Source organism: Perognathus longimembris, chromosome 5 (genome assembly GCF_023159225.1).
Source record: "Perognathus longimembris pacificus isolate PPM17 chromosome 5, ASM2315922v1, whole genome shotgun sequence".
NCBI lineage: Eukaryota > Metazoa > Chordata > Mammalia > Rodentia > Heteromyidae > Perognathus > Perognathus longimembris.
In genome coordinates, this window is record NC_063165.1 from 35,162,920 (window position 1) to 35,406,712 (window position 243,793).

General features: G+C 35.5%; 1 protein-coding gene, 1 long non-coding RNA gene and 1 pseudogene across 3 annotated transcripts in view; 2 read left to right on the forward strand and 1 right to left on the reverse strand.

Moving 5' to 3' along the window:
• Positions 1-6,325, forward strand: part of LOC125351281 — a 14,217-nt gene extending 7,892 nt beyond the window's left edge. The window contains exons 2-3 of the long non-coding RNA XR_007210923.1: positions 100-103; positions 6,313-6,325. This is a non-coding gene — a long non-coding RNA (uncharacterized LOC125351281). The remainder of the gene's footprint in view (positions 1-99; positions 104-6,312) is intronic.
• Positions 6,326-32,949: 26,624 nt separating this feature from the next.
• LOC125351063 lies at positions 32,950-59,553 on the reverse strand (annotated as a pseudogene).
• A 12,642-nt stretch (positions 59,554-72,195) lies between these two features.
• Positions 72,196-241,812, forward strand: Alcam (activated leukocyte cell adhesion molecule). 2 transcript variants are annotated; one of them, XM_048346536.1, is made up of 15 exons: positions 72,196-72,855; positions 193,557-193,657; positions 196,717-196,936; positions 204,595-204,659; positions 205,805-205,892; positions 206,350-206,532; positions 212,621-212,748; positions 214,910-215,042; positions 219,351-219,463; positions 221,517-221,652; positions 221,756-221,889; positions 224,441-224,573; positions 226,487-226,525; positions 226,843-226,960; positions 241,700-241,812. In XM_048346536.1, exons 1-15 carry the CDS (start codon positions 72,783-72,785, stop codon positions 241,785-241,787), a joined length of 1,752 nt encoding a protein of 583 aa, XP_048202493.1. In that variant the 5' UTR covers positions 72,196-72,782; the 3' UTR covers positions 241,788-241,812. The 2 variants fall into 2 exon arrangements, with proteins under 2 accessions (XP_048202493.1, XP_048202494.1); XM_048346537.1 differs by lacking the exon at positions 226,487-226,525.
• Positions 241,813-243,793: the final 1,981 nt, after the last annotated feature.

A 243,793-nucleotide genomic window follows, 5' to 3' on the forward strand; every position in this document is an offset into this window, starting at 1 on the left:
AAGGAAGGAAGGAAGGAAGGAAGGAAGGAAGGAAGGAAGGAAGGAAGGAAGGAAGGAAGGAAGGAAGGAAGGAAGGGAGGGAGGGAGGGAAATTCAAAGCTTTGTGATCCAAATTCAAGAAAATATTTAAAAAATCACTCATTCTAATTAATTTTATAAATCTTCACCTATTGTTTTCACATGGGCTTTAGTTCATGCCATGTGGAAATCCTTTTACATAAGGAAACACTGTGGGCCTCACTGTCATCTCCTACCCTTTATTAAAGTAAAATATCTAGAAACCAACAACCACAGGCCCTAAAAATCAAACAAAACATACTGAAAGATTTTGTTTTCAACTATGAAATGAATAGCAGTTCTCCATAAGCTAGCCATAAAATGTTTTTTGGGGAACAAAACCATTTATGATACTCTTTAAATTTCTCTTTTAAACTTCTTAAAAATAATTTCATATGGCAAAATTGTCTGTTTTGGCATAACAGTTTTGTAAATTTTGAAAACATTTATCATAAGTATATAGCAATTACTATGATGGAAACCAATTGTTGTATAGCAATTATGACTTAAAAAACAACTCACCCGCTAGGCTTCTCAAAATATTCTTATGCTATCCTTTTGTGTTCAGACTACTCCTAAATGTCTAATTTCTGGTTAGAATTAATCTATTATACTTTCTTGTAGCCTGTCCAAACTCCTAATATCATACAAAGATATGAGGTTACTCTGCAGCTTTTATTGTCTGGCTTCTTTCATGGTGAGTGGCACAGTGAAGATTTGGAGATTGTTCCTTTTTATTGACATATGGTATTCCATTCTGTAAAGGCACCTATTTTCCCCTTCACTCACCATTTCTAGGCTTTGGCATAAATACTACATTGCTGCTACAAACATTCTTGTACTGGTTTTTGTATGGGTGCATACCGTTTCTCTGGTTAATTACCCAGAAATAAGACTATTAAGTCAGATGAAAGGGATTGGTTTCCTGTAATATGCAACTGTCAGTGTTTTCTAGAGTGCTTTTGCAATTATTCAAGTTCACAAGTGATGTAGGGAGTCCATGTTTCTCTATTTTCTCCTAAGAACTTTCAGGTCGGCTGTGCTAGGCAATAAGAGAGCTGGGTGTGTGTTCTCATTCTCATGTCTTTTTTTGTTCTTTTTTTTATTTTTTTCTTCCTGGCCCTGGGGCTTAAACTCCGTCCCTGAGTCTATTTGTACTCAATTCTATTGCTCTGCCAATTATGCCACAGCCATTCTGGCTTTTTTTCTTTGAGTGTTTTATTGGAGGTAACTGTCTCACGGACTTTTCTGTCCAAGTTGGCTTCAAACTGGGATCCTCAGATCTCAGCCTCCCGAGTTGATAGGATTACAGCCGGGAGTAACTGCTGCCCAGCTTTGTGAACCTCTGTTTCTCCTGAAGTGAAGTAGTTCTTCACTTTTTTTTTTTTTGTCAAGCTGATAATCATATTGAGTTTCTAGGTGTTTCATATATACATACATACATACACACATACATATACTTAATACAAATCCTCATATAACATGGGATTTGCAAATGAATCCTTCAAAGTTTCCATCTTCTCCATCTTTTTTTGTTGTTATTGTCAGTTGTGGAGCTTGAGCTCTGGGCCTTGGCACTGTCCCTGAGCTCCTTTGCTCAAAGCTAGAACTTCAAGCCACAGCGGCACTTCTGGTTTTCTGGTGGTTAGTTGGAGATAAGATTCCCACAAATTTTCCTACCCAGGCTGACTTATAACCATGATCTTCAGCCTCCTGAGTAGCTAGACTTACAGGTGTGAGCCACCAGAGCCTGGCTGCTTCTCTATCTTGAGTATATTCTTTGTCTAGATGCCCTTAGAGAGATTTGAGGATTGAGATAGGAGGACTTGAGACATATGAGTGACCTGACACACTCTTGCTGGCTTTAAAGGTAAAGAACCTTGAAACATAAGGGTTTCCCTCACCTGCCTATGTTTCATTCAACTGGAGCTCATTCTCTGAATGCAAATTTTGAGTGAATAATGTTAGCTGCCTAAAATCTATGTGAACAGATATAGGGAAGGTAAGCAGAAAAGAAAGAGACTTCCCACTCTTTGTCATTTTAGGGATTTTAATTTCCATCCTAATCTGACTGCTATTGTTAAATTCTCAGAGATGTTAGTTAATTTGCATATGATGTCCAAGAACTTTACCTGTTTCAGAGGGAGAAATTGGGCAGCGTGTGTTTTTCCTCCTCTGCTGAAATTAGAAATTACTATTTTTAAGGTGGTATTCATGTGGCATATTTTTTTCTCCTATTCCATTATTCTAATTTCACTCCTTTTTCATTATTCTTTCCCAGATTATCAGTTGTGGTTTTTGTAGATTCTGTCATTACCTTCTGAATCGTGTTTTTGCACATGAATCTATCAACACATCACAATGTTATTTCCTCATGTAATAATGAATACCTACTAAAATAGATATACCTTCTTTGTATTCTAAATTTGTTTGGAAGTAGCTAAATTATCAAAACTTAAACAGTCTAAGCAGGCATTGGTAATTCATAACTGCAATCCCAGCTAATCATGAGACTAATGTTTGAGGATTATAGTTCAAAGCTAGTCTAAGCAGACAAATCCACAAGACTCTGACACACACACACCCCGCCCCCCATCAATCAACAAAAAGCTAGAAGGGGAGGTGTGGCTCAAGTAGTAGAGTGCCAGCCTTAAGAGAAAAGGTTGAGTGAGAGTATGAAGCACTGAGCTCAAATCTCAGTACTGGGCCCTAAGACAAAAGCAATAACAAATATTAAACAACTTTTTTTAACTGTAAAATTTCTCAGGACCTTTAATATGCTCATCTTCATTCTAACTAGTCAATGGGACAAACTGTCTACTATATTTACCAAATATAATTTCTAAATCTATTTCACCATATAAAGCTGTAATTCCTTATGACACAATATATGAAATATTCTAACCATAAGTATGGACTTATCATATCTTGGTTACCACACTTCGCTCTTTCTGCTACTTACGACCTGCATTTCTGAGACCTCTGCAGGATATACCTTTTGTGGATTTAAATAGCTATTTTTGAACTTTCCTAAATAACTTGGCTTTTAATAACATAAAATTTTTTGTCATCTAACATTTTCAAGTATTCTAAAGACAATTTCTAAAAAGAATGCATAGTTCTTAATTTTAAACATAGCCTGTGAATGTGGTAGCTATATCACACAGAGATAGGTACATTTACAAATCTTAATACAAAAGAATATTAATTAAAATTAAAGGTGCAAAGAGTGGACTACAATGTCATTTTTTTTACCATTTTTAATGATGTAATAGAAAGATTATGTGATTGGTATAAAATTCGTAATACATGAGAAAAATCTTTAACCCCAATGATAATTGCAGATATATAGTAATAAATAATACAATAATGTGTAAAGAGCTCTAAAAATCAAATACTATTGTAAGAGTCATACTCTAAATGTGTGGTGATTTCCATAATATCTTTCCTCCTTTTCCTGAGAGCTTTTGATACAAGCTTTGGAATTTCTCTAATTCCAAAGATGAGATGAATATGTGAAGATTAGCTAGTGCCATATCTCTGGGCACTGTGATAACTCTTTTTTTTTTTTTTTTTTTTGCCAGTCCTGGTGCTTGGAATCAGGGCCTGAGCACTGTCCCTGGCTTCTTTTTGCTCAAGGCTAGCACTCTACCACTTGAGCCACAGCACCTCTTCTGGCCTTTTCTATATATGTGGTGCTGAGGAATTGAACCCAGGGCTTCATGTATATGAATGCGGCAAGCACTCTTGCCACTAGGCCATATTCCCAGCCCGAGTGATAACTCTTGTCCTTAAGATATCTCCATCATGTGGGGAATTCTATGTTGAGGGTTTCTCTGGGACATGAAGCAGACCCAGAGAACAAATGTAGACAATTTTCCTTTTTGAATGGACAAAAATTATAAAGGAAAGTAAAACTCAGGGGAAAAACACAGAGTTACATGAAAAATCTTGATCAAATTACGCCTAAATCTTATAAAATTCTCTTACTGTTTTTCTTCAGTGAATCAAATTATATTCATTACAGATGGAAAATAATCAGCTATCTTAAAATTTGTTGGCTTAAAGTAATAATAAGCGCTTATTTTCTCTTAGATTTCCTGTAAGCCAAAAATTCAGACAGACAGGATATGTTATCTTGGCTTCATAATGACAAAGCCTAGGAAGCACTTGAAGCCTTGGAAGCTATAGGGTAGGATCATTTGAAGTTCATTCACATAAGAATTTGGAGGTTGACTGATTGTTTGCTAGGGAATTAACCTGGGCTATCAGTTGAAACACTTATATACCTGATCGTCCCATGTAAGATTAAAATAGACTTTCCAGAATAAAGGCCAGGGTAAGAAAGACAGAGTCAGAGACAGACAAACAGACACATACTGGGAGAATATTACGCAAATTTAGCTACATTTTAGTGAGAGGGAGCAAAAATTCCACCTTCCTATAGATCTGTGTTAATGTACCATAATAGGAAGGGTGTTTAATGGAAAGTGTTCATTTATGGCATAATTTTGGAAAACTAAGATACACCACAGCATCCGTTGTTATATATTTATTATGTAAGGTAGTTTATTTGTTAATTACAACTAACGTAGACAATTTGCATCACACTGACACATACTATTTCCTTTAATGAAAAGAACATCTATAGGAAAGATGTGCTTTTAATATTACATAAGTCAGTGCTTCAGAGAAATAGCCTAATAAGATTAAAATGTATATGAATATAATAAAGGATGGATGGGTTGGCATGCAGAGATAGAGAGATGGATACAGGTATATAGAGAGAGAAATAGAGAGAGATACATAGACACATGGCTTTGAGCTTTAGCAAAGGAGATGAATTTCAGATAGGATTTCTGAATTGCTTCAGTATCAGAAGCAGACTGTGTTTTTCTCTGGGAATCATAGCTTTATCTATTTTTGTTACTCTTGTTATTTTTCTTAAGGCCTTCAACTTATTATATAAGATATAACCACAATGTCAAGAGCCAGCTACTTTATCCGAAGATGCTGATCACATCTACAAAATACTTTCGTGCATCATCTAAACTAGGAGTTTATCAGAGAACATAAACCAATTGACTCAACAGAATTTAACCCTGAGAGAGTACCTTTTGTAAGTGGGGTACCCAGACATGTGTAAATTGTGCTTACCCCCTACTCTCACCTCTTCCTTCATTCCTCAGACCCAAGAATCAGACTATCTGCCAATGCTTCATAGTCCTAAGGTGCTTTACTATACCTCTTTGTTTCTTTAATTTTTCCCAATATGTAAGTGATGGCTTCATTAAACTTACTTGGGCCATCAGTTTCTGACAGGAACTTTATTTTATTTTATTTTTTTTGTTTTTTAATTTTAATTTTTTATTTTTATTTTTAATGTACGTTTTTTAATTTTATTTTTTGTTTATTTAATTAAATTTTATTTTATTTGACGTACTGAGGGGTTACAGTTACATACCTAAGGTAATGAGTACATTTCTTCTCCAACATTGTTACCCACTCCCCTCCCTCATTTTTCTCCCACTTCCCCTCCATCCAAGACTCGTGCTCCTTCCCCCATACGTGGTAAAGTTCATTTCCAACATATTGTCTTGTAAGTATCACTGTTCCAGAATTTTATCTGCTCTGTTTTAAGGAGGCTTATCTTCATAATTAAACAAGCAGAACCGGGGCTGGGGATATAGCCTAGTGGCAAGAGTGCCTGCCTCGGTATACCCGAGGCCATAGGTTCGATTCCCCAGCACCACATATACAGAAAACGGCCAGAAGCGGCGCTGTGGCTCAAGTGGAAGAGTGCTAGCCTTGAGCGGGAAGAAGCCAGGGACAGTGCTTAGGCCCTGAGTCCAAGGCCCAGGACTGGCCAAAAAAAAACAAGCAGAACCCTCTTATCCTTAGACGTATCACTAAAGCTTTCATGCTTGTATGAACAAAATTAGTTTCAGCCACAATATGATAGAATCTGATTGTCATCTACAAAAGATGAAAAAAAAAATGGATACAGGTATCACTATTCCAAGGCTTAAGGGAGCTCTCTACTCCTCACAAATTAGACATGACTTTAAAGACCAGAAAGCAAACCAAAGTGCTACAATTAAAAATGAAAGAAGTTCAAGTGGAAGGGAAATTTAGGTTATCTTTTACTAACAAAAAATTAAAGTTAGGAAGACTTTGACTGTATTTAAAGATCACCACATCTGCAGGATGTGAAAATTTTTAGACTCTATGTTTTCTCCCATTACTAATAATTAGTATATATTTAAGATAGTCCTAGAAGATGATCACAGTAGCTCAATAGCTATGTACATATGATCACATAAGATGATGCTAAGCAAAATGAACTCTAAGGTATGGAAACAAGTGGTTTATCATTATTATTATTTTTAATGTACTGTGTGAAATTATTTCTGTTTTCTTTTGTTTATCTTCTCTATAGTTTAGCCCCTGATGTCACTGTACTTGATTTTGGTACCCTGGGTATTATGTATATGTTTGTCTGAATTAGAGAAGGGAAGGGGAACATCAAAATGGTGAGACAAAGAATAAAAGGTGAACCAGTGCAACTGCAATACTTACAAGACAGTATGTTGTAAACTAACTGTACAACTTGGGGTGAGAGAGTTGGGGAGGAGGGAAGGTGGCAGAAAAATGAGGGAGGAAGTAACAAATTTGGCAAGAAATGTACTTATTCAATTATGTATGTAACTGTAACCCCTCTGTACATCATCTTGACAATAAAAATGAAACACACACAATTTTAAAATAAGCAGCAAAATAAATGAATAGGATGTGTGTCTAGAGAGTGTTTTGCTAAGAATTTAAGACTAATTTTGGTAAGACTTCAGAGACTATTATTCCACAGAAACTGAATTCCATCCAGGACTGTAACCTAACATCCTAAGAACACTGGCGGTGGAGCATTCTCACTGGGATGCAGCTCGCCATGTGGGATCTCATATGCCATCGCCTCCTTGGCAACTATTCACATAGTCCTCTCAACACAGGGGCCCTGGAGATTCTAAACAAATGGTCTCTCTGAAAATATGCTAAATAACTTAAATAATGCATCTCCTTTTTGAACAAGGGAGTACCTTGATCTTAGTGAGTGCCCAACTTTGCCCTACCTCCCACCCAAAGCTAAAACAGCAGGGAAAACCTGTGGGCTCTCATTAACTGTATCTAATTATAGATAACCATGCATCCAAAGCTCCAGACAGGAACTATCCTGTCTGTGACCAAGTATTTCTGACATATCCAGGAAAGAAAAAAACAAAAAGCAGCTAGTATAAATACTCCTCCTTCAGATAATCAGAAGGGAGATAAAATTTGTTATTTATTTATCTTTTCCGTTAAATATTTAGAACTTTGCAGAAGCTACACACAACACATGGGATGTAGCAGACATGGATGTTGTTAACTTCTATCAATATGTGGCAAAATAGCCACCTATTAGTTCTTTACAGAGTTGGCAATGCTGAGAACTAGAACATATATGCATGATGGAATACATTTGATTTTTAAGTGATAATTTAAAAAACAACTGTCTGTCCTATGCACTGGATTTTATTTGGGAAAACAAAAACATCCAGGGTTAACACATTATATTTCTCCAGCTTATTTCATGTTGATTTAATGGATTATCAACATGAAAATGTGAAGATTTCACCTATGCTAACTTTTACTACTCAGATACAGTACCTGTAATGAGAAGTATAAAGCACAGAAAAAGGTCCAGTCTAAGCCTTTCTTCCTTTTGGTATTCTCTTACATTTCCTTCCCAGATGCACATAGTCTCATATTTATTTTAGATACTTCTGGTGTAAATTTGTTAAATGCAAAGAAACTTTATGAAATATAAATGTCATTATTGATAAACATTGGTTAATGTTATGGAATGGATTTTTTTTCCATTATTTTTCTAGCTTTTCCTTATATTCAATCATGTATTAATATGACAACTTAGACAAGTTTTGAATTGTAGTTCTTCTGTATATAGAAACTGACAATATGACTGAAGTTATAGAAATGGGAAAGATTCTCTAGTGAGAGTACATGATGTATGTAGCCTATGAGGAAAAAATTTAGTAGTATTTCTCCTTAACATTTCCAAATGACCAACACAAAAAAAAACTTGCAACAAGAAAAGAGGAACATGACTAATGGCATACTTCCTTCAGTAAAATATAAGTAATACATAAAAATATTGATACTAATTCACACCATAGGATTACAGACATACACCAACACTGGCTGAGCATTTCTGAAAACAATTGTTCACAGAATATGAATATTAGTATATATGCATGCATATTCATAAACTTCTATACATATACTTATATGTAGTGATCTTTTCTTAATCTTTTGGTATACAAGGACATAATAAAAATGAGAAGAATTGAAAAAATGTTTAGGTAATGCTCAATACCATATAAGCTCTAAAAATATTAGTTTCTGGAAAATACCCAAAGAATATTAAGCATAGAAATAGAAATAAAAGCTTCATGTAAATGACCTCCCTAATTTACACTACATTAAAAAATTAGTATGTTCCATTCCTTTGTTTATGGGACAGGAAGTCCTTGTTACATAAAACTTTCAGAGAAGAGTTAAGAAAATCTAGAGATCAGTAGATATCAATTAGATTTTATCTCTATTTTAGCTAGCTCACTAGATGAATTATAGTAATTTCCATGCAGAAAAGAACAATGAAAAGTGATATAACAGTCGTTTCCATGGAGTTCATTTCACTTAGCATCATCTTATGTGTTCATAAGGGCATAGCTATTGGGCTCTTGTGATCCTCTGCTGTGACTAGCCTAAACCTGTGCTAATTATTCCCTATGAGGGAGACCATAGAGTCCATGTTTCTTTGGGTCTGGCGCACTTGACTTAGTATAATTTTTTCCAAGTCCTTCCATTTCCTCCCTGTTGTAATTACTTTCAACATGCCATGTGAAACTGTAGTTTCTATTGTTGATGATCCTCTTGTATCCCCTTCCTGTGGTTGTACCCGCAATATCACTGTATCTTATCTGAGTACATTGGAAACTGTGTATACTGGTATTAGAACTAGGAAAGTGAAAGGGAATACCAAAATCGAGAGACACAGGATAAAAAGACAAATGATTACAAAAGCAATACTTGCAAAACTGTTTGGTGTAAACCAACTGAAAAACTCATGGGGGGAGAGGGAAAGGGGAAGGAGGAGGGGGAGGAAGGAATGAGGGAGGAGGTAATAAACAGTACAAGAAATGTATCCAATGCCAAACATATGAAACTGTAACCTCCCTGTACATCAGTTTGACAATAAAAAAAACAATAACTCAGGACAGTTTTTAAATATTCTGAATAGTTAGCAATATCTAGGTGTTTTGATCTGTTAACGGGTAATACCTAGAAGGTTCGAAGACAACCTATAAGGTTGTCTAATTGAGTATTAAGATTTTGATATCAAATTGTTTTCAGGGACTAGGACAGAAATTACATGAAATGCATCAAAGACCATTACCCACTTAAACTGTCAACTATAGACAATGCCAAATAGAGCTTGTATTTTTCATGCTGCCTAGTGGTTTCATTTTAAAAATAAAATAAAATACTTTCAAATAGTTTGACAAGACTTATCTTAAATAACTAGAGGAATGTACATAGGCAGATATCAAAAGATAAGACAAGTAAGATGTAACAGAAACATATCCTCATTTTCCCATAGAGGTTCATACTTGTACCAACAATAAGGTAACTTTTTAGGAGCATTAAATAAATATACTGCACAACAAACATTTTGTTTCTGGATTAATTAAGGATAGCACAGCTCATGTAATTCTAGAATTTTTTTCATAATTCCCCTAATGTAACGTGAGTGCCTACTATGTTCCAATCAATTTGCAAGTTGGTGGTCTATTGGAAAAAACTTGAAGCTATGGTAGTACCGCTATATATTTGACCCATTATGGACCATATTAAATGAATTTATCAGAATTCTGTGGCCAGAAAATGAAAAGAACAAATCATAACTGACAGTAAGACAACATGCCTGAGCTGTGATGGATTAGACTAGGCATTATACCTAGACAGGCTTTCCTTCAACATTCATCCTAAGAGCATTAATAAAAATCCTAACATAACACAGGAGTGGTCAGCACTCGACTGCTGATAAAATGTAAAGAAAACCTAGGTAATACTTCTGCAGGTTTTGCCAACTATCATTAGACATCGTTTCCTTGGAGGACAAGTATTACATTTATGTCTATCTTTCAATGTTTGGCAATGTTCTTTGCAGTTTGTTCATGTTCTTCAGAAAGGCTGGAACTACACTTACTTAACAGTTGTCATTATCTGTAAGCAATCATTCACTTATAAAATCTCAACTTGTCTCCAGATTCTTCAATTCTGATTTTTCCTCCTATAATAGTAAGGATCACCTATGACTATGTGTGTGGCTTACTTGGTACAGTACCTGCTTAGCAAGTGTAAGGTTCTGAATTTAAATCCTAGTACTAACAAAAAATAATAATAATTAACAACTCCTAGTCTGTCAGTAGTACTTTTTCAGATAAGGGCAATTTATTGCTTTCTTCCCCTGTCAGGGGTTGCTTAAGTAATTCAGAGTCAACTAAGTTAATTCTAACTGTGAGGCCGCAGTAAGTCTTCTATTCATTTTTCATTTCTCTAGAGAATATTTCCAAGGAATGCTTTAAAATGTAGAAATTTTATAAATAATGAGGAATATTCTTCTATTTATAAGAATGTTTGCCATCCAGCACATTGTGTCTATCTTGCAACTCTTCTAAGGATGATGGCATAAATTATCCTCAATATATGCTAATATATGACATATACTAGTCTCATTTTAATTTTATATATTCATACACAGATCAATTACTACACACACAAATATCAACATCTTTGGATTAAAAACCTATATGTGAAACATGAAACTAAAAATTCTTATCATCCTGACCTTGACCAATAACTTCTTGAAGTTCACTCCAAAAGCTCAGACAACAGAACCAGAAGTGGAGCAATGAGACTACGTCAAACTCTGAATTTTTTGTACCACAAAAAAAAGCAATCAAATGGAAAGGAAACATAAGTTAGGGAGAAAATATTTATACACCAATGGGTTAATAACCCAAATATATGCAAAACTTGCCTTTTAATAGCAAAAAACAGAAACAACCCAAAGAAAAATTGACAAGTTACCTGAATGGGTATCTCTCTAAAGGCACAAAAATAGTCAACAGCTCTATGGAAAGATCAGCTGAAGTAATTGTCAGGGAATGTGTACCACAGAACAGTGGGTTATCAGCCCACATTTGTCAGAGTAACTGCTGTCAAAAGGACAAGTGGTCCCAGGTGTTGGCAAGAATGTGGAGAAAAGACCAGCCTGGGATTACTGGTGGGAATGTAAATTTAAGGTATCCATATGGTAGTGCTTTAGGAAACAATAAATAAATAAATAAAACTACTGTATTATCCATCAATCCCACCTTGAGTCATCTAATCAGAATCTAAGGTGATATTCACAGGAGTCAAGATATGAAACAATTGAAATGTTCATCAGTAGGTAAATGAAAAAAATTGATGTAATACACATACATATGGATAGAGAGAGAGAGAAAAAAGAGAGAGAGAGAGAGAGACCATGATTCAACCTTATAAAGAATATGCTGACATTTGTGACCACATAGATGAAGCTGGAATTATTATGCTAAATAACATAATCAAACTACAGAAAAGAAAAGCTCTGAGTGTTCTCAGCTATATGCAGACTCTAAGCAATCAAATACCTGTAAGCAGAGATTAGAAGGGTGGTTGTCAGCAGTGAAAAGAGGGAGGAAATCAAGAGCTGTAGTTCAAAGTATCCAGGCATACTTTTGTGGGTTTTTTGTTGTTGTTGTTGTTTTGTTTTTTGCCAGTCCTGGGGTTTGGACTTCTTTCTGCTCAAGGCTAGTATTCTACCACTTGAGCCACAGCACCACTTCTGGCCTTTTCTATATATGTGGTGCTGAGGAATCAAACCCAAGGCTTCATGTACGTGAGACAAGCACTCTTGCCACTAGGCCATAGTCCCAGCCCAGACTTGAAGCTCTGTAGAATGAATATATCTGCAGAATCAATACACAGAATGAAGGCTGTCGGTCACCTAATTCCTTTTCTATTCTGAAAATCTGAGAAGGAATAAAGATGTAGTTATTGGCTTCATGTACGTGAGACAAGCACTCTTGCCACTAGGCCATAGTCCCAGCCCAGACTTGAAGCTCTGTAGAATGAATATATCTGCAGAATCAATACACAGAATGAAGGCTGTCGGTCACCTAATTCCTTTTCTATTCTGAAAATCTGAGAAGGAATAAAGATGTAGTTATTGAATAAAGTTTTGGTGAACTTAACACAAACACACATATACATACAGGGTAACTGCAGAAAGGAAGGCAAGAATGACTTGAATGACTGCTGTCATTTCTGTAGGTATATAGATATTAAAAATTACATTGTATTCTGCAAATACATACAGTCCAACTATTTGCATTCAGAATATGTAACACTTATATCAGATGGAAAAATGAATGGCTTAATATTGAAAAAGCATTTGAGCAAATACTTATCAAAGAACATATGTAAAAACATTAAGTAGGGGCTGGTAATATGGCCTAGTGGCAAGAGTGCTTGCCTCATATACATGAAGCCCTGGGTTCGATTCCTCAGCACCACATACATAGAAAAGGCCAGAAGTGGCGCTGTGGTTCAAGTGGCAGAGTACTAGCCTTGAGCAAAAAGAAGCCAGGGACAGTGCTCAGGCCCTGAGTCCAAGCTCCAGGACTGGCAAAAAACAAAACAAAACCAAATGGTAGAATGCTAGCCTTGAGAAAAAAAAAAAAAAAAAAAAAGGTCAGGGACAGTGCTCAGGCACTGAGTTCAAACGCTACAACCGACAAAAAAAAAAAAATTAAGTAATTACAACAGTGATATAACACTCGTTTCCATAACATGGAGTTCATTTCGCTTAGCATCATCTTATGTGTTCATAAAGGCTATGGAAAGGAGTGTTATATCACTATTATAATTACTTTCAACATGTCATGTGAAACTGTAGCTGCTTTTGTTGATGATCCTCTTGTATCCCCTTCCTATGGTGGTCCCCACTCTATCACTGTATCTCATCTGAGTACCCTGGATATTGTATATACTGGTATTAGAACTAGGGAAGGGAAAGGGAATATCAAAATTGAGAGACAAAGGATAAAGACAACTCCAAAAGCAATACTTACAAAACCATTTGGTGTAAAACAACTGAACAACTCATGAGAGGAGAGGGAAAGAGGGAGGGGGTGGGGAAAATAAGGGAGGAGGTAACAAATTGTACAAGAATTGTACCCACTCCCTTACATATGAAACTGTAACCCCTCTGTACATCACTTTGACAATATATAAGTAATTATTCAGAAAAAAGCAAATATATAATTTAATCTTTTAAAAAAATTGAAATTCCAGTGAAGTTGTGCTATTGAACTATTAAGAACATAATTCTTTATACTATATGCTAATACACACACAACACACACACACACACACACACACACACACACATTAAATAGAGGTTGTGTTTTCTCCCACAGTTCTAGAGCAGATCTGTGGAAGCCCACAGACAAAGGTCAACATGAAGATCTATACCCAAGTCCAAGATCAAGAAACAGCAGGGTTGGTTTCCTCTGAGGCTTCACTTCTTGTCTTGCAGATGGCTGCTCTCTTGATTTCTCTTCTAATTACTTTTTCTCTATGTAGAATCACACTTTCTGTCCAAACTTTGTAATCTTCAATGTGCTATGAGTCACAACATAGGGCCCACCCATATGCCCTTCTTTGACATTACCCCTTTAGAGGCTCTATCTCCTAAAATAGTCACGTCTTACTGCGTCTTACTGTGCATCAGGGTTCCAAAATAAATTTTGCAGGACTTAATTCACCAAGAAAAAATTTCAGTGTAGCAATTTCACTAAGTTGTTGGTAGTTGAACCAATTTGTAAGTTTGCCTACACTCAACAAATTGTTTTAACAGAGAATTTTATTGCCTAAAAATATAACATTAATAACTAAATTATCTCAATTTTTAAAACTAATCAATATAAATGCTGTAGTGTGGGATTGATACAATTTTTACTTGTGCATGGCTGTAAATTTTAATGTAAATCATAAAATGTGTGATTAATTATTTAAGATTATTCTGCAGATAGTAATTTTGACAGCACATTTGGAAAGTTTTGTCTTATCAATGGAATTTACTTAACGTCATAAATTTTGTAAAAAGAAGATACATAGTAAGTTATAAACTACTTCCATATATTTATTTTTATCTTTCAGATATGAAAAGATCCAGCTATTAAATATGTACCCACTGAAAAGCCACTGGAGTCACAGGCTATTCTATAACATACTCTAAGTTACCCTGTCATGAAGAAGCATATACTTAATCTGAAAGATGCTTATTTTATTAACTAATACCCAACTGGAGTAATATTTAATGATTGTATCATTTCAGAAATAATAGTATTGAAATCATTTTTTAGAAATCTTCTACTAAACATTCTAGGAAATATTTCAACAACCTCCATTATTCTTCCATTTTTATTTGGACACATTTTGGCAAAGAGTTGTTAAGAACATCTGGAAGGAACTAAAAGATGATAAGGGTTTCCAAAAATAAGCTAGACCAACCGGCTTGCCAAATCTCAACATATGGGTACTAGGAGGACTATTATTTTGATTTATGGATGTTAGGTACTGTGATATTAGCAGCAAATACCTCCATTGTCAAGCATCTCTGCACCAAATAAATAAAATATACAAAGAATACCAAAATACAACTAAGTTTACACACATGCTCAGGGTGCAAATTAATGATATGAAGATCCTAGGTGGAAATGTCTACCCAAAACTAAGATTTTTCAATAAAATAGAAAACAAACAAACAGTGGACAGAAAGATCCATCACAATGATTATGCCAGTGTATGTTACTTGAGAATGTACAAATAAAGTGGTATTGCTAGAAACTTCTACTGAATGGACTTTTGATCACAGCAATTTATAAAGATAAAAAAGAACATTTTTCCCAATTTGACAGGTTGTTGGTGGTGTTAGCAATAGACAAGTGCTTTCACTAAGTAAATATATATGTCAAAATTGAACATTACTGCTGACAGGAGAGATTTTCACCACATCTCAGTGCCTCACAGTGCACTTCTGGGGAAAATTTAATTCAGATCTACAAAAGTTACAGGAAAAAAAAAACCCTCTAAGATGTCCAGCTGTTTATTACTATGGTGCATAGCAGGACTTCAACCTGTATTCAACAAACCAATTTGTGAGCCAGTTCAGTATAGGCAAAGGCTCCATAATGATGTAACAAGCAAGCAACTGTTCATAAAAACTTTCTCTGTGTGTGTGTGAATGTGTGTGTATGTGTGTGTGTGTGAGAGAGAGAGAGAGAGAGAGAGAGAGAGAGAGAGAGAGAGAGATGACTAGAAGTAGTAAGGAACAGTTGTAGTAGATTCAAAGATGGATTCACCAAAAGGATTTTTTTTGGGGGGTGGGGGGGTTTCCAGTCCTGAGTCTTGGACTCAGGGCCTGAGCACTAACCCTGGCTTCTTTTTAATCAAGGCTAACAGTCTATCTCTTGAGCCACAGCGCCACTTCGGGCTTTGTCTGTGCATGTGGTATTGAGGAATCGAACTCAGGGCTTCATGCATGCTAGGCAAGGACTCTACCACTAAACCACATTCCCAGCCCCCACAAAATGTTTTTAAAAGATAAAATGAAGAGAGTAGGTGCAAAGGAAACATTCAACGATTGAAAATGCTCAGAAGAGATTATCATTCTTTTTGGCTACTCAAATAATAAATATTTTCGCCTTATCAAGCAAGTACTGACACAAAAAGAGAAATGTCATTCCTCATGCCCTGTCTGTTCCAACAAAAGAGAAGTCATATGTCAAGCAAAATATACTGTCACCCTGGTGACTGAAATACTGTTAAAAAAAAAAAAAGATTTCAAAAGCAAGTGTCCTTCATGTGGTCTGGAAAACTCTAGCACCATGCAAATTCTTTCAGAAAATTCTGAGCCTTGACTTTTTGTAGCTTATTTGAATCAACTAAAAGATAATACGTTTCTGGGCTGAAGCCTGTCCTGATGCTTCTCAAAAATTCCTGTGTCTATGAATCACCAGGACTTTTGGTTTTGGGTTGTCCTGGGATTTGAACACAGGATAGAGCACTTGCAAAGAAAGTGCTCCACTGCTTGAGATATGCCTCCAGCATTTTTTTGCTGTATTTATTTGTGAGACAAGGTTGTACTTTTAGTCCAGGCTAGCCTAAATTGAAATCCTCCTACTTGTGCTTCCCAATGTGAGTATGTCTGGTGTACAAACCACCATGCCCTGGTTTTCTGCTGAAATTAGGTCTGCCTGAAATTATAATTCTACCAGTCTGGGCCTTTTCTGTACCTAGGATGACAGATACATACATCTGCAACCATATATTGGCTGGGTGTTCTCATGAACTTTTTTGTCCAGGCTCCTCCAGATTGCTACAAACCCAAGTAGTTAAGATGAAAACTATGAGCCACCCAGGCTAAGCTAAGATTTTTTTTTTAATTCAGTGGGACTAGGGTGGAGACCAAGAGTGAATTCTAACATTCTCAGATGGTGCTGAACTACTGGCTGACTGATAAAAATTTGAATGGCAAGAATGTAGATCATTTTTCATGAACATCAGGAAACTGTAAGTTTTATGATCTGTTGAGCAGTAGCTTTCTATTTGTGCTGTTAAGGTTTTAAGAAAATTAATATTTTTATGTAGTACAAAGAAAACAATCACCACAGTGAAAAGACAACCTGTAGAAGACCACAAAATATACAAGCTACACAATACCCAACTGACAGAGAAATTCCAGAATCCGAAAGAAAGCCACACAAATCAGCTGTAATTAATAACTATAATAATAATCTGATCTAAATTTAATAGATCTAAACAGAAATTTCTCAAAGAAAAAAACAAATGTCTAGCAAGTATATGTGAAATTCTGGACATCTCTAATTATAAGAGAAATACAAATCAAAACCTCAGTGAGATATCAGGTCACCCCAGTGAAAATGCCTGTACCTGAATGATTAAAGATAAAATGTGTAGGTAAGAATGTGGGAAAAATAAAACAATTTAAAAAATTTTTAAGGAAATGTAAATTTTCATTATATAAAAATGTATGGAGGATCCTCCAAAAATTGAAAATACAACTACAATATGATCCAGCAACCCCACAATTGAGTATACATCCAAGGGGAGTTAAATATACCAAAGAGATATCTGCACTTTCAATAACTAATAATTGCAACAACTGAAGTGCCTACCAAGTGAAGAAAGAATAAATAAAATTTAATGCATATATACATACATGCACACACATGCTCACACACACATGTAATGGAGTACTAGTCAGTCATTTAAAAAGTATTGAAACCATGCTATTTACAATAAATTAGATAGAACTGAATAGCTTTACATTTTATCACTTAAGCCTGGCTTATTTAGATAGAACTGCATAGCTTTACATTGACAAAATGTAAAGCTATGCAGTTCTATCTAAATATATATATATATATATATATATTGATCTCATAAGAGTTGAGTACAATAGGGTTTACCAGAGGCTGAGACAAGGTAAAGAGAAAAAATGGATATGGAAAATTTTTCCAATGCACATTTTTAGCTAGATAGGAGCAAGACATTCTACTGTACTGTTGTTCCCTAGGGATCTGAAGATAATGAAAGTGAAGTGGATATTTCAAATATTAGAAAAAACAATGTTCTGCATTTCCATCACAAATAAATTAAAGCTGCTTCAGGACATTGACATGCTTAACCTGATGTAAATTAGCAGTCTTTATGGTCATCACTGATACATGTTTACAACAAAAATGTCAGTTTCACCTTACCATGTCTATAATGATTCTGAAAGACTATTAATTTTGTTTCCTCCCAGGCCTTAGTGCCTGGCTTTTATAAATAAGTCACCTTTGCCAAAACACACATGAGTGTTATCACAAGAAATGCCTTCATACAGCTATCGGAGTTGCAAGCTGAACTAATGTACATTGTCCATTTAAGCATTTAAGTTTACTTGAAAAAAAAGCATGGACATATAATGATAGTTATTTGGATATAAGTATTTGATAGACATATTCTCAAAATTGAATATAGTGAGCCTGCCACTTCAAGGAAACAAGTGACAGGATTTGTTGGCAAGGATAAAATTTGAGCTTTGAAGATAAAGCCAGAATTTGGGAAACTTGTATCTGCCACAGTTTGACAGCTCCATAATACAAACTTTTCTCATGAGATTATCAATGTTACTATTTAATACTGTATAATAAAAATGTTTCAACATTTGCAAGGACTGCATAATTCAGCGGACTAATATTTTCCAGTTTGGGTAGAGCGTACAAAAACAGCTTTATGATCTTCATTTAGTTTCACTGGGAATGAAGCATTTATTTTCTTTTTTTTTTAAATATCTGTAAGAAATGGCCATTTGTATAGTTTTGATATAGTGTGAAAAAATACTAAAAATTTCTTTAAAATTTGTTAAAATACTCCTTTTCAAACTCTAAATCTAAATGCCTCAAAATATGGCATTTCTTTGTTTACTTCAATCAGAACAACGTATCACAACTGATTAAGTGCAAAAAGAAAAAAAGGTATGTGAATTCACCTTCTTCATTAAACCAGACATTAAAGGAATATAAAAAATGGAAAACAGGGGCTGGGGATATGGCCTAGTGGCAAGAGTGCTTGTCTCGTATACATGAGGCCCTGGGTTCAATTCCCCAGCACCACATATACAGAAAATGGCCAGAAGTGGCTCTGTGGCTCAAGTGGCAGAGTGCTAGCCTTGAGCAAAAAGAAGCCAGGGACAGTGCTCAGGCCCTGAGTCCAAGGCCCAGGACTGGCCAAAAAAAAAAAAAAAAAATGGAAAACAATCCCACTACTCATTATCATTGCTTTGGAAAGCATAGATGTTCGTATTAAAATGATTATATGTTAACATGTAACAGAGATGCATATACAAATGCTTGTTCTTAGGTAAATTCATATTTTTTATTTTTATATTAATTTCTAATACTATAAATATCAAGGAATATATCTTTATTTTATTCAGTAATTTTTAAGTGTAGATATCATGAGATCAAAAATCTCAGAACCAGTGCTGAAGGTAACACATAGTGTCTTTTTCTGTGTGGAGACACTGAAGGAGTCCCCTCTGTGGTCATCTATCCTTATGATGCCCAGTGGACCAAGCAGAGACATCAAAGAGTGCTATTTATCTTTCTTCCTCAAACAGCAAAACAGAACTTGCTTCATCTTTTCCCTAAGATTAACTAAGACTTGTTTTTATTTTCGGGGGTGGGGGGTGTCATTGTTTTTGGTGGATCTACAAAGTGGCTGAAAGAAGAATACTTAGACTATCTGTCTTACTCCTAGATTTTAGAAAAACTTACTTTTTTTTTTTTTTTTTTTTTTTTTTTTGCCAGTCCTGGGCCTTGGACTCAGGGCCTGAGCACTGTAGTCCCTGGCTTCTCTTTGCTCAAGGCTAGCACTCTGCCACTTGAGTCACAGCGCCACTTCTGGCCATTTTCTGTATATGTGGTGCTGGGGAATCAAACGCAGGGCTTCAAGTATACAAGGCAAGCGCTCTTGCCACTAGGCCCATATCCCCAGCCCTAGAAAAACTTCTTAAAACATAATATAAAACCATTCCTGAGGAATCTTTCTCTTTCTTCCTTCTCTTCTTTCTTGTTTTCCTTCCTCCCTCCCTTCCTTCATCTCTTTCTTGCTTGTTTTCTTCCTCTCTTTCTTTCCTTCTTTTTTTCTTTCTGTCTTTCTTTCTTTCTGTCTTCCTGTCTTCTTGTCTTTCTTTTTCCTTTCTCCCTCCCTCCCTCTTTCCCTCCCTCCCTCCCTCTCCCCGCCTCCTCTCTTTCTTTCCTTCTTTCTTTCATGTTGGTCTGGGGTTTCAACTCAAGACCTGGGCTCTGTCCCTGAACTATTGTGCTCAAAGCTACCCTTTACTGCTTGAGCCACAGCTTTTATAGTAGTTAATTGGATAGAAGAGTATCACTAACTTTCCTTTCCAGGCTGACTTTGAATCACAATCTACAGATCTCATCCTCCTGAGTATCTAAGCCACCAGCACCTAGAATCTTGTTCTTCCGGAGACCCTTTTCACTTCCTCAAGAGTAAGGTAAAGATGCAGCCCTACCAAGTTAGTCAAGATAGTGTGAAGGAAGAGACAGTGGTCCTCCGGGAGGGTAAAACATTGCAAATATCATTATTGTTCACACAATCACCAATATCATCATCATCACCACCCACTCCATCCATATGTACAATGTACAAAACAATAAAAACTTAAATCTTATAGGCTAGCTATTGTGTGAAGTATTTTAATAGAAATGTTCTCACACATTCATCACAAGAATCCCAGAAAGAAAGAAACTTTTCGTTGTCCACTTACAGATAGGCAACTGAAACTGAGACACCAAGAAATTTTTTCCAAGGACCCAGATAATATTTAGGGTTGTCTGACATTAGGAGATAGAGACTTTCCACTCAGACATTCAACATAAAGCTCCACGGCCTCTATCCAGTCTGTAGAAAGGGAGGTTGATGGATATAATTCTGTGAGGTCTCTGTTGCCATTTTGGTTTAGCAAAGGTCCATGTCCCTGGAAGATGGAGCAGGTAAAAGATTCATATGCAAATCAATGTTTATGACTTTGAGAGAAGCCTTTCCTGTAGAAAAGTTCTTTCACATGATGTGACAAAAGAGCCTTTATTTTGAAGATTGTTATCTTGATTTGTGCTTGATTATTTGCATATTTAAATCATAAGTAATATCAAAGTCTCATAAACAAAATTTTACAAGTTTGTCTAGCAAAACACAATTTCCATACAAAACAAAATTTAAGGTCTATATCATTAAAACTTAGATGTGAGATTCTAGGATACATAATAAATTACTAAAGTGATGGAGAAATACTATTCAGGTAGATATTTATTGGCCCTCTATATAAATGTGGAGTATAGCATTAAATCACATATCCCTGAAAGTATTTCTGAAAGAAACTAAGCTAATTTCACTCAGTAATATGAATGTGATCCTAATCTGACTGACCTAACTTGATAAAAAGATTCAGCTTAGAGAACTTACAGAGGTGAATACTTAATATATTCTTATCCCCCATTAATGGTACATCAACAGAGCTGATGGTAACAACTGGCTTACAGTCAATTCTTGATTAGACTTCCTGACATTGCCTGATGAAGTGATATTGTGTTTTGTTTATCAGAAAGACAGCCTAATGCTTTATATGCCATACATTCAAGCAGCTGGCAAATCTGTTCTAAGAATTTAGAGTCTGTCATATCCTTGGCAATGAAACATCTAAACTGTATCTACGTGAGCCAGGCATGCCTGTTTTTTAGCCTCAGTTTTTCTGTTATAGGAACAGTCATGGGACCTATCATTAAGGCTGAGATTGAGTGAGATTGGTCCTGTTGTGGCAGACTGCAGAACTATGTCTGAGATGATAGTTTCTGTGGTGGAATAACACACAACATAGAAACCACTGGTGTCCAGTCAGTATCCCAGGAAATAGTGAAGACAAATAAAAAAGTTACCATGGCAAAAACAGTATTTTTTGACAGTAAAAGGGAGGTGACAGGGCCAAAAGTTTGTTTCTAAATGCCCTTAGGTTCATGTCATTTTAGGATTGTTTTTAACATATAACATATACGTCATATGCTAATATATTATATATCACATATGTTATATAATATAATTAACACATAATTCTATTATATGTTTAATGTTATATATAATTATATGAGATAAAACATAATTAAGAAATAATTGCTAATTATTTCAATCCTGCTGAGTCAAAAGCAATCAAAATTTATAAGAAAAGCTAAATTGAGATAATAAGCCCCATTACTACCATAATATTGTCAATTCTCTTCAAGTAGTTGTACAGGGGATTTCAATTTAACTTATTCATTTATATTTACAGTGACTATAGATCAGTCACCTCTTCTATTATTCTCTGCCTTTCCATTTATCCTATCATGCATGCATCTCTTTAAATTGCCTAGTTACATTTTCACACAAATATATGGAGTATTATTATTGTCACACTTTCCTTTTAGCTTCCATATAAGACATGCTTCAGATTCCTGATAATCATTTTGTTAAACTATCTGTTAATTGTTCAAACTATTACATCATATTAGTCCTGTATATGCTATACTTTGTGAGTTTGATTATATACACAGGTACATATATGTAAGGTCCTGTATGTGTCTACATTTTAGTGACATTCACATGTGAGGAAAACATGCAACTTATGTTTTACTGAACCTGGCTTACCTCACTCAATATGAATTTTCTCAGGTACATTAATTTCCTTGAAAATGACAAAATGTTTCTCTTACTGATAAATGAATGATATTCTAATGTAAATATATATATATATTCCACATTTTCTTGATGAATTCCTCAGTTGTATGACATCTGGGCTATTTCTATAGCTTAGCTGTGGTAAAAGTGAAGTAATTTATGTAAATATTTAGGTACTTTATTCTATCTTGACTTGCAAGCTTTTGGATAAGTATCCAAGAGTGGCATCACTAGATCATAGATTTTACTTAATTTTTTGAAAAAATCTCCAGACTGGCATACATAGTGGTTGCACTAATTTGCATTATTATTAACTGTGTATTAAGGTTTTCCCCCTAAATCCTCACAAACATTAGTTTTACAAATGAACAATAAATACATGAAAAATATTAATATCTACAAAAGAAATGCACATTGAAATAACATTGAGATTCCTTTCCACTCTAGTCAGAATGACCATCATCAAAAACATGACTCAACATGATTTTTTAATTTAATTTTTATTGTCAAGGTGATATACAGAGGGATTAGAGTTACATACATAAGGTAGTGAGTACATTTCTTATCAAATTGTTATGTTTCCTCATTTTTCTCCCACCTTCCCTCCTCCCCAATCCTTCCCCCCAAGTTGTACAGTTAGTTTACAACATATTTTCTTGTAAGTATTGTTGTTGCATTGGCTCATCTTTTACCCTTTATCTCACCATTTTTTTTACCAGCCCTGGGGCTTGAACTCAGGGCCTGAGCACTGTCCCTGACTTCTTTTTGCTCAAGGCTTGCCCTCTGCCAACTTGAGCCACAATGCCACTTCTGGCCTTTTCTATATGTGTGGTGCTGAGGAATCGAACCTAGGGCTTCATGTATATGAGACAAGCACTCTTGTAAGTTCCCCTTTCGTTGCCTAATTCACATAATCATATATATAATACCTAGGGTATCAAAACCAAATAAAGGGATAACAGGGGCTAAACCATGGGGAAGATAAACAAAAGAAAATAGTACATTAAAAATAATGACAGGGCTGAGGATATGGCCTAGTGGCAAGAGTGCTTGCCTCATATACATGAGGCCCTGGGTTCAATTCCCCAGTACCACATATACAGAAAATGGCCAGAAGTGGCACTGTGGCTCAAGTGGCAGAGTGCTAGCCTTGAGCAAAAAGAAGCCAGGGACAGTGCTCAGGCCCTGAGTCCAAGGCCCAGGACTGGCCAAAAACAAAGAAAAAAAAATAACAACAATGGTAAACCACTTGTTTCCTCTATCTTGGGAGTTCATTTTTCTTAGCACCATCTTATATGATCATATGTACATAGCTATTGAGCAACTGTGATCCTCGACTAGGACTATCCTAGACATATATTAGTTATTACTAATGAGGGAAACCATTGAGTTTATGTTTCCTTGGGTCTGAGTCACTTTATTTAGTATGATTTTTTTCCAAGAGTCACATGAAGAAGCACTCAACATTTCTGGCCATAAAAGGAATGCAAACCAAAACAACATTGAGATTCCGCCTCACCTCAGTAAGAATCGCCATTATCAAGAAAACTAATAACAACAGATGCTGGTGGGGATGTGGCCAAAAGTGAACCCTACTACACTGTTGGTAGAAGTATAACCTTGTGCAACCATTCTGGAAAACAGTATGAAGGTTCCTCCAAAGGCTAAGCATAGAGCTCCCCTATGACCCAGAAACCCTACTTTTGGGCATTTAACCAAAGATTCACAAACTAAAACTACCAGCACAACCATGTTCATTGCAGTATTATTTACCATAGCTAAAATATGGAACCAACCCAGATGCCCCAGTAGATTAATGGATCAAGAAACTGTGGTATATATACACAATGGAAATCTATGCTTCTGTCATAAATAATGACATTGCCCCTTTCATAAGGAAATGGAAAGACTTGGGGGAAAAAAATCCTAATTTTTTTTGCAAGAGAATTCCCTACCTCCCCAGGAAATTAAAAAAAAAAACCCTAGGAATAAAATCATATTCCAAATATTTTATGCCTAAATAAACAAAGTTCATTGGAAGGAGATTTGAAGACAAGTAAGAGCTATTCAAAATGAATTTGCCTCCTATTTGTCCTATTTGTATTTAAGCAAAACTATCAGAATGACCAGGGAGCACTTTACTTTCTGGAAAACAAACTGAGAAACTGAATTTCTAAAATATGTATATTAAGCATAGGCTTAACTTAAACAGAAATTTTGTCAAGATTGTAAATTTTCATTAATAAATAGTATCTAACAATGTATTAATTATTTATAGTTCTTTTTGACACCCACAGTCCTGAGGCTTGAACTTGGGGCCTGGGCCCTGTCCCTGAGCTTCTTTGGCTCAGTGCTAGTGCTCTACCATTTGTGCCACAGCACCACTTCTGGCATTTTCTGAGTAGTTTATTGGACATAAGAGTCTCATGTACTTTCCTGTCCCGGCTGGCTTCAACCACCATCCTCATAGCTCAGCCTCCTGAGTATCTAGGAATACAAAGTGAGCCACAAGCACCTGGATATTTATTATTCTTTTAAGATAATTTATGTCATTTTTATTATTAAAATTCCTATATTTGTTAATTCATAGTTCTCCAATAGTCAATAATGTGCTACATCTTTATAGTAATTGTGGAAAATAATGCATCGTGATTTAATCTTGTTTTTTGATGAAGAAATAAACATGAATAAAATAGCTTTTTTATTTACTGTACATAAAATATCTTAAGATTTCCTAGACCATCCTGAACAATATCTTTCAAAAATATATGTTTAATATATTTAAGTTGCTGTGCCATATAGTTGCCACTCAACAAAGCAGTTTGTCTTCCTCCTTCCATATCTCCTTTTCAGAATCATTTTTCATGTTATTTACTTTGTTGAACTGTATTTATCCTTTCTAAGTAATTATATCATATGAGCATTCCTCAGTATCTACCATATTTTGGTTAATAAATGTGTGTATACTTGCATGCCATCTTAATGTGTTTACTTACATATTTATAATTTAGTTCTACAAAGATAGTCCAACCTCTCTGTTGAAAATAAAATCATTTGAAAATGAAATTATTCATTTTCATGAATCTTAGGTTCTTACAGCTTTAAGTTTTTATGCCAATAAGATTACAAATCTAGGCAGAAGAAAATCCTGGAAGTTAGAAAATACAAATGAATATCATAAAAGCTTAAATATAGAGAAATAATATGATACTCACTGACACAATTTTCATCAATACCTCATATTACATATGAAATTCCATGGGAAGCAGAATGCTACCCTCAATCTTTATGATTGAATTGGACTTGATGGCTAGTCTCAGGCCTCTCTATAATTCAATTTTTGAAAGAATAAATTACCACAAGAGGATTTTATACTAAAGTAATTCATTTATATGTGGTTTCATCAGAATTCTATTTTAGGTGTTGTCTCCTTAGCTCTTCCAATTATTTTTAATTACATTTGTCTTTTTATTTATTATCTTTTTACAACTTCCTGGAAGTCTTGGTCAAAAGGTATGTTTGGGAAGCATGGTTTATAGCAGCAGCCAAAATTAATTAAAGCTTTCCTATCAGCAATTTCTTCTAAAACCCCAAGAACTTTGTCATAATTTCTTGCACTCAGAACTGATCTTTAAGAACTAATGCAATCTCTCTCTCTCTCTCTCTCTCTCTCTCTCTCTCTCTCTCTCTCTCTCTCTCTCCTGATCAGACTCAGAAACATCAATTCAAAAGACATGATTGAGAAAACAAGATTTGGATCATTTTCAACCTGAACCAAAATATGCATTTCTAAAACGAAGTCAAACAACAGCAGAAAAGCATAAGTATCGTTTAGAAATCATGTTAATCTTTTACTTAAAGTTGATAGTCTAGGTGATTCCACAGGTCTTGTGTCAAGGTGACACAGTTTTCAGTGCATTCCAACCTACAAGTGCAACTTCCCTCACTTCGCTTTCACCTGAGTTCCCATCTTCTTCCATGCAACCATACAATCAAGAAAGGACATTTTATCCTCAGCCCCAGTCTTCACTCTTTCCTTGCTCAGAAAAACAGAAATAACAACATGGACTCATTTATATTTATCTTATAGATTACAAATCCATGAAAATGAAATCAAAAAAAGAATGTGTGAATCAAGTAAATATAAAATAGTGTTCTAGCATTTCACTGTTGCTAACTTTTTTAGCCAATTCCCTACTTCGGTATATTAACATGACTGAATGAGTCACACTGATTCTATTATAACAGAATCAGAAGATATAAAGGGCTGATATATATATATATATATATATACATATATATGATCACATATATATTTAAATAAATATGTTCAAATAATTAACTTATACATTGTGTGTGTGTGTGTGTGTGTGTGTGTGTGTGTGTGTGTGTGTGTATTTAGCTTCCAGCTTAGCTTACAGAACTTTTCGATTCAGGTTTCTTCACAGAAGTTCCCCCAAACAGCTGATGAAGATATAGGACCCTCGTTCTTACCAGACAAATTTTAAGTCTCTAGTTACAGACAATGAAGATATCAGAGACTCAGTAGACAAAGTGTTTTACAACACACTAGATATAAATACTAAAAAAATTTACTGAAATGAAGAGCTGATGGTAAACACTTTATGGAGGAATTCCATAATGAGCCAAAACAGGACTTTCAGAAGAGAAACAAGAATATAGGTTAAGTGTTTACAGCTGTACTTTCAGCATAATAAAAGGAGACCTGTGATGTGAGAAGAGACAAAAATAGTAAGCAACAATGTGATCTTCCAGGTTCCTTCAACTTTCAAGCATTTCCATAGAATAAGTAGTTCATTCCAGAAGACAAAATTCAGAGATGTAAATATATGAGCAATGATATGACTAACACACAAATGAAAGAACAGAAATAATATCATGATTTCTTATATCTAAGGCCACAAATTCTAACAAAACAATGTTTTACTTCTAAGCAATTAAAAATACAGAAACTTTATGCAGGTTTGATTCTGTATAGATAATATGAGACACCGCATTAACAATATTAATTAAAGAAACAAAAAAAGATGATCAAATAATATGTAAAGTGTTCCAGGGCTGGACATAAACACCATTAGATTCAGGAGATGAGTACAAAGTTGTTTTATAAAGACTATCATGGTTTACTGAATTCAGTATGGTTACAGTATGACTTAGATAAATCAGTGATGTCAGCATATTGGGAACTTATTTCATGGATTCATATTGGCACTTATAAACAACTTTGCATAACTTGTTTACAAATATATATATACATATATATTTATCACTTGCTTCATATATCTATAATTACTGAATCCCGTTTTTGTTTTTTTGTTTTTTGTTTTTTGTTTTTTTTTGGCCAGTCCTGGGCCTTGGACTCAGGGCCTGAGCACTGTCCCTGGCTTCTTCCCGCTCAAGGCTAGCACTCTGCCTCTTGAGCCACAGCACCGCTTCTGGCCGTTTTCTGTATATGTGGTGCTGGGGAATCGAACCTAGGGCCTCGTGTATCCGAGGCAGGCACTCTTGCCACTAGGCTATATCCCCAGCCTGAATCCCGTTTTTAACTGATCACAATGCATCTGTTGACTAATACTTTTGATGCTATTATACAATCCTGAGATAAAGGACAACTTCAGTTCTGGCTAAGGTTGGGTAATAAATTAAATTTGACAAAACCAGAGATGCATTATACAAATTGGTCAAACAAATCCCTTGCAATTTATCTCTCCTCATTTATTTCAAGTAGAAACGCAAAATATTTACATAAACATGAGGTTTTCACGTTTTTGACATTCAATAAACCTTAATAAATTATGTCATCTCAGAGCTACAGAAAAGCCTTGAATAGGATTTGTGCTGAAATTAGTCAAAATACAAAGGAAAACATGTCATCTATTTCTGAATTTTTTCCTCATATAGATTTTCACTCTATAGTTTTGTTTAGTTTTGTTGGCATTGGTTATTTGAGAACTCAGGATATTCTTTATTATTTGAACTTGGGCAATGAATAAGGGTTAAGACTGAAACAAAGTAATAGTATGACAGAATATTGCAAATACAATTGTCACAGTTGTATGCACAGTTGTCAATCTACCCCATTTCCTAGTATCCTCCAAAAGATCTCCACTTTGCCTGCCAATGTTAAGTTTATTAGATCTGACTGAATGGAGCTCTTCCATTTGCATTAAACGGTTTTTGTTTGTTTCTTTTGGCTTCAGATTCTGTGATCATTGAAAAATGCTAATATCACACAACCTAGCCAAATGTCTTTGGTCATGAATATTCCATGTACTAGTATCCTACATGTTTTATACTTCTTTCAGGTTTTGTCATTTAGCTGAACAAAATATTATTTACTTTCATTATTACTGGAGATAGAAATGCAAGTGATAGATAATGCTTGTGATCTTGTTAAGACTAAATAGCACTGTTAAGCATAGCAAAAAAATGCAAAGTCACATCATGATGGAAGCAGGGGGTTTAAAAGGCCTTCAAAACAGAAAATTTACATATTGGCATTTCAATTGCAAAAATATTAGTAAATAATTTTGTTAAGGCTAGCAAAATTTATTATGTGCTCAATAGGTATTCCCTTAAGTGATGTGTGCATGTGTGTGGTTGTGCATGCACATGTGGTTGAAAAATTCCCATTTTGGTTCCATAGCAGGCTCCAACCCAATAATGGAGTAGTAAGTTGCATAAAAGAAGCAGTATGATGCTCCTAAGTCCTTACATAAGCCTCCACATATTCCAAGTGATTCACAATATTTTTATATCTGATGACATAAAGAAATTTCATGAGAAATCATGGCTCACGATTAAAAACCAAACAAAAATAAATTTAAAAAGCCAACTGTGGTTGTATTGTTTTCAACAGAAAAATAAGTAAAAAACTTATGACAGTAAAAGTTCACAGAATATGCAGATTACGTTTATGATTTAATTGAGTATGGTATAGATGAATAAACACCAAAATAGGCTCCAATCTTTTCTATTTTGTCTATATGTACTACTTTCAAAAAAATCCTCATTTTAATACTGTCACGCATATTTTTCAAGTGATTTCTGACTTACCCTGGACTCTCAAGCACAGAAGAACCATAAATAAATAAAAAGAAAATAAAAGAAATAAAAGAAAAAGAAAACAGTATACATGGTCACTCAAACAAATATATATGAAAGGTGAGCTCTTACAGTACTGGGGGAAAAACCACCAGAGACAAGGTGGTAGAACGGCAGTGGAGTCAGCCATCTTAAACTTCATTGAGAAGTACATGAGCAGAGATTTTACTAGACAACTTTTGACTCTCTGCTATTTTAAATCCCTGAATAGGTCAGGAGGGTAAGTTATTGTATACCTGAATATTTATCATGAAGTAAAGTAGACAGAAATAAGTTGAGCACAACTGCATATTGTCATCAGCTCTGGAACTGAGTCTATGCTCACTGGCACCTTATAAACTCTCTAACCATCTGTTATTTTCACCTGCAGTTGGAAATAAAAATAGTATATAAGAATTCGCTAAGGATTAACTAAGAACATAGGTGAATAGATAGTAAAATTTCAAGAACTGTAGCAATTTATAGTATTTGCAATCATAACACCAGTATATTTACACGCACATATATATGCACATATATATGCATATATGTGCATATATAATATAGACAACAAATATATGTGAATAAACTATGAGGAATAGCTTTCTTATGAGAGAAAGGAAATTTTGCCAAATAGTCCAAACAACAAAATCTTCAACGAGGTAGGGTGTGGGTTTTTGATGACATGACATGCTTTTCCAGGTCTGAAAATTCACATTCTTCTTGGAGATATTAGATCATACAGGATTCCAACATCTAGAATTTCAGTAAATTCTGTAATCTAGGTTTTCATCCCAAACTCAATTTAAGCAGAAGAAAGGGATTTTGTAACTCCAGTGCCTGTTTTATTTCCAGTTTTTCAAATTAGGGACTAGGAAGAAAGATTTTTCAAAATAATGCTGAAGACAATGTTTCTCATGTTGTTATGCCACATCTACCACAAAGCTGCTTCTGAGATTACTCCCCTAGGGAGGACCATTAATTTCTTTTTCTATAAATTGCTTAATGGTTTAGTGTTAATGCTTTCTAAAAAAATTGATCTTTAGAAAGGAATCTTTCAAAGCTGTGGTAAGACAACTGGGATTTAAATGGAAATAATTGTGAAGTTTTCTTCTGTTAAATGAGTTTTCTAGAATCCTTACTATTATTGCACTGATGCTGAGAAGCAAAGATGGCACTTCATGTATAAGCCATCACTCATCTTCTGGATGAGCCTTGGTACAGTGCACACAACAGGATACAAATTCATCAGTCAGTGGTAAAATATGAGAGCTTTATTTTACTGTAAATGACAATGTAGGGAAGTTAATAATAAATTATAACATTTAACATTGTGTAAAATGAAAATGATTAAAAGAATAATCAATATTTTCCCCTAAACATTTTAGTGTATTCAAAATTAGGAAAAACATGGGATATTCAGTCACAATAATATGTAGTCTTAATGTTTCTCCAAAGAATGTTTACAACAATTATGTTTTTAAAAACAATCATGTTTTTAAAAGAGCAAACAAGGGCAGGGAATATGCCCTAGTGGCAAGAGTGCTTACCTCATATACATGAAGACCTGGGTTCAATTTCTCGGCACCACATATATACAAATAGGCCAGAAGTGGCTCTGTGGCTCAAGTGGTGAATGCTAGCCTTGAGCAAAAATAAAGCCAGGGACAGTGCTCAGGCCCTGAGTCTAAGCCCCAGGACCAGCAAAAAAAAAAAAAAAAAAAAGAGCAAACTGAAGACCATTTATTGGGTTATTTTGTGCCCTAAGTTCTGTAAACATGAATAAGAAAACAAGGGTGATGCATTGAGCAGACCTAATTTCACTAACTTATTCTGATTATTCAGGGCTGATTATCAAGGTACAAATAATTTTAATCACAGTAAAAGTTTTATGAATAAAAGCCATACATTGGCTTCTTAAGATAAATATCAACTTATAACAACAAATAACTCATCTAAAGAAAATTAGAAATCATGAAACACACCCAAGAGATATAGGTTGTCAGTAACATCTCCTATAAATTTTTATTCTATGTTTGTTGCTGTCTCTGACAGAGCAAATTATTTTACTGCCTTCTTTTTGCCATGGTCTTAATCTATTTTCTGATTTTGTTTTTCTCATTCCAAAAATTTACACCCAATCTCTCATTTAATGCCTTAATAAATTTCTCTTCCATAACACCAAAATGGTAAGTATGAGATGAATTTTTTTACTACCATTCTTTCCATTACTTCAACTTTTCTTATATAGATAATACTTGTTCTCTGGATCCTAATAAGTAATCAATCACCACAATTTTACAAGCTTACCTGCTAGTCTGAAAAAAAGAGCTAGTGGCATTAATTAGTATAAGGGAAACAGAACCATTACTACAAGTATTTTTATGTATTTCATTATAATGTCTTCTTCATTCTTTCTTTGTTACACAAAGTCAATGATGTGTTCCAATCCATTAAAAATTTCCAATGATCTAGCTTATATTTCTGAATTTTGTAACATATGTTCTCAGTCACTCATTTAAATGTGCATCTGTTCATCATCTAATACACCATATCCTTAATGCCAACTCCAAAACAATTAAAGTTTAGTTTTAAATAATGGTTTTCACTCAACTGCTTCAAATCACTTTTTTCATCAAGTTAAAACTGTGTGCTCAGTGTACCTTGTACAGTGAAAGGGATACTTTCTATAATGTTTCACACAAGTTAGTTATGATATGTGAAAGACCATGGCTATTCTCTGGTCTACATGCAATTACATCACCATCTCTTTTGACATATAATAGACTATAAAATATTTTCATGTACATGTATTTCTTTTTTTTACAGTGAATCTTACTCCACTTTATTTATAATAGTAAGAAACTGGAAACAAATGCTCACAGGGAAGTGGATTTCAAAAGAATTGGGATATTTTGAACCATAAATGGAATTGTGAACCATCAATAAAAACACATGTAAAAAAGTACTTAATGACATGTAGAGTCCTATTTTTATATTACCCCAATATCTTCCTGTACGTTTTCCATCTCCAATCCCCATTCAACTCTTTACCCCTCTTTATGCAGTACATTTTCCACCTCCAATCCCCATTCAACTCTTTACCCCTCTTTATGCAGACTAACTTTGCTTCCTATTTTGAGACATCTCCATCAGAAGAGATTTCTGTGGTTTCTTACCACATTTCCCTTTAGCCAGCCTATCTGCCATTTATGCTTCTCTCCTGTCCCCATAACTAAGACATTCCAGTGAAGACCAAGTTCCTCATGTGTGCCCTCTGGCACACCATCACAACGAAATGAAGGTGCTTTGAATCTTGTAATCTAGTCAAAATCACCAGTCTTGAACAGTCTCGAACCCTCTTCATCTCTACGAAGCTTTCTTGTCTATTTATCTGACTTCTTTTCAGTATCCAAAACTTTAGCTAATAATTCTTGTGTTTCAGCAGTCAATGGAGCATGGGAAAATTTACAGTATTCTCCTTTATAACATTTTGCACCTGTATGGTAAAACTTGCATGGGTATTCATTATGCAAATACAGGATGTTTTCACCTCTGGTACAATATCCTTGTACATAAAACACATTTCCTTTTTCTTCTCTATCTCTGCATTATGATAAAATTTACACTGTACTCTCTTAATACATTTCCTTCCAAGGAAATATTTGCAAATCTGTTTTCCTTGACGTTCCACTGTGTGCTGGTTGATGAATTCCTGACTCATTCTTATAGGCTGCTACTTCTCTTGAGGTTCTCCATCCTCCTTGGGCGGGCCCCTGTTCTTCGGTAAGGCATCTGATCCTTTGTTTCCAGTGCTTGGCCATTTGTGCTTCATTTTCTTCTGTTTGTTGTTCTTATGAAGAGCTTTAAGACTTTTATGTTTGTTTTGTTTTTTGTTTAGCAGCCTGCTGCAGATCTTTTGCTCCCTCTTTCTTCATAGATTCTTCAGGAGATGGCACAGACAGACCAGCATTTGCCATTTCTTTAGCTTGTATACACTGCTGAAGTTCTTTGGCAAAGTTATCTTCCTGTTCCTCAATACATATGTCATTGTCACTACATGTATCATAGTCCTTACCTCTTGATTTTATATGTTGTAAAGTCTTTGGTGATGCTGTAGAGTTTCCAAAGTGCTTAAATGTTCTGGGAATTTTCTTAGACTTCAGTTTTACTTTCCATGTGACTTTCCCTCCTTGTGTATCTTTAATTTTGGTGTCATCTTTTCCATTGCTGGTTCTCTCGTCAGAGTCCATTCTTTTTCCGATGGCCGAGTTGGAGGGTTTTGAGAAAAGAGTTTCAAAAATCCATGCCCCAGAAACGCAGTAGGGTCTCACACGCTGGGGGAGGGGGAGGGAGAGGAGGAGGGGAAGGGAAGAGAGGGGAGGGGGAGGGGGAGGGGGAGGGGCAGGGGGAGGGGCAGGGGCAGGGGGAGGGGGAGGGGGAGGAGGAGGAACTAATAACTAAACTTCATTACTCTAAATATTTCTCCCCAAATCCGTGTTAAAACTTAATTGCCCCTATAGTAGTAATAGGTCAGAGCTTTGTAAAAGGATCATGAAGGTTCTCCCATCATGAATTAGATTGAAGGTCATATTAAGTGACAGTCTCCCTCTCTTCCCTTCATGCTGTCTTTATAATGTAGAGAACAGCTCCTTAGGCACTGAACCTGCAAGATCACAGATACTGAATTCCTGAGCCTCCATAATAGTGAACAATACAGGCAGATTGTTAATAAATTACCCAAAGGCATTTTATTACACTAGCAGGAACGCATAATTACAAACAGCAAAAATAATATAAAATTTAAATAAAGTTACATATCATTTGTAAAAGATTTAAAAGGGAATAGTTGTAAGTATAGTACCTATACTTAAATATCAAATTCCTATCAGCAAGAAAACTATCTATAATTAAAATATGAGAGAGTCTAGAAGTAAAGTAACAATGATTTTTCTAAAATTTTTTCTTATAAAAATAACATTTATATGGAAGTACATGGCATGTAATATATGGCATAACGCATAAGTTCTTTTTGTACATAATAATAATCACATAAGGAAAACAGATTCTTTTATGATCCTAACTAAATGGTGAACAAGCAGAAATGTGAGAATGTGGGCTGGAATAGGAAGACTGAGATGAAGGAAAGGTGAATGTGCAATTCAAAGATGGTAATAATTTAGTAAGTAATTTTAGAAGGATATCAAAGGAATATATATAATATTTATACATATATATACTTATGTGTGTATGTGTATGTGTGTATCAATTGTAGGGCTTGGATTCAGGGCCTGGGCAGTGTCCTTCTGGTGATTAATTTTTTTTAATAATTTCTTATTTATTGTCAAGTTGATGTACAGAGAGGTTACAGTTTCATACAAAAGGCAGTGGGTAAATTTCTTATACTATTTCTTACCTCCTCCCTCATTTCCCCTCCTACCCCCTGCCTCTTTCCCTCTCCCCCAATGAGTTGTTCAGTTGGTTTAAACCATATGGTTTTGCAAGTATTGCTTTTGGATTCGTTTGTCTTTTATCCTTTGTCTCTCAATTTTGATATTGCCTTTCCCTTCCCTAGTTCTAATACCAGTATATACAGTATCCAGGGTACTCAGATGAGATACAGTGATAGCATGGGAACAACCACAAGAAGGGTATACAAGAGGATCATCAACAATAGAAGCTATGGTTTCACATGGCATGTTGAAAGAAATCACAACAGTGATATAACAGTCGTTTCCATAACATGGAGTACATTTCACTTGGCATCATCTTGTGTTTTTAAAGGCATAGCTATTGGGCTCTTGTGATCTTCCACTGTGACTAGCCTAAATCTGTGCTAATTATTCCCTATGAGGGAGACCATAGAGTCCATGTTTCTTTGGGTCTGGCTCACTTCACTTAGTATAATTTTTTTCAAGTCCTTCCATTTCTTTATGAATAAGGAAATGTCATTCTTTCTGATAGAGGCAAAAAATTCCATTGTGTATATGTACGACATTTTCCTGATACATTCGTGAACTCAGGGGCATCTGGGTTGGTTCCATATTTTAGCTATGACAAATTGCGCTGAGATGAACACTGTTGTGCTGGTGGCTTTAGTGTGTTCTTGTTTGTAATCTTTTGGGTAGCTGCCCAAGAGTGGGGCTGCTGGGTCTTAGGGGAGGTATATGTTTAGCCTTCGGAGGAATCTCCATACCACTTTCCAGAGTGGCTGAACAAGTTTACATTCCCACCAACAACTAAGTAGGGTTCCCTTTTGGCCACATCCCCTCCAACATTTGTCATTGTTAGTTTTCCTTTTTACAGGGGTGAGGTGGAATCTCAATGTTGTTTTGATTTGCATTTCTTTTATGGCCAGTGATGTAGAGCATTTTTTCATATGTCTCTTAGCACCCCAAAGTCCATGCTTAACAAAAAAAATCAAACAATGAAATGAAGCTTTTGCTTGCAATTTGGGGATCAGATGAAATGGGTACCTGTGGATGACAGATAGAGGTAGCACCTAAATCAATTAATGCTTTCCATGGGGAAGAGACAGGGAGAGTAATTGAAGACCTTTCTTTCTCCACACATAACTCTTTTAGGGTGTACTATGGCCATCTGGTCTCTGAAAAACGCTCTATGTCTCTGATAAAGCAGGTTTGCAGTCTTCTGAAGCTGTAGTCCTGCTCAGAACAATAACTTGGTATTTTATTTTCCTTCTTCCACATTCTACTCTGAAATGATCTATCTCTATAAGTAGAGCACATAACAGATTCTACTTGTAGGAAAAACTAGGTTCATCTGCCAACAAGAAGCCAAACAGGTAGAGCCAGTTGATAAACAAAACAAAGTGGGTAACTGCCCTTTTTGTGGATGTAAAGGAAAGTAAATTAGGCACTAGGTGAGATCAATAAATTTAGAAGAATTAATAAAAGGTTACAAAGAAACAGGAGGTTAAGTGTATTCTGAGAGTACGAATAGTGAGTTTAAAAAAAAAAGTAGATGAGGATATTTGCATCTCTACCATGCCTGTGCTATGCCTCACACACTATATGTTGCTCATTAACTCTAAGACAGGGATTATAATAATGCCTACCTCTTAATACTAGCTAATAGATTACATGAGGAAACCCATGAAGAAACACTTAGGAAAATATCTAGCAAATATTACAAGGCTTTCCTCCTAACCTCCTTGTTACCTTAATCAACTTGAAAATCCTATTTCCAAAAGAACAAACTGAGATTGCCACTCTATCCAGTTTTCTCCATTTTTAGACCTATTGCATTGCATCTTAATAATTTGAATTATTTTAATATGCATTTCCATTTAAAACCATCCACTACACATCTGTGGAACCCCTAGAAAATGGATTTTCAAAAATGAACAAATGGCCTAATTTGGCAATGTGCAGAGAGTCATATAGCTATCACACATCAAACTTAACATAATTTCTTTCATATTTGTTTTTTTCCATATCTACTATTTCTTAAATGGACATTTATCCTTGCTTTATGAAATACTGGATAAATATTACCAATGCAACAGCTGTGTTGTCTGAGTTTTTCAACACACATTTGTCTGAAATTATTTTTACCATATGCCTTTTTCTGCAAACTTCATAAGAGAGAAACAAAGTGATATTACAACTTTTAATGCATTTTTTTCTTGTTGAAGGTATCCTTAATAAGTTAGTGTATATACCTCTTCTTTTCTACTACACTATAGTACATAACATCAATGTGTTGTGAAGAGGTTTTATCCTGTCTGGATGTTTCTGTATTTTTATTATTTCATTTAGCAAATATTAATTGTGAGATTCCACAGGAAACATTTCTTTAAAAATATATATTCACCCGGGGCTGGGGATATAGCCTAGTGGCAAGAGTGCCTGCCTCGGATACACGAGGCCCTAGGTTCGATTCCCCAGCACCACATATACAGAAAACGGCCAGAAGCGGCGCTGTGGCTCAAGTGGCAGAGTGCTAGCCTTGAGCGGGAAGAAGCCAGGGACAGTGCTCAGGCCCTGAGTCCAAGGCCCAGGACTGGCCAAAAAAAAAAAAAATATATATATATATATTCACCTGCATCAAAGCATCTTGATTGAAGGTTTGTAGCCATGTTTAGAGAACTTACATGATAAACATTTGTCCATAAACATGTGATACAAATAATCATGCTTTCAGAGGTTACACTGTGAAACAGCTATGGGCAGAAGTGAAGGACAATGAGAATGAAAATATGAGTATAAACACAGTTGAAAAAACACATTCTAATTTTAGATTTTTTAATCCATGCATACTTTTAAGTAATTATTGTAGTTAGGTAGTTAACAAATAGAAACTATTTTTCCTAATACAATTTTTCTCTAATTTTCTCAAATTATATTTTTATTATCTTTAAGTAGTTATACAAGAGTTACTACCATCAATAAATCAAGTTATGAATAAAATGTATCTTGATCATTGTCAGTCCTCTCCCCCATCCCTCCCAACAAAATCACTTCTCCCAAATTTCTTAATTTCATAGCCATATACATTGAATATTATAAAATTCATTCTCCTACCATTCTACTCTTCCTTTGTCTTTTCTCGTACTTTTGACTACCACTGACACCTTTCAGGTGCCAATTTCATGGTACTCATTTTGTTGGGCTGTTAGTTCATTTTTCAAAGGTATTTTTTCAATTCTCCCTTACAAATACCATTCTTTGTTAAAGTATTTGTGCACACTTGCATACAACCCCATGTGTTTACTTGAACATTTATAAATTAGTTGTAGCATCCATATAGGAAAGTAAACATGGATCATTTGTCTCTCACTCCCTGACTTAATTCACTTAGCATAATTTTTTTCAGATCCATCCATTTCTTTGCAAATTACATCATATCATCCTAATGGATGAGCAAAATTACATTGTGTATATATACCACATTTTCATGATCCATTCTGTCTATTGAGGGGCATCTGGACTGCTGTTATATATAGTAAATACATACATACATATAATATTTACTATATTAAATAGTGCTGCACAAAATATGATAGTGCAAGTGGAATTACTGTATCTTGACTTGGATTCTTTTGGATAAATGCCCAAGAGTAATATTGTTGGATTGTAGAGTCATTTAGGTCTTTGAGAAATCTCTAAACAGTTTTTCAGAGTGGCTAATTCCTAAAAAAAAAAAAAAACTAAATGTAATCTACTTTTATAAGTGCTTAGTATTGTGCAATTCTAAGGACATAAGGGTAAATAAACCAGTTATAATATTAAGCATATTCCTGTATATACTTATTTATATATTACTATAACATATGATATATTTATATCACTATATTTATGTGTTAAATTATTTGATGTATTTTTCCTTCATATGTTGTATTTTTTTCTAAACATAAAATCAACTCCTATAAGCACATTATTTGGGAATGAATTATTTTCTCGTTCTACTCATTTATGTGCTCATTCAGAACTAGAGGCGTATAAGAGAATGTAATTAATGGAATCTGATGTAAAATTCTGAATAAAACTGGTATCATATATCACTTATTTACACTTGGATCCAAAGTCCTTATCAGATGTCAACTTTTTCACCAACAAAATGATAAAAGTTCCATCTTCTTCATAAAGTTAATTTTCAGGGTCAAGGGATTAAACACACTATGCAGCACAGTGCCCAGTACAAAGTACAATCATTACACATTGCAAAAATTCTACCTTTTCCCAAATATTATATACGCCAAAGCTCCCTTTTACTACAGCAGACATTGAAACTTCAGTATACTGCAAACAATAGAGAGAATAGTTCTGTTTAAAAAAAAATTCAGAGAAACACAGCAAAGTACCACCCATTTAAAAATATTTCTTTGTTCATTAATAAGACTTCAGTACATTTGAAGTTCAGTGTTGTTGTTCTTTCAAATATTATCCAAGCCACAATTCCCCTTTTTTACAGTAGATGTTTGAAAGCTGAGTAATAGAAATTACATTAGAGAAAACAAATAGTCTATTATAATTGCTTTGAGAGATGAACATGAACACATTCATGAATGTGAACACATTAATTTTTGACATACAAAAGATTCCCAAATTACAATGGTTGAACTACAATTTTCTAACAAAAGTGATACACATTCAGTATAAGCCATACTTTCAATTTTGAATTTTGATCTTTCCCAGGCTAGCCAAACGCCATACAATGGCCTCTTGAATTGCTAGATAATAGTTATGAGCCAGAGTTCCCTGGCAGCCATACCAGCCTGGTGTATACAACTTGTTTTCTTCAGAGCATTGTTACTAAACTGTGGTATTCAGTATGGTATCTATAGCAAATGCTTTTTCTTTTTTTTCTTTTTTTTAACTTTATTGTCAAAGTGAAGCACAGAGGCTTTACAGTTTCATATGTAAGGCAGTGAGTACATTTCTTATCCAACTTGTTATCTCCTTCCTCATTCCCCCCACCTCTCCCCTCCCCTTTCCCTCCCCCTCCCACCCCCGTTAGTTGTATAGTTGCTTTACACCAAATGGTTTTGTAAGTATTATTTTGGGAATCATTTGTCTTTTTATCCTTTGTCTGTCAATTTTGGTATTCCCTGTCCCTTCCCTAGTCCTAATACACCTATATACCATCTCCAGGGTTCTAAGATCAGATACAGTGGTAGCAGTGATAAAACCATGGGAATGGGATATGAGAAAAAAGGGGGGGGGTACTGTTTCACATGGCATATAACAACAATTATATAACATTTGTTTCCATAACGAACGTGGAGTTCATTTCACTTAGCATCATGTGTTCATACGGGAATAGCAATTGGGTTATTGTCGTCGTCTGCTATGACTAACCTAAACATGTACTAATTATTCCTGATGAGCGAAACCATAGAGTCCATGTTTCTTTGGGGTCTGGCTCACTTCACTTCCATTTCCTTAGGAATGGGGCAGTGTCATTCTTTCTGATAGAAGTGTAGAATACCGTTGTGTATATGGATCGTATTTTCCTGATCCACTCATCTACTGATGGGCATATGGGTTGGTTCCATATTTTAGCAATGGCAAATTGTGCTGTGATGAACATAGTTGTGCTGGTGGTGGCTTTAGTGTGATCTTGCTTGTAATATTTTGGATAGATGCCCAAAAGTAGAGCTGCTGGGTCATAGGGGAGCTCTATATTAGCCTTTTGAGGAGCCTCCATATCACTTTTCAGATTGGTAGAACAAGTTTACATTCCCACCAACAATGTAGTAAGGTTCTCTTTTGGCCACATCCCCTCCAGCATCTGTTATTATTAGTTTTCTTGGTAATGGAAATTCTTACCGGGATGAGGTGGAATCTCAGTGTTATTTTGATTTGCATTTCTTTCATGGCCAGGATGTAGAGCACTTTTTTGTATGTCTCTTGGCCATTCTCATTTCCTCTGTTCAGAGAAGTCTCTTTTTAGGTCTTTAGCCCATTTGTTGAGGGGCAGTTGGTTCTTTGAGGATTTGTTTTGGAGAAATTTAATTTTTTTAGTTCTACATATATTTTAGATATAAGATCTTTGTCCAATATGTGGCTGGTAAAGATCTTCTCCCAATCTGTGGGCTTTCTGTTTATCTTGCAAGCTATGTCCTTGGAGGTGCAGAAGTTCTGCAGTTTGACGCAGTCCCATTTTTCTAACCTTTCTTTGATTTGTTGCATTTCTGGACCCTTATGAAGGAAGTTTTGTCCTGTGCCAAGGAGCCCAAGTGTTTCTCCTCTTCCTTCTTGTAGTGTTTTCAGGGTATCTGCTTTAATTTCAAGGTCTTTGATCCATTTGGAATTGATTTTGGTGCAGGGTGATATATAAGTATCAAGTTTTAGTTTGATACAGGTTTTGGTTTACCAGAGCACAACCTGATTGCAAAACAAAACATATTTATTAAGGCACAGTATTTACAAGGAACTTGTTAGCATTTCTGGTATCTTGTATCCAAATTGATCTTCAAATTATAATTTATTTCTATAAGGTACTCACACCCTTGTATGGTTACTAAGGCAATCTGTCTGGTAATAGAGTAGTGAAGAGATGAATGCTGGTGATTTCTGAAGCGAAATTAGAAGAGACATGCTGCCACCATTTCATATTCTTGAGACATCACTCTCTGAGGAAAGCTGATAGCCATATCATCAGGCCATTTGAGCAGTACAGAGGAGAGGCCCACATGGGGAAGAATGGAGGCTCCCTGCCAACAACCACTACCAACTTGCCAGCTACAGACATGTGTTGTACTTGAAGCTAACTCTCTGGGCCCAGTCAGGCCTTCATCTCATTGAGGCTCCAGATAACTTCATGATAGACCATAGGCAGGCATTACTCAACTGAAATACTCTTCAACTATGACCCCCCCCCCAAAAAAAAAAAACAGATAACAGATGTTTACTTTGGTTTTAAGACAAACTTAGTATAAGGATAATTTTTTAATTCAATTATAGATATCTAATCTCTTTTACCTTGACTTTATTTCCAAGTAATGAACTGTTAAAATAAGCCCTATGTTTCTTAAGAGAAAAGGTCATTGGGGTTACACAATGCTTCACTGTACATTGTTAGCCTACATAAAAAAATAGTCAATGACTTTTCAAGGATAATTTATTCAGAAATGAACCTTACAGTAGGAATGTATGAGCAAATGATAACATGAGCTTTAAAAATTTCAAAGAAGTTTTCCCAAAGTTGTTTGGACATCATTTTCAATTAAGGTCAGGAACAAGGGTGGTGGGTGTCCCTGGCTGGATAAGCAGTTCCTGCACAGATGTCCTTGCAGAAGTTGTTTGGCTGCTTTTGTTGTGGCTCTAAGTTTGATTGGTTGCTTTGGTTTGGTTTCATTTGTTTTTTATGATGTTCCCATGCACTTCTTCAAGAGTGTTGGGTGCAGCAGAATCTCCTGATCATTTTTAGCAAGTGCATGAAATGCCTTCTTGTTGAGTACATAACCTCCCATCTTAATTTTTTTCCTTAGGTTTTGACACAAGTGCATCCATTTTAATTTTGACAGGTTCCATAATTTCCACATGCTATTGTGATAAAAAACAACAACAACAACAACAACAACACAGTTACCTTGGCTCTATCACAGTGTGACAAAGAACTCAAGCCACATGCAGTGTTCACTTAGTGTCTTTTTGGTAGTAAATGCAAAGCAATTTTCTGTTTCTAGTTCCTTCTCATTGTATGACGAATAACGTAAAAGCACTGTGGGAAAGTGTATCAGTCTGGACTTTGTCATTTCTATTATAACTCTTGCTTTCAGAGTTTTAAAAGATGCTCTTTTTTCCCCCTTCAAAATGTAGAAGCTTTCAACAACAGAGTCCAAAAACACCCTTGTATATTGTTTACCAGGCAATTCTCCTAAGCCATAAAGTACATGGGGGAAGGGTTAGATTGCTTCACTAATCCAACTTGCACTCTTGACAGGGTTACATGGGGCCTGTAGCCAAGTGTCCCAACATATTAGCTGATGTGGCTGCCTCCATCTATGATTTCTCATCCTACAGAGATTTTCCCTTCCTAATCACTGATGGAATGGAATGCCTTGCATGGCCAGGAACTGTGTTAGGTTTTAAAGACCCTGATAGTCCTAAAGTTCTTTTGTTGTATTTATTTGTGTGTTTTCCCTCTTTCTTATAAAATACAAGCGATATACATTTAAATTCCTATTAGCAAATAACACAAGAACTATTCATCAACTTACCACATATATCATGTCTTTAGTTCATTGTAGAGCTTCTTGGGGAGGAGTTCAGGTGAACTACACCTGAATGAAAGGTCATATGATGTCGATAGCTGGAATAACATTGAATATCAAATAAAACTCTACTAGAAAATTGTCATTAAGTGAGGACTTGTATGCTAAAATGAAACAATCACCAGTGTGTGACCAATGGAAATATTGATGAAGTAAGTACATGGGAGAACTGAAAATCATGCAAACAAATAGATCTAAATGGTTTGTAAAGATTCTGTTCCTACTACATTTCTGGATTCAATTGCTCTGTACAATATGCTTTATAATCATCTAGGAATTTATTCATGTTTTTATTAACCTAAGAATCCCATGTAATCTTCGCTGGTAAAAATTATTATGCTTTAGCATCTATAAGGAGTAGGAAATAACTTTAGAAGTCAGGTTGTTTGATCTGTCTACCCTGAAAAATGTTAGGAAGCATTATAAATTCTTAAATATGTACTGATATAGTATCTGACTGAGCACAGATGTGTATGTGTTTGTGTGTGAGAGAGAGACAGAGAGAGAAGAGAGAGAGAGGAGAGAGAGAGAGAGAGGTATCAGGGAGGTACAGGGTTTGAACTCATGACCTAGTGCTTGCTACAGACCATAAGCAGAGATTTTTTAAGGTTATTCTGAAAAATAAGTTTATTCTAGAAAACTAATTGCAGTCATCTCAAAGAGATCCTGTTGTTGATACTATAGAAATTTCTCAATCTTAATATCCAAATAAGCACTGTCAGAACTTTAAAACGGATGGTCAGAAAGTATAAGTCAGTAATGATATGCAAAATAATCATCAAATGAAATGACATTGACACCAACAAATTAGAATTGCCACTGGCTATGGTACAAAAGCAAAGTTGTAAATATCTTGGTTTGACTTATCATAGTGGTATGAGACAAGCAGAAAATTGGACAATCCACATTTAGGGGAGCTCAGGAGAAGAGTGATTAGAAAAAAGTACAGAAATATTTAAATATCTTACTAAGGTAACTGTGCCACAAACACGGGTGACTCATGTCAAGACGGTTTGATGAGAGGGAAAACTATTTAAATCATTTCAAAGGCATTGTTTCATTCTGAGGTATTTTGCAAGCCATACTAAGAAAGAAAAAAGTCTCATTAATTTTGCCATGTCATTTTTTTTTAACCAAAAAATGGTATGAAATGACTTGTTCCTTTACATTTTTCACCATTATTGGCTCTTTTTTTTTGGAAATAGATTTCACCTAGTTCCAAGATACAGACACAACTTTCAAAGACAGACATATTAAGGATACATTTTACAGTGTTTCATACAGCATCTAAAGGAACTTCAAATTAAGAAAAGAAAACTACTAAGTTCATATCATAAGCCATTGTGCTACTGGAAATTTATTTATAGTTATTGCATTCAATTATACCTTGTTTTATTTCACTTTGACCACTAGTAGGTCTTAACTCCAGAAGAGCAAAACATGCAGGATAGAAATTAAAAGCACTGTAAAAGACTGACTTTTCGTGGTAAGGTATTCACCCTTCTAATTATAACCTGCCTCTAATTACTATACTCATGGATAATAGCATATTGAGAGAAACAGGGCAAAGTTTTCAAATACTTTTAAATAAAAGGAAGCTAAGATTTATTGTGTATTACATGCCAAAGCTACCACATGCTCAAACTAGCTTTTGCACATATGTGACGCATTTTAAATGACTCTATGTTTGTTCAGGCGACGTATTACATTTCTACAGAGCTTAGTATTAAGTAATTGCTAGCTCAACAAAAAACATGTTTCTATTATGGTATTTTTGAGCTAAACATTTTTTAAGAACCCACAGTTAAGTAGGTATATATAAAATAATTATGCATTATTGGTTTGATCCCCACAAAAAGCCTATAACATGTGTGCTATTAAAATAGAGGAAGAAATGGAGCCTTCCTCTGAGAGCTGTTAACAAGATTGTCTGTTACCAGAAAGAATGGAATTCTCACTATGGATCTATCATATGGGAAAATCCATAATTATGATGTCTTAACATACATTTTGCAAACTAGATGTCACATGTAATTAGTCATAGACTAAAAGTAGAATGTTTTAAATTGTTTTTAAATTTGCTTTTTGGAAAAGGTTTTCTTATGCAACATATACAAAAGAAATACAGAATCTCTCTCTCTTGGTCTCGCTCTCGCTCTCCCCCCACCCCTGCTCCTACATACAGTTTGAGAAAGGCAAAGGTAGATAATAGAAAGACCTCCCAAATACCAAAATCAAGAGACAAAAGATAAAAAGACAAACCAATGCAACAGCAATACTTACAAAACTATATGATGTAAACCAACTGTACAAATCATGGAGGGGAGAGGGAAATAGGAAGGAGGGAGGCAAGGGGATATGAGGGAGGAGGTAAAAAGTTCTTTTGGTTTTTTTTCCCCTTGTATTTCTTAAGTTTATCGCTCACACAAGCATTTGTATACACTATAGTTTAGATATTTCTTTTTAAATTGCATGCTAGTGGGAACACTTGGAGTATATTCTGCAACTTGCTTTATTTTTCTAATACCTCTGAAACTGAGCTATGTAAACTGTAGCATAAGTTTGTTTGTTTTTATGGCTATATAATATTCCATTCTCCACCCTACATTCTTTATTCAAGTAACTGTGGTTGAATAATTCAGTTATTTCCAGGTTCCATGCTATTGTTTTTCCTGTTACTAAAACAATATTTCTATGAGTACTCTCTTAACAATGTCAACTGGTCCCTATTTAGAAAACAGGTCAGTAGAGAAGATAACTAATTGCTGTTACAAGTTGTGATGGAGATTGCTCAATACTATCCAACTAACTTTTCTTCCATAACAAAGAAGGACTGCAAAAGCCATTTCCCAGGCTACTCACAGCCATTTCTGGCCCTTTGACTACAGTTCTTGCTCATGGAGTCTAAATATAAAGCAAAACACTTTCTGACCTAGGCCTTAAATGATTGGATCTGTATATTCCGCAAACTCTTTTCCTTTCCCACGTGCTGGGACATTGATGTGCCTGCAATTCAGCTGGTAAATAGTGTAGAGTTGGAAAATGGTCTAAAATGGGAGAATGGCCAAGATGTAAGGTAGAAAAATCATTGAGATACTCGGAAGACAGCAGAGGAGCAGCAGAGCCCTAGCTGAGCTCCGTCCAACATCGCAGTTTTCCCACCCCAGAGAAAATTTACCCCTAGATTGACAGCCCAAATAAGTTATAACAGTACAGGGATTCCGGCCAGGAAGGAAAAATCGACTTTGCTGGTCTGAAAACACAGATTTGAGCTCTGGGCGGCGTCCCGCCACCATGCCAATGCCAGCTCTGGCACAGCGCTGCACACCCCACACAGCTCAACAGAGACCATGGAGAAATCCTCCAGACGGCAGCATACAGACACAGATCGCCGGCTGAGCACGGACGGGCTGAAATCGCAGAGCCAGCGTGAGTACTCCCAGGAAAGACAGTCTCACTCATGCCCACAGAGCAGCTCCTTCCCCAACCGCCAGAGCAAAGCGCCATCTCTGAGACTGGCAAAGGGTCAGACCAGACTGGAGCTAAAGCCCGCCTGCGGAAAGCGAGGACAAAGCGGCCATCTTTGAGAAGGGCAAGAGGGACCAATAAGTGAGATCCAGCTCCACCCAGGAGAACGCCCCCTGCCCAGGCAGGAGGCATGTCCTGGGCCTCGGTTCTGCTAGAGGTGCCTGCCCTGCTCGCTGGAATTCCTAAATTAAAAGCGAAAGCGGCGAGCAGCTATCGGTGGCACGGAACAGCAACACGGGAGAACAAACTTCCCGAGACAGATAAACGGTCCCATTTATAAGCCCAATTCCCAGCCCGAAATGGAGCAGAATTCCATACCCAGCTCTGCCCAGAAGGCCGCCCCACCCAAAAGGGAGGAACCTCTCCCAGGCAAGCAACTCTGAGCCTAGTAAACCAGGCCAGAGGTGCCCTGCCCTGTTGAGTCCACAGCCTATTCAGAGCCAGGTGTTAAAGGCAGCGGCCCTACAGCAGACAGGAGGAGCCATGGTTCCCAAGACTGTTCATGTCCCCATCTACAGTGGATGCCCAAGGCCTACCTGCTAGCTGTGTGAACCACAGAACCCCAGGATTTCGCTAACAGGGGCGGAGGGTCAGAGCAGATCCACTCCATGCAAACTGAAAGTAAGTCAAACCAGCCAAGCAGCAGAATAGACTGCAAACCATCGCAAAGAAACCAGAGACTGTACAAACCCCACCCAAACAAGGAAGACTTTTTTGTTGTTTGATTTGTCTCAAAAGTTTTTTAAGCTTTCATTTTTATTTTTTCTTATATTTTCATTTCTGAAACGTCATTGGTTTGTTTTTGTTTTCCATTTTCACCTGTTGGTTCTGTCAAGATTTTGTTGTTGCTGCTGCTGCTGTTGTTGTTGTTGTTGTTGTTTTTCTTTTTTCTTTTTTCTTTTTCTGGTATTTTTTTTCCTTTTTATTGTTTAAATAATTTTTCTGTTATGTGCATCTGTCTTCCAGTATGCTTTCTTTATTTCTCTCTCTGTATTCTCTTTCTTTAAAAATTAGTTTCCTATGAATAACACCTCCACTCTTTTCTGCTAACTCTCCATTGTCTATCATTTTAACCTTGTTGTTTCTACCGATTCTACTCTCCTCCACATTGCCATGTCACTGAAACTAAACCAAAATCATCACCCCCCCCAATACATTTTACACTAGTTTCTTTACTACCTCTAACTTACCCTTCTGACTTACTTCTAGGTCCTCCAGATCCCGTTGACTCCTGGTTATTGGATAGAGGGTATCCCAGCTTAATCCAAGTGAAACGAAGGGGTTCATAGAGAAAACCAGTCCAAAAGGAACTTAATATAAGAACAAGAATTGCTCATACGGTTGTAACAGTAAATAAGTAACTACTGAATACAGGGCTCAGGATTGGTTGTTATACTGAAATTGTATTCTTTAGGAAAACCAAATCTAATTTAATACATAGGTATAAAAGGTATCTGTATATAATTGTGAAATTCTAAGATTTACACAACAGTGCTTGGTAAGGTCTGCTTTGGGTCTTAAACGGTGCTCACAGGTGCTTGTAGATTGGCATTCCCAATCCAAATGGGCAGAAGAAACACAAGAAAGATGGCAAACAATGAAGTCTTATCTCCCACTCAAAACAAGCAGGAAGCAGAGCAGTCAATCAAAGACATAGAAGATAACCCCCAAAATGCTCTACAAAGTCTACTGACAAACATGATAAATAAAAAGTTTAAATTTCTTCAGTCAATTATTCTAGAGCGTGAGGAGGCAAAGCAAAAATTAATGGAGAATTTCATGGCATCCACAAATAGAAAGATAAATGAACTTCAAGAGTCAAATGAAAAGATAGCTACCCAGCTAAATGATTTGAGAGACAACACTCAAAACCAAATTAATGAAGTTAATGAAGTAAAGAAGTCCATACAAGACCTAAGAAATGACATGGAAATTATCAGGAAAGACCAGTCAGAAGGAAAAGAGATTCGAAATCAAGTAGATAGCCTACAGTCCCGACTAAATGAAGCATAGGATCGAATCTCAGGAGCTGAAGATTCCCTAAAATCTATGGAGAAAGATAAGAAATTAATACAAAACCAATTCAATAAACAAAACAGATCGATCCAGGAGATTCAAGATACAATCAGAAAGCCCAATTTAAGGATAATATGTATTGAGGAAAACCTGGAAAGGAATGTAATAGGCAACCTATTTAACAGAAAACCTGGAAAGGAAGTTAATGTAATAGGCAACCTATTTAACAGAACAGCCAAGAACTTCCAAAATATCTAGAAGGAAAGGCCTATAAAGATACAAGAAGCATTTAGAACCCCAAACTGACCAGACCAGAATAGGACATCCCACCGACATATAGTGATCAAAACAGGATCAGTAGAGTCCAAGGAAAGAATCCTTAAAGCTGTTAGGGAGAAGAAAACAATCACATATAAAGGAAAAGCAATCAGAATTACCCCAGACTTCTCAGCAGAGACCATGAAAGCAAGGAAGCCTGGAATGACATATGCCAAACCCTAATAAAAATAACTACCAACCAAGAATAGTGTACCCAGCTAAACTCTCATTCATAGCCAAGGTCAAATAAAAGTCTTCCACAGTAAGGAAAAACTGAAACAATATATCTCCACCAAACCAGCTGTACAAAAAATACTCAAAGATGTACTAAACAGAGAAAATAATAAAGATCCCAATGCAGACAGAGAAATGAACCCTAAATAGTAAACTAGAATAACAGATCAACAAGTGGGAAGACTCAGCCTTTAACAAGATAGGGATAATGAAAGGAACAAATGATCAGCTCTCAATCCTAACTCTCAACATTAATGGACTAAATTCGCCAATCAAACAATATAGGCTCATAAGTTGGATCAAAAATCAATATCCATATTTCTGCTACCTCCAAGAGACTCATCTATCCAGCAAAAGTAAACATCTTCTAAAAGTGAAAGGCTGGAATGAAATCTATCAAGTAAATGGCCCCCATAAGCAGGCTGGAGTTGCAATCCTAGTATCAGACAAAATTGACTTCAAAATAAAAAAGGTAAGAAGAGACAAAGAAGGTTACTACATACTAATAAAGGGATCTCTCCTACAGGAAGATATAACCATCCTAAATATCTACACACCAAATACAGGAACACCCAACTTCATCAAACAAACACTACTGTCTCAAAAAACACTCATAGACCCAAACAAATTGATAGTTGGGGACTTTAACACTCCACTATCACCTCTGGACAGATCAACACGCCAAAAACTGAACAAAGAAACCACAGAGCTAAACAACTGCATAGACCAACTAGATGTACTCAAAATCTGCAGAATATTCCACCCTGCAACAAAAGAATACACATTCTTCTCTGTGGCACATGGAACATTCTCCAAAATAGATCACGTCTTAGGGCACAAAGAAAATCTGTACAAATTCAGAAGTATCAAAACCATTCCCTGCATTCTCTCAGACCACAATGGAATAAAATTAGATCTCAGCTCAAACAGCCACCACAGAAAATCCTACAGTTCATGGAGACTAAACAACACACTGCTGAACCATGAGTGGGTCATTGAAGCAATTAAAACGGAAATTCAAATGTTTATGGAACTCAACCAAGATGAGGACACAAAGTCCCAGCTCCTTTGGGACACAGCAAAGGCAGTACTCAGAGGAAAATTTATATCCCTGAATGCATACACCAACAAACTGGAGAAACAGCAACTCAAGAATTTAAGGATGCACCTTAATTTCCTTGAAAGAGAACAAGCCAAACCCCAAGTCAATAGACGAAAGCAAATAATTAAAATTAAATCAGAATTAAATCGATTAGAGGTGAAAAAAAACCATCGAAATAATCAACAAAAAAAAGAGTTGGTTCTTTGAAAAAATCAACAAGATAGACAGACCCCTAGCAAACCTGACCAAAAATTGAAGGCAGCACACTCAAATTTATAAGATAAGAGATGAAACAGGTAACATCACCATAGAAGCAACCAAAATTCAGACCATAATAAGGAACTATTTTGCAAACACTTATACCAACAAATTCGAGAACTTGGAAGAACTGGATGATTTTCTAAAAAAAATTCATATCCCCAAACTCAACCATGAAGACTTAAACCTTCTAAATGACCCATATCCAGTATTGAAATAGAAAAGGCAATAAGTGATCTCCCAGCCAAGAAAAGCCCAGGTCCAGACAGATTCACTGCAGAATTCTACAAGGCCTTCAAAACAAAATTCACACCAATGTTTCTCAAACTCTTCAATGAAATTGAAAGAGACGTTCACTACCAGACACATTCTACGAAGCCACTATAACCCTCGTCCCAAAACCAGGCAGGGACTCATCATGGAAAGAGGACTATAGACCAATTTCCCTGATGAATATAGACTCAAAAATTCTCAACAAAATTCTGGCCAATCGACTTCAACAGGTCATCAAAAAAAATCATACATCACGATCAAAGTGGATTCATCCCAGGGATGCAAAGTTGGTTCAATATACGCAAGTCAATTAATGTAATCCACCACATCAACCAGAGCAAGGTAAAGAACCACATGGTTTTATCACTCGATTCAGAGAAAGCGTTTGATAAAATCCAGCACCCATTTATGCTAAAAGTCCTGGAAAAACTGGGATTCCAGGGAACATTCCTGAATATAATCAAGGCAGTTTATGACAAACCAACAGCAAGCATATCTCTAAATGGTGAAAAACTAAAGCCGTTCCCTCTAAAATCAGGAGAAAGACAGGGATGTCCACTCTCTCCCCTTCTCTTCAACATAGCACTAGAATTCCTAGCCAGAGCAATTAGGCAAGAAGAAAATTCAGAGGGGATCCAAATAGGAAAAGATGAAGTTAAACTTTCTCTCTTTGCAGATGACATGATCCTATACCTGAAGAATCCCATAGACTCTACCCCCAAGCTACTAGAGCTGATCCAAAACTTGGGCAAAGTTGCAGGATATAAAATAAACCCTCAAAAATCAACGGCCTTTCTCTATGCTAATGACCCAAAGACCGAGTCTGAAATCAGGAAAGCAACTCCTTTTGCAATAGCCCCCCAAAACATAAAATACCTAGGAATAACCTTAACCAAAGAAGTGAAATACCTCTACAATGAGAACTTTATAAACATGAAAAATGAAATTAAGGCAGAAATAAGGAAATGGAAAAACCTCCCATGCTCCTGTATTGGGAAGATTAATATAATCAAAATGGCAATGTTGCCAAAGGTGATCAACAAATTCAATGCAATACCTATTAATATACCAACACCATTTTTTAATGAAATAGAGGAAGCAATCCTGAAATTCATATGGAACAATAAAAGACCTAGAATAGCAAAAACAATCCTAAGTAGAAAGAACAGTGCTGGAGGAATTACAATACCCAACTTCAAGCTGTATTATAAAGCTATAGTAATAAAAACAGCTTGGTATTGGCATCGGCACAGGCCTGAAGACCAATGGAACAGAATTGAAGACCCAGAAATGAACCCACAGAACAAAGCCTTCTTAATCTTTGATAAAGGAGCTAAAACAATAGTATGGAAGAAAGATACCCTCTTTAACAAATGGTGCTGGCAAAACTGGTTCAACACATGCAACAAACTAAAACTAGACCCTTATATATCACCCTGCACCAAAATCAGTTCCAAATGGATTAAAGATCTCGAAATCAAAACAGACATCCTGAAAACACTTCACGAAGGAGTACGAGAAACACTTGGGCTCCTTGGCACTGGCTGGAACTTCCTCAACAGAGACAAAGAAAGGCTACAAATCAAAGAAAGGTTGGACAAATGGGACTACATCAAACTACAGAGCTTCTGCAGGGCAAAAGACATGGCTCGCAAGATAAACAGAAAGCCCACAGACTGGGAGAAGATCTTTACTGGCCATTCATCAGACAAAGGCCTCATATCTAAAATATATGCAGAACTAAAAAAATTACCTTCATCCAAAACAAAACTGCAAAGATCCAATAGCCCCCTATCAAGTGGGCTAGAGACTTAAAAAGAGACTTCTCTGAGGAGGAAATGAGAATGGCCAAGAGGCATATGAAAAAGTGCTCTACATCATTGTCCATAAAAGAAATGCAAATCAAAACAACATTGAGATTCCATCTCACCCCAGTAAGAATGTGATATATCAAGAAAACTAACAATAACAACTGTTGGAGGGGATATGGCCAAAAGGGAACCCTACTTCATTGTTGGTGGGAATGTAAACTGGTTCAGCCACTCTGGAAAGCAGTATGGAGATTCCTCAGAAGGCTAAACACAGAACTCCCCTATGACCCAGCAACCCCACTTTTGGGTATCTATCCAAAAGACCACAAACACAAAAGCCACCAGCACAACAATGTTCATTGCAGCACAATTTGTCATAGCTAGAATCTGGAACCAACCCAGATGCCCCTCAGTAGATGAGTGGATCAGGAAAATGTGGTACACATACACAATGTAATTTTATGCCTCTATCAGAAAGAATGACATTGCCCCATTTGTAAGGAAATGGAAGGACTTGGAAAAAGTTATACTAAGTGAAGTGAGCCAGACCCAAAGAAACATGGACTCTATGGTCTCCCTTATAGGGAATAATTAGCACAGGATTTGGCAAGTCACAGCAGAGGATCACAGGAACCCAATAGCTATACCTTTATGAACACATAATATAATGCTATGTGAAATGAACTCCATGTTATGGAAACAATTGTTATATCACAGTTGTAAATACTTTCAACGTGCCAAATGTAACTGTACCCTCTATTATTGATGATATTCCTGTATTATCTTCCTGTGGTTGTACCAACACTATCACTGTATCTTATCTGAGTATCTTGGAAACCAGGTATACTGGTATTAGAACCAGGAAATTGGAAGGGAATACCAAAATCGAGAGATGCAGGGTAAAAAAAGACGAACAACTACAAAAGCAATACTTACAAAATGGTGAAAATGAACTGAACAATTGAACAACTCATGGTGGAGAGGAGAAGGGAAAGAGGGGGGAGAGGGGAATGAGGGACGAGGTAACAAATAGTACAAGAAATGTATCCAATGCCTAATGTATGAATCTGTAACCTCTCTGTAATTCAGTTTGATAATTATATATATATATATATATATATATATAATCACTTGCATAAACTGCAAAAAAAAAAAAAAAGAAAAATCATTGATCATCAAATGACTTTTGAAGGAAAACTCTCTCAAAATTGAACCAGTCACTTAAGTCTCTTATGTAGGGGCTGGGAATATGGCCTAGTGGCAAGAGTGCTTGCCTCCTACCCATGAAGCTCTAGGTTCGATTCCCCAGCACCACATATATGGAAAACGGCCAGAAGGGGCGCTGTGGCTCAGGTGGCAGAGTGCTAGCCTTGAGCAGGGAAGAAGCCAGGGATAGTGCTCAGGCCCTGAGTCCAAGGCCCAGGACTGGCCAAAAAAAAAAAAAAAAAGACTTATGTAAGAGGCAAAAATACCACTGGGGTTTCAGTTTACAGCTTCTTTGTTTATTTTCTGAGAGTGTGCATATGTATAAGTAGGTAGCATCTATATCAGACCACTATCAGAGCAGAAGAATTCTTTTTTATATTTGTTATTGTTAGTTATTTTTGTATGAACACCGCCAATGTGTATCAAATTCAGTCTCATTGAATTTGGTGATATGTTTCCCCGATTGTCTACTTTGTTTCATGTGATTTTTTTTCAAAAGTTTTACTATGAAGTACTCATAGTTTACTATGAAGCATGTCCATTATCCTTTACTCTAATAGAATTCAAGAGGTTATGCTAATCTTTTGTCTAATAGTGGTCACAAGTAATATAATTCTTTCATTTTCTCTAAGTTTTCTTTGTGATGTTTTCAATTTTAGTGAAAGTAAATGCCTCAGATTTCTTAATTATTTCATTATCAATAAATAGGTGTACAAGGGTGTTCCTTTAGTAATTGGTTGCATTTATATTTAACATTGTGTCAGAATTTTTTTTATCCCTCTGTATAAGGATACACATGAAGATACTGTGGTTATTTGTCTTCTACACTTTACATTTAGCCATTGGTTCTCTCATTCATCTTTTTATTTTTTCCTCACAGAAAAGTAGAGAGTAGAGTCGCACCTGTTAGGTAGGAACCAAAATAATCACGTACCCATAAGAATTTGTATTTTATGTGAAAACCATCATCAACCTGCCCTGAGATGGGTCAGGATGACCCACTGTCTCCACATGTTGCTTTAGTCTGACATAAAAGAGATGCATGTTAAGTCTTGCTGTTAACCACACTCTTGTTTACCTTATTTACTTTATAGAGAACAACCTGGACCTTGTTTAAAAGTACATCATGTAAATAAACAAGTAAACAAAAAGACATGAATATCAAACTTGTGCATGGCAAGTTAGACAAGACACCCATGGAGTCATAACGTTTCAACGAAGTATATTGAGGTCTCAGGTGCCATTGAGAATAGATTTCATATCATAAGATAATATATCCCCTGTGACTCATTCTTTTTTTTTTTTTTGCCAGTCCTGGCCTTGGACTCAGGGCCTGAGCACTGTCCCTGGCTTCTTTTTGCTCAAGGCTAGCACTCTGCCACTTGAGTCACAGCACTTCTGGCCATTTTCTGTATATGTGGTGCTGGGGAATCGAACCCAGGGCTTTATGTATATGAGGCAAGTGCTCTTGCCACTAGGCTATATCCTCAGCCCCATGTGACTCATTCTTATTAGACAATTTAGACCATTGCAACTTATTCTTATGCTGCCTCCAGAAGAGGAACATAGATAAAGTAGACCTTATCACAAACAGACCGATTAGGAGAGCAATAAGCCACACTGGATAAGCAATAATGAAAGGAAATAGAAACAAAGGTAAAAAATGAGCCAATGCATCAGCAGTACAAGACAATATGTAGTAAACAAACTGTACAACTCAGGGTGGGGGGAATTGGACGTGGGGGAAGGTGGAAGAAAAATGAGGGAAGAGATAACAAGTTGATATGTAACTGTAACCCTTCACCTTGACATTTAACATTTTAAAAAATAGTATTGGGTGGAATAGGAGAGATAAACACTAGAAAGAATAATTGTGGTTTAGTACTTAAATGGTTTCTTAGTGAAAAAAAAAAACACATATACAAATATATACTCTTTGTTGCTCAGAACAAATACAAGAGAATAATAGATAGAAGTTATGATAAATTAGTGGTAGGGTAATTACAAAGGCACATTCTAACCATGCTTTTTCCAAAAGGCCTGATTGACTGAAGAAGGTAGTAGTTTCCTTCTCTAATACTGATGACATTGAAAAGGAATCTGAAAGATCATTTATCAGCGGCATTACCAGTAATAGCTAATATCTATTGCTGCTTACTACTGACAAGGATTTTTTCAGTACACGTTGTCTACATTTTCCCACTTCATTTTCACAGTGGATGGTAACGATTTTTTCATCATTCTCTAATGAAGGTTCTGATGCACAGAGAGCTTAAGTAAGTTGCCCAAAGTCACCCAATTTGTAAAAGTCAGAAAGCACATCTGTTTTGTGTCTAGAGACTGGATTCTCATCCACTCTGCTGCTCACTTATCAGTGCTATGAAAAGATTTGCTGTACTAAAAAGGAAGCTATACTATGACGCTTTCCAATTCTAATCCAATACTTGAGTCTAACAAGTTAAAATATATTTCTTTGGAAATATAAAATAATATGGAAATCTGCTACTAAAGGGAATGAAGGAAAATGCAGTAAGTAAAATATAATCTAGGAGAAAGATGTTTGGAAAGATCTTAAGCCAAGGGCATTGTCCAAGCAAAGCTTGTTAGTCTGTTGAGTTTCAACTTTTCTGTTCTTTTGCTTTTCTTACAGGTGAAACTCAACAGACTAACAAGCTTTGTTTGGGAGGAAAGCCTGGAGAGGGAGACCTTCAGCTGGGCTGAAGGGGAGATGGCTCACTCCCCTCACCCCTTAAAAATAAGATCTCCTTAAATATTAGGCAGAAAGAGTGAAGTCATCAGAAACTTTTTGTTTCTGCTGTAACTCTAACAGATAGACAAGTGCGTATCAAGTGATCACCACACAATAAATATTTATCAATGTTGGGGAGCACATACCTTGTCTATTCAGGTCTCCTTGGATTACTGAGAACGCTTCAAAGCTCTTTCAATCACTCCCAAAAATGTTGGTTTTCCTTCCTCCAACCAAAAAAAATCACCAACACAGAAACTTGTCAACTGTGCTTATGGAAATAAATCTTCACACAGCCTTTCTCCTGGCATGCTAATACCTTCCTGAACATAATATAAAGGTGATTTTCCACCTGAATTCATCTTCTCCAAGCTGCCCTATGTTTCTATAAATCCAAGTTACAACAAGTTTGATTTCATTCCTTCTAGAGTATTTTATTTGCTTTAACCAAGCTAAAAATCCCAACTGAAATCTGACATTCTGTTCTAATAGCTTGAATGCTTATTATATTTTATTGGCTGACTGTATAATGTGGATATATTTTGAAAGTTGAATTGCTGTTTTTTCTTGAGTGACAGAGAATTAAATACTCTCAAATATTGCCCAAGAATTCCTTTTGATTTTGTTTTTCACAACATCTCAATAATTTTCTATCAATTATACCAAGATCAACCTTCTCATGCAAACATAAAACAATCCTCAGAAGCCCTAAGACCCAGTCTCTCTCTCACTTTGTGAATCCACTCTGCTGTCCTGTAAAACCTTTCTCAATTCTGTCTCTGGTTTTCCAGTGCAGTAATTTTACTAGTGGTGTCAAGGACTTACATGTACTTGTTGCTGAGGAATTCCTTACAACAAAAAAAGAGTAATGCTTATGTTAATTTAAATACAACTACTATGTCACGAAAACATCCAGGCTATAACTAACTCTACTTAGAATGAAGATTTTATTTAAGGAGGGGAGAAACTATGACTATCAGAACCTCTACAAACACAAATCGGGGAAAAGCCTGCGGTTTTCCCCACTGCTTGGAGATTGACCAGGCTTGCTTATTTTGATTACTATCCCTGTGATACTCACCTTTAGGTCCATATATCCATTTCTCCTAAAATGACAAGTCAAGGGCTTGTGATCAAAAAGCAGTTCCCTTTTACCCAAAGGAACAGAACCTCCAGAGATTTGTAGGAACCACATTATAACCAAGATACTACTCTATGAAGCTGGGCCTGTGGGCTGGTGCTCCCCAGCCATCTGGAAGCTTCCTGGAGACCTATCCCATTGCCCAGCTGGCTCCAGCCCAGCACCTATTTGAAGAGGAAGAGTGGGGTACCCTATGACACACTGCCAGCTCCCTAAAAGCAATCCTGGTACTCCCACCAAGACTCTTAGAGAGAAACTGATTATCAGGGAGACAAGACAGGGACTAGATGAGGCAAGGCCAGCCTGCTTAGTCTCGGGGTCTGAGTGCAACTTTGGCCTGGGGAATAGAAACTATTAGGAGTTGCTTGAGGCCCCCAAAGAACACAGAGTTTGAGCCAGGAAAGAACAAAAACATTAACAAAAAAAAAAGAAAAAAAGAAGCCTCGGCTGGCAGATTCTGCTAATAAAGGAAGAATTCAGTTTGAAGAAGTGAGGTAGAAAACAAGGTGGAAAACAATTTTCTTTTTCATTTTGCTTTTGTGTTTGGTTTTATTTTGATTTTTCCTCTAGTAAACTCAAAAGGATTCAACCATGACTCTAGCCTGAGGAGCATCCATTATTTAATTAAAAATAGTGATCATTATTTTCTTCTTTGAAATAAACTCAGAGGTACCTTCCCTCTACTTCCTCAAGGTTCCCACCTCATCCTATCTCAGTTTTTATGTTATAGGAATTAGGTTTTACATCTGCCTAAATGCCCTTGGACATGCTACTCGGCTTATTTAGACACACCTAAGGCTACAGTCCTTTCCAGTCTTTGCTTTTTCCAGCCTACCTTCCTCTACTTTTCCCTCCTTACCAAGAACACATTTTCATTCCCTGTCACTGGCATTCCTATCCCTGGCTGAGTTGTATTGCCTGCAGGCTGTCAGCAGAGTTCAAAGGAGTTTTGCTTTGATTCCCCTTAGACCTAAGCTGGTGCTTAAAGTGGGGAGGCTACTCTCAAGACTAGGTATCTTCTTATCCTCACTCATGTTTTAAAGACCCTGTTAATTTCTAGTAAGTAAAACAGAGTAAAAGCACAGCCAAAGCTGGAAAGAACGGTGATTTGCACCCCTAAGAGAATGTTTGTCATTTTCTCTTCCCTTCCTTTCTTTTCCTCATCTACTTTCTCCTTCCCATCAAGACCCTTCTGAAACTCTAAAATTCTTATATGATAATGTGACTCACATAGAGAAAAAACAAAAGCAACAAAAGCAACAACAACAACCACACAAAATGCTAATTTTGCCATACTGACTGTTGTAAAATCACATTTGGTATCTCCAACCATCCATTCCACAAGCAGGGAGGAACTCTTGGATGCCTGATCCTTTAAGGGGCCAAGGGCCTTTAATTACAAGTGAGGCTTTCTTGGCATCACCCTTTGTCCTCCCTTGACCTACTATCTTATCCATCTTACTTGACATTATCATCACCATCACCATCTTTAAAAATGTTCATTGAGCTCTTAATATATGCTGAGCATAGCGTAGGAGTTCTATATGTATTCTGTCATTTAATTATTCTTATGAGATCAGCAGTATTTTATAGGTGAGAACACAGAAGATTAAAGAAGTAGAGCAGCTTCCTCAACCTTTTCCTCTAATGTGTGTTGATGCAGGTGTTTGTAAACTAGACAGTCTGTCTCCCCACTGGTGGCACAGAACTTCTAAAGAGTTGCTGTTTTAGTGGAGGATTCAGACTTGTAAACAGATAAATATACCAAAGAGCTAAGTGCTGGAGCTGTGAAAATACAGAGGCAGTGGTGACTAACACTGCCTGGGGGGACCCAAGGCTTAAAAGACTTGTGAGGTAGGTCTTGAAATAAGAGTAAGAGCATCCCATGCAAACAGTGGGATGGGAGTGGGAGGGATTGTCTTAGTCTGATGGAACTGTATCTGTAATGGCAGAGTTGAGGAATGCTGCTGACGGAACTGTATATGTAATGGCAGAGTTGAGAAACACTGCTGACGTATATTTGGGAAACAGTGAGCTAAGCACAGAGTTTATGACAGAATGTGGTGATTTGAAACCAAAAGATCACAAGATAATATTAGATGGAAGAATGATAGGGACTTCACCAGACATACTTACTTGTAAGTATAGCTACATTAGGAAGGTAAATGAATCTGGTAGTCAGTTTTAAAGAATAAAAAGGCTTAGTCAAAAGAAGTGTGGGGGGGCGGGGGGTCTGCCTACCTGTCTGTCTGTTTTTATTAAGAGGAACAAAAATCTAAAGATTCAAGAGACCAGAGGGCAGGAAGCTGGTAATGAAATTTAGGTTCAGATGTGTATGAAGGATGGAGGTCTGGGTTTGAAGGAATGAGACTGAAAGGAGAGAATTTGTTCTTCAAAGAATATTGGCAGTAGGGAAATATCCATATCTAGAATCAAAGGCTAGAGGCACAAAGGATTTTATTTATAGTAAAGGCTTCTTAAGAAAGCACCAGCTTTGTTTTATAGGTAGAATTAAAGGCTGTGGATCTTAGGAAGATGAAAGTCATGTGATCAATTAGTCAAACCAGAGTACTCACCATTTATCCAGACACTACTCTCCCCACACTTAGATCCTTTAATACATTTACTGGCCCAACAGCTTGGCAGTGTAAATACAAAGCTAAACATAAAGTACATTCAACTTATGAGAAAGGCCAAATCAGTAACTTAGTAAAGTATACACAGATAATTAGTGCCAGAACTGCAATTCAAAAGTAGAGTTATCTGATCCCAGACTATATACAGTTTTTACATGCCCTGTGCTAAGGTGGAAATTTAGACAATGATATTTCCATCCAGTCATTTCTTCAGTATTCACTATTGCCCTTATGTTATATGATGTGCATTTCAAGAATTGCTGGGAAGACAGTCTTCTACTCTACTAAAATGCCCTAAAGTGGCATTTATTAAAGCTCTTGTAGCATTTACTTCCCATTTACCAAACACTCTAAGCAACACATTGCGATAATCACTTTTAAGAGCTTCGACTTCTGTGATAAAAGAAAACAGAACATGCAAACAATATCAACTAAAATCAGACAACCAAAACTTTGTATAATGAAATATGCATGGTCAAAGACAGAGAAATAGCTAATGGTATTCTACATTTACTTATACCAGTGGCTTCAAGTGGAGAAAACTAACTTGGAGAATTGAAATAACTTTTTCAATGTCACACAAATCCTAAATGAATGAGTCAGATCTTGAGGGCCAGTTTCTCTGAGCCCTAACACAAGGACTCTGTGTGGCAGGTTAGTACAAAATGGAGTTAGTTCCTTGGAGCCAGTTCACCAAAGGACAATAGAAGAGACTAAAAATGTATCTGCTATGTTTGTCCATTTCCAATTTCAGTAGGGAAATAATAATTATAGAGCAGTCGATTTCAACCTGCCAGTATGAAATCACTGGAGGCAGTTCTATGAAGAGATGTGGTAGTCATTCAGCTTGGAGCCTTCAACATGTAAATGTAGATGGAAAGACACATGAGCAAAAATTTTAGAGAGAAAACCAGAAAGAATCAGGGTAATTGTTTAAGAAGTAAGCATATTGAATGGAGGCTAGAGTTGGAATTAGTTTCCTTGTATTCAAAACAGACATAGACTGAGCCAGTTGTGGGTAGGTGAGAGGAAAGGTTGATTTGCAGTGGACTGGGCAGTTACTTCTTAAAAGTCATCTTTCTTAAGGGGTAGCATTTTTCTTAAAGAACATCTAAATAGTGACTCTCTCTCTCTCTCTCTCTCTTTCTCTCTGGAACTTTTTTTCAGTCATTTATTTTAATATCTACTAAAACTGAACATGAAGACTGGAAACAAATTTAGAGGAATCAAATAGATTGGCCAAATACTTAAGTTTCTGGCAATTTTTTTTTCTACTTTTCTCATTTCTCATGACAAGGACAACAACAGATGGATGAAGGTGCTAGGTCTTTGGAGAATGAGTCTTAGAAAAAATGTGACAAATAAGTACTCACCTTTAAATCCTGCCTGTTGTTCTCTCAGACTATCTGCATGTACTTTATATTAATCTGTATATATATAGATATATACACATATATATACATATGTATGTAAGTACCTAAAATATATATCTTGTCACTTTATTTTGCATCTAACTCCCTTGAAGTATAACTCCCTTCATTCCCTACATAATTAGGTAGTGCATAGGAGAACGAGGAGAAGAAATGTTAGATAAACTGGCAAATAGTGCTTGCTTGACTTGTGAGCCCAAACCTTATCTTTTAAAAGAGGAAAGTTTGGTTTACCAGTTGCAACCTATTCCTATGCCTTTTTTTCCCTCTGCTAATGGAAAAGCTCTATTGTGTAATCTATATGGGAAGGGATAGCCACATTAATAATTAATTTTAAAAATAAGGGAAATGAAATTGATGTGTGTTGTTTTTGTCTGCTTGCTAGGAAATGGCTTCCTGCCCCTGTGATTCTGAGGCACGATTAAAAATATTTCTCATGTGTTTGCCTAGCTGAAGGGTTAGATTTGGGGTGAACTGGCCAAGCATGAGGCTAGATACTCTTGGTCATGGTAAATTGTCTGATAAATGGGCAGAGATAATAAACCCTTTTCACGAGTGAAATATTCTGTATGTTTTTCAATTTTACTTCTGGTGGCTATAGACTCAAGGTGTCAGACAACTTTCCTTTCTATGTGAAAAGGTGAATAGCTGCAAAGGAGAATGTTAGAGATGAACAAAGACATGTAGAACTAACACAGGGAAGAAAGTCAAAAAGCTTCTTCAAGTTTGCTCAAATGCTGGAATCCTACTTGACCTCAATCTGTGTATACTTTTGCGATCCTCAATCTTTTTTATTTTTTCAAATTTTTATTATCAAGCTGATGTACAGAGAGGTTACAGTTTCATACATTAGGCATTGGATGCATTTCTTCTACTGTTTGTTACCTCGTCCCTCATTCCCCCCTCCCTCCTCCCCCTTTCCCTTTCCCCCGTGAGGTGGTCAGTTCATTTACACCAAACAGTTTTGCAAGTATTGCTTTTGTAGTTGTTTGTCTTTTTTTACCCTGTGTCTCTCAATTTTGGTATTCCCTTTCAATTTCCTAGTTCTAATACCAGTATAGACGGTTTCCAAAATACTCAGATAAGATTGCAGAGATAATGTAGATACAACCACAGGAAGGTGATACAAGAACATTATCAATAGTAGAAGCTACAGATACACATGGGACATTGAAAGTAGTTACAACTGTGATATAACAATCGTTTCCATAACATGGAGTTCATTTCACTTAGCATCATCTTATGTGATCATAAGGGTAGAGCTATTGGGCTCTTGTGATCCTTTGCTGTGACTTGAGATTCCATCTTACCCCAGTAAGAATGTCATATATCAAGAAAACTAACAATAACAAATGTTGGAGGGGATGTGGCCAAAAGGGAACCCTACTTCATTGTTGGTGGGAATGTAAACTGGTTCAGCCACTCTGGAAAGCAGTATGGAGATTCCTCAGAAGGCTAAATATAGAACTCCCCTATGACCCAGCAACCCCACTTTTGGGTATCTATCCAAAAAAACCACAAACAAAATCACAGTAAAGCCACCAGCACAACAATATTCATTGCAACACAATTTGTCATAGCTAGAATCTGGAACCAACCCAAATGCCCCTCAGTAGACAAATGGATCAGGAAAATGTGGTACATATACACAATGTAATTTTATGCCTCTATCAGGAAGAATGACATTGCCCATTTGTAACGAAATGGAAGGATTTGAAAAAAATTATACTAAGTGAAGTGAGCCAGACCCAAAGAAACATGGACTCTATGGTCTCCCTTATTGGGATCCTCAATCTTTTAAATCAAGAGTCACCCTCTCTTCTTTTTTCTTCCTGTTTAAGCTATTGGACATTTGTCTCTTAGCGACTACCAAAGCCATATTACAAATGAACTCATCTATGACAGACTTTCTGCTGCCTGGCTACGACTATACTTACATTATTCTCAATTCAAACAGAAATAAAAGGGGCAACAGAGAAGGAATGGAGAAATACTGAAAGTCAAACTTTTTTCTTAGCACATAAAATGATAATTTATTCCAGTTTATTTCTCTGATCTGTGACTTATCTCTTTTCCAACTCTTTCATCAGCACACAAATCACACTATACTTATTTCTCACACTTTCTTTCATAGAATATTGAGTTATTTTTTAAAATTTAACTCAACATGCTAAGTCCTCACAGAGGAAAAAAAAAAGACAAGGTATTAAGTTGACAGAGGAAGAAGTATAGATCTTTGTAATCTGGAATGACAAATCAGTAATAGAAAAGAGGATTTTATTGTTTGATTTTTATTAACCTTAGATTTTATAGTATAAATTAGGAAAGATGGGGAGATCCATTTTGAAAAGAGAGTGATGGAAATTTTTTAAGTCCTCTGGTAATATCCCAGAAGCTAGAAATAATTAGAGAGGCAGAAATGATGACAGAAGATGACTCAGTGTTGAGTGTGGGGAAAAGTTCTGAGTAATTGCAGTCCACCTTCGTAGTCCTGCTAAGTGAAATGATCCCAACTCTGTACATGCATCTCACTTCACTGCTTGTTTTATTTGTGTGTGTGTTATTACAAGCCTAATTTATTATTGATTTAATCCTGAGCTTAATATTTTGTGGAGTCCTGAAAAAGAAGCTAAAGAAATAACTCTCATACATGCATTAAAAAAAAAAAATAACTACCCTTCGGTCCAGAAAAACTAATCAAGACTTAAACTCTTCAGAGACTGCTTTGTATTTGGTTGTATTAACTACTCTTGGACAGAATGCTTCACTTTATAATTTGCATACCAATCCCTATGACAAGACGAATTATTTTCCTTAATAGGTATATCAATTAACTAGTTTAATTAAAATTTTTGAAAGAGGACTCCTTGGTAAAAATGGAATTAATCTATCTCCCTTCCAGACAGAACACACCATGGATTCTGCTAATGTCTATGAGTACATACATACATACATATATATACATACATACATGTCTATACATCTTTTACATGCTGGTTTATATAACTTTTAATATGGATTGCATCTTCTTGCAAGCTTCTCACCTTGAAATACAATTATTAAGTGAATTTCTTGCCCTTACAAAGAAAAGTAAACACATTAAACACCTCCAAGTAAATGTTAAACTACCGGACATTAGATTAAATTAAATATTTGTCCTATAGCACTGTTAACTGAATAGATTATGAATCATCTGTATTTGATGAGTATGTTGCTTTGAATGATAATTTTCCCATTTTGCCCTGTAAAGAACAAAGTATAAAGAACACTGAGGCTTAAAATTTTTAATACTGAGTGAACTAAGCCTGTAGACTTTGCAATATTGGTACTGCATTCCTAATCTTGCCTTAGTAAAATGTTATACAGAACATTATTCAAAATGTTTGCTCTGAAAAGAGTCTTGGTAAATGTGCTGTATTTGAAGTTGATTAATGCTGTCTGATATGCATCCAGATTTTTTATTATCCCTAGAATTTGGCTTAAAAGTTACAAGGTGTCTCATATATTTGTTCTGCCTTAAAATGGTCCATTTGCATTTAAACAAGAATGAAACCAAAAGCTATATTAATTTTTGTTGAGTCTTCTAGTCCTCCTACCTGTATTACCCCATCTGTCCTATGAGTAGGCAGACTGTCTCCATGATTTTTCTAACTATACTGACAAGTTTGAGAGTGTCTACAAAAGGAAGTAAAGCATCAGACTGCTTATAAAACTCCAGCCCAAACAGCTTCACCTTTATCAAGTTATTAATTGCCCTGTAAAACACCTTATTTATTCATTAATTCATGTGCTTGTGAATTCATGAACTCAATGATTAAATAGTATCACATGATTACTGTGTTTTGACTATTCTAGGCATATAGCAGAAAATAAAGCATACACAAATCTCAGTCCTCATTGACTTTCATTCTAACAGAGACAGACAATATAATATATGCCATAGATTATATGGAGATCTAACCTGTAAGTTCAAAACCCTGGGGTGAGTTAGCATATTGTGAGGTATAAGGACCAATAAAGATACCACTATGGTCAGAATGGATGGAATAAGCGGGAAAGGAAAATAAACTTCAGAGTAATCCTATATTAGAAAAAAAATAGGTACTACTTTCAAATAAAGATGAAAAAATGTTACTTGTAATGCCTGAAAAGTAATAGAATATTAATATTTTTACTTATATCACATACAGTATAATATATCATATATATCTTATATATTTCAGATATTTTAATTTACAATATAGTGTTATGTTTCATATTTCAATAGGAAATACATTACAATATATAATATATTAGAATGAATTATAATATATCATATGATATATTAAAATATGATATATTTTATCACTTTATAATGTTATTATATTGAATCACTACTCTAGATTTTTCTTTTATTGATAAGGCTTTTTGTAGAACCTTTGCTTTTCAGGAATTATGCACTTCCTCAAAAACTGATTCACAATACTCTTTTTCAACCCAACAATCCTGCTCATTTTATGTAAAAGCAGTATGAATTACCATTGCCTGCTACTTAATGTTAATGTCACGAAATCTGTTATATATTCATGGTCATTTCTTTGTTTAGAATATCAAATATATATATATATTTTTTTTTTCTTACCAGCAGTCATTATTTTTCTATCTTATATGTCTAAATGCATTTATCATTGAAAAATAGTTATGATAATGAAGAGAAATAGAAATCATTCAAGGGAACTTCTTGAAAATACTTAAATTGAATTTTTTAGGGCACCAAATATTTCCAAAGCCACAGTGAGTCATTATCTACTTTCTCAAATATAATAGAGTTGCTTATCTTAGCTCTAATGACCTTTCAAGAGAAAACTTTCAGATTGTGGGGATAATCCAGAATGTTCTATTTGATTAAATTTTCTCTCATCTTATGACAGCACTAATGACTTATGAGTTTTTAACAGACCAAGAATTTTGAGATCCATCGTCTATGGTGTAAGTTTCATTATGAAATAACTTAGGTAGATTCTTTCTCTGTGCCTCATGTCTCAGACAGGAAGCAAAATGACTAAGTGGATTTTTAGCTTAGCTCAAATAGCAATGCAGGTCCTTTTGTACTAGGACACTGAACATTCTACAGTCTGAATTAAGAATCTAATGTTTACCATAGGTTTTGAAAGATTTTGCACTCCTGAATTTGAGAGATATGTCTTTATTAGCTAGCATTACTGAGGATATAAGTATATGGATTATATTAAGTTGATATCTGGTATTACTATTAAAACTTTAAATTAAATAATAAAATTTAGTAGATAGATACCAATATGTCCTCTGTTCCATACCTAGAATGACTTTAGAAATAATTGTGTGTGTGTGTGTGTGTGTGTAAGTGTTTGTGACGATCCTGGGGCTTGAACTCAGGGCCTGGTTGTTGTCCCTGAGTTATTTTGCTCCAAGTTTGAGCCACAGCTCTACGTACAGCTTTTTAGTAGTTAATTGAAAGTAAGTGTCCACCAGACTTTCCTGCCTGGGCTGGCTTTGAACCATAATCTTCAGATTGCAGCCCACTGAGCAGCTAAGATTACAAGTATAAAACATCTGCACCTGACTGCATGTAGATTTTGTTTGTTTGTTTTTTCAGTCATGGAGCTTGAACTTTTGGCCTGGGTAATTACCTTGAACTCTTCAGCTCAAGGATAGCACTCTACCACTTGAGTCATAGAGCCACTTCTAATTTTTGAGTGGAGTTTCCTGCCCAGGCTGGCTTTGAACCTCTATCCTCATATCTCAGCCTCCTGAGTATCCAGGATTACAGGTGTGAGCCTGTAATTTGCATGCTGGTACCCAGCATGCAAATAGTTTTTAATTACTCTTTTTCTCCTGTAAATTGCTTGTTTTTCCTTTATAGATCATATATTGTTAGCCAAAATATTTGGAACCAGAAGTATTTCAGTGTTTGAAATTTTTATTCAAGTATGCACTAATTGCATATGCATAGTGAAGTATCTTACAGATGAAACTCAGGTCTAAATACAAAATTTATTTCTTTTAGCTATAATTTACACACATAACCTGAATACTGTTTTATGTAATACTTTTAGTGCATCATGTTTCAATTTTGGCCTGTCATCTTAGGTCAGAAGTGGAATTTTCTTTTCTTGTGGCTGCATGTCAACACTGAAAGTGTTCCCAATTTGAGGGTCTTCAGGATTTGAGGTTTTCAGATTAGTAACTCTCAATTTGTACGGTAAAGTTGGTATATAGTATGGGCATGATGAACATGCTTCCCTATTCTGAGTCTTAGTCTTCCCAGTCTTGTCATGGAATAATCAGTATAAATCCCTTTCAAGTCTTCGTACTACCATTAACTGTTCATTACCACCACTTGTGAGTATATGTCATAGCCTGCATCCTCTTGCCATTTGCCATTCATTCAGACATACTTGTGGTATATCCAATCTTTAGATATGTGATTTCATAATGGGGATTTGGGGTTCGCTGAAGGCACTTGAAATGCTTACAGTTTTGTTCACACAAAACACTATTGGTATACCTCTGTAAGAGACAATTTTCATCTGGAATGGGAAATATTTTTGGTTAATCAGGAAAGACAAGACTGACGAGTATGTAGTCACATGCTGATGGGTTGCATAATGATTAGTGACTAAAAACAGAGCAAAAAGTCATGGCTTGAGTATTGGGAGTAAAGTACTGAGTTCTGATCTCAACAAGCCCATGTAGGAAATTTGTGTGGGGGGGGGGGGCTGGGGAGGGGATTTAACCATGCTGTGTTTTCATGCTGTACTATTCTGAGTGATGATGAATTCTTCTGTACTTGCATGAAACACTTACATGAAACAGGTTTTTTGGTAGGATAAGCATTATTTAATTTACCACAGTAAGAAGTGCCTATCATAATTCTCTGATGCATGATTAAATTGTCAAATAAATACCTAAGGAATACTATGTATTCTCAATTGTTAACAACAACTATGGTGGTAAAGATTTTGCCAGAACCCCCCCCTCTTAAGAACTAAGTAAATTACCCCCAAATCTTGTTGTTTGTGACAGATGAATTTTCTTTCCCACTACATTGTTTTGTGGAGCTTAACTTACCACCTTTATTTCTGACTCTTGAGCTTTGACTTATGCCAAATGGTGTCAGTTTAGGAATGACCCTATTCCTATACATTGTACCCAGATGGTTCTCTACCTTGTTAAATTCTTAAAAGAAACTGTATTTGTGGGCAGTAAACTTAAATCAAGTTTTGAGAAGATAAAGGAGATTGAGTTTAAATTAAGTCTACCAGACATCAAAAGGCCTAAAGTTAGTGTCAGACAACTCTAGTGAGAAAACTCGATGAACACAATGAGTAAAAATTCAGTTCTAGAATTCTGCCTTTGCCATTGCTCTGAATCATTGAGAAACTAACTTCAAGCCTATGGCTTCTAGTTTTCTGTAGGAAAAATTAAAATAGTCATAGCTAATAACATTGTTTTTAAAGGGGCAATTATATCTACTCACCATGTATGTGGCACAGAATCAGCTAAAATATAGTAAGTGTTCAACCACCCATTGCTAATGAATAAAAATAAGTGTAAAGGCCTTTGTCCATTACCAAACTCATACTTGCATAGCTTGACTATTGTCATTTCCTTCCTTCTTAGCATCCTGCCTCATCCTCCTGCCACATTCCTAGTTTAATTTTGTAATCTTACTTAATATAGATAATTATTTTTGTGGCCTTAGGTATATATGACTTTTAGCCTTTAACAGTATTATTCCAAGTATCATCTTCAGACATTCTTCTCATTTAGGTCACCTTCATTTCTAAAAGGAATTCTAGAAATTACTGACTATACATACAAATATGCATTATACATAGACACATATATAATAGGTATGCGAGTATGCATTAAACATATATGTGTAGATTAGTCAACTCCTTCCAGATTTTTGTGTCTTCGATGTCCATAATTGATATAACATACTTTGAAAATGATATGCTAATGTGTCACCACTTTTCAATTATTGGACGGATTTTTGTTCAAGGTCACCCACTAAGTCAGTGCAAATCCGGAATCTTAAGGAGGCTCTATCTGCTACTCTAAGCCAAAAGTGCCTTTCACAATTTCTGGTCAGTTATTTGTGTGATATCCTATAATTCTCACAGAAACCCAGTGGTCCTGCAACTACTGTCACATTTTGCAAGTGAGGTGATTGAGGCTTAGAGAGATTGAGTTGACCATGATCACACAGTGTCAGAGTCTAAATCAGACAGTCTGTCTTTTGCCTTTTCTCAACTCTTCTAGACCAACTCCCCTTTCTAAACAAAAGAAGTCAGATAAATAGTCCAAGGATCCAGGCTAAATACATAGTCAGGATAATTTGTTTTAATGCAAGCGATTTGGAGAAACAGTTGTTTAAAGAAAAAAAAAACTTTAAAAAGCAATCCCCTAAAGGAAACCAATAGAATTCCATGTGCATGTTAGTTCAGCCAAGCTTAGCTCACAGAATAGCATTAAAAGGCATTTGCCTCCCCACATTAGCCTTCTTGTTGATTCAGAAGATGCAAATGACATGTTAATGTTAAAACCACGTGGGAGAAACTACTGACATTGAGAGGAGAAATAGAACAGCTCTACTCTAGAACAGTGTTCAATCAAGAAAAACTAGATGGGCAGGGTTTTTTTTCCCCCTTGGCGGGGCGGGGCTAATGCTAAAGCTTAATAGTTTCCAGCACTAAAAGATAAAGAATTCAAAGATCGTGTGCCTGCATGTGTGTGCACGCGCTTTCCTAGGGAAAGACACACACTTCCGAAGGTCTACCCTCCTCCTCGCCCACCCCAGTCTTGTTGGTGACTCCCAGCCTTTTCAGGAGAGAGAAGTAAGAAGACAACTAGTTAGCATTCTCTGCTGGGGACTGGCCTTACACGGTAGTGACCCTGCCTTGCACTAAAGGCTCTGTAAAGCCCCAGCGAAGTAGTTCAGGGACCAGGATTTTATTAAACTCGGAGGATAAGAGTTGTGATCCTGCATTCTTGATTTAGAGCGACTTAGGTTTCCAACAGCTCCACCTCAGTATTCTAGAGGAAACATATTCCTTCATGCCCCCTGCCAGATCCAAAAGGGACACAGCTACCCCAGGATACGCCTGGGGAGTTGGAGGGGGGAGGGGGAGAAGTGGATCAATCTTTAGAAATTGCTTGAGAAGCCTGCTCATCTGTGCGGACTCCTGGCTTTCCGGAAACAGACCAGGAAGAGAAAAAAAATCCTCTGAGTAACCTGAAGATGTTCTATTTTGCAGCTTAAAGTCGCCGCTTAATTCAAAATAAAATAAAACTGACACTTTTTTTTTTCTGCAGACAGTGGGAAAATCCGTTATGACGAAGTATAGTCTAGAGTTTCTGCATTTCATTTTCCCTGGCAGGGCTGGGTGGTAAGAAAAGCAAGGGGCTACTATTTGCCACTGGGCAGTGGACTCTAGTGGTCTCCCACGAAAAGGTGTCGGAATGGGAGAGGAGTAAGGAAGGAGGGTGCGGGAAAGAAATCACCTCCAAGATCAGTGGTCTCCTCTTTCCCTTTGCCCCTGCTCTTGAACCCAAGGTGAGATCTCACATGGACTGCTCCAGTCCCAGTACTCTTCGTTATTCTGAGGCTGCAGCATCATCTCCTTGTGGGTGTGAGAAGACAGCGATCTGGCTTTTTGAACCCGGGTAAGGCTGTGTGGGCAGCGGGAAGTGAGAAGCCAAATCCCCAGAGCGCTGCTGAAGCCCCGGGAAGTGTCAGCCAGGGGAACTGACACCCGGTTGTCTCCCATGCCAGCTTCCCATTGGCTGTGACCTCGAGGAGGAGTGCAGATGAAGCTCTGCCCACCGCGGTGCTGGAGGCGTGGCCAGGAAGTTCTCCCACCCACCCCCTTTCCTTCCACCCCTTGCCCCGCCTGGAATCCGGGAGCTGGGCTCAGCCTCGCACTCGGTCCTGCAGCGCCTCTAGGCTGCGGGTCTGTGCTCCAACCACCTGCTTGGCTCCGCGTCGTGCCAGGGAAGCGGGGAGGAGAGAGCGGGGGGCGAGAAGAGGCGGGAGGGAGGTGGAGGAAGAGGAGGAGAGAGGCAGCTTACACACGCCTTCCAGACGCTCCACTCAGAGCAGCCCCGAGATCGCTGCCACCGCCACGGCTCCTGCTACCACCGCGACCACCGCTGCCACCTGCGGAGACCCGCCGCCCCTCGCCCGCCCCCACCGCTGTCCCTGGCCAGTCCCCGCGGGCGGCCAGCTTTCCCAGCGCATTGCAACTACCGTCATGATGATTATTATTCCAAGAGAAGAAAACTAAAAGACGATACCAGCCAAAAAAGAAAAAGAAGTAAAAGGAAAGAAAAAAGAACAACGTATACCTTTTCCGTTTTGCTCGTGCCTCCTCGAAAGAGAATCTCTGGTCCTGGCTGGAGCAACAGAAGGGACCGAGGGCGAGTGTTGAGGGGGAGGGAGGAGTTGCGGTCATTGCGTGGAAAGTTGCGCGTGGCGGAGACACGAAGGCGCAGCGCCACAGCCCAGGGGACCGTGTGTCTGGGAGAAATCGCTGTCCTCTTGCGTCGAGACCCTAGGAGCGCGCGGTCACCCGGGGTCCAGGACGACGCCCCCTCCTGCGGCGTGGACTCTGGTCAGTGGCCCTCGAAAAGGAGGAGAAAAATGGCATCCGAGGCGACCCCTTCCTGCCGTCTGGTTCTTTGCCTCTTGATCTCCGCTGCGGTCCTCAGACCAGGTGAGCCAGGGCCTCAGGATCAGCCCCGGACTGACCCACGCTGGGGGCAGACAGGTTCCTGTGTACCCCGGGCCGGGCCGGGCCGGGTCAGGCGTCCGGGGGCTTGGAGGGGGGAGGGAAATGGATCTGTGTCCGGGCACAGACTTGGCCCCCGGCTCAGTCACCTGTGCCACACACTAGGGCCAGGCTTGGTTGGCTCAAGTTTGGGTTGCGATCAGGTACACGGAGTAAATCTCCAGGAACTTTGGGTGAGGCCGGGGTTGGGGCCGCTGGAGCCCTCGGGCCGGATCTATGGGACTCTCCTCCACTCCCTGATCCCTCTTAGCTCCCAACGAGGTGTCGGACTTTCGCCTGCTGGCAATCCTTCCACTCTTGGGGTGTCGGAGTGCAGGTCACTGAGCTTCGGGCACTTTTCCTTTCGCTTAGCTCTGCTCTGGGTGGAAATAACTAACTGCCCGCACTTTTTTTTTTACCCTTGATAAATCCCCTGGTAACTTCCCCTTGGTAAGGGGTGAGGAGGACGTGGGGGGAGGGGGGAGGGCGTGGAGAAAGACTTCGATCAATCCCTTAAAACGAAATTAAACAACTAAAGCTTAAATCCAAGTTCCATTGTCTGCTGGGCGGTGAATAGAGGGGTAATGGCAGGCGCATAAACGCACCCAGAACTGGAAGTAACAGCTAGGTGAGTGAGACATTTCCCCCCCCCCCCCAGCCCCCGCGCCTCGCTCCTCCAGTAAGGGGATGGATGGTGGATTTTCAGCCGCAAAGACCGAGCCTTGGCTCTAGTTTCTATATTAAACCTTAGAGGGCAAAAGAGATAACACCTAAAATGCCTTCTCGCGGGGGGAATCCCTTCCCTCACCCCTGGGGACGTCCCCCGGGTCCTGGTATCCTCAGACCCGTCAGGCAGCTGGCACGAGTTCGTCCCAACCTGGCATTCTGAGCGCTCACAAGTCACTTGACAGAGCAGCAGGTTCATTTATTTCCTGCGGGACTTGATGTGTGTGTGTGTGTGTGTGTGTGTGTGTGTGTGTGTGTGTGTGTGCTTTGAAGTTGGTTTTTTTTAAATTTCCATTTCTTCGTGCATAGTTGTCAGTTTACTTACTGTTATTTGGGATTGGTTGGTTCTTTATTATGTCTTTTTAATCAAAGGAGGGGGAAAAAAACCACCTCACTTCCTTTTCAAATCTTTTTATTTATTCCTGCCTGTCCTTTGGCAAGCTGAGGCCCCCAGAAGAGATTTCAAAGCCTGTGAATCTCTCCCAGGAAAGTAAAGGCTTGGGGACTACAGCCTGCATGTGAGATCACAAGTGCTTGTGAGCTGCTGGGGCTTGGCGCTCCCGCTCCCGTGTGTGTGTATGTGTGTGTGTGTGTGTGTGTGAGAGAGAGAGAGAGAGAGAGAGAGAGAGAGAGAGAGAGAGAGAGAGAGAGAGAGAAGAGAGGGGGGAGCGCGCTCAGGGGGTGGGGGAGGGGTTACCCTCTCAGATCTCTTTATTAAAGTTACATTTCTGGATGAGGTAATGAGCTCACCTGCTTTTTCTGAGGCTGAGAAAGGCGTTAGCTCAGGGGCGGACACCTGAAACCCGAGTTGAAACAGATTTACAGCAGGCGGGGCCCAGTTTTTTTGTGTTTTTTTTAAATCAAGAAAGACCTGGCTTGGTGAGAATTTTACTTTTTCCGTGATCCCCTGGGTGGATCGGGAAAAGAAGGACGCTGAGGAACCCAGAGAAAAATCTAGAAGAGGAGATGAGGCAGTGTGAGAAATGTAAAGATCCAACACGCCCACGGTTGCTGTTCCGTTTAACCCTCTCTCGATTTGGAGTATGAAATCTCTCCCACACCTCTCCCACCCTCCCCCACCCAACCACACACACACACACATTTGTTTTCCGTGCGGTCGCGCTGGAATGTATTTTCAGTTGGCCACGTCGGAGAACAGGTTTTTCCTTACATTTAACTGCCCCAAAGGGAAGAGACAGCTTCCTCTTTCAGACCTTTCCCTGAGCGATTCTCCCAGCGCTGCAGCCTCGCGTGTTGAGTCCAAGCCCGCACCGAGCTGCGCGCTCCAGGCGAGTGGGGTGCGCTCCGGCCCCGCAGCCAACCACTGCTAATCTAAGGGGCGGTTGTCACACTAACCCTCGCATTCACTCTCTCCTTGACATCCTCCGCAGCCATTGTGTGAATGTGCCGGTGGCAGTGTCAGCTTGTTTTCAATAGAAAGATCATGACACTCTGGGGCTTCTCTTCTCCACTCAGCTCCAGTCCTGGATGGCAAGTGCGCCTCGAGGGGCAGGTTGGGAGCCACGGTGTCAAGGGCAGGCTTCATTCCCTGGCGGCCTCCCTTCATTTCCGGAGCAATTTTAATAGTGTGTGTCCAGTATGGGGGCAAGAGGGGAGTTCTTCTCCAGTTCGTGAGACTGCTTCTGGTCTTTGCCCAATAGTCAGTCCTGTTAGAGCATCCGTGCGATTTTAGGCTTGCCTTGCTCCGAAGGGAAGACAGAGAATGAGTCTAAACCACAAAACCTGAATATAAAGATCTAGGCAATGAAGTGTGTGCCCCGAATGCTAGGGAGCAAAAATCTCATTATTCTTGTAGAAAGAGCGTCAGCCTGTGGTGACATTTTGTATTGCTTTAAAGAAAGCTTTCTTTGATTATTTACAAGGAGGATGGAGCTTAGTAGTTAACTATTTCTTCCCTGGGGTCATTGCTGTACAGTATTCTCTTGGATTTTTTTTCATCACTACTCACTGAAATTTTTAAAAATTTCCCCCAGACATAAGCACGCATAAAGCTGAAAACATTTAGTGTGATAGAGAGTGTGTTTGGAAACTATCACTTTATCTCAACAGACACTGGGGGAAACAATTCAAATAATATTCTCCCAGATATTTAGGTGCACTGTTATAATTTAGTTGTTTTTATTTTTTAATTTTTCTACAGTTACATTTTATTAATTCCCAAATTATAAACTGATTAGTAACCTGTATTTGTGCATATATGTGTGTGCATATATATGTGTTGTATAGATACATATATATATACTTTCCTTGATTTATTTAATCCAGTAGCAATTTGCCATGTAATGAAGTACTACTTGCAGTAAATTGCTTTGCAAGGTTTGGCTCAGGACCATCTACCTTCAGGCGCATGAGCAAGTCAGTTAACCTTTTGGGCCTGTGGCTTTCTCATGTGGAAAGTAAAAGGGCCAACCAAGCATCTGCTGTTTGAAATTTCCCTCAGCTCATTCCTTCCCTCTTATGTCAGGGCCATTTTCCAATAGTGTTTTTCTAGTACTGTTCTACACAAATTAATATAAACTTTATTAGTAGAAATGGACCAGTGTGTTCCAATGTGTTTGTGTGTGTGTATGTGTGTGTTAGTACTTTGAACACAAGGCCTCATACTGCTAGGCAGAGCTCTATTGCCTAACACATCCGTTTTGCTTATGTTGTTTGTAAGACCAGGTACTCACTCATTTCTTGCTTAGGTGGAGGTCTGGACAATAATCTAATTTTAAGCTTCTCATTGTTGCTTAGATAACAGCTGCCAGAAATTCCCACTGTTAAGCTGGAGTCTAGTCTTGGAGATTTTTCTGCCGGGGCTGGCCTATAACCTCAATCATCCCATTCTCAGTGTCTTAAATAGCTAGGATTAGAAGTTTGAGCCAAAAGTGCTTGACATATACATATATATATATTTTTTAAATATAAATTCATTGTAGTATTTTGTGCTTAGTCTTCCATGCCAGATCAGGCTAGCTCTTAAACAAATGAGCATGATACAGAAGAAGAACATTCTCTTGGAAAAAGGAACTTCAAATTAGGAAAGGTCTTGAGATCTCAGAAAACACTGTTTATGTAGCCTGCAAGGCTGCAATCTGTTTGGTCTGTTTTATCTTGTAATGTAGGATCCAGAATGACACAAATGCTGTTGGTGCTGAAGTGTCAATATGACAAAGCCTCAATTGAATATTTTAAAATTGTTCCTATGATGTAGAAGGAAATTGAAAATAGCACACACACACACACACACACGACTACTTTTTGTTTGAAGGCATATAGCAATCCAAACTATTTTTCAATATTAAATTGCAAACATTTTCTGACTTTTAGAAAGATCAAGCTATGTTACCTTTGAAAGCAGAAAAGATGAAATTGCATGGCTTCTATGGACTCATTGAGAAAGAAAAAAATCAATAAAAACTCACTTTAATAGTCTCAAATGTTATCAGCATACTTTTTATATTAAAGTTAGTATTCAGAGTGTTTATATTGCTATCTAAGAATGTTGTAATGTGGGAGAGTTATTTCCTCTTTATTTCTCATTTGTAAAATTTTCTTTCTCTGTAGTGAATGGTTCTGACTAGCATTGGTTGGTATACAATATCACTTTAAAATGCTCTGTAACTTATTATGTTTTATATTCACAGACACACCTCATTCAATTCTGTGCATTTATTTAGCATAAAACACCATCAAAGACTTTCTAAATCCCTGAAGCTATTAACACAAGTAGACACATGAAGTTTATATCCCAAATACACAAGAGAGCCATACAGGGGCAGGGTGGTAAAAGAGTTTCTAATCCTGTGCCTCTGTGTATTCACAGACATATAAGTTCAGTTTTCTTCTGAGTATTAGTTTTGTTCTTCATTGTTGGTTTTTACATAGGCCTCTCTCATCTCTGACACATGAATGCACATTATATAAGAAGAATATATAAAAACTATATATAGTTCTATATATATATAGAAACATAAAGCTAACTCATTGAGTGTATTTTGGGGGGATTTTAGATAATAGATTAATGATTACTATTTTAGTGGCTTACAAATAGCCCATTATTGTGGCATATGTTCCAAGAATGAAATTAGCTTTTAATGCTTCTTATTTATCCACTTAGTTCTCAATTACCCATTCCTTTGAAAGAAATATCAGGGTTGTATACAATCCAAAAAAGATTCTAATCAAAGAATTACCTAATTTGACGACCTGAGGTGCTTAATGAACATACGTGTAAGTGGTCTTCTTAAGAACTTATAGTATTTCAACATAATGAAGCTAAATTGTGGTGGAACAGATTAAACAGAGATTAGACAGCATTCTACTTCTTATTGTGATATCTTTCTTTTCCTCTCTCCCTTCCTCTCTTTCTCCCTTCTATTCCTCTCTCTCTCTTTCTCTCTCTCACTTTCTGTTTTATTATCCCATCAACTGATACATAAACCTGGCCAAGTAAGACAATAAAACTGAAAAACAAGGGATGAAATTATGATTTATAATATTTTTAATGAAAGAAAAACTAGAGACGCTTAATTTTCACATAGAAAACATAACAATTGATATAATATTCTGGCTTTGTCTAATTACATATTACAAAGTTCAATAGAATGTTCAGTTTGAAAATATCACATTTTCAAAATTTCTCTTTCTCCTACTTAATGACCATTTTCTCAGATTTATCCATTACTTTATAAAGGTTTCTTTGAACGACTAAAGAAACATCTCCCCTTTCTTGATATGAGTTGGCTGTGGAGATTAATTGCTTAGAGTGTATCATATATCTACTTTTAGCGTGAGGTAATACTTCCAGTGAATTATTAGGTTGCTACAAATTGCTAGAATCAGACATCAACTAAATTTGTGGATTAAAGTATCAACTATCTTCTATATTTTCTTGGGATAAATTCAAAGATACTTCCATCACAAAATTTGGTATAAATAGATAATTTTCTCAGTGCTAAGAATTAAATCCAGGACCTTAAAAATGCAAGTCCAGACCGTATCTGTGAGCTATACTCACAGACTAAAATAAATAGATTTAAATACCTCTCGTGTGTATACTTTTATAGATCTTATGTTACCTCATCAGAATAATAAATAAAATAATTTTCCTGGCTTGGAATGTGGCTTAGCAGTAGAGTGCTTGCTCAGCATGCATGAAGCCCTGGGTTCAATTCCTCAACACCACATAAACAGAAAAAGCTGGAAGTGGTGCTGTGGCTCAAGTAGTAGAGTGCCATCCTTGAGCAAAAGCAGAAGCCAGGGGCAGTGCTCAGGCCCTGAGTTCAAGCTCCATGACTGGCAAAAAAGAAACCCATAAAACAAAATATCCTTTTTCTGTCAATCAAATATATCCTTTTCCTCTCCATCTTAACTATCTTTAGTACAGCCTTTGCCACATTGTATTATAATAGTGGTTACATTCATTTTTCTCAATTGCCCATTCACTTCTGCAATGTCAAATATTTTCCTTAATTGGTATATCTTTCAGTCCTGAAATGATCTTGACACCTAGAGGTGTCATTTTCTTTCTTTGTTTCTCTCTCTACCCCTTCCTTCCCTCCTTTCCTTCCTTCCCTCCTCCCTTCCTCCTTCCCTCCCTCCCTCCCTCCCTCCCTCCCTTCTCCTTCCTTCCTTCCTCTCTTTCTTTCTTTCTTTCTTTCTTTCTTTCTTTCTTTCTTTCTCTCTCTCTTTCTTTCTTTCTTTCTTTTTTCATCATATAAAGTAATGCATATACAAAAAACAAAGCTCTTCTGGATGGCAGCAACTTTCATTCATGAGCTACCAAAAGTTTCCCCCAAAGAATGCAAACATTAAGGCCATAATATTATTCCCTATGAATTAAGATGGGAATTACAACCATCTTGAAAGAACAGGTGCAAGCAAAGTGTTTGAGTCAGAAGATAGATTTACTAGCTATCAAGACATGGTGACAATTGGATAGTCCACTAATGAAAATTTAGAAAAATAGAAGATGCACATTAGTGAGGCACTTGTCCTTAAGAGTGCAAAGGTTTGGAACAGAAAATGTGGAAAAAGAAGAGCTTTTGACCCACTGTAGTTACAGAAGACTCTTACACATCCAAATACTTTCTCCTGTGGTGAAAGTAACCCTTTGACCATCCAACATGGCTTGCTCAGACCCCTTATTGCAACAGCATTTTGTAAAAATGAAACCCATTAGATAAGTAATATAATGAATCTTCACATGCTGTGACTTCATAGTCATGAATAATCTTGTAATTATAATGTGGCTTTTTATGTAGCTAATTTACAGAGAGGGCTTAGGCTATTTGGAATTTTTTGAGCATTGTCTTGGCAAATAATTGCCCTACTATGAACCAATAAGTGCATTTATCAGTTTGGCTAGTAAGATTCACCTGTTAAAGATTTAAAACTTTCGATAAGAATCTAAATGATGTTTCTGAGCTTTAAAAGCTAAAAGCTATACATTGAACCACAGAAGCTATAACTTATGAACCTCTCAAAATTATCTAGCCATTATTCAGAGGATATCTCTTACATCATTTGTTTTGTTACCTATTGTAAAATTTATTTTTAATCTATGACCTTTGGTGCTATCAATAAGTATATTATTATTAGGATGACCAGGAATCCTGGTGTATTCAAGCCAAGATGGTACCAGTGAATGCCTGACATATGATCCTGAGTATTTAGGTCATTAATGACACCTTTATTTGGAGCCAAGCTCCAACTTCAGTTGTGAGCTGGGATCACAGCTGTTATCCTAGCTTCCCAGGAGGTTGAGATATGAGGATCAGAGTTTGAAGCCAGCCTGAGTATGACATTCTGCGAGACTCTTATTTCCAATAAAAACTACTCCGAAAAAGCTGGAAATGGCTCTATGCTCAAGTGGTTGAGTGCTAGCTTTAAGCATAAACAGGCTTTGGGACAGCACCCAGACCCTGAGTTCAAGCCCCAAGCCCAGCAAAAAAAAAGAAAGAAGAAAAGGGAAGTTTGGATGATAAATTATGTAGTCACCACACATATACTATAGTTGAATGTTGACGATCCCCCTGAGAGCTATGTTTTAAGAGGTAGGTTACCAGATTGGCACTGCTGGAGGGCATTGGGACCTTCCAGTGTTGAAGCCCAGTGGGATATCCTTAGTTCATTGAGAGTATGACTCTAAAGGCAGGTCAAACTCAAGCTGGGAATGTGGCCTAGTGGTAGAGTACTTGCCTAACATGCATGAAAACCCTGGGTTTTATTTCTCAGCACCACATATACAGAAAAGGCCAGAAGTGGTGCTGTGGCTCAAGTGATAGAGTACCAGCCTAGAGCAAAAAGAAGCCAGGGGCAGTGCTCAGGCCCAGAGTTCAAGCCCCACGACTGGCAAAAAATAAAAAATTAAATAAAAATAAAGGTCAAACTTCAGGCCTTTCCTCTTCCTTGTTGCTCCTGCCTCATGATTTAACAAGTTTGATCTATCATGTGCTTCTATCGTAATGTGTCTTTTTAGTTCAGCCCTAAAGGTATCAATTGATTATGGGCTGAAACTTTCTAAAGTGTGATCAAAAATGAATCTTTACTATTTGGAAGTTAATTATCTTAAGTATTTCATTATAGAGATAGAAAACTAACACATTGTATTTATTAGTAACCAGACTGTCTATATGTCTGCCTTACACTATGTAGAGGTGAATTCATTTCTCCATCTGACAAAGTCTATTTCTAACCTTTCCAAAGTTAAATGTAAACTACAGTTACATGCATGTTACCTGTGGAATATAAGAAAGACAGAGTTAGAGTTAGAGTCAGAACTTAGAATGTTTTAGTGGCTTTGCCTTTCACTTCTAAGAACTTGTCTTGTGTCTCCCCCCCCTTGTGTCGACCCCCGCCGCCTTGCCAAATGTAATGAACTACCACAGGGTAAATTGGTGTCCTGTAAAAACACAAACAAAACCCAAAAATGTTTCTTCCTATTGCTGTCTTAACCTCCCATGAATGAAATTATAGAAGGCTAATTGTGTGAGCGAGTGAGAAAGAAGCAGACATAAAGATTCTTATTTTTAAAGGGGTTATATATTTTGCCATGAAAGATGAATCGACCTGAGTTGCCAAGGGAATAGGAGTGTTTGAAATGCACTACACCTAGCTGAGAGGGTATGTACAGAAGGCTTATTTCATCCTGAGTCTGAAATCCTTTCATAGCAAATTTCACATCTCCCAATCTGTTCTTCTGGGATGCTTCTCAGTAGCACAACTATCGAGCTGAATTTTAATAAAAATGACCAGAGATATGTATAAAGTTGAGGAAACCCTCAACTTCTGTACATGTAAGGACACAATCCTAGCTAGTCCGAAATGATGACTTTTTTGATTAGTCAACAATACGATTAAGACAGCTGGTACTAAGACTAATGAACAGTTCTACCAGATGAGTTAGCCTCATATTACCAGCTCCAGCTACCTCAGAGTGTCTTAGATAAGATTTTATAAGTTTAACTTATATCCACGGAGTGAAGGTTTTGTAGCAGTAAAGAAAACATAAAAGAATGAAAACTAGAACTCATATGAATTAACCATTCAACATATTTGAACAGTATTCAACAAACATTAATTAAGTTCTCAGTTTGGGAAAAACAATATTCTTGGGGATAAGGAAATAAACCGGTTACTTCACAGTCAAGGTTGGTCATGCAAGAGACATTATGTTCACTAGGAGAAGCAGATATGACTTAACTAATTATGTGACTGCTTATTGGAAGTTTCAATAAGTACTACAAGAAGAAATGAAGAGCTCTTCACCAGAGGCCAGATTTGGTCTGTGGTTTAAGGAGAAACTTGGAGGTTTTCAGGAAGTGATAATCTGACATATGTGCTAAGGAATAGTCAAAAGTTATTGTCTGTGAATAACATGGAGAAAGAGAGCAAAGAAGAAAGGCAAGAATTTGACTTTTAATTCTCAGAGGTGAAATGGTGCCTGTTTTTTTGTTTTTATTTTCAGGGACTGTAAAGTTATGCAGGTTGTGACAAAAATTGGGGATGAATGAACTTATCCAAATACTTTCCTGCAATCCTACTTATTTACTTACCATTTGTGAGATTCAGGAGATCTCTAGTTCATTCAATTTTCACAGACTAGAGAACATTTACATGTACATTTTCTCCATTAGAAAAAAATATAAAGGAGAAGGACAGGCATGATGGCATGTGCCATAAATTGCAGACACTTCAAAGTGTTGGTGAGAAGGAGGCTCATGGTCTGAAGCCTTCATGGGACAAAAATCCATCATCACAATCTGAAAAATAACTGACAACAAAAAGAGCTGGGTAGGGTATCAAAAAATTAGATATAAAAATATTCCTCCTTTCCTTTCTTACTGAGTAACATATTTTAGAGATTATGAGATTGTCTCATATCAGCATGCAAGTACCACCTCGTGTTTTAAAATGGTGCTTTGGATTTTACTGTGCCACCATGATGAAACACTTGGGCAGTTCCTGCAGGTGAAGATTTTCCTTTTCTTTGGTTACTACCAACAGTAAAAGAATGAACACCCTACCAGGTGTTGTTGTCTTTATGAACAATAACATTGAAGGGACAATATCTTGGAAATTAAGTTACTGAGTCCAAGAATATATTCATTTTTATTTAGGAAGAAATTCTACAGTTGCAGTTCAAAAAGCACACATCTTTAAAAATTCTAAGTGGTAATGGCATTTCCTTATATTCCCTCCACAATTCTATGCTATTAATATAATAATTTTGGTTTTTATTTATTTGAAAATCATTGGAAAAATTGATTATAGGAGTAATAGGCACATAAACTCATGTATAAAGCAATAGCTACTGATTTATAGACACCTAACTTCATTATTCATGATATGGGGCCAAAATGGATAAAATAAATCTATATAGTATTGATTTCTATCATTTTAATGCAACTTTGCATATAATTTTTAGAACTGAAAACTTTTTGAATATAAACTAATTGTTATCAATTTTTTCTTCCACCTAAAAATTCATGCCCCATGGAATCAGATTGGCTAACCCGAGAAATGAATTAAAAGGCTACCACATGTAAGTCTCAAGAGTATTTGATACAAGAGATGTCCAAATATTTGTTCAATGAATATTAGATGCTGAATGTAATTAGGCCATTTGTAGGCCTGTATAATCAATTTTACTAAACAAACTTCAGATATTTTTAAGCAAACCATGTTCTGAGCAATTTGTTGGAAAGAGCTTTTTGATTCTCTTTAAAGCTGAAATGTACAATACATCACAAATATATGGAAACATATCCTCTAAGTATATTTCACTTTGTGATTTTTGAACCTGTAGAAAGTAGAAGTAAAGTCTATTTTATAGCCACCTTTATGCAGAAAAGAAGACATAACATTATTTATATGGAGGGATAACAGTAAATGTATGCTGAAGATAATTTTTAAATACAAGACAACAAATATTAATCATAGAATTATGAATATATCTTATGAATTATCTTAAAGTATATGACACTATCACCCTGATATTTGGTTTTCAGCCTTTAAATCTGTGGCATGTGTACTTTGTTCTGCAATCAGTTTTCTGTGATAGGAATGACATTTTTCCAAAAAAAGTATTAGTGGTGTTTAGAAGAGATAAGTGTTTGCATTTTTGCAGAGCAGAGATAGACATGACTCTACATATAAATAGTGCTTTTGAAATGATATTTGTATTTACTATGCCAGTTTCTTATTCTATGATAGTGGAAAATGCATAGCTGTTTAGTAAAACAAATCCCAAATCAGTTGTTTTCCTCTCTGCGGATAAGAAATACTATCTTTCTAAAGAAACAATAAAAGTAAAAGTAGATATTGTCATGGTTTTGTCTGGTGAGTGTCATTTTATAGAGCTGATCAAAAATGTTCAGTTGGAAAAGATTTCAACTGTATGAGCAGGGTGTTGTTGTTTTTTTGTAGACAGTATGACTTCATGCATATTATTTAAAAATGCATTCTGTGTGTAATGTTTACTTGTCACTATTGCTCACAGAGTCCAAACTAACTGCATTGAAGCTGAGCTCATGACTTGAGTCTTGAGCCCTACTTTTATCATGCTTTCCTCATTTGTAAATTGAGGAAAACAATTGTCAAATTTATTTGCCATGAATATTCAAGAAGGCAGTGAGTATATACTGCCTTTCTCTATGCCTGACTGGTAGAAGGCTTTGAATCAATAAGAATTTATTGTAAATCCCATTTTCAATGATCATGATATAAAATTAACACTAATCATTTAGTCACATTAGAAAACCTTGGATCATGATATGAAATTAATGCTAATCATTTAGTCACATTAGAAAACCCTGTAAGTCCTTCATTCGACTGTTTGGAAAGTCCATTTCAGCACTATCAGAATACATTGTATGTTTCCAAAACAATGTTGGAAAATATACTTTATTAGGAATTTTTGTAGTTCCAATGATTGTCAGGAAAGTTCTTAGTTTTATCCACTAGTCAACAAACAAACAAACCCCAGGAATTGAAAATTATAGCTTTACACAGTAATTTCTTCCCCATCCCCAAAAGGTTATTATGGGAAAAGGAACATATGCTATAAAATCACAAAGCAATGTGCTATTTGTCATAATTAGAAACTGATACTTTATGGATGCTGTGATATATACATTTGGATAATAAAATTTTTATTTCAAATGCAAGTCACATTTTCTCAAGTACAGTTCAATAGAGGGAGCTCCTTTGCTTTCCTTTTATGAACATTGTAAGATATTTCCATTTATCGAGGCTTTTTGATGACCCTTTACTTTAATAGAGAAAATTATTTTTAAAACCCGTAATTTTAACATTAAGACTACTTTTAAATTAAACTAAACATATCTTTCTCTTTTTTGTGGGATTCAAACATATGCTTTGATGGATAATATGTGTTTTGAAGCCTTCATTAAGAATGTATGTTCATTTTACCTTTTCAATAGTAAATCTTTAGAAGAAAGTATATTAGCTACAGACTTAAGAATCTTGCTTCATACCACGAGGCCTTGATAAAAAACAGTTCATTCGTCATGATAAAATAGTACAAGGTTTGCATTAATTGTGTGGTAGCTGTTACATTAAAACATACTTTTGTTTACTGGGGGGATATAGCTTTTTTTTTTGCTCATTTACTCTATGTTTTTAAGTAAATGGTTATAGATTTCTACATAGAAACACTATACACCCACACTGCCCATTTTTTTTCCACTTAGTCCATGCAGGCTCTGTCTTATTTTCCCAAATGTGCAACTCTTTTTTCACTTTAAGTAGATATCTGTCATGTTAGATAATAGATAATGCAATTTTACCTTTCAACTTGGTTGTGATGAAAGAGATTCCTGGAACTCGTTTTTTACAAACACTTCAGATTTTTTCATTAAAAAAAATCTCATAAAAATAGCTAATGCCTCATATCTCTAATTCTAGCTACCCAGTAGTGTGAAATCTTAGAATCAGGGTTCAAAACCATACCAAACAGACAAATATAGAAAACCCTTAACTTCAATTTACCAGCAAAAAGCCAGAAATGGAGCCATGGTTCAAGTGGTAAAGTACCAGCTATGAGAGACATAACCAAGTGAGAGTCATACAGAAGTGAAGCCCTGAGTTCAAACCCCAGCCCCAGCATTAATTTTTTAGTTCATTTTTAATTGAAATAACAAAGTGTTTACATTTATTCCAGTATATTACTATATAATGATGTCATTGTATATGAGGCTGACAATCCTTTATCCTCTTTTCAGATATACAATTATGTATTATACTATGTGATTTCTAAGCACCTCAAAGTTAGAAAATACAGTGTGATTTAGAGAAAATGTAGGTATAAATGAACAATAAGCAATGGTTTTGCATGAAATATAAGAGAATAACTTTCAAATGTTGATGTTCATTATAGAATTTAAAATGGATATGATTCTGAGTTTCATAGAAAATGGCATAATCCCACATACTGTATTTCCAAATTCATAATGAAAATGCAGCAAGTTAAAGAAATCTCCCAGTTCTCCTGCAAATTTAAGAATTTCCAGCACAGAAACAGCTTTTAAATATTTCATGTTGAATTAGGTTATTTGTCATCATAACAATAATGGGGATAGCCTTAGACACCAGTTGCTTATTCTTTGCAGTTTTAACAAATCAGTTTAAAGAATTCTTTTAAGTATGTGTTGGTTTGATTACACCTATTTTCCATCATAGATTAGAGCTTGAGAATTCAGCTTCTGTAGCCAAAGTATATAATAAAATCTGTCTCCATTATCTCCTTCCTCAAATACCATTGGGTCAATTTCTTAGCCCCACTTCTGTTCCAACCTACATCCTGATAGCAGTATCTATCTGCTGGAGTGCTAATAAAATTAGAATTGTTCAGAAAGTTCAATGCATATAAAGACAATTCATTGAACAGCATGGCTGTCAGATAATAAGCCTTTAGCAAAGTGGATATTATTCAAGTATTCAATCTCAGTTTATCTCCCTCCAAAATATGATTCTACAACATATTGATGTCATTTGGTAATTAGAGAAGGAATATCACAATTCTTCAGAATTATAAAATTGCCAGTGGTCTCTGTTTCTCACTCTAACTTTCTCCACTAAAATGGACTATAGATGAGAGTGATGTCATATTATGTACTAAGCCTAACCTTGAATATGCACACTGTATAAAACAAGCCAAACAAAGGTCTAAAACCTTATCTATTAATGATTAATATCATTTTCATTATGATGTGGGTTTTTCTCTAATAATAATCACCATTGTATTGTAATTCTGAGACTGAAATATAAACTTAAAATAAGTATAAAATTAAGATGTGAGACGTATGGTGTAGTTTTTGTGAACAATTGTTTTAGGTCATTATTGTAAGTAGGATAGAGGTTATTTACGAGTACAAAAGTGGGCATGCTTAAAAGAGACCTGAGTAGATTTTGTAAATTAAAATAGAGTCCTATGACCATAATAAAAACAGGAAGCGAAAAAATAAATATAGCATATCATGTTTCCATGTTAGAAGTTTCCCCACAGTTTAAAATCTCTCTTCTGCCATCAGAGTGATCCAAAATATGAATCAAAATCTTAAAACTTCTGCTTAAAGTACCCCAGCAGTTCCGGGATAGAATCATAGGAAAAGACAAACATTTTAGGATAACACTTAAAGCTCTTACATTTCTCTACAAAGCCTTTCTGTAAATTGCACGTGTCACTATTTCAGTTATACACTGGAATGTTCCATGCTCTTCTGGTTTGCATGCATTGGTTTTGTTCAACAACACTAACTACTTCTCCACCCCCTCCCCAACCTTCCTTTTGCCTGAAGAAGTTGTATTCCCATCATCAAATTATCAATTTAGGTTCCATTTACTCCAGAAACTTCACCTTAATTTCCTTAAGTGCTTGTCCTCTGTAGTTTAAGATTTCATTCATATTACTTATTGCTTCATGTCTACTTATTCTTAACTCCCATTTCTCCTTTGGGATTCTAGTGTGCCTGAAGTAGGGATTACATCTTCTGAAACTTTTCCACTTAGTAGAGTCTGATATGTAACCCTCCATAGTATGTATACTGAGCTTGAATGAAGGAATGAATGAATGTCTGAATCAAAGTCAGAGTTCTTTATACACTGTTGCTGTTTTCAGATACCTTGATTATTAATGAAGCACATTTTGAAGAGTGACATCTATTTATACATGAATAAGAAATACCTAAAACAGATTTTATTTTTTTAAATAAATTTGGACAATGAACAATGTCTTGAAAGATGGTCCTCAAGCAAAAGCCCAGGAATTGATATGGACTACTCTAGCTTTACAAATAAGGTATAAAAGCAAATGAAATAAAATTAAACTAATATTCTTCTATAATGAAAAAAAATCTCCTAGAACATCTATAGACATTGAACATTAGATGTGATGTCATGTAGAGAAAAAGAGGCATTTTCAAAAGTTAAATTTTAACACTTTCAGTTCCTGAAGATATTAAAACTACATTCCCCCCCCTTTGAGGATAATTATATGTTCAAAAGAGGGATAGAATTGTTTATTTTATTTCTCTTATTGTTAAGTCACAAATCAATTTAGAGATTGAGAAATTTCCAAAATATAGCAGAAATAGCATAAAAAAGATTTCATAAACAAATTAGTCCTACAGAGAGTGCCTGTACTTGTTACCACAGAAAATATTGGGTCACAACTTCAATGCTTATAAAATGCCATAAAACATTATAGGTAATTTGAAGACCATTTATGCATGTATGTAGTCTGGTATGCTAACACATGGCCATCATCCTTGCACTTGGGAGACAGGATGATCATGAGTTAAAGGATGGCCTAAGCAAAATACCTAGATCCTATCTTGGAAAAAATAAAACAGAAAAATAAAAGAAATGGGAAGATACTTTGTTTTTACTAAAAGTCTCTTAAGGAACAGAAGTTTAATGATGGAAAAGTGAAGAAATGGATCCATTGTAGCATCTTGTTTTTATTTATTGATAAAGGATTGCTGAAAATAATTTTAACCTTCTCTGGTACCTTTTGTCTAAACAAAATGATCTTAAATTCCCATTGTCATTAAATGAGAGGTTATTTTATATGCCTTGATTTTGTTTTTCTTTTTTTCTATCTTTCCTATTTGTTTGCATTTTAACTTCTATATTGTCATTTTTCCCTGTCATATCCCATAGACAGCATTGTTAATAAAATTTTGCACCTATGCTCCGAGAATCAACTATCATGTAAGTTTCTGCCCAGAAAATCGAAAATCTTCAAATACATTATTACTTATTTATCCAGACATGCCAATAGAAGTATAGCACATTTCCACTGAGATTAAATACTTGCAAAGTAGTATGTGCTTTGCAAACTAATGGCTAGAATATTTATACAGCAAATTTTAAGTTTAAACAACTATGCTTTTTTTCAATTTTTATAAAATCAAAAACAATCTTCCTCACTTTCAGCCTCTTCAAGACTTTAACTATAAAAAAGTATCTGAGCAATTAATGACACTAACAAATAAAGCTAAGTAAATAAGATTTCTTTTAATATAGAGATCCAGCTGAAGCATATTAGTGACTTAGACTAATCAACTGATCTACATGACAACTTTTAAAATCACTTCTACAACTTGAATAAAAAACTTACTTTATCCCATGATTGACACTGCCTGGATTTTTGCATTTTCAATGTCTGATACAGGATTTCCATTGACTTTGTTTTGACTGAACAATGTAATTTACCCACAATCATAATAGAGTTCTTAATTTTCCATGAACATAGAGTTAATTCCATGAACATAGAGATAATTTTCATCATTAAAAGCCTTATTTAAGCATAATAAACAGGATTAAATTTAAATTTTATGATTAAATAAACATGATCCAGGAATAATGAATACTATATTCTGTAAAAGTCATATTGGGTCAGGGGAAATGAAGGAAACAGCTTGTACGAATCAGGAAGAACACCTGTCATCTGAGAGAAAGATGGACAAGAAAGGAAGCCAGAATAAAAGAGAAATTTTTGCTTAAAAAGAAATTTCCCCAGATTGTTATGTGAACCATTGGCATCATGCCATGAAAGAATGTTCTTGTAAGGCTATGATGCCCAGATGATGATATATTTTACTCATTTTAAATGTTAATCTTTGCTTCCAATATTCTTTCTTTCAAGATAAATTGATTTCTTATCTTGCAGTGAATGAATGACTGAAAAGAAACCTTTTCACAGGAAAGTCTTCATGCAATGTTATCTTGAAATACAGAGGAGTATTGGCCAAATTTAGGAATGCTTGTCAAATCCTATAAAAACAGGAATGCATTCATGGTTCGTTGTTAAATATTAGGAATTCTGAGTAGTATTAGTTTGTAGAATCTGGTAGAGAAATTAAAGCTCAATCAAGAAATGCCAGATAATATCATTTAATAGTAAAAGCATGTACATCATACCTATTTTTAACAGAAAATATCTGGTACAATAAAGTCTTATCGACAGATTGATCATATACTTGAACTAAGGAATATTAGAAATACTGTTTTTCAACCTTCACCCCAGGATGGTGTAGATATGATTGAATGATCTAAGAGTGACTAAAAGAGAGTAACAATGAGTGTGTGCTGACTTGGGCATTGAGCTTCTGCTCTTTACAGACAATGAACTTACCACTAGAGTTTGCAGAGGAAGTTACAATTACAGAAGTGAAACCCAGTGGATGATGATTCAAATTTCAAACAAGAAAGTCTAAAGAGTGGACCAGTCTGAAGTAAAAACTTTATTACAAAAAGTATTTTATTTCAAAAGCAGTGTTAGGAAAACAGAAACGAATCAATGAAACATCTTTGGCTGGAACAGGTGCCTCTACCTCTGTCCTGAATCACCACACAACAGGTCATAATTCAGTTCAGTAGAAATACCCAAGGATAGAATAGTAGTCTGTAGTTTCACAGATCTGGGTCAAATTACAGATTCTTTTTCTTCACTGATTCACAAGTTGGACAGTATTAAATCCAGTTTTACTGACTAAGAATATTATTACTCATACCTAATTCCTGCCAGACTTTTTTCCTCGATGCCCTGCATTCCTACTCTTTTGGTGATTGTTACACCTAGACATTAACTAGACTTTTACTTCCTGACACCTAGATGTGGGCCTGTCACCTATGAGAATAAATATACGCCTTTGTTTTGTTCTAAGTTTTTTTGTAAGTAAGTTGTGGATTTTTGTTCTTTCAAAAATTAAAACTGGGCTGGGGATATAGCCTAGTGGCAAGAGTGCCTGCCTCAGATACACGAGGCCCTAGGTTCGATTCCCCAGCACCACATATACAGAAAACGGCCAGAAGCGGCGCTGTGGCTCAAGTGGCAGAGTGCTAGCCTTGAGCGGGAAGAAGCCAGGGACAGTGCTCAGGCCCTGAGTCCAAAGCCCAGGACTGGCCAAAAAAAAAAAAAAAAAAAAAAAAAATTTAAAATTGTACCAAAAGTTATGTTATATTCTTTTCTATAAAGCTAAGCAGCTCTATAAGACCTATACTTGTGTAATTTCATGTGCCAGCAGCTCATGCTTATAATCCTTGGTATAAATTAGGAGGCTGATACCTGAAGTTGAAGGTGTAATTAACCACACAAATCTAAATCTATCTGAAGGCTTGATTCAAGAGATAGATCACTAATGGGAATTCAAGGCCCAGAGTTCAAGTCCTAGGATTAATCTTTTACCAAGAAAACAACCAAGAAGAAAAAGGAGGAGGAAGAGGAAGAGGAGGGGGAGGAGGGGGAGAGAGAAGGGGCGGGGGAGGAGGAGGCAGAGGAAAAAATATATCTGTGTAAGTGAAGTACTCATTCAGAAACTGTTAATTAATTACGATGTTCTTTTTCAAGTGCAATCCCCAATGTTTGGAATGCTTTCCTTCTGAACCTCCTCCTTTAATGTGAAAGCAAACTTCAAAGGGAATGTGACCAAATTACCCAAGAAGCATTGTTCTTCCTAAATGTCAGGGTAACAAGTATGAAAAGAAATGTGCTCACTACCTTACATATGTAACTGTGACTCCTCTTACATCACATTGAAAACAAAATTAAACTTGAAAAATGATTAACTTTCAAGCTCACCAAATTTTAGCTTATATCTTAAAAAAATCCCAGTTCATTTTCTAAATAGAAATTAGTAATTTCTCCATGAGATATGTCTAGAGCAAGTGAGAAATAATTATATATAGTAGCAACTCAGGCTGTATGAACAAATGAGGGTGATAAAGGAATTTCATGCAGAAGCAAAACTAAAATGACTTCAGAGAGAGAGAGAGAGAGAGAGAGACTAACAAAGCACAGACACTTCAAACATAATAAACTTTTGCTGTATGTTTTTCTTGGTTGTTAACTTTACCTCTGGAAATATTGCTCAATCTATTAGCTTTTCTTCTTTACAAAATATAGAATGTACCACTGTCTTAAAAATAAATAATATTGATTCTCACAACAGAACCTGTGTGTACTTGTTAACTACATATCTACATTATTACAGTTGCTTCCCTAATTATAAAATAAAAAAAAGATATTTAGAAAACAGATCCTGTACAAACAGTGAGTGGACTTTGTTACTGAGAGATTAAGCTGGAAGACTTGTAATAATAGGTATTGGTTGATCATTGTTGAGTCTATAAAGGTTACCAGGATCATTGACAAATTAATGGCAGTGACCAGAGGAACTTTCCTTATTGGGAGAAGCCTGATGACAGATTGACTGATGCGAGAGAAGACTAGAGAGGGAACAAAAGGCACCGGTTTCAGTTCTTTTTGGATTTTGGTTAGTCACTTCATATTTCAGTTCTCTATTTCTTAGATTCTTCAATGGTAATGTTTAGACTGCAACTCAGAGGTCTCTTTCCTTGTGGTTGTAAATGTCTGATTTTTACTCCACTGCCAAGTTAAAATACAATCATTGTACTTGCACTCATTATTAGAATTCTCAGTATAAAATCCTCAGTATAAAATAAATTTTACAAGTTCCTGCTGTAAAGAAATTTCTTCACATTATTTAGTTTTTTTAACTTAAGACAGTTCGAGGCCCAGTATTTCGAAAACAAGGTTTACAAATGTAATATATGATTTCACTGGTAGTACCTTCTAGACGTTTATTTATATATTATATAAATAAATAAAAAATGAAAGAAATCTACTATCCATGCCGATGAAGAGACATGTGAAGATGTCTCTACTTGTTCTTCTACATGATTTGGAATTCATATCATACATACCTTAGTTGTAAATTTATTCAAATATATATATTCAAATATATATATTCAAATATATATTTAAATATATATTATATTATATATTATATATTATATATTATATTATATATAAATATATAAATATATATTCAAATATAGATATTCTTAAAGTTGAGGAAGCAATGAATAATGACTGTTATTATGAATATCTCTTGGTCTGGTATGTTGAATGCTCGGCCTTTGACAAATGGAATCTTGAGATCCAGAGGACTTTTTTCAGAATATTAGCTCACTACATGGACTAGAGAATAACTATTGCTAGGCTATTTTCCTCAATTGTAAAAAATGTCAAAATATGGATTCCTATAATGTAAAACAGCTTTATTACTTCAATGTGTGGACTTGCTTAGAGAAATGGAAGAACCTTAAACCTTCTTTCCAAGAAGTCTGTTGGAGCATTTTAGGTGGGTTAAATATTGAAAGAGAGAGAGAGCATTAACACTCCTAGAAATCTTTGCAACAACTAGATTAGCTTTATTTATTTATTTTTACTATTATAACTCCCAAGAGACAAAGAGATACCATTCTACCTCAATCTCTGTATATCTCTTATGTTGCTTTTCTGAAACATCACTTAGATGACAGCAATCTAGGTGATCATGTCTTACTATTCGATGGTATTTGGCTATTTAGAAATCCAAATTGTGCTGAATTCTTGGAGTGTTTTAGTTTCTTACACTTTGTTCACAGCTAGTAAAGAGCTCATTTTAAAAAGGTTAGACTTTATAATACATGTCAGCATGTTTATAAACAAAAAATACCAAAAATTAAACCTGAAAGGAAAGATATTAAAATTAAGGCAGGGAGTAACATGAACTTTTTAAATATAAAATGTGATGACTGCATGCCTAGAGAAAATTAACAACCCCCAACTCTTTTACCTAGCCTTTACTCTCTGAGTATTTGGAGAAAATCCAATTTAACTGAAAAGTGCTTCCAATTTGTAAGCTAGGATACATGAGGTACAAAAGGTATTGCAAGTCCCTTCAAACTGTAATAGTGTTCCAATGGCTATAGTAACAAACAAACAAACAAAAATACTGTGTGTTTCCACAAAACAGCTCTAGTCTGTTTTGTCAGGAGTGCCCTATCAGTTTCCAACTATTCTGCTGCTGTCATAAAATATGCTAAGAGATCATATATGAAACACCTAGAGACTAAAGAATTAAATATAGATAATAGATACTTGGAGCATAATTTTTGTGGACAATGTGCTTTTTTAGTTTCCATTGGACGTATCCATGTATTACCTACCACTTGCCTCATCACCTATGTGTATTGATTACTAATACCTAAAATGAATATGTGAAAGATGAGTCATCATAGGTATTTATCTGCTGTAGTACATACACAGTCGTGTGATATCCACTACTACTCTGGGTCCAAAATAAATACATAGTTTTTCTAGATTCTTAGTTCTGGCTTGAATAAATTTTTGTTGCCAATGACAATTCTGAGGCCTCAGCTAACAGACACAAAGATATTGTTTAACTTTTTCAGCTCTGACTGATTTATAAAATAGAAACCTGTCCCAGAATAACTTTGGGAAGTTGTCACTATTTTTAAAGAAAATACAAATACATATTCTAGAAAATATTCTTGAAAATTATTCTTGCACATGAAAACTCTAGTCACAAGGTGGTCAATGAATAGAGTGCTTAAAAACTAGGAAATAATTAGAATCTAAGGCAGGAACACTGAGAGTTTCTTCTCTGTCTTTTTTTCTGCCATTATTTTCTTTATTTATTTCCTACAACTCCTTCTACATAATTTAATACATATATGACATATATAATACATTATATATTTATATATAATACATACAATATATGTAATATCATAGATATCTATCTATCTATCTATCTATCTATCTATCACAGATAAATATCTATATAGATATGTCTCCTAAGGCCAGTGGCAGCTTTAGATCCTGTGCTCAGCTTTCTTTCATGCAATAAATTACCCAGCACAGTATCTACAGTTATGATTCCAGGTTCACAAAAAAAGGATTCATAGGGAAAAAATTGTGAGTGCTATAGCTCAGCCCCTCTTAGGACTAATCAACTAACTATAATTTGATGAGGAAAAGCTGGCAGCCTTCCATACAGCTTCAGGAAACTTGAGAAAAGACTGGACAGAAAAAAAATTTACTTTGTCAGATAGTCATTGCATATAAGGGTTCTGCTAGATAAAAGTGAATGCATTTTCTCAAATATCCAAAGTGTTTGAGAAAATCACCAACCAAGTAAATCATTGAAGTGCAATGCCAATAGAGAGGGAATAGAGTAGAGTGGTAATCATAAATGAAGAGTAGAAGGTTAAGGAGCTATGAGTTTTGATCCTTCTAGGAATGTTTGAAAGTGATGAGATCTGTGTGAGCATGTGGGTCAAAAAGAAAGGAGCCAGCTAAACAAGTGGAAGTGAAGTTGGAGTAAATAAAGATTGGAAGAGATGAGTTTTACATGGTAACAAAAAGGAGGAGGACAAGACTCCTTGGAAACATGTTGAGTTTATTCCTCAAAGATGGAATCAAAGGATGGATAAAGACATTCATACAAAGAGTTTTAAAGTAGAATTAACTTGTAGTATACATGATAAAGTTTTGACATATGGTGGACTGAATCTAATTGCGGGGACTTCTACTTATTTGGTTCTTTTCTTCTATTCACCACACACATGTTGCTGATATTTCTTTCTTTCTTCTTTTTTTTTTTTTTTTTTTTTTGGCCAGTCCTGGGCCTTGGACTCAGGCCCTGAGCACTGACCCTGGCTTCTTCTTGCTCAAGGCTAGCACTCTGCCACTTGAGCCACAGCGCCACTTCTGGCCGTTTTCTGTATATGTGGTGCTGGGGAATTGAACCCAGGGCCTCATGTATGCAAGGCAAGCACTCTTGCCACTAGGCCATATCCCCAGCCCCCTGATATTTCTTTATTATTGTTATTTTCCTTTTTTTTATTGTCAAATTGATGTACAGAGAGGTTACAGTTTCATACGTTAGGCATTGGATACATTTCTTGTACTGTTTGTTACTTCCTCCCTCATTCCCCCCTCCCCCCTCCGTCTTTCCCTCTCCCCCCTCCGTCTTTCCCTCTCCCCCCATGAGTTGTTCAGTTGGTTTACACCAAAAAGTTTTGCAAGTATTGCTTTTGTAGTCGTTTGTCTTTTTATCCTGTGTCTCTCGATTTTGGTATTCCCTTTCACTTTCTTGGTTCTAATACCAGTATACACAGTTTATTATAGTTATTTTCTGTGACAGAACTATGCCTTGAACTCAGGTCCTTGAACAGAATATGGCTTGGTTTCCAATTTAATCATCACTTTATTTTAACATAAAGCTTTTTCTTTCTGATACTTTCATAACCATACAGTTTTGTTTTATTCTGTTTTGTTTGTTGTCTTTTCAATGTGATGGCCATTGGTTCATTTATCACAATAATTGAAATGGATAGCAGCATGCCAGCTGGAGGAACTACACTTGTGTTTATTGTATAAATTATTTTCCTGGTATAAAAGCCTCTTTTATGGCCTTTGCTTTAGTCATATCTCTTCTGCCCTAATCCATTAACCACAGTGTGTTAGAGAGCTATTTATAAGAATGTTGGTAATACTTACCAATTTTAATCATCATTAATTTATATATACATTTTTCTTAGCACTAGAGATTCCCTTTCACTTTGCTCCTTCTGCCAGCAGCAATAAAATGAGCCTTCTTGATTCAAAGCCTTTTTTTTTTCTTAACTACTTTCACACTTATTTTTTCTATTTCTCAATCTGTAGTTTGTGAATCTTCAGTGACTTTGGGTTATTCATTCAAAACACATAAAAGTGAAATCTCAAATGTGAATTACTTATAACACAAACCCAAAATGCCTTTAAAACACAGATAGCAAAAGATCTTAACTTTAAGTTAGGTAGTCATTTCCATTTCAAGAGTAAATGTTCCTCAAATATCACAGAACTGGTCAGATAAAATTTGGGCAATGAGAATGTTTTTGTTTTTAATTCATCATTATATAAACAGATTTTAGTAAATTTTGGCTGACCAGATTATTTGGGTTCTTTACATTTTAGCTTCAATTTAAATTGAATACCTGCTAGCCTTCCTGAGGATAAGGGTGAGAATTGTTTCTGTCTTACAATTTCCATCTTTCTTTTGAAATTATACATGCCTGAAAATACAAATAACACCAAAACATTATCTCAGAATTTACTTTGTTATTGTTATCCATATGTCAAATAACAAGAATAATTAATAAAAAGTATTCAGTGGCAATATATATGTATATTTGCACAAACATACATATGTATATGTATTCATATTAGGCCTATTTACTCGAGGTATGCAAATCACATTTCTTACTGGGTTTTACTAGGAAAAATAAAAGTAAATGAAATAAGCAAATGGCAACACTGAGTTGCTGTCATTAGTATTAATAGCATCTTTCAATGACTTTAATGACTTTATCTTAATGGTATATTATTTTGGGCCAATTTTTGGCTCTCCTTTTCAGATTACTCCAGCACTAAAAACTTGCACTTTCTGGATAATCTAAATGAGCTGGTGATTTCACACAAAGACAACAAGAGTCACTCTGTTTGGAAAAGTTTGGCTCTTTTTCAGCGGTTGCCACCAGCTTGAGAAAACAGCATTTTCTTATGCACTAGCTGAAACTAACTTGGTTATCAGAGATCCTGCATCCTTTTGTGAAAAAAAAGATTGTCCTTACAAAATATCAGACATGTTCCTAAATCCCCTTATCCTTTTCACTATTGCTTTTACTAGTTTTGGTCATTGCCTTACTAAGATCTTGCTAATACCTTTGTATGTGTATATGAATGCCTCTATGTATTCATGTGTTCCCTTATTTTTGTAGTGTTGGGGAGAATCTAGAGCATGGACTATGCTAGGTGAGTGTTACACCACTGAGCTAAGCTCCAGCTTGCTTTGCCATCATCCTTACATACGGAGTTAATATATTGTTGCTGCTTATATTTTTGAATATTTTGAATTATTGAGGTTATAATTAGAATAACATGAGAATGTGACTATGTTTTTCTAGATAGGACAATGCAAAAAAATTAAAAGAATAAGGAAAACAAGTATCCCTATTGAGGATCATCAATGGTATTTTGAAGTATTGGAAGTGTTTTTCTGTTGGGAACAGCTGTGCCTTTAACAGGCCACATCTGGCTTTAGCCTTTAACAGGAAGAGAAGCCCCAGCCCCTGGGGTGAGCATGTGTGCCCTTGGGGGATTGTGATCCCCCGCCCACAGAGGAAGTTACATGACATCACCTGATGGGCAGCCCAGCTCCAACCTAGCATAATCCATCACAGTTTAGGAATCAGGCATTCCCCCGGGAGATAGGGGTGGAAAGGGGCCCTAGAGACCCCAACATTCAGGCATCTCCCCTGGAGAAGTGGGGAGAGGGGTCCCAGAGAGATCCCAACATTTTTCTTTTCTTTTTACTTCCAATTTCTTCATTTCAGTACTTTTCTCTTTTTTTCATTATTTTTAAATAACTATACAAAGGAATTGCTATTCCACAAAACAGTTTATTAATAAAATGCATCTTGATCAATGTCATGCTTTTCAACATTCTCATACATACTTTGCAAACTTCCTCTTCCCTCACTTTACTTAATTTTGCATGATATACATTTAGTTACATTTTTGCTGCATTCTCCTTCCTTCACTTTCTTCATTTGTCTATCTCTCTCCTCTTGACCCCACCATTTGCACATTAAGCACCCATTTCCTGATGTTTGGTGAACTTTGGTTTTTGTCTTTCTAAGGAATTAAATTAAGTTCTCCACCCTTTTTCTCTATAGGCCTCACTTATTTTACTTCACATAATTATTTTTCCAAGTCCTTCCTTTTTGTGTAAATGATGCAATATCATCCTTACTTATGGATGAGTAAAATTCCATTATGTATATATACCACATTTTCTTGAGCCATTTGTCCATTGAGGAGCACCTAGGATTATTCCATGCTGAGGCTATGGTGAACAGTGCTTCAGTGAACATGGTTGTGCTGGTGGCTTTACTGTAGTCTGGTTTGTAATCTTGTGGAAAAATGCCTAAAGGTGGAACTTCTGGATCATAAGGTAGATCTGCATTTAGGATTTTGAAGAACTTACTTACAGTTTACATTCCTACTAATCGTGTATTTATTTGGATTCTCTTTTGGCCACATCTGTGCTAGTATCAGTTATTGTTTATATTGGTGATAATGCCATTCTAACTAGGCTGAGAGGAAATTTCCTTGTTTCTTTCTTTTCTTTTCTTTTCTTTTGTTGGTTGTCTGAGAAACATCCTTGATCTCTTCTACATAAGGCCAGCACTATACCAGTTTGAGCCACAGTACCACTTCCAGTTTTCTGGTGGTTACTTGGAGATCAGAATCTCACAGGGCTATTCAGCCCAGGCTAGCTAGCTTTGAATTGTAATCCTCAGATCTCAGCCTCCTGAGTAATTATATGCTCATAGGTATTTGAAACTTTTAATCTTCCACTGGTGAAATAAATATTTTTATTAGGATTTGAAAACTTTTTCTAAATGTCTATATACTCTATACTTCATTCGTTTGTAATTCATAAGCAACAAAATAACATCACTTTTGTGTGTGCAAATTACTTTAAAAAGTTTAAAATAAAATATTTTATTCATCAATATTGTTAAATAAGTTTAGTTTATACTGATCTAGTATAATATATCATTTGCATTTGTGTGATAATTTTATTAGTGTCCCTTCTATAACATTATAAATGGGTAGCAGAAACACAGAAGTTTAATAAGTACCTTAAACTGTAGTTTCTCTATCACAGGTGAGTAAAAGGCCCTCTCTATATACATAAAGAACTCTTCTTGAAATTAAAAGAAAAAGTAAAGGAAAATGTTTCCTGAGGAGGTATTTATGCAGTAGTGGTGGAAGGAGGTGGAAGAAGGAAGAGAGAAACTCATCTATTGTTTAGAGATAGGGGTTAAGTAGGCCTCCTCCGCTACCAGAAAGCTTTTCAGAGATTTAATTCAGGTATTTGACCATTAGAGTCCCATCTGCAAAATGGAAAAATGAATGGCTCTTTTATAAAACCTTTGGAATAATAAATTTAAATGTGTTGTAGAAGCATTTGGTTCAGAAAATAGATACTCAAGAATGAAAGCTATTACTAAAGTCGTACCACAGTTCTTTTGTTCTGTTTTCTAATAGGATCTGGCATTCTTGCCTGGGTAAGCATAAGACCACAATCCTAATACCTTTGCTTCCCCATGCAATCTTCAAATATTTTCATCATGAAAATATTTTATTTTCAAACTCCCCCATTTTCAGACAGTGTGTAATGACTCACATGCTATATTCAAATACACTGTCATCTTCTCTAGCTTCTTGGGAGAGGGAGATTGGAAGGATCATCACTTGAGACAAGCTCTGGCAGTATTATTCTCTAAACCTCTTCTCAATCAATAAAAAGCTGAACATGAAGTGATGTGTTGTGACCCCCACTATATGGAGGCTTAAGTAGGCGCATCTTCCTATTTGTCAGTCTGCAAAAACAGACAAGACCTTTCAAAATTTATGAAATCAAAAACATCAAGAGGTGTGGCTCATGCTAAAGTCTCTGCCTGGAAAATGCAAAGCCATGAACTCAAACCCCAGTACTACTCCAAAAAGAAAAATAAATATTTCAAATAAACTCACAGCTCCTTTCACTGCAGTTGTTCCTCTGTTCTTTCACCCAAACATGGAACTATAGGTAGAAATAAATACAACAGTAACCAAAACAGGATATGCAATCACTGATATCATAGAAAGAAATGAATGCTATTGGTTCCTAATTTGGGGAGGGTATTGTTTATACTTGGAAGAAGAAACTGAGTAAAGTTGCCTTCCTGACACCATATTGCTTTTCTCATTGAGTGTGATCAGATGACCTAGATGATCTGAAACAGAATAAAAAGCCTCTAACCCATTGTTATTCAACCCCATGCTCCCTTGGCAAATCAATTATCTTGGTCATTTAAAAATACTCCTTTGTCTCTCAATTCTGTTATTCCCTTTTCCTTCCCTATTTCTAATACACATAATAATTCCAAAAGCAATACTTATAAAACTATTTGGTGTAAACCAACTGTACAACTCATGTGGGGGGAGGGAGATAGGGAGGGGAGGAGGTGGGGGAAAATGAGGGAGGAGGTAACAAGTTGAATAAGAAATGTACTCACTGCCTCACATATGAAACTGTAACCCCTCTGTACTTCACTTTGACAATAAAAGAAAAAAATAAATAAAAATACTCCTATAATTGCGATACACTACAAGACATGTAAGAATCCCTAGCTCTTGGACATCAGTATTGTTTAAAAGATTTGGAAGCTCTTACACATTTGTAGAGTATAGACCTGAAATTATAATGAAAATGATGATGATGATGGCAGGGATCAGTAGAAGGGGGAATGAGAAAAGGAAGCAATGTTCAATTGTGAAGAAGATCAAAGTATATTATATATATATCACTTATATATGATGTACATGTATTTATATATTCACATATGTAAATGAATGCAGCATAGTGAGACCAACCAAATATTGTTTGAAAGAAAAAAAGGGAAAGAAAAAAGGGAGGGGTAAGACCATGGTAGAATAAGTCAATTTGTTAAAGTGCACTATCTTCCTGTGTGAAAATGCCACAATAAAAACTTCATATAAAAGATATGGTAATTTTAAAAAAATCTCTGTCTGGATGCTGGCATTGTACATTTGTAATTGCTACTCAGGCTCAGGAGGCCAACATCTGAGGATATGAGTTCAAAGACACACTAGGCAGACAATTCCAAGAGACCAGAGCGGGGCGGGGGGGGGGGGGGGAGGGAGAATAAAAAGTTGAAAGTGGAGGTGTAGCAATTGATTGAGTATAAGCCTTGAATGGAATACCTAAGCAAGGGTGTAAGGCCTTGAGTTCAAGCGTCAGTACCAGCTATCTTTCTGTCTCTTTCTCTCTGTCTGTCTGCCAACCGGCCTCTCTCTCTCTTTCAGTTCTCTCTCTTTCAATTCTCTCTCTCTCTCTCTCTCTCTCTCTCTCTCTCTCTCTCTCTCATAGATTCTCAAGTCTCTGGAGTTAACTCTAATATGTAGGTATGATTACAAACCACTGCTTAAAAGAGAAAAATATAGCAACAGTGATATTACAAAACTCTAACAATGACAAGCAACAAGAGTAAATGAGATAAACAATATTTTGGAATCTTTGTCATTCCCATTAGTCATGCCCATTATATTTTACATAACTTACACAAAAGCAAACAAAGAATCTTGCTCCATAATCCACTGAATAGAAATTCTCTCTCAAGAAGCATGTAAAATTTAATAAAATTGTATCATAACAATAAATGAACTATTATGCCATAGATTACCAGTAAGAGACATATATAGTTGCAATGAACTTAGAACAGATTGATATGCATTTTTAATAGACTTTATTTCTTAGAAAAGCTTTAGATTCATAGAAAAACTAAATGGAAATAGAGTTCCACCTGCCCATCCATATGCATAGTTTGTCTCCATTATCTACATCTTCTACTAGAGTTGTACATTTGCTAGAATCAATGAACCTAGAATTACCATTATAACCCCAAATCCATAGTTTGCTTACATTAGTTTCCATTTCTTTGGAATGAAAAATGTGTAATGACATTGATCTATCTTCTTAAAATAGTAGTGCAGACATGAATTAGAATTGGTATTTGTAACTTTAAAATACTGATTGTTATTGTACCCTTATAATCACCTTTTGATGATAAAACAGAATCTCTCAAATAGCTGTAGCTGTGACAGGCTCCATTAGAAACCACAGAGGGGGTGTCTTAGGTTGGAAGAGATGAGCATTCTGCTGTAATACTTACCACTAAATCCATTAAGCTCGTAGAGTTGATGCCTATTTCATGTATATGGATTTAGTGTGTATGTATATGAATGTGTATATGTAGACACTCATGTATACAAGTTTGTATACCTCAGCATGTCTGTATTTTCTGAAATTAGATTGTACAAACTTGTTTCATCATCCACAGCTAATACATCTGTAAATGTAAATGACAACTCTTTTTAGTCTGTTTACATTTCGGAGCAGGCAGGAGGGTTCAAATGCCCTAACAGCAGGATAGCAACTCCATGAAATGCAATGACATTTTGACCTCTCCTTAAATTGCCTCATCTGTTCACTTTAGACTCCTTATCTGGGAGAAAGTACTTGATGAATACTCTCCTTCCTAGTGCGTATTTACATAAGAAATAAATGCTAAAAACATTATATGGAGAAGTCAGTTATTTTCCACGTCTCCTTCAATACAGGGAATAATGTAACATTGCTCATTATAGACCTGTGTGTGTGTGTGTGTGTGTGTGTGTGTGTGTGTGTGTGTGTGTGTGTGCCAGTACTGAACTTCAGGCCTGGGCGCTGTTCCTTAGCTCATTCACTCAAGACTGGCACTATATCATTTGAGCGACTCCTCCACTTCCAGCTTCTTGTTGGTTAATTACAGATTAGAATCTTAGGGACTTTTCTGAGTGGGCTGGCTTCCAACTGCGATCCTTACATCTCAGCTTCCTGAATAGCTAGAATTGCAGAGAGAGCCACTGATGCCTGACTTTTATAGAAGTTTGAATGGAATTTAATAGTTTAGCCCCACAATTGTCTATATGTGTGCACCATTCCCCTCACCCCTTAGTAGAGTTGGTAAACATCATATAATATTGAAAAGTACTTTACTATTAGATAAGTTTTAAATTATTCATGTCAATAGAAAAGCTTTAATGTGGAACTTACAGAATGGCAAGCTCTTGGATGACAGCGTGACTAAAAGGTCAGAAAGCCTAGAATACCTGATCTGTATAAATTACTGCAGGTCATTACCAAATAGATAATAATAGATAATACCAAATAGATAATAATAAAAGTTGTGTGACAAACCATACAGTTAAGAGGAACTAAGAAAATGGAGGAGGCATTTCCCAGAACCCCAAATGTATTCCAATTAATTATTGGATCTCCCTCTTGGTAGAAGCAAATGCATTTATCAGGAAATACAGCACAATGACAGCAGAAGAATGAGCAGTATTTACAGTCAGTCATAAAAGTAGTAGATGAGAAGTAGTGGTGAAAAGAATAGAAGTCATAGTTACATTAGTATCACCAGCAAAGTTAGTTCATGCAGCAGCATCAGTTAGTCTAGCAGAAACAGTGATATTGACAGCAGGAGCAATTGCTATTACATATAGAGTATTAACTATGTGCCAGGCACTATCCTAAGGTGTTCAGGTGTTTTTGTTCTTCTAATTCTCAAGGTAGCACAGAAAACACAGCAATTCCTGTTTTAGAGAATATATTGTTTGAGAATATTCTGAATCAAGCATCAGCAAAGAGCAAATGAGTTTGGAGATGCTGGCCAGTCCTCTGAACAGAGTGTGAGAGGCCTTCCTGAGGTTAGCTGCATTAAAAGGCAACAGAGATCCTCAGATTTCCTCTCAGTGCCCACTGCCATGGGCAGCCTCTGATGCCACAGAGAACCAAGAATGGCTGCAGTTCTTTCTGTCAGGAATCCCATAACCAGAGAGGGGAAGGACATAAGCTCTAAAACGGAAGAGTGTATGTTTCACCTAAAGATGAAAAATCTAGGAAATGATTTAATCATATGTAAAATTTATATTATAAGTTGAAACAAAGGGAAAACTCTCAGAATGGTAAGAGCACTTTATGAACTGAAACAAGTTGTTGAGGAGGAAATAGAATCTTTTTCCCTGGGGAAATTTAATGCCAGGGTTAATAGAATTGATGTCAAATGATACAAGTAGAGCCTGAAGAAAAAAAGGGCTAAACCTCCGGAGTCTATTTTGGAACTACGATTTCATAAAGTAGTTTTTAAAATGTTAATATATTTGAATAGTGTTCATAATTGGAGGAAAGGAACTACATATTCAGATAATTAGAACATCAGTTTCCTTCAAGATTCCATCTTAACAACCTTGAGAGAGGCTGAAGGTCAAAAAGAGTCATAAACCAACGTCATTTGTTTGCACTATGAATTGGTAGACTTAGGCATGGCTTGAATTATATAAGTGATATATATTTTTCTATATCTAAGACTATATATGATTTTGCCATATGCAAAATAGAGACAAAACAAGAGAATGACACTTAAAACCAGTAAAATTACAGATTCAAATAGATTTATTTTCAAGCAAGTACTAATTATTTACTGTACATTTGTGCTAGGGAAATACAGTTATCATTCCGAACTGGAACTTTGAAATTGCCACATTGTTGTTTTCACAGTTGAGATGATTCCATCTTTAAGTGGTGTGCTCTTCAGAAGGAAAATGACTTGCATACAGTATTGAAAGTCAACATGAGCAGAAAACAAATTTTTATGTTAAGTTTAGGGAAATTATTATCTAGACTTTTAATTTTGGAAAATACTAGGATTGTGTGAATACAAATTTGAAATATTTTAATGCTTATCCAACATGTTTACCACTTTATATTAGATCCATAATCAAGTCTAGTAGGTAATTAACAGAGGTATTAACTATAATTCCTTAAGGATATATTCTAAAGTAAATTGTCATAAAACTCTCACATATGTACTTCTCATGTAAAAAGCAATGATAAGGTATCTACCTCACTTTAATGTTTCCAGCATTTAAGTTTGTCTTCAATTTGGCAATTTTTTAAAATATATATATTTTTTATTATCAAACAGTATTACAGAAAGGTTACAGTTTCATACATTAGGCATTGGATATATTTCTTAGCAATTTTGTGTATAGAGTTAGGAAATGCACATTTTTACCCAAGAAGAACTTGATTCTAAATCAGGTTCTAAAGTAAATCTAAACTTCTAAATCTAAACTTCTACTATACATAGCCATACATGACCTTTTGAACTTTGATAAGTAGTGAGTGTCTCTGCTTTCCAATTTTTCATCAGTTAATATGTATTTGATAGCATTAATCTTAGTGTTCTGTAAAGGATTCAACTACTTTATGAATTAAGTTCTTCATAAAGTAAATAGTGTTTAATATATGTCAATAAAGATTATATATTATAATTATTATCTGATCTAAAACATATCTGAGGACAATACCTTAAAATTTGGTTAATTATTACTGGCTTGACAGTTATTTGGAGAATTTTTTTTAACTTTCTGTAAAAATTGTAAATAGAGTTATAAAATAGTGTCTCTATTTTCTCTGTACACATTTGCTAAGCAAAACCAATCTTTAAGAGGTAGAGAATTGTGTTGTAGCTTAGAACATTTGTAGATTTCACACTTAAATATATGCTTTTGCTTTTACTTCTTATTCTGGCAATTAATAGGTGAATGTTAGATCCCATCTCAGTATTTTACTTGTTCTATTTACTATAAGACAAGTGGTAGCTTTATCAGTAAGTGACTTGGAATTACATGCATAAGACAATGTCAAAAATTTCTATGGTTAACATTGAATGGATGGAATGTGGACTAAATGTATCCATGGTTTCTTCTTGTTGTGATTATAAAGCTTACGTCTAATGATAATCTCTTTTCATTGAAGAAATGCATATATAGCCATACTGTAGTATTTTTGCCTGAAATGTGTTCTCTTAAACAGGGAAAATGGAATCATAAAGAATTAGTTCGCTTAGGTTTAAAGTCCTCGTGTGCTTTGATGTTATTTATCAAATGTCATTTAATTCACTTTAGCAAATTTCATGCCTACTATATGCAAAATAAAACATCACATGTTGGTGAAGGGGTTGACAAATGTAAACATATTAGACACAGATACGGTCTTTAGTGACTTAAAATCCACTGATTAACAACAGAAACACAGAGTTTAAGATAAACAGTGAAAGTGTTTAGAGAAGCAAATATTAAATTCCTGGAAGACAAGAAAATAAGATTGATTGTTGCCTGGTGCCAGTGGTTCACATCTGTAATCCTAGTTACAAAAGAGGCTGGCATCTGAGGGTGGTGGTTGGAAGCTATTTTTGGCAGACAAATCTGTAAGTGTTTTATCTTCAGTAAACCAGTTAAAGTCAGAGTGGAGTTATTACACAAGTGGTAGAAGAGTTTTGTGTGGAAAATCTAAGGAAGAACAAAGTACCTGTTTTAAATCCCTAGCTCTCTCTCTCTCTCTCTCTCTCTCTCTCTCACACACACACACACACACGTGCAGGCACACATGCACATACGCACACACATGCACACATTGGTTATAATTAGCATGGCTTGGATAGCCTTCTTATGCAATGTGGGTGATGAGAATGTTACTACAAACTTTAAGGGAACTCTAGAAAATAGATTTCCCAACGAAATTCTCTGATTTGAGAGTACTCTGATTTTTTTCAATTGAAAAAAGTAAGTTGAATTCTAGGCCAAGACATTTGATTTTACTTTGTTTATGTTAAAAACACATCAAAGATTTCAGACCAAAGGAGTGAAATAACCCAATTTGTTCAAGAGAGATAACAGTGATGCTAGGGTTTGATGTGTTCATTGAAAGTAAGCATCAAGGAAGTTGTGCTGAAGCAGAGACAAGACAGATACACTCTGACCTAGACTCTCAACAGTGAGAGCAGCACCAACAAAACCTGTGTAAGCAGAGAAAGGCTGGCTTGCTCTGTAAATTACTACTTTCTATGACTTGTAAAAGTAGAGAGGATTAAAAATAGTACCAGCCCTCTTTTGAGAACATGCTAAGATAGACAACGGATGTGCACTTTCCCGTACTTATTGATGGACTCAGGAAAGGTAACTAAATTTACTTATTCACAGTCTACACACTTTTACTTGACTTCATCACTTTGGTCTCAGAGAGGTTTTAATGATTAATTAATTGAGATGGAGTTCTTCCAAACTCCCAGCTATGGTCCAAGCATATTTATGTCTCTCCATCAGTGCTTTGTAAGTTGTTGTTTTTTTGGTTTTTTGGGTTTTTTTTTTTTAAAAAAGGAAATTAAAAAGCAGAAAACACCAAACAGAAAAGTACTGAGGACTAGATTTTACATTATTGTTTATTTATTTTTTTTTTTTTGGCCAGTCCTGGGCCGTGAATTCAGGGCCTGAGCACTGTCCCTGGCTTCTTTTTTGCTCAAGGCTAGCACTCTGCCACTTGAGCCACAGCACCACTTCTGGCCATTTTCTGTATATGTGGTGCTGAGGAATCGAACCCAGGGCCTCATGTATACGAGGCAAGCACTCTTGCCACTAGGCCATATTCCCAGCCACTAGATTTTACATTATATATGAACATTTCTATGTACTGACATCTTACTTCTCTAAGGGGAAAAAAACAAACAAACATTGATGAACAGCCCCTTAAGCTGTATTTATGTGAGGCATGGAAATATTTCTTCTTTATCTTTGGAAACCATAACAATGAGCAATTTGAATTGAAGTGGTCATACACAAATTAGTCTTATTTGAATTTGTAACTTCTGTTTGTCACTGATAGAATTATATGCTGTATTTTGCCTACCACAATATTTTTCTTCTATGCCATTTACTTTTAAATCATCCCTGAAAATTTGTGCCAAATGATATATATTCTCATTATATTTTTACCAATGGTTGAGTTTTGATTCAGTGACAAATGCATATCAGATGTCTTTACTTAGAACATTTATCTTCTAGGACTTACTGTCATACTGTATGTTTTAGAGTTAAAATTCAGGATACCAAATATTTTGAAGCCTACAGTGAGTATTATTATATTTTGGGTTTACTATATCTGTTTATTTACTAATTTCTTTATACATTAAAAAAACTGATAACTGCTTACCTTATACACTACTTAGACCTGCCAATAAGCAAGGCAAATGTACTGCATTAATGCTTTCTTGGGCAGTCTTCCATGTCTTTTGCTTGCTCCCAAATTCAACCCATTCTGGTTGTTTCTTTTTTAATATTTTTATTCTCAGAGTAATGTACAGAGGGGTTACAGTTATGTGTATAAGGCAGGAAAGGATATCTCTTATCAAACTTTTTATCTGGCTCTCCATTCTTTGCTTCATCCATCACTTTGAATGTGACTTACTATTTTATTTCCCTTTTAAGGATGTAGGCTGCCCTAACAACAATTTGCACTGGAGAATAAATTCACTAATATATCGCTGTAGAACCTTAGACAACTAAGGAGACTTGGAAAACTCTGAGCTATATGTTTTCTTTTCCAAATAGACATTTATTTTCATTATCTTTTTATATCCTATCATACAAATTGTGTGACATTGATTAAGTTACTAAGCTTTTCAGTTCTTAACTTTCCCATTTATGAAAATGAAATATTAAAATAACAACTTCATAAGTAGTACTGTGAACTTATCAATCTGTATAATTATATCACTACATTCACAAAATGAAGCATTTAGCCCAGTTGCTGCCATATGATAAGAATTCAATAATCGGTAAATATTGTTACTGATAGTAATGTTATTAATATATTTATATTTTAATATAAACTGCCCTGTGGTTCTTTTCTTAGTGTTATCTCATTTGTTTTAAATAGACTACATTTTTTCTTTTTCTAATAATGTTGGTATGTAGCACCATCACTCAACCATTTTTAGTCCAATATCTTCACTTATGTCCCACTTATTTTTATCCATTGTTTCCCATCCAATACAATCATCCTGAAAGTTCTATTGTTCCTACCTTTCATCTCATTGCTATGAATTACCATTGCTCCAAGTTCAAGCCACTATCATTTCTCACTGGCAACTACAATAACTAACTGATTTCCCACATTTTTCTTCATATATTAATTTATTCTCATAATATCACTGTGGAAATATTTTAAGAAAATTCAAGTATAGTCATGTTACCTCTTGCATAATGTGTTTCAGTAGTATCTCATAATCTCTAAAGTAAAGTATAAAAATCCTTGAAATGAGCTATATTAAAAGTCCGGCACAATGTGTACTTTACCTAATTCCCAAGTACTGTCCATCTCCTTTTTACTACCTTTTCCTCAAGTGTAATCTTTACTGCATTCCCTTTATTTCTTCTAGATCCATTCCCTCCCAATACCTTGGCACACCATTCCTTTCCTGAGGCACCCACCCATCACCTCCTCTTTCCCCTGTCTCCCTCTTGCTGAGATCTAGAAACTTAGCACATGTATTTATTAAATCTCCTAAAATTTAACACTCCTCTATTATATCACAGTGTTGTAGTTTCTTATCCAGCTTGACCATGACTTACTTATTCTGTCTCATGAGCAAGTAGTTAATTTAGCCTCTGTTTTTTTTTAAATCAGGAAATTGTGAGGTATTATACTTTGCTTATTATTTGTTGTGAAAAACAATGTGATGTTATTGTTCAGTTATTGACTTGCTGAAGGCTGACTTTAAGGAGCACTGAGTTTAAGGAATAATGGAGTGTGTGTGTGTGTGTGTGTGTGTGTGTGTGTGTGTGTAAACTATGGTTTGTGAGTCATTTTCCAAGGACTGCATTTGAGAAATCATTGTGCTAAGTTAAGACTTGTCATATATAACTGATAAAAATGAAGACAAAGACCACAGAAGCATTAATGATGCTGGAGTAACAATAGGAAAAATAGGAAGGTTGTCAGGAGCAAATCATACTGGATACACCTTGACAGCTGGTAACGGTGATATTCTAAAAGGTATTACAGAGAATATAATGACTTTAAGGCTTATTTCAACAGCAAAGTCCAGAGGCAAAGAAGAAAATGAATACAAAGAACAAAAATTTTGTAAGCCTTAAAATAGCAATAAAATTTCCCTTAAGAAATAAAAAGAATAATCTTTGCAAAATATTTGTGTCTTTTCCCAATCAAAGTAGCTATTACTACTCTGAGATATAACAGAATGTTGTGATGAAAATAAGCAGGTGGTTATGAAAAATTAAATTCCTTGATGAATGAATGAAATGATAGTGACATGTAAGTAATAATGGTATCACATAATTACCTTCTGAACAAGGTCAAATAGTAAACACAGGATTCCTTTATTCCACAAATAGCACAGTGCCTAGAAAACAAATACACAGAGAGAAGATAGACATGACCCTAACTTGGAAAATGAGAAGTTTGCCTTTTGTTGTTTTGATCCTGAAGGACAACTTTCTCTTGTTTACTCACTGTCTGCAGAACACCTGCAATAAAATACCTTAAACAGCCAACTTACTTTTCTTAAAAGAGAGGGAGGGGTTAAAGTGCTCAGTAAATAATATCATTTTGAAACTCTCAAACTTCTGTCTCAAAAATATTGAGATCCTTGTAACTTAGGAAAATTCAAGGACAACTTTTGCATTTCATCATTTAAAACCTCATTTTTCCTATGAGATATATTGTATCAAAAACTTCATCCAGGGCTGGGGATATAGCCTAGCGGCAAGAGTGCCTGCCTCGGATACACGAGGCCCTAGGTTCGATTCCCCAGCACCACATATACAGAAAACGGCCAGAAGCGGCGCTGTGGCTCAAGTGGCAGAGTGCTAGCCTTGAGCAAAAAGAAGCCAGGGACAGTGCTCAGGCCCTGAGTCCAAGGCCCAGGACTGGCAAAAAAAAAAAAAAAAAAAAAAAAAAAAAAAAACACTTCAGCCAATAAAAGCCAACCAGATTGTAAATGAATGAAGAGATTTGCTGAAATAATAGCTTGGAATCATATATGTGAATTTCAGAAAATATGTGTTCTCACAATAGTTTTGTCATATTGTTCTGTTTAATTTTAATTTGTGTCTGTGTGCTGGTCCTGAGACTTGTACTCAGGGTCTGAGCATTGTCCTTGAACTTTGTCCCTCAAGCCTAATGCTCTAGCACTTGAGCCTCATCTTCACATCTGGCTTTTTTTATGCTTGATTGGAGATAAGAATCAACTGGCTCGTATCTCAGTCTACCCTGGCTGACTTCAGACCATGATCCTCAGACCTCAGTCCCCTGAGTAGCTAGGATCACAGGCAGGAGCCACCAGTGCCCAGTTTTTGTTTACTTCTTAACGATACTCCTCCTTTCCTGCAACTATTCAGACTTTTTATCATGTTCATGCTTCTAGAAGTCCAGAGACAACAAAGAATGTACCCTTCTCTGTGACCTACAAAGCCCATCCACAAAGACTATAGGCATAGTCATGACTAATTGTCATAGATAGAGCTGAGAACTGTAGTGGAGATTGCTACATAGAAACATGAGTAAGAGAGCTATGTGTTATAACAGACATGTGGAAGGTGTATTTATTCATTGCAAATGGGAAGAGAAAGAAGAGGATTTTGAAGGAATTTTAGATACCATGTGGTTGTATTTTTTTTTTTTTTTTTTTTTTTGGCCAGTCCTGGGCCTTGGACTCAGGGCCTGAGCACTGTCCCTGGCTTCTTCCCGCTCAAGGCTAGCACTCCGCCACTTGAGACACAGCGCCGCTTCTGGCCGTTTTCTGTATATGTGGTGCTGGGGAATCTCACCTAGGGCCTCGTGTATCCGAGGCAGGCACTCTTGCCACTAGGCTATATCCCCAGCCCACCATGTGGTTGTATTTTAAGCCAGATATCAGTAATGTGTTATTGGCAATTATTATAGAGCCATACATATACATACATACATATACATACATTTTATTAGAAAACTACAAGTAAATGATCTACAGTATACACTGATTTTCAATCCTCAGATGTACCTAAAATAATGTTTGTTAGGTATTGTCTTCTTTAAGAGCAACCCTGTGAGTTAAGAAATTGTTACCATTAGTCAAACATGAAGAAAAAACACGGGAAAAGTTGAGCAAATGGTTCAGTTTACAAAGCTGATAATCAGCACCAATGATCTAGCTGAGCAAATGAAAGTGAAGGAAGAAACACAGCGATGAGGAGACAGTGATGGTACTGATAGAGGAAAGGAATGACATTTGTGCTGTGTTGTTCTGAGGTCCAGGGTAAACTACTGTAGACATTTTGTGGAGGATCACAATGAAAATCTCAAATATTCATATCTACACATTCTATTAATGGTAAATTTTTATTATCACATATCAATAAAATATCAATGAAATAAATGCAGAAATAGTTTGCACTCTATTTTAGAGCTAAGAATACAAATAGATTAATTTTTAATAATCTGCATTCTTTCCTTCAACATCTCCTGTAATGATGAAGGATCTATGGTTAATGACAGAAAACTCTCAAACTGAAAAGAGGATTAAGACCCCTTAACCCCCAAATTACTAGATTTTACAACCTTGACCAAAGTATAGGAATGAAGGCAGATACTTCAAATGTTTTATTTAAAACAATGTCTGGAAGATCATTGCTAATTCTTGAGTCAACATTTTGAGAAAGGTAAAACATTCTACTCTATTTTAGGAGCCTCAGTTTATGAACAATTTTGGACTCCTTAGGATTAAAATTCTTGGAAGAATCTATTCATTCCCGCATTATTTCTAGTGATATCAGTAATGTGGTCAAGCAAGTCATTTGTTTGATTTTCCCCATTTGACTTAAATCAATGTCCATTTCAGTGAAAAATTAATAATTTTTCTGAAATTTTGCTGTGCATTAAGGTAATTTTTATTCTCAGGTTAAAAAAAGCTATGCTCTCTCAGGCCACAAGTAATAAATACTACAGTTTTACAACTGTGCAAACTGTAACAATAATTTAATATTTGTAGCCTGCTAGATATTGTCATTGTGGTACAGTGTTGATTTCTTTGATAGATTATGAAACAGAATATTAATGAATAATAAGATAGAACCTGTGTGCAAACTACTGATAATTACAAAATTAAGTCAGACCTAGTTGTTTTATTTTTTATTTTTTTTAGTTGTTTTATTTTTTAACCACTTTTTCCTAAAGAAAAAAATGATTGTGGAGAAACATTAATGGAGAGAAAGAGCAGGTGGTGTCAATACTCTAGGGAGTGACGTAGTTCAACAGCAGAATACACTTTTCAGAAATGATTAAACTCATAACTAACAGTTGTACTAGTTCTGCTTTGAAAATATAGTAGCTATTTCATTTTACAACATAGTATATTGTCAAGCCATATAATTTTACTAGAATCTCCTAATGTAAGTTCCTACTGTTAGCAGTGAAAGAAACAACTGGCCACTAGGGAATTTTTTGAAACAGCAAGATCAAACAGAGCTTTGTATAAAGTCGGTGTTCTTATATTATCTGCAATCTCATATTATATTATGGGATTCAAATACTCCTTAGAGTAGGAATTTTATTGCCATTTTTTTTTTTACAAAAGTATATTATAGTATCCTTAGTTCTTTACTTTTCTTCATTCTTTGTAAAGTCTTCCCCATTTCAGGATTAAACAAACTATCTGATACATGTTTTAAGGACTATGAAAAACTAGATATTTTGACAACATTTATTGTCTCATTTGTGCACAGATTCTTTCAGAACAATCACAGGAAATGATTTAATAAAGATATTAAACCTAATTAGTTATCCTGGGATTTCAGCTTGCATAGCTATCCAAAGTATTTGAAATATATTTTTTCAAGAAACAAAAAACAATACATTCCCTTTCACTTCCCTAGAGTATATACAGTTTCCAGTGTACTCAGATAAGATACATTGATAGTGTGGGTACAACCACAGGAAGGGTATACAAGAGGATCAAAATCGAGAGACAAAGGATAAAAAGACAAACAACTCCAAAAGCAATACTTGCAAAACCATTTGGTGTAAACCAACTGAACAATTCATGGGGGGAGAGGGAGATGGGGTTGGGGGAGGGAGGAATAAGGGAGGAGGTAACAACAGTACAAGAAATGTACCCAAGGCCTAATGTATGAAACTGTAACCTCTCTGTACATCACTTTGACAATAAATAAGAAAAAAAAACAGTATATTATTATTCCAATAAACATAGCATTATTATCCTTTTCATTTAACTAAGAGTTAGTATCCCTTAAATTACTTATTTCTTAGAACATTAGAGTGCAGACTACAATGGTCTGCATCCAAAAGTCATTTTCTTTGCTCTGAACTGATATCAAGACATTTCAAACAAAATAAGTATTGAGAGCAAAAGCCTAATGATACACTACTGAGAATGTTTTGTAGATGTATATTGGGAAATTAATCATGCTTGATTTTAGAGTTTGAGGTAAACAATACTAATTTAAGACTAGCAAAAAGTATTTTTGAATATAGATAGTATGATTTGGGATTTAGTTAAGCTTGGTCTTTGAAGATAGGAATGATATGTGTAAATATCTAAAGTTGATAAAAATAGACAAGTCTGTTTGGTAAGGCTCAGATTAGTGAAGGAAGTGAAGGTAATGTTCTGCTATCTAGGGAAGGATCCACAGGCCGAGTAGCCCAGCATCACCACTAAAGTATACCGAGGATATCATAGGTGAAAAAGAGGAAAGTATAATTTACATTTCTAACCAAGGAGAATGACTTCATTGACTCAGTAAACAAATCATCTTTTTCCATCTGCTGTTTGTCTGCTGTCGTGTTTTGCATGGTGGGTTAGAACTAGAAGTAGAACTCTGGATAGTTTTGAATGAAGAGACTTTCTTCTAATTTCACTAGACAGAGTCCAACTCGTGGAGGGGAGCACACTGAGCTCATTCCATTCTCATTTTAGAGATGGAGAGAATGCATCTCTGAGATACTCTAAATTGTCTTAACACTAAAGAGTGGAATCAGCACCAAGTTTACAACCTTTGAATATTCATGATTATTGGGTACTTCTGTAATTCTTTTAATGTAAAATGAAATGTTTCTGAAAAAAAATTGCTTTCATACATGTTTCCTGGCTGTGCCAAAAACCTGATGTCTTTGTGGGTTTTCTAGCTAGGCCAATGAAAATGCAGAGTCAGAATCCCCTTTTTCAGAGTGGATCCTGTCTATTTGCAGAAGTAGAACCATATTGAGCTCTAGCATTCCTGCTAAACATTTCTAATACTAGGGAACTGATTTTGGTTCTTCAGTAATTATTTGAAGAATAATTTATCACAAAATTAAATAGATTGCACTGTAAGAATCATATAATTACTCCTGGAAAACTACAGATGAAAGCAAGCATAGAAAATTACGGTGTAAAGTTTTTAATTAACTTCTGATTAGCTCTAAGCTTATGTTTTAAATGTACCATGCGGTACCATATAATAAGAAGGCATAAATTAAATAGCCACTACGATGTATGTGGTTAAAAATAAGAACAAAACTAATGCCCACAGCTACTTTTGCTGATAGAATTTTGAGAAGTTTTACTGAAAAAGAAGATGGTTTCTCTGGAGTTGGATATCAGTCTCACAGTTATTGGAATAGATAAGTGTTTTTCAGAGCTTGGACAAATGTCTATATGATTTTTTTATGAGATTGGTGAATTTTTCATGAACAAGGAAATGGGTGACATGGTTCAAATGGAAACATACTCATTACCTGACTTATGCAAATGCAACCCCTCTACCTCACTTCTACAACAATAATAAAATATATTTTTTAAAAAGAATAAAAAATGAGAAGCTTGATTTTCAAAACTGAGAATTTTATGTAATTTCACTTAAGCACTCTTAGCAAATGACTACATCACTTTTTTAAAAAAATTCTGTGATCTGCATTTTACTGTGGTCAACTGGAAACATAGTTTGAGTGAAAAGCTGACTAGTTTTGTGACATATTTAGTAACATTAACTTGAAGAATGACTGTTAGCAACTCCTTAAACTCTCCAGGTCTTATTTTGCTAATTGATAAAATGAAGGCGGTTAATAGTGCCCAAAAGAATCCACTTCACTTTTGAAAGTCCATGGTACCTAAGTCATTCCCATAAAAACTTGAAAAAATACAAAAATTAAAAGTTAAAACCCTCAACATTCTGACATGAAGAGAGAGATTGAATTTGCTTTTCCTTTATTCATATTAGACTGTCAACTTCTTATGCAACTCTGAGTCTTCTGAATTGGGCTTTGGATCTTACTGAGTGAAATGCCATATACTTATTAAGCCTGATCAAAATTTAGTAACATTCATATTCAATTCCTAGACATCTCGAATAGGCAATGATAGTTGACCATTTCTTTCATCCTCCTCAATCTCCCTCTCTTCCTTCTCCTCCTCCCCCTTTTTCTCTTCCACCTCCTCCCCCACTTTCTCCTCTTCCTTCTTCGTCTTCTTCTGGTTACTTGAGAATTAACAGAGAATGGAGAACATAAAATATGATACTTAGAAAACAAATGGTGGTATATCATTTTCCATTTTCCAAATGGACTTTCTGTGACATATAACTGACCAAGGTTATATTAAATAAGGTCAGCTGAATGTAGAGCTCCTACTCATTTCAAATGTAATATGTAATTAACTCATAAACATTCTCTCCCATAAATATCCTCATTGTTATGTTTCCTCTTCCTAAAAATTACTGAAATTAATTTTAAGCTCATTTTAATACATTGTATATTAACTAAATAAAAGCACAATTTAGCAACATACTGGCAATCTTAAGTAGTTCAGTGATTCTTTTTTCTTTTTGTGTTTTTTGTGACAGTCATGGGGCTTGAACTCAGGGCCTGGGTACTGTCCCTGAGCTTCTTTCTTTTTGCTCAAGGACAGCACTCTACCACTTGAGCCACAGCACCACTTACGGCTGGGTGTGTGTGTGTGTGTGTGTGTGAGAGAGAGAGAGAGAGAGAGAGAGAGAGAGAGAGAGAGAGAGAGAGAGAGACAGAGACAGAGACAGAGAGAGACAGAGAGAGATAGAGAGAGAGAGATGAATCAAAACCCAGGGCTTCATGCATGCTGGGCAAGCACGCTACACTAAGCCATATACCCATCCCTACTTCAGTGATTCTTTAGAGGAGACAAGCAATTCTGCTCTGTTCTTCAGAGCCAGATAGGATTATACTGCCTGCAAAAGTGAGGGATCATATCTTTATTTGTGACCACTGTGTGTCTTTAGATATAGCAGCCTGTTTTGTTCTTAGCACATCCCATCCTTGCACCAGGAGGGCATGGAAATCAAACAAACACAGGAGAAGGAGAGAGTATGGAGAGAAGGATGCCAGAATAATTGAGGTGCACCATGGAGGCAAAGGTAATACTCATCACCCATTTATCAATGTCCTCCAAGTCACTGTGCTCCTTCTCCTGACAAGTTCACCTGCTTCTAACGTGCTGTGGCTTACTTTCATCTGTAATAAAGGGGAGGAGAAGGAATCCTAGTGAAGATTACCTGCAGCAACTGAAGTGCTGGTTGAAAAATGTGGTCTATGAAGAAAATGTAGAATAAATATCCATATATGTTTGTATGTATGTATGTAGCATAAATATGCATGCATGTACTTATATGACATAAAATAATATAGAAATTTAAGAAGAGCAATAGCTCCATAAAGAGACAATATGAATTGAACTGGGTGACATTATATTAAGTGAAGTCAACCAACCACAAAAATACTGTCTCTTATGTGTACAATCATAAAATGTCAATCTCATTGAAACAGAGGAGTTTGGTGTGTAGCAATGTAGTAGATCTGGTCAGTACAGCTTATAATACTGTAAGGTATAGTAAAATTGTTAAAATTACAAATTAAAAAAGTATTCCCACCTCTAAAATGGCTAAGTTGAAGAAGTAATGACAGCTATTTGGGCTCATTAAATTGTTCTACAACATGTGTGTGTGTATATGTGTGTGTGTGTGTGTGTGTATGTGTGTGTATGGATGGATATAATAGAACTTCACATTTTACAATTTAAATATGCATAATTATTATTTGTTCATTCAAAATCAACATGCTAACAATATCTTCCATTATTGCTACTGCTTGCCTCTTTCCTACCACTTTATCACTGTCTACTGAGCATCACTACAAAGGAGCAGGAAATGAAGGGGAATCTAGGGGCAGGCACTGTTTTCCTCAGAATCAATTCTTCATTTATATCTTCTTCCTAGTCTGTCACAATCTATAGCAAGGGCTCTAAAATCCTAACCACCCACGCTTCTGATAGTCCTCAAATGAACTGAACATGGCTTTTTATATGAAATTGTAAGCAAAGCCTAAGTGTTTGGCAGGGGGATCTAAAGACCATCATACAACCATAGATACATCCTGGACTTCACTTTGAATCTACCTCTCCTAACTCAGTGTTGTTTTTAAATTATTTTTTTTGTACTTTCTTCTTCAGCTTTTCAAACCTTTTCCTTGTACATGAATTCTTCAGAATCACTTTGTGCATAAAGTCCAAATCCTTGGAAAATATACCAACAAAGGATCTACAAAGAAGTTTCCATACAAACTACTTCACGATCAGAGATAACTGTTCATTGAAATTAAATAGTGGGAAGTCAGGTACTGGATTAAGATATGCTTTTCCGACACAAAACATTATTAAAGAGCACAAACACTATTTTGATTTCTCCATTTGTAATCCTGAAGCATATGGATTACATATTTCAGTATCTACAAAGTATTGGTATGTGGTCATGGGGTCACCCTGCTAGTATCCTTTGTAAAGGTCTCGTGACTGAGGACATATTATTAGACAATCTTACAATTAGAAGATTAGGATTTTTTTGAGCATGAAGCTTTTCTATACCTAGAGAGAAATTTGTTTCTCATATTGTTTAACTAATCTGCAACATTAGTATATGAAAGAAAATCACACACATTAAATGTTCTAGTTCTTAATTCTTATTTTCACTTTTATATCCCTGAACCACTAATTCATAAAGAAAAAAAACACATTTTTGAACATTCATTTTACCAAGATACTGTGATATTTTTGTTTTCTGGTACTGGGAGAGGTGAATATTCTGGAAAAAGTTTTAAAATAAAATGCACAAATCATCTACAGTAGATAGATATTATGTTATTTAATTTTCTGCTAATCACATTAGTGAGAAACTAGGTATAGAATAAAGTACAAGGAAGAAATAGTATAGTTTTAGTTTTGGTAAATACCTTTTGTAAGTAACTACAAAACATTGCATAATATCTCACTACAAATCTCTTATTTGTCTCCAGTAGAGATACAAAAGGTAATGTGGGGAGCATTATTCAAAGGAAAGGTAGTTAATTACAGTAGTGTCTGAAATACATAATGTACTAAAGGAGGAAATACTTTTAAGTGCATGCCAGAATAAGGCAGTCCTTGACTGCACCAAAGCTGGGATCCAGAGTAGAACTAGTATATGTAAGTCCTTAAGGATGGAAGAAATAAATCCTTCCATTTTAGGACTTAATTATATTTCTCCATTTATTCTCAATATAAGCTTCACATGGATACAGAAGACACAGTCAGAGACTTCATGTTGTTATTCTTATTTGTAGAACATAAAATGATCAAATTTAACCTGTGGTTAAAATCTGGAACTATAGTATCTCAGAGTTTATTTATAAGTAAAAGTTTTACCTGCAAAAATTCTAATTTGCTTTTGTAGAACCTACTCTTGGGACTCAACTATACTTTCTGCCATTCTTCTTTTGGTTACCACATCAGTAGACTCAGACAATAAAAGAATCTCCCAAAAGCAAATATGTGGGAATTCATTGTCAAACAGAATCCCAAGAAACCAAACAGAAAATGAGTAAAAATGAGAGGCATGCTTTATTAAATGTCTTCTACACCTGCTTCCCTTGTCATTTAGATCTTATTACCAAATCTCTTTGGATATCCTATTTTTTTTTTACCATAATGAAAGCAGATAGCAGTTATTTTGGGACCAGCTCTAAACACATCTTCCATAATATTAAATTATATAGTAATAATTAATAAAGTAGTATGAAAAAATAATATTCTATGTGTATGAAATCTCCATGAATGACTTTTAGCCTAAAAAGATTACAGTTTCTAAGCAGATTGGTTATTTATTAAGCTAGCATTGTAAATAAAAAGAGTATTTAAACAGCTGGTATCTCTGTGATCCCACCATTAATCTACTCCAGAGAGTGTGACAGAAGTGATCTTGAACAATAATTTTAGAAATGTTAGCAAAAACCAACTAATGATGTAATTTACATTTCATTTTCAAAATCAAGTTAACATGGAGCACAATCTACTCATTTGAGTGCAATTTCAAATTAAAATTATTTCACTACAAATTAATTGTGTGTCTTAGGAAGAGAAATTATTTCATTATTTATTTATGTTAAAGAAACTGCTAAAATTCACTTCTGTATGGTAGTGCTTGGTAAGTCATAGACTTGTTTTTGTCTTTTAAAATTACAGTTTAAAATCAAAGAAAATAATTTTAACTATAAATGAAGCAAAAAAGTTAAAACAAATGAATCATCAGTACATAAAACAGATGTAAATATTTATTGCTTCAAAACTGTACCTGTACACAGAATTTAATATAACTCAAAGAAATGGATATCATACTTTCTGGACACCTACTTTCATAGAGGACCTTTTTTTTTTTTTTTTTTTTTTTTCCAGTCCTGGAGCTTGGACTCAGGTTCTGAGCACTGTCCCTGGCTTCTTTTTGCTCAAGGCTAGCACTTTGCCACTTGAGCCACAGCGCCACTTCTGGCCATTTTCTGGATATGTGGTGCTGGGAAATTGAACCCAGGGCCTCATGTATACGAGGCAAGCACTCTTGCCACTAGGCCATATTCCCAGCCACTAGATTTTACATTATATATGAACATTTCTATGTACTGACATCTTACTTCTCTAAGGGGAAAAAAACAAACAAACATTGATGAACAGCCCCTTAAGCTGTATTTATGTGAGGCATGGAAATATTTCTTCTTTATCTTTGGAAACCATAACAATGAGCAATTTGAATTGAAGTGGTCATACACAAATTAGTCTTATTTGAATTTGTAACTTCTGTTTGTCACTGATAGAATTATATGCTGTATTTTGCCTACCACAATATTTTTCTTCTATGCCATTTACTTTTAAATCATCCCTGAAAATTTGTGCCAAATGATATATATTCTCATTATATTTTTACCAATGGTTGAGTTTTGATTCAGTGACAAATGCATATCAGATGTCTTTACTTAGAACATTTATCCTATTTTTAAATGAAGATTTAATTTTAGAATACTTTTGGGCTTAAAGAAAAGTTATAAAGATCATATCGAATTTCTTTGTACACTATGCCACTTTTCCTTGTGAACACCTTATGTTTGTCTTAAGTTTGCTACAATTATCAAACCAATATTGATACCATCCAGTCAAAATCATCTTCTTCCATATTTTCTTAGGTTTTTATCTGAGTCCTTTTTCTGTGACATTTGGATACTGCTTTCGTCTTAATCATCCTTTTTTTCCCCCATCTCTCCTTGGTTGCAAGAGATGATCTAGCTCCCCCCTCCTACACCCCCCTCCCATTCACACCTTGGCAGGTTGAAGGTTACAGTATTTAAAAGAATATTCTGTTTGAAAAGTTGATGTCAACATTGAGATTGGACCTGTAGGATTTGAGGGGCAAAACTACAGGGACAAAATACTATTCTTACCACATAATATCCTGCTTACCTACATCATTATCCTATTACTGCTGATGTTAGCTTAGACCACCTGGCAATTTTGTGGTTGTTAGATTCCTCCTAAGTTACTCTTTCTCCTCACTTTCATTATGAACTCTTTGGAAAGAAGCCATCCTGAAGAGCACACACAGAGAGCTACACTATATGAATAGTGACTACACCTGCTTCCTTCAGGGTAGAGCTTTTTTTTTTTTTTAATTACTTGGGATTATTTTTTCATAGGAAATTTTCTATTCTTCCTCATTTTTCAAAGCTGTGTTTAATCATTTCTTAATGCCAGTATGAACTAATGGGTATTTATTTTATACTTGGGGTCTTAGTTTATCACTAATGTGTCTGCTTGCTCAAACTACCAAATATTATTACCTTAACTGCTTGCTTCTATTTGGAAGTTCCTAGCCCAGTGCCAAAAAGAGTGTCAAAGTTCAACATTTGTCATTTAAAATAAACATGAATGGAGAAATAGATTTATGGACCACTTCTAATTATGAAACACCAACCCTTAACATGGACTTAATTGCAGATCTGTCTGTATACATTCAGCAGTGAAAGATAAACTGTTATATTTTAAATATTGCTCCAGTTCAAGTGACATTATAAACAACTACCAAACTTGGCAGCAAACAGTAAAAGCTCTTTATTTAGCTTAGGAAGTTTTGGGGAACAGCTGATCCAGGCTAAGTCTGGCTGATTTTAACGGGACTTAGACGTGTGTCCATTGTGGTGATGGAATGGTGCAAGGAGGCTAAGGCTCCTTGTGTCTCTCGTGGCATAAGTCTGTCCCAGATGATCCCTTCCAGGAGGAAAGCCTGAGTATATTCTCATGGTGATGGACAAATGAAATGGCAAGCAATACTTACCTTAAACTATGAATTGTCTCATTACAGGCAAAGCATAGCAGATGAACTCTAATTCAAAAGGGTGGATATGGCCTAGCCACTATATGGAAAGGAACTACAGAGTTAAATGGCAAATGCAGTGCCTATGGAAAACAATATGCAATAGGTCACCAAAGCAACTAACTATCTGTAAGGGAAAAACATCTAAGGTCTAAAATCTCATGTGCTTATTATTGTTGAACTATCTTTCCACCTTGTTTTGTTATGAATTATGACAGCGAGAGGAAAAGGATCATTCTCATAAAGGATATGTTATTTCAAAAGTTGTTCTTCCACACTGGTGACCAAATCACTTAGAAGTGTATACTAGTATTATACTCTTCAATTCTGCACACATTTCCAAATGTAATGAAATCTTATTGAATGAACACGTTTTAATAGGCATGCATTTCCAGTATGAATGAGCTCATGCAGCAAAATATGAAGAATAATGATGAACAGGTTTATAAAATGAACGAATCAGCTAAGCCTATAAATCTCCTCTGTGTACATTTATGTTAGAAGTAGATAAATAATACGTTCCTAGTGAATAGTCAGGAAAGAATACACTTTCACTTAAAAGAACTCTGCAAGGAATTGCTTTATCCAGATTGAATTATTGACAGTTACCAAGCACATGATTAGAAAATTTGTTGTTTTCAGAGTTTGTTTGAAGTAAGCAATGAAAGATTCATGCATTCCAAATCCTAATTTAATGGAGAATAACTTGAGCTGAAATAAGCACCTTTTATCCCAAACTATTAGAAAATAATGCAGGAAGAGTTGAAGATAAACTTTAATGTTTATGTCATATATAACACTATATATTATCATTTATATCATATATATGATATATATCAGATATATATCAGATATATATCATGTTCTAAACAATCCAGACAAAAGCACTTAGTATTTCACTTCCCTTAGAAAGTGGCTGATGTTTGAATTAATACTTGGTAGGCACTTGAATTTCAGATCAAGGGAAACTTAGGAATTCTATTATTTCTGTTATAAATTTATGTAACAAATTTGCCATTTTTAAAAGAGTTGACAAGCCTATTTCCTTACTGGTAGGAGAAATAGTCTAGCTCATATGATTTGACTAAAACTTAAATGATGAATGTAATTCACTCACAACACTGTTTCCCATATAATAAACTCCTTGCTAATATTTGGATATCACTTACATCTAGTCTCTCTTACCTTTACTTATTTAATGTCTTTTGCACATTAGAAAGGAATTGGTCCTGCAACGAAAGAAGGTAAAACACTACAAACTAGTATGTTATTCCATGGACTGAAACACATATCTCCATCAGCTTGATAGAGCCAACTGTCTCAGTTCATATCAGCATTAAGTTATTTTCCATCTTACTAAATTGGAGTTCTTCAGATCATTTCAAAAATTGGCCACATAAGAAACCAAAATGGACTGGAAACCTTCTTCTGTTACCTGTAGCTTCCACTTTATGGTTTCATCTTGCAAGGATAGTGAAAATCCTTATAACTATGGTAACCAGGCTACAGTATAAGAAACAATTCTAAAACTGTTCTTCATTTAATTTTGCTGTCAATCCCAGATGTTTGGCACAAAACATCTTAAATGTTGTAAAGTCCTTGATAATCAACAATAGTAAGGGAGATACAGGCTCCATTAGTCAATAAATGTTCACTGTGCAGTATTTCAATCAGAACTTTCTCTTGTTTGCTCAAGCATCCTGGTAGACCTGCAAATGCCTTTCAGATTCCAGGAAACTCACAAACATGCCATGTACAAGCCACAAGATTCTTCCTTTATATCTTCTGGATGGCTTAAAAAAAATAGGGGTTGGCGTAGCTTTAATTGCCCTAAGAAATACATGCACAGGTAAACTGACATACTGAAAAATGGATTGCACAATGTGTTTCAATTTTTTTATGGGCATCTGACGACCTGGTCAGAAGAAATCTGCCAAATCAAACTTTATCCCACTGTATTGTATATATGACCTGCTGCATCTTCTGTCAGAGTAAAGATTTGAGTATTTAAGAGGGATTGAAATATATTGTGTGTATCTAATTTCCTTTTTCAAAAATATCCTTTCAGGGTTCCTCAAAGGGAATATATGACAAGGTCTTAATTATAACCCTACTGGTCTTAAAATGTAAGACTAGGGCTCTTTCATATTAAGAATTCTTTATGATTCACCTCAACTTTAAAATCTTGACTAGTTTCCCATGAAGTTACTCCTTTAAATTCTTTGTTATTTATGGAATTAATAATGTGTTGTATTCGCATAAAACTTTTCATCCTGGAAACTTCAAAGTACTTTTTATTTGTCATATGTTATGATTATGTAGTATGTCTACAAATTGTTTTTCTGATTGATCATGGAGCGAGGAAACTATTAAGAAAAACAAGCTACAATTTTCAGGAAAACTATCAAATATGTAAGATTTCATCTTGACTACTTGTCTTAGCTTTTCATAGTCTGGTAGACTAGGATGAAATGAATTGTGTTCCCACTTATGAGGTAGTTTTACTACATCTGCTTCTTTTAAATTGGATTTTAATTTAAAGTAACTTGTCCTTATTTTTAAAGATATATTGTGATGAATGTTTTGTCTCTGATTTTGAGTTTCATTCACTACAAATTTCATATATTAAAATATGCAAATGTATTCTACATTGGCCTTTATATCTCTTGGGTAATTACTAAGGTAATTCATAGATCTGTTCTTACTGGTAAGTAGGGATAAATTTAATTTGTCAGGACATTGAAGTAGCATTAGATAAATTATGTTAAATTGACTTAAAAGATAGCTAATTTTCTAGAAATGAAGCAGTTTATTTCTTAACTGCTATATAAGTTTATATTGTAATTTTGAGGGTGTTAATGAATTTGTTCTAATTTAGCACCCTATGAAATTCCTTGTTATTACTACCATAGATTATCACATATATGTAGAAACTGAATTGGTTTGCTGAATGTAAATGCACTATAAATGCCTAATCATTTAAAAATCTTTCTGTATGTCATTTAAACGTAAGTATGACAAAAATAGAGCATGAATGCAAGCAGAAATTATGGTCACATTTGCTATCTTTTAGCCTTCACCTTGCTAAGTGATCAGCAATATGACATTGGACAGGTCTGCTAATTTTCTGTTGGCATACGTTAATAGATTATACCTCTTTCTAAAACATATTGCATCTTTTTCAGTTTCTAAAACATGCCTATGTTTGTTAACTTTCAGCAAAATCAAAGAATGATTAATAATAATTTACTTCACTTCTCATCAGCAGTGCTGAAAGGATCAGTGGCAAGTGACCCAAGGATAAACATGCCATCAGTTGTTGACAGTGAAATAAATGAACCTTTTTCTCCTTCTAAATTTAATCAGAGAAAATGTAGAGAAGGCCACAAGCAGAGCAGGTTGTTTCTGAGAGCAAATCATGACTACCGCAGTCTCCTTTACCTTGGTCTGTACCATTCTACATCAGCTTGCGGCTCCTCATATCTGCTGTAAGTGGAGCCATAAGTAATTGACACAGTACTATTACTAGGCCTAGGGATGTTTCTTAAGACTCTTCAGGTAGCATGTAATAGGAATCTATCTCAAACCTGAATATAAAAAAGTAAAATCTATTGGGACAAGCTCTATGCCTGGGATTTGCAGTTATAAGACTCCATTGTACATTATACCACTCCTTGGCTTCTGTTACCTTTATTTGAACATTTTCTGCACAACTTCTTGCCGTGGTGATTTGTGACTGCATAATATATCCACAAGGTGACTTTATTGTAAACAGTTTCCCTTTCTTCACATGTTCAGTAAAACTTCTTAAGCTATCTTCTTCGTCCGATTTGGTCAAATGTCCATCTAGGTCAATACAGCTCAGTGCATTGGACTTTTCCACAAGCTTCAATAAAGCAAGTGCTCATTTGTGGAGCGTTCCAGGACTAGGGAGAGGAACACAATTAACCTGTCTGAACTGTAGAGATTATTATGGAGGAGTGATAATAATGAAAGGGTAACTTTTGAATGTTTTGCTCTGTTCTGTTGTGTTTTAGATAGGGTCTGGCTCCATAGCCCAGGCTTGACTATAAGTGATTACATAGACCTGCCAGGCTTTGGATCCACAATCTTCCTACTTCAGCCTGTACCACTTGCCTCAGCTGATGCTACAATAATTAAATACTATTCCCAATAAGAATTCATAACTGCTGGCATGTTGCTAGTAATGAACATAAAAATAAGGAAGAAAATGGAGTCAAAGGGAAAGACTAGGCCTTGGTAGTTGGGCTTCAAATACACACAAATGAAAAAAAAAAAAAAAAGAGGCAAAAATTTTTATCTTTGTTTAGCTGACTTTGGTAGGAAAAATAAAATATGTTAACTTCTGAAGACATATTAGTGCAGCATATTATATAAGATATGAATTATAAGAATTCAATTTTGGTCCAAAACTAGATTTACTGAATTATTTCCTTTCTTGTTGCCACTATAGTTTTGAGGAAGCACAAAACGCTGGTAGAACTGAAAATAAAGTTGCAAAAATTTTAAACCCACATAATACAGTCATCTTTGCTTTTTTATTAGAAAAGAAAATCTTTTTCATATACTTCCGGAGACTTCTAGCTGCTCTTCATTTGGCCTTTCCTACTTTCTGGATATTGTTTCTGTAATAATAGTAGGACTTCATCACACAGATAAATGTAGTCTTTATTACGTTACCCTCCTGTGCTCCTCCAAGAATACTTTACAAAGAATATGGAGCCAAGGGGAAAGAGGTAAACAAATGGAGAAGAGGGGGAGAATGCAGTCAACAATTCAATGCATATCCCTAAAAATGGAAAGAGACAGAAGGGGTGGGTTCGAAGAGAAATGGGTGAGAACAGTAAAAGGAGTGACATTGTTCAAGATACATTGTATTCACAAACTGCAAGTCTTCTGTACAATTGCTTAAAGATAGTAATAGTAAAAAAGAATATTCTTTACTGTACCCTGGAAGTATTTCCCCCTCTCTTTTCTGGCAGAATAGCACTAAAATATTTTTTTAAACAAAAATCTTAAGTACTTTATGAAGGAAGTTTTGCTTGCTTCTTAACATTAAGATGTTCCTTTCAAACTAGTTAATAAGGAAGGCCAGGTTAATACATAAAGATATTTCAACTAATTCAACAGTATTACATGAAGGCTTGGGTATGGAGCTGGTAGAAAACTCCAATTAACTATAACATTTAAGAACCACTGTTTCAACAGCAATTTCATACTTGTAGAATAACACATTCTTCTTGGATCTGATATTACAGTTTTTGCTTCTAAAGTAGGTAGAAAGATGTAAATTAGCAAAAAAATGATTTTCTGTAAAAATCTACACTCAAATTTGTTTTAAAGTTGTGAACTAATTTTCAAATTACAGATTAATTTAAATAATACCATACTTAAAATATTCTGTACAAACTAGAGGCTAAAGAACTAGAATTTCTCAGTCAAATCCAAACTAGGTGCCAAAGGAGTTTAATCATTAATATAGAGTAGAATTTGTAAGCAAATCTACAAGATTTTATTTAGCTTTTTAAGTTACAAACATATGCAAAATGCATGGATTTGTAATGATGACCCAGGCAGAGTTTAAATCCTAAACTAGTCATATAGGTTATTTGAGTGGGTTTTTGCAATTATTCAGTTTCATTATCAATATAACTACTGCATGTGAGTGGGTATATAACTATAGCTGTGTTCATAGTACTTTCTATAAAATTAAATATCCAGAGATAATTTCACAATATTTGGACATAAATGGTTTTCTAACAAAAGTAGTGTTTTTTTAACAAAAAAAAATCATCATAGTAGCACTTCTAATGGAATTTTAATGAATACTTCCAAGAAATCCATTTTAGAAATAATGGAGAGGCTGTCCATTAGTCTCATTTATAAATCATTTTGTAAACAAATTTTTAAAAATGAAAGAAATTAGAGGTTATATCTTTCCACTAGACCCTTTGTGAAGATAAACAATGATGCCTCAGAGACAATTTTCATCACGTCACTGAGCCACTTTCAGTAAAACTTTCTTTCTTAAACTTTCTTTCTTTCTTAAACTTTCCTTTCTTAAATTTCTGTTTAGATCACGTCATGTCATTTCTTGGTACTCCAAATATTATGAAGGTGATATAGTGTATAAGTTCTTTATTTCTAGATTGCTTAGACACACAGTAACTTTTCTTTCCTGTAAAAGAAAATTTCAATTATATATCATCCATTTAGCAATACAGAAACACCATCGATTATCTCCAAGAACTGTAGAAATCAATGAAGATAAATGTGATTAGACTAACCGTTTTGAAGGGATGAGAGGAAAACAAAATCAGAAGGATGGAAGAAAGCATCCCTGGAATAATCCTGCAGAGGTAACACACAGGAAATAGCTCCTGCCTAAAATGAGTGACAGGGATATTCAGAGAAAGGAAATGAGAAGCCAAATGTTAGTAGCATTTGAGACAGGAAAAATAAATACACCACTTAGTGAACAATTCTCCATTTGGTGAGCATAGTATTTATTGGTTATCTAATACTTGTTCTAGAGTAGTACTTAGGATCCTTTAAGATTTACTTTATTTTGCTTAAATTTTCAGATGATGATAAAATGGAAGTATGTATTGGGGTGAGGGTATTTAAATTGAGAGAAAATATCCTCAGCTTATAACTTCTAAGGATCAAGAATCAAGAATGCTCTTGGTTTGAGGAGAAAGGTGAATGAAAGTCCAGCAAATAGGAAACTTCCATTTGAAAACAGTACTGTTATGGCAAGGGTAGCTGATAAAGGTGTGGAGAGTTTCTGCTTCTTATCTCCTGCATGCCCAAAGGGAGATGAGAGTTTAGAGCACCATGCAAGTCACCCTAGCATCACTAAGTACAATCTATTACACTAATAATCCCCCTTTTAGAAGCAAGTCAAGCAGGAAATTTAAGTCAATTCACACTTGTACATAAATTAACTCTATCAGATAAGCAAACAAATTGCTTTTTTCTTTTTAAGCTGTCTCATACCTTCTGCCTTCACGCCCCCCCCCCCCCCCCCGTATTTTTATTTTCAGAGGCCTAGAGGAGAGGTGTGAGTTTCTTTGGGAGTTTTTGCCCTTTGAGTCTTAGTGAGTAGGTTTGAGGACAAATAGGTTATGGAAAACACAAAGAAAGTAAAAGTAGTGCTGAAAAAGAGACACAGAAAAGGGACATCCTCTGACATTCACTGTTAGCTAGGTATTTCTAGGATTTAAAGCACCAACTAACAACAAAAACAACATCAAAAGAAAGCTTCAAGCATATTTGCTCCAAGTTGATAACATATAAGTTAATGTAAAATAATGTCCTGAATTTTTGACTTGGTTCTCTGTGTCAACCAAAGTCATTTAGTTATTAACAGAGACTAAAATAAGATTTTCAAATGGAAATACGTAAGTTCTCAATATCCGACTGTGTTTGCAGGTGGAAAAATTTTAGCTTATCACCAGGCCATTGATTGTGTTACAGTGGAAAACAGTACTGTGGCTGAAGTCCTGGTTCACAATCTGTGGTACAGTTTTGAATAATTTTTTGTATAAGAGGAGGTTAACTAGATGAGAACATTGCCACTTTAGTTATTATGTATAGCTCATTAGTTTCCCTGTCAACTTTCTTTTGCTTTTAAATAATTGAAAGACAAGTGCTTCACCGAGTTTTCAAGGAGAACATATGGAGCTGTATTTCTTCATTAATGTATGAACTTAAAGGTGTTGCTGACCTTGACTTTGTACCCTTCCCAAGTTGCCTCTTGTCAATCCTGGGATGAATAAATGAAACAGTTTTCCATACTTCCAGCTCACCTTCATGTCTGCTTCTTCCAACTCTCATCTAGGTGAGTGTAAAACATTGTTCCCTAGTACCAGGTTCCAGGCTCTGTTATGTCTAGTAATCGATGATCTTAACATTTCTCTTCAGTAGTGAGATAGGACTACAAAGTGAGTTAACTCTTTCTATATAAATATATATTTTAAATATTGTTATTATAGAGGGGATATACAGAGGGCTTAGAGGTACATTAAGTCTCGTAAAGAGTACATTTCTTTTTGGACAATGTCACCCTTTCCTCACTCTCTGTTAGTGTTCTTTCCCATCTCCCTCACAGATTGTGTAGCTCATTTGCAACATAGTGTCTAGTGAGTACCAGATCCATATTTTAACAAAGCCAGCTCTCTTTAAATGTTTGTGTCAATGTCATATCCATCCAAGGGATCACTCAGAGTGGCAATGTATTTATTTCAAAGGTGCTTCCTTCCTCAAAGTCTGTTCCTCCCACTCCTTCCTGTAATGAAGCTTAAAATCCACTTCAGGAAGTTAAACTATCATCAACTTAAATGGCAAGGTATTTATCATGTACCATTACATTTATATATTTTGTTCATGTATGGTAAATATATTGTGAAGAGTAAATGTTGAAAATGGATCACTTCTGGAGTTAGACTATATATAAGCATTGATATGATTATTTGGCATTAGACTGTGACCAGAACAATCTATCCTGGTGTTTATACTCCCCTCCCATCCCTCAGGCATTAACGTGCTCTGCTTGCATCACAGACCCATTTCGTTTAGGGACAATGAACTCTAATAATTTTTTTAAAAAACACATTGGTATTGAAGGAGGTTGATCAGATAAATTTGTACAGTGATTTTTCTAACTCCAGTGAAAAACAAAAATAACCTTTTTACTTTGTTCCTTAGAGCATTTGAAAAAAAAATCAAGCAATTGAGAGACAAAGACAACGTTCCCTTGAATGAGAATTATGTTGGTAAAAATGCATAAATTCTCTTTACACATCAAAAGAGGCACTTAATATATCAAAATTTATAATTACATAGGGTAGAAATTACAATTTACTAAAAATAGTTCTTTCAGTTTTAAACATGATTTTCTTAATATTTGCATCTCATTCACTTGCTGATATCAAGTATATCCCTAAGGTGTTAAGTATACTAATGGAAAATGAAACCTTATTCACTTAGTCACTAATTCTCACAATAGGACAGTCACATAAGCCAAGGGAATAAAATGATTCTCAGATCATCATGTTTTGTTTTTTGTTTAAACTCCTTTCCTACCTCCCCAATGTCCTACATATTATTTCCCTCTTTCTCCCATGTCCAGTATGTTGAAAACCACTCTGACTAGCTGGGAAAAAAATGGAGAAGTAATAAATTAAAATACAGTTATTGGAGAAACATAAGAAGTATGAAATAGGTATCCATCATTTTCTCAATGCAAACATTACCTGGAGTTTTTCTAAAATAATAGATATTTTAAATCAGGAAAAATATACAGAACTTAAAATGATTTCTTTGGAAATGAGAGTAAAACCTGTAATAAACCATAAGCTTACATCTTCAATGTAGAAGTCTACAAGTGGAATAAAATTTCCTGGCTGCTTAAAAGGACACAGACAGGTTTCAAGTGGTTCTGCATATAAACTTTCTGACACACTTAATTTTAAATCAGGCAAGTTATAGCTTTCAAATTTTGAAGTAAATTTGAAATTCTCTCACTTTCATGGTATTAGTGAGATAAGTCAAATATCTTTGTAATGCTTACTTCCATTCAGTCCATACCCAGTTTTTGAGGCCTCTGCTGTCCCCACCAGCAACATTAACTGAATGTTAAGTAAAATTTCTGACATAACAAAGAGACTCTAGTGTCAGTGTCGGAACTCACATAATATCTAGCCCATAAACTCAAAGTATCTTTTCTTTCTTAGAGTGTCTTTTGAACAATTAACTGCTTGGACAGAATAATGTACATACTGTGAGTGAGAAATGCTATTTTTCATTAGGTATTCAAAATGGAGATGATTATGCTTTCATTTTACAAGGCATTCCATTTTTATTGCAATATCTGGCAGTTTGCATTCTGTACATGAGCAAAACTGTTGACCAAACACAGTATCAAATATATTCAAACACACATCCTAAAACTTGTCCCAAAAATGAAAGAAAAATAACTTAAAATGCCATGAATACTCAATTTTCTCCAGGCTTCAGGAGATTGATTATTGATACTCAATAATGTTATTTTAGTGTAAATATTCCATTACCAAATATTTGTGCTTTATATTTCCTCACTCTGGTAACTTTGTTAAGATAAGAAATCAGTTTAGCCCTTAATGATGAATATATGGATTTTTAATAGATATAAAATTTGATTTTTTATTTGAGAATGTGTGTATATGGGGGGGAGGGTGATTGATGGCAATGAGGGTTGAATACAGAAAGTCATACCTGCTAGGTAAGTGCTCTACCATTTAAGCTATGCTCCCAGCCTTTTTTGTTTTGGTTCTTTTTTTCAGAAGGTGTTTGAATTTTGTGACTAGGCTAGCCTGGACTGTGAACCACCTGTTAATACCTCCAGCATAGCTGAGATTACTTACAGGCATGTCCCACAATGGCCAGCCTTATTATTGAGATGGCATCTCATTGACATTTACCTTTAAGCTGCAATCTTCCAGGTCTCTGCCTCCTAAATAGCTGGGATTACAAGTTTAATCATGCCCAGCCCACATGAGAACAGTTTTTAAAGCATTCCTAGAAAGAAATCATATAGAAACACGATTACATATGCAATAATGGCACATAAATTCCATGAATATTCAGAAGACAACCAATGAGTTAATTTATGAGTGCGATATGAAATTGATGTTAAATAAACTTCACTTAGGTTACAGAATAGTATGCTAGGTCTTGTATTGTACTTTAATATTATTTGTAATGAGCTCAAGAAGGATTAACAACAAAAGAAATGAAAAATAATTCCAATTAACATCGGAACCATCAAAGGAGTCCAATCATCTTGATTAATGAAATATGAAGCATCATATTTACTTTTTGCTTATTTTAATGTCCTAAGTGTCAAATACATATGGAAGAGATGTTTGGGATTTCTGATTACAAATGTTTGTATAGAACTCTACATCACCTACAGCTAAACCAATTATTTCCATAAAGTCAAAGATTGGAAATTTTTAATTAGAAAGAAGTCATTTATGAACTAATACGGAATATATCACTGTTAGTGGTTAGCTAGTGACTGATTGGGAATGTCTAAAATGCTTTTAACTAAAAGAAAAAAATAGAATTCTCTTAAGCTAAAAGAAATATGCCCCTTTCATTTTTGTGCCCATTTTTAAAAAATCCACTAATTGTCTGATTTTTTTTTTCTTTTTTAGCAAAAGCTATTATCTTGCCTTTACCCATGGTACTGCCTTTTTGGTCAATTCTAGGTGAGAATGAAGAATAACTATGTCTCCATTTCATGTCCCACGTGACACCAGCGGCAGCAGAGACATTGACAGGCCCTTCTCCTGAGGTTGAGCTGAAGTTTCTGTAAGAAAACCACTGACACAGGACGCTCCATTAGCACTAGAAACTGCCAGAGATGGGATGTTGACAAGGCAATGTTTCTTATCTCTGGGATTTCATGCCCTTCTCCCATGAGGCTGTGCTTCTACAGGCTGGCAAGGAGCTCATCTCTGGACACGCGGGTGACAAACCCCTCTTTGATGAGCATCCACAGTCCCAGAGAGCAGACTCTTGCTATTCATTCAGTTTCACAGCTGTGGCAACCCTAGCTGTCCTGGTGTCAATCCTGAGAGGGAGGGCAACAGTTTAGGCCAAGGTAAACAGTTCGAGTGTACATGAACTGTGGTTAGCTCTTTGAACTTACTTTCTCAATGACTGGAGAACTTAAGATCCACTCTTTGTTTTAATGAAATTTCTTACTTGTAAATTCACATCTTTTCTGTAGTAAATATATGTGTGTGTGTATGTGTGTGTAGTATATATATATATATGTATATATATATATACAATAGCCATGTTTCCTCACTACAAATTATCAATTTACATGCATTACTATCAAGCTAGGCCTTTGGCATTCATGATTTTACCACTATGTGTATCTGTCTTATTAAATCCTGAGGTGAGCATAAAGCAGGTTTTTGTTTTGTTTTGGTGATTCAGTCATCTTTAGTGGCATTGTATGCTCTGTTTGCATCTTGTATGGAGTGACAGTTCACTGGTTTCATAGACTCTTAACTTCATGAGAACAGAACATTCCTATACATAATGAAAACTGTTTTCTTGAAAGAAGGCAGACATGGTCTCCAGATATTTCTCAAAAGACATAAAAGAGAATCTATGGCAGGTGGGTATTTCATGCTAAACATAACTTTGAAAGTACATAAAGAGTTAAGCCAACTGTACAAATGAATATGCTAATCAGTGCATAATTTATCGCTGAGGAAACATATTTATTGTGTCCACTATTTGATTAGATAGCTTCAACGTTCAATTAATCAGTTGCCTTTCAATATCATTCTGGAGAGCTGCTTAATTAATCTGTTTCTGCAGCTCCATTCATTCTACCAACAGTCCCTAGCCCCAATTCAAATGACAAAGCCCAGGAACTGTGCCACATAAAGACTTTATGTCAATGTCAGGTGAAGGTTGATAAGTGGCTGGCTTCTTTTTTTCTTTATCAGGTTAATCAAACCATTCAGTCTTATAGGATTTACATTTGTCAAAAAGTCTTAATGAGTTGAGACTAATTAGAAATAGAGGAGACAAAGCACTCAGAGATGATGGCAGTTTGTCTATCCTCAAAGCAGTACACTACTTCTATTAAACAGGTTGTTTTCTCCTTTCCCTAATGAGGAATTTAAAACATTCAGTAATTGCAGCCAGACTAGTTTATTATGCTGAGCCATCAAATCCCTCATTAACAAATAAAGTAAGAGAGAAACCTGAGTCTTTGAAGCAAAACTGTGATCTATGTATTTACCACCTTAAAAGAAGGGGGTATTCTTTTGCTAATGTTAATAGTTCTAGTTTAAAGGAGTTCTGTAGGTAAAATAAGGTGGTTGCCTCCAGACATGAATGACACTCCCAATTTAATTCGTAGGTTCTTGGGAACATTTTTTCTTATCTGTCTCCTATAATTTAACCTTTCTCTTCTACTTCTCCCAGCCTTCTGTCCCCTGCTATTGCTTGAGAGTCTGTTACTGCTCAGTGCCCATTGCTCTGCGGAAGCAGAGGTGATTTACAAGTTACAGCCCAGGACCCATCTCATCTTTGTCTCCTTCACAAAGTAGTTGGCCAGCTTTATGTCCCAGCACCATATCATGTACATACTCTGAGCATTCCATAAGGACTTTACAGAAAGCAGATGTTGTCCCAAATAATGACTGACAAAATCTCCACAAGAACAGAGGACAATGTTTCTTTGATTTTATGTGTCATCCTGACATTTTGTGATAATTGGCACTACTGATAATAATAATAAATATCTATAAGGTTGAGTATTCTTAATTTCCAAGTAAAAATTTATACATCCTAAATATTTACTATTTACTTTCACCTTTAAGACATTCATATGTTCTATTTTACCCACTACACATATGAGAAAAGTAAGCCATTAGATTATGTGACTTGCCCAAGAAGTTTTAATTTTAAAAGAAAATAAGATTATATCTAAAATTATATGTTATATAAAAATATATTACATTATATACTATCATATATATTTATATGTATATACATAGCTCAATATAGTTATATGTATATACATATATCTCCAAAAATTCAAGTAGGATTTTACAAGTTTTTCTTTTGTTATCTAATATTTATCAAATAATATTTTCCTTAAATCCTACATACTTAGAAAAACTGTGTGAATATCTGATTACCTATATGGTAAGTCCTATTTCAGGGCAACTAATTATATACAAACTACTTTCAGTAAGAATGAGAATGCACAGGCCTGGAGCCTAGGTAATGCAAGTTAGAGGTGGCCTGAGACATGAACAGACCAATCTTATCACATTGTTGTCTCTCTCCGTTTCCAAGCATGTTTTACTCTGTGTTTATTTCATTTGTAGACATGAAAGACCACATGTTGAAGTTGTTCAGAAAGTAGTCCCTGACCTGGTCTGTCTATAGTCCAGACAAGGCTTCACCTCTTGATAAACAATTCCAATAATACCCAGTGGTGAGCCAAAGTTCTCAATGAGCTCTCTTTCATTGTTTATTGCTAGTCAGAAGCTTGAACTGTAGTGGCACATAGAGGATGCGTATGAAAACTTGCTGAATGAATGACTCACCACACAAAGTCAATTGCTTATTCAATTAATGGAAGAGATTAAGACAAGCACTTGTTTGTTTTTTTTTTGTTTGTTTGTTTTGTTTTGTTTTTGGCCAGTCCTGGGGCTTGGACTCAGGGCCTGAGCACTGTCCCTGGCTTCTTTTTGCTCAAGGCTAACGCTCTGCCACTTGAGCCACAGCACCACTTCTGGCCGTTTTCTGTATATGTGGTTCTGGGGAATTGAACTCAGGGCCTCATGTACACGAGGCAAGCACTCTTGCCACTAGGCCATATCCCCAGCCCCCAAGCACTTGTTTTTTGTTTTTTTTTTTTGTTTTTTTTTTCATTTTTCATGTGATTTATTTGACCAAAAGCTAACTTTAAAGAAAAAAATCCACTCAGCTCCATTCTCTGCTAATTTTTCTTTTTTCTTCTTGTTATTCCTGGGCTTGAAGTCAGGGCCTAGGCATGTCCCTTAGCTTTTTTGCTCAAGAGTAGTGCTCTACATTTGAGATACAGCTCCACTTCTGACCTTTTGGAAGTTTATTGAAGATAAGAGTCTCATGGACTTTCCTGCGCAGACTGCCTTTGAACCTCGATTATCAGATCTCAGCCTCCTGAGTAATGAGGATTACAGGTATAAGCTACCATCTCCCAGTCTCTGCTGATATTTTTTGTTTTTTACTTGTTCTGAAGAATGTGAGGTGGTCCAGTGGAAGCACAACAGAGTTTCTTCTTTTTATTTGTCTTCAAACCGCTATCTTTATTTAAATACTTGCCTTCATCTCTTCTCTTAACCAGTGTCAAAAATGTAGTATTTAAGCTTTAAAATTTGTCTTGTGTGGAGATCTGGCCTCATTTAAAGAGTTTAAAAGAATCCAAGCACTTGTTTTTAAAACACACTAAATTGCTGTTCTCATGTTTGGATATATGTAGTGAGATCGTACCATGGTCTCATTTTTATAAGGGAAGATTTATTATAGATAGAAATTAAAATGAAATGGTAATATGGAAATGACATACATGGATAACAAATATGAAAGTACTATACGCAGAATGTCTTAAATGTTGCAATTGCCATTATAAAATGCAAGTGGATGCTATACATTATTTACTAAACTGAACCTATAAAAAGACTTTAATGTACTCTCAGTACAATGTCTTTCTTACTGTATTTTCAGAAAAAGAATATTCATACAGTAATATTGTTAGTTCATGTAGTAATTGTTCATCTAAACTTGAATAAGTCATATCAGGAAGTTAAGTTTTCTTGGACTTTGATTTATATTTCACTTAAAGATGTACAGGTAATCCAATCTCATTCAAGACCAGAAGAGTGAAATACTTCTTTTTTACTATAAATGTATTAGAATTCACATGTACATTCTTTCAGCTATATTATATAAGCTAATGCTATTTCTCATAACTCTTAAAAGTTTCAATTTATTATGGACTTCAAGGGGTAAATTGACTTAAGTAAGCTTTCCCTTTATCTAAAGGCTTTCAACTTTCTTCACAAATATCTGCAAAGTTACCCATTTAAACTGATCAGAATATTTCAAAGAAGACATACTAGACCCACCAGCAGCCCAATGAACAAGGAGTTGTCATATGTGCCGCTGTTCACATTCAAGGGTGCAGGAATATCAGAAATGTTTCTGGTCCTGGGGTGATCTCTTTAGTGTTTCCACATCTTCTCACATTCTCTTCATCCTACCTGGATTATCCTTCCTCTTTTCATGGCTCAGAAATCCCTCATCCATTCTCAGATGGCATTGTTTGCTTGATGAATCCCCTTCAAGTCACAGCACAGCAGCACATTCAGAACATTGCATTCACAGTCATCATTTGAAGCCTCCGTCTATTTTTATTTTTTTTCTAAACTTATACCCATAAACCAGTACCTGGAAAATTATAGCTAATTAATAAATATAACTTGAATGAATGAAGAGTTGCTGGAAATATGCTGAAAAGTCTCCTAAATGTACTTACACATACAAGCTAATGTCCTGGAGCTGTTTAATTATTTTCTTTACTGTATAGTGAATTAGATAAACATAATAGTTGAGCCACCATCTGCAACTACAAGACACATTTAATTCAGTGATAAGTTTTGCAGGGACAGTCTACAAATCACTCCGTAACTGTAAAAAGTCATATCAACTAATACTTAGAGCATGTTAAGCGGAAATGAGCTTAAGATTCTTTTAAAGTATGAAAAGACTATGATTTTATCCTTCATATACAGAGAGAGACATTGCTTCACAATAGTAGAACTGTAAGGAAGAACTCGTAAGGAAGTCACTCATATACCTTAACATGAGCCAAGGAACGATTTCATTTCAGATAAATACCAATATTAAATATCATTAACATGTACAGATTGCCTTATATGAACATTTTGGTTTGGTTTTGTCCCCTTTTTAATTTTCTTTTATTAAATTATTGGCTATCAGTTACTGTTTTCTGAATACTTATGTATTTAAAATTTTCAGTTTCTGGTATAAGTTAGATTGACACACTATACATTGTTTTAATATTATCCAAATAAAAATAAGGTATTCCTCTATTAGTACCTGAGGATATTCTGAGACCTATGTCATAAATTAGATATTCATCCTGGTATTCTTTGAGGCTACCATTAATACTCAGTGATGCATGTTACCAGCCTGAAGAGTATTCTTCACTTTGAGATACCTCATCTCTCTCCATCCAGTTATTCAAGCTAAAGTTCATTGCTTCTGAAAAGGTTCTGTTTCAGATTTTGAACTAACTCTTTCTTTACAGGTTATTGCATCTGATTTGGTGTGCTGCTCAGGTAGCAATGTTTTCTGTATTTATATCATAATTTTAAATATTCTGTCTATATCCTTGCACAATGTAGCTCAGAGATTGATAAGATAATTCTATGTCCTTATTCAACAAATAAGTAGTTATGCTGTTAATGTCTACTGGAAATTACTAATGACTAACTGCTTGCTTTATATGAGCAACAAACCATTGTGGTCACCATGAGCCTAGCCTTGTTATAAGTCATGGTTGTTCATAAAATTACCTTTTTACTTTCTCTTCCAATTTAGATCCCTACCCTGAGGTAGCTAGGAAAGCCTTTGTACCTAGTAAAGACTCAGTCTCTAAGTGAAGAATTTTAAAAGCAATTCGACAAATTTTTCTATAGTCTATTTGAATTCCAAATGAGCATTCCATTATAGTATGATCATTAAAGAGATAAATAATTAGATAACTTTCTATTATTTCTCCCCTTTGTTCCTTCTCTCTTCTGGATTCTCCCCCACTCTAATTGAGTAATCATTAGGCATGGGCAGAGAAGGAACACTAATCAAAGAAAGAGAAAAGGTCTATGGAAACACAACCACACACACACACACACACACACACACACACACACACACATTGGATTTACTGATGACAGGGAAGAGAATAGAAGAAAATTGTAATAAAGCTTAATTCTAGATGCATCATGGGTAAGATAGGCAAAAAACAGAGCAGGGGGTAGAGAGAAAAGCAAGGTATCTCTGACAGTCTGTGGTGGATACTCTTTGGGGTATGACTAATTGAGAATTGATCATGCATGGAGAAAGGTTATGTTTTATTAAGGGAAACCTTTCTTCCCTTTTGTCATTATGAAATCCGCTCCTCTGCTGAAGCTATTCCCTTCCCATACTAAAACCTCATTAATTTATAATTCACCGCATTGCTTTAAAAGTGCTGCACAGATTTCCTGTTTCTTTCACATGCAGTGCTCTTAATAGAGAAAGTCAAGTAGGATATAGGTTGAAATGCCTCTTGCCTTGCCGGCTGCATGCCAGACTCACTGGTGCCAAACGTCTCCCAATCGTCTTTACATTACTGTAAATGTTTCAAAGTGCCATTTTGCAGACTCCAGGAAAGTGAACTTGGGTTCGACAACAACTCCTTCACTATTGACTGAGAACTCATAGAGGGTTTCAGAATCTGGAGTCAAAAACAAAGGCCTTCTAAGAGAGCTGGGTTAACTTTGACCACATGAATCCTCGCAGAGAGGGACACGGTTTCCCGAAGTATAGATTCTGAGGTGAAAAGCAGTGGAAACAGCCGCAAATGAAACCCTAACCCCAGCAGCTTCAGTGGCCCCAGTAGCCCAAAGATGTAGAAAAAGAAATCAAATGGCTTAACTTTTTGTTCTTCAAACTAATATGGGATATGCCATGAACACTGGACTCATATACATTAATTTACAGTGTAATTATTTTTTAAAAATTGTATTGTGGCCCATTGTATGAGCTGTTGAGATTTTTTGTTTGTTTTGAATTCAGGACCTTCTGCTTGTGAGGCAGGCTATCTAGCTCTTGAGCCATGCATTCAGCACCCCACCCCTGCCCTTTTGCTTGGTTATTTTCAAAGTAATTTTTCACTTGATTCTGTGGCCAGTCTAGGCTATGTCCCTCCTGCTTGTGGTTCCCCTGATCAATGGGGATGACAGACTGTGCCAGCCATCTTGCTTCCTCAATCTTTGGGCTAACAAGTGCATGCCACCCAGACTAAACATTGGCTGATAAGGAATGTCAGGAACTTTTCTGCTCTGGCCAGCCGGCCCCAAACAGTAACATCCTGATTGTCACCTCCCTAGCAGCTAGGAATACAGGCTTGAGCCACCATGACTAGCTAAAAGACTCCTTTCAACATTCACTTTCTTTGATTCTATTTTGCTGTTACATAGAAAACAGGATAAAATGTTTCAATACTTTTAAATATTTAAACATCCTTAATGTGAAATGCCTAGGATGAATTCACATAGAGGTCTAGTGTACTTTTACAAATTTCACATACATTTGGAATATAGGTATGTATTATATTAGTATGAAATATTATTCAGGTGTTAAATTCTGTATACCCCAGATTCCAAAAAGATTTTTTTAATAAAGCAAACCAGGTGTGGAACAATAAGAAGGTGTGCCTGGACAAAAACCACAGTAACTCATCCCTGGATGATCCTGTCAAACAAGAATGCAGGCCAAGTATGACAGTGTCCTTCACTCTTTATTTAGAAAACACATGTTTTCCCACATATAAGTGTATAGGGATCTGCAGCCAACTGAAATTTGAAATCTTATTATGGTCAACACACATCTGAAGTAAATTTATCCTTATAGGCTACTCATTAAGACCTCTGGATTACTCTTCTTGGATGAAAGAAAGAATTATGTGAAGCAATATAGGATTAGAATAAGCCTTTACTTTATGAGATGCCAAAGCACATAAAAGGGAATATCAACGGACAAGCATAAGTGTTCTGGAAGGAAGGAGATCAGTATTGACTGAGGTTTAACCAGAATTCTGTGGTGAAGTGGGGCTTTTCCTGTAAGGAAAAGGAAGGATGGCTACTAGTGTGAATAAACAAGGAAGACATAATAGAAATGATCATTTCACCCAACAGTCAATGGCGCATACAGGGTAGAAACAAAGGGGGTTCAGTTCTAGAATCATTTCCTCTAGTCCCTAGTCCACAGTTCCATCTTTCATGCCTTGTCACCTCCTATTTGACCCATGATAAAAAAGGATATTTAGTAATTAAGCAAATATCTGTTGAATGTTCACTATGTTCCAAGCCCAGGCTTTGGGGTACCAGGAAGGCCAATTTTTTATACATACTTTTCCTGGAATATAGACACAGCTTGGACCTGACTGAATTACCTATCAATCAATTACATAGGCAATCCCTCCCCAGACATATTTTAACTCATTTGAGAATTTCCACAATTCTCTTCAAATGACGATTCTGTATAATGGCATCATACACTTATATCAAAGATTCTAGAAGCAAATGAGTATAAGAGAATGTTTCTCCAAAAGTCAGTGCCTAAACTGTAAAGGAAATTTGGACAGTTATTGACTATATTTCATTCTGTCACCACTACCTGAATAATTGTCCCCAAGATTACTAAATTCAGTATAACTGATATTATAATACTTTGTGCCCATGGCTCTTTCAACATGTAGCTCATGATTTGTAGAGAGAAACATAGAAAAAGCAAAATAAAACAAGATTAGCTAATTTCATGAAGACAGTAGCAGACCACCTCAGAACAGTCTATAACTAATATTGTATATAATATTTCATTTATTGAAGGAATAATATTCATGTATAAATATTTTAAATGGCCTTTTAGCTTTAGCAAATGTCATAGCATGACAGCCTACTTTGCAGTTCAAGTATATTTCCAAGGATACCTAATCTACAATGCACAATTCAATGTTTAAAAAATAATTACACTGTAAATTAATGTATATGAGTTAAAATTGGGAGAATAACTACGTTAGTCCAGTGCTCATGGCATATACCATATTAGTTTGAAGAACAAAAAGTTAACAAAATGAATATACTAATATCTCAAGTCAGTATTACTTTTAAAACATGATCAAACAGTTGAAAGTCATGCCAAAAGCACTGAAGTATAAGTGGTTTAATATAAAATAAGTACTACCAAAGCATTGAACAGAGACATTTGTTTCAGAGAAATACTACATTACTGGCCTAACCTTTCCATCTGCTCAGTCGTCTTATCTAGGCAGAATTCCAAGACACATAGAATATTAGCTGTGCACTCTCTAAATTTAACTTGAAAACTGAGAGAGATCATATCCACATGTACGAGAAAAATAAAGTGTCAGCATGATCATCTTGAATCTGTAACCTGGATATTATTTTTTACAGCTACTTCTTCATAACCGACATATAACCTGACAACTGTTAAACAATTTAACTTTATTTTGGTACCACCTTTTGTGAGGCATTCTTCAATTGTGCAAAGAGATAAAATCAATATTTACGTAATAGTTTTCACTTAAAAAATGTATATCCTGAAGAAATATTCCAGTTGTTTGAATTTTAGTAAGGGTTTTTCCTCCATCAGCTCTCTTTCTACTGTGTCAGCACAACATTATCTTGGGTCACAGCCATTACAGTATTTTCCTCTCTGCTGCTGGTTCTCTTGCATACATTTTATTGCCTTCTGTGATGGAATTTTTATCTTCTCAAATGTGTTTCCTAATTTGTCAACTTCTGTGTTCAGTAAACTTTAGTCTATATGCTAAGACATTAAAGTTATAGCCACCTTTACAAGACATTTCTTTAAAAATAGAATTGTCTATGGTGCAGATCTTGACATATTTTCTGAAGACACATTTATGGGAAACAAAATTTCCTTGTTAAGTCATTTGTAATTTATAAGAACAGAGATTTTGGAGGTTTATTTTTAGAACAAAGATTTTTTTTTGTTCATTGAATTATTGCATGGCAAGGCTACACTAATTCTGTTCAAAAGTTAAGAATTGCAATTACTTTAAACCATCTTTTTTAATTTTTGGAGATAACAGCTGTGCAATGCATTTTTCACAAGGAGTGGGTTATAACACTTACCTGTGGAATTCAGGGTCATGGCATTCTGAGATAAAATCAAGCTCTTTGGAAATTTAGAAGTTTTTGTTTTGTTATGAAATATTTTTCTCAAAGCCACTTATTCAAGGAAAGACATTTATTTTGGACTGCTAGTTACTTTATCTAGGTGGTTGACAATTTATAAATTTTCTCTCCTTTTTGAAGATGGTTTCTATAATGTCCAAGTATTTTGTTCAACACAAGCACATGTACAATAAGCTAATAAATGCACAACGACTTTCTTTGCATTCAGTGCCTGTGAAATGTCTGCTTCTTTGAGACACAAAATCTATCAACTTTGAATCAGTGCTAAATGTTCCTGGGGTGCTAGCTAGTCATGACTTAGATAACTGAACATTTTTAATCTTAGATAATTGAAACAAATCCAGCTACATTTTCTCAAAGAAATTTCTCAAAGTGCCTAGTTTTTCATCAAAAGATTTATTTTCACATATTGTTGTGGGAATATTTGACTCCATAATTTTCAACACAATGTATCAATACTGAAAATATTTATCAGTTTCATATTGTGTATGATACTGATTGATAAACACATGGAATTTCTGTATATATACTTAGGAAGATTAAGGGTAAGTATTTAGAAAGAATATTTTCTTTTCTGTTTAGTACATATGTTGAGGTAATTTTGTTTTCTCAAGACAGAAATCTCTTAATCTACAAAGAAATAATGTATGTCTTTTAATGAGTAGACTCAATTCTTCTTTTATATTTTTTTCTTTTTTTAACTCTAAGAACATTAGGACTAGGAATAATTTTTTATTGCTTTGGATACCTAAGAAAAACATGACATATTTTTTTTGTTTTATGCAAACTTATTTCATCATCAAATGAAAGAAATCATCTTGTAAAGTAATCATCTTTTGCCAAAAAGAGGATACTTGGGCTGGGGATATAGCCTAGTGGCAAGAGTGCCTGCCTCGGATACACGAGGCCCTAGGTTCGATTCCCCAGCACCACATATACAGAAAACGGCCAGAAGCGGCGCTGTGGCTCAAGTGGCGGAGTGCTAGCCTTGAGCGGGAAGAAGCCAGGGACAGTGCTCAGGCCCAGAGTCCAAGGCCCAGGACTGGCCAAAAAAAAAAAAAAAAAAAAAAAAGAGGATACTTCATTTGCTGACTTGTTACAATTCTGGTTGTCTTTGTAAATGTTAGTTACAAACAATATTATAAGATGGACATATTGATAAGAGACAAAACTAAGCATTATTCAGTGAAGAAATTTGCATTATTCTTTTAGAATATTTTGAGGTATCAATTGCATATAGATCTTCACTGACTAATTTTGACAGTTTGACTCAACAATGTAGCCATATACCTGGTCAATATATAAAATATCCTTGCCACCCAGCAAGCTCCTTCATGTTGTTTTTCATCATTTCCCCATCTCCTATCAAAAAGCAACTTGGGTGGTAGTTTCTGTCATCATAGTCAAGTTTGACCTGTGTGATTTTTGTTGGTGGTGGTCATTTGTTTTGTTTTGTTTTATTTTTTTCTGGTCCAGGGGCTCAAACTCAGGGTCTCTGTGCTGTCCCTGAGCCTTTTTGTGCTCAAAGCTAGTACTCTGCTGCTTGAGCAACAACAACACAACTTCTGTGATCTATTCTCCATATTAATGAAGTAATCTGGTACATAGAAACGTTAACAATGAAAGATATGAAAGATAAATAGTATCACCTAATAGAAAGAGCAAGGCAGGTTTATCTAGATGAGACTTGTTTATAATGTTATTTACTTGTTTATACTCTTCATAAACATAGAGAAAGGAGGATCTGGAGAAATGGACAATTTCAAGCAAGGTATAAGCAATAATGTCATTTTGAAAGACTGGGAGTATCTTTTCTGTGTTGTACATAATGAAAAAAATAGTATCAATCACTATGATGTGATTTTTCCAGAAAATTCTGAGAATTTAAGGAGTAGATGTATTTGAGATTAAAAAACAAGATGTAGCAATGTTCTGCCAAGATGAATTCAGAACATGTTTGTTTTTTTTTTAAAGAAATAATGATAATTAGTGCACAGTAAATGGGAATGATCACGTGACATGCAAAAAACCCCAAAACATTAGACCTCCTGGTTACGTGATTAACGAGCTTGTTAGAAGTTTGAGAATGAGGACTGAATGTTGCGTTTACTCTCTCATTTCCCAGGTTTGTTTTTTCCCTCCAGTAAAAGAACTAATTTATTCATTCCAACACAAAAGTTAAAATTCTCAGCACATTTCAAAAACGTTTCATGTTTAGTTTCTCCTCCTACTCTGAATATAGGTAAGCATTTAAATGTAAATTTTGAAGAAATTCTTAAGGGAAATTTTGTAGCTTTTAATCTTTCACAAGAACATGTGCATCTGAGATTAAACCAGAGTCTTAATCATTGCATTTTACCAGAGGCAAATAGGTTTGAATTTAAATATCTTAAAAACATAATACAAAGTAGGCAGTGGCCATTAGAAACTCAACTCTGCTGTAAACAGTAGTTTCTATATTGTCATGCACTCTGTAAAACAACTGATTCTGTGGGTTTTTTTTCTTTTATTGAAAGCAGTCCTCGTCCAGTGCCTAACATCTACTTTAATTATTTTTCTTTTATCATTTCTTTCTTTATACTATGGTTCTAGCTCAAACAATGTGATGACAGCTGCCTTTTATTTATTTCTGTATCATCATGATGCTTCATTAACTACTACACATTTAGAGGGAAACTCTTACCCTTGTGAATCAAAATCCCTTAATTTTCAATACTTTCTCCTCCTAATAAGTGCCTTTCTGGTCAACTTAAATGTCCTCCAAAGAGGCATGACGGAATAGGCCAGGGTGATTGGGAGCTGAAGTACAAATAGCAGACATTTCAGCAATCAGGAGCCATAGATCAAGCAGAAGTATTCTTTATCATTGGATCATCTTCACATTTTCATTTAATGGTTATTCATTTATTAAGATTAATAGGTCCTGATGATTCTGCTCTTTGCATAAGAAGTTTTTAAGTGTTTTTCTTATATCCATTTGTTCTTTCTGGGTTAAAACATGCATCTTTTCCTAGCTCTGTTAGTTATCAAAGCTATTCTTTTCTTATATGCCACCCGTAGCTCAAAGGTTAACTTGTCCATCCAGCTTAATCAAGAGGTGACTGTACTCTGGTATCCTTGGACATGCAGCATGAAAAGGTTATAAACCCTGGATATTTAGGACATTGTTTCAGCACATATTAATTAGTGACAAATGATATGAATTGATTCTGTCTAGATCCAGGTCAAGTGTGCTAGCAGGTATTTGGCTTGAAGCCTCAGATGTCAGCAACCTAGCCATGGGATCTTTCCATCTGAATTTGCAGTATCTAGTTTCAACAATGTGAATGAGGTGGTTTTTTTTCCCTAATTTTCAATGCAAGCTCATAAAAAACTAATTTATAGAGCAAAATGGCAGTTCTATATTTCTGAAGGTGAAATTGAAAAGGTATTAACTGAAGAACTCCAAGAAACAGTTATAATTCTTAACTTCATCATTAAATAGCTTTGTGACTTTGGAGACCTAGTTTAATCTCAGAATTTAATTTTTCCATTTATACCCCCAATGTAATCCCTATTCAGAACTCCTGTGAAAATTAGTATAGGTTATATATAGAAAGCATATAAGAATCTCTCCAGAGATTGCATTTACTATGCAATAAATAAATATTTACTACATTATTCAATAAGTAATTGTTATTGCTTTTTCTTTAGTCCAGTTGAGAACAGAAATGTTTTTCCAATAAAAGTTTAGTGCATTTGTGAATAGAATACAGCAGAATCTCAGACTATACACTTAGCAGTTATTTCATACACATGGTAATGCACAAATGGTGATATTTTCAACTAATTAAATTTAATTAATTGGGTTTCATCACCCTAGGAATATTTTGGAGTAAATAACTAGCACTGTACATTAACCTTAGATAATATTGTCATGGAAGATGAGAAACATAGGGATATTTTTGCTACAGAGCTCTCCCTTTTCAGTATCCTATCTTAGTCATTAATTGCTCATGATGCTCTTTGTTAATTTGACTCCTGATCTTTTGTGACACATTTTTGTTGAGCGACATACATTAGGATCCTCTGGTACAGTTGGAGACATTTTAAGCATACCAGCAGTCATTAAGTGTGGTTTCCACCGTTTTATGTTGTTTCTTAGTAACTATTTCCACATGATTTTCAAATCCTGATTCTGAAATGAATAAACGTATTTGGTTACTAGTAGGAAAAATTTAAAGTGCACTTATAAGTAAACTGAGGTCTCTCATTTCTCGAAACAGTTCTGTGGCTTTTGTAATAATACATGTTTTTGAAAATGGTTATCCTAATGAAATTATATTCACCCTTTAGGAAGAACTGCCATGTCAGTTACAGAGACATAGATGGATTTAGAGGAAAAAAATCATATTCAGTGATTTAAGTTCAGAAAGACAAGTGGCACATGTATTCTCTCTTATGCAGGGGAGCCATTCCATTGTGTAACTCAATTTAATGATTAGTAGATAGTTTAACAAAATGAATATGAGGAAATTGGAGCATATTTGACTGCAATGACTGAAGTCTAGTGGGAGGAGTTGGAAGAATGGAAAGAGGAATGGTGGGTAAGTACCATTATAAGAGTCAATGCACATATATAAAAATGGAACTGGAAAATTTGAAGAGACTTCTAGGGGAAGGAATAGGTGGGATACAAGGAAAATGATGGGAGGGGTGACTGATCAAAATATGTTGTACATATAAATGAAAACATACAACTAGTGTTGTAGAATGTATTTAAGGTTTAGTAAGATGAGAGTGTCTGATTCAACCTGAACATGTAAATGAACATTAGTACAGGAAAAATGGAATGAACTTTTACCATATTTTTCAAATTCCTACTCTTTTTCTCTGGTACTGTGTACAGACTAGCATAAACAATTTTAAATGAAATAATTTGTAAAGAACGCCATCATAACTGTAACTTCTTAAGGACAAGTTCATAAGCATGGCTAACCAACTATTGGTTCATGTATTGGTTAGATAATAATTCTGTGTGATCTGATGGCTTAGTTTTCACTAGTCCATGATCTTTCCACATGCTATACAGTAACTCCCTTTCTTCATATGTTCAGATACAGCTATAACTTTGGCCAACATGCATGTATCTATTTTTTTATTGTTTGTAAATGAATAGAAAACATGTACCATTTTTGAAACCTGTCAATGTAGCAGGAAAATAAACTCAATCTATGAATATAAATGTCATGAAAAATAGTGTGGTTCAGCACACCTGAAAAAATTAGAGTTCTCTGTTCCCTTTCAGAAGGACAATTCTCTACCAGTGGAGCTATAAAAGGCCAGGAGTAATGATCAAGAGTATTGTATATAAAAACAATGAACAGTTTAAAATTTACAAATTTGTACTTAAAGTTGGAATGTCTAAATACATTCATGTTTATTTGAACAGCTTCTCTATACCCACTGTGAACTTAGAAAATCTCTGATGGTGTATTTTCCAGTACTACAGTTTTATTTGGTTCTTTTACGTTTTTGAGTGTCATTCTCTATTTTGAATTTAATGTGACATAAATATTTATGTCTTTAAATATCATTATAAAGCTTTTTAAAAAAATTATTAATGTGAAGTTCCTGGTTTTAACAGAACCAGTCTGTCTTAGTAATTTTTTTCCACTACCAATGTGGAGCAATGTTTTGTTTTGTTTTGTTTACATGCATATTAATTGTGAAGTCAATATTATGAATTATTGGAGAGGACTTTGGATTCTGTTATATTCCCTTAAAGGGTGTTTTAGTTTGCTTGCTTATTTGTTCATTTTATGAGGCAGTTAATTTAAAACGTGTCTTTTCTTCCATGGGAAAGCTGAAATTTCTGTTGAGATCTTAGTTGTCTCTCAGGAGTCAGTACTGTAAAGCTGAGTTCTTCTAGACACCAGGCAAAAAATGTATATATATAGCAATTATCCCACTTCTCCCTCCTCTTTTAGGATTTACCCCTTATTCTCATGTGCTATGGTATTTCACATGTAAGTTTGCAAGTCAGTAAGACTGTATACCTCATACCTTTGCATATTTTGAAAGCGTTGGAGAGAAACCAAAGCGTTGGAGAGGAGTTGAAAGAGAAAATTTGTAAATTATATTGAATGATTTGGATCTCATTTTCTGATTTTACAAGATATGGCTAGAGGGAAGGAGGCAAGAAAAGAGGAAGAACAGATAGATTAAAAGAAAAAAGTGAGAGGAAAGAGAGAAAGGGAAGATGGGATGAGTGAGGGAAGGAAGAAAGGAAGGAAGGAAGGAAGGAAGGAAGGAAGGAAGGAAGGAAGGAAGGAAGGAAGGGAAAAAGGAAGGAAGGAAAGAGGGAGAGAGGGAGGGGAGGGAAGGAAGGAGGGAGGGAGGGAGGGAAGAAGGGAGGGAAGAAGGGAGGCAGGGAGGCGGAAGGAAGTGAAGGAGGAAGGAATGAAGGATGGAAGGAAGGAATGAAGGAAGGATGGGACAAAGTAAACTAAAATAGTAAGAACTGGGATGAAATATACCTTTTGCAACTCCTTGATGATTTTTTAAAAGGTATTTATGGTTCTTTCTATCCACAGGAAATAATGAACATATTTCTGTCAAGAAATAGCATAATTGGTAGGATAAACAACATGTCAGTGAAAGCTAGAACACAAGGTTTTAGGGGTTAAATTATAATAAAAATTGTGAAACAAGACCAGGATAAAACATTTTTTAATTTTCTAGTCAGAAACAGGTAGGATTTGCAGAATTAGAAACAAAGTTTACAAGATATCATGCCTAATTCTAATTACATAATGCACACAAAATGGATTTTCCCATAAATGTGTTTGTAAGTCCTGCTGGGGGGAGCAAACTTTTAGTTATGCAAAGTTACACCCACTCCTCTAGGAAAGGCTGATTGAGACTGAGTCATTATCTGCCACACTTCTAACACCAGATGTAATATAACATTCTGTAGATAGGACTGTGAATTATGAGAGTGAGAATTAACAGACACATTTGGATAGCAAATCTCACACCTACTTGACGTTATTGATGGTTTCCAGATCACCCTTGAGTAGTCCTAGTTTTATTCCCAGGGATTCTTCTGAGATTCATTCAGCCTTTTATGAATTAATTTCTTCAGTTTGTTCTGGTTGGGAAAGGCATTGTACATATGTATGAATCTCTAATTCGAGTAGGAATTAATTTCTCAAATTGCGTTCTTTTTTGCAAGACGCTAGATCATGGCAGCACTGAATACTTAACTTTAAATCTGTCAGAATCTGATTTGCCATCCTTTTCTTTGTAATTAACAGGAATAAAGTGCCCTTGTTCAACCTAATAGAAACTTATCTTTATGCAGTAAAAATAGGGCAACATCTAGTACCTTAATTTTAGTATCCCCTTAGTTGAGTGCTACTCTTTCCTTCTTAGTTAGTAACTTTTGAATAATTTTTATTTTAGTAACACGACCTATTTAAAAGGAAAACTGGTAATAGAGAATAAGTATGTTTTCATTTTATTTACTCAATTATATTTCAATTTGATTTTCAGAGTTGGTTCATACATCCCCATTTCTGATCACATAAACGTGTACTTATAGATTGTTTTCTTTAATTACCTTACTCAAAAACATCTTGACATAGTAATATGTTCTCTTTAACATCAGTCAGTTCTGATGTCATCTTTCTCTGATTTCCCCTTCTATCATCCATGTTCTATGGCCTTTCATGGTGATTAGATCCTTACAAACTAGAACTTTTGTTCCTTTCATCTCACATTTTTAAAATTTTATTTAGCAAGATACTACTGTAGACTTACCCACAAACTGGTAAGCATAGTTGGAAAAAAGACAACCTCAACTATTATGACTAAATTCATACAAATTGTACAATGACAACTCTCAGGAGAGTACTTAGCACTCTCCAGGAATGCTGAAATTGACTGCTAGAAAATCCCTTTCTCATATGCTGTGTCTCTCGCTTAAACATTTGTGTTTATAGAGCATGAATGAGTGCTATCCATAGAGATTGTACACTACATTCTATTTCCTATATCTTTTCCCAAATTAAAGACCTGAGAAGCCTTTAATTCAACTAAGCCAACACCCAGTTGGAATCTTTATCTTTAATAAGTTGAGGTGACTCTCTAAATCTACTCTACATTCAGAAGATTGCAGTGCAGGTCAATACCACAGTTGACATATCAATTACTGCTAAATTACCAACTCCATAGTCACGTTATGATTGTGCACCTGTAAGTCTATAACTACAGGAGTCCCTAAATACCACAAGTAGTGTTAGGTTTTAGCACATTTGGTTTTGCTGTCAGTAATGGAGAAAGTTTCCTTTGAGGATTTTGCAATTAACTCAGAGCATATTCTGTTTTTCAAACAACTTCGAATAGATGATGCAGTCTTTGTTACAAGAATTGTGGTTCTCTTCTGTTACCTGCCCTCCTATAATTTTGAGTTAAAGATATAATTAGGTGCTGAAGAGACCTGCAGATCTCACTCCGTGTAAACTCCTCTGTGGTGCTCAGGAAGCAGCTTCGTGTTTATGTGTGTGCTCTAGCTTGTTCCATAAAGCAATTCTTAAACTAAATTGAGAAATTATGTGGGAAAAATTATGAGAATATACCTTCTCTGGTTACCCAAGAGGAGGTTATGCTTGATTAAATTGCTCCCAGAAAATAAGGTTAAGAGCTAAGAGAGAGATTCACAGCGGTCATATGTAACTTCTTTCATAATGCGTCTTTTTTTTCTCAGAAACAAATGAAAATATTTGAATGTGAGCCTTTCTTTGTTTAAAAACAGAATAAAGAAATTCATTATTCTGGCATTTACATTCAAAAGTAGTTTCACAGTTGGGAATGTGTGGTATCCATCTAACTACTTAGAAAGTGAAGAAATTTGTAACAATAGACAGCAGATACCTAACACATTTAAAGAGTTTAATATCTCATTTATAATTTATTTTTAAGACTGAATGGTGCAACTTTTTTTTTTTTTTTTTTTTTTACCAGTCCTGGGCCTTGGACTCAGGGCCTGAGCACTGCCCCTGGCTTCCTTTTGCTCAAGGCTAGCACTCTGCCACTTGAGCCACAGTGCCACTTCTGGCCGTTTTCTATTCATATGGTGCTGAGGAATCGAACCCAGAGCTTCATGTATGCTCGGCCAGCACTGTGGCCACTAGGCCATATTCCCAGCCATTGGTGCAACTTTTAATTTTTGTTGCACATAGAAATGCTTTACAGGTTACAGGAAGTCTACTGTACAGATAAAGAATACTGCAGGACAGGTGAACAAATATCTGCCTGTCTAAAGCTGCAGTTGGTGGATTCAGCTCAGCCTACATAGCACTGACTTGTTTTCACATAGCCAGGGTTGCCTACTCAGTGTCTGCTGTAGCTGAAAACCTGGCAAGGCATTTTCTAACCTACTTTTTTCCTCTTAGAGGGTGTTTGCTTTCGCTTCCAGTAGGCAGAAAGAGGTTGTTTTGAAGCCTGGATTTTAATGTAAACCATCAAGCAAAGTCTATTAATGCAGAAAAGTTGAAGTTTATAGTCTCCTCAAGGAATATATTTACAAATGGTACAGATAACTCTATATGATATCCTTTATGTGAATTTAGTTTCTTTGCTAGCAACATTTAATATGAGATTGAAAAAACACTCTGGTTGCTCTGAGATGAAGTTATTCAGATAAATCCACAAAAATAAAACTGTAAATTGCAATATGTGTTCTGTTCATCTGTTTCAGTTGTGTACTTTCTTGAAACAAATTTGTTGGCTAAGTTAGCATTCCCTTCTTAAACAGCCTTTGCATAGTAGGTAAAAAATAAACATAACTTCTCCTTAACTGAGGTATACATTTTAAATACAGAAGACTGAATCACACATACAATTTGGTAGGTAGGTTTTTTTAGCATTAAAAACAAATTGTAAATTTCATGATCAGCAAGATATTAGATTATTTGGGTACGTTTAAGAAGGTCTTTTCGAAATGTCACTGATTCATGACAAACTTATAATATCTTAATATCTACCATGGTTTCTCTCCCTTTCTCAATTTTACTCTCTATGTCTAATTTTTCTCTGTGTGTGTCTCTTGTTTCTCTCTATCTCACTCTATGTGTACTACATTATGAGCAATTTCACCATGCTCAAAATTGTCTCATTAAACATCAGAATTCTTTAAGCCTACTATTTCTACTTTAGGGTCACACTTCTTGTCAGTGTTATTATACTTGCAATTTACATATCTCCATTTTCAAAACATGAATTTATTTGGATCTCTCTCTCTTTCTCTCTCTCTCTCTGTCTCTCTCTCTCTGTCTCTGTGTGTGTGTGTGTGTGTGTGTGTGTGTGTGTGTGTATGTGTGTTACTTGGGATGAAACCCAGGCTCTGCCACATTTTGAGCATGAGGTCAGCCATTGAGCTCCATCTCCTGCTCAAGGATGGCCTTCTATTTCAGCAACCTTCAGCCTTTCCCCAAAGTCTCAGCCACGTGACTAGTCTAGTAGAATTTTTGAATCTTCATTTTCTGAAGTCTTCTGGTAGGCGACAAACTGTTGCTGATCTTCTCACTGACGGAGCTACTTCACTTCACCTCCTACATAGCATGGTTCCTTGCTTATCTCTGGCTTTCCCTTATACCTACTTAACCTCCAATCACTAGAATTCCTTGAGCCTTACATGGCATGTTTATATACCGCCATTCACAATTATGGTTCTTATTGTTTCAGATCTAGTGATGATCAGGTATATGTTTCCATATCAAAATATTTCCCTGGTATCTATCTAGGGTGTTTAAAAAATATTCAGTGGAAAGCCTAAATTACTTTGAACACTTGATAGCTTCTGTACTAAGACTAAATATATCCTGATGACCATTCTACAGTCTTCTTAAGGTGCTCACCTTTACAATCTTCCCCATCTCTGTTAAGTAAAGCATTGAAATATATTTAGCTGCCCAGGGTAGAAATCTGGGAATCATTTGTTTACTCTGTGTACTCATTCAGTCTCCAAGTCCAGCATATCTACTGCTGATTTATGTCTTTTATTTTATTTTTATTTTTTGTCAGTTATGGGGCTTGAACTTGATTTATGTGTTGTAGATATTATGTCCACTAGCCAAAATGAAAATATTTTATATGCATTTGTGTGGGTTTCATATATAAATGTTTACATACACATACATAATGTATAATGCACATTGCTTCCATAAAATATACTTAAATGTTATGTATATTAATATATAAAAAATTTACATATGATATTGAAAAGAAATACTACCTTTTAGACATATGTATTATATAGGTATTTCCTAATGCTTGTCATTATTTTCAGAAGTTTTGTGTTCATTTGCTACCTATTATCCTCAAAGAACAAACTTTAGCATTTCAATCTACACAATTTTTTTTTGCTGGATATACAATTCTATTTGAAATGACTTTTTTCTTTTAATATTTTAAAGATGTTGACTTTCTGCCTTCTTGCTTCAGTAGCATCTCATTAGAGGACTGAAACAATTTCAATCATTATTGTCCTCTATGTGATAAATCAATTGTCTCTTGCTGATTGCGAGATTTTTTTCCTTGTTTTTTATTAAGTTTGACTATGATGCTTTTAGGCCTTGCATTGTTCCATTTAAGCATCTTGTATTTGCTAAATTTCTCAAACCTCAACACTTCTGCCTTCCCAGTCTGAGAAAAATTGACCATTATATTATTTGCCGTCTTCTTTCAATACTCTTACTTTTAGACTCAAAGTCATTGCTTTTATTTATTTATTTTATTTTTGGTACTGGTCCTGAGGTTTGAACTCAGGGCCTGGGTTCTGTCCCCGAGCTTTCCTGCTCAAGACTAGCCTCTACCACTTGAACCTTTTCTCAACTTCCAGATTTTTTGGTGCCTCATTAGCTAGGATTACAGGCATGAACCAGCAACTCCCGGATCAAAGCTGCCTGTAATTAGTAGTTTTTATATATAATCTCAGGTTCTTGAAACATTGTTAATTTTTTAAAATCATTTTTTTGTCTCTCTGTTATTCAGATATATGATCATTTGAGATATTGTGTGTGTGTGTGTGTGTGTGTGTGTGTGTGTGTGTATACTGTGAAATCTGAAGTAAATACTACATGGTGGTTTGAAACACAAGCAGAATATTGAGCCTTTAACCTCACAGAAAATCAGAGAGCTCAGAACCAAATCCTTCCAAAATCTGGCTTCCTTGTGGCAGTCAGCTGGGATTTTTGAGGGGCATAGTAGGCTAACCTATAGCAAAAAAGTGCATGTCAGGGGAGATGTTTTCTTTTTCTCATATATAGCAGAAAGCCTGACTTCATGTTTTTGTTTGTTGTAAGAATTCTGTGTGGTTGCTTGAAACCCCTTGTGTATATGAAATAAAATTTCACATAAAATTTATTTTCTACGAACAATGTATTAAGTGCTTAGGAGCTAGAGAAACCCTGTCATTTGTTTCCTTGGTCCTACAAAGTAATTCAGGAGAACCGCTTTTGAGGGATTCTTCCCTTTGTTTCTAGTGTGATGGAAAGAAGGCACCAGAGAGTGAAATCATCTTGTCTGATGGATGGGATTCTGCTCAGCCTGTGACAGTACATAACTCCTGTCATTGCCCTCTTGGTTGACCCTCCAGAGAGGCTGAAAGTAGCATAACCTTAAGACTGAAGTTTCAAATTTTATTATTTAGTTATTTTTGCAAGTGCTGTTTATAATAGAAAACACCAGCAGCCTTCAGGTGGCAAAGAGGAAATTGTCTTTTAGTCAGAAATTTGTAACAAAATTGGTGAAATTAGGTTGCTAAATGCTAAAACACAAGTACTCTTCACACATGCGCACACACACACACACACACACACACGAACCATAGAAGTTTTGTTTTTCAAACCCCAAAGTGTATTCATAGCCATAACTTATCCTTTAATTAATTAATTGATCAATCAATCGTTATTTTGTGTGTGTTCCTTCTCAGTCCCTAAGCACTGGTCCTGAGCTTCTTTTGTTCAAGGTTAGTGCTCTACCACTTGAATAACAGCTCCACTTCCAACTATTTTTGGTACTTTATTGAAGATAAAGAGCCTCATGAACTTTCCTGCCTGGGCTGGCTTCAAACTGATGTCTTCAGAACTCAGCCTCCTGAGTGGATAGGATCACAGGCATGAGCCGCCAGTACCCTGCCCATTATGTACTTTTACATGTTATTTCCTAAATGTAAAGGAATTGAGACAGACTTAGATTATTCATAGTTTAATTCTATTCAACATTTAACACAATAAGAAGAAAACTTTGATTTCACTAATTGAATTAATGTTTTTTCTTTCACTTCACTAACAAGATAAATGTATTTATTTTCCTTTTTGAAGCATGGACAGTGCTGGCACTAGCCATAAGGTTCTATGTTGAAGAGACATGGTGAAGAATTAAAAGGTCTTAAAAATGAGTGCTTTAAAGATAAAAGTGGTGTTTAGATCTGAACTAGTAGGTTTCTCACCTATCTTTTCAAAGAAAAGTAATTCTCTAAACCCAGATTATATGCATATTTTAAATTGTATCTTATTTTTTGTTTACTGAGTTTCTACACATATTAGCCCAGGTGAACTAAGAGGCAGAGTGGCATGTAGTTAAGAATGAGAGATTTTGTTTTCTATGTACTACAAATTAAACCAGGACCATGTTCATGCTACCCAAGTACTCTACCACTGCCCAGTAGAGTGCTCCCATACTTTCTCCTTCTTTTCTTTACAATATCAGTCTGTTACTATTTAAGCTAATTGATCTTATGTTAAATACATACAACTTGTACTCTTGGCTCCCCAGAATAATACGTTTATTGGCTTCTTCACTGTTTTCTGAATTATACCTAAAAGTTCTACAGCCAGTGAGATCATTATTTAATAGGTTTCAGAAATACAGACTAGTCCATTCTGAAGAATGTTATAAATTGAATTTAATGAAATTGAATGAAAAGCAGAATTGTTTTACTAATACTAATTTATATTACTTTTCTATGAATTACTGTTTTTAAAATACTAATTTATATTATTAAGGAAAATAGATTTACAAATTTGCAAGGAGGAGCTCTTTAAAACAGATTGCGGAAGAAGGCAGACACATGGAGAGAGGAAGGGTGAGCAGATGCCGTCAAAATATTCAAAGCTCATGTGTGAAAGTGGAACCTGGTGATTTGAGAGGCTGGGTGAGGTGAGGAGAAATGAGGAAGAATGATGAAAGGGATGATGACGCACCGTCCTCACAAACTTACATGTTGATCGAAACCCCTTTATATACAGCTACTTAAAGATAATTTTAAAAATTAAAAATAAATGTAAAAATGAAGGATTGATTATGAAAAGTTGAATTCTCCAGGCTATTACTATTGTTGTTCATACAGAATCTGTCCCTGTCAGGCAAACTTGTCATTTTAAAACACCAGAAAGGCCAGTCCATTTTGGATCTCATTACATGGCTAAAGCCTGGCCAGAATCAGGCTAAACCGAAGAAATCTGAGTGATTCTGCTGTGCATCTTTCCTGATGGATCTGCAGAGACTGGCCTACATAGTAAAACAAAAGATCTACTTTAACTACACTGTGCATAATAGTTCTTTTTTTCTCAGAAAATAAGCTGCTAATTTGATGGTGTCGGTTTCTCAATTTATGACTAAAATTTGTGGTCAAGAATTTCTGTGTGAGTCATTAACTTTACAAGACAAAATGGTGAGATCATTTAGGAAAAATTTTGCCCTAAAATATTGCCGTTTTGGCTACCTGGCCCAAAATCATATTGGTCTTTATGGAATACACTTATTTGCCCATTGTCCCACATCCCTTCTCCCCTCTCTCCCAGACAATCACTCAATCTAAAGAATTGGTAGAAAAGCAGCTAGAGTTCAAATGCACAAATGTATTCATTTTATTACCCAATCTTTGATTTTCAGGAAGAATTCTTCATTTCAGTATTAGCAAAGCACCTCTCGTTTCTGCCCTCTAGTGGAAGATAGTGCACATCATATAGGTTATTTCTTCAGTGCAATGAACTAAATGCCATCAGAATTTATGTCTTAGTCATTCACTCATTTCTCCTCTCATTCATTAATAATAAATTTGTGAAATGCTATGTATTATGAAGGGCTTACTATGTGTTAGGCATTAAAATGACCTGTGGAAGAATGAAGAAGGAGCAAGAGCAGAGGGAGTCAGATGACGTAACAGAGGTTTTAGAAGGACTTTATGATTCATCATTCACAATGTTATGTGCTATAGATGTTATAGAAATCCAGGACAACTCCTAGGTGCCCTGTTTGACTACCTCTACTGTAAGTTGATTTAATAACCAAGTAGAGAATGTAACAGGAAAAGATATCTGTAGATGATAGGGAGCAGCAAGTAAAGAAATAATTCATTCAGTTCAAGTGCATTATTGAGTCTGAACCACAGAAGCACAGTCAGGGATGGATATTCAGGCTCAAAAAAGGATATGGTTAATGTAGTCTTAATAGCTGGGTAGGCAGAGAAAAAGATGAGTCACTAACAGAAAGACAGAGGAACAGCAAGAGAGCAAGATACACCCTGGAGTTCAAGCAGAGAGTGAAAATAGAGAACAACCATGAAAATAAGTTATTTTGGGGTAAAGGGTGAAATGAACTTCAAAACAATGAAACCTTTTATTAGCTTTATAAATTACAATATACTAAAAGCCAGAGTTTAGCCTGTCTGGAATTTCAGAATACTTGCTTACTAAGTTATAAATACAGTGTACTAAGCTACAGGTTCTTACAAATTCTCTTAATGTCTCTTTATCATCTTTCTCCTTATTTTGAATTTTTGCTTGAACTGTGGGCCTGGGTGAATACCCTGAGCCTCTTTGTCCTCAAGAAGAGTGTGTTACCACTTGAACCACAGCACCACTTCTGGCTTTTTTTCTGAGAAGTTTGGGAGATATGAGTCTCATGGACTTTTCTGTCCAAGTGGCCATCATATGTCAGTGCATGTTTCATATAAGAAAACACAACCTTATAAGAAAATGTAGGAATAGGAATGTTAAAAGTCAGACCATTGAGGGTTTGCTACACTAGATGAAGAACTTCCATTTTATAACAATTGGGAATACAAATGAAGAATAGCCATAATCAGGATACTGACGATATTTTTATCAGCTTAATGTAAATGTTATATTATATAGTGATCACAACCCAAACCATAAAATACATAAATCTTGGTGATTTTCAATGATTCAAAGATGAGTGAATCAAATTCCTACTAGTTTTTTATTAATATGTACCATTATAAGACAAAGATCATCTTATTTTTTAAATTTGTAAGAAGCTAGTTGAAAAAGATTTCCCAAACCCAGGGTTTCTCAAGCAGTATCAAAATGTTTTCAGTACCATGAAAACCTGAGGCTATTCATACACAGTACACCAGGGTCAAGACAATGAAGAGAGAGGACAGAAGCAGAATCATTAACATCCAACGGCATCTGTACACAGGGCTCATTATCCCCAGGTGCTCAGGTTAATATGCTTTCAATGGAAACATGTGGAATAAACAGCTGTCAAGGAGATGTTCCCAGAGAATGAAAGCTTTGCTCAGCCAGAGAAACCATTGGCAAGTTAGTGAACCGACACATGCTAATATCCTAGGAAAGCAAGTATTTTTCATTAAGCCAAGCAAATATTTTTGGCCGAACCCACAGACAAAATTAAAATCAGAAAGTATTTTTGGGAGTAAGAAGTCCTGGAAACATTCTGAAACATTCACAGAAGGTTCCATAAATATTTGTCCTAAGATAAATATATAATAGCATTTTGGTTTATTGTCCAGATTTTACTTACCAAATCTTGAGTTATTAAAATAAACTACACCTGGCCTCACCTGTGGGAATAGAAATAAGAGTAGATATATTCTAGCATATTCTAGTAGACATATTTGAGTCCTGTATCACCAATGCACCATGAAAGAAAAAAAAATACTGTGGATGGTGCATTCAAATGCTGGTGTATACAATTAGAGAGGCCTGTCCCTAGCCAAAAAATGCCCATGTGTTTAGCCTAGAGAACAACAATAATTTATATTAGAAAGAAAATTTATTATTATACGCCCAAAATGAACCCAGTAGACAATTTAGTTTGTTTGTGAAATTACAGACATAGAACTATAGAGTATGTTTATGTGTGTATGCATGTGTGTGTGCACACTCACATTTCGACAAAGACAGTAACACCTTTGCATATAGCAAAAAAAATTCCAATTTGCATCTTAGAATAAAAAAATAAATCCAACATATGGACAACCAAGAAATATCAAACTTGGTATTTAGTGCTTGGTTATAGGAAGAGACCCTATGTTCAATCCCCAACAAAACACACACACATACACAACCAAGGCAGATAAGTATAGAGTACATGTCATTTAGCTATCATTTTATTTACTCACTCAACAAATATAACGTATACTACCCATCATGATCATCTAATAATTATCATGATATTAAGTTACATATTTATTAATCTTGGTTTTAGGCTAAATAATATAAAATTATCTGCAAATGATTATTTTGCATCAAAGTTTCTACCTCAAAATTTTAATCATGATACTTAATTTATTACTGAATACTTTGATAAATATTACTTGTATTCTGTATAAAGATATTTTAAGAAAAGCACGGCATTATTATGAACCAAAGTAACGTAACAGGAAAAAGTTGTTACTCTTGTACAGATTAGCACAAATCATTTTAATTCACCAAAAGAGTAGATCTTCAAAATCCGAGTCAAGACTGGCACCAGTGGCTCACATCTCTAACCCTAGCTAACCAGAAGGCTGAGATTTGAGGATTGTGGTTCAAAGCCAGCTTGGACAGGAAATCCATGAGATTCTTATCTCCAACAAATTACCAAAGAAGCCAAAAGTGCAGATGTGGCTCAACTGGTAGATCACTAGCCTTGAGCAATAGAAGCTCAGGGATGGAATCCAGGCTCTCAGTTCAAACCTCAGGACCAGCAAATAAGAGTCAAGCAAGTGTTTGCTCCCTTTAATGATTTACTTACTGCCAAATTGACAAGAAGGTAAAATTTTCTTATCAGCAAATTACTGCCAATAAAACTTGTGAGATTGAACAATAATTTTTAACTGGATCATTAGAAGGGGTTAATCTATTTTCAGTGACTTTGAATTTCTCTAAATTTGATGGTTTTAAATGAAAGCATTGATCGCCCCATGCTTCATAACTCAGCGTCCTCCAGGGCGGTCCTTACTGTGAGCATCCACTGGAGAGAGACTAGTCTGGCTTATTGAATGGAGATCTTAATATAGTGATACTTGCTTCTAAAGCTCAGCTTGATTTTTTTAATGCTTTTATGCTTGGAGGATGCTTACTGTACTCAGCTATTTGAGGTGTTGTAATGCTTGCTAAACTTTCACATAAATTGCTATTCTTTCAATAAGACTATTGTACAACTTATAAAGGCTGATATATTTTCTACCTTCCAAATAGGCATTCAACAAATTTCAATTGTGCTTTCATATTATTCTTAACTGTGACTCAATAATTCTTCATAAAGAAGGAGAGAGTAGAAGGAAAGAAAACTGCATGACAAAATCCATACTAGAAGAAATTAGAATTTGTTTTTTCTAATAAATGGAGAATGTATCTTACATCATTTTAAATTCTCATCTTAAGCATTTAACAAGTGTATATCTATTCTAATTGCATTGGGTTTTTTATTATGTAATTTGCCAAGGAAGAGGATGCATATACAGACAGTTAAATTAATTCACTGGTAGGGGCCATTTAGCAAGGTCAGCTTCTGTCAGTTAACCAATCCAAAAGCATTCTTAAAAAATTCAAATGGAAAGCTAGCATGAAGGAATAGCTTGTATTTATCTTTCAACATTAATTTTAAAATTGGTTAGCATAAGGCCTAAACTTTAAAATGTATAAAGTATATTTTAAAATAAATACTTGCATTAAAAGTAGGTCATTTTAAGAGTGAATTATTCACATTCTATCTCTTTAAGCAGAGCATAAAATGTTTATTTATTTATTTGTTCAGTTGTCCTGAGAGCCTAAGATTCAAAATAGGTTACCAGTGGAGGGAGAAGTTTGTTGTTGATTTTTTTGTCTAGTTTTGCAAGAGTTTCATCTTTAAGTCTGAAAAATAGGGAAATATTTTATTTGGGGAAAATTAGGTAAGCATTAAGTCATGAATTTTAAAGACATAATAACTAGTTTTATTTTTTTCTAAAAATATCTCATCATGCAATTTTTTTAATATGGATATTTTTATTTCCACTTACTTTATTTTATCATAAAATTAATGTACAGTGCGATTACAGTTACATAAGTCAAGTAATGAGTACATTTCTTTTTGTAACAGTGTAACTTCTTCCCTCCCACTGTCCCTCCTCCACAAATTGTATATCTCATTTTCAACATAATGTCTAGTGAGTATCACTGCTGTCATTGTCTTTTAGATCAGAAACATTCTTCCAAGTTAGATCCCCACAGGAGTTAGTCCCAATTGAGATTGTGGATAATTAAATACTTTTCACTGCAAGTAAATGACAGTTTAGGCTTCGATTCTAATGCAGTATCTGCTGTTGATTAGCTTCCTTGAACTTCCATTTGGCAGATCATCCATCTAATAGAAGGCCTAGATTAAAATCAAACTTATGCAGCCAATTTCATTTCCCTTCCTCCCAATTTATGTCAGAAGTTGATAAGAAGGAAATAAAGTTTTCTTCTCTCCATGTTCCTCTAATACTTATACAAGAGGAACCAAGAAGCACAATAAAGGACGGACAAATATTCTAGGAGTTGTAAGAGATCCCAAGAAAGGGGAACTGGAAACAGAAGAGCTCTCAAGTATTTGTTTCCTCTTGCTGACATTTCAGTCTCATAGCACTCATGTTTCTGCCATGACCAACACAAGTAACTCTCCTTTAGAGTAAGATTGAGGACAAAGGAGTAGCATTGAGGTTGTTTAATGTTAACCTCAATGACTCAGTGGCTTACAATTAGAAAAGAAAGTTGCTCAGGATTGCTAGTAATAGACTACTCATGGACTCTTTTTTCTAGGTTATCAAGATTTCCCAGATAAAGCCAATGATCAAAGGGCTTGAACTATAAAGTTTGGACCAGGTGGAAATGAAAAGCCAGGGAAAAAGAAACCTGCATTCAGATGCAAGTCCAATAGCAAAGATGGAACTTAATAAAAGGCAGAAATAAATGGAACTTTACCACAAAACTTATTGAGAATAATGGGGGTAGAACAAACCCTTTAAGGTGTATTTATGTTAATATGTGGGGCAATTTTAACAAAGAAAAGATAGGGAAAACAAAGGGGTAAGAAGATGACATGGGCAGGATAGAAATTAGTATATTGGTACATGATTAATGTAGCAACAAGTCATTTCTGTTTTGCGAATTAGGGGATTAAATGGAAACTAGATAATTACATAATGCTCCTTGATGATTTACAAATCTACAATTAAAGTGAAATAAGCCAGACCCAGAGAGACAAAGGTTGCCTGGTTTCCTTCATTTATGGTAGATAGCATGTACCTATAAATCTATAAGTAAACACATTGGGCAGTATGCAAGTGATTACAAATGAATGAAGTATAACAAACTCTATGGAGAACTCAAACAGTGTAATCTTTTAGAAAGGCTAGGCCCCAAAAAAATCAACACCCAGAAACAGGTAATCCAATAGGTGGAGTGGGGCGAAGGGGAGAGGGATAGGGCAATGAAAGGGGAAGGAAGGGAGAATGTAATCAAGAGTTCATTGTGTACACCACAAAATAAAGAAACATAAGAGAAGGGGAGGCTTGAAGGGGGGGGATGAGAATGATGAAGGGGGTATCACTGATCAAGATGCATTGCATTCATAAACTGCTTTGTTGAATGGCACCTTCTTTGTACAACTAAAGATAATTTAAAATTATTTTTAAAAAGACTTTAAGCCAAGTTGAATAATGGATTCAACAGCAACCATTTTCTTGTTAATGATATTTCATACCACAAAAGCCTCCCAGGAAAATGGGCTGATGACTATTAAAGGGGGGAAAATGAGATCGTTCAACAGGTATACAAGTCTATCATTGGAGTGCCACTGTTGAGAAAAATTTCATTCTAAATAATGCTGAATGTTCTAAATCAGTGTTTCTCAACACATGCATTATCTTTAAGAAATTATATACATATATAACTTATGGATATTGTCAATATTTTGTTTCAGTAAAACTTGTGTACAGAGTGCTGAGATTTTCATTTCTTAGAATCTGCTACGGTATGGTAATAGGTACCGCTCTATTTTCATATTGAAGCATATATTGTACTTTGATGATTTAAGGTGAAAAAAGCAAATATATATGTATTGTCCCTTGGACAATAGGGACAATGATATTCATCTAGAGATAGCTGGTTTTCAGGTGATTCATTCTCTTAATAACAGGACAATAGCTATGACCTTGTATGACAAACTGAAAGGGATAGGTTATAGTCAACATGTTTTCAAGTTGGATGAATCTATCAGTGGAATATTCAATGCCCTTAAAAAAAATGCTCATGGGCTGAGGATATGGCCTAGTGGCAAGAGTGCTTGCCTCTTATACATGAGGCCCTGGGTTCAATTCCCCAGCACCACATATACAGAAAATGGCCAGAAGTGGCGCTGTGGCTCAAGTGGTAGAGTGCTAGCCTTGAGCAAAAAGAAGCCAGGGACAGTGCTCAGACCCTGAGTCCAAGCCCCAGGACTGGCCAAAAAAAAAAAAAAAATGCTCACAAAATGTCAAAGCATGTCTTGATAACACAATTCTAAAATGAAGCGGGTATGTATTAAATGTTTAAATTTTTTTTCTCTCCAAGAACATTTCATCACCCAAAGAAAAAGTACTTTAAAGATGTGAGTGTAAAGGCACACTTATTCTGCCTTTAGGCATAATTCAATCTATCTTTTTGGACTAAATGCAAAGTACTTTCTTTGAACACAGTGCAGGCATAGGAAGAAAAAAACCTGCTGCTGTTAAACAGTGAAACTTGGCTATTTTTTTTATTCTTACTTGAACCACACAGTTGGGCTGCCATTTAATGATTTTACCTGTGTTATTATTTTTTTTACATTCCAGTCATACCAATAACACTTCAGAAAGTATATATAGTGTTGCTGTTATCTGTTCCTACCTCTCAGATCTCACTCCAGGGTACATTTTTAAGAAATTTTATTTGCCTACCAAAGTAGCTGTGGAATTTGAAGTTTGGGGAAGTGAGGTTTAAAAATGTACTACGTGGTTGGCAGCAAGTGGCCTCTCTTTCATATGTTCCCTTTACTGGTTCTAACTAACATCCTTATGTGGGCATTATGGGCAGTTTTCTTTATCTCACATTTTCTAGATGCCAAAGATTTGAGCCTCTGCTGTCCCTACCCATTCACACACATTCAGATAATGCCTGGATTTATGAGCCATGTAAAGTGACCAGGCTGGGCCTAGTGTTTGAGCTTCACCAAAGAGATCATGAAATAATGTTTGCTCAGGTTTGGTGCCAGTGAATCTCTTAGCCTATAGAACATTTGATAAGAAGTAAAAGTATTGTTTGTTCTTTTTTTTTTTTTTTTGTCGATCATGGGGCTCGAATCCCTCTTTCTTAGGTATACACTTTTATCTGTGATTCTTTATTTCCTGTGTACTTCCATTGGGATCCCACAGATAGTATACACATTTTTGCATTTATGTTTGTGTAAGGGAGGGGGCAGAGTTTGAGATGAATAATTGAGAAGAAGATAGGACATAGATTAGGAATTTAGGTTTTGTGCTCTCTGAATTTCCTCTCCATTTAAAGTTAAACATATTCTGCAATGGGATTGCTACCATCTTCACCATTTGCTGTACTGTACTGAATAGATCTTAGATTTTGTTGGCACTGGTCTTACTTTTGAAGCTCTCAGATGAGTAATGATGATCTTGGACCTTTGGTGAGGTCACACAAATGAAAAAATAAAGAATTTCTAGTATCTCCTCATCTATTCAGTAATAACCTTCACTTTAAATACAAAAAAAGCAGAGAAAAATGCTTTAAAGATAATGCAATTTATAACAGAATAATATATATCTTGAGTATCATAAATGCCTATGATTTCATTGTAGCAACTTTTGTATTATGGAATATAACACTATGAGAATATACAACAAAATTGGCTTTAATAATATAAGAAATATATACTTAACATTAAAAAGTCATATCTGAGCCCAAAGTGAAATTTTCAAATAACTGAATTTATTGTTGTACAGGCTTAGAGAAGACAGGAGCAGTTTTACCTCTTATGAGATCCTAAAAAGGAAAACAATGGGCATGAGGAACTTTTAGAAAATGGAAACGATTAGGAATGATTTATTTGGTAGTTGATTGAAATTTTTTATTAATAGTTCTCATTTCTTAAGCTGAAATTGCTATGCAGTGGATATCTAGATATTCTTAAAAGTTTATCTGGAAGAAACAACCATAGGGACTAAATGTAATCATCACTGACTTCACTAGCATCACTTTTATTTTCCTATATAGAAGAGTATAATAATTCTATCTAAATTTGTCAAACTAGTCATCGAAATAGAATGATTGGCATATATCAAACTAAACTGGCATCATTAGTTTGTACTTATTTTCAGCTAGTTGGGCTTATTGTTAGACATTTCCAAACTGTCATCCAACATATGTCAAACCATTTTGCTAGGTGTTCCATATAAAATAATATGGAAACTTTTCAAAAGGAAAACATTATGATAGCGGAACAATGTGATGTTATAATGAGTTACCAATGAAATTAAACACTCTTACTGTAGAGTGATTACTTTTCCTAGGAACAAACATAATCATTCAGAACTACAAGCACAAAAGTATAGAAAGAAAAGAATGACAAATAAGGGGAAAAAAAGATAAACTTAGAGATTTAATAGCTAAACTTTAAAAGTTCACTTTTACTAAATTAAATTCTGACTGGATTTCAACATCCTTGTAGTCATTATAAACAGTTTCCTAGTAGAATTTTAAAATCATTTCTAAGCAGAGTAATAAATGAAACCAAAAAAGTTTTGATATTTTAGGTTCTTGGTTAGACAACTAAGTATTTTAGCTTGATAATTTGGAAATCCTTTACGAATTAAATTTAAAATTACATGTAAGTATTAGTTATACATGTTATATTACTCTGCTGAACAGTACAGTATAGGAGAATGCACCGTGGTAACCAGAGTGTGACTTGTACAAGTCAGAATTATCTCACGAAATGGCTTTCTATAGATCACTTTATATTATTTGGTGTCTGATTACTCATGTGGAAAAAAATTTAGGGTTAAAATAATTAAGTAATACCTAAATTATGAGAGTCTGTACACGCACAACCATTCTCATGTTCATAAAATGATGAAGATGATTAAGATCATAAGACACTCACAATTATTAATCACATCATGATGCAGTATACTCTGGAAGCCTGAATAATGACCCTATCAGCATGCCATACTTCTACCTCAGGAACATGGAAAATCAATACATTATAGAAAGGATTTTTAGTATCTTAGTAGTTATGGACAGGGACATTGAGATGGGTTTTTTTTTGTACAGGTGGGTTCAATCTACCACATAAAAGCAGGGAACCACTGCAGCTGCAGTTGATGAGAAGACAGATATGGGGAACACAACTTTGAAGACAGAAGAAGAGCAGGTGACAGATGAGATGTGTATAGCTGCTAGAAATTGAAGAGTCAGGAACTGGCTCCACCCAGACAGCCTCCAGTTTCACCTCAGTAAGAGTCATGTCAGATTTCTGCTTTGTGTAAATTGTACAACAGGATATTTATATTGTGGGAGCCACTGTGTGTGGTCATTTGCCACAGCAGCAATAAAAATTAAGATTTCCGAAGCTTCCTGGTGAGTGCCTTAAACGAACTCATTTTGGCTTCCAGAAGCCCTAAGATATAAAGGTCAACAGTAGACTCCATTCACCCACGTGAAATTTGAGGTTTAGAATGATTAAGTAACTTCTCAAGCTCACAGATGATAAATAGTGAGGCCAGCAACGATCCCAGGCCTGTTGTGTCTGATTTAAAATGATGTACTTAAAATCCTCCTGTATTTAGAATCATTAAGTGTTTCTTATTTCATTTCCTTTGCTGTTTTCCAACCTTATTTTTCTTTGCTAATTGCAAGCTTGGAACAAATGCCAAAAAGGAAATCTCTCAAAGAACTTCACGTCCTGTAGAATAAAGTTGCTTCATATTTTGTGTAAAATTAATCTTATTTCCCTTACTAAAGTCACCAACATTCAATTTTCTCACCATCAAAGTGATTTTCTAATTATTATAAGGGAAAAATAAAATTCATGTCACCAGTCTGGCATACTCTCTCTATATAGCCGATCTAATTGATAATGGCCTTCCTGGAAAAACTTCCTTCCTTCCTTCCTTCTTTCTTTCTTTCTTTCCTCCTTCCTTCTTTCCTTCTTTCTTTCCTTCCTCTTTCCTTGCTTTTTGCCTTGCAAAGCAACAGCTGTGTCACCTAGAAGAAATGAAACAAGTTTTGCTCCCTCCTAAGAAATATACATTCAGTATATATTTGTCAGGAAACCACGCTTTTCCTTTACTCTTATAATGGCCCATCTACTTAACCTCACATTACCCGTTTTACAAATGTCAAATACTTTTTTGCTTGATTAATGTCTAATTCCTTTTATTCATTCATCCTGGAAGCAATTGCTTTGTCTAGGAGCTTTGGTATTTTATAACTCTATGAAAATGTCTATGTCATTGAAGTGACAGGCTCAAGAAGGTTGTTTGCTGTCACTGTACCTGATACCCACCCCAGTCCATCCCCCACTCCACATCAAGAAACTGAAGAAACCAGAAAGTAACCTAGTTCTTTCATTGTTCTTTGGTGCTAAAAGCCTTTGAAGCCACTTCAGGGCTGCCAGTCTCTCCCATTCTCTCTAAGCACAACAGCGTTTGCTAGAAATTGTAGTTCAACAGGAGAGTATAATGAGAAGGGTAAAAGCTGTTTTGTTCTGCAAAGGAAGAGAAAACATCAAGATGCAGTAAGGGAAAAAGAGAATCTGTGAAAGAGTAAGTTCTGGTTCAAAAACCCAAATGATTGTCTCAAAATCACGAAATGGAAGAGCAAGACACATCAACTTTCAGAAAAGGGAGAAACCAGAATAATGTAACTTTTGTTTGGAGAACTTGAGGTTGTATGTAAAGTGTGCAGAGTGGAGGAATGCCTTTGCATGTGCTAATTTTACATATAAAATTAGTATGATCAGCTTTCAATTTACTACCTGTAGACACTGCAAATAAATGATTATCTAGGATTGGATTGATGGTGGTTATCTATAAGTAAAAGAAACATCACGAGCACTGAAAATTATGTGAATACAGAATATGTTGTCTTAATGTATATAGTTTATATAAAGGGAAAATTTTCTTGTAGTTAATAGTTTTCACCTAGAATTTACCTTAAATTTATAAATTAGATCAGATAAAACATCATGGTTCAGTTTACAGTGGAACTACAACTCATACATCATGATTACAAAATATTATTTTATATCGTTGTCTTAAAAGACATTCAATATGGTTTAATAGGACTGTAGATATAGAGTGCTGGCTTAGCACATGTGAAATCCTGGGTTCATAGAATGTGCATACCCATGTGCGCTCTTTCTCTCTCTCTCCCTCTTTCTCTCTCTCTCTCTCTGTCACACACGCTCACACACACACACACACAAACACATTAACAATGGGTTACAATTACAATGAATGAATTTTGCTTCTTATTCTGTATTTTGCAAAGAAAGGAGGAAGAAGTGATAAGAGTGCAGGGAATAGAGAAGGAAAATTCACAATTAAACGCTGGCTTAAACAGGCTTTGGGAAGAGATTTCTGTCCTCCATCTCTGAGAAGGCCTGTCTGTTTTATGTCTCCCTCCATGTCTTCACTTTTGTTAGATTTGGTGTAGCAGTCACCACAAACATAGTTATGCATATTTTCTATCATTTACCATTTTACAAGGTCTTTTGAAATTGTAATATTCAGCACATTATCAGAACCAAATGAATAAGGTAGATAAGATTATCTTTAAGGAAGGTTGTACAGTAATTTATTATTAAGAGGCAAGTTTCTATCCTGACAAGATTACTTCTCAGTAGTTAGATATTCTGGTTGTCTAATTAAAAAGTGTGTGTGTGTGTGTGTGTGTGTGTGTGTTCATGATTATGACAAAGTGTAGGACATCAGAGACAAGAAGTAATCAAGTATAGTCCAAAGTAGGCCTTTAAATATGGGGAAAAAAATTAAGAGGGATGTTTTTCATTTCTTTATTTTCACTCCATTAACTATTATTTTATTAGTTAAACCCATAAAGAAAAGAAGACACATCAAGTACAAGTCCAACCCAAACCAAGAAAATCATCTGCTTATTTTCTTTAAGCAACAATGAGGGGTTCTTACTTAGAAAGAAGGACTTTTAAAAGGTCTCATAGTATATTGAAACAAGAAACTCATCTCTCTCTAGACACTAAATAGAAGGAATAAAACCTTTCCAGATATTCAAGATGTTAAGGAATTTTCTTTCACCACTCTTTTGTCTTTTTCTTTGAATCTACATGTATTTCTGCATTGACTACCACTATGTTTTACAATAATAAGACCTGTATGATGCAAATGTTTTTTACTCAGAAAAGAGCAATTTTAAATGTTTTTGCCTAATTAGTCTAATATTATTTTTCTTTAAAATAAATAGAATATAAAGCTCCTTGCTTGGATGGTCTGTTGTCTACATTCTTTATAAGAGGCTACATGCTCATTAAGTGCCACAGTGACATTTGCAGATGCAAATCTTTTGTCATGACATCACTACATTTGTGCTTGGCAGATCATGCCTCAGGTTTTCATTGTAAGATATAGTTGCTGGACCCATCTATGGTACAACAGGATTACTTGAGGCTTCTTTTTTGAAACAGGATGGTGAGCTATTCATTGCAAAATGCCTGTTCTGTGCCAGGATGACTGATGCCCTAATTTATTATCTACTTAGTGATAAAAGATATATACAATTGTTCCATTTTTATACTTTGTGAAGTAGAGGTATATAGCTTTTAAAAATGCATGCAAGGCCATACAACTAGGAGATCATGGTGCCAGCGTTTCAAATTAGAACATCTGAATATCAGAAATGGAATTGTTCCCAACAATCTACCACATTTTTCGCCATCCTTCTTGTCACAGCAGCTAAAACAGAAATCACTACTATGAGGATGTTTTTCTGAAGACTGAGTATGTGTGTACTGTGCTAAGAATTTCAGGACTCAGATCTCCACACTAAACATTGCACATGGTCACATTTAATTATTGCTAAATTTGATAGCCATGTCATTATTCGGCTGTGTTCATTTGTGAAATGGCTTTTCATTGTTGATCTTTTCATTATTATAATATACTTCCATTTTCCTGTTATAATATAGACAATTGTTACATGAGATATCAGTTTTATTTCACTAGAGAAGATTCCAAGATTATTCCACTTTTTTTTATTCTTCAATGCTTTGAGCTTAGAGTTGCTCTTTCTACTAAAGAATGGCAAATAGGGTAAAGCAATCCAGTTAAGCACTCTATTGTAAATATATACTAATATGTAAAGGATGGATCACTTTTCTTTTTCATACCCTCTTTCTATCACCTCTTTTTTTCTCTGTATTTTAGAATTCTGCATTTTTAAGAAGAAATTGAGTGATTAGGTAACATTTGGTTTTAAATCAGTCTTTCCTTTAAAAACATTTTCCTCTCCAACTTCAGCAAATACAGAGGAAGTACTGAATGAACATTTATAAAATAATGGAGGTTAAGGAAATGCTTTATTATGAGTACTATTGCATGTCATAGTATGGATATTCAGAAAAAGGATTCTCTTTACTATATCATTTGTGCCAGGGTTCCCCAAAACTGCACCACTTTATCTAGCATATCACTCCCCACAGTTTCTGTTACTCATAGTCAACTGTGATTCAACCCTATTAAATGGAAATTTTCAGGAACAATTCATAAGCTTTAAATTACATGTCAACTAGAACAGCTTGGTGCATGCTGCTTCTCCTCCACAGAATGTGAGTTGCTAATTTAATCCAGCAAATCTATGCTGTGTACACGATCTAACCATTAGCCAAGGAGTAGCTGACCTGCTTATCAGATTGCTGTTACTATGTGGGCATCATAATACTGTGTTTCAGTAACATTTATTCAACTTAGTATTGGCCGCAAAGCAAAGTAAGGATGATAATTTTTTCTATGATATTGTTATATTGGTTCAAGGTTATTCTTTGTTATCATTGCTTATTTTTTCACTGTACCTAAATTTATAAATTAAATGTTGTCCTAGGCATATGAGTAGGAAAAAAATAGCATAAATAATATTTGGTTTTATCTGCAGCAAAAGGCATCCCCTGGGGCAAGGGCTGCCTTATCTTGGTATGTAGCTTCTCCAGATAAGGATGCAAGAACTTAAAAGTACTCAGAACATTTTAGGAATAAACGTCATACCACATTTGAGAATTGAAAAGACTCATTTCCTCAACTGAGTTCTGGCTTCAACGTTTAAAATTCTCTGGTCCTTAGCATCCTTAGTTATATTACAAACTCCTGCATTAAATAAGCGTAAGGTCTTTATTCATTCAAATGCATGGTACTTCTAAATTATATTTCCTTATAAGAGCTGAGAAACAAAAATATTTTATACTGCCAGAGGTATCTTATCTGCCAAATCCTACCATTAAGAGTCCAGCCAAGAATCCTTGGGAAATACAAAGTTTCTAAGCAGCCAAAATAAATGCTAATGTTCATGAACTAAACCTTGTTCTAAGGAAACTCCTGGGGCCCCTCATTCAGAGACTGTTTACTCTCCAAATAGAATCTCTTTTTAAGTTTGATTATCTTTTTGTTTTTTCCAAAGGCCTGACACTTTAGTGGCAAATTGGAAAGAGACTACAATGCAATCACACACTGGAGCAATGTTTGGGAAAGTAGGCTGTAGGCTCTCAAGTACTCTGCAAATGTGAGCTCTTACCATTAGCAAGAGGGACTGACAAGTGACAGGAACAGTTGAGAGCAAAGATAAACAAATTGGTTCAGACAAAACACAGGAGTGGAGCTGTGTAGTGCACTGGCAAATAGGTTTACTCACTTCAATGATCCCTAAAACATTGTTGGAGCTATCGTCATTTGCACTTATAAAAATGCTATCAGGGAAAGGCTCAATTACATTTCAAGTAATATTTTGTTTAAATGTGAATACAGTTGAAAAGCTCACTGCAAGAATTATAAAAATGTTTGATGTTACCTTAAAATGTGGTTTGATATTAGAAGAACACATAATGTGGTCAAATATTTTACACTGGATGGAATGGGGAAAAAACAAAAGGAAAACCAAATGAATCCAAAGAGGCTAAATTACCAATGCCTAGAAAGTTGTATCTGCATACATGAGATAATATTCTGGTTTTGAAATGCAGTTAATTTTTATTAATTATAATGACCTAAATTAAGATAAAGTAATGCTGGTTCATTTTGTGTCAGATTTGAACATAATGTTAATCTTCTCAAACCAAAACATTCCATGATACTATTTCTAACTTCACAAGCTCATTTTTATTTAAAGCTTCTGCCAGTCCAGATATAAAAGTAATGATAGGTCTTCAGATCCCACATGTATATTAACTGTATACTTTCATCCTCATGATGCATGCAAATACCAGAGCATTTAGGTTTTATGTTATACCATGGTGTACATAAATGGAAAGCAAGAACATCAATGATGCTGAGGTAAAAAGAAGGTAAGAACTTGGATGTAAAGCCTCCTCTATTAGTGGACTTCCATGTTGGAGTTGCACATTTTCAATGAAGGCATCCTACTGTCATCCATCTAATATCAATGGCAGACAGCCATTAAAGAAGGAAAAAAGCATGGTTATCAGAGTCTAGGATCCTCGGAACTTGCAGTCATGCTTTTGGAAATCTTTTCCCAGAGTCAGGGCATCTGAGGAGAGGCGATAAAAGTAGCTGAGTAGGGAATAGGAGAAAGCCAACTGCACCAGGCAACTGCAAGTTAGCCGGATAGATTGACTTCCCAGCAGAAGAGACCATAGTTCACTCAATCGCCCTATTGTACAGCTGGCTACGAAAGAGGAATGCCAAACTTCTACCCCAACTAAACTACACTTTACACTGCTAAAATTCTGTCTAAAGACTTATCAGAAAAGAGATATTTGAAAGACATGAAAATAATAGCTTTCACCTCTCCCTAGAGAAAATACTTTGAGCCTTAATCAAATTAATAATGACTTTTAAGAACAATATTCTTGGTCTTTTAAGTACATTTATTTACTTTCTTTCTTCTTTCTGTCTTTTTCCCTCCCTCTCTCTTTCCCTTCCTTCCTTTTTTGTCTGTCTGTCTGTCATCCTTCCTTTCTTTGTGTCTTCCGCCTTTGTAAACCTCTAGTTGGTAAGCATAAAGATTCAAAAATTTTAAAGTAGTAATGTTTCCTTAGGACAGCTTAAGTTACAGTTTTGATTTTCTTCTGGTCTCTGTAACATATAACAACAACAAAAAAGATTGGAAAGTGTTAAAGCCAAGATGCATTTTACATTAACAACTTGCGTTTAGAACCCAGCCTCCTAGCACCAGGAGGGTTAATATTTGCTTTGGACGGTTCTGCTTATTTAGTCTCAAGCTTTTCCAAAGAGCTAACACCAAAAGGCAGCCTTCCTATTTGCCTACCGAATGTGTTATTTCACACATAGTGTACAATCTGCTTCTACCAAGACTGAGCATTCGCTGTTCTCCATGCCGGCAGTGTACTTAGCTGTGTTGGGAAATGTGAACTTTGTAACTGCATCAAGCAGCCAGCTCACACAAACTGTTATCAATTCCCCTTTTGGAAATGTCTCCTGTCTCTTTTCCATGGTGCCTCCTCACCTTCATTCCCCTGTCCCTATTTCACCACAATCATTTAACCTTCTAAACATGTTCACTTCCTAGCAGAGTGACCCTCCCCAAGTCTCTTTTCCAGCCAATTTTGATCAAAGCTTAATGTCAGTAATAATTTCCTTTTGTATATTTACTTCTTTTTATTGTAAAGGTGATATAGAGAGGAGTTAGAGTTATACAAGTAAGGTAATGAATACATTTCTGTCCCAACATTGTTACCCCTCTCTGGCTTTCTCCTTCATTCCTCCCCTCTGACTCCCCGCCCTCATAAGTTGGAAAATTCATTTCCCACATACTGTCTTGTGACCATCACTGTTTCATTGGTTCACTCTTTGTTTTTTTCCCATCATTTTGTGATTCCTCTTCCCTTTCCCAAATCAGAAAAACATATAGGGCTGGGAATATGGCCTAGTGGCAAGAGCGCTTGCCTCCTACACATGAAGCTCTTGGTTCCATTCCCCAGCAGCACATATATGGAAAACGGCCAGAAGGGGCGCTGTGGCTCAGGTGGCAGAGTGCTAGCCTTGAGAGGGAAGAAGCCAGGGACAGGGCTCAGGCCCTGAGTCCAAGGCCCAGGACTGGCCAAAAAAGAAAAATATATATACGAGACATGGGGTACCAAAATAAAAAATAGTGACAACAAGGAATAAATCAAAGAGGTAGAGGGAGAAAAGAAATTTCTTATGGTAACAAATGTTCATAATGTATGATACAAAATTATATTACAGAGCCCAATGATGATTGTAAAAGAAGAAAATATATTGGTCTTAGAAAAGACCATATTGAACTGGTAGGAATAAAATATATAGAGTGACAAAAAAGAAAAAAAACAAGAATCTTCACATAGTACACTAAAAAAAAAAATCTTGTTTCCATATCTTGGAGTTCATTTTGATTAGCATCATTTTACATGGTCATATGAACATAGCTATTTAGCCATTGTGATACCCTGCTACCACTATCCTATACATATACTTATTTTTGTAATAATATTCAGTAGTAAAATCCTTCACCCTCTCACTGCCACTCTTAAAATGATCCCAAATTCCCTTTAATTCCTCCATATTCTCTGTGGAACACATCCAAATTCTTCAAGTGTTTGTTTCAGAACATTGTTCCCAGTTTCACTCAGGAGCTTCCTTTCTGTCCCATTTTCCCTCCCTTGTGTCTCTGTGACTCTAGGTCTCAGCCACTATTTATTCTAGAGGACTATACCTTGCTCTCCATCTTTCTTAATTAAGGAGAGACAGAGTCTCCTTAATTTTCCTTTTTCCATTTGAAGCTTCCATCTGTGAAGTGGTACTGTGAATCTCCTGTTTTGTGCAAAGCCTTCTGCACCCTAATGGGCAATCCTTCCCTACTCCTATAACATTCGGCACAGATTCTATAATAGTTTAATAAATGTACAAGGCAGAAAGATGGAATGGGTGACCTTTGTTCAGCACTTATTGCATAAAAGATACTTCTTCAAACAATTCACAAGTATTCATTTACTGTACTCATGCTATCATTGTGTGCTAGATGCTATTGTTTCCCTTAGTCTTATAGTTAGGAAGTGAACATTTATTATTTAAGTTCCGCTCTGCAACTCACCTTGCATGCTAGTTGCTGGCTAGATTCAGCTCATTAATGTCTGAATGTAGAGATCAAGCTTTTACGGCTGTGCTTCACTATTAGTGCTATTTGATTTCTGTCTGCTGATATATTTTACCCCTTTTTAAGAGATATGTTCTTGATGTATCGTATCATGGGGAAGTATTAGCCTTATGTCATTTGTTGTATTAACATGAACCTGACCCTTTTAGGTTAATGACATTTGATTTTTTAAAAACTTTATGGAAAGCTGGGTTATCACTCTGTATTACAGGCTCCTAATCACTCAGGAGCCTGAGATTTGAGAATTTTGGTTCTAAGCCTGCCAAGGGTGGAAAGACTGTACGACTCTTATCTCTAACTATCAAAGAAAAGCTAGCTGTGGTTCAAGGGGCAGAGCACTAGCCTTGAGCCAAAGTATTCTGAGGGACAGTACTGAGGCTCTGAGTTCAAGCTCTAGGACTGGTGTGCACACACACATGTGTACATGCATACACACACACATTCACACCACCTCAAAAAAAATTTTAATGGTCAGGAAAAATATTGAGATCAGGCATAGTGCTACATGCCTGTAATCTCAGCTACTCAGAAGCCAAGAGTTAGGAGGAGGATGGGTTGAGAACAGCTTGAGGATGTATCTGAAAGACAAACTAGAAAAAGCTTCAAAGCAGATGACATTGTTCAAGTGGTAGAGCACTTGCTTAGAAAATGTAAGACCCTGAATTCAACCCTCAGTACTAAAAAATAACTGAAATATTACAGGATGTTTAATGCCAGTAAATAATGAAATAAGATTGAGATTGACCACATGGCTCTTGATAGTGAGCATATCTTTACACCATCAATTTTCAGATAAGTGTTTAACATATTTCCATTTACAAGTCCTTCAGGCACATCTATTTTCCATTTCCATTTTCAGTAGATTGATTTGACTTTAGTATACACATCATCAGAAATTGCCTTAGAGCTATGAAGACCTAAGGACGAATAGTCAACTTCCACTACCATGTTTTTTGAAATACATTTCTATCAATTATTTCTATTGGTCATATACATTTAGCTTGGTACCTATTCAGGTAAGATATTGTGTCTTCGTGAAGTCATTCCTGAATTGCTTTTGATTTACGTGTATAAATTCATGAATTTCTGGACGACCAAATCTCTAAAGTAATACCCACTCCTATAAGGTATTTAATGCAAATGTATTGACTTAACAAGTTCCCATAATCACATTTTTATACTGAATCCAAGAAATGCAGAAAACACAAACAAAATCATGTGAAAATTGATTTGGAAGTCTCTATTTTAATCTGTTCTACACCAAAGAGTCTGAAAAACCTTCATATGTATTTTTGTAGGACTCTTAAGACTGACTATCTTGAAAATTACAACTGGATTTTCAGACGGTGACATGGGGCTCTTCAGTCATTTCTAGTTGTCTTGTTTGGTTTTCTGGTTAGTCACTTACTGGGGAAAGCTTTAGGAGATCTTCTATTCTAGACCTCAAACAAGATTCATAAACAAAGCACATGACATAATATGAAGCCCTGCTGGGGCTCTTCAGAGCTCATGTCTCTATCCTGGTATGCCTTGAATGTGTAGGAATAGTGAACTTTTATTTTGAAACCTAAATGACACCATTGCCTTTAAGACTTGTTAAAAATAGCAGAGCCAAAGAGGTGTTATTATAATATCTAGATGGGAGAATTTAGAGTTTCATTATCTCCCTAAGCAGTACGTATAAACCAGTTTTCAAAGACATTGTCTCTTTTAAATGGAAAGTTAGAGCAAATATATGAACACCTCAGTGGGAGTAGAGCTATTTGGAAAACATAATCATAAAGCAGTATTTGCTGAGCTTCAACACAGTCTCCCTGGACTCTCAACTCATCAGAAGTATTGGTAATGCTGGAAAGTCTGTACCTGCTGCTGTGTTCCCCCTGGCGATTCAGCATTCCAGACTAGGGCCATCTTTCTTAATGGATGCTAGAACTGAAAGACATTTATTTCCTCCCCTCCCTGTAAACCAAGAGAATGAAATGAGACTCCCCCCCACCCTTTTTTTTTTTTTTTTTTTTTTGGCCAGTCCTGGGCCTTGGACTCAGGGCCTGAGGCCCCGTCCCTGGCTTCTTCCCGCTCAAGGCTAGCACCCTGGCATCTGAGCCACAGCGCCCCTTCTGGCCATTTTCCACATATGTGGTGCTGGGAATCGAACCGAGAGCTACATGTGTAGGAGGCAAGCACTCTTGCCACTAGGCCATATTCCCAGCCCTGAAATGAGACTCTCTAAATATAGTGCATTCCACAAGCTAAAAAGTTGTGCATATTCATTTTTCAGTTTAGTCAATTACTCTATTATCTGTTCTACATTTATAAAAAATTTTGAATATAAAAATAGAGTCCCTTTGGACATCCCCTACCAATATGCCGCCCACCTCAGCTTGCTCTATTATGAATCTGTTTTTGCATTACAGTGGCAAATTTATTGCAATTGTTTATAGTATTATTAATTGTTAATAGTACTATTATACTATTATTAAGTGAAACTCACACGTTGCGTTATTTTTCCTCCTTGTATACTTTATCAAATCTGATGTATTTCTAATAATATGTATGCACGATTATTGTGTTTCAGAATAATCTCATTTCCTAAATTTCTTTTGCTCAATATAATGATGGCATCTTTCATCCTTTAGGCTCTTAGTATCTACTGAGCTTTTTAATTTCTCCATAGTTTGTTCTATTCCAAAAAATGTACTCAGAGAGTATGTAGCTGTACCAATAGGTTTTTCTTCCACTTAGCATTATGCACTTAAGTGCCGACCATGTCTTTTCATGGCTTATTAGCTTATTTCTTTTTTATGGCCAAGTAATATTTCATCCCTACCTCTGCCACATTTTATTTATTTACATATCTATTGAGGGATAAGTGCTTGGTTCCTGATTTAAACAATTATGAATAAAGCTTCAATGGACAGTCTCATAAAGGCTTTTGTAAAGGCAAAGTTTCAAGAAGTACTTTTGGAAAAGACAAAGCCATTATCATTTTAGTCCTTGAGGACATTTTTTCTTGGTAGTCTCCTGTGTTGTCTCTATTGTTCTAGGTATTGGAGCATGCTTTATGCATAAAATACTACTCTTCCTGTGTGTGACTTTGAAGGACTGTATTAGCCTTCAAATAAAGTCCTGATCTGAAAGAAGCTAAAACACTTGGGTTTTCCTATTATGGTTTTCTATATTGCATTGATAATGAGATGTGCTATGTTGAAATACATTTTATTTCCTGGCAAAGGTGCCTAATTGTTATACAACATCCCATTTCTAGAGAAATGAATAACTACAATAGTTTGTTTTCTTTTGATCTCTCAAATCTACTGATTTTGAAAAATATTTAAGTCTGTCCAACATTTTAATACTTTTCCAAAATACTAATGAACTATTTGTTATATTAAGTGATATAAACACACTGAATTATTTTTCTATATCTAACAGTGATGTTAGGAGACTGGGAGAATATAGTCATAATACTGTATGTATATATGTGAAATGCAATAGGAAAATTAAGGGGATAGTAGGTTTTCGAGGGGAGAGAGAATGATGCATGGGATAAAATGATCAAGATACCTTCTACTCACAATCTGACATGTTGGATTGAAATACCTTTGAACAACTATTTTAAAAGAATGCAATTAAATGTAAAAAAAATAATTGGACTTAGATTTAGTTTGAGTCCTGGCTCATGTTTAGTGATAATATGGCCTTGGTGTGTCTTGGCTTTGTAGGATGGATAGCAAGTGATTATTACAATGAAGTGTCATAATATTTGCTTATACACAGTTTTATTTGATCACCCTATAGGATTTTGTGGGAGCCCAATTGCAACATATGTACAATATATGGGAAAACAATATAAACTATAAAATGCTATATAATACTTACTGTTATAATTAGCTATTGCTTTTCTATTATTCAAGCTTGTTTATTTTTATAGGTAAACATTTAAAGTCCTCATTATAAAAGCTTTATATGCATGTGTATGGTGAAATAACTACTATATTCATTCTATCTCTTTATGTAATTGCAGGGTATTTTTGTGTATGGTGTGGGTAGGAAAAATCTACTCTATGTAAATTTCTACCATATGATATAGTATTGCAGTGTCTTTTTTATTATAGTATTGTAGTGTTATCTTCATGCTGTGCTTTACTTTTCTAAAGTTACTCACAATTACAATGTTGTACAGTTGGACCAGTATCAACATCTCCCCACTTCCTCCATCTCCTACCCCTAGTGACCACCATACTTCTCTCTTTTGTATATAAATTATTCTTGAATTTCACATATGAGGAAAATCATGCCCTACTTGTTCTTCTTTGTGGGGGCTTAATTTACTTCACATACTGCCCCTCAAGTGACCCATATTCAGTGTAGTAAATACATATAATATATACTTTGTACCTATAACTGATTTTTTTCCTTTGTGCTCTCTTTCCCTTTCTCTCTCTCCACACACACATACACACACACACACACACACACACACACACACACACACATTTCATTTACCCATCAACAGATATTTAGATTGTTCTTTATTTTGGCTATTGTGAATGGTGCTTCAATGAGCAGAGGAGTACAAATCGTGCTTTTTTATCTTTTGGATACATACTGAACTGAGACTGCTAGATCATATGGTAATTTTTAACATTTTGAAGCACCTCTTTGTTGTTATCTACAACATCTACACCAATTTACATTCCCATCAACATTGTATAAATGATTTTCTTACCTCTCTTGTAATCTCACACTCACAGCTTTTGTTTCTTTTTTGATAGTAGATACCCAAAAACATATGAATTAATATTTCATTGTGAATTTGATTTTTTTTTTACTTTTTAGTGATGCTAAACATTTTTTTCACAAAATTGCTGGCCATCTTCATATTTTCCTTGAATAATATCTATTTAGTTCATGTGTCCAAATTAATGTTTACTTGTTTATTTCTTATTAAGTAGTGTGAGTTATTTATGTATTAGGATCCTACCCTTTATCAGACATGTATCACTTGATATACCTTCTCTGAAACGTTAGACTACCTTTTTTGATTGGTTGTTTACTAGAGTAGAAACTTTTACATCTGATACAATCATACTTGCTTGTTTTTGCTTTTGCTATCTATGTTTTCTGTGTCAAAACAAACAGAATTTGGCCAAGGACAATGTCAAGGAATTTTTCAACATGTTCTCTCCTGGAAATGTTGTGGTTGAAGGTCTGACATTTAAGCCTTTGATTTAAGCCTATTTTGAGATATGTTTTTAATGAATAAAAATCATTAATTGAATTAACTCCTTACTAATCCAAATTATTTATTCCATTGAAGCCATACTGAAATTCTATTTTTCCAGAATCTGATAGCCTACTAATGTGAAAAGAGTCAATGTAATTGTATTCTTCACCAATTTCTTCCCGAGTTAGTCACAATTTAGGGGAAGTACATGGCAAACATATTGAACAGGCAAACATTATGACAGGAAAACATCTTTGTGAAAAAAAATAAGGAGTGAGCTGAACATGCTGGTAGTGTTACCAAATTATAAACTAAATAGAACCTTAAGTGACAAAGAGAAAGGAAGACAGAGGGAAAATAACTTTTTCAGGCTACCAATAAGTAGGCAGCAAGTGGGCAGCACTCTCAGGAATACTCTCCTACACTTTCATGCTTTAGAATACTTGCTCCACTTGGTCATTAGCTGGGAAGAGCTGATAAAAAGTGTGGCCAGAGCAAAAATCTGTTGATAGAGTTCCAGCAGTGAAGTCATTGGTACATTATGGTTCCTGCAGTTAGAGCTTCTTGAGCTACATTTTTGTGTCAACTGTATCTCATAAAGATTTAATAAACAAAGAAGATTGAATATGTATTTAGTGGATGCTTAAATAAGAACATGAAAATGTGACAAAGACACTGGCAACCTATACTGCACACTTTAGCAAAAGAGCAACTGAATGTAAGAATTCTCAGACGAGTATGGAGTTCACTAACTGTCCACATGTTCAAGCTTAAGAGCCATTTGCCCAGCTCTTAGGGTTTTTTTCCCCCCACCATTTTCTTAGTTTATTTGTTTCTGTTTTGTAATCTTGTCCTTGATAGAAAGGTTCTGAGAATTCTTGAGAGTAATAAATTCTAAGCCACTTTCTAAATTGCAGTGTGAATATTCAATACATAAACTTAAAATTGGCTTCTTCAAATAGTTTAAAACAAAATCTTTAGAAGTTCAGAAAAGTTCCAAACCTGGAGGCAGCTTCCTAGTGCTGATTTCAAAGGTCTTTGCAGCATTTATCCGCTCTGACACCCTTAGAAATAACAGAACTTCCTTCCAGTACAGTTCCCTATGGTTGTCAACTCCACTCCTTGCCTTCCTAAATTATCTTGTTCCTTCCCACCTTTCCTCCTACTCATCAATTAAGAATTAGATTGTCAGAGAAAAAATGGAATCTATGAAAAGCTAATGTTGAAATATTAATAGATGCCTGTGATATATCTCAGTTCATGTATCCCAGAATCACCCAATTGAATTTCCATTGTGGGCAAGCTATGATGAGCATGGATTCCATGCTTATTCAACCTTTGAGTCTTCACTAAATCCTCTAGCTAAACATCTGTGGGAGCATATGTACATAGATATAGCTAGATAAAAGATAGCTAGATGATGGATAGCTAGATGATATACAAGCATTATCTAAAGTAAGCTATATGCTAGGAAGAATTTCAATGGTGTCGCTCCTTTGAACAACAAACTTAACAAAATGAATATCAGGAATCCGGAATACATTCAGTGTACACGTGTGAAAATGGAGCCAGGTAAATTGAGGGGGTGGGTGGGGATGGACGATTTGGAAAAATGATGAAAGAGGTGACTGACACTGGTCAGGATTCATTGTACCCACAAACCAACATGTTGAATTGAAACCCCTTTGTACAATTACATAAAGATAATTTTTAAACAGATTATTAAAAAACAATTACAAGAAAAGTATTGCATATTACAAAGAAACTTTTTGTACTTTAAAATTTTATATCTTTTCTGTGCTTTACTTACTTTCAAAGATAGGACACTTGTTTCTATTTTCGCATCTTCTCAAAGCTGAGAGCTAGATCATATCATATGAACATAGGGAAAAATCATAGAAATATCATTTTCTTCGTATTACTTTCACTTACATTACAATCCCTCTGAGAGATGTCAATTAGAAGCATGGAATTTGCAGAAATTAAGACTCTAAAATCATCTAGCAAAGCTGCACCAAATATGTGGAAAACCTTATTAAATAGCTTTCTAACCTATATTTCTTATTATATTTAGTTGTACAAATGTACATTCTCAAGAGACAGAGGAAATGCTAATAGAAATTTATTTGAAGAAAAGAGCAAAAAGCTATTTCAACCAATATAAACATTTTTCAGTACCAAGTTAGGTATTTAATATGCAATATGCCAGAAGCTAGCACCCTGGACAAAATCACTCAGCCAGTTTAGAGACATAGCTCTATTACATTTCTTTTTGTATTAATTGTCAAATTGATGTACAGAGAGGTTACAGTTTCATACGTTAGGCCTTGGGTACATTTCTTGTACTGTTTGTTACCTCCTCCCTCATTCCCCCTCCCCCTTCCCCTTTCCGCCCTCCCCCCAATGAGTTGTTCAGTTGGTTTACACCAAATGGTTTTGCAAGTATTGCTTTTGGAGTCATTTGTCTTTTTATCCTTTGTCTCTCAATTTTGATATTCCCTTTCACTCCCCTAGCTCTAATGCCAGTATATACAGTATCCAGTATATTCAGATGAGATACACTGATAGCATGAGCACAACCACAGGAAGGGATACAAGAGGATCATCAACAAAAGAATCAACGGTTTCACATGGCGTGGTGAAAGTAATTACAACTCGTTTCCATAACAGAGTTCATTTCACTTAGCATCATCTAATGTGTTCATAGGCTCTTGTGATCTTCTGCTGTGACATTGCTTGAGCAGCCTTACCAGTGTACTTGCAAGTCCTGGCACTCCTCTACTTCAATTGTAAAACAGAATTATCTCAGCGTGTTATTCTAATGTGGTTGAATATTTTTTAAATGCTAAAGAAATGCCATTAACAAGGCTGTTAATAATAGACGTTCTCTGTGAAAATGATGATGATTTTATCTTTTAAAAATCTTGGCAATGTACTTTTTCTCCTAAACCATTTTGAAGAATATTAATGCTATTTGGAATTTGTTGTTTGGAGAATTGGGAGTGTTATCAAGGACAGCCTGGATTCTGTCATATCAAGATTTTTGTTGTTGTTGTTGTCATGACATTGGATTCTGTGTGAGAAAATGGATCTAATAATATCATCCAAACTATGAACTCTTTCTGAAGACAGATGCTTGTCTAAATTCCAAACATTCCCATTACTGCAGATGATGCAATCTTCTTTTGTGAAGCATCATGTCTGCCTTCCTGTTGATGGTATTTCCAAGAACACAGTACCATTGTTCTTGTTAAAATAACTGAACTGTAGCCACAGTTTCAGTACAGTTAATAGGCTAACATGCCCAGGAAAATGGCTCTTTCATCATACAGAACTGGTCCTTTTAAATAGGTAAACCTGACTTTTATGTTCAGAGTAGTGGAACTTTAGTATTTGTGGTATACTAACCCATGGAGTATTAAGGTATTAGTGCTAAACAACCACCTCATAAGTTATGCTAATTGCCAAATAAAGTCCTGGGGAATTCACACAGAGACGATGCAAGAAGAAATGTGGGGAAAAAAATAAAATGGGTAATGGAAGACTAGGAAAATAATATTTTCTGATTATTTTTATTATATTGGCTAAATATTAAAGTGGCAGTTCATTATCAAAGACAAAGTTGCAGATCTTTAGAAGTTTGGAAGTAAAAAAGTAGTCAACCCAAGAGGGCCGCTGGTGGCTCAGGTCTGTAATCCTAGCAACTCATGAGGCTAAGATGTAAGGATCTCAGTTCAAAGCCCAAGTAGGAAAGTCCTTGATGCTCTTTACTCCAAATAATTACAGCAAGCAGAAAGTGGCGCTAGTACACAAGTGGTACAATGTTAGCCTTGAGAATAAAGATCTTAGGGACCGCACTGAGGCCCAGAGGTTCAAGGACCAGGACTGGCCAAAACAACAACAACAAAAAGCAGTCAAATTCAAGAAGTTCAATTACATATATATTTTAGTTTTTGTCATGGAAAAATATACAGTACTGTGTAACAGTTTGTGGGATATAGCCTGTATAATCTGTAGTAGATTGAAAGCATGCTTATAATTTGTTTTCCTTTAGTCTCTTTTACTATGAAAATATGCTGTAAAATACAATTTAAGTTTTTATTCTTTTTATATACCAAACCAATTATTTGCCACTCTCCTCACCAAAAAAAGCATGAAGTATTTTTCTGTGTTTTTTATTTAAGCTTGGTACCACTAAAGGACACACGGTGACATGGAGAGCCTCTGTAGTCTCTTCAAAACCACATCTCCTGAAGGATAGCATCCTAACACCCTAAGTATGTGCGAAGCCCAGGCTTCTCTCAAAATAAAGAAAGTGAGGGTGCTTCTCAAAGAAACCTTAAAAATCCATTGCTTTTAGTGACATTTCAAACATAAAGCCAGATCTTTCTTGTGTCTGCATTGTATTTGATTAAATATTTTTAAAGCAAAATCACTTTTCTGAGAAGAGCATTTTAAGACACTCATTTTAAATTATCACAAACTCTGTCCATATATTATCAGAATTCTCTAGAATTTCAATGACTCCTGTACAATTTTATGGAATGCTAAATGCAGATAAAAATTTTGACTTGGTTGATCGTTCAAAGTTTCTTTCAATGTCATTTAGTTTCCTCACTAGTATTGAACTACTGTCACCTTCCCTAAGTGAATATAATGCATTATCAATATCAAAATATACTCAGGAAAAATAAAAGTGGTATATGTGGTTCTTGCTTCTTTTCAGTGGGTTCACAGAATTATGGGGATCTGTGTTCTATTCCAGTATTAGGATCCTGGTGCTAATTCTGTCACAGATTCTCAGTAGGGAGGGTGTTGGGACAATTATGTCACAGAAGGGACATTTATTGATAATGCCTGATTAATGCCATGAGGGAATGGGAAACACTCATCTGATTGATCCTGGAGTTGCTGCAACCCTCCTAAACCACAGATCAGTTCTCCTATACTCTACTTCAAATATCAATAGTGACTAACTAAAAAACACTGCTATAAACTGCTATTGGAAGTATTCACCTGTCAATAAGTAGTTCACACATCCTAACTCATTAATAAATAATAGCATTAGCAGGTTTCTCTATCAAAATTCCTCAAATCAATACGACAGTATTATTAATAATCAACTTGCACTTACACCTACACCCTCTGCCATCATTTACTTGTTCAAGTAAGTCTTTGCTAATAAGTACAAACTTCTATGAAACTAGAAATTAGTTCTTATGCCTAAGCTATGAGCCAAATTGTACTTGCAATTAACGCTTATGGCACCTTAACAAGGCTTCAGGGCTCAAAACGTGCTTTTAAGAATGATGATGTGATTAAAGTATCCGTGTAATAAATAACAATTAACCCAATTTTCTATGCTACTTGCTATTCTTCCACTGGAAATGAGGCAGCAGATTTTGAATTTTAAGACACCCCAATTCAAATGTCTGTGCATAACACCTATAAGTCAGTAATGCAGGGAAAATGATTGCTCTGAACTGGGCAATTAATTTTTTATGGAAAAATCATTTGTCACTGGTGTGGTCAAAATCTTTAGATTTTAAAATATCTTCATCAAAGAGCAAAGTCACCTAACTTCAAATTTTTGCAAGTCTGTTCTTGACACTCCTTATAAAGTGTTTGTTGTATAAATATGTGACTGTAATTAGCATAGAAAAGCTCATATTTATGAACACATGCATTTACTTGCATTCTATTTGTAGAATCCTTTAAGAAGAACATCACAGGAATTCTATATTTACAGAGTTGTCTATTCTCTTATAGACTACAACACCATGAGTAGCTTAATCAACTAATATTGCAGGCACAAAATTACAAGGGGATTCTAGTAAGTTCAACTCAATTTTCAGATGTGGTAATTCAAAGATAAAAAGTTCTGTGAAAATGTGTAAGAAACATCGAAGTTGACAGGTGCTTTGGGTGATGCTGGCATTTCATCTCAAAGATTAAGACATCTCTACAAATTAGGTTGCTAATTCATCACCAAATCACTGAGGGCTTTGGAGCCTCTCTATCCCCAGGGGGCTGGAGATGTTAGCTATCCTAAGGACGCAAGCCTTTAATCTTTCTCTAGGATAACCCTGGGATTCCATATACCCTTACCAGAAGAAGAAAGTTGATGACTATTGCAGTCTTGAAAATTGATTCTAAAATAAGCACAAGTGTAGGCTTCTAATGCCATCTAACCTATCATTCATTCTGCCCTGGGGCTATGGAACAAAGCTACTGTCTGTGGCTGTTGTCCTCATTCTTCTAATGTGTCTTATTTGCTTTCAGTTTGCTCTGCTCTTCAGAGTTCAGTTCTGACTCCTTCCAGAATTGGTGTTGTTTCCAATAAATGAAAATCCACCTATTTCCAAATAACTTCAAAACATCACACACACACATACACACACACACACACACACACACACACACACACACACACACACCACCCCATCAACTTTTTGCTTCCTCCTCATCACAGATGAGGAAAGGGAAATTCCTGGTATCATTTGCACATCAGAAAGCACAAAGCATGTTAATTTCATCTGAATGGAAATGTGAATTTTTTTCCATATTCCCAACCAAGAATTCTTATAAAATATGCTACAAAGCATGCATTTCCCCCCTCCTTAAGACAGGGATTGCCTGTTATGCAACGACAAAACCCAACAGTCCTGCACATGGAAAGGAAGGTAAGCTAGCCTTTAGAATATGCAGAAGGAATAAGAAATCTCTTAAAGTTCGAGTGTTACCAGGTCCTCTCTGGTTTTCAAAGATGTGGATTTGCTAACAAAATGGAAAGTCCTCTACAACAATCAAATGAGAAATCATAGTATTAGGTATCCTTTAAATACCAAGCATTATTCTTGGAGATACACAGGATTAAAATGGATGGTCCCTTTCCTGTTGTGATTGTATTTTCACCATAACAGTGAAATAGCATATTATTGAAATCCATACAGCTTTAAAATCTGTTGTAAAATTCTGGTGTGTACAGCACATTAGTATTCTAGAAAGGAGAGGAGAAAAAACAGTCTCTGAGAATGAACAAAGCATTATAATTCTGGAAAAGACCATAGAGATTTTGTTGTCTAGCTAGCTGTTTTTTCTTTACCTTGCAAGAAATTCATTTTATTAGCACCTGAGATATTAAGTTGCTTCTCCTTAGCCATAGGTGGGAGCTACATCAGTTAAAAGACATTGAGACACATGTCCTGCTACAATGTTTGAGGAAAAGGTAATTCATCTTGGATTCTCTTCATGAAATCACACAATGGCTCTTTGGCTTGGCACACCTGCACCTGTATATGGGCAGGTCATAAAATACATGGCAGAAATTCCACAGGAAGGAGCCAAGGAACAGAGGAAACAAGTACTGTTTTGAAATAAAGCTGTGTCTTAAATGTGATTAGTTTGCTGTCTGTGACCATGTATCTCAATGCATCTTAGGCTTCCAGTGTTGGTTGTTGGTAGAATGCTTGCCTAGCATGTTGAGAACTTCAACATTAATAAATAAAACAGAAATGCATTTAGCACTTCTCCTGTCCATTATTTCTATTTTACAAAGACTGAATTAGTCATTTCTTCATTCGCAGTCTTCTGGTGTTTGATGTTTGGATACCCAAAATGGTATAGTTACAGTATTTTATTTTTAAATTATCTTTGAAGAAATGTTTTCTTATATTGAACATATACTAAACAATTTAAGATGTACCTCTTCTCTCACTCATATATCAAGTGAAATACACTATCACTTGTTATCATTTGCATTCTGTTCTTAGCAATGGTGAAAATGTTGCCTTGTTGCATATTTACATGAACTTTGTTCTTTATGTTTATATTCACTAGGACAAATTGCTTAAAGGGGATGTAGCCTCTTCAATCAATCCATTTTTTAACAACAATGTTATTCTTTTTACCTCAAAAAAGTAAATGGCTGTAACCTCTACTTGAAAGATTTGCACGCACTGTGGTTAACAGATGACTGCATCTATGCAGTCCTGTTTCTTCAGAAAGACAAAATGGTTTTATTTATGCATTGCAGATTTCTATAGCATTGCCCTTTAGCACCACCTGGTGGACATAATACTATTTTGTCTCTACAGTTTAAAATAGCCCCTTCACATGCGTGTCCAATTGTGACATATCTTGTTAGTTAAATTAAGTTTTAAATTTTAAATACCTCTGCAGATGAAATAACTTCAACTACATAACTCATTTATTAATCACTATTAACTTAAGTGAGCTTTTAAAAATGTAGCATGAAATACCTTTGCATATTTATGAGGTACAGTATGGTATTTGAATAATGAATTCACACCATATACCATATGTCCTGAAAAAAATCAGCGTAAGTTGCACTTCCATCTCCCTAAAATGTATCTAAGTTTGGAATCTTCAACATAATACCTTTTTGTCTTTCATGAAACAAGTAGTAGAGTTTTATGAATTATAGTCACTGTACTATGCTGCAATTATTAGGCACCAAAACATTATCCAAGCTCTCTCCATCTTCTTCTCCCTAACCTTTCTAGCCTCTTCTTTCAGATCAGATCTACTATTTTAGAAATAACTTATAGTGTTTGTCTTTGTGTCCCCAAATTCTCGACTTCTTCATATTTCATGATTGTATATAAATATGATAAATATTTTCCATTCCAATGAAAAGAATCATTGTTTTGACATTCTCTTTACCTATTATTCATATATTTCTCACTAACCAATAAGATCAGGGAGGTTTCCATGCTCTATTAACCATTTGTAGTTTCAATGAGATTTTGGTCCCCTTAAAACACTACCTACCTCATAAATAACAGTTTTAAAAGAAATCTTATACTATTAGTTTACTATATTAAGATTTTAATGGAAAAGTATTAAATTAATATTTTAACCCTATAGCTTTAAAAAGCCCTTTGAAGTCTCATTTTTCTTCTTACAAATAAAATTGTATTGTCATTGTAAATGTATTAGTTCAGTTTTCGATAGTTTTTATATAGCTTGCCTAAAGATAGCTTTGACAGTATTTTTAAATATATCTAAAGATATATGTAAAGATACATGAGGAGTAATCTAAATATATGTAAATATAGCTCAGTCATTTAAAAGCTGTTCTTTGTGAGTGTATTTCAGTGAAAAACAGTAAAGATTATCCACCGATACATTCCACAGTTTACCTACATGATGATGGCAACGAAACACTTAAAATCTCTTTTTGTTTTTTGTTTTGTTTTGTTTTTGTTCACCCGAAGGTCTTGGATGGTATACTGTAAATTCAGCATATGGTGATACCTTAGTCATGCCTTGTCGACTCGAGGTCCCTCAGAATCTCATGTTTGGCAAATGGAAATATGTAAGTATGGAATTTTGAATCAATGCCATGTCAGTGTTCACTGATGTATAGGAAAGTAAGAAAGTTAGAATCACTGTATTGGATGGGCCAATGCAATTTCTAAGTTTATATGACAAATGCTGTTTCAAACTAAATGCAAAGAACACATTATTCTTAGGTCCTATTAGTGTAAAATATCATTATGAATTAGAGGCACAGGAATATTGATTTCCAGGAAGAGCCATCCATGCAGAGTAGGTCAGACTTTATGGAGGGGACCCTAGCTCCCAAGTGCTCTTGCTCTTTTCATGCAGTCATTGTCGTCAACATAGACCGTAGCCACAGCACTCAGACATTGGTTGTAACTAGTCTTCAGCATCTTTAACTTTGTGATGTGGTAGTTCTTTTTTGCATTTAATGTTATTTGTCCATTTGTTTCCTGCCCATAGTGGAATCATAGCTTCGCAGGTACAAAGGTGAAGAATGGTCTGCAAATTGGAGATAGAGGCTTTAATAGGTAGATTTGGAATGGCTTGGTAATTTTGATTGGAAAAACATCACAATTGGATGACCAAAATCAAGAAAAGATATCTACCTCATATAATTTCCTAGTACTAGGCCACCAGAGACTTGAGGCAGTTATCTAGCTTCACACAAACACACATTTTCTTGGACTAAATTTCTCTAGTCCTTGAATACTTGCTGAAATTTGCACAAAGAAAACACTAGGTGCTCAAGTAATTTATTAAATGTTTCTTCCTAACAACATTTCTCATTGCCTTTTATGGGTTAAGATGCATTATGATTTGTATGAAGCTATAATTTGGAATACACAGATTATATTCAAGTGATAGCCTGACACAATCTTGTAGCATGTAGTTTCTGAAGCAAGACCTACAGCTCCTAACAACCCTGTGGCATTCTGGGCAAATGAGTGAATCCCCATTTTTTCTATCATATGAGCTAAGAGTATCTTTCTCACGGAGTTTAATGGCTAAATAAAGCAAAACATATCAAAATACTTAATGGTACTTTACTAGTAACAATTGCTTGAAGACATCATCTGTTATGACCATGAGACTATAAAACTCTAACCCTAGTGTTGTGCTTGTGTGTGTGTGTGTGTGTGTGTGTGTATGTGACATGTGAATGGAAGAGTATAGGCAATAACATACCACTGTTCTGACCTCTTCCCCCTCCTCCTAGTATCTGCTTCTCTCTAGGTATTTATAAGTATTCCTAAATCTCTATCAACTTCGTAAGGTAAAGGAGAGGAGGCTGTTTAGCATCCCCCAAATTCTTAGAGCTTGGGTGTGTACCACACAATTAATTCACTTGTGGATCAAACGCTGTTAAAATGAATGGAATCAGGTGGAAGAAAAGTCATCTGGGATCATAGAAAATTTTAAGTATGACACTGAATAGTGTCCGTTCAAACTGAACTGTCACAATAGTACTGAAAAACAGTTAGTAATGGACATTTTCCAATTGCCAGTTAAGCAAAAAGACCCAGGAATAAGCTAAGGAGATAGATTTGCATTATCGTGTCAGTGTTGTTTTGCTGAAGCTGTGTAGATGCTCTAGTGCAATACAAACACCTGAGAGACACGTTGAAGATATGGGGCGGGGGAAATGGGAAGAAGCAAACATAAGGAGAGGAAGGGTTCATTTCTGCTCATCACTATGAACTCCCAGTTAATGGAGACCACAGGTGTCCACTGCTCCCAACCCCACCCTCTCAGCCTTCATGAGTATTGGCCACAGTGCCAGGTGTGGAAGATGTATCTAACCACTTTCTACAGTGAAACATTATAATTAGAATGGGGCCAGAAAGCCAAACTCAAATCTCAGCAGCAGAAACCTTGAGAAGCTAATTTAGGATTCATTGTCTAGTCTGTAAATGAGGCTAGAATTCGAGCTTCCAAGGTTGTTATAAGTATTAAATCAATTACCTACTGCATAGAAAGCCAAAACATCTGCTATATAATTAAGTGTTCACAAATTAGTAACATAAGGAAAGGGGCTGGTGTAGACTCTTTATCCGACCATGAAGGAACAAATGAAGACAAAGATTCCCATTGTAAACCTAGGATAAAGCTAAAAGATATAAGAAGACTATCACTGAAGTATACATATACTTGAAAAACTATTAGACACCAAAATAAGCCTAGCAATCAATGCAAATATTTTTTACAAGTTAATCTTTACAGAATATTAAAAAAATTTCCACATATGTCATAATGTTTTTTCATATTTTCTCACAGGTGTGATAAGGTAAGTAAAGAAGGAATTGATCCCTATTTTAGATTAAATGGCTTATTGGTTAAGAGAAGTTGAAGAAATACAACTCCTCGCTATTCTTTAGCATCGTTGTATTTGCCAGATTTTAATCTTATTTTGACAAATTACTATTTTAAAGCCTTTTGAGTTGTGTTTTATGTCTCAGGTAGTAAAAATGTGGACTTTAGTGGTTAACCTGATTTTCTCACTTAATGGACATGATTGTTTTACAAGGATAAATGCTCTTCTCCAGGAAGAAGAGGGTAAGTAATGGTAGTGGAAGGGTCAGCCACATCCACTCTGTGGGAAGATATGGACCTGTAACGTATGTGGATTAAAAAATGGGCTGCAGATAGCTACCCAGAATAACTATATCTGCATTTGCAGCTCCAGCGTATGCTTGCTGTAATGTTTATCTGAATATCATTGTCCACGTGTCCATGTTCATTTTTATTTTCATATTGAAGAAGACCAGCCCTTGTCAGTTTCAAAAGAAACAGCATGTAATTCTGTATTCTAGATGAGAAAACACTCTCACTGGGTTTAGTTCTGTCTTTTCCTTTCTCCACATTGAAATCAACCTGCAAAGCAACCCATAGTTTCCTTCTTATGAAGACTGACTTTCTGTAAGCAAAGAATTCTGTGAGACTGTTAGGCAAAATTATTGTCCTTGAGAAAAATAGTAAATATTCATAAAAGAACATGACCAATGAAAGTTTGTTATTCTGAATGTCATCCTGTGCATCTGAATATGCTTGTCTTTTTCTTTAAATAAAATATATCGTTATTTTAATTTTCAGGAAAAGCCTGATGGCTCTTCAGTATTTATCGCCTTCAGGTCCTCTACAAAGAAAAACGTGCATTACGACGATGTACCAGAATACAAAGACAGATTAAACCTCTCTGAAAACTACACCCTGTCTATCAGTAATGCAAAGATCAGTGATGAGAAGAGATTCGTGTGCATACTGGTGACAGAGGACAATGTGTTTGAGGCTCCAACAGTAGTGAAAGTGTTCAGTAAGTAGCCTTCGTTGACCACATGACTGCTAAGGGTATTGACAGCTAGTCCTAGGACAAGTTCTTCAGAAAGAAGAGTGAACTCTCTTAAAGCTTGTACATCATGCATGTCAAGATTTCTAGAGTTCTGCCTCTGCTCATGCATACTGTCCACAGGAAGGCAGGGTCTGAAATCGAAAGAGGAGATTTGCAGCAAGGAACTAAAATATTTCTTTTTGGTTGTTTTGTAATGGAAATCTTTCTTGAGAGCTGGATACAACCAGAAATAACTGGCATATGAGACCTACCTTGCACTGATACATACAAGCAAATGTTCTGTGACATATAGAATCCTTGCATATGATAAACATATGGTATTAGGCTGAACCTTTTTTCTTTACAAGGTTTTGTGCAAAAGGGGTACATTTACATAATAAGGCAGTGAGTACATTTCTTGTGATATCTTACACGCTCGTTTTTCTTTCCCTTCCCTAGTTCAGGTTGGCATATATACAATATCCAGTGTACCAAAATCATATACAGTAACCACATAGGGTACGCCAAAGGAAATTCACCTAGAACTTTAAATGTAACATCAACAACAGAATCCTTCTGTGTCCTTCTCTTGGAGTTGTTTTTGCTTATCCTCATCTAATATGATCATGTGTACATAGCTGTTGAACTATTGTGATCCACTGATAAGTCTATTTCTAGACCTTTTTATGTTTAGTAGTTGTTTGGTTTTAGATACATAATGTAAGGTTGCTGACCCAAACCTGTGGAAATACCATTTGAAAAGGAGTTTGTTGTTTTGCAGACCTGGTCTTTACTGTCCCCACCCCCACCCTAACAGTCATATATCAAGGAGGTCATGCCCCCTTGTTCTCTGTGTTCTAGGCTTGTCTCATTCAACATTATTTGTTCAAGTTCTGACCGTTTCCCTGCGAATACCAAAATTTTATCATTTTTAATTGCTATGTATTATTCCATTGTGTATAGGAACCACATTTTTTGTATGCATTCATCTGTAGGGGACATCTGGGTTGTTTCCATATTTTGGCTATTGGGAATTGTGCAGAGATAAACATGGATGTGCAGATGTCTTTATGATATCCTGAGACCTGTTGCTCAGGATAGATGCCTAGGAGTAGTATGGCTGGGTCATAGAGTATGTCTATGCTAAGCTTTTTAAGGAACCTCATACTGTTCTCCAAAGTGGTTGTACTAATTTGCACTCCCACCAACAGTGGAGAAGGGTTCCTCTTTCCCCGCACCCCCTCCAGCATTTGTTGTTGCCTGAGTTCAGAGTATAGGCCATTCTAACTGGAGTGAGGTGGTATCTCAGGGTTGTTTATATTTGCATTTCCTTTACTGCCAGGGATGTTCAACATTTCCTCATATGTTTCTTTGCCATTTTTATCTCTTCTCCTGTGAAGTCTCTCTTTAGTTCCTTTGCCCATTTAATAATTGGTTTACTGGTTTGGAGGGGGTTCTCTACAGAGAACTCAAAAAACTCTGTAGGCTGAGCCATGTTAAATTGCCATTTTAATATTTGCAAGCAATAACTGCAACGTCAGGCTAACTTGTGACCTGAAGGTCTAAGTATATAATTTTATGTATATGATAAAGACTATGTGGGTATATGTGAATGCATCCTGAGTTTTAATGCTCATTGATGAATTTAAAGTGTTCACTTGGCTAAGAAAATTGTCCAAAAATATAAAATCTTAGCAAATTATGTATATGTGTGAGACCAAGGTCAAGAATCCAGTTTGGAAGAAAAAAAAAGGAAACTTGGCATAATTATTATAATCACTATGGCAATGTTACTTTTCCTAATAATAATATATAGTTAATGGTACTTGAGAAGCATTTTATCTTTTAAGATTCAAATAAGAGAGAGTCCCACCTCACCTATATTATGTTTAAGAAATTACAGAAGGAAAAGTAGGTCTGAAAAGTTTCAAAAAGCTAGCCTTTTTTTAATTAGGGAAGAAGATTTCTTTCTTTTCAACATTTTTCCCCTTTTTCTTTTTGATAAGACTTTTGACAGCACCTAGAAATTATTAAAATAAATAATGAAGGGGGGGAAAAAGCCCAGAAGGGGTTCCAACTGCAGAAAGTAAATGGTTTTTTTCTGAGTCTCTGTAATAACTTATGCAACTAAGTAGGTCTCTCCCTTAACTATTTATATGAACTTCAAAGCTCCTATGTGTTTATGATGTAGATTCAAAGGGTGTTTATACTAGCAAATAAAACACATTCTCCAGGAGAACCTTGTAAAAGCATATTGTATGTCTCAGCTTACCTCTCAGTTCTGAAGGCAAATTCCAGAAAACATCTGCACTTCTCAAATATTTTAGGAAATAAAGCAAGTACCAAGCATTTTTCTGCCGTGTCTCCTTCCATGAGACACATGAACTCAAAGGCCAGCATTTTGAATTTTCCCAGAGCCTGTACAGAATCCTTATTTCTTCCAATTTTGTTCTGATAGTACAAGAAAAAGTGTATTTAACACTGCTCAGAATACTTTTTCTTCAGACAGCAACCAAAATCTATGTATGTTTATATGTGTGTACCTTTCATATCTGGTTGTATTTATGCTATCATATATATGCATATATGTATATATGTACATATATACATACATGTATGCACACACATATATAAACATATATCTGATACCTAAATACAACCAGATATCAAAGATGCACCAAGAATCAGCTTTCTACTAAAAATATATAGCAATATCCATTTTCAGGTTTCTTCAATATTGTGTTAAAATTATTGAATGTCAAGGTGGTACAAAAGGAAGTTGAGAAAATCAAAGTTGTTTCATTTAGAAGATTCATTCGTGACATTTTCTCAATTTTTTTTCTTTAAAAAGAATGCCACACTGCCATACAGAAATGTGAAACTAAAAATTCAGTTGATCTAATTCAAGAAAATCTGTAAGCTGCTTTGGAATACAGAGGATTCTGTGATGGAAAAAACACTCCCACCTCCCGCCCCCACCCCAAACCATACACATACATGGCCAGCACCACTGCCTCCTTCTCTTTTGAATGTTGTTGAGAACAAAGCAATTCTCAGAAACAGAATTTGCATTCCAGGCTGTGAGCCAGGGAGAATTTACATAGACAAGTTACACACTATTGAAAATGGTGTTTTATATGGGAACCTGTGAGACACTCCGAATCCAATCAAATGAACAGCATAGCTCATGATAAAGGCAGTGTTTACAAGATCATATATGAACTTTCTGCTACTTCTTTTTGCAAATAATGAGCTTACTTTGGATCATTTTTGTGTGAAGCCAACAGCAGCTGTGACTAGGAGACATCCATTCTGGCATGCATATATGGCAGTCACTGGAGAGTTACTAGACTCATCAATCAGTCCTCTGTTGAGTCACCTAGCAACAACCACCATGGACCACAGAATCTGGTGTGGCTCCTGCGAGCCAATCCCACAGCAGCTTGCTGCAGAATGCCGTGCTCACAGGCAAAGGGAAATTGTATTCATTCAAACTACATTTCCTGATTGATGACTTTACCTGTAGTACAGATTGATTTGTTGTGTTTTAAGCTATTGCTTGGACACAAGAAAACAAACCTAACAGCCAGCCCAGATCTAAACAATGGGTGCATTAACACCACTAATCAGCTATTTTCAAAAGTTGTATAACAGCAAAATCAAACTGTTTGCATTTAGTGCACATTTGAGGTTAATAAAACTATTCAGAAGGAAGAATAAACCTTTAAGTGTTCCCAAAGATTCATTCCAGTGATTGTGCAAAAGAACCAGAGGTCAAATGGAGCCCAGAGAGCCAAATGGCTGTTAGTGGTGAAATAGAAAAAATCACTGAGCTGATCACAGGAAGACCTTACTTTGTCACAACTGCTCCTAATTTCAGACCTCAGCCAACTCTCTAAGATGACCTCATCAGTAAAATGAATGCTTCAGATGACAGGAGAAGTTTTGCTCTTCTCCTGCTAGACTCTTTGTCAGGAGCTTTAAAAAAACAAAAAGAGAGTTTGGTGAGGTAAAAACCTGATTCTGTACAGTTTGATAGAATTCTGCAACATTTTTCTATGTCATTCACAACCAGTTTATGAAAAAGAGACATAGCTACTCTGGAGGTAGAGATAGGAGGATCATTTGAGTTCTTATTTTAGGACTAATTGGGGCAACATAGACAGTGTCTCCATTAAGAAAAAAAGGGGGGGGGAAGGGATGTCCAACTATTACAAAGCACTTGAACATTACAGTTCTGATATTCATGTTTCCTCTCCTGGTGTTTTGTGGTATCACAAAATACCGTGGCCAAATCTGATGAGCTCTCATCATTGAGCACCATGTGTGTTGGCTTCTGAGTTCTTTGGAAGCTTCTGTTTGGAAACTTGAATTTTTGACCTTGCAATGCTTTGTCAGAGCTGAGCATTCCTCTTCCCAGCTGCCCCAGCAAAGTTATTCAATCTGAAAATAGTATTTTAATAGGGGGGGGGAGCTGAAAATGATTCACTTAATGAATGAGGCCTACATTGGCTATTTCAATTTCATTTTTATATGCAAAATATACTTTTCCCCTATCTATTAGTGGTATACACAACAGGATTTCACCAACACAAAGGCTTAACATTTTGGTCATATGTGAGATTGGGTTGCTGCTGACAAGGTCTGAGAAAAGCACTTTGGAGTCAACCTGACAGTGACTCTGCTTTTCTGCGTCCTTCTGTGTCAAAATGAGCTATCTCTGTGTCACCCTTGACAGTAATAGTAGAGCAAAAAGGGTGATATTTAGCAGTTTTTGCTTTATTACTTTATCTCCACCCGCCTGTGAGATGGCTTAAAGTCAGAAAACATAAATTTTAGTAGGTTGTTGAGTTCTAGTTTTTGTCAGTGATAATGCTTGAAGGATTCACTAACAAAAAGCTAGATCTTAAAGTAAATAAAAGTAACAACTAAGTATATTTCTTTATGATAAATCTCCATCTCCTCATCACCAGTTCCTTCATCTCCAGTTTTTAAAAAAAATCTCATTTTACTTCTCTAACTCACATAAAACAAAAACAGAAAAGTATAGCAAAAGGAGAAAGCTTCTTTGTATGAAATGTTTCTAAGTGTGATAAATATCAACTGTAGCTTAGCTTTTTTTTTTTTTTTTTTTTTTTTTTTTTGGCCAGTCCTGGGCCTTGGACTCAGGGCCTGAGCACTGTCCCTGGCTTCTTCCTGCTCAAGGCTAGCACTCTGCCACTTGAGCCACAGCGCCGCTTCTGGCCGTTTTCTGTATATGTGGTGCTGGGGAATCGAACCTAGGGCCTCGTGTATCCGAGGCAGGCACTCTTGCCACTAGGCTATATCCCCAGCCCAGTAGCTTAGCTTTTAATCATTAAGCAACCACAAGATATCAAAGAATATTAGGGAAACCTGTACACTAAATAGAGGTTTGGCTTAGATGGCAGAGTACCAGCCTTGAGTCAAAAAATGCCAAACGAGTGACCCTGTGTCCAAGCTCCAATGTAGACAACAAAATAAGGAAAGAAGAAAAAAAGAAAAGAAGGGAAGGGAAGGGAATCATTTGGGCTTTTTCCTTCATCAGGTGCTACCTTATCATTTACTACATGGCACATACTATATACTGCTAAAGGTAACAGCTTCTCTCTCCCACAACAAACAGACATGTACATGCATGTTTATACACACACACACACACACACACACACATACACACACATACAGATGACCTACAAAGCACTATCATGTTTAGATTAAATGTTATGAAATTTATATTGAAATTTCTCTATAAGCTTTCAATATGTTAGTCTGGTAATGACGTAAGTCCCATCCACTTGAATTGAGACAGCCAGGTCATTAAGGAAAAGGCAAATTGATTAAGGCCACCCTTGATTTTAGAAAAAAGTGATGCTTAGAAGGAAAATTTGGCTTATTTTTAAATTGCCACTCTTGATTAAATTACTTTAACAATGTAAGTAAATTCGTGGTATTTTCTTTTTCTTTCATTTTCTAGTTGGTTATGAATCCTTGAGTCATATTAAGACATTATTCACATAAAGTTTCTTTTTAAAAGAAACACTCTGGAATCAATATGCAATTTTGCTAAAATAGTACATGCCCCCTTTTATGGTCCTCCAACAATTACACATTGATTGTTGCCACCTAACCTAACAGAAAATTGCATAGAAAATATGAAGCACATAGAGAGAGGGTGAGACAAAGTTTTAAAGCAAAAATACAAGGAAATACAGTAAGTATTAGCATTATTTAGACAGTATTCACTATGACTTTCTTCCAAATTGCAAAAATGAATGTGAATGTGGAGAGGAGTAAATTTTAACCCTCCTTTCATCATTTTTGTAGGTTTGATAGAGTTTTGTTTCTTGATGTGAGAAGAAATCTTAGAAAGTACTTGATGTAAAGAAAATGTACTATGCCTTTTGCTGAGTACCAAGGACGGTAACAAGCTATGTGTTTAGGATTAGGTATGTGTTGATAAGCCATAACAGAGTTGCCAAAGCAAAGCTTATATCTATAGTCCACTTAGGAGGAGGAAGTGAAAAAGAAAAATTGTTTTAACACTATTACTATGTTAATATAAAAAGCAATAAAACTTGACCATACTGCCCAAACCTTTCTACTGAAGGCCTGAATTCATGGTGAGAAGTTTCCAAATTTCTCCATGTATTCCACACATAACCCAACTGAAGGGTAAAGTATAACTAATTTTGTTATTGTTTTCCCTCTGGTTTGACTATATAAGTTAATATCTTCTTAAATTCTCAGAGCATCACTAAAAAAACTGACATCAATGCCCAGAAATTTTTGGGTTGTTTACATAAACCCCCAAGAGTTTTTCTTTGTATTTAAATATGCTGGATGTATTTGTTTCCCATATTAGATATGTGTATGAGATATTTGTCTTTCCAGGATTAATTCCAGACAGAATTCAATGTTTTTAGCAATCAATCAGTTTTCATTTTTTAGGCATTCTTACACACTAATGAGATCATTAAAGGGTTCTGACAACAGTTAGGGCTTTAATCTACACTTGTGATGTTTGTTGGAACTGGCATCCCTTTGGGGGTGAATTTCAGTCAACTTTTCATTATTTTGTTGTCATCTTTGTTAAAAGTACATAAATTCAACATAGGCATATTTATTATATCCATTATTCTAATTTCTAATACAAAATACAATTTCAAAGGTATAGTTAACACTGAATCCAGTTATATATTTGTCACTACACTGTAATGATACCCAGAAAACCATTTGGCTACTCCAAAGGCTTTCTACCCCCATGTTTTCTATGTAGTGTGAGTAGGTAGCAGGTCTGATAACTAAATTCCAAGTCAGTAGTAGGTATACAAGGCCAATCCTACTTGATACATTAACCTCTGTTTTACTATTAAATTTATTTTCATTTCATGAAGCATCTCAAAGTTATAAGGATTTGAAGGAATGTTTACAATAACAAAAGAAGTGTTTGGAAAGTGTAAAACTACCAGAGTTTCAAAATTCAGATTATATAGGAAAATCTGTTTTTACTGTTTTTCGTTCTTTTATTTGAATTTTATTTTTTATAAACCAAATCACAGATCACAGATGTCCTCTTTTCTTGTCTCATGTGTACCTAACAACCTTTTTCTACTTTAATTTAGAGCAACCTTCTCAACCTGAAATTGTAAACAAAGCACCATTTCTTGAAACAGAGCAGCTAAAAAAGGTATTTGTTTTTATACTATGTTTGCTTAGTGTTAAAGTAACTCTTCTGGCCTCAGATGCCAGGATCATTAATGTGGACCTTGCTCTTGTAGAGCTGAGCATTACAGATACCATTCAGAGAGCAAGGGGCACAGTGGGGCCCTACATACTGTCCCTGTGTCCTTGATGGATGAAAGAATGCGTGGTCATACTTGAAAGAAAACCTACTCTTTTGAATGAACTGAATGATAGAATTAGTCAAATATGAGTAGATTTTCTACAGCCTGTAGACAGTGCTTTCCAACAAGATAAAAGAACAAGATGAGGAAGAAAATGACATATCTGGAAACAAATTTTTGACATTTCAGAAATTTGGCTGCTATGATAGAAGTGAAGATTGTGTAGAGAGAGATAAATCTGGTGAGGTTAGATCATAGCAAGCTTTCTATGCCACTTGGTAAGTTTAGGCTTTTATTCTGTTGACAAATTAATTCACTAAAAGTTTGCTGTAAAGGTATGCACAGATCAAATTTGAATAATCCAGGTAGCAAAGGCCAGAAGGAAAGCTGTACTGAAAAGGGGAGATTGTTGGAGTTCCCCATCTCAGCACAGCAACTGAGTCCTGAGCTCTGTTTCAGTAAGCGAAATTCTAAAATTTCCTTGGTGTGCAAATTTGGTTTTAGTAGAATTGAATTTACTGTATAGTGTCTGAGAAACAAGATTAATAAGGTCAAAAGACATTGAAACGGGATGGGGATTACAGAGCATGTTGAGAAATATACATTGTATGATAGATGAGAGGTGCTACACTTTCCACTAAATGTTTCATGCAATGGAAGACCTGTGGACTATGGTTGATAGTCAATGTCACCATAGTTTTTAGTTAATGTTAAATATGAGTAATGTCAGTTACATGAATGTGATCTTATAATGGCGTCAGGATCTGTTGCACATTTAAAAGTACCCAAGACTATTTTGTCAAATCTAAAATATAGCTTTTATATAAAATAGTATTTTATACAATACCATGTCTTTGGTCAAATGTCAGAAAATAAGTGGCTTGAGGCCTTTGTGTTTCCTGAGAGTTCTGGGGTTTCCAAATTGATGCTCCTGACTGAAACAAGGAACTAGTATTTGGAATAATAGTATCATTTCATTTTTTTACAGTTGGGTGACTGCATTTCAAAAGATAGTTACCCAGAAGGCAACATTACATGGTACAGGAGTGGAAAAGTGCTTCAGCCCCTGGAAGGAGGTAGGTATGAACTGGGCAATAAATTCAATGGACCTGCTCTGATTTTCCTTCTGTCAAACCAACCTATAGGCTACACACAATCCAAATATGATTTTTAGTTTTATGTATGACTTGACATTTTGTTCCTTTATGTATACTTTCAATTAATAAGTGATATTGCAAAAATGCCATTTTAGCCCTTGTGCAGAAGAATCAAGAAAAAAGTATTTCTTCCCATAGCATGTTCTAGAAGTTAATTGAAATGAGGTGGAGTTAGGATTCCAGGATTCTATTTTTATCCATGTCTCTGATTCATGGTTTCGAAAAGATATCCTACCATGCAGCATGCATGCAGTTTTCCTTCCCGCTAGACAGCTAGAAGAACAAAACCACTCAGAGTTATTATGGCATTAATTAAGGACTGTGACTTCCCATTGAAAAACCCTACCATCATTATTTTGTTGTTGTTGTTTTTCAGCAGTGGTCATCATTTTCAAAAAGGAAATGGATCCCGTCACTCAGTTATATACTATGACTTCATCCTTGGAGTACAAGACAAGCAAGGCTGATATACAAATGCCATTCACCTGTTCCGTGACCTATTATGAACCTTCTGGCCAGAAAATAATTCAGTCTGAACAGGCAGTCTTTGACATTTATTGTAAGTAGCTCCACATATAATTGTGCAGTTTTAATATATTATAAATAATATGCAAATACTTTGATATTTAAAATTCCAATTTATTTGCTCTTTGATTACTGCTTCCAAATTTTAATACCAACACTTGGCACCCAAAGTGCTCATTTCTCTTTGATATACCTGTAATATATTTAGATTACCTTTCGCTTCTACCATGATTTATATGAGTATCTCCCTTCTCTTCTACCAGATGTCAACTTCCTTAAAGATATGAGAAAAGTTATCTCATGGTTCTTAGCAATAGCATATGGTAATAAAACTTGTAGAAACCTGAAATACCTGCTGAAAATTTTCTCAATGGAGGATAGACAAATGTAGACTTATTTTTAATTTGCTATTAGTGATAGAAAAGATTTGATATCAGAACTTGCTATGTACTAAACAAATGCTTTACCACTTGAACTATGCCTTCAACCTTTCTTTCTTTAGTTGCTTTTCAGATAGAGACACACATTTTTGCACAGGGATGGCCTCTAATAGCAATCCTCTTCCATCATGACTCCTATAAACATAGCCATGCCCAAACAGGCCCTGCTTATTCTTCAAGATAGTATTTTACCAGTGTTTTTCCCCTGAGTGGTCCTAGTCCACAGTCCTATGCAAATAGATACCTCCACACTGGGCCTAAATCCAGCATTATGACTAATTGGCTTCCTAAGTATACTATTAGCATTTTAATGGAGAACTTCATTTTTTCAAAAGATCAGTTCCTTCATTTATATAGGATGGTATATTTCAAGATATTTTGGCTTTAAGTCATAAATTTGAAACATAGGTACTAAATATTTCAAAAGAACATCTCTGATCATTTGTTCTAACCCCATTGTTTTATTTAGCAGTAATATGAGGCACAAATATTCCCTAAATTAGCCATAGATAATGGAATAGTCTTTTTTTCCCAACACTGGGCATTTTCTTACAAGACAGGTACCAAGATCATCTTATATTAATGAGCAATAATAGTGATACTTCAATAACAGTGCCATCAATTACTATGTGTTTCTAGAAAAGTAGCTTCATTACTCTTAAGTAATCACTTAACTACTCTAAGTTTTGTCATCTTAAAATGAGGATATCTAACTCCTAGTATTATTCTGGAGATTAAGTAAAAATCACAGTTCTAAAATAACACATCACACATCAAATGCTTTTTAAATACAAGTGTTACTATCTCTATAAAGTCAGTATCTAATTAAATATACTTAAAGTTAGATATTTAGGAGGACAGTAAAAGATTACATTATTGTTAGTATATGAAACAAACAAAACATTCCTATAATACTGTCATGAATTCTAGAAAATGTAACATTGACCGCAGCACCATTTCCGTTTTGGTTCACTAAGGCACTGAAGGACACATGGTAAAAAAAAAATTCAAATAACACAAATATTAAAGGATTTTTTCGTTTTATACTGTGTATATAAATTTAAACTTAAAATCAAAGAATTTGAATACTTAATCATAGATAATCAGATTATTATTTCTGTAAATGCAAAGAGAAATCTTCTATAAAGAACATTTTGTTTTGAAAATAATTATTTTCATTATGTTTATTTTTGGAGTGGTGAGTGATAATTGAATACAAATATATGGATAGAGGGAAATGATCATATCAAGCAGTTAACATGTCTGTCCATACCTTGTCTATCTCTTAAAATATTAATTAATATGCAATAGTTGTACATATGCATGGAAAATAATATTTTATTACACACGTATATGACATTAACAGATCTTTGTGTTTGGCTCCCTTCACTCTTGTTCTTTACTTATTCGTAAATCATGTTAGTATAAATGTGGCAACTCAAGGTAGAAGTGAATTTCCAGAGGAGTTAGGATTCTTGGGAAATTTAACTCTCCAGAATGCATACAGTTGGGAGGTTTGCCTTTGAGTCAACAGAGAAATCCCAAGCTGCATTGCAGGACATGATTTGCTGTGTCTGGCAGTGCAGTATACACTCCATATAGTGTTTGGGAAGACCACATGTTAGTGCTGGGGTTCATGATTAAAAACACCAAAGGTTTTAAGTCTTGGTCCTTACATTCAAGGCGCTTATTGCCAGTTAGAGAAACAAGACACTTGTACCAAAAGGAAATTGCTAATGAAAGATAGCATTACAGGAACTCAATAAAGCTGAAAGCTGTGGTGTCTATAGGCAGTGATTCTTGAAAGGAACCTAAAGGATTTGTTAGAACACAGATTGCCAAATCTACTTCCCAATTTTTGACTTGGATGGGGGAGGGTGAATGTTGAAATTGTAACAAAAACTCTGATGTTATTAGTGATGCTCATTTGGGAAGCATGCCTGAGAATCACTGCTCTGGGAAGAGAAATTTCTAAATGAAAAAAGAAGGCTTTCAGAATGACATTGTCCCATTTGTAAGGAAATGGAAGGACTTGGAAAAAATTATACTAAGTGAAGTGAGCCAGACCCAGAGAAACATGGACTCTATGGTCTCCCTTTTTGGGAATAATTAGTACAGGTTTAGGCTAGTCATAGCAGAGCATCACAGGCCCAATAGCTATACCCTTATGAACACCTAAGATGATGCTAAGTGAAATGAACTCCATGTTATAGAGACAATTGTTATATCACAGCTGTAACTACTTTCAACATCCCATATGTATCTGTAGCTTCGATTATTGATGATGTTCTTGTATCACCTTCCTGTGGTTGTACCTACACTATCTCTGAATCTTATCTGAGTATATTGGAAACCGTGTATGCTGGTATTGGAACTAGGAAATTGAAAGGGAATACCAAAATTGAGAGACACAGGGTAAAAAAAGACAAACAACTACAAAAGCAATACTCGCAAAACTGTTTGGTGTAAGTGAACTGAACACCTCAGGGGGGGGGTAAAGGGTAAGGGGGAGGGGGGAGGGGGGTATGAGGGACAAGGTAACAAACAGTACAAGAAATGTATCCAGTGCCTAAAATATGAAACTGTAATCTCTCTGTACATCAGTTTGATAATAAAAATTTGAAAAAAAAGAAGGCTTTCAGAAAGAAATCTGATGAGTTCCATTTGAGAAGCTTACTAAACATGCACTAGACCATTTCTGTTTCACTATATTCAATCAGTAATGAAACCATAGTGAATTTGCCCCTTAATGTTGTGTATATCTGATTTTTGACTTCCAGCAGTGCCTAACTTTATGCCACCATTCCTCACTGCATGTGCTTCTTCAGTGGTTTCCAAAATCGTTTTCTGCCCACCCTTTTCTGCTCAACAAACTGCCCCATCAGCCATTGCTAGAAATATCTTTTTAAGGAACAAATGGAATAAGGTTCCTGTTGTGAATGAAACTCTTCAATGACTCTCCCAGTCAGATTAATCTTCATACACCCAATTTTAATATGCCTTGAATCCCTGCTAGTAGAAGTCCTGTATCTCTACATCACCACACTTGAACCACTGTGATTTACCTTATTCCTAGATTCCTCCAGGAGAAAACCTTCTATGTGTCTATTTATCTGCTGCTGTTGTCTTGCCTTTGTAATTTTGAAAGTACCTCCTTATTCTTCAAAACCCAGCCAAGGCGAATTTCTCCTGATAGCTCCTGGTCCCATGGATCCAGTGCTACCATGGTCCCATTGCTCACAGCATGCACTTTGTAATGTGGATATAGTCTTAAGTGATAAGGCCACTAATACAATGAAAATTCATTGAAGCAATGAACATGTGACTTATAATTCCAAGTTGTATACAATAAACACTAAACAAATGAATCCATGGTTAGAAGGATAAAATGGAATGGAGGAAAAGAAATTTTGAGTAGACCCTTTGGGTTCTTGCAAAAGGGTCTATAGAAGCCTAACAATCTCACTTGATCTAAAGTCAGTCAAAAGCCAACCTGTATATACCAAGCTAAGGAATTCTTTTTTTTCTTTTTTATTTTGTGGGGGGGAGTCTAGTTCTGGGGCTTGAACTCAAGGCCTAGGCACCGTTCCTAAGCCTCTCTGTGCTCATGGCTAGCACTCTACCACTTGAGCTACAGTGCTACTTCCGACTTTTTCTGTCTTGTGGTAATAAGGAATTGAACCCAGAGCTTCATACGTGTTAGGCAAGCACTCTATCACTAAAGCCACATTCCTAGCCCTTAAGGAGTTCTTTATATCAAGTCTTTATATATTAATAATCTTTGAAGAATTCTGGGTATTATTACAATATTCAAAGTATTAGCTCACAAAGCTGATCCAGGAATAGTTATGAAACAGTGATGAAAGTATAGAAGGGAGAAAGGTTCAAAGTGAGGGAACAAATGAAACTTGATGGCATCATTTTAGGGGTGGATTTATTTAAGTATATGCCATGAAAGTGTTACTGAGAATACAAAGTGAGAATGAGACACAAAAAATATCATTGAGTCTTAGTAATCCAGTGGGTAAAAGAAGGCAAAGGAGAAGGAAGGTAAGAACAATGGGAAGAATTATATGTTAACAAGGGTTAGAGTAAAATTCAAAGACTGAAGAAGAATAAGGATCATTAATTTTGTTGTGAGGTGTGCTCATTAATCCAGAAGTTAAAATGCAATTGTGTTGCAAAATCCTCAAAGTGCAGTTCAGTTCTTCAACTGGACAGAACAGACTTATAGCTAACGAATGCAGATATGGGATATTTCCAAATGGACCAGAAAGTCAGCCGGGTTGTGATCTCTGACTGGTCTAATGTTTGCCTTGACTAGTCATGTGCTATAGTGATGTGCTGCCAGCCAATCTTGGGCACCAGTTAGCCAAAGGTCAAAGAGTAAGAGAAATCTAGAAATGGAGTTCAGTGGGATGCCAAAAGCAATCTTTTCTTTCATTTTTCAACTTCACTGGAATCTGATGGTTAGAGAACCATCTCAGGATCACCAGAAAATAAAAAATAAAACAAGTACATTAAACTGGTTAGCCTCACAACATTTCAGTCAGCTATTCAGAAAATGCCTGAGCATAGAGAAATGTCACAGAAGCAATCTCTGGCAATCTTTCTGTTTTCCTCTGCAATTTAATTATAGAACAGCAAACAAACAATTGTAAAAAAAAAAAAGCTTACAAATCTACATCTTACTAATTTCACATTACAAATAATTCAGAAAATACATCTGCATAGATAATCTTAGGGCTATTTTTGAAAACATGGCCACACTTCTCAGTAAATATTAACTTTTATAAAAGCTACCTCAATTAAACTTTACACTAACTGATTTCAAACTTTGTTGTTCATTGTGTTATCCAATTGTGTAACTAAGAGTTAAGTTAGAAGTGACTCATTTTTAAGTGTGACCATTATCCCCTTTTATTTCCACTTTGGTCCCCTAATATAACTCATCCTATATTATCCATCAATTTATTTAGCAATCTACAGTTGAGCGATAAACTTTACTAAATTATAAATTATACTTCTCACCCATATTTTTTCCACAAAAAAGACCAAAATGGAATAGAGATTACTTTTTGGCTCAATGGCCAGGATAGAATTATTATATATTCACAGTTTCTTTGATTCTTTCTGTAAATGATTTCTCTTTTTTCATTTTTTTTTCCTAGAAAGTAGATCTACTCTTTTCCATGCCCCAAGCCTTGTTACTGTTATTTGGCTCATGTTGCCACCTTTTATTTAGCATAAGTTATTATTACACAACATGAGTGCACTGGTACCTAATAGCCTTACTTTTGTTAGCTGATTTAATCTTTCCAAACTGTAAGATTCGTATAACATCATTCAATTTCCTTATAATGAACTCTTATGGTGAGATTGTTCCTACTGGTCTTTTACACATAGAATAATTACAGTCATTCCTGCCTCTGTTAAAGACATTTTGCTAAGAAGAAATTGATTTTATGTAACAGAGCCTCTTTGTAGTTTGCTCTAACTAAGATTAGTACTTGGTATAGCAAGTGGCTATTAACTTCAATCCCACTATAAAAAGATACACTTAAGTAATTACTATTACTAGCTTCTTGAGAAAATTGTATATAATTTAGTCATTTACATTGTATGCTCAGAATAATTTGGTACTTGACAAAAATGGTTAACTTAGGCCTGTGACTCTTGCAGATCCCACAGAGCAGGTGACAATACAAGTGTTACCACCAAAAAATGCCATCAAAGAAGGGGACAACATCACCCTTAAGTGCTTGGGGAATGGCAACCCTCCTCCAGAGGAGTTTATGTTTTACCTACCAGTAAGTGCTCTGCTACTCTTGTTTTTTTCTCATTTTATTCTGTTATTTGGCTTCTAGCTGGCTTTAAGAATTACATGTTCTTGGGTGCTTTAAGAAAGAAAGCATGCTATTCTTAGAGACAATAAAATATCACCTGTAGAATGGCCTTTGAAACCTTTTTGTGGAAGTTACATTTTCATTTTAAGTTTTGTCTTTTTTTCTCAAATGTAGAGATTTCATAGACAAAGAAAAAAGACACTATCTCAACACAGGAAACCACAGTTAAAATAACTCAAAATTTCATTGTGCAAATAAAATATCAAAACCTGTTCTTGAGGAGATAACTTTAAAATTAAAACTGATGACACCAAATGGTCTGATAAGAATTTGAAATCTATCCACACAGTGTTGTCTGACTATACATTTGATATGAAGGGGGTAGTTCTATTATATAGGCTGTAGATAGAATAATGTTATAGGCTCATTCATATTGTCACATATATTTTGTTGTTGTTGTTCATAATGTTAGGGACCAAAATCATGGCCTTGCCCATGCTAGATCAGTGCTCTACTTCTGAGCTACCCCTTCAGTTCATGTGTGTGTGAGTGTGTCTGACGGTGTATAAGTTCATATGTGTACATATTCTAAAACATCATCATTTCCTAAATGTTTGAAAATATCATAGCTGAAAAGAATCAGAAACAAGGACAATGCAAATTCCCTGCAGGTGTTCCAGATGTTGCAGTAACATGACACCTGACTAGGAAATGACTTTATCTAAGGCTTCTATGCTCTCCCATAGCTTTGTATTTGGCATTCCTTTTTCATGAAAGAAAGTCATGTGCCTCTCTGTACTAGATATATAGAAGCATGCTTATGAATGTTCCCACAACATTACTAGTACTTGAAGTATCTTCCCTCACACTGCTTGAAAGTCTAATATAAGTAATTTCTCATCACATCAATTATGTACAGGAAACTCTTTTACCCTGGCACATGTTTTCTCTCATATGTGGAAGCTATATTTAAAATACCCTGAGATGTGATAAATTATACAGGATGCTAGGCATTCATACACTGTGAGACAAAAGGAGAATATTCTTAGGGGAGGAACACAAGGCTCAATGTCTGTGTCTCTGATCATATAAAATAGTATTTATCAAAATTAACTTGAAAAAATGGAAAAGAAGAATTTTCCCTTCACTGTTGTTTTCCTTTTCTCTTCTGTCTTGTCTTCTCACTTATCTGTTTTTGGAAGGGTAAGGATGGGTACATAAATGGAGGGACAAATGAGTGAACAAATGTAGTAGAGGTATTCATTAGAAACGATATTGAAAATAAACTATACAACTTGTGGGTGGGAATGGGAGGGAAAACCTGGGAGAGAGTGAGGAACAGGATGACATTGTCCAAAAAGAAATGTACTCTTTTCCTGACTATGTAACTTTAGCCTCTCTATACATCACCTTTATAATAGAAATTAAAATGTTTCAAAAGAAAACTGTTCTAACCTGTAAATTGGCATATATTGTTTTTTCACTTGCAAATGTGATTTTAGAAACTAATTTGGTTTCTAATTTGATTATCAGGGACACCAGAGACAAATTTATTTCTCAGGTTCTGTGAATATATGTTCTGATTATCATTTTTGTTAACATGTACCCCAGTTTCTCCTATTTTCCCATTTTTGATGTGCTGTTTTTCTCTCTCTTTCACTCTCTCTCTGTTTCTTTATCATGTTTTCCGTTAATCATTCTCTTCTATGCTTCCTCTCTTTTCTTTGTATTTGGATATATGACATATTTTCTTTTAAGGTACTGCAGAACCTTCCAAACTAAAACATAAACAAGCATGTAAAACATAAGTATACATGTAAAATATGAAAATGTGGCTGTTTTAACAAAATCTGGTTTAATACTGAAACACAAATCAAACTGTCAATAAAATAGATTATATCCATTAAATATAAACAATCTCTGTAAAATTTCTTGGGCTATAAATATTACTTACTTTCCCAGGAGCTAGATGTAAGAAGCACCCTAACCCTACTTTTTGCTGTCCAATTAAAGCACATCCTTCTTCTCTCCCCTTATCTAAGAAAATACTGTTTCCATCAAGAAATATAGTGTTTTTGTTGTAGCTACCAAGTGTATTTATCTGACATTGTGTCTCTATCGAAAGGGCCAGCCCGAAGGAATAAGAAGCTCAAATACTTACGTATTGACAGATGTGAGGCGCAATGCAACAGGAGACTACAAATGCTCCCTGACAGACAAGAAGAGCATGATTGCTTCAACAACTATCACCGTTCACTGTAAGTCACCTTCTCCATTACCAACCAGCTTTGCTTCGAAGGCCTCTAGTAGTATGATGCTGACAATTTTTCCAATAAGCTACAGCTATTTCTACCTTCAGAGAATGGGTTTCAATGGACTCTGTAAGGAGCTTCAGAATAGGCCCCACTTTCATCCAAGGTAGCACTGGGACTTTGTAATAGATCTGATAATCTTAACTTCTGTCCATTGTAAACCTCCATCTTCTTTCTACATGGCATCAGTGTATTTTATCAACAAACAATTCTCATGTGGATCCTGAAGAAACAGCTGATTATTTCAATATAAAACCTTATATATTTACATATAATATGCATATTTCTCCTCATCCAGTATTGGAGATCACACCTTGGGCCAAGCATACAACCTATTTTATATTTTTATAGTCCATTAGGCTTTTAGTTATCCAAGAAAAATATAGATTAAATATATTTTCTAAAAAAAATTACAGAATAATATAAACAGCCAAACCCAGGCAACACAAAATTACTACAGACTCAGATATTGAAACAGGGAGTAGAGACAAATACAATCCATTTATAGACTACATTATTCTATGCAAAACAAGAATAAATTTTTGGAAACAAACACTCTTCAAATCACATTACATATATCTTTTTACTATTTTTTTTTTTTTTTTTTTTTGGCCAGTCCTGGGCCTTGGACTCAGGGCCTGAGCACTGTCCCTGGCTTCTTCCCGCTCAAGGCTAGCACTCCGCCACTTGAGCCACAGCGCCGCTTCTGGCCGTTTTCTGTATATGTGGTGCTGGGGAATCGAACCTAGGGCCTCGTGTATCCGAGGCAGGCACTCTTTACCACTAGGCTATATCCCCAGCCCTTTTTACTATTTTTTAATCCACTATTTCTCTTCAGATACTTTAAAAGTTCTATTTGGCTCCCATGCATTTGATGGGGGGAGAGAATGAAATATAGAAAGCAACCCCACAGGCTGAGCTCCATATTTTGTAATCTGTAATTGCTCATGTTACCAATATATCTCAGTCATAATGAAAATGAAATTATCCATTCACACGTCCCCCTCATGAAAAATTAAATTTACAGAACATTTTGAGAAACAATCAGTCTTGCTTTTGGGTATAGCCCGAATTTGCCAAGAATTCCTAAGTACCCACTAGTATCACTGTAAAAACTCTTCTCAATATGACCCACGACAGTGTTACTATGAGGTATTTCCTTATTTCAGAATTAAAAGAGCCTTTAGAAATTGAGTTGAGAACATGCTTCTACATATTTAACCCTATCCATAATGTTTGAAAACCTTTAGGGGATAAAGGCTAAAACTTGGTGGGAGATGTAAGTGCAAACATTGGGGAAATAAGACAAGTAAGATGGTTGCTTTTGATTGCTTGATGTGTAATCTGCAGAACAGGGTGAACTGTTAAGAAACGCTCATGGTTGAGTCCTTTCTCTGTTTTTTCATAGCGATGTTACATGGGTTGAATGTGTCTGCCATTCGGGACTAGTTAAAAAGAAAGCAATGACCTCTCAGTATAACAACAGAGCTGTTTGTCTTTGAGGACCAGTCAGTCTTGGGACCATTTATCTAGGTCTGCTTCATGAAAAAAGAAAAAAAAATAGTGGAGCAAGGGAATATAGCCAGAAATAGAATTGCTGGTGAGAGAGCTCTGTCATATCTTTGTTCAGGATGTTTTTGGGCCAATATCGAACAACTCCGTTGCTTAGAGATGGTATTGTACACTTGTGTTTAGGAGATGCTAAGTACACAGGATCCTAAAAGATGAAGGATTTTTATGTGGATTGCTTGTAGATCTGCTGAGAGGGTAGACAGCAAACCGACAAAACAGAAGATACGTAACAGACATATCAAGCCTCAGTGATTAGCTATAATAGTGAAATTAAACAAAAATATTACAATAGTTTGATCAGATTTTGGTATATTAAATTAGGTTGAACTGTCTTTCAGTTTTGACAGATAGACTGTTACCTAGAATTTTAATACCTATTTGAAGCTTTAAAAGAAGGTACTACTATTGAATAATAAGGGATGGGGTATGGGACAAGAGAATTTAATAGAGGAGGTTAGTCTTATTAAAGGATAAGCTACGCATGTGTGAAATAATACAGTGAAGTCTCCTTAAACAATCATTTCATGCTTTCAAAAAAGCGAATGCCCAGAATCTAAAGCAGGTCTTGTCTAGAGATGATTCTCTTTAGGTGTGAGGAAGATGAATAGTGTGGGTGAAAGGGATTTAATGATTTATGCTTAGGTATGAAAATAGAACAAGGAAATCTATGAAAATAGTCTTAAGAATGGGGATGAGTCTAATCAAAATACATTGTTAAGATACATAAAGATGTACTAAAGAAAGTGCCTGAGCAAAAGTATAGACTAACAAAAATTATTTTTAAGAAAAGTTATTTCCAGGAAATCGGAGTTTTACTTTCCATTATAAGCAAGCATAAAGTTCTATTGTTGCCCATTTATACTAGAGTCTTATTTTCTAAAACCAGGATGTGTTTCCCTTGCATAGAGCACTGAAGGGAGTATGAGTAGTGAAGCAGAGAAGCAGCAAGCCATAGGCCCACAGAGGGCAAAATAGAATTCCGTACATTTCTCCCTACTGATTCCTTCCTTGCCATCACATGAAAGAGCTACCAATCCAGCCAAGTCATGCATGAATAGATTCTTCATCAGGGCTTTCAAAGTCTATCATTGTCCTTTACAAGCTTTGATCTTAGTTAACACTGGCAAGTTAACTATCCAGTTCATCACTCTGAGTACAAATTTCATCTAAATATAATTGACCTAAATACTCTGAGGAAACTCCACTTTCTATGGGATGTTGCAGATTGCATGAGTAATGAAAAAGTGAGAAAGCCTGCTTCTTCCTTTCAATCACTCATTTATTCAGCAGTAGTGTTGGAGAGTCTCCTACTTGTAAGGTGCATGGGGCTGTGTCTGAAAAAAATCAAAACAAAACAAGTGGTGGCCATTACCCCCCCCAAGGAGCTTTTATAGCCTTAAAAGAAAAGAGAGGCATTAAAATTGGTGCTTCAAACAATGAAGCATCAAACATGTTGAAAATGAAAGCATGTAAAGCCATAGAGAAATGCACATTGCAAAAGCAAATATTGATAACTTACCAGAACATCTCAGCTCCCAGGATGGCAGGTTTGTTCCTTGTCTGTCTGGCCTCCACTAAGGTATAGAACTACCTGCCATGAGGTATCACCCATCTGAGTACCAGATTAATCATTGCTGTGAAATCTGACATGCTCTTTCATATCTTTGCTTTTGTTTATGTGACAAAGGTTTACCTCACATTTCCACTTATCAACTGTCAGGGAACAGCAAAAACATAGTGTCTCTAATGCAAAGCATTACTTATTGCTTGAAAATCCAATCTGGCTCTGCTTATACACCTCCCATAAATCTTTGTTTGCACCTCTGTTTAATCTTTCAACAAATACTTATTTATAGAGCTCTTGCTATCTGGTAGGTTTGATACCAGGTGCTGATATTCTGGACCATGTGTTATGGTCAGGGAAATGCACATTACCTCAACTTTATTAAATTGTGTTCACCACTGGCCTCTGCTTCTCCCATTAGTACTTAGAACACAGTAGTTGTACAATAAATTTTGGTTCAATTGAATTGAATTTTCTTCTTACAGATCATGCCATGACAGTAAGATTGTTATAAGAATCATTTTTCATCTGAAAGATTGTACTTCTTTAGATGTGTTTAAACTATGTTGTCAGAAATGATAGTTTACACAAACACTAGATCTTATTTAAAATTTCAACTCCAGGAGAAATGGAATAGCACTGCCAAAAAGAAACCTATTTGTCAATTTTTCTGAAGAAACAAATAGACTATCTCATTGTTTTTCAATTTATCACCTGCTGTCTAAATATACCTGATTTTCCAGTGTTATGCCTTACATACTATTTTTCTATACCTTGTCATCATCTTTCTTTATTTCTTTCCAGAAGGGATTGAAACATCTTAAAGGCGACAGTGTCTTGAGAGACATACATACAAACTCCAAACACCAATTCTGCTAACTGCAAATAAATGTCCAATCAGTTAGAATAACCATTCATTTGTGTAAGCTGTTCTCAAAGCCAACTTGCAAAGTTAAGCTGAATATGCAACAATATCACTATATTAATCATATAAGTCACTTCTGAATTTTAAAATGCAATTGCAATGATTTTATTACTTCATGTATTCTTATCCAAAATATTTTGACTATCTTCCTGTCTTATAATTTAGCATTTTAAGCCTATTTTCTGCTGCACAGATCTGGATTTATCCTTAAACCCAAGTGGAGAAGTGACCATGCAGATTGGAGACTCCCTGCCTGTATCCTGCACAGTATCTGCTAGTAAGAACGCAACTGCGGTGTGGATGAAAGTAAGTCACATTTGGGGGCTGTCTTGTTTAGGAACTTTGGCATATTTTACTTTATCTGTATGTCTGTCTGTCTATCTATCTATCTATCTATCTATCTATCTATGCATGTGCGTATAGTACTTCTCCCTTGTTCTTACTCTCCTCTCCATTTCTCCCTCCACCCTCTATCTACCAAATCAAACCACAATATAACGTTAGAGATTGTTTGCAACACTGTGGCATAGTATTATAATAGATGCTTCAAAATGTAGTTTATAATTGTATGTACTAAATATACTACATATATGCATGCAAATAGATAATTACAGGTGTTAAGGCATAGTAAATCACCAAAGATAAGTACAAAGTAAAGAATCATGATCAGGTATTTTTGCATATGTACCATTCTATAATCAAGTATTTTTTGCCTTTCTGCTATTCAGGTGACTTTACATATCTGAAAGCGGGTTCTCTTGGATGAGGATGTTAGTTCTTGATGTTAGAAAGTTCCTTTCACCCTAGGCCATAGTAAGACAATTAGAACATCCCAGTGAGTGCTTATATTTGTGTAATTATCTGAGAAAACTATGACCTGGACTCCAAGAATTGCTATATTTTCAGAATTAGAACATATGATTCTTACTTGGTTACTTGAGTTAAATTTCTCATAAAAATTAATGGTTGTGGCTATGATACTGGCATTTAAGTCTTTGTCTGCTGCTTACAAAGATTCCATGCATTTATGACCAAAGAATAGTATGCAAGGGCTATAAAACACAAATGCTCTGTTAGAAATTCACACACACACACACACACACACACACACACACACACACACACACACACACACACACACACACTGCTTGAAGTTAGGGCTAAAAGTCATTATATTCATTTGAAATGGAGAGAAATTTGTTGCCCAAGTTTCTGCTAGAGGAAAATACAAATTATTTTGTATGTCTTTGCTGTCTACTTTCTCATCACTCTTCATCCTTAGATCTCTGTTACTTGTTAGAGTTTTCTTGGAGCTCAGTTTCTTCTTTCCCTTTCTATTTCCTACAGCTTCATCCGTGAATTTTGCACTTACCTGTGTAATTAAAATTTTATTTCTCGATTTAACCTTACCTTTTTATACTAGCAAATATAAAAAAAAAACTAGATGTTACCAACAATTGTATAAAGGCAATATATTTCTATTTGGGGACTTGAGAAATCTGTTTTCTAAAAATAGTTTTTATATCAATGGAGGCACTATTGTTGATTGAATGCTAATGTCAGTATTGCTGGTCAACATTAACTTGCCAATAATTCAATAATTAGTTTATAGTAAGAGGGAAAATAGATAGAAACCAAGGAATCTTAAGATGGTGTCTGCATTTTAATTTCAATTTCTAATAAATAGAATTACATTTTGTATGTTAAGTGATTTTAAAACTTAGACATTGTATTTCTTTTTCTCATAAAAATTAAGAGTAGAAATGTTTCCTTAAGGGACTTTTGTTAAAAAAAAATCTTTGTAATAATTACTATGCCTTTGTAATAGAGCTCCAGATTCGATCAATGTATTATATGAAATTATTTCAGGCATTTACATTCATCATTGATAAATTATCACATGTTTATATCTAACAATTATATATCAACTATCTTGAGGAGGGATTGTCATTTGAGAACATTATCTAATGTAAACACATCATAATTTATATAAATATGTATATACACATAAATTATACATACACATATACACATATCTAATTAAGTTCTTAGAACAATTCGATATAGTTAAAATATGACCCCCTTCAAAAATGAAGGAAACTCAGCCTCAAAACTTAATGATTTTATTCTAAATGATCAGTTCCCTAACAGAAAGGTCTGAAACAGACTCTCTTTTTACTGGTTTCAAGAACTACAAAGATAAACAAAATCTACTTTCAAAAGCATATGAATTTTATTTGAAAGGATGCTTGCATTTTTATAAGACCCAGAAGAATCATGTAAGCTTAATTATTTTATAGTAAATATATTTAAAGTTAGAATTGTTCTCCGTAAGGTAATTTGCTTTTTATTTAACCAGGATAACATGAGGCTTAGATCGAGGCCATCATTTTCTAGTCTTCATTATCAGGATGCTGGAAATTATGTATGTGAAACTGCTCTGCAGGAAGTAGAAGGACTAAAGAAAAGAGAGTCATTGACCCTCATTGTAGAAGGTAGGAAAGTGTTGTGGTACAAAGTCACCTTTTAGAATTTAATACCTGGTCTTTTTTGAAATTGTGGTTTATTGTAACATTTTTCATTGCAATGACATTTTAGGGAAACCTCAAATCAAAATGACAAAGAAAACTGATCCTAGCGGACTGTCTAAAACAATAATCTGCCATGTGGAAGGCTTCCCAAAGCCAGCTATACATTGGACAATTACCGGCAGTGGAAGTGTCATAAACCAGGCAAGTATTTGTCTTCTTGTTCTATGCTATGATTGGTCCAAGTAAAACTCCATTTGCTTTGGAACCTAAAGTGTAGATTGGTTTGTTACTACATGAAATTAAGAGTGTCCCCAACAAAGCTCTTGTTGATTTCTGAAGTCTAATTTTGCTGCAGGAAAAACTTAGCTCAAAGGAATTTTAAACCTCAGAGCAATAGAAAATGGAGAATCCATTATGCTGTATGCTGTTGTGAAGATTTCTAATTGGATATTGCCCCATTGTCATTTATTTCTAAAACTTGGGTGGTTAAAATATTTAGATATATACTTTCCTGCATCAGAAAATTATACATCAGGGTACAGGTAGCCTCTATTACTTTGATTCCTCATATCAAATGATATTTCTTGAAACTGGGTTCCCGCTAAATATGTATTCTGATTTTCCTGTGTGGGTAGGGCTAGAAAAGGCAAGATACCTGTAAAAGAATCTAGGCTGTACCCTTCTGGACCAAAGAGGATATAAATAAAACCTAAATATTTGTGCCATTTATAGGACATTTCAGTAACCACAAATAGTTAAGTATGAACATTACCAGTAATTTTTTTCTTAATCATAAATCTGACAATAATAACAATAATCTTGTCTGTCACATTGGGTTTTATAACTTAATGCCACTAAACTGCCAGACTGCTTGGGATCTTAGCATACTTTAAATTCCATCTTTTTCCCTCAGTGACAATTGTAATGTCCATCTTATTAGAACCAGTAAAAGACTCTTCAGGAGCACAGAATTTTCTATTATGCCTTCTTCCCAATTGGTACCTAACTGAAATTTGAGGGACTTGTATAAAGCAAAAATGAGGCAAATTGATTTTAAATGGAAGTTTTTACTTTTCTTCTGTCTACAGAAATTTGGCCCTGGCTCAACTCATATTATTTGCAGAGCAGAGTTGATTTGGACTTTTCACTTATAGTTGAGATACATATCTACCTGCTTGTGTTCAGGAATGGAAAGCTTTAAAATGAATCACACAAAACAAGTGATTCTGATTTGTTTAGATATAATGGGGCACACAGTAGAAGACAAGAGGCCCTTTAAACCTGATAATGAAACGTAGTGTTCTTTTATTTGGGATAGAAATCTAAAATCTACATCTTCTGTATTCCTAGCAATCTACAGACATAGTTTTTCAGATTAAATGCTAAAAATTAAAAACTAAAAAATATTAGGAATAATCCTTTGCTACTTTGTTCTTTCTAGTCTCTATTTTATATCAGTGCTAAGTGCAGCAGAAAAGAACTGTGGCTACTGGTAATGCAGGCAGATAAAATACAGAAAGAAGAGCAGAATAAATATCTGATAAATGAATGGCAACCAAGGCTTAAAAGGCCAACTTAGAAATAAGCAAATATATTCTGCAGGGATTGACATAGCAAATACAAAGACATAGAAAGTAACATGTAAAACCCTAGTGGGGAGTGGAAAATAGCAAGTATATTTACTTTGGGGTACAAAATAATAATGCCATTCCTCAATGTCAAAGAGAAGGATTGATTCTGGCCAAGTATGTGATATATCATTTTTCTTGTCCTAGGTCCAGGCTGACCCATCCATAATCTTGGATTTGTTCCTACCTCAAACACATGATGATTCCACTATTTCATAATTAAAAGATATCTCTGCCTGTCCTATACCCTAAGTGACTAGTGGATAGCCCACTCCTGTCCTCAAGGCACTTAGGCTGCAGTTAAGCAGAAAGCAAATAACAAAATAAGACATGATATGAATAAGATAGCAGGGAAAGCAATGGGTTCAAGTGTCTGTTTGCTTGAGTCATGTTGGATTTAAGGTTCGAATTCTAAGGATGAGATAAAAGTGGATTATTTCTTATGTTTGAAGATATTAAATGCCGTGGTTGACCTCATTTACAAAAATTCAGCAGACTTAGTGGTCACTGACTTAAGATTCTTTATGAAGCACAAAAAAATTGGGGGAAAATGTTTCTATTTACCTAGAAGGAACTTCAATATATGTGCTCTGTCTGTCTTTCTGGATGGGTGGATGGGTGGGTGGATGATTATCCATTTGATATAATGGGTTAGGTTTAATGAGCAAAATACTTGATATAAATGGGTTAGCATATTTGATACAATGAATCAAGACGATAAACTTTATCAATAATAAAGAATAGCTACTAAATTCACAATGAATTAAACTTTAAAATTGATTGAATTTGCTAATTACCAATAAATAACTCACTTTCAAACAAATATCATGCTAAAATATTAACTAAATCAGAGCATCAATTGAAAGGGTTTGTTTAATTTATTTATTGAGATCATAATAGAAAAATAAATCCTCTTACAGCTTTAATTATCTTTTTTAAAATTATCTTGATTTTATCTGTTGCAGATATTGACTTGAATGATCACATGTCCATTTTTACATGTACCTATGAATACCACAACACCCCATGGATCATAGTACTTAGGCAACTTTCTCACAATTATTCTTTTCCATGCACTTGGCATATATATCCATGTCTAAACCCACCTTCCTTCTTTTTTCCAGACAGAGGAATCTCCTTATATCAATGGCAGGTATTATAGTAAAATTATCATTTCCCCTGAAGAGAATGTTACATTAACTTGCACAGCAGAAAACCAGCTGGAAAGAACAGTAAACTCCCTCAATATCTCTGCTAGTGAGTATTTCATTTCTGGCATTTAAAAAGTAAGAAAATTTGAAGTTAATCTTCATTAGTTTAAAATCTTCAGTTCCATCTTCCTGTACTGCATTATGGTAAGTTTTATTTATGTACATATTTATTTTGCATTTGACATCATCACCATAAGGTTTTTTTCTTTTTCTCATGATTCCCTTTTTTATACTATTCTTGTCTTGATGGTTTAAATCATTTCATATCTCCTGGATCAAAGACCTTGTCCTTTTATTAGACTAGCTCCCATGAGCAACAGAGGATAAGAAATACGTTGTCTTTATTTAATCTACATTTTGTGTTCAGAGTAGAGATAATTCAAAGATTATTTTAACACATTTTTTGTAACAGCTTTAAATTTGGTAAATTTGTAATATTCTTTTCTCTTTGTATTCCAATTCTTGGTGGTCCATCTATCCTACTTTTATTTTAAACAGAAATGTCATGAGATTAAAGCCTTCCACAAATTAGTTTAATTAATGTCAGTTTACGAAACTGATATCAGAATTCCTAAAATTACTCCCTATTTCTTATTATTTTCAATTATAACAAAAATAAAATATGAGATATTATCTCAGGGAATAAGAAAGAATCTGTGAATACTAAAATCTTTGTAATATATACATACCTCTAGACATTTCTTATGAAAACAATTACAATTTAAAGTGAAATTATCCATTATCTTAATTCCTTCATTCTTCCTATACCTTTGTCAACCTTAAATCACTACTGCCCTAGAACAAGGCTGATTTAGGCAATGATAAACCTTTATTCTTCTGTCATTTGGAATCCAATGTGTGACCTTAGGAGGCTGTATATATAATGTCCAGGAATTCGTAGGGGTGGAGGAAATTATTTTCTAAATACAGGAGTTCCTAATAAACTATGACAGGAATCTTAAAGCCTGTTGGATTGACATTAGAAAAGAGCTAAGCAAATCTGACTCTATAAAAGGAGCATACTTCTTAGAATGCAATTCACACAGTACTGATTTATCCTACTAAGTAAGAGAATCCATCCATTCTTATAGAATGTAAGTCTTTTGTAGTCTGATTGAATGAGGTGCTTCTATTTTCTAGGTAATGCAGTGGCTTGATCACCATTTGACATAGTCATTTTCATCTCAGTGAACATCTGAAATTCCAATTATATATATATGTAATATATACATATATACATATTTATGAGACATACTGGGAATTTACATCTTATCAGTCACATTGTGGATAGTTCTGATGTAACCACATAAACTCTGAAGTATGTTTATATATCTCTAATATAGATTATCATGCACATGACCAGTGATTCTTAAAATGTACCAAGAGCATGGCATATTGTTAGAGAATTTTAGACTACATCACGCATGTTCCTGAATAATCTTTAACCCAATTCCACACTTGGAGGACATCTCTAAGTGTATGTCCTTGCCACTAAATGAAAATGAGTTTCCCTATGTGGAAGCTGAAAAATAAAGGGAAAATTTGAAAAATAAACCATTATAGACATAATTGGTGCTAAATTATTTCTTTATAAAAATTACTATTTTTTAATAAGGATAAACTTTTCCCTTCCTTTCTCCTTTCCTATAAAAAGTACTGTTAAGAGGTGGTAGATAGTGGAAAAAATAATATGGATTTCAAGTTGGTACTATTTCTTGTTATTTATAAAATTCTATTTGACAGATGATTACTTTTACATCTTAACTATCTTCCTCTTAAAGCAAGATTGATTTCTTTGCAGGGAGTTCATGCTCTATTAAGTGTGACTTTTTTTTTACCCTTAGCTGTAGAACAGAAATTTTATTTGAGTATTTATTACATCATGCTATAATGGTAAAGGTGACGTTCATATATCAACAAATTTTGTTTTTAATTTCATATTAACATTTTTCATTTCAGTAAGTATTCCAGAACACGATGAGGCAGACGAGATAAGTGGTAGGTACTATGCTGCCGACCCTTCTTCCTTGACTATCACTTCAAGATTTCTGAAGTGTCCTTGTATAAGAAATTTCTTAGCTTCCCACAATAGTGGCTTGAATTAAAAAGCAAGTGAGACCAGATCATTAGAATACTAAAATTTCACCCCCTTAAAAATCACAAGTTTGCATGTTAATCATGGTAGTGAGGCTTAGTCACCATTAGTAAGTAATAGCTACACTGTCTTCTGTTTTGTTTTTTTTTTGTTTTTAAAAAAAAAAACCAACAGTCTTAGCATTGTCTGTAATTGCATGGACTTTTCTTGTTTGTTGTAGATGAAAACAGAGAAAAGGTGAATGACCAGGCCAAACTAATTGTGGGGATTGTTGTGGGTCTCCTCCTCGCTGCTCTCGTGGCTGGCATCGTCTACTGGCTGTACATGAAAAAATCAAAGTAAGTGGTGGAACAATGATCTTCACTGTTCATTGACCTTCACTGTACAGAATACCATGGGATGATTTGTGCTCACTCCTGCTATGCAAGCCACTTACACAATGAGACAACCATGTCCTTCAAGTCAGCCTAGCCATATTTGCCTTTAATTCAGTGACTACAGTATGCATCTAGGATATGAGAGGGCATAGTTTTATAGATGTCTTTTGATTTCTTCTTAGTCACAGTTTTGAATTAAAATGATTTGATTTTTTTAGTGTCTTGGTAAGTATTTTTAAAAAGCATATATGCTGCCTGATCTTGGTGAACATTATTGTTTTGAAGGCTACTGTATATGTGAGAGACTGTTGTGTGTCGTTTTGCATTGGCAAATATGGCTGCAGTGAAATTGCTGGTGAGGTTACAAACATTGTTGTCCTTACTCCTCAATTTAGTCCATTGAATAGAGTTCTCCATTCTACTGCTCTCTAGTTTAGTATTCTATATCATTTGTCTAGGAATACAGTTCAGAAACAAAAATAAAATTATTTTTATTAACAAAAATTGCATTAGACTAAAAATGTTTAGAATTGTAAAATACACCCGATACTATGAAACTTATACATCATCCATCAGTGGTTTATAATGAAAACCCAGTCAACCGATAAAGGGTATGAACATGCACGTGTCTAAAACTCATTATCATTTAGGACAGATGGAGCTGGGCACAAATAGGGCTCCAGTATTTGAATCTTCAGAAACTCCATTGGTGATCGTTAGCATACTTAAGCTTTCCTAGGTGGATTTTATATATCACAAATGGGAAAAATAATTTCTGCAGTGGATATCTATAACTAGTAAGAACATTTGGCCTAAGCTCATATTATAGTTAGGGCTGATACAGTCTAAATTTTCTGAAGGAAAATTTTAACTTAAATGAAAAATCAAAGGAACATCAGTCTGAGATTGGGACCTCTGACCTTAACCTTATAAAGATGTCAGTTTCGATTCAATGGTGAAGTGTTTGAGTGGAAGTGCCATATAAGGGAAGCTGTAATTAAATTCCCTGGACAATATGAGTTTATGAGCTTAGACTGAAGTGTTTGTTTCAATCTGACAGCCTACCTATGAGAAAGGTATCATTATTCACAGGTTATATATAAAAACTCCTAATCCTAGGGCTAGTCCTAGGGCTTGCACTCAGGGCCTGTGCACTGTTCTTGAGCTTCTTCTGCTCAAGGCTAGCAATTTACCACTTGAGCCACAGCAACATTTCTGACTTTTCTTGTTTATGTAGTATTGAGGAACTGAACCCAGGGCTTCATGTATGCTAAGTAAGCACTCTACCACTAAACCATAGTCCCATTTCTCCAAGTCAGGGGATTCTTCAAAGACAATTATACAGGTTGCAATTGAAAGAACTATTTTGATTTAAGGAATAATTTTTTTCGAACTTTGGTGTATAATCAGTAAGTTTCATTCTATCTCATGAAGCCTTACTTTCACTCCTCTTCCCATAAAGGAAAAACCTGGTTTATGTTATGTACTGTGATGAAGTATATAATGTTCATTGCCACGAAAGGGACAGCATCTCCTGATTTGGTTAGTTCATCATTATTGAGCAGTCCCTGCCAGTACTTCATGTATTAACCAGAGTTCTCCATAAAATCAAACTATAGTGTGTGTGCATGTGTGTATGTGTATGTGTGTGTGTGTGTGTCCTCACATGTGCACATTTGGAAGAGAGAGTCAAAAAAGAGAATGAGTCCAAGAGATAATAAAAATTTATTGTAGGTAATTGCTTCACTTGATTATGGAGGTTGCAAAGCTTCAAGATTTGCCATCAGCTAACTAGATACATGGGAGACCACATGTGTAGTTAGTTTCATGCTATGTCTAAAAAGTATCTTTTGAGCCTCTGATTTAAACAACCATAATATAACTGATATTTAATAGTATTACTTCTATCAACTTTATTGTACAAATAATTTAGTGTTCTTTTGTACACTAAGTTTGATAGAATTAATTTTATTTACAATGCTAGCAACAAATTGTAATTCTCATTTCAAGCATCACAGGATAGTTTTTACTAGTGTGTGCAGTGTTTCAGATGTGCTAAGTGCTTTGTAAGCCTAATTATTTATTCCTTGGCAGTGCACTCTGAAATAAACTGGCATTAATGCAATTGACTTAGTGATCTTAACCTCTTAATCCACTAACCAGACTAACTGGAAATTCATAGTAAGAGGTTTCAAGATTAGGCAGGGATAATGGTTCATACCTGTCATCCTAGCTACCCAGGATTGCAGGTTGAAATTGCTGCTCACAAACAGTGCATAAGACAGGCAGCAGTCCATACCTGTCAGCCTTGCTATGGTAGGAAGCATAAATAGGAAGAACACAGTCCTTACCAACTCAGACAAAAAGGTGATCCTAAGTCATAAAGGGCTGGAGGCATGGGGCTTAGGCAGTAGGGCACATGCCTAGCTAGTTCTGCGTTCAAACTCTGTCAGTGCCAAAATACAAAACATGGACATTTTCAAATTGAGAATTTCTAAGATTACTTTCCTGTGATACAGCTAGAAAAATTTAACAACATTTGAAGGAAGCTCTTAGCCTTGGTAATTACAAAAAATCATTAAAGAGAAACAATTAAGCTGAAAATAAAAGAAAGGTATAGAGGCAGAATTATGTAGCACGGACTTCTAAAATCATACATGAATGCAGTGAATAGTTGCCTGGCTTCCAATGGTCTTGCTCACTGGGAGCAAATATTAACCAGACATTTGTCATCTCATTGTGTAAAACCTTGGAAACTTAGCAAATCATTCACTTTTGCAACCTGGGAACACAGTGCTGTTTTTATGAAATCTGCTGTTTAATATACAGATAATATGCAAATCACAGAATCACAAATGTACTATGATAATTTGGTTGCATAATGCTATTATTCCTGTGCTCTCTTGGAAGAAAGCAGAGACACTAGTAACTTGGCAAAGAGCTAACAAGGACTGCCTCTAACACTGAAATCTCAAGAAATAATGAGCAGGCTATCCAGAATCTCTTTTAGTAGGGTTTCTTGATAGATAGGAGTAGATTGTACAAGCAAGTCGATTTTAACTGAATCCTTTGCTTCTAATCCATACTAACTCTGAAACCAAATACATGTCCTCACAGAAGAGAAAAGATTCTCCACCAAGTGAATTGAAAATGTAGTGTGGGAAGACATGCTCTGTACATTTTCTACCAATTTCCTCATTTATCATGGCAAGGGCAAGTATTCTCTCTCTCCCTCCACATCTCTCCCTTTCTCTTCTCTCTGTCATACTCTTTCTGAAATCTTTAATTAAATGGTTAATGAATTATTAACCCCATTTTTTAGAATCTCAGGGTCAGTGGGATTAATCTGGCCTAGAGATCATAAACAGTCTTTCTTTTTCCAGATTCCCCATAATTCCATCTAATTTTGCTACATTATTGGGGCTTCTTTACAATGAAAATAATCAACTCTGCCTTTGCCTGTGGGCATTTGCTATAATGTTGTGGAGAACGGGACACTCTCATAGGTGCTGGATGACATAGCCTCTCCTCTGGTTTTAGAATTTAACATAATGCAAATTTTGGCATCTTTTGTCTTTATCTATCCAGAGCCTGGTAAGCATTCCAAAAAAGGAAGAAAAGAAATTGATTCGTTATTTTACCAAACCATTAGTAATAGACTTAGGGGAAATAGGATGGGATAATAATGTAGGAGTTTACTTTTAGTTAATTACTAAGTCATTCATGACCATCCAAAATGCAGAAGCCTCCACGAGTCCTCCTCTCGTCCACTGCATGTGACCAGGCTTGTATCAAAATATAATGTTCTCACTGAAGACAAAGTCACATGCGTGTTTACGTTGTCATTGCTGAGATCAAAGGGAAACTGTGCCCTTCCCCGACATGAACCCTGTTGCTGGATGGCAGCATTGGGCAGCTCCAGGCAGCGTGGAGCCATGATGGAAATGGACACACACAGCAATCTCTGCACACATGCACTTAGTGTCCCAGTGTCTGTTTTAATCCTCCCATCATTTACTTAATGAATCAACCTCATAGTCACTATTAGCTAACGTGGTAAAGCTATATTCTTATTTTTACTGAGTGTATTAAGTATTCCTTGTTTTACTAAAGGACTTCCCTGCAGAGTCTTAGAAATCTTTAGGGTATAAAACACCAAGTTGTAACAAGAGTGACCAAATGTTTAGTATGCATTTTCTTGTTCAAATCAAGAAATTGTAGACAATTATCCACAGGAATTAATGCTCTCTTCTCCATTTCTTCATTTCCATTAAACTCAGCCCATGAGATGACTCATTTTGGTAACAGTTGTGTCTAGGGTAAAGGGAACAAATATTCCCTTGGGCATTATTAATTACCTTAATAGGAAGCAATAGTCAGTTTGCTGGAATTGCTAACTCTTCCATGCTACTGTATGCATCCTGATTGTGCATAGGCCTGGTACCTTTTTTGTGGAATAAACTAGGCAAATTGTGGGCTACAAATAATTGAAAACATCGTTGTATCTAGCTAGAGTTAGGGATTCCGCTGGCTTTTAAGAACATTTTCAAGGTAACAAACAGTATAAGAAATGTATCCAATGCCTAACGTCTGAAACTGTGACCTCTCTGTACATCAGTTTGATAATAAAAATTAAAAAAAAAAGAGAACATTTTCAATTTGTCATATATGTTGTTGCTTTTGAAAGAACTAAATAAAATCTTGCTTCCTTCAAAGGTAAATTACTTTATTATCATTTTTGTTTTCCAAACATAAAAATTATGTTGTCCAACTTTGACTCTTCTTTTCAAATAAAATCACCTAATCTAAAAAATATTGGCCATGCTGAGCATCTTCACTGTCCTTCACTTTCTCTAATCCCTCTTTCTCCATAAATTATTCTTAAAATAAAGCCATCATTATATTGTGCCACCAGAGTTGTCCCTTACCATCTTTTAAGCGAGCTGAAAATAGTGAATAGTATTTGAAAAGTCTCTAGAAAGTTTTTAAATATTCTGAAAAAATTGTTTTTAAGTGTCCTAAAATAATCTGAAAAATTATCTGAAGGAAACACTAGCTCTATAAAGACACTGTCCTTTGTACATAGCAACAAATGACTTGAGACATAGATCTAAACTTCCTTCTGCTGCTCAGTAGCCCTATGACCTTGGATGACCTTTCCATGATCCTAATTTGTTGAGTCCTTGTAACAGCCTGGAGCTTTCATAGATGCTGTCTGTCACTTTTATCCTCAAACCAGTCCTGTAAGTAGATACTGTCATTTTTTCTATTTATACATGAACCACAGTGGGCTGAAGAGAGGAGACATGTTCAAGGTCTTTTACTTTAGACTTGACACATAACAAGGAAATTCTAGCCTTACTAATATGAAGATCACCCCCTCCCTGCCTCACACATTATGCAAAAGTGTCACCTCTGATTATTATGCTATCTTAGCATATTATGATCCTATGAATCAATATTCCTCTCATATTTAAATTTTCCCAAATGGAGTCTCTGATGGTATAGTTTAAGATAAACAACCTTTATTAATGCTATTTTAACCATGTATAAAGAATGTGAACTTTATCAGATTAATTGAGAAATTATGAGAAAAGGAAATGGTTTAAAGGAAAGTTTGTCTTTGCCTGTTATTGATAAAAGTGCCAATATATATAATTTTCTCAGGTTTCTGAAATTTTCTAACATTAAAAAGAAATTGAAAATCATTCGATGACATTGTATTTCTTTTACACGTGGGTCTCAAAGCCAGCACAAAAATACCCAGATATTTCCCTGTTAGGGAAAGATGACTTTCCACAACTAAAATGGACAAATTCCTAAGAAAGTATATGCAAATCTTATCTAGACTCACTAAATAATCTCATGTCTACACCTTCCCTGTTTTTATACTCCCCATCAACAGCAAGTGAGCAAGTGTTTCTATTTAACACATCTCAGAGTAGATGACAGCTTAGCATATTTACATAGCTGTGTATTATGGAGCTGAAAAGCCGGAGCCATATGGCTGGATATACTTTCAATTCATATGACTCCCTTATACATCAAAAGTTTTATTGAGGGGCTGGGAATGTACCTTAGTGGTAGAATGCTTGTCTAGCATGTGCAAAGCCCTGGGTTCAATTCCTCAGCACCACATAAACAAAAAAAGCCACAAGTGGCACTGTGGCCCAAGAAGTAGAGTGCTAGCCTTGAGCAAAGTGAAGTCAGGGACAATGCTCAGGCCCTGGGTCTAAGCCCAGGACTGGTTTAAAAAAAAAAAAGTTGTATTGGTACAAAATATCTTTCACTAGTGCTCATAATATTCCATGCCATGACTTTATGAGTATTTGATACTAATGCATAGACACTAGTTTCCTTGTATAATATTTGCATGTGCACCTTACCCATGTTTTTGTTTGTTGTTGTTTTTTTTTTTTGTCAAACTGATACACAGAGCGGTTACAGTTTCATACTTTAGGTATTGGATACATTTCTTGTGCTGTTTGTTACCTCCTCGCTCATTCCCCCCTCCCTCCTCCCCCTTTCTCTTTCCCCCCATTAGTTGTTCAGTAGATTTACACTAAACAGTTTTGCAAGTATTGCTTTTATAATCATTTGTCTTTTTTACCCTGTGTCTCTTGATTTTGGTATTTCCTTACAGTTTCCTAGTTCTAATACCTGTATACACGGCTTCCAATGTACTCAGATAAGATTCAGAGATAGTGAAGGTACGACCACAGGAAGGGCATACAAGAGGATCAGCAATAATAGAAGCTACAGTTTCATATCACATGATGAAAGTAATTACAACAGTGATATAACAGTCCATAACATGGAGTTCATTTCACTTAGTGTCATCATTTTGTGTTCATAAGGGTATAGATATTGGGCCCTTGTGATCCTATGCTGTGACTAGCCTAAACCTGTGCTAATTATTCCCTTTGAGGGAGACCATAGACTGCATGTTTCTTTGGGTCTGGCTCACTTCACTTAGTATAATTTTTTCCAAGTCCTTCCATTTCCTTACAAATGGGGCAATGTCATTCTGATAGAGGCATAAAATTCCATTGTGTATATATACCACAATTTCCTGATCCATTTATCTACTGAGGGGCATCTGGGTTGGTTCCAAATTCTAGCTATGACAAATTGTGCTGCAATGAACACTGTTGTGCTGGTGGCTTTAGTGTGTTCTTGTTTGTGGTCTTTTGGGTAGATGCACAAAAGTGAGGCTGCTGGGTCATAGGGGAGCTCTATGCTTAGCCTTCTGAAGAATCTCCATACCGCTTTCCAGAGTGGCTGAACCAGTTTACATTCCCACCAACAATGAAGTAGGGTTCCCTTTTGGCCACATCCCCTCCAACATTTGTCATTGTTAATTTTCTTGATATAGGACATTCTTACTGGGGTGAGATGGAGTCTCAATGTTGCTTTGATTTGCATTTCATTTATGGCCAGTGATGAAGACCACTTTTTCATGTCTCTTGGCCATTCTCATTTCCTCATCAGAGAAGTTTCTTTTTAAGTCTTTAGCCCACTTTTTGATGGGGCTACTGTTCTTTCCAGTTTTGTTTTGGAGAAATGTAATTTTTTTTAATTCTGCATATATTTTAGATATGAGGCCTTTCCATTGTGGCCGGTAAAGATCTTTTCCCAATCTGTGGGGTTTCTATTTATCTTGCAAGCTGTGTCCTTTGCCCTGCAAAAGCTCTGCAGTTTGATGCAGTCCCATTTGTCCATCCTTTCTTTGATTTGTGGCATTTCTGGGTCTTTGTTAAGGAAGTTCCGTCCTGTGCCAAGAAGCCCAGGTGTTTCTCCTACTCCTTCCTATAGTGTTTTCAGGGTATCTGTTTTAATTTCAAGGTCTTTGATCCATTTGGAATTGATTTTGGTGCAGGGTGATATATAAGGATCTAGTTTTAGTTTATTGCATGTGTTGAACCAGCTTTGCTAGCACCATTTGTTAAAGAGGCTATCTTTCTTCCAAACTATTGTTTTAGCTCCTTTATAAAAGATTAAGTAAGGATAGTTCTGTGGGTTCATTTCTGGGTCTTCAATTCTGTTCCATTGGTCTTCAGGCCTGTTCCGGTGCCAATACCAAGCTGTTTTTATTACTATAGCTTTATAATACAGCTCGAAGTTGGGTATTGCAATTCCTCCAGCACTGTTCTTTCTGCTTAGGATTGTCTTTGCTATTCTAGGTCTTTTATTGTTCCATATGAATTTCTGGATTGCTTCCTCTATTTCATTAAAAAATGTGCTGGGATATTAATGGGTATTGCCTTGAATTTGTAGATAGCCTTTGGCAATATTGCTATTTTGATTATATTAATCCTCCCAATCCAGGAGAATGGGAGGTTTTTCCATTTCCTTAATTCTGCCCTAATTTTGGTTTTCATGTTTTTAAAGTTCTCATCATAGAGGTTTTTCACTTCTTTGGTAAAGGTTATTCCAAGGTATTTTATGTTTTTTGAGGCTATTGCAAAAGGAGTTGCTTTCCTGATTTCAGCCTCGGCATTCGGGTCATTAGCATATAGAAATGCCATTGATTTCTGAAGGTTTATTTTATATCCTGCAACTTTGCCAAAGTTTTGGATCAGCTCTAGTAGCTTGTTAGTAGAGTCAATGAGGTTCTTTAGATATAGGATCATGTCATCTGCGAAGAGAGAAAGTTTAACTTCATCGTTTCCTATTTGGATCCCCTTTATATTTTCTTCCTTCCTAATTGCTCTGGCTAGGAATTCTAGTACTATGTTGAAGAGAAGGGGAGAGAGTGGACATCCCTGTCTTTCTCCTGATTTTAAAGAGAATGGCTTTAGTTTTTCACCATTTAGAATTATACTTGCTGTTGGTTTGTCATAGGCTGCCTTTATTATATTCAGGAGTGTTCCCTGGAATCCCAGTTTTTCCAGGGCTTTTAGAATAAATGGGTGCTGGATTTTATCGAATGCCTTTTCTGCATCCAGAGATATAACCATGTGGTTCTTTACCTTGCTCTGGTTGATGTGGTGGATTACATTAATTGACTGGCGTATATTGAACCAACTTTGCATTCCTGGGATGAATCCAGTTTGATCATGGTGTATGATTTTTTTGATGACCTGTTGAAGTCGATTGGCCAGAATTTTGTTGAGAATTTTTGCATCTATGTTAATCAGGGAAATCAGTCTATAGTTCTCTTTCCGTGATGAATCCTTGCCTGGTTTTGGGATGAGGGTTATACTGGATTCATAGAATGTGTCTGGTAGTGAACTTTCTCTTTCAATTTCAATGAAGAATTTGAGAATTATTGGTGTGAGTTCTGTTTTGAAGGCCTTGTAGAATTCTGCTGTGAATTCATCTGGACCTGGGCTTTTCTTGGATGGGAGATGACTTATTGCTGTTTCTATTTCAATGCTGGATATGGGTCTGTTCAGAAGGTTTAAATCTTCATGGTTGAGTTTGGGGATATAAATTTTTTCTAGGAAATCATCCATTTCTTCCAGATTCTCGAATTTGTTGGCATAAAGGTTTGCAAAATAGTCTTATATTGTGTTCTGAATTTTGGTGTTTCTGTGGTGATGTTACCTGTTTCATCTTTGATCTTGTTTATCTGGGTTTGCTGCTTTTGTTTTTTGGTCAGGTTTGCCAGGGGTCTGTCTATCTTGTTAATTTTTTCAAAGAACCAACTCTGTTTTGTTGATTCGATGTTTTTCTTTCTGTCTCTAATTGATTTAATTCTGATTTGATTTTAATTTTTTGCTTCCATCTATTGACTTGGCTTTTGGCTTGTTGTTCTCTTTCGAGGAGATTAAGGTGCTTCCTTAAGTTGTTGAGTTGCTGTTTCTCCAGTTCGTTGATGTAGGAACTCAGAGATATAAATTTCCCTCTGAGTACTGCCTTTGCAGTGTCCCAAAGGAGCTGGAACTTTGTGTACTCATCTTGGTTGAATTCCATAAACATTTGAATTTCTGTTCTAATTTCTTCAATGACCCACTGATGGTTCAGCAGTGTGTTGTTTAGTCTCCATGTATTGTAGGATTTTCTGTGGTGGCTGTTTGAGTTGAGCTCTAATTTTATTCCATTGTGGTCTGAGAGAATTCAGGGAATGGTTTTGATACTTCTGAATTTGTACAGATTTTCTTTGTGCCCTAAGATGTGATCTATTTTGGAGAATGTTCCATGAGCTGCTGAAAAGAATGTGTATTCAGTTGTTGCTGGATGGAATATTCTGTAGATGTCGGTTAAGTCTAGTTGGTCTATGCGTTGTTTTGTTCTGTGGTTTCTTTATTCAGTTTTTGGCATGTTGATCTGTCCAGAGGTGACAGTGGAGTGTTAAAAGTCCCCGACTATCAATGTGTTTGGGTCTATTAGTGTTTTTAGAGTCAGTAGTGGGCAGAGAGACCTCCTGGGCGGAGCTGGCTATGGAATTCAGCTCTGTTTCAGGCTGGGAATTGGGCTTCCTATGTGATGACCGTTTATCTGTCTCAGGAACTGTTTGTTATCCTGTCTGGTTGTTCTGTGCTGGCGGGCAGGGCGGGGTACCTCTGGCTGAGTGCACAGGAGTGTGTGAGCCTCAGCCCAGGATGAGCCTCCTACCTGGGCAGGGGACATTCTCCTTGGCGGAGCTGGCTCTCACTGGTCAGTCCCTCTTGCTCTTTTTGAAGATGGCTCCTTTGTCCTCACTTTCCCCAGGCCCGCTTTAGTTCCAGTCTTGTCTGACCCTATGCCAGTGTCAAGGATGGCGCTTTGCTCTGGTGGTGTGGGAAGGGGTATCTTCAAGGAGCTGCTCTGTGGGCGTGAGTGAGAATGTTTTTCCGTGGGGTACTCACGCTTTCTCTGCGATTTCGGCCTGTCCGTACTCAGCCTGTGATCCGTGTGTGTCTGCCGCCCTCTGGAGGATTTCTCCCTGGTCCCCACACTGTGCTTTAGGTGAGGGGAGTGCGGGGCGCTGTGCTGGTGCTGGAACTGGCGTGGTGGTGGGTCACTGCCCTGAGCTCAAATCTCGGTTTTCAGGCCAGCAAAATTGATTTTTTCTTTTTGGCTTGAATCCCTGTGTTGTTATAACTTACTTGGGCTGTCTTTCTAGGAGTAAAAGTTTCCCTGGTGTGAGAAAACTGCCATGTCGGAGGGGCTCAGCTAGGGATCTGCTGCTCCTCCACCGTCTTCCCAGAAGTAGCTTCCTTACCTATGTTTTTATTTTTAGTCATTTAAATTGTTATATTAAAAATGAATCTGAGAAAATTATAATTCCCAGGCTACTCTCTAATTTTAGTAGTAAAGGTTTACTGTAACATCATTATAAATTGTCTGTGCTGTTTCTATGCCACAATAATATAGTTTCATAATAGAAACAAGTATATGGCATACAAACCTAAAGTATTCCTAGTCCAAACCTTTGAGAAAAGTTTGTTAACCTCTAGTATAGAGCATTTACTTGAGTTTTGCTTGATCAGTACAATTGACAACATTTATCTTAGTACATAAATATATAATGTATAATATGCATATATAAAATATCTAAAAATGCTTCAAATCTAACATGGTATAGGCACACATCGTCTCACTAGTAGGAAATTTGACACCATTAAACTTTATGCATTTCTTTATGTTTTGTATAAAATTATCTTCAGGCTATTTTTAAGGTATATAGAAAACTTACATGAATATTGTGTTTAGATTCAGCCTATACCCTAGACAGCTCATTCTCTCTACAAATATTCTGAAGCCAGAACAATATACCATATTCAAAATACTTCCATTTGAATATATTTTGTGGGGCGGGGAAGGGAAGGCTGGAACACAAAGTCAGTTTCTGATGCTTTATGCTCATTGGCAGGCACCCTAACACCTCTCTGTATTTTAACTTTAATAGTATTTTTATTAACCACATATATACAATCAGTATTTTCTTCATTCTTCTCTCATAGTTGAGTTTACATTTGATGTAATTTCTTATCATTCAATAAGCTTCTTAACACATACTTTGTGTTGTGAAGCTACATTGGTATAATTTTCTCCAGTTCTTTAATTGAATTATTTCCTCACTGGATATAAAAGTCTACATTTAAAGTTTTCATATCAGAATTTTAGAGATACTAATTATATCTAGCTTGCATTTTTCTCATACAATAGTGTCTATCTTATGCCATTGTTCTTCTTAGCATGTTATGTGGCGACTTTTGAATATTTCTCCATACATTTACTTTTGATTAGTTTGAGAATGATATATTCAGACATACATTTATCTTTGATTTCTTTTTTAAGGATGTTTGAAGGTTTTAAAAATTAACTTTCATTGGTTGGACAATTGGTTTTTAATTCACCACGTCAATTTGTAATTACAGTCTATCTTAATCAATTGCACCCCTTCTGAGCATTTTTTGGATGACAAGTCAGTAGAATTCATAAAGTCTGAGGATTCTGTCTTGTTGGGGTTTTTTTTACATCTGTTTTTTATTCTATTGTTTTTCTTTTTCTAGTCGCACTTCATTTACACATGCTAGACTGCTGTATATTTTATACTAAAGTTATTTAAAGAGTTGGTGTCTTTCTTTCTTGTTATCTTATTCTTGTTTTTCAGAATGTATAATTCATGCTTTATCTTTAAAGTCACTGTAGCTTTTCTCTGTCATTCACAGACTATTATGGAGATTAGTGAAATGTTGGCTTTCAATAATGTAGCTTACAGCTTTTATTTGTTTACATTTTTGTATTTTTACATGATTCTTTTTCCCCTCGTTTTTATTGCAAAGATGATGTACAGAGGGATTACAGTTACGTAAGTAAGGAATTGAGTACATTTCTTTTCAGAGTATTTCCCACTCCCTCACTTTTTCTAACTTTCCCTTTCTTCTGACTCCCAAGTTGTAAAGTTCATTTTGAACATAGTGTCTAGTGAGTATGTCTGTTGCATTGGTTCATCATTCGTCCCACAGTTTCTGTGATTCCCTTTCCCTTCCCTAAATCAGATTAACTTATATTCAAAACAAAAGGTGCTAAATCAGTGATCACACGGAATAAGACAAAGGGAAAAAACAAAAGAAAAGAGAAATAATTGCAAACAGTACACACACACACACACACATACACACACACACACACACACACACCATCTCCTTTCCATATCTTGGACTTCATTTTGATTACCATTATCTTAAATGGTCATATGTACATAGATATTGAGCTATTGTGATCATCTGTGATGACTACCCTTGACATATATGGCCATAAAAGAAATGAAAATAAAAATTACATGGAGATTCTACCTCACCCCAGCTAGAATGCCATTACCAGGAAAACAAACAATAACAGATGCTGGCAAGATGTGGCCAAAAGGGAAAGCTACTGCACTGTTGGTGGGATTGTAAACTGGTTGGATCACTCTGGAAAAGATTATGGAGATTCCTCAAAAGACTAAACGTAGAACTTCTCTACGATCCAGCAATCGCACTCCTGGGCATTTAACCAAATGACCACAAACCAGTCCACACTAAAGTTTCCAGAACAACTGGGTTCATTGCAGCATTGTTTACCATAGCTAAGGTATGAAACTAACCCAGATGCCCCTCAGTAGATGAATGGGTCAAGAAAACATGGTGTATATACACAATGGAACTCTAAGAATGGCATTGGCACATTCATAAGGAAATGGAAAAACCCATATCAAGTGAAATTATCCAGACCCAAAGAAATACAGGCTCTGTGGTTTCCCTCATTTTTGGGGGGTGCGGGGGGGTGCAGAGATTACCATCTGCTTTTCCACTGTTGTGATCATTTCCTCTCCATCATTAGTTGGGTGTTAAGATAATTGATTTAAAGTTTTTAACTTTCTAATTCCAAAGGCTATGTCAAACAAAGATTTCTATTTTTAACTGTGATGTGACATGTTGAAATATGTTTGGTAGAGTCTAGATCCTTCTAGAAGATGTCTTTTTTTGTTGTTTTTACTTTTTCTAATTGGTCCCTGGCTGTCACTTTGATCTCCTGAAAGTTAATTTTACAATGTGTATCTGCTTCTGGACAAATGTTTAGTATTGATATATAGTTTTGATGCAGCTTTTACCAGCTTTTAATATGATGACTGATGTGTCTTGGTAAAGTTCAACTCAAAATTCTGTTTCTTTTGTGTGGGTAGTAGGTAAAATACTGTCAGGCTTTTGGTTTTTAAGTCTTATCTAGAGAACATAATCTGAAATCCATTATGTCAGGGTTGTTCTAGTTTTACCTGTCCATGTTGCCATTACCTTTAGCCTCTGCAACTTGTTTATAATATGTTCTGTAAAGTAGCATCCATAAACATGGCCATAAGGCATTAGCATCAGCTGGCGCATATTACAGAGAATGTAAATGGAAAGTGGTCTTAATTAAATTCTTCCAGAATATTTTTGCAGAAAATATTGGCCCAGAATAAATATGCTCATTATATCAACTGATAATAACTATTTCCCTGAAAGAAAGAAAAAGAGAAAATAACCCAAGTGAAACCATAATCCAGCACAGCACCTACAATCAATTTCCAAAATAATTTATTTTTTTCTCTTCTCACATATTGAATGCATCCCTTCTAACATGCTGTTGTAAATGGGAATATGTTTTTATCAGGCAGTTCTCAGAGATGGGTACTTCTTTGTGGAGTTTTCAGGCTTTTGTCCTTATTTTCCAGAGTTATATTATTTTGATCTTTAACATTTTTCACTTATTTATCATTACAGTAATGCTCATTTCATTCTCATATAGGACTGCATCAAAACATGTAAACAAAGACCTTGGGAATATGGAGGAAAACAAAAAGTTGGAAGAAAACAATCACAAAACAGAAGCCTAAGAGAGAAATGATTCCTGTTGTCCAGGTGAGTGTGCTGGACAGAATTTATAGACAGTAATGTACCAGAGTGCAGAATCACTTTGAAGATGACAGGGCAAGGTTTTACTTTTGACTGCTTCATAATTGCAGGTTCCAAAACAGGAAGAAAGTTTTTAAAAAGGGAACTTTTGTGACTCAGAGAGTGATCTCAGAAAAATAGAATCTCATCAGTCGTTCAGATTCCTCCAAATGATCATTATCCTCTAAGTAATGGAAAACATTTTTGTCATATTTTACCATATAATTTGCATTTTGTTTTCTAATGCCAAAAATTTTGCTCAGGACAAAAAAGCCTTATTTTATTATGTTGGTATTTGGGTTTATTAAGTTCAGGCTCTAAGTTTATAGTCAGAACAATTTAGAATAAATTTAAAAATATAAATATTTTAATTGAAGAATATAGTATAACTGCAAGTATATTTATACAGCTATCTTTAAATCATCTTAATGTAAAGGCTGACAAAGTAATGTATGTGTACACAAACATACACTATACAACATACATATATATGTGTGTATATATATTTGTGTGCAAGTGTCTGTATGTACATATATTTATGGGTGCATAATGTATATGTCAATGGTGCATCTATTACCTATGTTTATATAATAGATATAGTTGTATGGCTTTTGAGACAGCCTCAAAAAGGAGAATGATTCCAAGGTATTGCCACTTGCCATTTATATGTTTATATTTTGTGTTCCCTTGAGCCAACCAAACAAGAATCAATTTGGACTATTGTTTTCTGTGTCCTTGAGAATAATTTTAACTTTGACTTCCTAGTAAGATGTAAAAAGTCAACCTATTGTAAAGCTTATGGGTGTAACAAGTGAACTACAACACATAATCTCAGTGGGTCACCCAAGTTAGGCTTACCATGAGGACTGCATTATGAGGGTATTATGAGGGTATAAAAAAATTGTACTAGGAAAAAGGTGTATGGGAGAGAAACATAGATTAATTGGAATGCCCGCACATTTTAAAAACTGGAAACCAAGACTTCCAAGTGATTGGGGAAAAAAATAAGAGCTTGATGTTTGCCCTGTCATCCTGTACATTGAAGGCTAAGCTTGTAGCATTTTCACTTATTTTCCCCCCTACCCTTGAGTTTTCTTTTTCCTCAGTATGCACATATAGATTTTTCCCTTCTTGTTTCTTCAAAATTAAGTTGAGTTCCATCTCAGAAGAAAACTGAACCCAAAGACAAATATCACAAACCAAACTGTGATTTGAAAGGATGGATGCATTTTACACTTGAAGAGGAATGGAATGAAATGTTTTCCTATGGATTAAGCATTACAAATGAAAGCCTTTCAGCAACTACCAAAAAAAAAAAAAAAGGAAGAAAACCTAATATTTATAGAAGGAACATAGCAGCGGTTGGGGTTATAGGCTCAGGGACAATGGAGTTTGATGAATGATCCCTCTCATGAGCTAATTCTGTGACTTAATATAAAACATCTGTTGTTGGTAGAAAATGATTGCTATGGTAACTTATCTAAATTATTTTTTCATCATTTCAGAGAAAAAAACCATATAAACCAATTGAAGCATGAACATGGATTGTATTTAAGACATAAACAAAGACATTGACAGCAATTCATGGTTCAAGTATTAAGCAGTTCATTCTACCAAGCTGTCACAGGATTTTAGAGAATTATCTCAAGTTAAACAATGAAAAGAAATTACAAAATTTGGCAGCCATGATAATAGGTCATATGTTGTGTTTGGTTTGAATTTTTTTTCTGTAAATGTCTGCACTGAGGATTTCTTTTTGGTTTGCCTTTTATGTAAATTTTTTACGTAGCTATTTTTATACACTGTAAGCTTTGTTCTGGGAGTTGCTGTTAATCTGATGTATAATGTTTTTATTTCGATTGTTTATATGGATAATCTGAGCAGGTACATTTCTGATTCTGATTGCTATCAGTAATATCCCCAGGCTTACACACAGGTACCTAAAACC

Bases quoted from the DNA above. Each gene is read 5' to 3' on its own strand.
- Alcam (XM_048346536.1), top strand. From the start codon at position 72,783: ATGGCATCCGAGGCGACCCCTTCCTGCCGTCTGGTTCTTTGCCTCTTG. The intron at 204,660-205,804 runs GTATTTGTTTTT...ATTTTTTTACAG, and splicing joins AAACAGAGCAGCTAAAAAAG to TTGGGTGACTGCATTTCAAA. The intron at 221,890-224,440 runs GCAAGTATTTGT...TCTTTTTTCCAG, and splicing joins GTGGAAGTGTCATAAACCAG to ACAGAGGAATCTCCTTATAT.